At 42.6% G+C, this 288358-nt stretch overlaps 3 protein-coding genes and 2 pseudogenes across 8 annotated transcripts; 2 read left to right on the plus strand and 3 right to left on the minus strand.

The window, feature by feature from the left end:
* The first annotated feature begins 7963 nt into the window (after positions 1 to 7963).
* On the plus strand, positions 7964 to 9520 carry LOC147880661 (fucosyltransferase 2-like). The gene has a single exon (XM_087370651.1). It carries the CDS (start codon positions 7964 to 7966, stop codon positions 9518 to 9520), a length of 1557 nt encoding a protein of 518 aa, XP_087226777.1.
* Positions 9521 to 28024: 18504 nt separating this feature from the next.
* Positions 28025 to 178638, minus strand: LOC147880662 (UBQ, helicase-c and DEAD-like helicase domain-containing protein). 5 transcript variants are annotated; one of them, XM_087370748.1, is made up of 28 exons: positions 178415 to 178638; positions 162452 to 163375; positions 161980 to 162148; positions 161705 to 161802; positions 161284 to 161448; positions 161086 to 161154; positions 158950 to 159072; positions 158653 to 158802; positions 158409 to 158540; positions 158046 to 158125; positions 132683 to 132777; positions 132515 to 132582; positions 124579 to 124680; positions 124364 to 124455; positions 122641 to 122748; positions 122477 to 122552; positions 109384 to 109520; positions 100747 to 100906; positions 100273 to 100452; positions 100029 to 100145; positions 77726 to 77881; positions 71005 to 71172; positions 70596 to 70708; positions 53046 to 53169; positions 29701 to 29796; positions 29443 to 29505; positions 28866 to 29323; positions 28025 to 28565 (listed from the first exon to the last, which is right to left on the minus strand). In XM_087370748.1, the coding sequence occupies exons 1-27, from the start codon at positions 178577 to 178579 to the stop codon at positions 29255 to 29257; spliced, it is 3999 nt and encodes a 1332-aa protein (XP_087226874.1). In that variant the 5' UTR covers positions 178580 to 178638; the 3' UTR covers positions 28025 to 28565; positions 28866 to 29254. The 5 variants fall into 5 exon arrangements, with proteins under 5 accessions (XP_087226874.1, XP_087226873.1, XP_087226872.1 ...); XM_087370747.1 differs by having other exon boundaries at positions 100029 to 100142; positions 161284 to 161454; XM_087370746.1 differs by having other exon boundaries at positions 161284 to 161454.
* LOC147880663 (uncharacterized) lies at positions 172746 to 173548 on the minus strand. Its single transcript, XM_087370355.1, has 2 exons — positions 173366 to 173548; positions 172746 to 173228 (listed from the first exon to the last, which is right to left on the minus strand). The coding sequence occupies exons 1-2, from the start codon at positions 173546 to 173548 to the stop codon at positions 172746 to 172748; spliced, it is 666 nt and encodes a 221-aa protein (XP_087226481.1).
* Positions 178639 to 227145: 48507 nt separating the features above from the next.
* On the plus strand, positions 227146 to 228891 carry LOC147880664 (phenylcoumaran benzylic ether reductase IRL1-like; annotated as a pseudogene). Its single transcript, XR_015540596.1, has 5 exons — positions 227146 to 227318; positions 227486 to 227620; positions 227760 to 227997; positions 228318 to 228521; positions 228729 to 228891. The product of XR_015540596.1 is annotated as a phenylcoumaran benzylic ether reductase IRL1-like (transcript).
* Positions 228892 to 282004: 53113 nt separating this feature from the next.
* On the minus strand, positions 282005 to 284090 carry LOC147880665 (AT-hook motif nuclear-localized protein 16 pseudogene; annotated as a pseudogene).
* Between the last annotated feature and the right edge of the window lie 4268 nt (positions 284091 to 288358).

Here is a 288358-nt window from a genome sequence, read left to right on the forward strand (position 1 = left end):
GATGTACTCGAACTAGCCAAGAAGAAAGATAGCCTGTGAGGCCTTTTATATATATAAACATATATTTAAATTGATACATGACTACATGTCTTTATTATTTATTTTAAGTTATCATTGCTCGTCATGAATTCCATTGTATTTTTTTTAAGTCGTTGATGATATATTTTCTCCATCATTTTAATTGTGTTAATTTAATAAATTTCTAGCCAATTTAGTATCATTTTCACCAATTCTGGGTATCAAGAGTTCATTTCTGTTAAATCCTGAAGGAATTTCACCATCGCGCAGAAGGGAAAAGTGTCCGACACATCGCCAGGACCCCAGAAAGCCCAAAACCCGCCACGGCCTTGCCAGAATGCCCAAATTTGCACTGTCGCGGGTTTTGGGCTTTTGGGGATCTGGCGACATGTCGGACACTTTTACCTTCTGCACGATGGTGAAATTCCTTCAGGATTTGACAGAATCCAAAACTTAACTTAAAATGATCATTTACTGCAAGCATTGAAATGGAAAATATACAACAATGCGAGAGTGTAGAGAATGTCGATATATTTTATTTAAAAAAATTGACCCTTGGGCCTTAGATACAAGATAGTGCCTTCAAGGGCAGGGGGTGGTCTAAGTCCTAAGAGTGGGCTGCAAGAGAATCTAGGGCTTCAAACTTGGGTCACTCCATAGCCGCTTTGCCAGAGACATGTCCTTGTCCATGACCATGATGCGCTTTGCATGGATGGGACACAAGTTGGTGTCCTCGAACAGAGCGGTGGTCACTTGCTCTACAGCCTCCTGGAGCACCCCCATAGCTCCTCTGCTGAAGTGCATGTCATTCTTGTATCCTTGTGCGATCTCCCATACCACACATTGGAAGGGAGCACGCGGGATCAAGTTGTCGGTGGTATTCTGCATTTGCCTAATCTCCCTTAGGGCCTGCGCTCCTGGTTTTGCTCGGTATGGCTTCCTGACTCTTGGTGGGGGCCTTACAGGTACCTGAACACTTCCCACAGCCTCCTGTCTGCCTTGAACTTCTTTCGTTGCTCCTGTCTACGTTGGTCCTCCTCTGAGTCCTCCTCTCACTGACGTCTCGAGCTTAGGCATTCTTTGGGATGGGGCTTCCTCAGTTGCTTTACCCTCCCCATGGGCATAGGGTTCATCTCTGCCATGTGTTGTATCTCCGGGAGAGGGAAGATGGTGCTCTTCCTAGCAGTCTATTGACCCTCAAGAAGCCTCTCTATATCCGGGAGGTTATCGAACACATTTAGTTCGATTGGGAGAGGGATCTCATGGGGAGGGTAAGGCCGAGGGGAAGGCTGAGGGGAAGGTTGAGGGGAAGGCTGAGGGGAAGGCTGATGGTCAGTGAGGCTGAGGGGAAGGCTGAGGCTGAGGCTGAGGGGAAGGCTGAGGGGAAGGCTGAGGGTCATGCTGAGGCTGAGGCTGAGGGGAAGGCTGGGGAGAAGGCTGAGGGGAAGGCTCATGCTCTTGGGGCTGGGGAGTGGGATCACGGGACTTGGGAGGAGAAGGCTTAGGAGACTGGGGAGTGGGCTCACGGGACTTGGGGGATTTGGGGGAGGGCTCACGAGAGTCGGGGGAGGTGCCATCGGACCCGGAAGGTTCGTGTGCATGGATGCCATGGAGGTGGTGGAGCTAGAGGAGGAAGGGTGGAGGCGGCATGGTGGAGGCGGCGTCTAGTGGGTCTAGTAATGTTCTTCACTCTTGCCATTGAATAATGAGAGTTAGGGTTTTTTTTTTAAATCTTTTTATAAGGGCCCATCATGTCTTGACATCCCTTTTAATTACATTTAGGGTTTCATTATACCCCTTGAACCCCTCCACCCCCCGCCCACCCTCGTCGCCCTTCCCCCCCCACTTGCCCCGGCCCACCCATCGGCCTCCCCCATACCCCCATCCCCATCCCCCTACCCTTGCTACCACTCCACCCCTCCCCTTGCCTTGCCCCACGCCCCTCCCTTCTCTCCCCCCTCCTTCACCATGTCCCCACTTTCCCAACGTCGTGTGAGTACAAAAATTGTGGTCAAAATAAGCAAGATATTAAAGAGTGAGTACACAAATTGTGGTCAAAATAAGCAATATATTTATTTCATATTTGTATACAATTACACCATAGCTTTTGTTGGTGGTTGGACCCATCTGCTCCCTTCTCTCACTCTAGCTTGCAACCAACATGCGACTCCTTGACTCCCTATGGATGCTTTCCAAGCACTATGCCTTCTATTCTTTGATACAATTTGAACTGCTTTTGCAAGTTCTAATGCCTTTGCCTTTTCAAACTTCAAAGTCCTTCCTAGTAAACATCTAAAAAACGAGTTGAACATCTCATGCAATTCGTTGCTCCGAGTGACACCACCACCATGCCTTGAGTTCTTGAAGTAGGCTGCCTTGGCTTTATAGTGTGACTTCTCCATGCCTTGTGTATTCCAAATTGACAAAGGACCCCAATTTTGTACAAACCATGGTCCGTGTGCATAGAGAATATGCTGTAAACAGGATGAGAATCAAATCAGCAACAAAAAAAGTTTATAAAGCAAGTGCTAAATACTACGATGGTGCCAAGGTTACCATGTAGTGCGTAATGTGTGACTCCCCCCATGCTTTCACCATTAATTGCATAAACTCTTTCACAGCCATCCTGAACCTTTCATAATACATCTAATCGATTTGAACGTGGCGAAGCAATTTTATCAATGCATCTACCTTTGTCCATACTTTAGCTCTCAAAGTTGCTACTTGAGGATGAAAAGCCTTATTGGTCATGCACTCACACAATGCTTTCCAGTATTCCCAACCCAAACTACTTTGAGATAATGTATGTTTGTCTTTGTTAAGATTGTGGCTCGATAGGAATCTCCTTGCCTTCCCTCCACCTATGGACACTTTTACAGGAAGATTCTGTGTTGCTGCAGACATTTTCTTATCCTCCTTAAGTTTGACATGTCCTCCATGGAATCCCATCTCTTCCATGGAATCCCATCTCTGACAACAACTTCTCAGCTTCTGCAATGCACCGTGTGGATACTTCTTGTGGAATTAAATTCCAAGCAATACAAGATGCAAATACAACAACTTATCAAGTACGCGTAGTTCTGCATGTAAAGTACAAATGTGTACTCACTCAGGTGGGATGGGCAAGATGGGATCCCACTTTGGATCCTTCTTGTTGTGATTCAGAGCTTGTGTTTGGCTGCAAGATAGAATGCCGTTCTCCCATTGTAAGCCAGCCTTTTGCTTACGTTGCGAACACATGCAATAAAGGCATGTGTTCATTGCATTTGCCCCTGTATCACAACCATGCAAGCACTTAAGGGTTTTCAAATCACCAACAAGATGCCATTCAACTTGAAAGGTTCCATGGCCATCGACTGTCAATGTTTGCCCTTCCTCTTGTTTTCGGATGGTCGATGGGATTCTTGTTCTATCTAGAACCCACTTCAATGTCTCATGGCACTCTTTCAAAGTCTCAAATGCTGTAAGCCACCATATATCTTTCTCTGATTGCACTGAGAAATCTTGCTCTACTTCTTCATCCCCTTGAACAAAGGCTAAGGCTTTATTCATAATGCAAATGCTAAATCTCTCTAACTTGTGTTCTTTCACCAATTGAGCTTCATCCATTTTGATGACAAATATGAGCTTTCCATTGCAATCTGTACAACAAAAGAGAAAAATCGTTAGGATAAACATGATATAGAAATGAACTAAGTAAAGTGCAATGCTATAATGGATTTCCTCTTACCATCTTCTCTCATGCCATAGAATTTGACCATTGCTTGTTGCAGTTTCTCAACATCTAAGTAGACATTGTTGAAAGCATTCATCTCAAAGGTTTGCAAGCCAGATTTCTTTTTACTCTTCCAAGTCATTGTGCCCCTTATGCAATGGTACCCTCCAAGCATTTCTCTTGCACATTGGTCTGTTTCTCGCCGTGCACATCTCATAGACCAACTTGTGGGTAGGGGCACTGTAGACTTCTTATACTTTTCCAAAATAGCACACTTGAAAATTTTGAAAACAGATGTGTAAGCTTCACGACTTACACCGGCAGTATCACAAGCTGCAAGCATCTCCTTTGCATCCACAATATCCTTATAGTCCTTCATCACCTCCTCAGCAACTTGCACACATAGGCGCTTGTGTCTTGGGTCCCTTAGTATCCCAATGACATTGCTTGACTTCAATAAACTAGCTAGAGCATATGAACAGTTAATATCATCCCCGTCTGTTCTTCCCATCACATCTTCCATGAAGTTCCTAAAGAAGAACACAATACAAACTTAGTCATAAATAGTGTAGCACAAAAGAGTGTAATCTCATTGGAACATTTGATAACCAATTGTAGCCCGAACTCTCCACTTTTTAGCACCGCCAATGGGTGCCAATGCATCCATGTTATGTAAGTACCTTCTTTTCCTCTCCTTCAATCCCAAAGGTGTTTCTTTCATCTTTTGCGCTCGTTCTTCTACCTTCTCTCGTTCCTTCTCTATGGCTCATCGTACTTGATTGTATATAGATCTTTCCAAGCCTTTTTTGGACTCAGCTAGCTTACAGAGTGACTCTTCTAATTTATGTCGCTCCAAGTCCAATGCATTTCACTCCAAGTCTAATGCTTTGGCTTTATCATAAAGATCCTGGTTCTCCCTTTGAAGATCCTGCATAGAGTTATGCATTGCAATAATGGTGCTATTTCCTACATGTGCTAGCATCTCTGCTTGGGCTTTGCGCATCTCGCTTGCTTGCATAGCCATTGACTGAGCATTGTTTAACCGATTGCAATAACCAAGCAACCCCGCATGTCCATTTCCAACAAAACAAACTAGCTCATGCATTGTATGGAAAGGAGGGATCTATTGGTTTGCAAGATCTAAAGGATACAAGGATCCTTCTACCCAAAGGTCGAGATTCTTCTTTCCTTGCAAACGAAGACTGTGGATTTTGGAAGCTCCCCTTAATCCTAGACTACGTGTGCTTGCATGTTCGGCCTCCAACTCTAAGTGAACCTGGTACTTGTTGGAGACATCCTTGAATGGTGCCATGACTAAAGGAGTGTAGAGAAGGAGAAGGTGTGGAGATGTAGCTTGAAGGAGCAGCATGCAAGAAGAGGGAGGGAGGGGGAGGAGGAGGAAGGGAGTAGGCATGGAGGAGGGATGGAGGGAGGGGGAGGAGGAGGAAGGGGAGGAGGGAGTGAGGACGGGGAGGGGAGGAGAGGGGAGGGGGAGGAGGGAGGGAGGGTGGGGGAGGAGGAGGGAGGGGGAGGAGGGAGTGAGGAGGGGGAGTGAGGGAGGGGGAGGGAGGAGGGGGAGGGAGGGAGGGAGGAGAGAGAAGGAGGGAGGGAATTCAAATTTTGAATTTTTGAATTTTGAATGTTTGAAATTTGAATTTTTGAAATTTGAAATTTTTGGTTCCCACGTAGGAGTAAGAGTTGTGTAAGAGGTGGGGTCACTTGTGGGCTTAACCCACCTAGGTGAGGGGGGGTTAGGACTTTTTGGGACCTACCTTAGCCCTTTCATTAGGACTAATCCATTCCTTATGAGGCCCTTTTGAGACCCCAATTCTCCCCTAATGTTTAGTTTAATTTTTGGGATGTTTACTAGTAGCTAACTTAGATTAATAGTGTAGTTTTTGGCTCGTTTTTGGGCTGTTACAGGCCATACATGGGTTGGCTTGGACTGTGATCGTCCAAAACCAGCCCGATGGTTCTAATAGCAATATATAATTCAGGTGGTTAATGCAATCATCCTAGAATAAGTTTTGTTATTGTCTAATTATAGAAATTGAAAACAAAAATATATTTTACAACCAAAATAGTTGATAACCAGTCCGGTGGTTGAAATTGTTATCTTTCCAAGTAGTTAAATTAGTTTAGTTTCCTAGCAATTAAATTAGTTCAGTTTAATTTTTTGGCTAGAGGAAATGCATTTTCCTTGGTTTAGGTAGCCACCAAAGCCTATAAGAACATAACTTATCCACCAATTTAATTGTATTTGTGAACGACAGGAGAAAGAGATAACTTCATGATGAAGCTAGCAATGTAGTTGAGAGATTATTGCTTTTGGAGAGTGCTTTTTACTTCAATTTGAATGAATCTGTAGAGTTGGCCATAGCTTGATCTTCAAAATTATCCTCGTGTGAAGTCTTTTCCTTCTCCATAATATGCCCCACTTGGCCTATCCCATGATGTGAGCTCATGTGCTTCCAAATAGCGTGCATAGAGAATATTACGCAGCTACAAATTAGGCATAGAGCTGCAAACACAACAACTGATGATAACAAGCATTGTAAGAGCTCTACAAGAGGAGGCATGATGTAAAGAGGCATATAGAAGAATTGCTCCTCCTCTCATAATGCCTATATTACCATGGATTGCTTTGCTTGTAGCCCTATATCTAGATTTTTGCTGTTAAATAACCTATGTGTACGTTGTTCGAAAAGCATAAGAAACATTATGGAAGAAGCAAAAAAGTGGTATATTTATAGAGAGGGAAAATACTTTACACGAGGATAATTCTCAAGGTCAAGCTATGGTTGAATCTTCAAACCGAAGGTGAAAAGCACATTCCACCAAATGCATTGCAAGCGTGATGATTTTCGAAATGCCAAACTATTATGGAATGAACAAGGAATGTGGTGACCGACGTGTGCTTTCATTGGCAGTGACTATCTGACTAGTAAGTTGCATAACGTTATGGCATTGACTTTGGGGCAGACTTGTCCTGTAGTGGCTATCGCATTGAAGTCAATCATTGAACTCTATGTGGGTTACTCTGTGTGTGTGGGGGGGGGCGTAAATTTAATGTGTTTGGTTATGTGTGGATTGCGTAGTACTTTGTTATTTGGACCATGGGGCATGTTGGAGGGTTGGAATGTGTACCGACAACCTTTGTGAGGCGATGAAATTGGGGGGTAATGCCCCTTTCATGCACGCTTATAACACGTGGCTGATGGGGACTTAGTCAGATTATTATACAAGTATGTGAAAGTGCCATCTCCCCTGGAGAGCTATCCCACTTGGGATCTTTTGGAGGTTGCGGTAGGGACTGGGACCTCCACACCAAGTCTTGCACTGGGGGGGCAGCTTCCTTGGAAGATACTTGGCAGCTTCTAGCTACTTTTCCAAAAGGTGGACCAACTATTGGAAGAAAACAATAAACAAGATTAATTTCATTCATGTGGCCTACCCTAGATGGTGATTGCAAGTTGAGAGGGGGAGAGAAGAAGAAGGGAGAGAGAGAGAAAGGGGGGGAGAAAAAAGTAGAGGATTGAAGGGATGAAGAAGAAGAAGAGGAGAGAGAGAGAGAGAGAGAAAGGTGGAGAATTTCATGGGATTCTCACATGCTCCTCCAATCAATGGATGCCAAAAAAAATGAACATAAAAATAACTAGAGAAGAAGAAGGGAGAGAGAGAGAAAGGGAGGGAGAAAAAAGTAGAGGATTGAAGGGATGAAGAAGAAGAAGAGGAGAGAGAGAGAGAGAGAGAGAGGGAGAGAGAAAGGTGGTGAATTTCATGGGATTCTCACATGCTCCTCCAATCAATAAATGCCAAAAAAAATGAACATAAAAATAACTAAATACTTGATTTTTCTCTTTGGAGGCTAAACAATTACTAAGGCCTACCATTGAGGGCAGGCCAAGAAATCAAGAGTTGCACGATTAGGAATATTGTCCAGGGTGGTTTCATGGGGCTAAGGAAAATAATGTGACTTTAAAAAGAAAACCAAAAGAAATATAAGTTAACTTTGTGGTGGCATGTGTACTTTTTGGTGGAGAACACAAGAGTGAAGTTTCCTCAAAGCCGTGAATGGCGCACCCTTCCCTAACTATCAAGCTTTGTCTTCAGCTCTCCTGTCTTCTTCCTCTCCGGATCTCCATAGCTTCGCCTCACATCATGAAAAAACATCCACGACCGGCTTCATGGCTCCTTTGCTTTCCCTCTAGCTGCTTAGGCTTCCTTTTAATGCTCTTGTTCATCGTCTCCCTCCCTGCAAATCGAAAGCATATCCAATGGATTGGTCCCTTCACGACACTGCCAGTCCCTTCTTTCGCGAGTCGCAATATTAGTCACCAGGAAGTCGATCCTAACTGTTTAAGCAGGACTGAGCAGTGGGTTCACAGAAAAATCTCAGACGTCCCCCCCATTTCTGCAAGGCTTGCAGACGCATGGAAGAGATATGGCGAGATGCACAGATCGTGTTCTACGGGTAAGAACTGGACGCGATTCTTTTCGAATGGCCATGCCGACGGTTGCAAATATGTGCTTTACTTAGAAGGTTGGGAGGGTCTGGGCAACAGACTGTTATCCTTGACGACAGCATTTGCGTATGCATTGGCGACGGATAGAGTGCTTCTGATAGACAGTAGGAAGCATTTAAGCAAACTACTGTGTGAGCCATTTCCCGGATCAAGCTGGGTTTTGCCGGACGATTTCCCTTATCAACACGTTGAGAATATTGCTAGGTCACTGGGATCTGTAATGAAAGACGGATTTTATGCTACCACGGTGAAGCTGAATCTCCGGCACACTCAGACCGCTGAGGATAGCCAGTTTTTCTGTGAAGAAACTTACTCTTCGCTGAAGAATGTGGAGTGGGTTCTTTGGGCCAGCAATCAATACTATCTTTCCAATCTGTTCTTGGTTCCATCTTTTTGGAATCGAATTCAGCCACTCTTCGGGAACATGAAGCACGGCTTTACGCTCTTAAGTCGTTTGTTGTTACTCCCAGCCAACAATACCTGGGATCTTATTCGGAGACAATATTCAAGCTACCTCTCATTCGCAAAGTCAAAAGTGGGAGTTCAAATCAGAATCCAAGGACCTGGAGGGGATTTAGTCGCCTACGACGCGGATGCCGATCACAAGATAATGAAGTGCTTGATGGGCAACAGTTTTCTCCCGAATGTCACGAAGTCCACCTCCGTAAGGTATTTCTCGCAAAGAGAAATTTTGCAGCACAAGAAGAAAAGGCGATCGGTGGATGTGGTAGTCTTGGTGGCCTCGTTGCAAGGAAAATACTTCGAAAATATAAGTAAGCTATACCACCAGCACCCTACCATAGACGCAAGGACTGTGCGAGTTCATTCCGTGTCTCAGCTAGGCAAAGAAGATCAGAGCTTCGACCAAGCGGAGCTTGCTTTCACGGAGATGTGGCTGTTGAGCTACAGCAATCATCTGGTGACGAGCCCATTTTCAACGTTCGGTTACATTGCGCAGGGTATAGGAGGTGCGGAGCCTCATATTTTGAGCTTTGGGAAATTGAGCGAGGGAAAAGCGGCCTGCGTTGTTGGGCAGTCCCCGGAGCCTTGCACGCATTATCCGCAGAAGCCCGTTTGTCAACGGAAGGCCAAGCTGTCTACAGAGCACAGGCAATGGATCAAGACGCACATTCGCTCCTGCCAGGATCATGCGGAAGGATGGCAGCTAGTGGATGGAGCAGGTGGCCGACGGAGCAGTTCTTCGTCTTGCAAAGATGGCTATGGAAGCTCAAATTTCCGCAACAAGCTAGGTTCATGTTGAGCTCATCAAGCTGCACTAGTGCAGGATGATGAGTTTGGTGTCCCTGGCGGGAGGACATTTCCTCCGCTTACGCTTCTTTGATCTCGATACTCTTGAAGCAAGAAATCGGGCCTTGTATTCTTTCACTTCTGCCGGCGTGTCCACTGTCCTTGCTATAGAAATGGAAAACAAAATATTGGATGGGAGCTTGACTTGAGCTGATGTTTCAGGATTCTTTTGCTATGAGTAGAAGACAAAAGTGACAACAGAATCGAATGCTGCTCATGGTGATCGATGCTAAACGAGCAAGAATATTTGCAAGAGTCATTGTCGGAATTTTCATGCTCCATAGCTACTGCAACTGGAGTGCTGCAAGGAGAAATCGTGAGTAGAAAAAACGGTGATCTGTGTAAATTTTGCAAACTACGTGGAGTGTGAAAGTTGGCGATAATGGGCGGCTAGTGCATGCCACTGCATGGTGATCATCGGCGGCCAGTGCAGTCGGCATGGGATTCATCGCCTTCACGCCTTAGTGCCAAGTGGTTGCCATGAAGTTTGAGCCCTAATTTTAGTTATTGATATAAGTTCAAAAAAAATTTGACGTCTTTGGCCATACTCCAGATTCATGTCTGTGGCTTGTGGCTTCCATTGAAATCTTAGAGAGTTAGAAAAGTATTGAGATTTTCAATTTGTGGAGCTATCTATTGTATCCTTTAACAAATAGCTTATTGTTTGGTAGTGCTTGCTTCCTTAGATTGAGTAGTTTGCACATGTAATTTTTAAAACAATTAATTATGGAGATCATCTTCCCTTTCACTTAGGTAAGCTTCCTTTTAAAAGTAGTTTGCGTTCTCTTTTGCATCCGAAAGCACTTGCTTTACCACTATACTAGGAGGCATTTGCCCACGGGCACATGTGTGCTCTTGTTTTTATGTTCATATGAGTCTTCATAGCCTACAATGTCTATGAAAGCAAATAAATTCTCCATAAGGGAGGCGAGAAGGGAGAAGTCTACAAATGTCAAAAGGAACGAAAGGAGAGGGTTATAAATGGAGGAAAGGAGCAATTAACGTAAGGTGGGAATGGCCCATTAATAATGGAGAGGGAGGGCAAATTAAATAGGAGAATGAAGCTTTTTGCACACATTTATAATTTAATAAAGATTTTCTATTGTTCAATATTTATAACTATGCCATTACTTTCAAGGAAATCATAGGCTAAAGTCCTTAATAATTATTTTGATTTGGTAATAACACATTATCAATGTATTATAAACATCAACTACAAAGACATTCGAGAGAAATTCATACATATCATAGTTTGCTATTTGTTTTCATATACGGAACCATGGCATGATACTCATTGTAATTCATACATCAAATTTAAAATTTTAGCATTAAAGAGAATAGTTCAAGTAAAAGCAATTTGTGCAATGGGGATGCTTAAGTTTCTCCTTAAATAAAGGAGCTCTCCTTAAACGTTGTCACTGTAGCAATGACTTCTGCACTTAGGCTGTCTCTCCTTTTCTTGCGTTTAGTTAAAGCCCACAGACTTGTCGGATCAGGAGGATCATGCATTGCTTCTGCTCTACATTCAATCGCTAGAGCCACGTTGGTCCTTTTGATTGACAACATATTCGACATTGTGCAACCAAGCTGTGTCTCCTTTGTTTCAGTGGACACCAACATAGCTAATGTCACCCTCTTTGTAGCTAGTTGATCTAAGCTATGCACGCCTTTCACTTTGTGTAGGCGATTTCTCACATTCAAGAGCATCGCCTCTTGAGCGTGCATCTCCCGAGGTGTTGGCAGAGTTGTTATTCTACGAACTTTAGGATGCAGGCTAAAGCTTGTGACGACTTGAGACTGGTAATCACCTGAATGGCTTGATGTTGCTACCTCGAATGCTCCCACCAATTGTGACACCATAGCCCATGTTCTTTGCTTCGATGGCAATGATCGAATGAGTGCATCTGCAACTGCTTCTTGCAAGGAGTCTTCTTTCTTCTTGTTGTTTCTTCCTTTGCAAATGTTGCAAATTTAGTGTCTTCCATTGCCGATTCGATACCGTGACAACGCTTTCCTTGACTCGCACTCTATTCCTTGTGCCTTGACCTGGCTTTTCAACTTTCTTGTCTTGCAGCCTTTGTTTGCTCTTCTCTAAGGAGTTGATGAATATCATCAGGTGATATTTCATAAACAAAGAAAAGTTGAAGCCTCCTCCAGCGGTGTCGTCGGACAAGAAGTCATTCAATGAAACTCCCTTACACTCTACACTCTTTCCAGACTCTGAAATTATCTCATGTATGAAAAAAAATCCCCTATTCAAAGCTTTTCCTTTTCTGAAAGTGTGCTCATTGATGATTTCTTATACATATGCATGCATATTTTCCAGAATGTCATTCGCCATAGGAGTAACTTCAGACCCATCCTCTTCTACCTTCACCCATTTGTGCACCCAAGCCTTCTATTTAGCCGACCGTAAAGTTGATGGCATCTGCTTCACCACTATGATCAACTTTACATTAATTGATTGGAATTCCTACCAGCAAATATTCAATCGCACTCTTTACTACATCACGCTTGACCTACTGGATGATGCAATCTTCCATGCAATGATCTTTGTCCCTTTTTTCAAACAACCATTCTTTGGACATTAATTTCTCTGTAGCAATACTTGTGTATTTGTCTGGCAAGTTTCGTACATGCCTCCACATCCGAGCCATCATCTCTTTTCTCTAATTCTTCTTTGCCTTGTCTTTAATAAATGACGAAGCCTCATATGTGACATCTCCCTTCTCACATGTAAGACATACTTTTGTTATTAGATCAAAAATTTCATCGCTGCAGAAAAGTATGCTTGTGTAGTCTTGATACATGTCCCTTACTGTCTTAAAGCTTGTCATCACCTCTATCCTTTCTTGCTTTTCCCTTGGTACAATTGCACTCAAGCAGGTATAAAAGTCAACAAGATTTTTTGCTTCCACTTTAGTAGCATTTAAAGTTCTCCATATGATCCTAGCTTTAAGCAGCATCTCTGAAGTGGAAGTGATCTTTCGTAGTGCATGAATGTCATGATTAAGTCTTTCCAACTCAATCAAATATTTTTTTGTGTTTTTGAAGATACAAATGCTTGCATAAAAATAGTGGAATTGAGGCACATTCACAAAGGTGTCATAAGTAATTTCTCCTTTGTTGTATGCCTCTCTAGAATGCTCATTAGAAGCATAAGCATAGTGTTGACCATCTATGGTCTCACATATGCAGTGAGCTAAGAAATTTCTCCTAGAATCCCTTATATGTCATTCTGGATCATCCATTGAACATTGTCGTTCATGAAGTGAGGGAACTTGTTTTTCAAGGAACTTAGTGAATTCCATCTTAAAATCTTGAGGCTGCTCAAAAGGGATGGATTGACTAGAATCTTCTTTGACTGGCCAATATCCTCTTGGATGGATTACCACATTTGAAACAACTATTTTTTCCCCATTAATCAAAGCCTCAAAAATATTTTCAGCATAGGCTTTATCTAAGATCCCGCTATTGATGAAGATGCCTGCTTTCACCATCGATGAAGCATGTACAACATAAGTCTTCTAGCCCCATATGTATCTTGGATTGTTGACCCTGAACCAGGTCTACATGGCGTGTCTCATCCCTTCCTTTCTCATGTGTGGATTCTTGCACCTTAGGTGTTTAATGTGTGGGTCCTTGTACTTTAGGTCCCTCGAATTAAGTTAAACCTTGTTCTATGGTACCCTGAAAGTATTCAAGGATTATCTTCGAATGCATTTTTATTGCTTCCTCAATGGGAAATTCCTCCCACACATGTTGGAGGATCTCCAATGCAGGCACCAATTCAAGAAATCTAAGTGCTTTTGGAGGCAGCATCATAAAGTGCATTGCATTTTTCTTTGAAGAAGAAACAATCTATTGCTCATTCTTGACTTTATGTAAATCATCATTGTATTGCTATCTTTTTCAATTTTTATTTTGAGTAAGGTGCCCCCTTGAATCAAATTGCTCTTTGAGAAAGATACATCCCATGCATGATCATCTTTCTCCAACTCTCTCTTTGTCATCACTAAAATGAGATTGCCTTTGCTCAGTATCAAGGTCCATGCTTTCTTGGTGGTATCAACAACAACGGTCTAGTTTGTGAAGTCCTTCGAGGCATAAAATCTTCCATTGGACTTCAATATCATACCATTGACAAATGATGGAGCCTTAAGATCCATCCTATATGAAAGCATAACAAAAAATTTAGATACAAATGATATATAACTTTTGCATAAAAACTACAATTACTTTAATAAATCAAAAGTACAACGAGTCCCAATGATACACCTTAAGTTTTCATTCTCCCCAATGGTATGAGTGTCAATTTCATGCTTTGGGAATAGCCTAAAAGGATTTAAAGGCTTAGATACATGCATAAATGTGGGAAAAAAATAAGGATTTACAATGAACTCGTGGATAAATGAAATAAAGTACAATCGGATACAAATTTGAAGGCCTTGATTGGTTTTTTTGGAGTTCTCTCCTCTAAGGATAAACTAATCTATGCTAATCTAGACTACACCAACTGTCGAAGCGAATAAAAGCAAGAAATAATTTCTTTTCCATTGTTCTTTTTAATATGCTTAGGTTGTGAGTTTAAAAAAGATAATTAAAATTGAGACAAAAAAAATTTAATTGAGAATAGAATTTTTATTTACAAAAAATAATTTAGTTATAACTCATAAGAATTTAACATTCACATTAATAAGAAGTCAAAATCTCAATAAATTCAAATTTGAATTTATGAAGAATAATAAAACTAAAAACTAAAATTGACTGCAAACCCTAAACCCTAAACTCTAACTCCTAAACCGTAAACCCTAACCCCAATCCCTAAACCCTAAACCCTAATCTTGGCCTTCTCAACCCTAAACCCTAAACCCTAAACCATAAACCCTAACTCCCAAACCCTAAGCCATACAAACCCCTAAACCCTAAACCGTAACCACCAAACCCTAGACCCTAAACCCTTACCCCTTATCCCTAAACCCTAAACCCTTATCTTGGCCTTCTAAACCCAAAACCCTAAACACACACACACAGAGTCAAGAAAGAGAAGGGTATAGAAAAGTCTTAATAATGTCATAAAAACTTAAATATATATGAAAAAATCAATTTTTTTATTTTAAAGGACTCTCAATATAAATGTTTGAAAGAGAGGTTACCCTATTTTCTTTCTTCCTCTCTTCCTCCCTCTCTCATAGTAGATGTCACTATGTTTGCACTCTTTCTCTCCATCACTCATGATAGAGGTCATCATTCATGTCATTTATCCCTTGCCCTCTCCTCCTACGTTTTTCACCAATCTATATACCCTCCTTTTCTATATATTTCATTGTCATCATCATCATCATTGTCATCATTGTAATCATTGAGAGAGAGAGAGAGAGAGAGAGAGAGAGAGAGAGAGAGAGAGAGAGAGAGAGAGAGAGAGAGAGAGGGAGGGAGAGGGAGGGAGATTGGGAGAGAGAGAGAGAGAGAGAGAGAGAGAGAGATACATATTGGTTTTAGAAAGAGAGAGAAAATATGTTGAGGGTTTGAATGAGCTCTCTATCCCTAGGATTATAAGCAACTTTACAAGAAATTTTTCACAAACCTTATCAACTAGACTACTTCATCTCTCTCTCTCTCTCTCTCTCTCTCTCTCTCTCTCTTTGTATTTATATATATATATATATATTATTGTCATCCAAATCTTTTCATTATACTTTGTGGTGACAATTTTATAAAAATAAAGGTGTTAATATTGATAGAAAAACTGAGAGAGGGAGAGAGAGAGGGAGGAGTGCACATGACATAGCTACCTAAACACTAAGTTGTATTGAACATGAACATGAATATATACATATGAACCCCTTAGGGCTAGGGTTAGGGTTTTCCCCTTATGCCCTAGAGGTATGGTGCAATTTACACCATCCTCAACATCCCCTCTTAAATTGCACTAGGTAAGTAGAGGTGCATCTACAAAACCTTTTTTGTGGATTTTTTTGTGTGCATGCAATAGCATCCAACACTTAAAAGAAATCAGAGTTGTAGGTGCGTGGGTAAGCACAATGATGGAAGAAACATGTATAATGAGTACAACTTACGATCTTGTACATAATGTGCATTTCCCCCTCTTAAGTTGTGAGTCATCCTTTGCCTTTGGGAATAAAACCTAGAAGATAGGCCGAAGGGAAGAGAAAGGAAATATGCAGAAAGTAAAGTCCACCTAGATCAAAGACTAGTCGATTGAAAGATGATTGTGTGTATGGCTGCATGCTAAACATGTCAAGATTGAACATGTCATAAGTCATTGTGGATAAGAATTGACATCAATGGTAGAGGTATGTTGCAGTAGAACTACAATCTCTGTTGAATGATGCGGGATCAAAGAAGACCGCATGGTCACTGTGGACAGAGTGATCTAGGGGTTGAAAATCTAGGGCCGAAGGTGCAAGTGTGATACACTGTAGTGCTGATGAAGAGGCCAGTAAAATTGACAAGGTACGGCAACCTATCAAACCTATATGCTCAACTGTCATGAGTTGAAGGTCGTCTGATTTCAGCATGGCTAAACATCCATCGGCATGGGATGTAGCCTCTATTGTAGGCTCAAGGTGGAGCTGATAGTACAAAGGCCTAAAAGCCTAAAGTATCACTGAAAATGCATAAGATGTCCCTAAAGCATATGAGGTGCCGAATGTTGATGAAGGGACCAATCTGAAGTCATGGATCCAACCACTAATCTACATAATGTAAGGACTAGATACTATAGTCATAGGTGCTGAGAAACAATTTGCTAATTGAAAGAGCTGGTGGTGATAACTGGATCCAAGGGTGCTGCAATGTGGCATGACTAAGTCGATGCTGGAATAACCTAAAGACTGATTTGCTAATTTGAACTGCTCATGTAAATTGTGTTCAAGGATATGATGCACTCTGTATTAGAGGTGAAAGCATCAACCACATGAAGAACTAAATGTACTGTGGCATGTATCTCTACATGCGGCTAGAGATGTGATTTCATTCCAGCAAATAACTGCATGATCATTATTGAACTCTTGCTATGTATCTGCATCTGTGGTGGCAATAGATGGAGTCCGATCCATGCATGAAAGAAATCATGGTCACTTGAAAGATAATTGTAAGTACATGAAAAGTGAGTTGAACACTCATTGAACATGAGTGTGGACTTTAGTTCTTGTGGTATTTATACAAGCACCTTAGAAAGTTCATGGGGTATTTATGCAAGAGCTTTAGAAAGTTCCTTATTGGTATTTATACAAGATCCATCACGCTCTCTCTCTAGAATTATTGCCTCTATCTAAGATCTAGCACAGCAATTTGTGTGTGAGGTGTCATGCATCATCTTGGAACCATCATAACTCAATTTGGAGCTCAAAGTAAAAAGTTCTTATTCTCGATGTATAGCTCAACACAATTTGCACGTTATTGCACTCTAGCACATTGTCTCGTTAAATTCGATCTTCTATATCTAATACACAAAACATGAAATCACTACCCATCTTCTACTTTGTAATGCTTTGAAGGTGGTTCTTGAAAAGAAGTCACTAGAACGATGCATGTGATCTTCTCACTTAATGGAAAATTATATTAACCTTGGCTCCATGCCATTGACATCTTGATTTCCATAGTCCATGAGTTCTTGAATGCATCCATTCTAGTGTTTTCATTATATTTCTAAGCTTGTATCTACATATTGGACCTCCTGCATGGGATCTATGTATTGAACCTCTACTCACGTATATATGCTCCACCTATCTTTATTTATAGATTCTCCTCCATAATTTTATGAACTCAAAAGAAAGTCTAGGTAGGCTAATATTATTGGTTCCATCATGCACCAATACACACTATCATGCAAAACCAGAGCTCTCGTAGGCTCCTTATTTTGGTGGAATAGGTTGCATAGGCAGATGTGTCTAGGTATATTTTAACAATATTGTGGATGAAGTGAGAACCTTGCATGGGTTATCAAAAATAGATTGCATTCAAAATATTTAGACTATTGGCCACTTTTTAAAAGTTACTTTATTTTTCATAAGTATATCTCTAAAAATAATTGATTCTATAAGAGAGTGCAAATTCATGTAATGAAACTTTTTAAAGTAGACTAAATACATTTAGTTAGATTTTCATGCTTAACTACACATGAATGTCTTCATCAAAACACATATCTTTTTATTTGGATTGCAAGAAGTATTTTACATCTACAAAATCACCTTAAGATTCCATCATCATTGATTGTCTAGAAAATATTTTTCATAGGTCTATCTCCAAAACCAATCGTTCCTATAGAGAGTACAAATTTATGTAATGTAACTTTTTAAAATGGACTAGATATAGATAGCTCGTTTTTCATATTTAATATATGGCTGTCGTCTTCAAAACACATCTCTTTTTTTGTTTGGATTGCAAGAAATATTTTATGTCCCCAAAATTACCCTAGAATGCCATCCTCAATGGTGGTAGAAATATTTTTAAAGAAAATGAACATGAAAGATCTTTCTTATGACACAACTCGATAATAGCATCAAATTGCATCACCTCTCTTTTTTTAACAGTCAAAAAATAATGATATAACTCGATAATAATAACCACTTGTATCATAACTCATGACAAAACACAAGGTTCTTATAAAGTTGTGTCATAATTAATGAGTAAAAGCATCTCACCCCTATCACCGAAGTACCTCCAATAGTCAACCTCCTCACATGCCTTGGGTAAGCTTGACTCAAAAAATGTTCTAGTTAATTTTTCCTAACATAGATCGGAGCTAGTATTACCAACCTATAGGCAGTCTCATCTACTTTGCCAAAATGAAAATAATATTTGCTATGCTATTGGTGTACACAACAAGTATATGTAGCAACCCAACAAGTTATCTTCATGCATTCATTTTCATATAAAATGCAATGTAGTTAGATGTGTGAAAAGGACCATTTGTCTTTGACTTGAAGTATGACACCTAGATAGAACTTCCATTATCACTATTCATAGATGCTAATTCGGTTGGTATCATTGATGATAGAAGCTCTACCAGTGGTTTTGCATTCTCACTTTATCCCACAACGTTTCATAGCAAAGCAAGATAACTATAATGGTTGTTCTAAATGGAACTTAAGTACTATGCTAGTGCAAATGCAATTTGTGAGGAGGTATGTTTCTAGAGCCCTTCTAGAGGTGGGATCCAGCTTCAATTTTACTTTGACAACATGAGTAGCACTAGGCACCCTCTTTTCATGCTAACACTATGCACATAGAGGTCCATCATCAATTCATCCAAGGAAAGATACTCATGAGGTTGAATGGTTCGATAGGCTCTTATCATAATTAAGCTTGTTTATAGGGGTCCAACTCCCATTTAATTTGAAAATATGTTTGACAATATGAGAACCTTGTTTTTCATGCCAACACCAAGCATATAGATGTGCATAACTACTTCATTCGAGAAAACATTATTTTGGAGAAGTTGATTTGATCTAATATATCATCCCACCAATAAACAAGTGGCATACATTTTGTGAAAGCCATTGAGATTTGACGAATTCTCATAAGGTTTAGAGTTACCAAAACTTGAGGTGTCATTAGAGTCTACAAAAATATTTTGCAACTCAAGGGGGGTAGCATGGATGAAAAACTCTTTAAAGGTTTTCAATTTTAACTCTAGATTTTGAAAAATTATTTAAAGAATTTCCAGTTTTACTCTAGATTTTGAAAACATACTCACAACAACATTAAAATTTATAAATTTTGTCCCACAACAATTTCTTTTACACTTTACCATGATTCTATAAAGTGCAATTTAATAAGGGGTGTTAGGGACGTATAATGCACTATGTACATTATACGGGGAATGTCTATGCCAAGTGGCAATGTGTACGCATAGAGTGGTAGGATAGGAAATGTCCCATAATATAAGACACTATATGAAGTGCATAATAGGGTTATGGATATAACCTGGTAAGCGGTGGTGATTTCCTCTCCTCTCCTTCATTCTTTCCTCTCTTTGTATAGTATCTCCCACGTTCACCGCGTCTCTTCCACATTCACGACTTCTCTTAACAATAGAGTCATCATCTAGTCTTTTGGGGACTCTTGAGGGGTGTTTTACCACTTGGTCACCACCCTAATTAGTCATCATCCCTCATATGTTATCTATTGGAAAGTTCACTACCTTGGGATTTGTCTTTGCAATGATGTTATCAATACGACCATTACCGAGCTGTGGGTGGACTGTTGTAATGGCTGTTGCAAGCCTCAAGATGGATCTTGAAACAAGGCAAAAAATGATGAGTCTCTTCCACATTCACGACTTCTCTTAACAAGAGAGTCATCATCTAGTCTTTTGGGGACTCTTGAGGGGTGTTTTACCACCTGGTCACCACCCTAATTAGTCATCATCCCTCATATGTTATCTATTGGGTGAAAAGGAAGCTATAATAGTTTTGGACAGATCACTACCTTGGGATTTGTCTTTGCAATGATGTTATCAATACGACCATTACAGGGCTGTGGTGGACTGTTGTAATGGCTGTTGCAAGCCTCAAGATGGATCTTGAAACAAGGCAAAAAATGATATAGAAAGTTTTTGCATGTAGTAGTGAATACAGTTTTTGCCTTTGAAAATCTATGTACAGTGGGCCATTTTTGGTAAGCAAAACTGGCGATGTGGGATGAACCAAAATTCGGGTTACGGTGCAGAACTGTGCGACCTTTCATAGTCTCTTTCTGTTCCGACTCAATTCTTCCTGTATAGGTAGTTCTAAAGTTTTGACTATGTTCTATGCATGAAAGTATAGAAGTGTTCTTGGTTGTGTTCACCTACAACACATTTGGCGATCCTACTACATGTTCGAGCTCAGAAAGATGGAGTATTGTAGCTGAAACGTATCCGGACATGGTACAACGCCTTTCCTACACAAAGCCACAAGCAGTCGATGATACAAAAAGTTGTCAATACAAAGCAACAAGGGAACAATCCGTGAAGAACTACAGGCAAAGACAACGAACAAGTGTGCCTCACAAGTAAGCGTAGCACTAGCAAAAGGAACTCAGCAGTCGCAGTCTGACTACTACATCAACAACAAATCATCTACAATGACATAACAGGAGCTGATAGTCAAATTGGTTCACTCTGCCATCAAAGAAGCAACAAGGAATCACAAGACGATTGCACCACTCGAACTGGTGAAACAAACAAGGAGGCCCAACGTCAAGAAGACGGTGCTCCAAACCGACAATGCTTCGACAGGCGTTTCTGACAATAGTAGGTACATGACCAAGACGGGCCGTGACAAACGAAGTAACAAGATTGAAGTCTAAGAGGGTCGCCACAGAGTACCCAATGCAACCTGGACAAGCCAAAGAGTTGCAACGGTGCTAAGGAGTCTCTGGAGCCGTTCCCTCAAACAACAAAGCCAAGTATCAGACGGCGGAACAAGTTTCGATTTGACAATAGTCAAGGCCAACAATCAGAAACTCCAACAAGCTCAAGCGAGACTCTTCACCAACATTTGACTCAAGTACGTTTTGATGCAATCAACCTATTTCATGGAGGCACTATCATTTTTGGTGCTACATCTCCAAGTTATCTTTTTTTACTTTCCGAAAAACTTTCAAAAAGAAAAAAACTATGACCGAACTTGATAACAAGTTGTGTCATAACATATGACAAACTCGATATTGTTACTAAGTTGTCATAAAAGCAACATAGTAGGGGGGCCTAGGATAAAGGGAAGTAGGCTAACGTGAAAAAAGAGGACTTCAACATTTGCAAAGGGCCAATTGGCTATATTTAGCCAAGAGGCTTTCCATAAAGCGGGATGCTCTACTTTATAAGAGTGGCCAAGGCTATTTTGTTGATATTTAATGTGTACACACAACTAGATGGTTTCCTCTAGATCTTAAGCCTAGAATCTTGCCCCTACATGGTGGATCACAAGATGCTTTGCCGAGTATTACTTGGGAATGGGTTCTAGTGGTTTGGGATGCTAGAGCTATTAGCATAGGCTTGTGGGAGTCTATCTCTAGCCCTTATGCTCATGGTGTCTAGGAGGTGAGTTGCCTGCATATTTCTACTCTGTTTTGTTGACTGTGTTTGGACTATGTTTAGGGTTAGATCTTAGTGGGGATGCAATAGTTGATATCAGACCAGCCTCAACACCAGTGAAATAGATGCAAGGTATGTTTCCGAATGGTGCTAGGTATGTATTATGGTAGTGCAATGTGTTTGCAGAGATGCTAAAATTCATGAGGTGAAATTAATTACATTCTATGAAGCATGATGTAGAGAACTTTTGCATCAAATTATGTGAGAAAACCCCATAGGGTTATTAAACCTGCAGAGGGGAGGGAATACAAAAACTATCTGCAAATGAAAGAGTGCAAGTTTGAAGTGCTGGTTGTTATGAAAAAGAGAGTTAAACTGTTGTAATGAATTCATTGGGCAACAAACTAGGTAAAGCAGTTTGCAGGTGCCTGTAGATGCTTGGGTTGTTGAAAGAGGTCGTTTGTTGAAGTATAAACCCCCTCTTGCCCTCTCTCTCTTGTTCTCTCATCTACTGCTGGAATTTCCCCTCCTTTTTATTATGGAAACCCTCTCTTACTCTCCTACCCATGGCTGAAGGGAACCTCATGCTTGAAGAACCTACAACCACCATGCCTCCACTTGAAGAGCCTCATGGAAAGGAGGGCAATGAGATCAACTTTGGAACATAAGGCTGTAGTATGAATGGAAGAGATAATGTTACCTTTGACCTTGATCAATGTAGCATTATTTTTCTTTCCTTCATCTTCAGACCCTACATCCACATATGCCCCTTTTGTCTACAAAGGAAGCAATTGCCTTCTGGTTTGCATAGCTTGCTTTGCAGATGCCTTTGCTAGAGTGTGTGAAGGACTTGAGACTTGAGTTTGCATAGCCCTAGGAGGACGGACGTGCCTGTTCTACATAATTTTCTTTTGCTCAAGGTTGAGTTTTTTGTGAGGAGCCCCCATTAGCCATAGTGTCATCATAGATTTTTGAGTGACTAATTGCATCGTTGAGGTTTTTATTTTGGTGGTTCTTGACCTATAGCTTGTGTTCCTCTGCCAAACCATTTATGAAGAATCCACATAGATGAGCCTTTGGATTGTAGGTCCCTAAACCTCTACAGGTAGGTATCTTTCCATATTTAACTTCATAAAATTAGCAATGAGATCAAACTCATCTTCAGCTTGAAGGAACTCTTCCTTGACCACTTATCTTTGGCTCCTCCTTCAATTCACGCCACCAAGCTAACACTTTGTCTTTGAACATTCTTTTTGCCATTTGTATTTTCAATGCATCGGAAAAGGGATGAAAGGAGAAGTGTACTTGCCACCATCCATGCATCAATGCAACCAAAAGCGCTCTCCTTTTCATTTGAGAGATCTCAGGTGTGGAAGCTATAATCAAATTCGTCAAGACCTTCATTTAGCAGTTGTCTTCTAGATCAGTAGATCATCAGTAGTTTCTGGAGCTCAACCTGTAAGCATGGTGCCTTATAGGATGAGCCAAATGGAAGAAGATGAGATATCTCGGCAATTGTCACAATATCTATGCTTGGGGAAAAACAAGAAAATAAAATCTCCTTGGGCTACTCCAGTGCTATCAAAGCACAAGAAGCACATGGTCGGAGAATGTGTAAGAACTAAGGAAGTTGGACAATATGTGTGAGGTCCAAAAAGTTGAATAAAGTTACAATCAATAACTGATATCCCCTTCCTAGAGCGGATGATTTTAATTGATAGGATGTAGGGATCCACCTATTTTACAAAGATTGACCTTTGTATTAGCTATCACCAAATACACATAGCTGAGGAAGATGTCTTAAGACACGATTCCGAATCAGGCATGACCATTATGAGTCCTTCGTATTGCCTTTTAGACTAACGAATGCCCCTGTGACCTTCTAGCAGATGATGAATGATATCTTTCGTGAATATTTGGGAAAATTTGTAGTCGTATTCTTAGATGATATCATGGCATACAACCCATTCTCTCAACGAGCATCTCCACATTGTGTTAGTGATGCTAAGGTGTGAGGAGTTATATTAGACGGTGTCTAAGAGTCTTTCTTTTGAAGTTAGTGAGGGATTATCCAAAGCTAACCGTTCAATTGATGAGCGTCCGTAGGTCCAATAGCTCTATCCCTTGGAAGATAAGCTTGATGAGGCTTTTCAGATTCTCAAGTAGCAACACCTATATTGGCTTTACCGGATCCTAGCCAAACTTTTGTGATCAACGTTGATGCTAATGATTTCGTAGTAGGCACAACCTTATTCTAGGAGGACCACCTATAGCTTTTGAGAGTAAAAAACTAGATGACACTCGGGTTTGATGTCCTATTTAGGAAAATGAATATTATGCACATTGAAAACTTGGATATATTATCTATACAGAGCCAAGTTTGTTGTATTGATGGATGGCCAAGACTATAGTCTATTAAATATTTATGTGGTAGGCCTTAGTTGAGGGGAAGGAAGCATGGTGGGCTGAATTGATGCACGATTTTGACATGAGATTAGATATCGAAAGGGTAGCTTGAACAAATGTTTTTTTTTTCAAAAAAAATCTTTTATTAAGTATAAGAGACCCTCCCCGAGAAAACTCAAGGGAGAAACGGCATCATGCCATATGTGAAACACACCCTAACAAGATCAATAATAAACTAGTTCGGAGTAATGAAACAACCACGGTTGAGGCTGGAAATGCCATGTCAATCCAGTGCTTGACTCAGAGAAGAAAGGGGAGCCACTCCATCCCCTAAGAAATACAACCCTCTTGGTGGAGGCTGCCCGCGAGACCCTTGCATCCTCACCCATATGGCCATCAAAGTATGTAATATGTCTATCTAGATAGTGGCTAAGGTGTAAGTGGGATGAACCTGGGAACCGTCGAACATCTAGACCTCCAAATCTGCTATGCTAATATGCTTGCCAAAATCTGCGAAGATGTATCAATTGATGCACGTGTAGGTTTGTGTGGAAGTATCAAGACAACATCTAAGGAACATGACTCAACTACATGTCGTCGAATTTATAGAGCCCAAGAGAGGTCATGTCTCTCGTATAGAACCTGTAAAGAAAGGGAAAGACAAGATACTGATCAAGTCATATAGAAAGTAGAGTGTGTAAAAGTGCTCAATAGCTTAGCAATCCTTTTTCAAATAATCCGTGCCTATCTACAGTCCCAAAGACAAGGCTCAATAGACTCCTCAACAGAAAGACAACGAGCACAAGAAGAAATTGTGCCAAACCTCGACTTCCACTGGTTCACAACAATTTCTCCATGCATAGACAGTTAAAAGAGTGATCTTTCCGTTCCTGAGCGGGGTTTTTTCAAAGCCGCTTCCAAAAATATTTGTTCAAGTCTACAAAATTTTAAAAATTCTGCAAATGAAGCTTTTGGTCGGCCTCTAACCTCTCAAGATGAGCTGATATATCCTAGCATCGCTCATTGTGTAATAAAAGAAGGGGAGGCTCTTCTCTCGATGTTCTGCATCAATCCATTCCCATTCTTCCAGATCCCACTACAAATACTTGATTGGAATCCCTCCATTAATCCAAAGTCTTCAAGAGCCCAAGGGAATGTAATCTAGGTTAGGGTTTCGATACCATCTTGAATCCAAGAAACTCTGCTTCCATAGTCTATAGCCGTGATAGGCTGAAAAGAAAAATGCATAAGTATATTATCCGAACATCTGGATAGTCTGCCCCCAGAATCAACATCAAAGACTAGAGCATCTCTATCTGAACGTTAAAGTCTATGACGGATTCCTGATCTCATAAAGGTTCCCAGCCAAGTAGCATAAGAATGATATCTATCTCTAGGGATTATCCAATCCAAAGTTATAGCAGCATCTACCTATTGAATCCTCCCTACACTTCCTCTAAGGTGGCTTACTAGTTGTGATTGTTGTTAATCTCAAAGTATTTTGAAATCATTCTAGGAACCCACCAAGGAAGCAAGACCTCTCTTCCATCTAGACCACTACACGTAAGAAGAAAAACCAATTCTAGGAACCCACCAAGGAAGCAAGACCTCTCTTCCATCTAGACCACTACATGTAAGAAGAAAAACCCAAGGATTTGCCATCCTCATCAAGTATGCTATCATTCAACATGATAGACTACCTATCAATCTCTCCTCAAGAGGTTGGGGGCATTTTTTCGAGAGTACCCTTAAAGCTGGCCCAGGGTTTCATGATGGCAGCCATAAGAGGGAAAGGGGGGCCTTGAGAAGGGATGAAGTGAAGATCCACCTTGTACTATGTATCCAATCTCCCCTTGTGGAAGGAGATCGAGACTGTATGCATCGAATGAAAAAATACTTCCAAGGTTCCAATCTTGGCACAAGTCCTTTGACCACCATCTTGCATAAAAGAGCTCTGCTTTTGGGTCTATGATATTAAAGCCTCCTTCCCTAGTGGGGACAATAAGGGTTTTCCAAGAAACCTTGGCTCTAGTGTTTGCCAAACCATCTAAACCCCTCCAAAGAAAATTGGCCTTACAAGCAAAGTGACGCAGTCCCTGGAATGACACCAAGAGCATTCGAACCAAGTCATGGCCAACAATACCTGGTTGACACTTTGGAGGAGAGGTCAAGTTCAATCAATCAATGAGGTAAATCTTTGAGTTTTACCAAGATAGGAGCTAAGCTTTACTATTCCCTGAGAGGACTATGTACACAAATAGACCAAGACTCGAGATTTACCGAGATGGGAGCTAAGCTTTATTATTCCCTGAGAGGAGCTATGTAGGACCAATAATAATTTTGATCAGTATTGATAGCAAGTCTAGATAGGGAGCTCCACACAAATAGACCAAGACAAATAGCTGGTAGTCAGTTCCACATTCAAAATGGCTTGTTGTTCGGAAATTGAAAGATTTGTGTTTCAATGATGCAGAGGTCAAGAGGAAAATTTTATATGATGTCATGAAATTCCAACCACTGGTCATCCTAGAATTAGCAAACCTATGCCTTAGTAAGACAGACGTTTTACTCGCCTAAGATGAATGCTAATAGTATTGATTATGTGCTAAAGTGCTAGCAATGTCAAAGGAAATAAGGCATAACACCTCAAGACATGACGGTTCTTGCATTCTTTAGACATTCCTAAAAGCAAATGGGAGAGTATTTTCATGGATTTCATTGTGGAATTACCATGAACCCAATGAGGACATGATGCTTTTTGGGTTCTCCTCTGACGGTAGACTGAAAGAAATGCTAGGGGCTACAAAGAATCTTGTTTCACTTGAAAGAAGTGCTTTTTGGGTTCTCTGACAACAAACTACAAGAAGTGCTAGGACAAGCCTAAGGAGGACTCAACTTGAGAGTCGATTGCTAGTTTTGCAAAAGAAATTTCCCAATTTGATATAAGAGTAAATGCTTAAAAGAGGGGAAGAATGTTATGTTCCTAGATGCTAATCCTCGGATTAGCGGATTTACTTCAAAAGTTAGGGAGCCCTAGGATTAATGGAAGTAAGTTAAAGCTAGACTAGAGGACTCAAACATTAGCAAAGGACCAATTTTCTATATTTAGCCAACATGCTTTCCATAAAGTGGGATGCTTTTCTCTATAAGAGAGGCCAAGGCTATTGTGTTGGTATTCAATGTTTACATACCACTAGATGGTTTGGTCTAGATCTTGAGCCTAGACTCTTACCCTCTACATGGGGGATCATGAGATGCTGTGCTGATGGTTCCTTGGGAATAGTTTCTTGTGGTATGGGATGCTAGAACTAAGAGCATGGGCTTGTGCGAGTCTGATCTCTAGCCCATGTGCTTGGGGGTGGCTACAAGGAGAGTCGCTTGTTGCTTTCTATTCTATTTTTTTGATTATGTTTGGACTGTGTTCAGGGTTAGATCCTAGTACGCATGTTTTGATGATCAATATTGGTGTGTGAGCCCATACATTTTCTTCAGTGGATCCTTGAGACATTGTGAAGCTCTGTTGAACCAATGGTAGAATATATTATGCCAAAACAAATGCAAGGGCTTGGCATCCCAAAGAAAAATGCAATACCATTGCATTGTAGGCTTTTAAAAACTTGAGACATCTGAAGAACCTAGTTAAGTTGTTGAATAATCTCATGGAAAGGAATAGGTCACTGGAAGAGGTTAGAATGGAGATGGGGGCTAGTTTTCGATTCCCAATCAAGTATTGGACTAATATTTTTTATTTTTTATTTTTTTCTCGAAAAAGACTTCTATTAAGTATTGGACTAAATTGGTAGTACGTTTCATAGAAATTTGTAAACATTTCCATTTGTCATGTGTTGTGGGTGTGACTAGCTCCTCGTTTGATCATGCACGTATCCTGAACTTATTTGATGACTTAAAAGCCTTGAGGGTTGACATCTCTTCTCTAGTATTTGCGTGCCTCAAAAAGAGCAAGACAATGAGATAATAAAATTGATTTGCTGTTACACCATGGATATAGGGGACATTGATGATTCTGTTCCGATGCTTCCCCCTCTTTCTCCACTAGAATGGGAGGATTTAAAGGGCTCTATATGTGATTTGTCTAAGTCCTTACCTGGCAATGAGCGGATGCTTTGGTGCATGGTTGAGAGCTACCCTCAGCTATGTTATGATGATGAGAAAGATAATCTTTTTTTTGAATGTGGGGCAATCCATGGGATACGTACCTTTGCAAGAGATATATCTTGATCATTATGGGCATGTGCCACCATGGAATTCTTAAAACATTGGACATTGGTGACAAGCAAGTGACAATTGGTTATAACAATGATCCAATGGGTACCCCATCTGACAGGTCTTGCCAATTCAAATCTGTACTCTTATAATACTAAAGAAACATTGACAACTGTGCTTGAATTTATCTTTCTGAAATTATTAGCAAATCTCATTGTGGCCCAGGGCCCCCACTCTTGCTATGAACTGCAACGGAGTTTATCATACGTTCTTCCAAATCAAGTTTGAAAGGATGGAACATTTCTTCACTTTCAAAGACAATCTGCAAGACAGGCGACATTCTTGTCAAATTTACAAATCTGATTCCCGATTGCCTTAAGTGGTTTCAGTATTACAGACAAAACTCTGACATTCTCATTGGTAATATAATTTCTGACTGATCTTCAAATGAACGTCTTCCAAAACAGACATCCAATCACCAACATCATTCTCGTAGCAATTTGTTCCCTTATTCGGGTCCACCATTCCAAATAAAAACAGACCAAATTGTTAATGATATCATCATCATGATTAAAAAGTAGAAAATCGGAAATTTGCACGAGTTTGAGAAAGCAAGCTTTACCCATGTTTTAAATGCTGAACTTTTCCTTATTCTGACTTGGACATCGGAGACGATAGCTTTCATTTCTCCAATGGGCCTTCAGATACCGAGCTCTGTAACCACTGCTTTTCCCGTAACTGATTTCCTATAGTTTCTAGAGGTTAGGAAGAATCTATGGCAGGACAATCTACGGTGCTAGTGATATCTCCAATTGGAAAATTTCCATGTTCATCTGTGCTTTTAGACTGCTCAACTGGAATAACATGCCCATTCCTACTTCTCAAGCAAATGACAACTTCGACGTCATATCTATGAATGGCAACCGATGGAGAAATTTCTTTCATTTCTTGTAGTACTCGACCTCTTTGTCCAACTATTCAATTGCTGAAATGAGTGTTTTCTTTTAGAAATCATGTAGCCTGCTCTGAAGCAGCATAATATTTTGCTTGGCGGTAGGACTCCTCAGCATCAATAACACCCTGTTCTCAAGGAAATCATCAAATCGAAGATGCACTATACTTTTAATTGGTTAAGGACCCAGCGACCATTTCAAATTCTGAACATGCTTTCACCAAATAATTCTTCATGACCTTCTTACCTGAAGAATAATTATAGCAGCCTTCTTGTTTAAAACCTCATTGTATTCGCCGCATGCTAAATACTGCAAAGGAAAAAAGGATGCTAATCCAAATGTCACCGAATCGGTTCCAACAGGGGAGACTTGTAATACCGTACAATGACAATTCTGATTCCTCAGGAGAACACACTTACAGAAGCAGAAGCCATGTTTTCCAAATTTCGGAAAGAAATACATCAGGCAGAAGATACTGAGAAACTCTTTCTGCAGGTAACTTACTTGGACACAATTTGGGCAACCCACATCGACTGTACATTCACAGGAAACAAGCAGTTCTACAGCAGCCTGTAACAATTCTGCAAATAAAGGCTGTGCCTGAAAATGTATCAATCAGTTAGACATACTGACAAAATTAATCCCAAATTTATACTATAGCGAAAAGTTAGTCTTCTGATCTCCCTGTAGAAGTAATGCACAGGTTTCCTTAACCCATCTGGCTAACTTTTCTGATGAAAGGACTACCAAAAGCATAGGAACTTTAAAGCTAGAAACAAATGATGAAATAGACATTGCAATTTGCAATACAAAAAATCAGAAAGCAAGTTCCTTCAAGTATGATATTTTACGCAGCTGGAAATCCATCCCCTGAAAGGATCGCAACATCCAAACATAGGCATGCAAATAATCTTGGTCTTCCCAACTTTAACTGCGCGGTAAGTGAAGGTATGTCACTGAAGCACTGCTCGTGAGGTGTTGAAGATCATAACCTTGGTCTTCCCAACTTTAATTGTCAAGTCTCTCTCTCTGCAAAACACCTCTAGGGCCGCCAGATGTCTTTGCGGTCCCTCTGTTGAAGATGATATGAGGACTTTGTCATCCACATATAGTAGTATCTGTATCATCAGGTGAGCCAATAGTGATCCCTCATCTCCTAGAAGGTCTATAAAGGATGTGATCTCATGAACGTAGAGCCCGCAGAGAGTCGGTGAAAGTGGGCTTCCTTGCTTCACCTCGATCGTGCTCTCAACCCAATCCGATAGGCCTCTTGGAGCACGAACTCTCCCTCTGACGAACTTGTATAGGCTCATCACCCCCCAAATCATAATCTCTAGAATCTGCATCTCCTATAGCCTCCTATATTAGGCGGGATCGTGGGACCGTCTCAAAGGCCTAAGTCTACAAAGAAAGCGTAGACTTTCTCGCGTCTCGACCTCGCCTCCTCAATGATAGCCCTTAGAGTGAAGATGTGGTCTAGTGTGGAGTGCTATCTCCTACCCTAGAGCCTACTATCCATGAACCTTTGTGTGGCCGTTGATCTCCCTCTCTAGTATCGATCCATAAATCTTGGCCAAAGTGTGGCCAATTATAAGTGCGTTAGTTGCCAGTGTCCATGGGGTCTCCTACTGTGTGGATCGGTACAATGTGGTAGTGCTCAAAGTAGGTACAAAACCGTCGCATATAGCATAATCAACATCCGTGCTAGAGCCACAGAGCCAGGACCTCCTATCCATGTGCAAAGTGCTTAGTCTGTAGTTTCTCATGATCCTGTGCTCTCTAATCATGGAGCCAACGGAGTGCAGTGAACAAATGACCAATCGTGGACCGCACATACTGTGCATTCTGTGCAGTGAAGAAATGACCTTACATTCTGTGTAGTGAACAAATGACCAGTAGCATAGAGAACATATCAAGTATTGCCTGCATCGGGCATCGTAGAAAGAGCATGCATATGTGTGCCAAACATCTGGATCTGTGATGGGAATGGGCATCTTCCCCTCCGATAGAAGCCCCACCCAATGGTAGAATCTTTCCCTCAAAAGGATCTAATCACATCATCCATCATGTATGTGAGGAAAGCCCACCTCTTACGACATGTCAATCGTCGTGAGATCCACTGTGCCTGAAGTGATGTCAGATCACCTAAGGATCTCTCATGTGTGAAATGAGGTCTCATCTCTCTGCACTTATTGTCGAACCAAGGATTCTGACGCATCTTCCTAGTTAACATATGTGCTAATCGAGTCGTGGGGAAGTATCTGGTGGCAACATCTTGTACCACTAAGACAAGGGTGTCTGAGGCATAGACGAGGTCAAGATTATCTCAGAGTAGGGACAAAAGGGCTAAGTGACGCACATAGACTGGATCAAGGGCATGGTCAAAGTGGATCTGTGGGCATGGGAGGGGCCCTCCCTGTGACTAGCATAGTAGCAGAAACACAAAAGGCTAAATATGAGTGGTCAAAACTCAATGCGCAAGGAGGCACACGAAAGTCATGTATCCCGTGAGGCAAAGGCTAAGGGACCCAGCAGGTAGTCCACTGTACTTGTCCCCCCGCCATGTGGGAAACAAGTGAGCCCGCCAAATGATGACCATCTCTAGAGACCGTTATATATGATCAAATCATGGACAGTCCCCAACAGAAGTAGATGTCGCCCATACTCTGTCACATGTAGTGCATCTGCTGAGTGTCTCACTATCCCAAGTACTACTGTATCTAGCTCCGGTACTATGAGGGAATTAGATGCAAAGTCAAGCAAGCCCACCTGTCTATCTCATGTGTGTGAATTGAAGTCACCAAGCAGGAGCATATCTCCCTGCCTGTACTCTCACACCCCTACAGTAGGAGCATCGGAGGGAGGCAATGGTACGTGTGACGGCAGCTCAACAGGCGGGAAAATGGTCTGCATACAGAGATGTGGAATTGATCATCCGAGAGAGGGCATATAGGGAAGAAATGGAAGAAGGGAAGTACGCAACACGACGGTGTCTGACTCATGGAATGAGAACATTGAAGATGGCAGTGTGGAATTGCAATTGCACTCTCTTGTCTGACTTAGGGGGTTTCTCAGAGACCTACACTGACAGATCTGATCTTCTACACTGCGACACATGAGAGACCAGAAAGAGGGCCACCCAACAGTGACAACATACACCTGGGAGTCAGTCTATAGGAGAGAGATGAGGAGAGACAGTGGGAACAAGGCTCCAAGGGCATGACTGTCCTTTTCAGATCACACCTGAGACCACTCACATATGTGGTACAAAGAGAGGAGCATGCACAACATCTGTGGATACGAGTCCAGCTGCCAAATGCATGACTGTCGATCTTCACTGCAGTGTGCTATTTCCCCCCAAATACATCATCTTATGCATGTGAGGTCTCTGCAGAGGAGCACGGCTCATATGAGATGATACATGATGACATCACACAGTTTCTTTTCCCTCCACCACTTACATGACATGCATATTGCTTGTTTCTGTATTCCTCTGTTTCCCCTCTGTTTTCCATTTTCCCCCTTGCTGTTCCTCCTCACATCTCTGTGTATTTTCCTGCAGCCAAGTGTGGGTGTACAAGAGCCTTCAATGAGAGGTATTTTCTGAGATGGGGGATTCCTGTAAGTACCTTCTTGTGGTTTCTTGATCTTCTTAATGCTTATCTTGCTCTTGCGCAGGTACAGGACCAGCTGGAGCAGGTTGAGAGCAGGCCCAAGAGGTGGGCTGGGGAAACGTTGAGAGGCGGGCAGTCACCCCGCCTTGAGTGGTGCTGTCCCACACACTCTGAGCAGAGACGTTGGGGATGGAAAAAGCCCCATGCTGCTATAGAAGAGGGCCAGGGGCTGGAGCAGCCCCGTGTGTTACTGGAGGCACCATGTGCTGCTAGGGGAGGCTGCGTATGGGCGGGTGCGCTGTAAAAGGGGGGCCTGAGGCAGCCCATATGCAGTGTATGTGTGCGGTTGGGGGGGGGGGAGGGGGTAGGCTAGAGCACCCCCACGAGGCCAAGAAGCCCTGCACAGCAGAGCTTAGCCCGAGGGGAGGGGTTGCCGACGGGATGGAAGGGACTGACGGGGAGGGGGGGAGGGCACTGAGGGAGAGAGAGAGAGAGATTTATTAAGGTTTGTTGGAAGGCCAAAAAAGCCTATGAGACCATGAAATCTGAAATCATCATGAGAGTACGTAGGGGCGCTAGAGCTGTGAATCACACCTCTAAGAAAGAACTATTGATGAAACTAGGAACTGCAGGAAAGAAACTCCATGTGCCGGGGAGCTCTTGCCATATCGTGTCATGTGTCCTATATCATGTCTCGAGCATGAATAACTTGAGCTTTGCATATGCATGACTAGAATCCCATGTGGAGTAGAGGTGTCTTAAAAACGTGTCTGAAATCTGTTGCTAACGTCCTCTATTTCTCTCTGTATTTGGTACATCGGGATGCTGCAATGATGGTGCCTTGGATGGGAAGGGTGCTTGCTAGGCCTGTATCCAGTCTTCTTTCAACATGGCGTGCCTGAAAATCAAGGTCTCAATCCTGATATCTCCCATTTACTTCTTCTATTGTGAAGGACTGCAGTTTGGGGCCATGTCCCATAGCATGTCTCATGAGGCTAGACCTAAGTTGGGGTGACCCCCTGTATGAAGAGTGCGGCGAATCTCTAGTCTGAGTAGTCAACGAGTCTGATCATATCTGCGTATCCATGGAAAGAAAGGAAGTCTCTAGTCTGAGTAGTCAACGAGTCTGATCATATCCACATATCCCTCCAATCTAATAATATTTGGATATCGCATCAGGACATGCTCCTCGGTCTCCACCTTGTGTGTATCAAGAGCATAGGGCCCCACATCTTTGCGGTGTCATGTGGCTCCAATCTCACCTCTTGCCTTGTTCTGGAATCTATGAGATGAGATTCTGAGAGCTGGCCCATGGTGTCTCGTACTATAAAGGAGAGATGGACTTGTACTATCCCAGTGCCTGAATGAAGCCGTTCTCACTCAGATTGAAAAAATACTACCTATAAAAAAGGCCATCTTGGTCCCATGTGGCTGCACGAGAGATATCCATGTCCTATGAATGTACATCTACCATAGGTCATCCCAGATGACCTAATGAGTCAATTGTTGTGTCAAACGCAAGAAAGGGGTGTCTATTGAGTATTGATATGTTAGTAGATGGTCAACTCAATATGCCTTGCAAACACAACCATCCAAACTCGTGCATCCTAGCATTGCTCATCTCTCTCAGTGGGCATAAGATGTCATGACAAGAGAAATCACTAATCTATGATTAGTAGACATTAAAACATTATTATTATGTTATACGCCAATGGTGTAACATGTATTTGTATTTATGATGGACACCGATCGATTTGTTATGGCGGTGGATCATCTGAGTAGATAGGACTAGTCGAGCTGGAGCCACTGCTTCAGACGGCATCGAATTTGGACATGTGATACTTATTCTATTAATAAAAATATGCACACACGAGTCTAGGTCCTAGGGGCAATAGGAAGGGAAAGGTGCATTGACTGGTAGATGCATGGGTCATAGGCTAAGGGTAGGTGTAAATGGGAAGATGGAACTTGAGTGATCTCAAGGGACATTAATGAAAGGGTATCACCCTTTCATTGTGAATCTCAAGTTGCATTCTTGCTACCACATTGCATTCATCCGTCATCTCTCTCTCACCTTGCATGTAGGTCGAAAAAGAAACAAGTACTCTCACGAGGGTGCTCTTCCCCATTGGAGGGCCAATCGGCATTCAAATTCTGCATGCATTGCACACATTTGCATTCTCGAAAAGTGTGGATTTTCACATTTGGTATCAGAGCGGTGACGATCCACGAGCGGGACGAGAAGAGAGCGACAGTTGCGGATGATGGAAGTCGCAAGAGAGGTTGCGGAAAAGGATCATGACTGACTGATCTCGAGGTTCTGAGACAAGGGATTTTTTCGGATGTGAATGTACCCTTAAAATCCTTAAACCGTGAGGAAAAGGGATCCCCCGTTCTCCCCAACGGAAAGTCGGATCGGAATAAGATTTTAAGGGGGTGATCCACCCATTAAGTACCCCCTATAACGGTATCTAGAGCTCCAATCCGCTCAAAACAAGTAGCCCAAACGGAGCGTACCAGTTTACAGCAGAAATACAAGAAGAAAAGCTTGAAAGAGAAGGGAAAGGAGGTCATTTTAAGTGTCTTCTCAACACAAATGAAGCGGGAGTCGGATAGGTACCACCAACTCTACAACACTTGACTTTTGCTGTAAAATAAACCTCTTTTTTTTTTTTAATTACAGCAAGAGAACTTATTCCTTTTCCTCCATTACCCCAAGGAGAGAGAGAAAGAACACCTTCACCCCCTCTTGAAGAGGATGGATTAGGTGAGAGTTATACACATCTTGAGTATGATAACCCACAAATAGATTTACAGCAGTCTCTCCTTCAAGAACCTCTTGATAGGGAGTTCTCCTTTCGTAATGAAAGAAGAAATGAGACCAGCCAAGAACAAGGTGATGAGTTCACGCCTTCGACTCAAAACCCAGTACACATGGATTATAATCCAAGTGCAAGAGGAAGAGAGGAGACTCCTGTTGATAAGCTGGTTTTCCAGCTTAGCAATATGATCGAGCAGTCCATTATGACAAGATTAGGGACTAAGAGGACTTTAAACTTCGGGGATGAAGAGTTGAGTAACCCTTCTAAGAGGTCCAAATTCCAACCGCGAGAGAGAATTGAGTTTCCCAAATATGATGGGGCAAGGGAGGCTGACAAAATCCTCAATTGGATTCGTCATTTTGAGCTATACTTTGCCCATCAAAACAAGACCGAGCAAGAGAAGCTTGCTCTTGCCACATTGCATCTGCAGAAGGATGATCTAATGTGGCGGTCCTTGTCACAAACAAGAAAAGAACCTATTCATGAATGGGCTAAATTCGTGGAGCAATTGAAAGCCACTTTCATGCCACCAAGGCATGAAGAGAACCTAACCTTTCGTTGAAAGAGATTTAGGCAGTTCAATAATGAGAGTAATACAGATTTTACAGCCAGATTTTCGAAACTCTCTCTAGAGTTACCCGAAAAGAGTGAGGAAGATAGGAGAAAGAAGTATTTAGCAGCCTTAAGCCGAAAAGTAAGGTATGAGGTTGAAATGTTTAATCCGACCACGCTTAAGGACCTCACTAAGCTAGCTGAAATAGCTGAGAGGAAATTGAATCCGCATAAACCCTTCAACAAAGGAAATGAGAAAGCTATCGTGCAAAATGTTAACAGCCAATCACGTCCTGGATGGATACCATTTCCTTCCATGACTGACGATGAGAAGAAAAAGCTAATTAAGGAGGGAAAATGTTTCGGATGTAAGAAACATAAACCAGGGCATCCATGGCATAAATGTCCTACTCTATTAGCCAAAATTGTCAAAACCAATTCTGTAAAAGGGAAAGGCAAAGCATCCAAGCAGGAGGGTGAGGCTTCTACCTCCTCATCCCAAGACTCTACGATGAACATAGAACCAAGAGTAAATGCTATCCATTCAGCCAACCCTGGTGTATGGATGTGTGAACTGAATAGAGAGTAGGCATATTTATTGTAGAGTATGGATAGAGAATAAATATTTTTCTCCTCCATGTAGAGCGTCTGATAAGATAAATAGGGCTGAAATAGAAGAGTTGGAAAAAGAGATTGAAGGCCTATAGTTTCTATAGACTAAGTAGCTCTCCATCGCAAAATCATCCATAGCCAAGGTCTACCTAGTTCAATGAAAACATTTGGGTGAGAGAATCGTTTTCATACTGACCAATTTGTTGAGAATGTGTTTAAGCTTATTGAGCAGGTTACTGTAAAGAGATTTCAGCAGCTAAGTATTCATAAGAGGAATGTGAGCATGAAGAGATACTGAAGAGGCACTGCAGTGATACTTCTGCATTTTGAATATTCAGTATCAAGAGGAACCAGAACTTGAAGATGAGATTTAAGTTTGGATTCAGAAGAGATCGTGTACTACCAGGAGAAGATTATTTGCAGATTATGAAGAGGAGATGCAAATGCAGAAGTAAAAGAGAAGCGTACGCAAGAGAAAGAGACAAGAGAGGATCCAGAAGAGGGCTTCTGCCCATTCAAGCAGGAGGGAGTGTCATGACAAGAGAAATCACTAATTTGTGATTAGTAGACATTAAAGCATTATTATTATGTTATACGCCAATGGTGTAACATGTATTTGTATTTATGATGGACACCGACCGATTTGTTATAACGGTGGATCATCTGAGTAGATAGGACTAGTCGAGCTGGAGCCACTGCTTCAGACGGCATCGAATTTGGACATGTGATACTTATTCTATTAATAAAAATGTGCACACACGTGTCTAGGTCCTAGGGGCAATAGGAAGGGAAGGGTGCATTAAGGTGCATTGAATGGTAGATGCATGGGTCATAGGCTAAGGGTAGGTGTAAATGGGAAGATGGAACTTGAGTGATCTCAAGGGACATTAATGAAAGGGTATCACCCTTTCATTGTGAATCTCACGTTGCATTCTTTCTACCACATTGCATTCATCCGTCATCTCTCTCCCACCTTGCATGTAGGTCGAAAAAGAAACAAGTACTCTCACGAGGGCGCTCTTCCCCATTGGAGGGCCAATCGGCATTCAAATTCTGCATGCATTGCACACATTTGCATTCTCGAAAAGTGTGGATTTTCACATAAGAGGGCCTCCCTATGCTTGATGTCCCATCCGTCCAACCGAAATGCATAACCCATTCTAGATAGGTGATAATCTGGAATCAGAGAAAGAAAGAAACTTTACTAAAATATTCTGAGGTCTATGTCTTATATTACTGAGTGGGAAACCTCAACAGAGGTAAAAACCCACTAAAAAGTACATAGAGAAAAGCGGAAAAAGAACAATTGTCAAACTATGAAGTAGAAGGAGAGGACATGAAGACCACACACTTTTTTTTTTTTGGCGAAATATATTTCTCTGTGCGAAACCTCAAGAAGAGGAAAAAAACCCACTATGAAGTACAAAAGTTGAAAAGATTACAATTATGGTTCTGAGAAGAACCTCAAAAGTCTACTATGAAAATATTAACTTATTACTCATTTGAAACCACAACAGTCTGCTGATGAAAATATAAACTGATTACAAGCCACTTGGAGGAGGATCAAGCAAGATATCCTCCAAGGTAAGATTGTTCGCTTGCAGAAAACCATGTAACTGAGTAACATCACCATCAATAAAGCAAAGCTGTTTTTTACCCTTGTGGTTCGTTTTAATATAAGCTGGCAACCTGAACTTTTGAACCACATGATCAAAAACCTGTCTCAACCAAGGATGAGATGAGTCCAGTGAAAAAGTAACATCTGTATCCAAAATTAAGAGGCACTGCAACAAGATTCTCAGTAGAAGGAGTATGAAACTCCAAAGAGAAGGAAATATTTGCATCCTGAACATTTGTATCTTGTGCTGAAAGTGACAGCAGATTTTCCTCCACTTCTGGCATAGCATCAGAAGCATTGATGCATCTGACATAACAACTTCAGTCTTTGAAGTAGAAACGAGAGCAAGATCAGAAGGAACCTGATGTTCTGGCACTATAAGGAGTGGATCCGGAACTGCTAAAACAGCAAAAGGATTGGAATCTTTGACCAACTTATATCCTGAACTTTTCTCCAAACTTTAGAAGGTTTAATAAAATGCCTGACTTCCTGTATGCTGGAAGAAGAAATAGGAACAGCAGGAACCTGAACAGGAGGATCAGAAAGCTTCAGAACATAAGCTGAAGACTAGGGAGAAGGGCATGCTCTAGCAAAATGGCCTAATTGGCGCCATTTATAACAAGCATTAGGAAAAGAAGCAAAACGAAGGGCAAGCCAAAAAGGATGAGACAATCCAAAGTCCACTTCCAAGCATGAGTAACCAACTGCTCCATATCCCAAAGAACACACACCCATATATCTCTGCTTGTGACCAGAAAATCTTGCTTTGGAATGAAAAGAACACGGCCTAATAGAGCTGCAAGAGATGGCACATGCTGGATAAGAGGAACTGGCAAATCTTTTTGAGTAATCTAGACAGGGCAAAAATTGAGGAGTGAGCGGGTTGGACTGAACAAAGGATCCCAAGGCATAGCAACCACGAAATGACCTGCCCCATGAACTCCACCCAAGATAAGTAAATGAAAAACAGTGTCCACACAAACACAACGAGCAACATAAAACCCCTTTCCCAGGAACACAAATGATGTAAGCTTCTTGGCACCCACTACAGCTGAAGACCAGGCTTGTAAACTAGCCATTGTCATGACTCTTCCCATAAAGTATAAGCAAACACCAAGTTGATGATCCTGGCGAAGACTTAAAGGTTCAGGGGAGAGAGATCATCTTAATGAAAGTCCAGCAGTGGAAGGCGAAGTCACCGAATCAACACACAATTGACAAAGCAAGTCTTGTTGAAGTGAGGGAGAGGGGAAGGCAGAGGAATCAAACTTGGCAGCCTTTACTCCTTCCGAAAGTGACAAAGAAACAAAACTCCTTTTCTTCTTCCGAACGTATTGAAAAACAGGAGACATAGAGCTGGAATTGTCAGGAGAGGAAAAGGGAAGAGGCACAGCAGGGAATGGAAAGGATACAAAGGCAGACGTGGAGGAATCTAGAGCAGACGGTGGCAGCAAAAGGAGACTGAGCAGAGGAAAAAACAGGTGGGGCAGAGCCAAAAAGTAGTGGAGAGGAGGCGGGCTGAGAATGGATAGAGGCGGACTGCAGCCACTTAGAGACAGACGGCAGCGGAACGGATACGGACTGTAGTAGGACAGATAAACCCGATGTAGAGGCTAGGTAGAACGAGGAGGGAACGGGAGTAGGCGGAGAAGGGGAACACAAGGGCGAGCTAGAGCCGGAGGCTGTCGGGGTAGAGAAGGAGGTCGCCATCACTCCTCACCACCACTGAGCCTGCACACACGTTTTTTTTGTGAAATCTTTGATTGATTATAATACATGATTAGCAACCTCAAAACAAGGTGCTACAATTACATCAACTGAAAATTTCAGTATATGCCAAAAAAACCTCATGATCTATGCAGCGGGTCTGTAAGCGATCAAAGAAAGATTGCTGCAGAGAACGCCGGAAAAAGCCAAACAGAGAGAAAGTAGGATCACCAAAGACTTCACAATTCCTATATGTCCATAAAGTCCATAGTTCCCAGTAGCGAACCCAAACGAAGAAAAGATGAAACTCCGGTCTGGATGGATGAAACTCAAAAAGCCAAAAGAACTTCCCAAATGGAACAGATGGGGAATCTCGCTAGCAGGCGTCGTCGAAGCAGATCAAAAAACTCACGGGAGCACGGATAATGTCAAAACAAGTGAGGCACAGTCTCCGAAGAAGCAGAATATATGTGGCAAAGTGCAGAAGCAATATGTCGATGAGCCAATAGCTGTCCAGATGGAAATGCTCCCAAAAGAACTCGCCAAAAGAAAACCTATTGCCGAAGCAATACTTTATAGACCCAAAGTTGTTGTAATCTTTTTCTCCACCACTTGGCTAGGCGATGCATTCGCCAAATAGAATCACCCCTCTCTGAAATCCAAGGTTGAGGCAAAAGGCTTTTATACAATGCAAGCACAGTAATTTGAGATAGCCTCAAAGGACAAGAAGAGGACCCTGGAGAAGTCAAAGTCCAATCTTCCAACCAGTCCTAGAGTTCCAAAGGAGAAATCGAAACAAAAGGCGAAAGCATAGAAGTAATTTGTTGCCACAAAGGACGATAATGAGAGCCCAATCCATATCTGGTGGTTGCCAGAGAAAAAGGGAGCACAGTACCAGCATCATCAATAACATCAGCAACTGAGATGCCTTTAAACGAGACAAAGTAGGAACGTCAAGGCTCTTGTAAAGCCAAGGGAGGCTGAAAGACTTTCGACCAGTGAATGCTTTCAGCTCTCAAAGAATTCCCAAGCAAAGACTGCCGACCATTCCATTCCAAATGAGAAAGAACATGCTTCCAGTCAAGAAGCAGGTGGGAGACAAAAGGGCAGCCAAGCAAAGTGCCATCAGTACAACCAAAAAGAAAATCCCATTGATTGAGATGCCAATGACCAAACGCAAAAATACTAATATGAGTGACCAACAATCTAATCATAAGAGCCCAAGGCTGATCACCTTGCAGAAATTGCGCAACATTTTTCTTCTGTGGGCAAGGATATGCATGTGAATATCCGTGATGTTCAATCCACCATGCATCTTGAGAGAACAAATGTGATGCATCAAGAGCAGCCTGAGACTTTTTCTGCCATGTTTGGATTGCCAGGAAAATTTCCATAAAGACAGGCATGAAAGTTGTAAGGTTTGCCTTAGTGAACATGATCAATGGCATGTAAAGCCAAGTTGCCAGGTTCCAATACTCAAGCTTTTTCCGAAGCTTAGCCAAAACCCAATCAGTTTGTTATCAGCGAGTGAGTTCCCACCCCAAAGGGTAACCAAGACGACGAACAAACTGAGTGGATGGAATGATATCCCCGGGCCATAAGAGACTACGCCAGTCTTTGGAATGCAAAGGGAGCAGCTTAGACTTCTGAAATTTAACATGAAGACCAGCTGCCAAACCATAAACAGAGAGAGCTTGCATCAAGGCGCCAAGTTCATGGGGCGTATTCTTCGGGGTAAAGAAAGAATCATCAGCATAAGCTTGAGCAACCATGCTACGATGAGCATCCAATTCCAAGCCATGAAGTGATCCGGTAGCCACAAGATAATCAATATATTGCAGCATAGGATGAGTAGCAATGGCATACAGTAAAGCACTAAGAGGGCATCCCTGGCGGACCAAACAACGAATAGTCCACTCATCAAAGATATCCCTAGAAAGAATGCAAGCCCCATTGCGATCTCTGTAAAGCCAGTAGATAACCTGCTGCATTTTTTGTCCAAACCCCAAAGCTTGCATAGTTTGCGAGATGAAATCCCATTGAACTGTGTCAAAGGCTTTTGCAATATCTACCTGCAAGAGTAGAACATCCTGCTGCGTGTATTTGGCATAATCGATCTCAATATAAGCATTGGCAATGTTATCTGTGATATGGCGACGTGAAACAATGCCATATTGGGAGGGATGCAACCCATCATGCAAATAACCTTTAATACGATCAACCACCATTTTGGCAATGATCTTGTAAATGGCTGGCATGAGCGTGATTGGCCTCCAATCACCAAGTGAATCACATAGCTAATTTTTTGGAATCAACTTGAGAAGACCCTTTTTCCATGACACATGCATTTGCTTATTTTGCCATGCTACATTTACCATTTGCAACAAGGTGAATTTAAGAAGATCCCAGAAAGCAAGAAAGAATTTAACAGTGAGACCATTCCATCCTGGAGATTTCCATCTGCCACAAGATCTCAGTGCATCAGACGATTCCCTTTCAGTGAAGGGATGTTCAAGTTCCAAAGCCTGAGCATCAGACAGAATTGGATGAACATGTTGCAAAAGAAGCTAACGTGCACATACGACCTGAGAAGAAAAGAATATCCACATGCCCAAAATGAGTGGAGAAGTACTGCATACATAAATCAACAAGCTTTGAACGAGATGTTGACCAAGAACCATCAGGCATCCGGATCCGACAGATATTGACAGCCTGTCTTTTGTAGTGTAAGCTCTTAAAAAATTGCTTGGAAGAGCAACCTTTATCCAACACCACACACACACACACACACACACACACACATATGTACATACATATACACATATACACATACATACAAACATACATACTTTTTTTTTTTTTTTTTTGGTAAACCCATGAGAGGTATATTATCAGCAAGATTTACATGAGGGTCTCAAAAAACAGAGAGCCTCAACACACACACACACACATACAAACATACATACACACACACACACACACACTTTTCTTTTTTTTTTTGTGAAATCTTTGATTGATTATATTACATGAGTAGCAACCTCAAAACAAGGTACTACACACACACTTTTTTTTTGGGTGAAATCTTATATTTCTGTGTGGGAAACCCCAAAAGAGGTAAAAACCCACCAATAAGTACAAAGGAAAAATTTATAAGTAAAGCCTCAAAGCAAAAGTCATGAGGCAGCCAAGTAAAAAGTTACATATCAAGCTGGAGAAGGATCAAACACAACATCCTCCAACTTCAGATTATTGCTTTGTAAAAACTGATGCAATGTAGAAACCACACCATTAATAAAAACAAGCTATTTTTTGCCCTTGTGATTCTTCTTAATATAGCCGGGCACCCGGAATTTCTGAATCACAGGGTCAAAAACCTGTTGTAACATGGGATGAAAAGAATCCAGTGAAAATGGCACATCTGCATCTCGAACAGAAGGAGACTTTGGCACAGGCATCAGAGGCAAAGAAGCTAGATCAACATCTGTATCCTCCGACGAAAGATCTGCATCTGATAAAGTAGGACTCAACATTTCAGCTTCACTCCAAGGATCAACCTGAGAAAGAGCATGTGCAGCATCCTGTATGATCCCCTCTACAAGGGGCACATCCATATCTTGAGGAAAAGGAGGCTGATGATGCTCAACAGGAGTCGGATCCTGAACTTCTTCAGCAAGAGAAAGATTGGCCTGTGATTTTTCTACCTTCCTCCAGTAATGCTTCGGAGCAGTAAAAGAAGGCTTATCCAGTAAAGCCTTAGCAAAAACCGGAGGAGAAACCCTCACAGCCGAAGAAGGAGCAGGAAGAGTAGTCATGGAAGCAGAAGGGCAAGCACGTGCAAAATGACCAACCTGACGACACCGATAACAAGTTGTAGGAAAAGAAGCAAAATGCAGCTTGATGTGCATTGGATGAGCAAATCCCAAATCAAGATCTAGAGTAGATGGCACGGGCTGCATCATATCCCATAAAATGCATAGCCGAACATCATAGGTAGCCTGCAAGAAACCCTATCTCGGAACATGGAGAGGCCTTCCAAAAAAAGCTGCAAGAGTAGGAAGATGCTGAAGAAGAGGCACAGGCAACGCTTTGAGGATAATCCAAACCGGACAATGGATCAGAAGAAAAACATACGGATCAAATAAGGGATGCAAGGGCATCACATAAGCAAAAAAGCCAGCTCCAGGAACACTAGCACGACTGACAAGGCGCTCTACCACATCAGTCGAAGAGCAGTGGGCATAGTAAAATCCTTTGCCCAAAAAGACAAAGGAAGAAATACAATCCAGACCCACTGCAACATCAGCCCAATGACGAAGATGAGCTGAAGATTAAACCCTACCCATAAAATAGAGGCAGACTCCAAATTGCTGATCCTGTCGAAGACCGGAGACCAAAAGGCCAGAATCCAAGAAACAAACAAGCGGGGAACCTGATGAAGGAACTTCTGTGACAGAGGCAGAACACAATTGGCGAAGAAGATCCAGCTAGAGGGAAGCAGAAGGGCCATCGGAAACATCCAGCTTTGCCGATTTAATTGAAGGCGAGGCAAACAAACCACCATGCTTCTGCCAAAGAAAAGCACGAGGAGGAGGAGCAGAGGCAGAAGGAGGCGCTAAGGCAGAGAAAACAAAAGAAGCAGGTGTCGGAGCAGCAGGAAAGGAGGAGGAAGATGAGACTGGAGCAAAAGCCACCGAGGGCTACAACACAGATACTGAAGAAAGCTGTGCAGATGACTGTACAAGCTGTACGGTCGGCTATACAGCCTGTACGGATGGCTGTACGACAGGCACTGAAGGAAAAAGAGGCGGAGTAGACGGCTGCAGAGAAGGATGTACGGGGTGTATGGGGATGTGCACGGAGCACGGGAGCTGTACGGGGGGCTGTACGGGGATCTGCAGGGTGCACGGAACTTGTACAGAAGGCCGTACAGCTGATGGCAACTATACGGAAAGGCAAGGTAGGCAGCAGGGACGTCGAGGGTGACTGCACGGATGAAAACGGGGAGGAAGATGAGGCTGGCAGGGAGAGGAGGAGGTTTCCATCGCTCCTCACACACACACACACTTACCTCTCTCTCTTCTCACACACTTTTTTTTTTTTTTTTTTTTTTGGTAAAATCCATTGTATTTATAAGCTCATGAATTTACAATATGGGAAGTCTCCCACACACTAGCATAGAACTCCGAAAGAGAGCCCGATAGAAGAACTCAAAAACAAGTAGAGAACACTTCAAGGCAAGTAGCATCCAAATCCCTTGCAGCAAGACTGTCATGTAAAGACTGCTTAAGGGACATTCTGAAGAAAATATATGCCTGAGGAAACTGTTGACCCATCCTAGAATGCAGTCTCTGTGTCCAGATGGTCCATAATACCCAAAAGCGAGTCCAATGAAAGAAAAGGAGTAATGGAGACATCTGAGATGAGCAGCATCCAAACATCCAGAAAAGTTTCCCAAATCTGATAGAAGGGAACCGAAGCCGCAGTAAATGAGAAACATGAGTGATCAATGTGCGAGAGTGCGGGCAAAACCATAATAAGTGAGGAACTGTCTCGCGGGGATGAGAGCAACGGGGGCAGAAAGGAGAAGCAATGCGGCGAGCTGCCAATTTCACCCCAATGGAAAAGGCTCCCACTATACATCTCCAAAAGAAAAGCCTCTGTTTCAATGGCAATTTGGTTTTCCAGATTTTCATGAGACGGGATTGCCACCAAGATAAAGGCCTATCCAAATTCCAAAGAGTGTTGGCATGCTTGTCAATCCATGGCTGTGGAAGAAGAAATCTGTAAACCTTCGAGGAAGTCAGATTGTGTATCGAGAGTGTATGTGTAGCAGGAGGTATGGAAGTCAAATTCCAGTCCATTAATCTGTCCTGTGCAAACAGTGGAGGAACCGGAACAAATGGCTGCAACATAGTTGAAAGTGTTCTCTAAATGGATCTATGATGCAGGCCCAAGGAGAATGTCCTGCAAGCTTGTGGAAATGAAAGTGTATAGCCTTGTTGATCCACAACATCACCAACAAATCTTATGCCCAATTTCATGAGATTATATGCTTTGATAGGTGCCTGTAAAGCGAGAGGCGATGCAAACACCTTGCTCCAATGGATGCTTTCCAATCGAAAAGAATTGCCATGATGAGAGGAAGCACCTGTCCATTTTGCATATGAAAGAATTCTCTTCTCACACACACACACACGCACACACACACACACACACACACATATATATATATATCAGTCTCACCTTTCTTACTATTTAACACATGGAGTACATGCATGAAGCTGCTACGTCCATCTCAGAGGAGATATGTGTGATTTCTTCCTCCATTTGAGGTGCAATCACCGTGGCTGCTCCTAATCTAACTCCATGCATTTTGGATGTTTCCTAATCAGCTGCGACTTCTCTTTCTTCGTCATATGTATGGCTCATTGGTGTGAGTTGAAGCGTATGTGGTACGGCTATTTGCCTATAGTTCATGCTCCTCCAACAAGTCCCGTAGGGATGAGGAGGAGCTCTACAATATTTTCAGCTGCAAGTTGTCTACATGCTAGTATAGAAAAGTTTTTGGGTGATGTTCTCTCTTGTATCAATTCTATTGAGTATTGGGTTGATTTCAAAATCTTTCATCAAGCATACACTCTCTTGTATCAATTCTCTTGTGTTGATTTTGAAATCTTTCATAGAGGTGTATGCTTGATTTCTTGTTCTATATTGCATCAGTTTGGTATCAAAGCAGGTGATGCCACTATGGAATCGAAGGGCGAGTTAGTGAAGCTTGTGACTTTCAATGGTGTAAATTTCCTTGCATGGCGATCGAGCGTTCATCTCTACTATATGGAGAAGGGCATGTAGTCCATTGTTTCAGGGACAGAAAAGAAACCGTCTGGCAAAGCTGCACAAGGCTAACTTAAATAAGACAAGCCAATGGGAGACTAGAAATGAAAGAGCACTCAAAAATCTCGATAGAGAGTTGGGGAGTAAGTTTAATCATCATCTGGACTTCAGGAGATCCCCTTGTGTGAATTGGGTCACTGTTGAAATACTGTTAGGCTGCCAGTTGAAGAACTTGAAGGTATTATTGAAACAGGAGTTCTTTGGTCTTCAAATGACTACGTCGCTAGGTGAACACTTGAATAAGATGCGTTCAATGTTTAGACAATTTGTAATCTTGGGGTTCATGTGATGATGACGGCTCGAAGACAGTGATTCTTTCCATCTAGCTCTAGCTTTTGATGATATAATCAAACTCTTACGGGTCAAGATGATCGCCACCCTCTTGTGGATGAAGAACATCGACAGATATTAAGTGTTGGTATGGAGCAAGCATATGCATGCAAAACTTTGAAACGGAAAGAAAAACGATTGGTATGTGGCTATTATGGAAAGCGAAGACACAAGGAGCAAAGAAAAGGGATGACACTGAGAAGAAGAATAAAAACGCTAAGAAAAGGATTCAGCTCATGCTGTTGCTGAAGAGTTTGCAGGATTGTGCATGGCGAATGATTTGTTTGGCAAGGACTATGCCTTCTAACCAACAAACCGTGCAAAATAAACTCCATGCATTTGCAGTGTCTAGAGGTCAGTTGTGCCAAAATACCCTTTAGGGTTGAAGCACAGTCATTTTTTAGTCCAAGGTCTTTTCTGATCATGAGCCAGACGCTTGTCAATCTGATTTGATCAACTATGAGTATGAGAGGGTGGATACTCTTTGATTTTCTCACCCTGGTTTTATGAAGAAATGTTGGTATCTTCTCGAGCAGCATCTCCTAGGAGGGCTACGTTCCTTAGGAGAGGTTTCCCTTTCTTTTCGGAGTCCTCTACAGGGTTACAGTGGATTTTCAGCCGTAGCCTTGGATTTTTTTCTACCTCCTTTTGAAGGGAATTTCATGCACTGCATGTTGTATTTCTGCTTTGAGCTTGCTCTTACGGGTTTTCTTCATACTCAATAAAAGTCTTTTTCATGAGAAAAAGAAAGAAATGTTGGGTATCTGCTGCTCAGTTTCTTTTCGAGTAGACCTCGATCAGCGGCCTTGTCTTTGAGCACTGGCAGTTTGTCGACATCAGCTTTCTTAATTATTAGGTAATCTTGTATTCACCAATCCTCAGCTTGAGTGGTGTGTTAGGATGGGTAAGCTTCATATGGGTTGGAAAGGAGGGTAGAAAAACCATTTGACACGTGGAGTAAATGCATAAGACTTTGGTGAGAGGTTTCTACATCCATCTTGGAGGAAGTATGCACAATTCCTTCCTCCATTTGAGGCGCAATCACCATGGCTGCTCGTCATCTAACTCCATGCGCTTTGGGGTTTCCAAGTGGCTTGCAACTTCTCTTCCTTTGCCATATCTATGACTCATTGCTGTGAGCAGGAGTGTACGTAGTAGGCTTTCTTCTTGCATTCCTTGGCATAGTGCCCATCTTATTGTAGTAGTACTTGACCTTCTTCTTCTGTGAGTAAGAACATCCCCATCATTCTTTGCTAGAGATGCTAACTTTCCTTTGCCACCTGGGCATTCAGGGCCTTGTCAGTGTCTATGCTATCGTACATTTTCATTCAGAATTCTTTTTCAAGGATCATAGTGCTGAGCTCCTCAAATGTGTCAGTGCCATCCTTATGGTCGCTTTCTCTACACAAGCCTTGGCAAGTTCTTGGTGTCTACTCAAAGGCTAACTCGTCTCGAGCCACCTTAATCTTGTTGGGAAACTTCTCAACCTCCTCACTCTCTGCCAGATCCAGTGCATAGAGTTGGTTATGAAGATTCAAAATCCTCATGGATTTGTCAGCCTCGTACCAATTCTTCTATATAGTCCATGCAACATGGGCACTATCTACTAGATGGATCACATCGTCTTGTGATCTATATGAGCATTGCAAATGCGTCTGCATCCTACTCCTTCCATGCCAGAAACAAGGCTGGATCAGCTCGTACAGTTGTATCACCTCAGCCCGTTGCTCAGTTTTTGTGAAGGTATCATTTGTCACCTTTCACAATCTCCATGACATAAGGAGACTCTTTACCTTAATAACGTCTAGTTAGGCTCACCCTCCGTAAAGTAGGGATAGCAAGGCACTTGGTTGATGCTATTCTTGCTCTTTGTCTTCCTACAACACAAAACCAAAGGCACAACAAACTAAAAGCACAGCAAACTAAAATACCTGCTTTGCTCAAATGGCTAACTCGATCTGGGGCATGCTGCCCTTGTTTGCTGCCGTTCCTCCTCCTAAACAATTGACTGGATCTAGAGGGTCCTTCCATCCCATTTGATGCAGATCCATTCACTAGTCAAACCTACTTGAACTCTTGGTCCTTCCTTGGTTGACGTCTTCAACCAAGCTGATGTAGATAAGCTTCTTTCAAGCATGGACAAGCAATAACTGTAGGTGTACTTATCTATAATCTTCTTCAAGTCACCTCTCTCAACTGAACCCTTTTTTTTTCTCAAGAAAATTACTTCATTAAGTATGAATGAAAACCGCGAGAGCAAGCTTAAATGCGGGAGTACATCATGCAATGCATGAGGAAAAAACCACTCAAAGTGAGCTAATAAAGAACCAAGGCAGAGGCTGAAAATGCCATCTCAACCTTGAAGGAAACTCAAAGAAGAAAGGAGATCCCCTCCAAACTCTGAAAAAAGTAACTCTCCTAGCAGTGGTTGCTCTGGAGGATCCCTACATGCTCACCCAAATGGCCATCAGAGTATGTACTGTGTCAGTCCAAATACTGGCCATAGTCTGGGAAGGGTGAAGCCATTTCACTCTGATACCATGTGAAATAATTCACCATGCATGTAATAAACAAGAACGAAAGCAATCTTTCCCCGAGAATAGTTCATAAATGAGAGAGAGAAAGAAAGAAAGAAATAAAGTTTACTTAAGTCTTTAAAAACCCGAAGGGCCTATGAGACTAGACAAAACTAGATACAATAAAAGCTAAGGGTCGGGGCCACTAAAGTGGGTATCCACATCCAAGGAAAATGTTTGAGACGAGAATCTCAATAGAGAAATACACCACGATGTCTCTAGCAAAAGTTCACATAATGTAGCATGATTGTTTGCATGAGGGCTAGTTGGTCAACTATCCAAGTCAACTATCCAACAAAGCATTGGAACTTTTGTATTCTATTTGGGAAACCAAATCTACTGTTCGGTTGAGGATAGAGAATATTATCTCTGAAAACAATGGCCTTGGTGAGGACTAGCGTCATCAAGAGAGGAAGACAAAAATAGGATGCCACTAGTGCTCAACCTGGTCAGTTTGTCTATGCCCCTCTCTCATCCTTGGTGGTCTTTGAGAGGCAGCTCGTCGTCTGGTGAGTGCCATCATCACTCCACTCGTCTGTTCCCCAAGTTGAAGAGTAAAGAGATGGTCCTCACGAGTAAGTCACCGTGAGGGTGAGTTTATCATGTCGTGCTCTCTAGATCTTGGCTATATCATAACGCTTATGGCCACTGGTCTAGATCACCTAGGTAAAGAAAACTGTCCTCTGGCCAAACTCCAACTCGCCTCTGCCATCAAAGGAGTTGGTCTCTATGTCGTTGGGCCTCGAGTAGTAAGGTCACCACACGCCGTTGATCGAGATGGACCGGGAAATCTGAGAGTGGTCCAACTTTGCTCCTAAATAGATAGTAGTGCGGTGTGCCATCCATGTATTCTCATATAGTACATAGGGGATCTAAATGCAAAGTTCCCCTCTTACCTAATCTCTTGCATATTGCATAAAGTGCAGATTTTTTTCTCATGTGGGATGCTTGTAGTCAGTGAGAGGACACTTGTAACTGACCAATCAAGGGATCCCAATATAGCCAAAGGGATTGCTAAAACCCTCCCTCGATATCTACATGTAGCAATCTATATAGAGGTTGAGTTTTACTGACATCTCATGGGCTTCTAGCTAGGTCCTGTATGTGTGGAGTTGTAGGAGGTCCTCTCTAATGACTTGGTTCACCTTGTGATAGGTGAGCAGAATGGATGCGGCATACTGAAACGGTGGCAACCTGTCCATATGGAGTCCAGTGCCTATGAATGTCCATATGGAGTCCAGCACAAGTTCTTCAATGGGAAATCCCCACAAGACACATCACCTTTTGCGTATGCTGAAATTCCTTATGCCTTGAAGGCCCTCCCGGTGTGCAAAAATGCCCAAGAGAGGATGACCTATCTCAAATCTTCTTCAAGCAATATTTGGACCTAATCAATGTACCTCTCTACATGGCCTTATGGGATATTTTTGAATCAGCATAGATGTCGGATTTGTTTGATCCCCAAGCAAGGGGATAGGAAAGACATATGTCAGTGGAGATTGGTCACCTCCCTAGGCACAACCTATAAGACTTTAGCCAAGGTATGGACCTTGTGGCTGCACCCTTTACTCCTAAATATCATCCATGATACATAGACTGCTTTGTTTGTTGATTTTCTCGCAAATGCCAAAGAGAAGTTTTCTTAGGGTGAGACTCTTGGTTTTCAAAAGATTCCGACGGGAGAAACCATGAGCGGCTAGGTCACGATTGATATCTCAGCAGAGAGCAATCGATCTACCCAATCCCAGAGTGTTCATTGTCGCAAAATCCTTTATTGGAGTGAGGCCCAAGTTTCCATGTTTACGTAGCCAAGTCTTGGCGCATAGCGCCCTGCTGGTGTTTTCACAGAAGATGCATGAGGAAGCTTAGGTACTTGGTGTGCAATCTTCTTGTGGGCAGTTTTGGATGGCACAAACGAACAAGGCCAAGGTTGCTTGGTAAATGGTGATTGTAACCCATGCCGAAGGGGCCCTAGCACCATTGATTTGGACATACAGAGTCAAGCCGTCCCAAGCCATGGAAGCACCATTGATAGGGAGGGGCTCCCCATTGATGAGGAGCTTCAAGATTCTAGTCATGCCTATGGACTAGCCTTTGGCCAAGGAAGATCTCCTATTTTTTAGGCTAGCGGCACATGGAGGCTGGCCCATGGTTGGATTAGGCAAGGATAGACGTCACATATCATTGTTGCACAATGGGGGACATGGAGACAATCACAAAATACCTATGGATCTGTCCGACGGCCTAGGGAGTTTGATTGTGTTCTCTCAAGATTGTTACAAGGACACGACAGGTTGATGTGGGGTATGGTATCCGAGGGCAGCGTACCTTTTCCATCGCATCTCCTCAGTTTACTTGGTGGGCATGGTGAGAATCACTAGCCAAGAGATCCAAGATTTAGAACCACCCTTCATGAAACGCCTAGTAGACAACGGCCAACATCACCACCTTGAACATATGGGTTGTGAGGTGCTAGTCTACGGTGGGGGCAGCAAGTTTATCACTCTGCCACCATCATCCACATCTGGCTCATATCATCAAGACCACGCAAGAGCGCTTCTAGGCTTGGCCTGCAAGCATTTTCTCCATGTATTCATGGATCAAAGAATCTGTTGGTTATATAGTCCACCACACTCGTCGTTGGCAGCTCCATTCAGGGTCGTCTTCTCACTTTTACATAGCTCTAGCCAAAAGAAGAGAGCTATGACAAACATTTAATGGTTTGTCTGACGTTTTTGTTTCATCCTTCCATGCCAGTCCAAACAAGCTAGAATATAGAAGCAATATTTAAATGTTACTACAGTAAATATCCCACAACACATGATTCAGTCACAAAATATCATAAATAATTACATGCTTGCCATAATAAACCATAGACACTTTATCTTATTTGTTGCACTATGCTTGAGTAAAAAATATGACGAATTTTACAGGCCAACAAGCCTACTTCCATTTACTTTGACAGATATTTCTTTACAAGCATTTCTTTAAAGGATAATAATGCATTAGATCAATTTGGACGAAGTCCAAAAGATTTACCAACATAGGCAGTTAAGTTATATTCATACTTGTTATTTTGAACATGGACAGAATGCACATGCAAAGAACTACATCTTCTCACTACCTGTGCTGCTATACCAATGCCTCCCGAATGCCGGTCAAACACAAGAAGCCTTTCTGGAAAGTATCTTGTATCATGAGGATTTGCACATTCTGTACCAAGATCTGAGGCGTTACACAAGATATACCTATAAAGAGAATCAAGTACCCCTGTCAACTTCATATTCTTCCATTGCCCTAGCTGTTATATACAAAAAAGGACATTTCACTTGCCTTGGGGTCTCCCCCTCTCTTTACAACAATCCCTTTTGTACCCTTATCTTCGCTGCCCCCCCCCCCCCTTCTCTTTTTTGACTCTCACACTCTATATGAAAGATTCACCTTGCAAGTACATATACTTTTTACGCATTTTTTTAAAAGTTTATTGAGTCTACTGTATGATTTTTAACCTTTTTGAGATAAACAGTTAAGTTGTTCTCTTGAAGTATCAAATCTTGTATATCATTTGGTCTCAAAGACACTGTAGGTCTCTCCCACACACCCACAAAATTGTATTTGTTGTTCAACAAGGTGAAGGGAAAATTTGACTTGGTTGTTTTGGCCAACAGACTGTTGAAACCATGGTCTAAGTGGAAAAAACTACTAACTTCCGATGCATTTCAAAACATTATAATGTTCTCATAAATTCATGGTGAGTTCAAAAGAGTTTTGATCATTCTCATTCTCATTTGGTTTTCGCTCAAAGGTACAGCCAGTTTGAGGACCGATTAGTGCTGATGGTTGTAGCTAAGGTATTCCCATATAAGATAGGAAAAGCTTTAGGCTCTTCCTTTGTTGCAAAACATACCATGCAATTTTAAAGCATTTTGACTTTTGAAGATGTTAATAAATATATCTCTATCTTGTATGATTAGGAGACGTCAGGAGATGCATTTCCCAGGGGTCATGATATGAGAGGGGGTGATGAATCTATATAAGACAGTCAAAGGCAGAGCGTGCACCCGAGGACGTCTGTCAGATTGGGTTAAGAGTATGATCGGAGTGAAGCAAGGATGCCCCAAATTTTGCGATCTACCTTGATGAGATGTGAGGGATCCCTACTTGCTACTTTGAGATACTCATACTATTATATTCTGATTACATAAGAGGTGAGGGATCACTGCTCGCTGATTTGATGATACACATACTATTATACTTTGATGACATAGTCCTTATATCCTCTTCAACAAGTTGTCTCAAGACACACCTAGAGGCTCTAGAGGTGTTTTGCAAGGGGAGAGACTTGATAGTTAACCTTGGCAAGAATAAGGTCATGATTTTCAACACCTCATGGGCAATGCTTCATCGACATAGCTTCACTTATCGAGGTGAGCCAGTAGAGATAGTGCAGTCCTACACATACCTTCGGGCAGTTCTCACGGGCCCAATTTTCACGATGATCCATGCAGCTAGAGCACGGCTCACACGTGGCCAAATGGGGCTCTAGCTGGACTAGAGTGACATTGCTTCCATACGCAGTTCCGGGAACTCCTGACGAAGGGATGGCTATTTGATACACTAGTGAGGCCAAGCGCCATACATGCATCACCCTTCTGGGGGAGTGACCTCTCGGCGATTGACAAGAGGATATTGGAGGGATTGCAGGTGATTATGGGTTTCCGAATGATTCAGAATAAGCCCTCAGTCCCCCATCAGATAGATGACACCACCACTCTAGATCGATGCCATCTTTTAGACAGTGACATATCTTCGCAAGGTTAGGTCTCTACCTAGTTGGAGATTACCGAGATTGGCAATAGAGTCATCCAAACGACTAGCAGATAGAGGGGTCAGCACGGCCTAGTATGCACATAGATGGTTTGCCAATTAGAGTATTCAGATGGACCGACTCATGTCCTTTCAATCCATCTTGCATGTCCCATGAGATGAGATCAATTGTATCATATGGTTAGATCTACTCCAGCTCTACACGTCACAAACTTGTTTTTTTTTTTGGGGAGGGGGGGGGATTCCCCACTAAGATCCAGTTTTATCATGACCAGATAGATCGATCATTACAACCACATACCTGGAGGACAAACGCATCTCACATGCATTGAGGATTGCCAAACAGATGAGTCTCATCCCATAAGCTGAGGATTGAGGCAAGGAGTCACATGCACACCTAGAGATTAGCGGCGGATATGCAAGCCTTCCACTGTGGCTCACCTAAAGATCAGCAAATATGCAAGCCTTGCACATTGGGAGGGACACAGAGTGATACGGCAGGCAAATCATAGTACATTGGACCACATGTTTACATTGAGGGATGTCATTGAGGTGGTCTGAGCATGGAAGCATAGGGTTTATTATTGATTTGTGGATTTTTGCAAACCTTCAACACTGTATCACAAGCTCGTCTTTTCAAACACCTACTTAATCTTGGGTATAATTAGGACATTATTTGGGTAGTCCGAGCACTATATGAACGGGTATCAGGTAGAGTCACGACTTCGACAGGCTAGACAAAGGAGATTATGAGAAACATCGTAGTTAAACAAGGTTGCCTGTTATCACCGATCTTGTTTGGCCTATATATCGAGGACCTCGAGGCCTTCATCATGACTCTAGGAGGTGCAGGTTCTTGTAGGACATTTATGTCACTAGTATGGACATGTAGGCTAGTCTAGGTTCATTATTTATTTAGACTTGCTTATGTTATGTGACACACTACGGGTCCGTATATATACCTAGTGGTCTCCCTCGGGGCACTATTGGTCATTGTACTCTTTCATCTTATCTATTAAGTACACTCTGGGACCGTACCCTGTAATAGCTGGTACGATGATGAGTGTAACGCCGTCAGCCAGATTGGAAATAAAAAACAGCCTTTCGAGCGAATCAAAGATGCTACATGAGTACCACCGTCTGGTACACAGGAAGAAACTTGTCTTTGTGCGTCGGAACAAGAAGGAGCTACTGAACATTCTATTCGGTAATAACTCTAAGAACTTCTGGCGGAGATTTCTAGAGGGACGGTCCCCCCCACCACTCACTGACACTCAAGTGTGGTCTGATTATGCATGCACGCTCTATGATATCCCAAATCAGCCAACCCCTAACCTATCACATATGCCACGCACCCCACATCTTGCACCCTCTTCACTAAGAAGGGGGGGTAAAGGATGCCGTAATGAAACTTCATAATGGTCGAGCGAAGGATCATGAGGGTCTATGCACTAAGTTCATTGCATATGGGATTAACCTCCTAGCCCTGATCTTAGCCAAGCTATTTAATGAAGCCGTTTGCTTGGGGTTTCCATTCACCTGGACCATCAACACTATCTCACCCATCCACAAGGAAGGGGATCCCATGAACCCGGAGAACTACAGGACCATTATGATTGGACATGTCATGTCCAAGATTTATGCATGTGTACTTGATTCTGAGGTCAGCAGATTTGCGGAGTGTCGAAGACTCAGAGCAGCAGGACATGCCGATTTCAGGCGGGATCATGGGACCATGGACCACATTCTCGCGCTCACATGTATCATCGAGGAGATGAGGGCACGGAAGCAGAGTTTTGTGAGTCTCATGATTTGAAGGTCAACTTGGGTAAAACCAAGGTTATGATCTTCAATACATCTTGAGTCGTTATGCGCAATGAGCATTTCACATTTGATGGATCCCCTGTTGAGGTAGTTTCATCATACACTTATCTGGGGGTCGTCTTTTCCAGACCCACCTTCACCATGAGACCCACGATGCAGGCGTGCCTGAGCAGAGAATATGCTTCATTGGCTAGGCTAGAGAGATAGTGCTTCCACTCTCATTTTCAGGATCCACAAACCAAAGGGTTGCTTTTTGACTCCTTGGTCCGCCCTGCACGGATGGATGGCAGCCCATGCTGGGGGCAAGATTTGTCGGATACAGAGTGGGCCAGGGTGGAGCGGCTACAGGTTCTCATGTTATCACAGACGATCTGTGGTAAGCCATCTATCCCTCACCAGATCATTCGAGCGGAGTTTGGGTCACCCCCATTACAGCTAGATGCTGCATTTCAGGTCATTACATATCATTACCGAATTAGGGAGTATGGGGACACGCACAAAGAGATGGTTTGCAAGACTAGAGCTCCACATGGACAGACTACCCCCTTTCCAGTACAGCATGGATGCTCCTCTCTTTCCCCTCTTATTACACGAGGTCAACTAGGTTATCCGTGAGGATCTACTACAACTACACACATTCCGGACTTGGTTGGGCCCGAGTGATCTTCCAGTGAAGCTGGGCTTCTACAGAGATCACTTCTTACATATCATAGCAAAGGGTTTCATTGATCCACCAGGATACACGCAAATTCACCTACCCCACTCCATGAGGATCTCCCTTGGGTAGTTTCGGGTCTCTTCACACAGACTTCGTATCGAGAGCGGCCGAACAGAGCGGTTACCCAGGGAGAGGCGCATATGCACACTGTGTGACATGCAGGAGGTTGAGACAAAGAGGCATTTCATCTTCAGGAGTCCTGTTTACTATGAGATCTGAGGGCATTTCTATTGTCTATTCAGAGATAGTTATGGGATGTTGGCCCATGCCCTCTCCTACCCAGACCAGCGATGTTTGCCTGGTTTCATTCATGAGATGCTCAAACACCACGATAGGATACTCCGAGCACGGAGACAGGAGAAGACTTCTCCCTCGATTGATACCTCTCAGAGCTCTATCACGGAGTTCTTTCATCCAGATCACATAGACCCCCACGAGGCTAGACCTCAACATGACCGTGACCAAGGGCCTGTGACCCGACAGCGCAGACAGAGGGTTGACTCACAGATCACACTTGGGGACATTCCCTCCTTATTTAGGGTCGGAGCCCCCGACCGACAGGGGTCACCACAGCCTTGGTTAGACACAGAGCTACGACCAGGAGACGTACCAGGACTGCACCCTTGAGGGGGCGACAACATTCTATTGCTGACCTCATGCCTCCGCTTCCACAGCCTCATCCTTCCTGATGTCTTGTTGTTGAAGATGATGATGACAGTCTCATAGACCCATCGGTCTTCCGAAGACTTTAATAAACTTTCTTTCTTTCTTTGTTCTTCTTGCTTGATATGTATGCTCATGCTGCTCTCTCTCTCTCTCTCTCTCTCTCTCTCTCTCTGTCTCTCTCTGTCTCTCTCTCTCTCTCTCTCTTCGTGTTTCTACATATGGTACCAAAGCAAGGTTGCTAAGTAGTCGATTGTTGGACTTGCTAAGATTGCAAGTGCTAAGCGGTACTTGGATTTGCTTGGTGCAAGGCTCATCCTTCGAAGCATTAGTGGGGATTTGGAATTATGGCTCAGGCTGATCTATGTGCCGCAGAGGTAACACTCCTCAATTTAGATAAGCTGGTGGCTCTCAGCATCTCTTCGTGAGACGATTCATCAGAGTTTGAAGTGAGGCTGATTTGTCAAAATTTGTGGAGAACAATCATTCATCAGATCTATCTGAGACTGAATTCGTCACATTTTGAGGGGACAATCATTCTGAGGCCATTCGTCATAAGACTAGAGTGAATCGTCAGGTTCTGGTAGCATGGATGTTATCATAGAAGCTCTTTGGTCGTATTTCATCAATGGAATCCCTTCTTGCCTTTGGGAGTTGCAAGCATAAACATCCTTGAAACTCTACTACTCAGACACGAACAGCAGAGTGAAGAATTGATAGTCAGGGCGAGTCTGTGATGAAGACGAGTATGGCAAAAATAATGCTGGTTGGGTAGACCTTTGTTCTCCACACGATTGTTGGGTATCATTGACGGAGGAACAATGGTGTGGGGACAAGGAGTGTTTCCAGAAAGTGTGGATCCACAACCCTGAGGGAAGTAGGACAGCTTCATCAAGATAGTTTTTGAACGAGCTGCTTAGTTGTATGCTTAAGGCTGGCAATTGAGCTGGGAGATTCTATGGGCCTTGACTTCATACTACAGTCCTCTGTATATGCAAATCTACATCAGAAATTTTCAGTATTTCTTTGTGATCTTTGGCCTGCCTAGTAGTTGGGTATAGGATTTTATGTCTGCAGGTCTCTCCACAATCATGTCACATGAGAATTCCTTTCATTTTTCAGAGTCAGATAAGTTGGATGGAGCAACTTACGCCATGTGGGCATTCATGGTGAAGCACATTCTTATTTGGAAAGGCCTCTGGGAGTTTGTGATGGGAGAGGAGACTCGTCCTCTTGATGTGCCTCTAGCTCCTATGCAAGGAAATTCATCTGGTTCTTCCAATACTGCTTCTATTATCTCATCAAAGAAGAAGAAGAACTTTGACAAGCGCTATGGGCAAGCCATGTGAGTGATAGTGAATTTATTCAAGAAATTGGAGTGATGCGTACTCTAAAATATTGCAAATTGGCAAAGGACGCATGGGATGCATGGACAATGTCAAGAATGAGGCCACATTGTTGGCATTGGAAACTCTGTTCAAGGAGCTATTCTTGAGCACATAACTACACTGACTAATCTATGTGATCACCATACCATCCAATACGTTCACATTGTCCCTGCTTATTTCAAATAGCATTTCTTCTTTAACATGAATTGCAATAGGCAGTTCCCTTGTGAGGGTAGAAACATTATTTATTTTTTGGCAAGATTGCATATTATATATACAATGATCTATAGGATGTAATGTATGTTCATGGTATTTAGTGCCTTATATTACGATCAATCACATCCTTGTTCATGAATTTCTCTAGCATTTAAGATTTACAAGTTTATGTCATTTTGAGTATGGTGGCAGAGTCTGAAAGAATTGAGATGTCACATGAAGCTTTTGTCTTTTTGGCTCTTACCTTTTTTAAGCTCATAACATCTAGTTTCGTATGCTAATATGTGTTCGCAAAGACCTCCAATGTGTCCTTATCCCTTTGAAATATCTAAGGGTTCATTCTAGGGCCAAGTTAAGATGAATCACCAAATGAAATTATGTTTATTCCTCCAAAATAATTTGTATGGTTATGCATATCTTTTGATGATGGGGCAGGGCTGTCATTGCAAGAAGAGTAGCGAATGTGTAGCTTTATGAGAGGCTCAGATTCTTCTAAACATGGTTCTGCTCTCCAAGATAAAGCAAAGGGGAAGAAAATGCATCACAAGCTTGCCAAGGCTTCACAACAACAGCAAAAAAAGGTGCCTGGTAAATGGCAGCTAAAGGGGGGAAATGCCTCAAAGATAGAGATAGCCAAGGCTTCACCTGATAATACAAAACCTTTTAAAGATAATTGTCATTACTATGGGCTGCCTACTCATATTGCCTCCTAATGTCAGAAAAAGTATGCTAATTCACTCAAGAAAGGAAAGGGAAATGTTGTTACAGCATCTGATGATGTTCAGCAATCTTTTGAGCAAGCATATACCATCAAGGATGACAAGGATTATGTGTTTTGGCTTGAGGAAGAGCTGCTATGCAGGGGGGGAATGCCTCTAACAGAAAAACAGCTACCTGAGATGCCAAAGGATGATCATAGTACATATGCAACAAATGTTCAAGCCATGGCTGCAGTGCAAGAGGTTGATGACACATGCAACAAGTGCTGAAGCCATGGTTGCAGTGCAAGATGCTTGGTGTATTGATAGTGGTGCCACCAAACACATGACTCCCCGCACAGGGAGTGGTTTAATGAATTTTCTCCACTCTTGGTAGATTTGTGACAAGTGCCAATGATACAAGGAAAAAGGTATTTGGCATTGGTGATATTCCCGTGCGGTTGCTCTGTTCAACAACACATGCTAGTTGAGTGTCATGATTTGCAATGCAAAATCAATGATCCCACCAAAGATATGGCAGTGTTTCCACAAGCACATATACTAATGGTGTGTATACACTTGATGCTGAACCCATTTCAGCTCCAGCTATGGCAGCTAGTGTTACAGATCTGACATCTCTTTGGCATGCATGGTTTGGGCACATAAACAATCACAGCTTGAAATACTTGCAAAAGCGCAACGTGCTGCAAGAAATATGAATTCTGTGAGGATTGTGTTATGGGAATAATGCATGGCGTCAAGCATCAGTTTACGACTCCATACACTCAACAAAATCTTGTGGCGGGGAGGAAAAATAGGTTCCTCTTGGAGATGACCCGTTGCATGCTTTCTCAGAGGAATTTGTCCAAATCTTTTTGGGAGAAGCTGTGATTACAACATCATATATTCAGAGTAGTTGTCCCATCAAGGCTTTGGTAGACATCACACCCTTTCAAGCACTGTATGGAAAACCTCCCAAGGTCGCACACTTCCGTATCTTTGGTTCAATGGCATATGCTTTAGTTCTGGACAAAAACAGGCCTAAGTTGGATAACAAAGGCACTAAATGCATCTTTACTGGATACAGCCATGCAAGCTAAGGCTACAGGCTGTGGAATACAGTACACGATAGCTCATTATTAGTAGAGATGTTGTCTTCAATGAAGCGAAGGGCTATACTGACATGAAAGATATTTCAGATTTGAATCCAACCTTTTACTGTCATTGATTTTAGTGAGGCTACAGATGATGTGTTGCAGCGCCAAACAAAAAATTCAGGACAGCAAGAAATGCCCACACAGCCAGAGGAAAATGCTGTTGAACAACAAATTATAACCTATCAGAGGAGGCAAAGGCCTCAGCCTGCTCCCGTAGCAAAAAAAATTTTTTCCCAAAAAGATTAGTTCATTAAGTATGAATGAAAACCGCAAGATCAAGCTCAAATGCGGGAGTACATCATGCCATGAATGAGAAAAAGACCAGCTCAAAACAAGCTAACAAAAATCCTAGGTGGAGGTTGAAAGTGCCACCTCAACCCTGAAGGAGACTTAGAGAAGAAAAGGAGATCCTCTCCAAACTCTGAAAAAAGTAGCTCTCCTAGCAGTAGCTACTCTGGAGGATCCCTGCATGCTCTCCCAGATGGCCACCAATGTGTGTATAGTATCAATCCATATACTCGCCATAGATTGGAAGGGGTGAACCTGGGAACCCTCCATCGCCCCCGTACATCTAACCCTCCAAATAACTGACTCCAAGACGCTGGCGATCAGCCCACTCTTAGCAAGACAAGGGGTGCCACAAATAGACTTCATGAAGTAAACTATGCATTCATGACCACAATGATGGAAGTTCTAGAGGAGCCTACTAATTTTCAGGAAGCACATACTGATCCTCTGTGATTGGATGCAATGAAATAAAACATATCTTCTATCTACAAGAATGCAACATGAAAACTAGTAGATCTACCAGTGGGAAGATCGGTCATTGGTACGAAGTGGGTATACAAGGTGAAATATCATGCCAATGGTGAAGTGGAAAAATATACGGCACGCTTCATTGCCTAGGGATATTCACAAGCAGAAGGCATTAACTACGAGGAGACATTTGCTCCTGTAGCCAAGATGACCACTATCAGGTGTGTTGTGGTCATGACTGCCTCATATGGTTGGCCAATATATCAGTTAGATGTCAAGATAACCTTGTTGAATGGAGACCTCAAAGAGGAAATACATGTGAAGAGAGCCCTAGGCTTTAGTGTTGCAGGACATAAACACAAGATGTGCAAGTATATGGGTTAAAGCAAGCACCACGTGCTTGGTATCATCACATACATACATGTCTATTGTCACATCAGTTTTGCATTACTCCAAGTAAGCCCAACTTGTATGTTCTGCAAGATCATGACTACATATTCATCCTCATTTTACGTGTGGATGTTATTATGCTCACTGGCAATGATACAAAAGGTCCAAATTTCAAACTGCATAATGGGCCGTTGTGGTGCCAAGACAGGATTTATTTAGTGCCAGACTCAAAATACCGCTAGCTAGTTTTGCAAGAAATGCACTCCTCTCCCATGGCACGACATTCAGGCATCACTAAAACATATGAAAGAATCAAGCAGAGCTTTACCTGGGAAGGCTTGTGGAGAGATTTAGTTAAATACGTGGCTGAATGCTGGCCTTGCCAACAAAATAAAGTGGACAGCAAGTTACCCGTAGGCCTCTTGCAGCCATCACCCATTCAAAAGGGAAAATGGACACACATAGCAATGGATTTCATCAGGGATGGGACATCTTTGTTATGGTGGATAGAATGACAAAACACGCTCATTTCATACCCACTAAGACCTGGTATTCAATATCGCAGGTTGCTCAACAATTCATTGAACATGTCTTTAAGCATCATGGTTCCCCTCAAGAAATTGTTAGTGACTGAGATGCAAAGTTTATTGGTCATTTTGGCTGGAGATATTTACAGCAATGGTGGGTACTTTACTCACACCTAGCACTGCTTACCATCCTGAGACTGATGGAGAGTCGGAAAGGGTGAACAATTGGGTGGAGGAATATTTGAGGCATTTTAGTCATGATACTCAGAAGTCTTGGGATAAATGGTTGTCACTTGCTGAATTTTGCTACAACAGTATTAAGCATCTCTCCATTGGCATGAGCCCGTTTGAGGCAATGTACGGATGTAAGGTCGGGATGCCTTCTTCAATTGGTGACATGGCTGTGAAAAATCAGCAAGCACGGAATGGCTTGGAGAGGATGGATGCCCTTCTGCAGTTGGCAAAAAGAAATATGCAGGATGCCCAAGCCAAGCAGAAGAAATATGCAGATGAACGCAGGAGATATTTGTCTTTCAAAGAGAAAGATTATGTGCATTTGCGTCTCCATAAGAACCGTTATGCCTCACTGAAAGGTAATACCAACACAAAGCTTGCTCATAGGTATTACAGTCCTTACAGGATCATCCGTAAGGTTGGAGAGGTAGCATATCAGTTGGAGCTACCCAATACCTCCAAGATCTAAGATGTTTTCCATGTGTCTTTGCTGAAACCACATGTTGGACAGCATGTCCCTGTTCTTCCAGAGTTGCCACCTATGGATGAAGAGGGCCACATCCTCTATGTCCCGGAGCGCATCTTGGGTTTCAAAGACCATGTACTCTGGAACAAGGCCTACGTGGAGTATCTTATTAAGTGGCGGTGACTCCCTGAGGATGAAAATTCATGGCAGCCAGAAAGCATTGTCTAGGACCACCCCTATCTCCTATAGGATTGATTAGTAGTTGTTGCTGCTGCACTTTTGGACAGTCAAGTTGTGAAATTTTGAGGGCAAAATTCTATGGGAAGGGATGACTGTAATGAAGGGGGAAAAAGGGGCCAAGTTAGAGGTCCTTTAGGTGGAAAATGTGGAGGGACTATATGAGTATCCATCCACCCCCTACTATATACTTTTTGATGTGACATCTAATCCTATCTACTCTCCCTTCCTCCTTCCTTCCTACGCTCACTCACTCTCTCTCTCTCTTCCCTACTCCCTCTCAATCTCTCCCTCTCTTTCCTACCTCATTCTCTGTCTCCTACTCCTTCTCCTCTCTTCTTCCCCTATCTCTCTCTCTCTTCTGCTCCCCTATCCCCTCTCTCCAAATCTGTCCCTATCCCCTTTTCTACAGGCTTATTTGCTGGTACTTATTTTGAATGCTGCAAATTTGGGCACATGGCTTCCCAATGTCTCTTACTTCTGCATAAGATCCCCCGGAGGCACTTCCTACATCAACGAAAAATAAGGTTGCTCCTAGGACTTTTGGATCTAAAAGCAAAACAATCAAACCAGCCAATGCTGTCTTGGACAAAGACAAAGGTAAAATCAGTGATGTTAATGGTATGACGCATATTGTTACTCAGTCAAAAGCTAAGGAAAAACTTGCTGATGGTGGATGGCAGTCCCCAAAAAAACAAGCTATGGTTAGGAAGACCCTTTCCATCCTGCACTTGGATTGGCGCTTCCTCTAATGGGCATACTCCTACAGAGAATTCTGGTATAGGCCTTCCTTGGGCTGCAATGATTGAGCATCGTATTTTATTCTTGAAAGATGACGTTGCTCTTCTGCAGCCCAGTCAGCATGATACAGTGTCACATCAGGTTCATAGCATGGATCTTGAGATGGACATTTCTGGGAGATAGTCTCTGTACATATCTGTAAAAATGCTAGAAATAAACAAAGTGCTTGACTTGTAATGTGCAAGGGTCATGTGACTTACGAAAATGGGAACTTGTATTGGCTTATGCCAATAATTTCCAGCCCAATGTAGTCACTCTACAAGAGCACAATCAGCATGCACATGCAGGCTGGGCAGGGCGTTCCGCTAGATATGACATTTTTTATGCGGGACAGCACTCCTTCTCTGGTAAGGTAGTCCTTATGAAACATGCACTTCAACTTCTTGTAGCTCTCAATGATCAAGAAGGTAGATGGATTGCCATGTGATGTCTTGTACAAGAGGAGATATTTGCTTTTGCCTGGGTATATATTGCGCAGTCTTTCCATAGTAGAGCTTTGATATGGCGGCCATGTGGCAATATCCTTGAAGACAACATGCTTTCATTTGTGGCAATTTTAATCATGCTCCCCAGCAAGTGGATAATACATCTGGTCATATGCATATGCTGGTTTTTGAGTGTGACCATTGGACTCAACTAGTACTTCACTCGAGTGTTGCAAACCTATGGAAAGAAACACGGTCCTTGATGCCTGCTTACACTTTTCAGCATAATGCACAGTCAACCTATCCAGCATGCTTGGATGCTTGATATATGGTTAATGTGCACCAATATGATGCATTCACTTGCTATGTGTGGGTGGACTATGCATATTTGCACTTGGATCATTCTCCACTTTGGTTAAAGCTGTCTTTTTATGAGACGCAACATGACATGCTGCACAATCAAAGGCTTCTTATTGTAAATAATAGTTATTTGCAAAATGAGGCATACAAGGACATGGTCTGTAATGCCATTGCACCTCTTTGGGCACACAATCTGATAAATGTTGAATATGCATGGACTGCATTTATTACTCGTATGCAGTATGTGATTCGTGAGTATGGGAAGAATTACTTGCAATCATCATCTTAGGGGGGATGTTGCCAAGGCTAAAAACCTGTGTCAGGTTTTGACATAAATTAGTCACTTGAGGGATTTATCTCCTACTGAGGGTGCTCATCTATGTTAGGCTAGGCATCTTCTACAATGCGACGGTCACAAGAAAATTCAAAAATGGGAAACCAAGGCCAAGCAAATAGCATTTTCAAACAAGGGCTGCTTATCTAAAGAAATTTTAAAAAGCCCGCATCATAAAAGACAATGTGAAAACATCTGTCGATGCAAAGATGCTAAGTGGTAGCTGGACCACACGGACACGTCTAGCCCACGCCTATATGAGCCACTATGCCAAACAGTATGGGCATAATTTCCATCACAAGATGTGCAATTGGCTTGACCGGAGATTCTTTGGCATGTGTCTCCAATTATGTCCCATGCACAGGTCATCCAAATTGAGGCACCCTTCACTGAGACCAAGTTGAGAGATGCAATAAGGTCAATGTGGCAAATGGAAGTCTCCGGGCTGGAATGGTCTCACTATAGAGTTTGTCCTTGAGTATTGGGATGATCTTTCTCCTATATTGCTACATATGATAAATTCTACATGGGAGACTCAGCAAATGCTAACTAGTTAGAAAAAAAGGTTGCTCAAATTATTCCCTAAGAAACATTTGTGTGAATCTTTTGCTGACTAGAGGCCTATTACACCTATGCCAGTCATCTAATAGCTCGTTGCTAAGATGGTGGTCAGCCGTATCAAAGGTTTCCAACAAGTATGGGTTCATTCCCCAAAAACGTATTACGGAAAATATTGCAAATACTTATGTTGGGATAGACTATCCAAAGTACAACCACCAAGATGTTCTCTTATTACAAGTTGATATTGCAAAAGATTTTGACAAGGTGCAATGGGATTTCATCTTGCAAAGTATGTATTGGATCCTCACTAAGTTTAAAAAGATGTTGGAATATTGGAAGTCTTTAGAGCACCTCTACTAACCAAGGATGCATGGCTGTCTAAATATTTTTAATATGCACCTACATATTCTGGCTCACAAAGGGAAACTAATGCTTGAGTTTATGCAAGGTCATCAGCCCTTGAGTGTCATGATGCGAAACTTGATTTCACATTTCATTACTGATGCATTTGGCCAATGGCGGCCAATCCATTGGGATTTTCTTCTTGGTCATATTGATGGCAAGGTTCAAGGATGCCCTTTTGTGATCCGCATGCTTCTTGACTTAAAAAAGCACATAATCTCTCATCTCAAATGGAATGGTCAGGATACCCCTGTTGGTAACTCTTTGCGTGTAGAGAGTTCACATTGTTCGAAGCTATGTGCACTTCCATCACCCATGTAGGAGCCCAAACACTCGCATTTTCTTTAGTCCAAAGGGATCCACACCGTGGGAGACATGCTTAACGAAGCAGGTAATGTGTTGTTCTTTCCTGCAGCAATAGTCAGACAATTTGGATTGGGGCGGCATTATAGATCCCTAATGTCACATATGCTCCATGACTTTCAGCTAGTACCCTGTCGTGAGCTCACACATCGTCTCAAAGACTAGACTCTTAATTCATATGATTCTTGATGTCATTCATTACTGTTGGCTGATATAATGGTTGCTACGTTGCACAAGGATTTGCTGCCACCCCCTTGGATTTCAGCTCATGCAAATCGTGTTTGGTCTATGACACGTGATGCATCGTGGTGGCAAAAAAGATTGCAACAACTTTAGGCTTGCAAACTCCCTCTTTGTCAACAGGTTTTCTTGTAGTGAGTTATGCTTCATGTTATTCCATATAGGCAGATCGTGTCACGTCGACATATTGCTCCTACTACTCATCACAGTTCCTGAGAGAGCCCATGGCCCAGCATTGCCCTTCGACTCGGGACTTCTTATTTTTATTGCAACAGCTTCTATGTACATGTTTTCCTAATGTTTTCTTTGGCAAGCTCTTTTGGTTATTCAGGGTTCACCTTGTTAGGTAGGGCTATGATCTTTTTTTCTCTTTGGTTCGCTTTTAGGCAAGGCTCTATGGAAAGACATAAACCATAGAGTCTTTGGTGATCCATCCCTAGACAAGTTTCATTCCTCCCGCACGTCTCTGCAGCAATCATCCTTTGACTACCTATGTGCCCGTGATCTGTTTATCCTCCATACTTGTCGTAAATGCCATCTTTTGATGTTGTAGCTGCTGTTGGGATATGTGTGATCAAGGGCTTGCTAGGTGCATGTGTGCATCCACTAGTAGTCATATGGTTGTGTGTGTGTGTGTAGGAGAGGCACACTTCGTGCCATAGACCATGACACATGTGATGATGTAATGCAAAGGCCCCCACATCGGGTGGTGCCTATGATTGTGGAGTTCCTATGATTTAGGAGTTACCTCCTTGGATGTAGGAGAGGTGCCTATGATCTAGGCCACCCTCTCCCCATTTCTATAAGAGAGAGTCACCTCTCTCACAATCAAGAGAACACACTTCTGGTTTGCATCTTGTATTCTCACTTGTCTTCCAAGATGCATCTCTTCTATCCCACGTTTTCCAACATTTGGTATCAGAGCTTCAGGTTCTAGATCTTGCCTAGCCTAGCATTAGATGCTCTCTCTAGCATGAACCCCTAGTTTTTTCAAAGATTCCTCATTATCTCCATTTTCCCCTATCCTTCCAAAATTTTGTGTGAGCTTGTTCTCTACCTACAAGCAACCATTCCCAGAGCCCTTTTAGACCAAGCATCCTTGAATATGGGCGACCTCCTGGCTGCAAGCAATTAGAATATATTCCCGCATACACCCGTGCTGATAGCTTCTTCGCTCGACGAACTTTCACACAATTCTGCCAAATGCCTCGACTATTCGATAATTCCTTCTAGCCACGGGTGGGCGACACCACAAGCTCCATTGTGTCCAACTCTGAGGCCCAATGGTTCTTCTAAAGAGGAGTAATCACCAAAACTACAGTTCAAGAAGGCGCACTTCTCCTAGGTGACATAGCGCACTATTCCCCATATCATTGCTGGTGCTTGTTCTTTGGTAATCAAGCTTTCATTCTGCTGCAAATGCCCCTTGAATGCACCCTTCAGCCGTTTGATTTTTGCCCTCCATTCCTTGCCTATTGCTGGATTTGATTTTTGATAGCTTTATGGTCAAAATGTTGAGTGATCAAACTTATTTTTTGGGGCTTTTGTGAAAATCAGAAAGTTCAGTATTTGTTTGCATCAGTCGACCACTCATAGGGTCTTTGACTGCATTACTTTGACCACATTTGTAACTGGTTCAAAACTTCTATGTGAATGGTCAAATAGTCTTTAGTCAATAATTCTTCTTATGATGGACTTGACTTTTGAGCATATGATGATGTTTGGAGAATTCTCATTGAGGGGAGGTAGAAATCATGATGTTTTTGAGGCAAGAGTCAAGAAAAATCTCATGAAGACCTTCATCAACAACAAGCACAAATTGAAGTGCTCAGGACAAGGTGTAAGCATAACAAGGTGGAGACATGCCAACATATATGGAGATGAGCAAGTATGATATGCATATGGTGAGACAAACTTGGATCACCAAAGACTCAATGGTTTCTATCTTTCTAGAGAGTCCAGAGTGCCTAGTAGCAAACCCAGGTAAAGAACAACTTAAAATCCGACCGTGGAGGATATATCTCAGAAATCCAAACAAGCTTCCCGAAACAAGCCTAAGGAAATCTCAATCGCAATCTCTACCTAAGGATGCCCAAGAAATCACGTGTCCCGGGGCAGTGCCAAAAGGTATGAGACATAGACTCCCTCTGCCAAAGGAAGCACTGGGGAAGCAAGCCTGAAGTCGCTGCAAGAAGAACAAGAAGTCCCGGGTGTGAGAACAATGCTAGAAAAGATGAGACGTTGATTCCCGAGAGGATAGAGACTGGTGACAAAGCAATATGTCTGTGTGCCATAATCTGTCCAAAAGGCATAACCCCAAGCAAAACTCACCAAAAGAAAAGTTGTTGACGAAGAGGGATTTGGATGCCCAAATCTGTTACAACCTTTATTTCTACCACCTGGGAGGATGATTCATAGACCAGCCGGTTTGCATGAGCAGATCCCCAAGGTGGGGGTGGGGAGAACCTTGTATAAGGTTGCAACTCTGATATCATCCATCAACAATGACCCACACACCAGATCATCAGATTGGATGACCCAATCTTTTAGGCGGTCTGTAATCTAGAGACGTGCCACTAGCTAGACGTCATATAACCTCTGAGATAGTACATGCCATAAGGTCTGGAATGCTGTTCCAACCTAAACTTTCTGACTGCATCTGGAAAAGATAAGACCATGCCATTTGCATCTTATACATCATCCACTTTGCGTATGCCTTTCAGCTCAGATGAAATAAGATCAAAGCATACACTTTCTTTTTTCTTTTTCTTTTTTTGGTCGGGGGGGGGGGGTTGAAATCCATGTATTTTTATATTAGATTGAACCACACACACACACACATGTGTTGTCTTCCTAGCACATCTTAAAATGTCTTTCCAAATCCCTATCTCCACTTCAAGACCATGTGAGGTTGGTCCTCAGACGTATGCTGAAGACTCATGCTTTGAACCACATGGTCAGATTGAAAGAACAAAGGGGCATTGAGCAATAAGCAAGCATTTTCAATAACCATCCTGTTGTATAAATGGATCATGAGTTCTTAAAAATATTATCCCAAAGTGTAGAAAAAGGACAATATAACCTTACATTGGCATGATGTTTAGAAGTGCATGAGATGCTGCATGTAGACCTGCTCGAAAGGGAAGCCCTTTGTTATCCAACTCGCTCTTGATTTGATGTGGTACCCTGATCCATGCTGCCTATCAATCCCATTCAAAATTAGAAAGTCTACATACATATTTACACAAAAGAGGGGATTCATAAAGGTTTCATTTATACAAGGATGGCAATGCACCCTAACCACACATTAAATTTCTTCGTTTGCACTGTACAACCTTAAAAAGCATGAAAAAGAGGGGTCCAAAGGGATAGAATAACCAATGCAATGGCAAAGTCTAGGCTCAGGAGGAAAATTGGCATGGCAAAAAAATAATTCAGGAAAACTTAATCAGCAAATTATAGTTCTACTAAATAAACTAAAGCAAGATGCCAATACCTGTGACTCATAGGAATACTCCGGAAGAAAGAGATCTACAGAATCAAATGTTTGATTAGTTCCCTGCCATATACGACGAAAACCAATCCATCTAGTGGTGACTCTACATAAGCTCGCTTGCGCAGTAGTTGTGGGGCAGTTGCAATCAACCACTTTCCTTGGGTATGCCTGCCATTAAAAGGTAAGCGAAGGTGAAGTGCCGCAATTAATAAGTAGCACTTAGGAAAAACTAATTGAAAAATGACTGACTTTGAAATATCCCTATAGAGGTAGTAAAATGGAAAGAAAACTTTACAAATTTAGAAGAAAGATGTGAAATAGAAAGTGCAATTTGAAAAAGTGAATATCGTTGTCATTTACAAATTGCAATAATATAAGTTGTATAGAGTTTTCAACACATGTGCAATTTGACTTTGGCTTTGATCATGTTGACCATGTTGCCCATCCCAGATGTATTGTGCCAAGAATGCAAACCATCCAAATTACCCTATAATGCCCACCTACCGATTGGATATCAACTCAAATCGGAGGAGTAACCATGGTTGAGCAGCCCAAGCGCCTGACATCCCCATGAGATGGTGGCCTAGGAGGCCAAATGGTGTATAGATAGCTTCAATATTATTTGGCACACTACCAAATAGGTTACATGTTTGAGTGGACCGTTATCCAATAAGAGGTCACACATGGATCAGGTTGCTCTTGGACACCTTGTCATAAATGGAACCCAACATCCGTCATCACTGCAAGTCTACTCCCTAGCTTGCATTAGCATACAACCTCCTCCTGAGTCTTAGCAGTTCTAATGCAATTAATGAAGCTCCCTTCATAGGAGCGCATAGGTGTGGGGCTTTAGCCATCATTGTACTCACTCTAGTAGAGTACAATTTCGTCTCTAGCTCTCCTATCGTGCAATTTCAAATTTTAGTTTTGTGCAGTGAATGATCTTAACTCTTGTAAGTGTTGTTGCATATTCCACAAGTAGTATTTTCTTACACAGTATTAGAGCTACGGCTTGGTACAAGATTTCCTTTCTAATGGATTTCTAATAGAGTCCTACAAGGACTTCGGCAAGACCCCACCGACCACCATTTGGTATTGATGGAAAGCTAAACGTTTCAGGACAGCTTTGGATTTGTTTAGCCTTGTAGTAGGGATACAAATAAATTGATATAAATCCGATGGATTTTGGATGAAAGATGATGACTCTCTTGCCTAGGGGTTGGATTGGCCTCAATTGCATCCAAAGAGGCTTTTTAATTAGGTATCTGGGCTATTTGGTTGGCATAGTCATTGAACAGTTTGCTCCCATATCGGAGAGTATCAAGAAGAATTTCCTCTTTTGGAGCTCAGCTAGGCTAGATCAAGCCTCTAGAGTGGTAGTTGTTAACTAGATTGGTTTGCTTGGTCACATTGGTGCTACTCTAGGGCATAGTTGGTTCCGTATTCGTATGGTTGGCTGAACCACACGTATGAAATAATTATTCCATATGCATATGGTATGGCCAATCATACTCGGCTTTTTTTTTTTTTTGGGGGGGGGGGGGGGGCAGCATTTGTTTGAAGTTGAAAGTTTTGTAGCTCTCTACCAATTAAATGTGTACAATGTATATTTTCCTGTTTTTTTAAATTGTAAAATTAGGGTCACGTATGATTCAGCCCCAACGGCTGATCCATACTCCAATCATACTTCCGTACCCATATGCCGTATGTGTATGGTAACATATGGAAAAAACTATGCTCTAGGGGTTGCATTTCTTAGTTTGAGAGACCTATCAGACACTTTCTTTGGAGTTTACTTGATAGGCCCTCAGATATGAAAGCCCGAGTGGTTGGGAGAATTTGGTTCTTTCAGCCCAAGAGAAAACAAACACTTTTTTTGGTTTTGGTAAAAGCAATATCTCATTTAAAAAGAATATAGCTGCCCCAGAATTGGAGCAGCTACTTCTCAAAACTAAAAGTAGTGATAAAAACATTTACAGTGGGCGAGAGGAAGATCTCCAAGGGAATGTGCATCCTAGAGAGAGTGATGATACAAGAAGGAACAAAATAATTGATAAACATCCACCAAATAGCACCCATTCAGTCGAATGTTATAGGCATGATATAATGACCACAAAGCCCAGTAACAACAACAGCAGAGGTACTGAACATAGGCTGGTGTAGAGGCATAGCGACCAAACAACTAGAACTTCCTGCCAGCTAGAGTACACACACTTTTTTTTTTTGGTGGTGAAACCCATATAACTTTATACTACAATGAGTAGTAGAAAAGGAACATGCTAATACATCAGAAAATGGCATTATAAGAAGGACAATAAAATTGACGAGCACATAGACAATCATAAGATGATTGTTGTAGTGACATCAAGAAAAAGTGAAACTTGGAGAAGATGGGATCTTCAAAGACTCTAAAATACACACACACATACACTTGTTTTTCTTTTTTTGGGTGAAAACTTTGAATGTTATATATTACAAGGTAGCTATCATAAAAGTGGGAAGCTGAAAAAGTACATCAAGAGAAAATCTCCGTGTAGGACAAAGACATATCATAGCAAACAATCAAAGAGCGATTGCTGCAAAGAATGACGAAAGAAAACAAAAGTAGAAAAAATAGGATCATCAAAGACTTTGTGGTTTGTATCCAGAGAGTCCACAGTGCCCAGTAGCAAACCCAGGTAAACAATAACTCAAAATCCAGTCATCGAGGATATATCCCAAAAAGCCACAAAAGCTTCCCGAAAGAAGCTTGAAGAAATCGTAGTCGCAATCTCTATCGAGGATGCCCAAGAAGTCCCATGTCTCGGGGTAGTGCCAAAAAATATGATATATAGACTCCTCGGAACCAAACACCGACGACAAATAGCTGGAGTAATACATCTGCATGATAAAAGCTGTCTAGACGGAAAAACCACTAACAGAAAAAGCCAAAAAAAGACATGTTGTCTAAGAGGGACCTTGGAGTGCCAAATCTGTTTCACTCTTTTGCTCCACCTTTTTACTTAACGATGCAAACATGAAATCTGATTAGCCTGCGGTGGAGATAGCAGAACTTTATATAAACACTGTCTCAAAGTGAGACAACTCTCTCTCTCTCTCACACACACACACACACTGGAGGGTTGAGCGTTATTGACCCTCATTTTTAGTGCTAAGCTTTGCTTTGCAAGCTTGTGGTCAACAGCTTATGCCAGGTCCGGAGCCTTGGAAATATTTCTTTCTTCGATCTATTGGGTCTTTCACTCCCTCTTTTGGTGGTGATTGGATGGTTTTTCCTTTTGCAAACATATCATTACAGAGTATGGAGAGTTTCAAGAACTCATTAAGGAGGGTTCCCCTAGTTTTGTAGAATGAGATAAGCAAGCAGCTAGCCATGTGGGACAACACTATTTTGGATGAGAGTCATAGACATGTTGGTTCGTCAAGATATATGCAGTTGTCCAAGTGCAAAAGAGGCCCCAGTTCTTCTTTGGGCTTTTGCAAGGCTTTCAAGGATCTTCGTGAAGATCACAGAGTTCAATTGACTAGTCACCTTAGAGAGAATGGTAGGAGGATAGATGCAACTATCTCTCTAGAGTGGGCCTCTACAGATAGGGAACAACATAGTTGGGTGCTTTTTCAAAGCACATGCGTCAAGTCATAGGCCTCTTGTACTTTGGCCTTCAATGTGCGGTATGGTGGCAGGATGTATGCTGCAAATAAGTGCTTTGCCAAACTCTTTTCAAGAAAAAGCTATCAACACTACAATATCCCCCAAATTCTCATATGGTTTTTGGTGCACACTTGGAGCTAGTTAGAGTTGTGGGCTTTGTTAAACAGTGTTGTTTTGCTTCTGGCTGGTTTGTAGACCCTTGTCCAGAGGATATCCCTCTTGGTACTTGGAGGCTTTGGCCTGTTGAGGCGTCCCCATAAAGTCTCTTTAGCAAGACTTGGGGGGGCAATCACACAAAGGGTCTTTCCTCTTTTGATTTTGTAGTAAGTAATGCGAAGAAGTTTCAAATTGCTACGATAGGTTGGAGACCTTCTAGAGTCCATCAATGAGAGAGCTTTCAGATCACCTTGGAGATTTAGAGATCTTTTGGAAGGAGACTCTAATGTTCATATAGAAAAGTCACTCACTCTTTTTCGCTTTCTATCCATGGAGGGATTGCAAGCAATTTAGTGGAGTGTTTTTGGGGCTCATTGATCTTGGCCTGAGGGCTCTATAGCTACTGAGGCTGTTCAACATGGGCTTTGGGAGTGCAAACATGCTAGGACCATTTGGATTGGATTTCAGATCTGCTGTGCAGATTTTCTCCCCCCCTTTCTTCAGTACTTGGCCTTGGATCTCTTTTCAGAGTTAAAACTCCTCTTGGGCTATCTCGGTCCAGCCCAAGATGTGCATTTTTTATAGACTTTAGGCTTATGATGTATAGATACTCTTTTAGTCATGTCTAACGAAGCTTTTGAGAAACGCTATCAAATGCTCTTTGGGTCTCAGATATGGAAAGGAACCTCCTTTCACTTGTGGCCATCAATGACGGTGACTTGCATGTTCATTTTGATCAAAGTGGGGCTATCATCCTTGACAGCAACGACAAGGTCGTAGCCAAAGTTATTTGGTGGAACTTGTATGAACTATCAGCTTTGTAACATAAGCTGACGTGGGGGGTAGCCGACTTTGGCATGAGATTTATGGGTATCTTGATATGTAGGCTTTGTTGGAAATGCTGAAAAGTAAGCTAGTTGAGCATTTGCCACCACTTTTGAATAGTCCCTATGTATGTGAAGCTTCCATGATAGGCAAGCAACATCCAAAAAACATTTCTACAAGAGACCAGTTTTAGAGCCAATGCTCCTCTTCAGCTCCTATGCATTGATCTCATCGGAAAGATGAGTACTATTGCACGTGGAGTTCTTCCTATTTCTTCCCTTTGATTAATAATTTATGTAGGAAGACTTGGGTGTATTTTATTAAGGAAAGTCTCAGGCTTCTGATAAGTTTAAAGAATGGCTGGCATTGGTTGAAACTAAGATAAGAATTGAAGGAACAAACTGGAGATGGTTGTGAACACAAGTGAGCAAGAAGTGGTCATCCAATAGAATGCTCAATGAAAATGAAGTGCAAGTACTTGGTATATATAGTATCCAAGTACTACACACCAAAATAGACTAAGTCCTAGGCTATCCTACACCACCATATCATTGTATGTGTCTACAAATTCCCTCTCAATGATATGGATGAAGTACTCTGGAATGATCTCAAAAGTACCTGCTGTACGTAAAGTACCATGGTTGCACAAATTCATGTGTGTGGATATAGCAACCTATGGGAGTAGAAAAGAAACAATGTCATTTTACAACCCCCCTTGACATTGTTTGATGTCTCTGATCCCTAAGCCATTTTGATGACGTGTGAAAGAGGTGCTGATAGGCTTTTGGTGAAGATATCTGCCATAGTGTCCTCAGTGGAGCAATAGATGAGGTCAATGAAGCCAACTGAAATACAATCCTATATGTAGTGATGATGATTTTCAATGTGTTTTATGCGAGCACGAAAGAAAGGATTGTTGCCAATGGCAATGCCACTCTGGTTGTCACAAAGGAGAGAGGTTGCCTCACCATCCTATGCATGATGCAAGTCATGTAAAAGCTTTCTTAACCACATGCATTCCATGGTGGCTACATTAAAAAGTAAATTTATAGACCTATGTATGGGAAATTATTTTGTATGGTTCTTAGGGGCCATAGTTTCATAGGTATATACTAGGTCTTGTCCTATCACGAGACATGTAAATTTATAGACCTATATGGACACACATATATAGGTCTATAAATTTACATGTCTCGTGATGGGACAAGACCTAGTATATACCTAGGAAACTATGGCCCCTAAGAACCATACAAAATATTTTCCCATACATAGGTCTATAAATTTACTTTTTAATGTAGCCACTATGGAATGCATGTGGTTAAGGAAGCACACATGTGATTATACTCTGCTTCACTAGAGGAAAGAGAGACTCGGTCTTGCTTCTTATTGAGCCAAGAGATACAAGCTGAACCCAATCAGCAGCAATAGCCGGAAGTGGATCTTCTATCGTCAATGTCAGTTGGACAACTACTTTTTTATAAATTTTCTTCGTCAATCAACAACCTAGAGAATTTTCTTCCTCGATCGACAACCTTTGGTTTACTGATTTGTACGGTTGGTTTTTTCAATAATAAATAGAAAGCTCTTATCTCATGATAAAAAAGTGTAAAACCTTGCGTCGTCAACTCAGATTCAAACCAACCATCACCTTCTGCCTAAGAAGAAAACCAAACGAGAGTATAATCATCTGGTCCATCAGAAGAAGAGGGACTTTATCCGTCAAAGTGAGGAAGAATTACTAAACATTCTATCTAGAGATAACTCCAAAACTTTTGGTGGAAGTTTCTTGAACGGAGGTCCACATCCCCTCTCACAGACTTTATCCTTGCCTATATAGTAGAAAATCTAGTATGACAGCAATATTGCTTAGCGTTTCAGTGATCTATCTAGAGGCAAAAAAGTGATTTATTTGAAGGGAAAACTGGAGCTTCAACTCCACTCACTATACATATTCTTATCTTTGTCATACTTCAAAATATCATCAACTAGCCTCAATACTTGAAGACTTTGTTTAAGATGTCAATCTGTCAATTTAAAGCAGAAGATTCAAATATTCCAGAAAGAAAAGTTCCAAGGTTTTGTTCTCACAAGCTCCCCACCAATCACATACACATCCGTGAAGTCTCGGGTTTTTGTGTAGTATTTCAGATCTGCTTCTTGACAAACGGCAACCTTTGCCCCAAGGTCTAAGGTTTTCACTAGATAAGTTTTGCCTTGATGGATGTAAACAGCTCCTTCATATACCTACCAAGCACAACAAATAAAGTTAAAGGGCAAGCAAGATCTCTCTCTCTCTCTCTCTCTCTCTCTCTCTCTCTCTCTCTCTCTCGTGCGCCGGCACACTTGCACATGGTAAGCCTTTAGGCCCTCCCTCTGGTATTTATGCATTTTACTACATTTTGTCTCATATACCACTTTTATATTGTGAACACGTATTCAAAATTTTCTGCCTGTTGTTGTTTGTGCTCTTTCAAAGCTTCCACAAAATGCCCATCAACAGTTTCTTGTACCTGGAAAGTCAGTACATCAACAAAGAAATACAATATGAAAACTAACCTGAACCCACACCATCTTTTTCGATAGCCAGCAAAATGGTAGGCAAAGACTTCTATTAAGTATGAATAAAACCTGCAAGAGCAAGCTCAAAGCAAAAAAACTTCTTGATAATAAAACCTTAAACGGGCCGATAAAAGCTCCTCAGAGCGAACTAAAGAACATCCAAGGATGAGGCTGAAAGTGCCATCTCAACCTTGCTGTGGTCTCCAAGACAAAGGGGGAGCCACTCCATTCTTGAAGGAAAATGGCCCTAATGGTAGAAGCTGCCCAGGATGACCCTTGCATGCTCACCCAAATGTCATGGCCATGAGCATGTGTATTGTATCTAACCAAATACTGGCCATAGTGTGAGAAGGGTGAACCTAAGATCTATCCAAGGCCTTTGTGCATCTGGCTCTCCAAATGTGCCACTTTGAAATGCACCAATATCTCCAAGTGGCAAGGGCTACAATCATTTTCTAGGACATTTCTCTTTGCTACCAATCTAGCTTAATACTTTTGATACTTCCATTAGTCTTGGCTTTAAAAGATAGACTGACTTATTCTCAACGACCTTTAGCTTGGTGGTAAGTCTACTAGTTCCCAGGTCTTGTTTTGTATGTTACTATCATACTCTATCATGGCTTCCTATCACTTGGGATTTTCTTGTTATAGAAATAGGCTAGCCGTCCTAGAGCATAACGACTGAGCAGGGTGTCCCACTTATAGTCTCGGAGCCCCTCCATAAGTCACCCACACCGGCCGCTACAAAGCAGACAACCGATACAAAGACCACAGCCACAAGACAGACCACTTGGATAATGCAGTCCACTTGAGAGGACTCGGAAGAGAAAACTCAAGCACAAGCCTTATTACTCCTTGATACCAAACCTCTTCATGTGTCCCTTATTGGTGCATTATCTGTAGGATGCTGCATGGACACAAGTACCCAAATGTCTCCTCTTCATCTCATAAAGATGACCATCCAAACATCCACAGAGCATTCATTTTTTGCAAAGTTCCTGGCCATTGCCCATGACATTTTGCGTGTTTCACCTTCACATGAACCAAGTGGCATTTTGCACATTGTTCCCAGCCGAGCCAGTTTTCTATTAGCTTATAGAGCTTTGGATGTACCTTCAGCAGAGGGTACTCGCTCTAGCTCCCTATCTTTGGATTCTTCATGTCCTTGCACCAGTTTTCCATTGTCCTACCGAGCTTTGGACGTACCTTCAGCATAGGCTCCTGGCTCTAGCTCCATATTGTGGATTCTTCACAGCCCTTGCAACAGTGGGACCAAGGGTGACCTGCCACCTGAAATTTCAGTGTATGATTGAGCTTGCTAGGAATTTGACCTAGCAGTCAAGGAGAAAGCCGAGAAACACAGGGAGAACTTTCAAGCCGAGTGCCACTTTATAATGGAAAGTTTCAGGGAAGTGCCTCAATCGACGATGGCCAATCTGCCTGCATATTATACACGGCAATTGCGTCTAATCGAGTAGCTGACGGGCTCCACTATCTTTGAAGCCAAGACTATGAGGCAGCATGTGTTGACAGTTTGCAAGTTTCCGACTGAAAAGTGGATGAAGCCATTTCCTATACTTCACACTATAAGCCTCACTTCAAGGACTTAGGCATGATTCACTCCGATGCTAAAAATGTGGCACGACAGTGAACTCAAGACTAAATCAACACCCAGAGCGTAAGCCTGTCAACATTGACTCGCTCCATCCTTGGCCACCAGCACTAACTTCTAGGCACCCAGAACCCGAGGGCACAAAGCGATTTTGCTGAGATCATCGAAAGTCCCTCGTTCTTCAACTACCTCCCTTGTCCTTGCAGTAGCAGTGACAGTGCCTGGCTCCTAAATGACAAAGAAGTACATGGAGCCTTCGCAAACAGAAGCCTACTATTTGGCCGTCGAGTTTTGAGCAAAGGCTCTCATCGGGTCAAGGAAGATGTGAGGACACCGCAAATATGAAGCTGAGGCGAAATTCAGGTTACCTCAGGAACTTTGGTCGAGACCACGCAATGTTACCACAGCCAACAAGGATCGAGACCATGCCAAGCATGTATGAAACCACGCTAACACAACAGCCAAGCGATGTGGCCCCAAGCTACCAGGAAAGGCCAACACTAGTTACGTTGGGAAGTGAATCAATAGTAACAGTTCTGTGAATACCAAGATCTTGTTTAGGAAGGCAATACATATCAATTGTATAAGTCTTGGGCTTCTTGCTCTTACAAAGGCACATCAACTGGCCACAAAGGCTCTACCACAATCATCAACACACACACACACACACAATATGGTGGCAAGCTTCCATAGCTAAATGCATCAAATAACTTCCAAGGAGAACCACTTCATCACGTGCTTGCGAGCAGCTCACAAGCCTTCAAGCTCCAATTAGAAGTGCTATTCAGCTCTATGGAGATGCCAAAGGTCGCGTGTTCTTCTCGAAATCCTGGAGACCAACTCTCATCGAACCGTCTGGAGATCCAGAACGAAAGCGGCTCACTCCCTCCTATTCCTACGTAGCTAATTGTATGCAATGATGCCACGTGGACACACTAACCACATCCAAATGTACAATGCAATAACACCCTAACTTTGAAAACGACTCCATGAGGATGAGCACCAACTCCAACAACAGTGGTAGGTACAGACTCTATGCTCAAACATTCTACCTCTCACCTCAGCTTGAGGATCCACAATCAATGAGAGCAACAAGATCCTTCTAGCTTGCATTGAACGTAACAAGACAAAACTAGAGTACGGAAGCAAGCCCATTCTAGCTAAGACTCTACACCTATATACCTAACTCTAAGCTCGGTCGGGATGAGCTCATTTGATTGAATAGTGTTTTTAGTCTTGATTGAAACATAGAATTCTCTTTGTTCACAGCTCATTCTTAAGTCCGGTGATTGAATTTATAATTGTATGTGTGATTAAAAGAGCTCTTAAGCCATCGATGGTATCAGAGCTAGGTTCGGAAGTTTTGTGAGCTATTGTCTGAGGTCTCTCGTCACAATTCGGTGAAATTGGCACTATGGTGCATGCATGTCTAGGAAATCCACTCTAAGGTGGTCCACCATCCCGGTTGTAAGCAAACGAAGAAGTAATCGAAACTGCTTGAAATAGCTTCGCGTGACAACCCGTGCAGCTGTGGGTTGGAATACGTGTCGACCAGTAGGGCAAAGAACTGCTAAACAACTGGCGATGAGCTATAGAGAACTCGGGGTCTGGAAACGTCTCAGGACAGAGGCCCTGACCTGCTCCGATACCACTATAGACTAGGGCAAGGAAGGAAGCATAGGAGGTGGAAGCGATGGAGAGAAAATCTGTACTGCTGTAATGATTGCTGCAATGCAATGAAAAGTACGAAGTACACCCAATATAACAAAACCCTAGGATAGGGTGTCCTAGTAGTACCTAGTGTACTAACTGCCACATATCATAAGTGCCCTAACTGACTATATCTAGGCCTACAAGGCACATACCAAGGAACAAAAGGAACCAATGGGTAGCCCATGGGATGGCCTACATAGTCAACCAATAAAAAATCCATATTCAGATGTGGATTGAGGTACATATCCCATTTGACCCTCATTTACGCCTTTTGTCCTTACTATGGTGTCATCATAGATCTATGCATGTTTTATGAGCTCATCAAAAATTTCTTCTCCCTTTAACTTTTTGATGTTCTAAGCCACTTATTCTCTGAAACTTGTCTATTCCTTTGAGTTTGAGCACAATTTTCTTGTAATTGGTGACATACTCGTTTAAAGATTTCCGACCATTGTGTGGTGAGGTGAACGAGGCATAGCATCTTTTTCAACTTAAAAACAAATGAATGAAACATAGCACCAGAGTCCCAAATGGTTTGTAGAGCTGAGGTGATATGATCACCAATCATTTGTCAATCCATCTGAGCTAGGACATTTGCTCTTGTGAAGGGCAAAAGGAGCAGTCTTGAATTCTAGAACTTGAATTCTAGATTGGTGAAAGGTTCGTTAAGTAGAGCCCTCATATCTAGTTTCACCAATCTTGGAATAATCTGCCAAATCCTCTACCTAACATCACCTCTCGTAGGAGTATCGGGGTTTGGAGTAAGAAGGAAGTCATAAAAATCCAAAGCAAGATAGATGATGGCATTAGGATCTAGCTATAAAACCCTTCCAACTTGAGAAATGCTTTCTCTACTGGTCTATGTCAAGAGTAGAGAAAAAGTGTTATTGACTCTCCCTCCCATCTGAATCCAAGAGGAATCCCATGCATGAAAGCCATAGTCAGCTTTTGATCCAAAAGTGCTTGCTATTGAGCCCTTTCTGTAGCAAGGCACTCTTGAATCCAAGCATCTTCAAGCCCTTCTACTCTGCACTATGTAATTGCTAACGTCTACCAAGATCCTGTCTCAAAAGCTCATCTCCTGATACGCGTAGTGGAGTGATAAGAATCACATATACCAGAGAGGGCTGCTGCTACATCTAAAGGTGAATGCACACCACCCAACCTATTGACACTCAAATCTATAACATTGTATCTAAAGGGCCCTCTTTTGTATACAAAGCATCTCAGATGTTGATACTCATAGAATTGACAACGAAAATACGATATGGCATCCTTATTTTTCTCTCATACCTCCTCATTGAAGATAAGTAGCTTCAAGTCTTTCAAAATACTAAAGGCTTCTTTCGCATGAGACGAACTTTTCATGCATGTTGGAGCACGTGTTGTACTTACACTAGAAATCGGTATTGAGACTTACTTAACTTTTGAGTATTGGTAGTAGGATTTTGCAATGTAGTTAATATTGCTTCTAATTGATTTTCAAGCTCGATACTTTGAGTCCTAAAGCTTGGAGAATTTCAGGCATGAAATTTTATGATTTCTCAAATTCCAACAATTAGTGTGGAGCTAACCATTATAGTCCTGTAATTGGTGACTGAATTTTTGTCTCCCCCTTTGAATAGTGGCTAAACCCAATTCTCTTGCCAATCAAGAGGAAAGCAATGATGTAGAGCATTTGTCAGTATGTGTGATAGCCAGTTTCGTGTCCTATCTTCTGTCCATTTTAAGAGTTCAACACACATGTGCATGTGGTCAAGGGCCTTTCCATTTGCCATCTTCTTCAACCCTGCTTCAATGTCCTCAAAAGTGAAAGGGTTGACGAGAGCATATGACAGTTCTTCATTTCATGTCTGTTGCATTGGCATGGTTATAGAGTCTGATAACATACTCAAGCATTTCCTCATCTGAATATTTCCCATGCATAGAGAGGGCGTGGAGCAATATACTAGTGACTATAGTCCATAGAATAAAATGATTAGTCTAACTTAGTTGCACTATTGATCTACATACATCATACATGGAACTAAACGATACAGAGAGGTTCGACTTGAATATTGAAAGCTGAAAGTTGAAACCAATTACTTGATTGAGATTGTAGGACCAGCCTTGAGATGGGGCTAAGAAGCTAGGCAAGGGCACTGTGAATGGGCTGAAAGAGATGGCAGGGACAGCGTGGATGAGGTGTGAGAGGCTTAAGTAGGAGTGGATAAACATGTGTGCACAAACAAGCGCCAAAGCAGACCTATTTAAACAGTGACGAGACTTTGTCCCCCCCCCCAAAAAAAAAAACAACAAAACAACAAAACAACAAAAAAAGAAAACGAAAAAGAAAAGAGAGGTGCACATATTGTATGGTACAGAGTGGGAAAATCTTTATGGTACTCGTATCAAAATTGTTATTGATATTAGTGAGACATTAAAAAACCTAAGGGCTGACCTAGAATTTCCTCCTAGCAGTGGATTCCAGAGCTCTCTTTTGTGCCACACCTTTGAAGTACCAACTGATCTTAGACATGCTTCAGAGAGACCAAGACTCTCGATGGCACCTTTGTTGGGCACACATAGAGCTCAAACTACTCATGGCAAATAATGGATTCATAATACATATTAGGACAAGGCTAGAGTTTTTGCTAGGTTCACCAATACTCTATCTTATCTTTTGTTTTTGGGTTTGTGATAGACACCTCTAGTTTCTTGCATGGGAGGTGTACTTTCAGGTTGACTTTAGTCTCTTGCTCTTATTGGCTTTTTTCTCCTTTTGCAAACATTAATAAGCATTTCTTTCTTTCCTTCTTTTCCATGTGGTCTTTGATTTGAGACATAAGACCCCTTTCCTTGTTGAGCTCCTATGGAACGCTCCCACCTAGCCCAAGGCTTGCCATTTAGGTTTTTTTTGTGGTGCCATGTGTTCTACAAGGAACCTTGGTACATTTTTGAGTCAATAACTCTCTAGGCCTTCCTTATGTACCGCTATCTTATTACCTAGGCGTGGGATTACACCTAGACCCCAACGCTTTAACCCCACCACTACAAGCACTATCAAGCAATGATCTAGGTATCATAATTGTTATAACGTAAGAACATTGGCATCATAGCACTTCATCTGAGAAAAGGTTAAAATTAGGATATCTATATTTTTTTTGTTGCTTTGTCTACAACAATCCAGAAAACTTATTACCAAGGCTTTACTAAAAAAGAACTTCTTATGGAGATATTGTTGATGGTCTTTTTCCGTCACCCCTCGGTTGACTAGTGAATCCTAGTGCTCGTTGCTTGGAGTGAGTGCATAGTGTGTGGTAGGAAGATGCCCTCTCTCGCACTGCTGGGGTTGCTTGATATGCAAATCCTACTCGATGCTTGGGGTGAAGAGTTAACAAGAATACTCCTAGTGTCTCGGACTCGTTCATCTGGAGATCAAATAAATCTTGCTGAAGATTCAACTTCGAATGCTTCTCGCAAACTCCGAAAAGTGTTTCCAATGTTCGCCAATTCTTTGTTGCCGTGGCTTTTACATCAAGATGATGGAAGTACTCAAGTGCTAGAGCTCTCCCCATATAGCCAATTGCCTTCTCATCCTTGTGCTCCCACATAGGAATTTGTCTATATCATGAGAGCATTCTTTCGATTTTTTCTCCGTAATAGAAACTATATGCCAAAGCCCTTTTGCATGAAGTGTGAAAACCTTGTAGGATTCAGAAGAGCACGAAAACAAGCCTCAGCTAGGACGTCGAGAGAAGATCTCTTTCTATGATATCACCGCCAATCCTCTTTGGTGCTCCTCCAGCCTAGGCACCTACTCTAGAGCAGTCTCCTTGCTACATTTCGACTTGGTTCTACATTTCGGAGAAGCCACAGCACCGACTAGCTGCTGCAATGCCTACAGGTGTTCCTAGACCAACCGACTTGCACACGTGTGACCTCCTGCTGCATTTCGAAGTGTCCCATATTCGTTCATGCAAGACAACTAAACAAGCATCGGATCAGCTTGCCTCCTTATATTAGGTCCGGAATGAGGCTAGAGTGGCAATGAGGCTAGAGTGGCCCATCTCCACAAGCAATTAAAGGACTTCAAGCTTGAAGGGGATGGTAATATGGATGCCTATCTTACTAGTGTTAAAGATTTGAAAGAGCAGTTATTGATGAGGTAGTATCCATGACACTTGATGGCTTGCATGATTCAACAGGGCTTTGCCACTACTTTGTGGTTCGTTGTTGCCATGGGCGATCCAAACCTTTACACTTTTGATCAACCGGTTGTCCTTTTGTTACAAGAAGAACAAAGCCATGTGAATAGAAATGCTTCTATGGCTAGTGCTCAAGCCCTTGCCACTCAGCATAGAAATAAGGGCAAAGGCAATATTTCAGCTGGTAAGCCCTTCATACACATCCTCTGAGCATGAGATGGAGCTGGCTCGCTTCGCACGGGAGCACGTCCGCTTTAACCAGGAGCAGAGCTGCATCATACAGGAGCAGGCTAGGGCCATTCGGGAGCAGGCGGGTCTTATTCAGGGACTCAGACAGGATATCATGCAGCTGCGACAGGAGGTCATAGCCATACACACTGCCCCAGGGAGTACCCCGGTGGTCGAGGCACAGATTGCGAGCATGCAATCTGCTATTGAGGAGACTTCCAGATGGGTTGACGTGTCTTGCACCATTTGGAACTGGAATGGTACCTTATGGTCAGAACCAAGAAACTTCTCGGAATCCTATACAGGCCACGACATAGTCTTCTATACAGAGACACATCAGAGTCCAGAGCGCCCTCTTCCAATAGTCAGTGGATATACATGCGAGTCAGCCTACGGAGATGAGACGAGGGGTACAGGAGGAGTTCGAGGTTCAAGTGGAATTGCAGTCCTTTTCAGATCCACACTTCGGGGGATCATTTCAGTAGAGCAGAGAGATACACATTCCAGATTTCATTGGATCCGGATACGACACATGGACAGCTAGGATCTGTTTGTTGCAGTTTGCTACTTCCCCCGGGAGACCTCCCACTTTGCCAGAGATATTCGAGGTGATGATGAGACATCCCCATTTGCTGTCCTTTATTAGTCCATCGTTGACTTTTCTAGCCGCGGAGAAGTCCTTCTAGTGGGGGACTTCAACGCAAGGACAAGGGCCCGTCAAGTACCACTTCTTGATTTCAGAGATGATTCCACTCTACTAGCAGATGTTGACCTTGAGGACATAGGTATGCTACGGGTTTCGGCTAACAGGCGAGGTCCATTCTCATCCTATGGGCAGGCCCTATTAGACCTAGGCAGGATACATGATCTCATTATCTATAATGGTCTTGACAGATGACCCGCTTCAGGTGGTTTCACATGCTTTCCACATGGGGGGGTCTCCAGTGTTGTTGATTACATCATGGGATCCCCTGTCTTCACATCTCGCATTACTGACTTCACTGTAGCACCTCTTCCCCCAGGGGCTGATCATACATACCTTTTCTTTCGCATCTCCACCTCCCTTCGCACAACACCTTCCACCCCACTCAGTGCTTACTCCACCTACCACGATATACGCTTTGATCGGGATCACTCACCTTCTTACTCTAGCCGTTCACTCACCTTCTTACTCTAGCCGTCTGTACATACTTCTCGCTTATATTGACTTCATACCCCTTTTAGAGGATCGTGCTTCCCTTTTCACCCGCTCACTACACGAGGCTGCCATTCACGCTTTTCCCCACACCACCCGCTCCACCCGCCCACCACCCCCTGGAACCGTACCCTGTAATAGTTGGTACGATGATGAGTGTAAGGCCTTACGCCATCAACTTAGATTCGAAACCAAAAACAGTCTTCCGAGCCCACCAGATACGCTACGAGGATTGGTACAGAGAAAGAAACTAGACTTCGTTCGTCGAAACGAGGAGGCGCTACTGAACATTTTGTTTAGTAACAACTCTAAGGACTTCTAGCGGAGATTTCTAGAAGGACGGTCCCCTCCGCCACTCACTGACACCCAGATCTGGTTTGATTATGCACGCACACTTTATGACATCCCAAATCAGCCAGTCCCTAGCCTCTCACACATGCCTCGTCCCACATCCTGCACCCTCTTCACTAGAGGAGGGGTAAAGGATGCTAAACGACCGAGCGAAGGATCATGAGGGACTATGCACTGAGTTAATTGCATATGGGATTAACCTCCTAGCCCCTGATCTTAGCAAAGCTTTTCAATGAAGCTTTGCTAAGATCAGGGGCTAGGAGGTTATGCTGAACGGTCGAGCGAAGGATCATGAGGGACTATGCACTGAGTTAATTGCATATGAGATTAACCTCCTAGCCCCTGATCTTAGCAAAGCTTTTCAATGAAGCAGTTTGTTTGGGATTTCCACACACTTGGACCATTAACACTATCTCACCCATCCACAAGGCAGGGGATCCCATGAGCCCCTATGGCACTTGCAGCAGGAGGAGATCAAAGGTGCTGGTATGCACGTACAGAGAGATGGTTTGAGCGACTGGGGCTCCACATGAATAGACTACCTCCCTTCCAATATACATGGATGCTCCGTTCTCTGCCCTCTTATCACACGAGGTCAACTAGGTTATCCGCGAGGATCTACTACAGCTACACACTTTTCAGACCTAGTTGGAACTGAGTGAACTCCTAGTGAAGCTTAGCTTCTACAAAGATCACTTCTTACATATCACAGCGGAGGGTTTCATCGACCCACCAGGATACACACAGATTCACCTACCCCACATCTCTCTTGGGCAGTTTCGGGTCTCATCACACAGACTTCGCATCGAGAGCGGCAGAGCAGAGCGACTATCCAGGGAGCGGCGCATATGCACACTATGTGACATACACAAGGTACACAGGTGTCCTGTGTACTATGAGATCCGAGGACGTTTTCACTGCCTCTTCAGAGATAGTTATGGGATTTTAGCCCATTTCCTCTCCTACCTAGACCAGCGGTGTTTGACAGGTTTCATTCAGAAGCAAAGCCCTGGTTAGACGCAGAGCTAAGACCAGGAGACATGCCAGGACCGCACCTCTGAGTGGCCGACGGCACTCTATTGCCGACTTCATGCCTCCACTGCCTCATCCATCCTGATATCTTGCTGTTGCTGGGGATGATGATGATATTGATGATGATGCTGAGATTGATATATATAGTCGACCATCGACATGACTATGTTGTACTTAGGACTTAGTACTGCCGTTCTGCATTTTTTGCATTTTGCATTGGTATGGACGCTCGTTTGGTAGCTCCACTACCACAGCTCATTGTATCAAGATTTTCACAGTCTCATAGACCCATCGGTCTTCCGAAGACTTTAATAAACTTTCTTTCTTTCTTTCTTTCTTTTTGATGCATCTTCTTCTCGAAACAAGAAAAAGAAAAAGAGATGTAACTATTGCAGGAAACGTGGGCATAACATCACTGAGTGCAAGAAGAGAATTGCATCTAAAAAGGAGTCAAGTCTTGCAATTTCTTGTGCTCCTAGTATAATGATAGGCATGAGACAACCAATTTTGCACATGATCAGCATTGGGCTTTTCTGATTACTTGTCAGTACAATCCTTCTAGTCATGATGCCTCCATGACAGTTTCTAATGGTTATGATGCCTGGTTATTTGACAGTGGTGCTAGTAAGAAGATTACTTCCTGTCAGAAGTTTTAGCTCACTTGCACATGCACCAAAAGGGGGCACAGTTACATGTGCAAAGCATCTTATACAATAAAAGGCATCGGGCAAGTTGCCAGTATTTTAGTATCCGGTGGTCTAGTCATTCTACACAATGTACTATCTATACTAGGCATCAGCAAAAACCTCATATCCATTTCAGCCTAAGCTACTTGTGGATATCAGGTTCTGTTTGATGGTGTTACCATGGTGATCCACAAACAGGCTTTACCATGGTGTTGATTGGCACATTGCTTAGAGGACTTTATAGACTTGATGCATAGAACAGATGCTTGGATGATGTTGGACTTGCAGAAGTAGATACTTATGCTGTTGATGCTTCTGCCATGGCAGATACTCATTTATGGCATGAGAGGAGGTTTAGACACCTCAACTTCAAAGCTTTAGTAAAGTTGCATAAAGAAGATATGGTTATTGATCTTCCTAAAACGCATATGCCTTCAAAGCATGTCTGTGAAGCATGCTTACTTGGAGAAATGCATTGTTTCGCATTCCCCAAGGTTGGGAGGGTTAGTGCACCTCACAAGTTGTATTTGATTCACACTGATGTTTGCAGCTATTGGGGAGGATTTTACTAATGTGTTTGACTTTACTAGATACACTTGGATTTTTGCATTGAAATCCAAATCTGAAGTTTTTGCATGTGTAAGACATTTCATTGCCCTGGTAGAGAATGAAAGCGGGCTGAAAATTGCCAACATCACTACAGACAGGGGGGGGAATACATGTCTAGGGAATTTTCTGATTATTTGAACTCTCTAGGCATACATCATCAATGCACTGTGCCTCACACTCCTCGGCAGAATCCCGAGACTGAAAGGAAGAATAGATCAATCATGGAGATGGCCTAGTGTATGCTCAAAGGAAAGCAAATGCCTAACAAATTGTGGTTGGATGCAATTATGTGTGCAGATTATATTTTGAATAGATGCCCAGCAAAGGCATTAAAAACCATCACACCTTATGAGGCTTGGACGGGACATAAGCCCAGGATTTCTCACACAAGTACTTTTGGTTGCTTGTCATTGTTAAGATATATATAGATAATATAATAATAATATATATATATATATATATCCAATATTAAAATATTTCCAAAGTGATTGAAGTGATGTTTTCTCAGCTATGTGACTAGATAGTGGTCCTTTGATAGGCTAAGGACCATAATGTGAGAAGAAAGATTTCATTTAAACTAAGTTTAACATTTAAAATATGATGTTTTCTCAGCTATGTGATTAGATAGTGTCCTTTGAGAAGCTAAGGACCATAATGTGAGATGAAAGATTTTATTTAAATTGAGTTTAAGACTTGGAAAAAATTGGTTGGATAATGTTAATGAGAGAGGAAGAGATGTCGCTATGATGATGGTAGCACTTTGTGCGGCAAAAGAACGATCTAAATCTGAATAGTGTCCTTTGACAGGCCAAGGACTGTGATATCATATGAAAGATTTTGAATATCTACATATATTTATATGCCTATATATATCCAAGATTAAAATATTTCTAAAGTTATTGAATGATGTGAGAGTGATGTTTTCTCAGCTATGTGACTAGATAGTGTCCTTTGACAAGCCAAAGACCATAATGTGAGATGGCTGATTTCGATTAAATTGAGTTGAATATTTGATATAAAGTGGTTGGACAATGCTAATGAGAGAGGAAGATATGTCTCTATATATATCCAATATTATAGATATTTCCAAAGTGATCAAAGTGATGTTGTACAAAGCTTCAAAGTGATCGAAGTGACCAATACTATATATATTTCCAAAATTGACACCCAAGGCTGATGTTTGAGAGACTAGAATATTAATAGAGGATACACTGCGTTGTCTTGGCGGGAGAGTAAACCAATGACTGTCAGTATGAGAGCCAAACACACCAAAAAGAAAAGACAGGGTAAAGAAATCCCAATGAATCGACCAACCGATCAACTGACAATCTAAACAGAACCTATGTATGTTGTCTGGAGGACCAACTCCATCCATCGGCTAGGATAGGTCATAGAATGCATGACCTCAGTCACCAGTGGCTCTAGATCTGGTGAGGGCTAGCACTACCAAGAAAGTAAATAAATAAGAGAGGGTTGCTGGTACTGAAATGCGAAACAGACGAAACGTTTCGAAATAGGATGAAACGCTCTCAACGAAACCTTTGTTTCGCCCAAATCAAAATAAACGTTTTTGCCCTGTTTTTTCTAGAATTCAAGGTGTTTATGTTTTGAATTTCCTGTTAGTATCTTGACTTTATATTTCTCTTTGTTCACTCTAACTTAAATATAACATATCTTTTTGTTGTAGATTTATGAATGGGTGTCACAATTTAAATATTGAAAATGTAAACACGTACATGGGTTTAACCAATTACATGCGTTCTCCTACGAAAGGATAGAGCCACCCTGATCACCTTTCATGATTCCGCTCTCTAGTCTTTTTCCCATACCACCAGATCCACCCGCCTGCCACCAATTGGATCAGTCTCTCGCAATAGCTAGTATGATGATGAGTGAATGAGGGACGTCATCCGCTACCGAACTTTTTGTTCAGCACTGAGCACTAACTCTGAGGACTTTTGGTAAGGCGAAAGTTTCTAAAGCGAAAGTCCCATCTCATGGACTATCATGTGACACACATGCACACACCCTCTATGACATCCCTCACCAATCAGAGATGTCTCGCGGCATTCATTCACGAGGGGGTCCGACACAGAGAGTAAGCATTCCTCTAATGATGCACCTACAAGGTTCATCCCAAAACACAAGAAAATGACAACAATTCCACCTTGAGTTGAGTAGGGAATCGACAGAAAACTCCAACCACAATTGGCTCATACCTACCGGGCTTTTTGCCATTACATTGAATCACGAAGTTTCAACATATAGTTGCCAAAGCTCAAGGCATCGTAGCCTTGAAGAACCTGAAATAAAAGAAGGCATCGTAGCCTTAACAAACATAGTTTATCCACACAGGACCAAATCACTTACACCTGGTGGTTATCCACCACAAAGGATCAAACCACCCTGAAACACAGGTCACAAAGAGCACTTAATCTGTCCGCCGACTGCAACTTGAAGAAAGGTTTCAACCCAAAAAATACCTACAAGAAGTTGACGATCCATTTGCAAAGATCCAGAACCAAGGCTGCCAAACTGGCCATCCATAAAGACATACTATTCTCAATCAGATCATCCAAGTATTCACCCGCCATTGCAATTCCAATCTTGTGTATCTCCTATTTAATAGAACTGAAATGAACGATTCACATGTAGGCAGAGAGCCGCAAAACTTAATGGACTTATCATATAATGAAGCCAAAAAGTTATCATTGCATATCTTCATTGCATATCCTCGTTTCATGCTCCTTTACTGCTATAAACCGATCCGTGAACCTCCTATAGTCGCACCATGCATGATTTGACTCAATGATGCAGAATTTGCAGGTCTTTCAACAATTGCTACCACAGGGCTTGGACGAATAGACTCCGGAAACCTAGATGTTCATGCGCTCACTGATCTTCAATACCTTACCGACTGATTTGTTCAAAATCTTTCAAAAGAATCGAATGACTCTCAACCCCTAGACGTCTCACACATTCTTAAGATCGAATTGCTCTAATACCGATTGTTGGAATTTAAGCACGCAATCTCTCTCATAATGAAAGACAACTTATCACATGAATATAGTGCTAAAGATATAGGACACGAGAAGGTAGTTCATACCAAAAGAAACTTATATTATGGTAAGGGCTCAAAGACCTAGACACCTCCACACATCCCTACGGGGCTTGTCGTGGAGGTTTACAAGAGAATATGACTAGCCATAAAGCCACAAAGGATTACAACTAATGCACTGCGTAAAATGACGAAGGGCGACTCACACAGAGTCACTATGGACGATCACATAGGCCTAGATCCAGCAAAACACTTGCTGCGACACATATAGCTAGCACAAGATAGAGAAACTCCTATCACACACTAAGAAGATGGTGACACAGATTACTAATAAAAGAGCTGCAATATATTCTAAGAGCTACACTAGCTCCTTACATCTGCGTAGAGACAACCGACACACGGTTATCTTCAGCCCATAACACCTTGTATGTTATATGGAAGGACATGCCAGCCTTGCTGCTTGCAATCTGCCGCTACCTCTAAGGACTCCAGCATTCTCGACCGATACAAGAGCACCATATAATATAATCAAGTGACCTCCAAAGGCCGTGCAGCTCCATGAAATCTCTAAAGACGGATCCAAAGAACCTTAAAGTGTCATGAGGAACCCTCATGACCATCGCCCTCTACGAGTGCTCTAGGAATGATCTCAATCCTCAAGAACCATGAAAAGCCAACACTAGATGCCACCAAAGAGAATTCCTTGCATAGGTGACAAGTACATTTCCTCTTTCCTGTTGGGCAGATTTTATAGATTCTTGCCTCCTTGGGGAATTCTTGGTCTGGCCCATCTATCTTTTTCTACCTCAAGATCATGGGAGCTGGTTATGTGCCGTTTAAACATTGAGATACCCTCCCTAAGATATTCCTTCCCAAACACATCCTCCAAAAACACAGAGAGAGAGAGTGCAGTTCCTAACTCATGAGAGGTACCTGCAGGGTGGAAAACCATAACCTACATCACACATAGCAAGGACCACATCTCAAAGGTGACTAGGCTATAATATAAACATAAACTCTCAAAGACACAAAACCACACACCCATACACACCATCTTATATAATGTTGAATCTCCATAGAAGTTGTTCTCTTAACAAAAAAACATAACAGGAGATGATCCATATTGTGTTAACAATTTCAATTAAATCAATAGAGCTTATACATCTTCTTGCAACGTGATCTCCATTCCCCGGCGGACAATAAGGAATATGGTTCAATGCTACATATATTGAACCATTTTGTCAAGCATGACTGACATGTTACGCTCAAGTTGAGGTAACATGACCTCGGAAGGGTTAGTCGACATTTTCCTTTAAAGGATCAATGTTTGTATTATATTTGTTTGGGCTTCATGTAACTCGTCAAAGGATTAATGTCAAGGTCCTTGATGAGGGTGACATTGCATAAGACTAGGTGGATCTAAGGCTAGGGGACCTAAATGCATTAAATGTGCCAAGGGGCAAATGAATTAAACGATATCCCAAGAGAGGTAAAATGATGCATTTAGGTGATGCCCTCCAATGATGACATGTGGCAGACTAGATCCATCTAGGGATATGTGGGCTATGTGTGTAGCATGCCGTGGTTTTTTTTTCTACTTACACACTTTTTGAGCTGCTACAGCAGAGAATTGGCTGGGTGGAACATAACTGTGCCAACACCCGTGATTCCAAGTTAGAATATAGTTTTGGTACACAAGTTTTGGATTGTAACATTTGGTATCAGAGCTAAGTATCAAAATAGGGAGATGAAGCTATGGAAGAACAATGTGTGGAGCATCGGGCTGTGCTGAATTTTAGCAGACGAGGCTGTTGTTTGGATTTTTCATTTAGCCTTAGCGAGCTATGACCGCGAAACCATTAGAGGAGCAAGATCTTGTCGTACGAGATTGGAGTAAAAGACTAAGGCCGTATGTCGTGCGGGTGTAGATCGTTATGTTCCAGGTCTAGCCAATTGTGCGCAAGGAAACAAACGTAAACCTTGTAGATCGTTCGTGCTTGTTTTGTTAGTGTTGGGTGTGCGTTGGGACATGGGACATCAAACTCGCGCACGCGAAGGTTCACGAATTGCTGCCTTCAAGGCTCTTTGGCATCGCGGGAGCTGGGTGTGGTAGCTAGAGATCCTTCAGCTATTGCATGTGAGAAACTATTGGAATAGAGTTGGCGTTCGAACCGTGGAGTCAGTTGCTCTACAAAGTTCGTGCGTTACGATAGTACAGTTGTCTTTGCTAGTCGTGGGCTTGGCTATTGGGCCTGGCAGCTAGCAGAGCTACGTGCGTTTGCTGTAAACTGTTCTTGGGGGAGCTTGGTAACATTTAGTCGTTGAATACGGGTCAAGACTATGCTCACGAAGACTTGCCTCCTCAGCAGAAGCCAATTCGACGACACATATTTAAATCGGAGAAGAGGCTAGTCTCGTGGGTCTGCTCATATGCATGAATTAGCTCAGGGAGCTCGGCTGGGTACTGGAGTGGCTTGCACAGACAAATTGACTCACGATACGGTTTGCATAGGGAGAGCCTTCACCAATCTTTAGAAGTGACCAGGGAGCATCTTTACCTCTCTATTGTTATTTCTCTGTTTCATCTTGGTTCCCAGCTAATTTCAGTTGATGCTTATGGCTTCATAGTTGTGGATATTTGGAATTTGGGTTAGGCCTGTTTAGACACCTTTTGTGGTTGTGAGATTGAGAAGCAGTTTATAGATACAGTTATTTGAGATTGCAGAAATTTCCTAGCATGGGAAAAGAATTGTGAAATTCGGTATGTGTGGGATAGTTGAAATATTTATTTTTATTTTTTTTAAAACCTAATTGACTTAAATGAAAGTTGAAGAAGCAGCTTCTAGGGTGGATCCCGTAGAGTCGGGAGTCTAGCCGACCCTGCAGGTGTTGCACCCAACAGGCCATACACTGTCTAGTAGAATTGCATTATTGGAGGATGCCTTTGCAACATATTTTAGCTCAACAATTGCAAGCAAATGTAGGGCAGTCCGAGCTCAGAAAAATGGTTCATAGTATGTCTACTAGACCATCTCGTGAAGAGAAAGACAAAGCTCCAATGGAACCTGAAACTAGTGTTCATACAATCGACCCTAGGAGAGCTAAGGTGCCTAATATTGCCAATTATATGCGAGATAAGTATTCCGGTCGGATGTCTAATTGTAGTTCTGATATCATAGAGACCTGGTTACACAAACAGGACGAGGCCTTCGCCATTTGTGAAATCATGAATGATATAAAGAAAATCTGCGAGGCCACCTACATGTTTAATGAGACAGCGGACCCACATGTTTAATGAGGCAGCGGATAAACGGTGGATAAAACAGCAGAAAGATAGAGTGACACCCATTACTTGGGAGGGGTTTAAAAAAGAATCTTTGTCAGAGAAATTTATCAGTGGCGGAATACACTGATAAGTTCAGAGAAAGTGTAATGAAATTTTATGAGCCTCTACCTCAGTCGGTGCAGGTAAAAGATTTTATCTTTGGCCTGAATGATCGGATCAAGATGGAAGTTCGGGCTAAGTATGCGAACACGCTAGATAAAGCAATTGCCATAGCCTTGAACTATGAGGATGCCAAAGGGAACAGACCAAGTGGGTTTGTGCAGGTTGATATGAGTACCCAAAGAAAACTGGGTTTAAGAAGTAGTGGATTAGCAAAGGAAGTGCCTCACAGCCTAGTGGTCAAGCCAAGCACGCGAAGCCAGTTAAGAATCCTTCTAAACCAAGTACCACCATTGGAGTGAAAAGAGAAGTAACACCAATGGCAGCCCAGGCTTGGTCAAAGTCTTCTTTAAACCCAGAGCAAAGAGAAAAAGCGAGGAGAGAGGCCTTGTGTTTTGGATGCCTTTAGCCTCATCAATGGAAAGATTGTCCATGAAACAAGGATCGTTAGATGGCTGAGATGGTAATCTCAGAATGTGACATGGAAATGGAGGAAAGTTCTAGAGCAGAACGGATGCAAATCCAGCTAGCGGGATGTTCTCAAAGGTCAGTACTTGTTTTGTTATGTGTGTCTGTTGCTAGGCTAGTAAACAGTGCACATGATAATATCCTATCAAAGCCCGCAACAACAGGGTATACATCCTTTAACGATACGGAGTTAATTAAGATGAGGAGGCAAGTAGCCAATCATGACGTCATTGTGTTGTTTGACGTAGCGTCAACGCACAATGTAACTAACTCCAAGCTTGTAAAGAGGCTGAAATTAAAGACTAGCCCATCTGACTATGCATACACAATCACAATGGCAGACGGAAGTTCAACTGAAGTATGGGACCAAAGGGTTCCCCAGTTGGAACTTTGAATTTAGGACTATACAGAGAAGCTTGATTTTGAAATGACAAAGCTTGCTCACGCATATATAGCCTTGTGTAAGGCTTGGCATTCTAGAGAATCCAGCCATAGATTGGAAAAGGCACATTTATTAGTTCAAGATGAATGATGTGTTGTATGTCTTACAAGGTGAAAAAGATATACCTCAAGGACCGTTGGTTTCTATAATGGAAGTTCGAAAAGCTCAAGAAGAGTTTTTGTTTCTTTGTACAGCATCGGTATAGCCGATTGATGGTCCTTTGGCTAGCACTGATGCTACCCAAAATGGAGAGATGACCAAGTTGGCTGATCAAATAGCCGAGGAGTTCTCTGATTGTTTTAGGGATGAGTTACCTCCAGGCGGGATATTCAGCATAAGATTGAACTAATCCCAGGGGCAAAGCCTGTAAATAGACCTCCCTATAGGTTAAGTTTTACCGAAGAAGCAGAGATATGAAGACAGCTAGAAGAATACCTCAAGTTAGGACAGATTCAACCCAGTTTCTCACCTCTTGCTTCGCCAGTGATATTGAAGAAAAAGAAAGATGATACTTTTCATCTCTGTATACATTATAGAGTATTGAATAATAGTACTGTTAAAATAGGTATCCGATGGCTCGGATCGATGATTTGCTAGATGCATTACATGGGGCCATAATTTTCAGCAAGATTGATCTTTTGAGGGGGTGGAAATGGATCCAAAGAAAGTGGCTCCGATACTGACTTGGCCTATCCCTCAGAGTTTGACCGCTTTGCGATCATTCTTGGGATTTGTTCAATTTTATCGAAGGCATATCAAAGAATATTCTGAAAGAGTATCGCCATTGACTGATCTAACCTCATATAAAGTACCTTTTATATGGGGACAGATTCAACAGGAAAGTTTTAACACCATAAAACAAGCTGAGGTCTCAAGACCAGTGTTAAAAATAGTTGATCCCAAGAAACCGTTTTTCCTTGAAACGATGCAAGTGGCATTGCGGTAGGAGCAGTTCTCCTCCAAGAGAAAAGGCCAGTAGCCTTTGAAAGCAAGAAGCTTTCTCCCTCTCAACGGAATTAGCCAACTCATGAATTAGAGTTGTATGATGTTGTCCATGCTCTGAAAACATGGAGACATTATTTGTATGGATCAGAGTTTTATGTTGATGTTGATCATGATACCCTGAAACATTTTTGTAAACGACCTAACTTGGGAGGCTGCCAAGCTAGGTGGGCAAAACTCATGCAGGAGTTTAACTTGATAATTCGGTACCGAAGAAGAAAGGATAATAAAGTTGCTGATGCGTTGTCACGCATTATACATAATATGAGTTTCACGGTATTAGAGAGTGCTCTAATGACCGAAATTATAGAAACTCAAAAGGTGGACGAGTTCGTCCAGAGCCTTTGGCCTAAGGTTCATGTATTTAAACCCAGGGGAAAGGATGACCTGGCATCCAGAAAAGGCTAAACTTATGCAAGATATGCCATAAGAGATGCTGAAAAGAAATGGCAAGGTAGTAGTACCTAGTTAGAATGATCTTAGGCAGTGATCCGTTACTTCTCCTCTGAATCCAGGACCATTATCTAAAAATAATCATTCAACAATTCCATGATAGCCCATGTGCGGGACATCCAGGAGTCGAGACAACGTATGATCTCGTGAAGAGAGATTTCTTTTGGTCAAAAATGAAAAAACATATTCATGAATATGTGACACGTTGTTTTTCGTGTCAAGTAACGCAGAGCGGGTAAAGCCGACCGGACTTTTACAACCCTTGGAAACACCACTAGGTAGGTGGGAGAGCATTTCCATGGACTTTATTGTAAGTCTGTCTACAACACAAGGTGGATATGATTCTATCCTTGTAATAGTTGATCGTCTTAGCAAGATGGCTAACTTCATTTCAACTAGAGAGTCTGTTAGTGCCCCGCAAGTGGCGGATTTGTTTATTAAACATATATTTCGTCTACATGGATTACCCAAATCCATAGTGTCAGACACGGATGTTAAATTTACCAGTCAGTTTCGGACTGCAGTGTTTGAGACACTAAGGACTGAGTTGGGAATGAGTAGTGGGGATCTTCCAGAAACGGATGGTCAAACAAAAAGAATAAACCAAATTTTAGAGGATATGCTTAGAGCATATGTTTCATTGAGGCAATATACATGGGACAAAGGGTTGCCATTGTTAGAATTTGCCTACAATGATAGAAAACAATCCTCTACAGGGTTCAGTCCGTTTGAGCTAAACTATGGTTGTAGACCACCAAATCCAATTACAGTTGGGGTACCTCAGAAAGTGCCTAGTGCCACGAACTTTGTGGATCAAATGCGGGAGATGCTAGCACTTGCGAGAGCTAACATTCTCTACAAGATTAAGTCCGTTTGAGCTAAACTATGGTTATAGACCACCAAATCCAACTACAGTTGGAGTACCTCAGAAAGTGCCTAATGCCGCGAACTTTGTGGATCAGATGTGGGAGATGCTAGCACTTGCGAGAACTAACATCCGCCAAGCTATGGATAGAGCTAAGGCGTATGTAGATAAAAACAGATCCGTTAGAGAATTTAAGGAAGGAGAAAAATTTTCTCTCAGAGTTCCTTCGTACTCTTAAGTCTTTGACTGTAGGAGAGTGTGCTAAGTTATCACCCCGATATTGTGGGCCATGGTGTAGCATGCCATTGTTTTTTTTTTAAAACTTTTTGAGCTGCTACAGCAGGGAATTGGCTGGGTGGAACATAATTGTGCCAGCACCTGTGATTCCAAGTTAGAATATAGTTTTGGTACGCAGATTTTGGGTTGTAACATTTAACAAAAGCGATCATTCAGAAAATAATCCATCCAAAAAAAAAAGACGCTTACCTCAAAAAAAGCCTTGCTCCCCTCTACCTGCTCGATAACTTGATTTGTTGCTTGATTGATTATTGTGTACTTTTCTGGATCGATAGCACGGATACCCATAGACTGAGCAGGGAACTTCTGGTGACAACCACAAACAATTTGATGCAATTCACCTACCATTATTGCTGCAATAACTTAATAAGGAGACATTAAACATGCATGGTGTACAGAAAGGAAAGTGACAGTGGATGAGGGATCATAACACCTCCTGCCCAATGTAATGCAGAGTATTATCCTGAGAAGATCCAATTGGATTCCGACCTAGATGTCCCTTGTTTAAGAGTCTGGAAATGCTTGCTTGTAATCCGGAACCAAAAAAACATTCATCATATTGCACATTCACAGGGTGCTCCACCGCAGCACAGGCTATGTGCTCATCCAACACCTAATGTTGTTTCACAATGAAATCCATGTGCTGAGCAATCAGCATGTAACCACAATTTCCAACACATTGTAACAACGAATTGCCTGCTCTATAGTGTGAGCTGTTCCAGTTTTCATTGAATAAGGTACATTGACTAGTTCAAATGAAGACTAGCCATGATTCCAAAAGCATGTCAAAGCTCATAAAGTGCTAACTACTACAAAGAGTATGTATAATTTTTAAATGCATGGTCTCTATACCTCATGCATTTGACAATGGTACCTCACAAATAAGTAGACAATGAAAGGGACACACCTGAGGATTGGAAGCATCAATTTGTGCATGCTCAATTGCACGAGAAAATAGTTTTTCAGGATGCTTCATAAAGTATTGATCAAGTGGACTTTCAAATGCGACATAGACTGACAAAGAAGCCTTTTCTCTTCTTCCAGCTCTCCCTGCTTGCTGCCATAAACTGGATGTCACCTTGAATCAGTTCCTAAGTCTTAGCTAATAGTTATATGCTAAAACCTGCAATCAAAAATTCTGACAATCAACAGCCAAAAAACAATATAAAGTACACCTTATCAGATTGAATCAACCTAAATTCTTATCAACTCATTTCCAACTTCTACCATAATAGATGCTAACATACAGTATCTGTAACTCATAAGAGATCAAAGCATATGTCCGATCAAGTATGCATCACTACGCCTTTTCCAAAAGTCATTAGTGGCTTTCCCCCATGTTTTATCTTTTCCAATCTTCACTGCCCCTTCTATCCCCTCTGTTGGTAATGCTTTCCTGCCCTCTTTTGCTTTCATTTTTGTTCCCTTGACTTCTCAGCCTTTTTTGTCTTCCCTGTCACCTCTACTACTGTTCTTTGTCCTTTCGGTCGACATTCACAAATTTCCCTTTCTGTGCTATCTTCGAGTCTTCCGAATTCCTGGTTCTCTCTAGGAAATTTTCAATGTATCTTTCTACTTCTCACCAATATTTTCTACTTGAGTACTAGAAAACTGTAATATAGGGCTGGAGCATATTTGATAATATCTTATTGTTTTGGCAAGCAGTTGAGTAAGCATTTGGATATCCTTCTACTTCACTTTGAAAAGGCATAGCACAGGGTGGGCTGGGGTTTCTTGCAAGGAGCTTTACAATGTATGGGCTCCCTCGGGCAGTAGATTACAAGTGCTTCCCCTCTTTACTACTCAAGTTAGAATCAGGATCCTTTTTTATTTCTTTTATTTTGAAAAATTAACTTCTATTAAGTATGAAAGAAACCACCCGAAGTATAAACCCCCACGTCAAAATACATCATGCTGAGCATGAAAAAATTTATGGCATCAACGACCATAAAAATCCTGAAAGAGCCAAGACTGTGGCTGGAAACACCAGATCATGCTAGAGGGAGATTCAGAAAAAAGGGGTTGTTTTTGAATTCCTTAAGAAACAACCCCATCCTTGTTTTTTTTCAAAGAAAAGACTCTATTAAGTATGAATACAAAAACTCAAGGGCGATGAACATCATGCGAGGCATGAGAAAACAATACCCTAATAGGGCAAAGTCAACTTCATGTAAACGAGCTAGAAAATATCCAACGTTCAGGCTGAAAATGCCATCTGGACCCTGTTGTAGATTCCAAGAGGAATGGTAAGTTGAGCCCAATCCCTCAAGAAAACACTCCTCCTGATAGAGACTACCCATGAAGCATGGTTGTCAAGTGCAATCGTGTACAATGGGTATCGTTCGAGATTAGTGCAGTACTAAAAGAACAAAAATCCTTGAGCATATGTTCCATGATATGTTCGATGCAAAAAAAAAAGACAGATATTAGAGTTTTAGAGTAGGTACTTGTACAATTTTTTTTGAAATCTTGTTGAGACTTGATTCTTGAAATACAAACATGTTACATAGGTGCAAAAGAAGATGATTTATGTCATAAAGTGCCAGGCAAGTACCTCGGCCCTCCTACAAAAAAGTAATGAGTACAAAAAAAAAGAAAGGTTTAAACTATCAAGACCAAGGACCATGGTGCAACATAGATGTAAAAGGTTTTGCAAAAGGTGGTCAAGACTGAAGAGACTAGAGGCAAGAGTCTAAGTTGGTGGCACTTGTGGGGCAGCAGAGTATCCACAGCCCATGGTAGGGCAACCGTATGCTATGAGATGGAACTCCGAGAGCACATTGACCACGTGCTGCTAATGAGGCTAGCCTGATGAAGTTCCTTGTCCAAAAGTGTAGCAATCATTTACTTGAAGGTAGCTTCACTGCTCACATGCAAAATCTTTACAATATCTTCATATGCAGGCAGGAGACTTGAAAGCCGCATAGCCTTCATGTCTTCGTCATCCAGCAGCTGCTTTGTGTGCTCTCCCCAAGTGACATTTTCTGCCATCTTTAAACCCAAAATTTTAGATGGACAGTGGAGGTAAGGAATCAACAATCCCAGAACTGCAAGCTCCCCGTCAAACTCAGCTCCCCTTCCCTTCCAGCCCTCTGCCATCTAGCTTTCTGTCCCTTCCTGCCCTCCTTGCTTTCTACCTGATTTTTCTGTAGCTGTTGCCTCTGTAATCGCGATTTCTGGCTGTACACCAATCACAGTACAAGCAAGCAGTACAATTGCTGTACAAATAGGCTGTACACAGGGCTATACCTTGGCTGTTTCGCCTCTGTTGATGCAGGCTTTCCAGTGCATTTTGTCATGTTGTCAAGCTGTAAATTGGCAGTACACTTGCCGTACAATAGGCTGTACAAAAAGCCGTACATCAGGCCATACCTTTGCTGTCCTCATATTAGACTCATTTGCCTCCATTGATGCTGCCTCCATGGCCCATTTTACTGTTTGTTACCGGCCCAAAAGTTCGATGTTCATTTGAGAAGTACAGTGGGCTGCAAAAAGCCATACAATGCTGTACAAAGCTGGCTGCAATCAAGCTGAAATAGGTTCGAAGCTCCAGCTCCTTTTGACTCCTGTTGCAAGTGTTCAATTACCGCCTCAACTTTCAGGCTCCAACTATTGCAGAGCTCCTGATCAAGGCAATACCAGCCACTTCAGCTTTCTCAACTCCTAACTCACCCCTCTCAGCCTCTCTGTGTCACTGTCACCCCCCCTTTCCTTCCCTCTCCTGCCCCCAAATCAGCCTCTCCTTCAGCTCTACTCAAACCCTCCTTCTCCACTCTCAGTCCCTCCTTCCTAACTCTCCCCTCTCTGCCCTTCCCTCACCCCCTCATCCCCTTTCTCTCCTGCCCCTAGCTCAGACTCTCTTCCAGCTCTACTTAGCCCCTCCTCTCTTCTTAGTCCCTCTTCCTAGCCCCTAACTCAGCCTCTCCTTCTATCTTCTCTCTGCTAGAACTGTGTTAGAGCCCCAAGCTCCATCTCTTCCCCTTGAGAGTTCCTCCAAGCTCTTCCCCTTAGAATTCCCAGCTTTCCTCCTCCCCCGCTCCTCCTTCCTCTTCATACGACCGACGGATCTTCATCAGTTTGAAGTGGCCTTCCATCCAATGGCAACCCATTCATCAGTCCTCATCCACTTCCACTGGTCGCGAGAACATGTATTTTTTTAAAAGACAAGCTACTACAATACAAAAGAATGTGGAGCTTGAGAGCTCCACCAACACTCTTTGTACACATCCATGGGTTTCACCCTTCCAGATCACATGCTAAGGACTGGATGCTTGTGGCCTTGCCGTCGGACCTTTCCCAGCACCTCACTGATATTTGACTTTTGGGACGAGGTTTCTTTCAGGTGGCTTTTAACACTCCTAGAGCTGTGAGCACCATGCTCAATGCCAACCCTCTAGTGCTTGGTTCTAGGAAGATTTTCCTCAGGTCCTTCTCTCTTGGTTTCACCCAATAGAGGAGGACACGCAGACGAAGTCTCTTTTCATCAGATTTCCAAATCTGCCCTAGGTGTATCATCGGCTACTTGCCACGATTGAAGCTACTTTTGGAGTAATCACTGAGATCCCCCCTCCCTTTCCCTCGTTTACCCTCTTCAACACAACACAGGCGATCAAATCGAGATAGGGTTCCTAGAGTTAGGTTCATTGTCCCTAACCCAAACATTTTAGATGATCATATCATGCTTCAATGCCCGGATGGCTCTCTTTTTCAGCAGAGAGTAGAGATGAGGATGAACCAGTGCCACATATGTAGGATCTTTAGGAATTTTGCTAGAGATTTCCCAAAGAAGAAGAAAAGACATAAGAGAGCTTCTAGTGCGGCCCCCCCTCGCACTCGCCTTAGTGTTTCTTCAGCACCGCCTCACCATCCGACTACAGCTCCACATCTCGTTCTCAAAGCCCCTCGTTGGGGTTCAAGTTAGAGTTAGAGTCGCTCCACCACACTCAGATCAAGAGGGATCCTCTCACATCCCAGAATCTGCACCTTTGGGGGCTTCTAACATTCCGGTTCTGGTCACAATTACTGAAGCTCGGATGCTTTTTATGCAAAGAATTTGCATATTTGGGTTCTCATATGTAGAAGGGAGTGGCCACAGCTCTCTTTGATATTAGTGATTTCTATCACTTGATACTAACACCAGGAAGCGTGAGATTATTAGAAAGGAAATTGGTATTCGCCAACGTTGGAAGCCCAATAAAGAGAGGAACATAAATGAGCTATTGATGCTTGGATTCAGTAGCATCTTAATGCAGCAAAGGATCACTAGCAGATATCGTTAGATTAGAGAGCAGGGTATGCCTTTTCATGCACGAGTGGACTCACATGGGAGGTAGAGTCAATAAACACTTTTTCTTTACCCTGGCCCAAGAGATAGTGGAGAGAGTGTTTCGTAGCTGATTGACTCATACGGGGTGTTGCAATTAGATCCTAATGCCATTTTGTGTATAGCTACTGATATTTACGCCTCCCGACTCTGAGCAGATCCTGAGAGTGTGGCTAGACCGTGGCACTAAGGGATGAAGTAGACAAGATGCCATCCCAAGAAAAGGGGGCTTTGCTCCATAAGTGACTAGGTGGTGTCAAGGGAGCTCAAGTTAAGAATAAAGACTCCTCTCCCATAGATAAGACTCCATAAGTTAATAATAAAGACTCATCTACCATAGATAGTAACCTTTTGAATATGGTCGCCATCCAATTGTAAGTGCACCTAGCTCCTTGTTGGCGTGAGGCCAACTATCCTATCTTCCACTTCTCCGTCCTCAAGTGATTGGACTGCTTTCTATTCAGCATTGCCTATGAGATTGTAAATAGGCAAGGATCATATGATAGGAGATTGCCACGATTTTTAGTATGTTTGCTCCTTTCCATTTCTTTATGATCAAGAGCTCAGTAAGCTGGCTCTCTCTTTGGGGACCTAAGGTCTTTTATGAGAGGCATGACTCTACTTGGATACGACGACATTTAGTTGAGTCGTGCTCTCTAGATGATGTTCCCTTCTCACACTTCAGGCCCGAACATGCTTCCGTGCATTCTTCTTGGGAGATACTGGCGAGTCTTTCAGTGTGCCATGTCTAGAGAGCCAGATGCCAAAGGCACACACAATGTTTGCTAAGCACAATTTTATAAATAACATCTGATAATGCACTACCACATCATCAAGAGGTGGGAGTCCAAGATGCTGCCATTTGAGCTCTCTTGCTAGACCCGGAGGGGTCACCTCAATTGTCATGCTAACATTGAGATGCAAAGTGCTTCACAAAGATGGAAAAGATACAAGAAAGGGAACGGAGGGAGGGAGGAAATGGATGGCAGGAAGGGAGGTAAGGAAATGAGGAAGAGGAAGTCAAGAAAGCAGGATAGGGAAAGGGGGATCAATAGGCACGAATGAGAGTAAGGGATGGAAAGGGAACGGAGTGAGCAAGAAGGAGAGGAATTTTAGTCTAGGCCTGGGGTTAGGAAAGAGGAGACACAGCCTCTAAACATTTGATAAATTTCAAAAAAAAAATGAATGATTTTATTAAAAAAACCATAGCAGCTGCTTGGATTGCGCACCAAAAAAGAAAGCCTTGGGGGCTTCAAACGATGACATGCTCAGCCACAATGGGGCTGAGGCCAAGCAGGTAGCAGCCCTTTGAAAGGGTAGGCACAGCATCTCAAAAGCCCATGAAACACGCTGGTCCAAACCGTGGTGCAAGGCCCGCCCACAAGCTGTGAAGCAGCTTGCCAAGCCCACCAAAAGGCTCACAATGACAGACTGCTGGCAGAGGGCTGTGGCCGCTCTCTTTCGATCGAGCCCCACCTAGTAATCTTCGACCTCTGCCATGTTCTGCCAGAATGGAGTTTAGACCAAGTAGGTCAAACGCCCTTAGAAACGGGCAGCACATCATCTCAAATGCTGCCCAGAAAGGGGGCTGGTCCAAACAGGGGCGGCAAAGCCCGCCCACAAGCTATGAAGCAGCGTGCCAAACCCTCCAAACAGGCTGGAAGACCCGCCGCAACGACTAGACGCTGGCTGAGGGGGAAGAGAGCAGGAAGGCTAAAGAGGGCGATCACCTCAGTCCAACGGATAAAGGAAGAAGAGAAAGGCCAAAAGAGACATAAAATTACAAAAGGGACGAAGAAAGCTTGGCTAGGCGGAGGGCGGGGAAGGATAGGAATGGGAGCAAAGCAGCACAAATCACAAGCAGCGAGCTCAAGTTGATCTTTCTTTTGAACAGGTCAATGAAACCAGGTGAGGTGCTCTTGCCCTGGTAAGTTGTGTTTTATGAGAGTGTTCAAGGGGTTACCAATCAGATATTTAGAATCTGCATACTTGAAACGTGCTCATAAGCACTAATTCTTTGTATAGAAAGGGCTAGGCCCCATATCCCTTCTAAAGATGGTTTCTCCTAGCCAAGCTCATACTAAACCATCAGCCTTCAGAACTCAAAATGTAAAGGCAGATTAATAGCATAAGACCTATTTATGGTAATTATATTGTAGACCGAACAAGAAAACTTTGTTAATAAGTACCACCTATGTTCCAACCAGTAACCAAGTATAATATGCCCTCACTATTTCAAAATTTCTAGAATCTCTTACATAGATCAATGCTTGATTAGAAACCTGAACAAAGAAACTTCAAACAAACCTTAAAATGGGTACTACTAAATCTAGTACACCCAGACGGTGCTCAACGATGGCTAAAAATGGAGTGCCAAAGCAGTCAATATCAAGACGTTTAAGGGCAGTATCAGTTGTCATATCAATGGCCCGACTGGGGCGACAATGTTTTCAGGCGCATTTTCAGGACCCCCGACGAAGGGATGGCTATTGACACATTAGTGAGGCCTACATCCATGTACGTGACACCCTTCTGGGGATGTGATCTGACATAACTGAGTGGTGACGCCTAATGAGATCGACATTATCATACGGTTAGACCTACTTTAGCCCTATACGTCACGGACATGGAGGAGGCCAAAAATTCTCCACCAAGACTAGATTCTATCGCGACCAATTCTTGAGAGTATCAAAGGACGGAGTGAGCATTAGACCCCGATATTTGGAGGACAGGCGAGTCCCACGTGCCCTTAGGATTGCCATTGGGCAAATGCGATTCTTATCCCATCAGATGAGAATTGAGGCAGGGAGAGCGCAAGCACACCTAGGGGGAAACGGATCTGCAGATTGTGCACATTGGGTGAGGTTAAGACGGAGGAGCATTTCTTATGTATCTGCACCGTTTACTATGAGATCCGAGGACGCTATCACTGCCTCTTCCAGAAGGGACTTGGATTCAGGCCCCTCTCCAGATTGATTCACTTCCAGGACCAAGTCTGCTTCGGTCTCTAGCTAATGGAGATGAGACGTCATAGAGAAACCCTTCTGCGTTAGATCATAGAGTGAGACACAACTACTCAGCAGGGGACTGTGGTGGATCGAGCTTGGTGACACATCATAGACTTCCACACACTCGATTCTACCCCTGGACATGTCGGGATAGAGGAGGAGGAGATCGACGACATGAGAGCAATATGGACCAGTGAGATGAGACGACGATGAGAGACACAGCTAGAGACATTGGCCACCCACGATGCGATAGAGGACCAGAGCACACACGATGGAGGTCCATCCCCTTACAACTCTATTGCGAAAAGACCGCCCAACCAGAGTCGTTACTATTGATATGACCCACCGGATACAAAGAGCTCGGAGACCACGCCCTCCACCACAACGTGAGACAACCAGGCAGACACAGATTCTATACATTTTTGCAGCTCACAAGAGGGCCACCATGGCACCTGGATATGTCTTCTAACTCCTACTCCAAGACTGAGTCTAGCTATTAGTTGCTAGTTTTGGACTTGGAGTTCACATGTTTTGTATCTCTGATTTTAGTCTAGTATAGTACTTAGCAAAGGGTCTTAGTGAACCCCTTGCCTCAGCCCTTGTGTCTTGTATGAGCATGTGTCACTTAGATTTTGTATGAGCATGTGTCTTGTATGAGCATGTGTCTTAGTGAACCCCTTGCCTCAGCTCTTGTGTCTTGTATGGGCATGTGTCACTTAAATTTTGTACTTTGTCTCATGGGCCGCGAGGCCTTTTGAAGACGTTAATACATCATTCATTCTTTCTTTCTGACAGTCTCCTTAAATGAAGAAGGTCCTAGTGGGTCGCCATTTCCACGGACTATTTAATCCATGAATATTTTCCCTAACTGATTCACAAAACAATAGCACAATTCCCAACAAGCTGTGAATTTAGCCTAAGAACCAACTTATGCCATAAAATTTGGTGCACAAAATCGTAGTTACTTCTATTTGAGATTGGAATGCCGCCATTCCAAAGAGAAACTGACAACTTTCTGTCACTTATGTTTTGAAACAAGCATCATGAATGAGAGAAACTTAGATCCAACCTTATTATGCTCTAGAATTTGATGCATTCATGCAAAAAAAAAATCCTTCTATTTGAGATTGGCATGCAGGCATTCCGAAGATAAACCACCGACTTTCTGTTGCTTCTGTTTTGAGATAATCATCTTTAATGAGAGACATCATACCTAGCTACAGTTCCAGGGAAACCAAGGTGAAGAGTTGCATCAAGGCTACCAACATCAACTCCCAGTTCAAGAGCATTTGTGGCAGCAACAGCACGTAGCTTTCCACCAAAGAGGTCACTTTCAATGTCCCTTCGATCCTGCTCTCATCCATGTCAAACAGAAACGCACAGAGGTTGAATCCATTTCATCTTTCTATGTAAAATGATGAAAGTTATAATTACAATGCTATTTGCATTTGAGATACACCAGCTATAGAAAAGAGCCTGTGAAGCACCTCAAGTATGACAATATCGTATTTTGTTGCATCAGATAAGAAAAACTTAAAAAACATATAGAAGAGAGGAAACATGCAGCAGCACACAAACACAATCTCCATCTTATAGATGCAGCTCTACAAGCTTCCATATCAAAACTGATGTGTTTGCTGACGATTCAAAGTGTCAATGGCCTTGGCAGCTAGTTGTTGCAAGCAGCTCATTCCATTCACCCATCATAATGGCCGAGTGAAAAGCACTTCAGCCCATCGTCATACATCTTGACATGATGTTTACAAATGTGACCGGGGTGTCGCGCATGCACACAAAGAGAGGAAGGGAGGGGGCGGGGGGGAGGGCACCTCAACAGGATGACACTATTGCTCGAGAACAAAGCACCAACAGATGCCACAGCTGTTTTAATCTAGTAACTTCAAAGGTTTGAGATGAATCTTGTAGGGTGTAAGCCTCATGCCATGAGACATAAATGTGATAGAATGAAAGCTATCCTTTAATAACATGATAAATATATATATTTCAAAAAGAAAAAACCAAGGGCTAAGAGAGCTTTAAACAGCTCAACTAAAATCCAAACATTGCATCATTTGGTGTGTGTGTGTGTGTGTGTGTGTTGGGGGGGGGGGGGGGGGGCGGGGGGGAGAAGGGAGCAGTTACTAACTCATCCTGATCATGACAAATCAATGAAACACTTCAGGTGGGATGGCCCAGTAATAGGTCCCAATCTTAGGCAATATCAAGCAGCAACTAACGAGGAGGAGAACAATGCCGCCTTGCCACATCTGTGGAAAAAAATGTCCTTTATCAGATCCTATGTGCACAAGATACTTCAGAGAGGATATCAGAGATAATCTTAATAAAGGTTCATCCCTAGAAGCAAGTAACATCGAACATGTTGGAATGGAGGCATGCAGAATGTCAGTCAATAAGGAGGTGTCTCAGTTGTGGGTCTCAAGTGATGTGGGGTCAAACATGTCTAGTTGCTCAAGACTGTCTACCCCCTTTCTGCCTCGTTTCTTCCCTTCCCCACTCTCTAGTCGTCCTCCTCCCCAGCATGCCTGCCCCCCATCCCTCCCTTTCCTCTCACCGTACAGCTTGTATGGATGCCCATACAGGTCCATACAGCTTCCCTCTCCTACCTGCTACTTCCCTCTTCTCTCAGTGCTTTTGTCGCCTTCTTCCCAGACCTCAGTCCCACCTTCTCTGACCCCCTCTCCTTCGCTAGTCCAGCCACTCCCTCAGCCTGTTAGTTTCCTTGTTTAAAAAAGTGATGAACTATGGACTTAGCTCACTAAATTACCCTTGGGGTAATTTTGGGTTAGGATTAATAAAAGGGAAAAAAAGAGTGGTAGGTAGGCCATTCTAGGACATCCATGACGTTATGTCATGGATAGGGGTGAGAGACTACAGTCTCTAAGGGACCACATGATGTGGCAAGCCCCCACATACATGTATCAAGGATGAAGACGATGGTTTCCACGTGGCACCATTCTGTTGGTCTATCTCTTGTGGAGGGCGCTGCAACCTAGCATGCCCCCCGTTCTTGTTTTTGTTCATGGTATCCGATGCATTGAAGGCTAGACTTGTGAAACCCACCTGGGCAGCACACACAAAGCTGAGCATAGGTATTGGAAGTTCTTGAGGAATCCTCTGTAGAGGGAGGCCTCTTCTAGAAAGGAGAGAAATTTTTGAGTCATAGCTCACTTTTTTTTCCCCAAAGAAAAGACTTCTATTAAGTATGAAAGAAACTCCGAGAGCAAAGCTCAAGGGAAAAGTACATCATGAGAGGCATGAGAAAACAAAACTCTAATAGGGCTGAAAGTGCCACCTCAACTTTGAGGGAGACTTCGAGAAGAATGGGCACACCCTGCAAAACAATCCTCCTGGTAGAGTCTGCCTGTGAAGACCCATGCATGATTTCAAATGGCCACCAAGGCGTGTATTGTATCTGTCCAAATACTAACCAATGTGTGTTTAGGATGGACCTGGGAAGTGGGAACCATCCAAAGACTCTATGCATATGGATCTCCAAATATGCCATGCTGATATGCTCGCTAGAATCTGCCATGAAGTGTCCATAGAAACATATGCAGGTCTATATGGAGAGCTAGAAATGGGATCTTGTGACACGACGTAAGAGGTGAGCTTTCTTATCACATAGGATGGATGAGGTGATTCGATCTTTTCGAGGAGGTGACTCCACCTGTGTTCGGGAGCTCCTGTCTGAGGGGAAGTCACCTATCCCCATCACAAATCCTAATGTGTGGCACACTTATGCGACATTCCTCTATGAACCACGTCTCAAACACAACCGTATACCCCAAACCCACCACTTGCAGGCTGTTTACAGCACAAAATGCGTGAGCTGCTCTATGCCAGCTGCACAACTGGAGAGCTCAGGACCACGAGGGGCTATGCCCTGAGCATTTCACACATGGATAGGAGGTCCTAGCCCCGATTTTGGCACAGATGTTCAATAATGCCGTGCGCTGCGGTTTCCCCCTACTTGGACTACCACCACCATTGTGCGAATACACAAAGAAGGAAAACCCATGGATACTGGGAACTACCACACTCTCATGACTCGTCACAAACTGGCCAAGATCTGTGGGTCAATACTAGAGAGAGAGAGAGAGAGAGATCAGCTCCTACTTGGAAGCACACTGGCAGAGGGCACAAGGGCAAGCTGGTTTTCGGAGACAGCATTCCACCCTTGATCACATCTTCACCTTGGGGGCAGTCATCGAGGAGGCAAGGTCGAGATCCCAGAAAGTCTATGCTTGTTTTGTAGACTTTCGGAAGGTCTTCGATATAGTCCCACAATTTCGCATGATCAGGTGACCTCAGGAGATGCATATCCCAAGAGACATGATATGGGGAGTGACGAGCCTATAGTCGGTTAGAGAAAGAGTGTGCGCCCCTTGAGGCATGTCAAACTGGATCGAGAATACAATAAGGGTAAAGCAAGGATGCTCTCTCTCAGTGACATTATTTGGGATATACATTGATGAGATCATGGACTTCATTGACCATATGGGGAGCGAGGGATCATTGTCGGTTGACCTGATGATAAAGATATTACTGTACGTACATGGAATAGTCCTCCTATCTTCCTCAGCTGCAGGCCTACAAAGGCACTTAGAGGCCCTAGAGGTGTTGTGCCGAGAGAGACCTGACAGTCAATGTTGGCAAGACCAAGGTTATGATTTTCAACACCTCACAAGCAGTTCTTCATCGATACCGTTTCACTTACCAAGGGGAGCCAGTGGAGATTGTGCAGTCGTACACTTACCAAGGAGCAATATTTGCATATTCAATTTTCACAATGTCTCATGTAACCAAGGCACAACTTACACAAGGGCAGGAAGCTCTGGCTCGACTAGAGAGACTATACTTTCAGGCACATTTCCAGGACCCCCCGACTAAGGGATGGCTATTCAACACATTAGTGAGACTGGCAGCCATGTACGCAGCACCTTTCTAGGGAGGCGACTTGTCAGCGACGACTAGTGGCGGCGCTTCAAGAGGTTGCAAGTGACTATGGGCTGCAGAATAATTCGGAGCAAGCCAACGGTCCCCCACCAAATCATAGAGGCAGAGTTCAACATTGAGACTGCTCCAGGTTGATGCCGTCTTCCAAATGGTCACTTATCTCCACAAGGTCTGTGCATTACCTAGAGGGAGACTACCAAGATTGGCACTAGAGTCGTCTATACGACTTAGTCAGCTGAGAGGGGACTTAGCATGGCTTGGTATGCACGCATATCCAAATGGTTTCGTAACCAAGGTATTTAGATCGGCCGTCTCCCCCCCTTTCAATACAGCTTAGATGCTCCTGATCGTCTGATTCCATGGGAGGAGATCAACCATATTGTACGGTTGGACCTGCTCCAACTCCATATGTCACAAACTTCGGGGGGGGCGGGGGCTGCACTAGGAGCTTTCCATCAAGATCCAATTCTACTGTGATCACTTCCTAAGAGTAACGGTAGATGGAGTGATCATCGAACCCCTGTACTTGGAGGACAAACAAGTCTCACTTGCTCTGAGGATCACCTTGGACAGGTGCGGGTAACATTCGATTATTAGGACGAGGCTTCTTCCACATGATTTTTTATCCTTCTGGTGCTGCAAGCACAGTGCTACAATCGAGTCCTTTGACGCTTGGTTCCATGAGGATTTTCCTCACTCTGTTCACCTTGGGCTCTGACCTGGTAGAGAACAATAGACGGATTACCTCATTCTTCATCAGTTTCCCAAGTCATCCTTAGGTTTATCATCGTCTTTTTGCCACAATCGAAGCATCATTTGAGGCTGGTCACAAAGATCCCCCTCTCCCTGGTTTACCTTCTTCCGTAGCGGAGGCGATCAGATGTGGTGGGATCCTTGGAGGTAGGGTCTTTTTTTAATCGTAACGTTTCAAATGACCATATTATGCTTTAGTGCCCAAATGGTTCTTTATTTCGGCAAAGAGTTGAGATAGCAAGCAGAAAGAAAGAAAGAAAGATGTATTACCGTCTTCTATAGGCCTCGCGGGCCTATGAGACAAAGTACATAACTAGAGATAACCCATACAAGCCCACTGTGGGCTGAAGCAAAGGGCTTGCTAAGGCCCTTATGCTGGGTACTAAATTAAATAGAAACTAAAGAAACAAAAGTAGTACTCAAAACTCAAGATTCAACTACATAGCCTGGTGCAAGGGTAGCTCTCCTATGAGCTGCAAAATAACCTTGTATATCTGTGTCTGTTGAGTCGTCTCTCTTGGTGGTGGGGGCATGGTCTGCGTGACCTCTGTATCTGATGGGCCATGTTGATGGCGACTCCTTTGATCAGGCGGTCCCCTCCAAATATTGTTGTGATGGGCTGAACCACCATTGTACGTGCTCTGGTCCGCCTTTGCATCTCTAGCTGCATATCTCCTCGTCGTCTCCTCATCCCACTGACCCCACTTGGCCCTCATATCCTCTATCTTCTCCTCCTCAACTCCAGCATGTCCAGGGGTAGACTCAAATGTGCATTGGTCTCGTGTGTCACAATCACCTCCTGCTCTCTAATGCGATGTAACAAAGTCTCTCTGTGTCGTCGCATCTCCATTAGATAGAAACCAATGCAAACCTGGTCCTAGAAGTGAATCTGGATCTTCTTCAAAGCAATTTGGAGAGAATTAGAGTTCTCACGAGAAGTCTTCCTTCTACAAAAATTAAATGAAAAAATAAGGACTGTAGATAAACATCAAAGGAGCTAGGATTCATAGTTTGAAAAGATGGTTACATTGATAAGAAGGGTTATTTTATTTTGGCAATGCAAGTAATGTATGGGGCTCATATTCCAGTCATAGATGATGGCAAGGTCAAATGAAATCCAATATGAAAAGAGGTGAATAATGAATTTGAAAAGAAGGTACAAAGTAATCAGGCGTGGATGACCTCACTGGTAAGATGTACATCTATTAGGCTAAATAACCACAGACTAGCGAGATGGACAAAAAAGATGGATGAAGATTTTTCTTTTAATAAGTGGATGCATGTGTTGATTCGGGCTTCCTTTCTTGCCCCAAATAAGATGATGAGGTTTGCCTTACTACAGCACTCAATCGGATAAGTGAATATGTGATTTCTTGATTCATGATAGCCCTTGTAATGAGTTTTTTAAAATATTTATTTTTTTCTTTTTGTGACGAATGCTTTTTAGTTTGATGTTCGGTGAGCAAATATCTTTTAGTTTTTATTTTGTCATGAAGGTTGAATAATGGTAGTGGGATAAAAACCACCGTCAAGAACATACTCTTTTACTTGCGAAAACTATGTAAATGTGGCAAGGTATTTCACTAGTAAGCTTTCACGCAATAACATGGAAGTTGTTCATGAACAAAGAAGAACGGAAACAAAAAAACATGGTGGAGAGGAGGCATGGTATCCTCTTACAAGATTTTGGCAAAGATGATGGTTGACATACTATGTTGTTATTAGTTGATTTATCACTACTAAGCAATTGAATTAATTCACGTACTAAAGTGTCAATTGTGCTGCTTTTTTATGTTTAATTCGCTAAAAAAAGCCCACATTTGACTATGAGATTGACATAGAGTGGGCCAAGTTAGCAAAGAAGACGCATCGAACAACAAGGTTTTTTCATGTTTTTTGAAAATATAAACGTCAAAGATATTATTTTTTCCTGTGCCATTTGTATTAAAGCTTGCTTCATGCTTATTGTTGTAAGAAATCCTACACACCTTAAGTCACTTGTTAGAAGACGATGGGAGAAGTTGGGTATGGCCAATCCCAAATTGGGTGACAAGTGGTTCAAATTGATGCTAGCATTGTTTTGGACAGTTGGTGTTCAAAAATTGAAACTCTCTAGAAATGCACAACTAACCAATGAATGAGAGTGAAATGCACAAATAACCCATGAATGAGAGTGAAATATCCATTAAAGTTAAGTGGCAGTGAAACCGGCCTCTAATCACTCAGAAGGCAGTGGAACTAAACCTTTAATCACTTCAGCACTTTTTTACAGCTCACAAAGCATATATCACAACCATTAACCATTGCATGATCACCATTTGGTATTTACCCATTTGTTCACAAACAAAACCACTGAAAAAAGGGATGGAGGCTAGAATGCCCCTGCTCAACAAACATAGACAAGTGCACCCGATTGGCCCCAAACACCGTGGCACCTCTTTCGGTATTTCTTTATATTTCACAATGAAATGATTACAATTTGCATCTGGGAGACCTTCCCTGCAACTGAGCACGCAACCCCAATTCAATGAGCCTTCGCAAGGTTTTCAAGCATAGAACACCATCACATAAGTGCACTTAACCCATAGGCTCAATCCAAAGGCATTCTCTTTTCCGAGTGGCAATTCCATTGGCTGTCCAAATGCAATCACACTGCACCCCAGCTGCACTCTCTTTGAGTGGTTTCCAGATGGCATTCACAAAGCTTTTCAAAGCTCCAGCAAAGTATCCAACCAAAGAATGACTCATGTAGCACTACCTGGGCACGCCCACACGAGGCCAACCAATAGCTTATGGCAAAAAGAAATTGCAACAGCAAAATCACAACTCACCAAGTCCTGAAAACTCGAACCAAGTCCTCAATCACCAAGAAGACATAGTAGCCAATGCCCAATTGCATTCTCAGCCAAAAAGGAGTGCAAAGGCATGAAGAAAGAGCATTTACAAGAGCCGACCAGCAAGAATTCCACTGAAAAATTCGAAAAGAAGCACTTCTGTCGCGAAGCAGTGGGAGTTCTTGGGCTCAAAAGAAGTGTGCTTCAAAGAGGAATGCATTGAGAAGGTTTTGGAGAAGTTTCATCATCGGAAAGTCCTCCAAAACTGAGAAAAACCGGTCAACCAGCGTGTGGGACCACTCGAAATCCAACAGAAAGCTGTAGCTTTGCAAGAGGAGAGGCCCAAGAGGCTGTAGAAGCAAAAAGGTCTAGAAAAAGCTACTTTTGCAAATTCGACTAGCAAAAGAAGTGCTCAGCTATGCCCGTTCTACCAAACGCACGAAGGGAAAAGCATATCATTGTGAAGAGGAGGCAAAGGGGAAGCCATCAGGCCAAACGGAAGTCGAGGAATCCAAACGGGTGAGGAGTTATAAAGAAAAACGGAAGGAGGCTAAAAAACCAGTCCAAAATCTCAACAGAGAGAGAAGATGAGAGAGAAAACCACACATGTGAAGTTTAGAAGACCCAGGAAGGTCAAGGAATGGCAAAGGAGCATGTAGAAGGCACTAGAGCCACCTGGAACTCTAGGGGGGCCACTGAAGGTACATGACCCTCTAGGGGACCCATTAAAAATGCCACGTCATCATTTCCCAACAACCACTCTTTTAATTCCTTGGAATGCCTTTGGGCCTTGGGATTAATTACGCTTATGTGCTAGGCACCATGCCACGTTTAATTACACATTATTAAGCCCACGGTTGGACTTTTAAAACCAAAGTTATCACAATCTTGTAGTACATTAAAGTACTTAGAATTTCACGTCCCCGTGACAGGCGGAGCTACAGTTCGAAGTTTATTTAGAATCTCTATTTCAAACAAGGATTTTAGATCATAGATATCAAAGCAGACCTGGCTATTTCATTTATAGAGAGAGACAAAGAACGTAGTGCAAACCTTGGCCTAGTTATACCCTTTCTTATCCACACATGAAGTTATGTCTTTACATAAGTAATTCGATCTCTTCGAGAAACAAAAATAGACACAAGATTTTAAAGGCATTTAAATTAAGAATGTCGTCCAACCCCAAAACAAGAGAAAAACAATATGATATCACCAAGAGTGCCATGAGATTGGTTTATAGGTAGTGGCAATATTCATTTTTATTGGACAATCCTATCATTTTTAAGTGTTTCAATATGATTATAATTTTATGTAATTTGTAGGTACGTGTGTGATGTTTAACAATTGAATGGTATTCAAATGCTTAGATGCTATATAGACTTGGAAGAATGTTAAAGATACTTCAATACGCACAAGTCAATTTGGTTATTTGTAATAAAACTCCAAATGTTTGACTTCAATGGTATATATGTTTATCAATTGTAGGAGATCTTGATACATCAGGGGACCTGTCTAAATGGAAGATTGATACTTATCCTCGATGGATCGATTCTGAGGTGGATGAATGTCTTGATTGTGTGAAAGAGAGTTGTACCTTGTCCATAATGATGATTTTTCAAGAAATTTAACAGCATTTATGCATGAGGGATTTGTCATACACCCAAGTAGTGAAACCCATATCCTTTTTGTATACATCTTTACAGTTTTTAATATCTATGTACCTCTTTGCATTCTTAGATGGAGATAGGCCATAACATGCCTCCACGTGCTAGCTTCCTTACAAATAGATGTTTTTTTACTTCTTGAAAAAAAATCCTTGTGGACAAGATACGGCTCTTTTTCACAATTGGAGCATTTACCCACCTCATAATCGATCCACCAAGGACAATTTTCAATCTCTTATTTAGATAAACCCCCTGGTATTTCACGATTTTTTGCAATTAACCAACATCGATGTCATTTAAGTCAACAATTTGGAGTTTCTTAATATATAATTCAATTCACTTGTGTGTGCCTTCTCTCAGTATATAGTCGTGAAACTATCTTCAAAATTCTTCTAAGCATGCATAGCATCTAGACGTTTGAATATTATTCCATTATCCAACATCATCAGACACATATCTAGAATTTACAAAAAATTATAAGCATATTGAAACACTTAAAAATGATAGAATTATCTAGCAAAATGAAAGCATCTATTATCCTTATGTCACTCTTGATGATCTCATATTGCTTTTTCCATGCTGTTAGGTTGGATTGCATCCTTAGTCTGCATGTTGCACACCTCCCACTAGTGTATCTACCATTAGTTCTACCATCAACAATCACTTTCTATCTTCATGCAAATAAAATTCTAGTCCTAGCATGCAAAACATGACCTGACATGTACAATAATATCAGTTCCGCCTAGTTCCTACCACTAGCAATTCCAAATCGGGGTCCTCAAAATCTGCCCCTCATTTTTGCCCACCCCTTAGCTGTGGACATTCATGTTTAGCAGTATCCTTTTGCTTTGCCTATTATCCTCCTAGATCAAATGAAAACAAGTCAATACATCTCCATTGGTCACTTCATGTAAGCAAATAACCTAGATCAAAAACCATCTTATCCCCTACAAAGAACAATTGGACCCATCTCTTCCCTCTATCATACGGTGGCCACACAATCCAGCATCTCTACACACCAAACTGTCATCATCAGATAAAGTATCCAAAGACAAGTTATTGTACCATACATCTTCTAAGGTATCCCAATCCATCTTGTAGATAAAGCATCTAAAGACAAGCTATTGTACCATATATCTTCTAAGGTATCCCAATCCATCATCTTGTCAAGAACCTGTATCGCATAGGGATCCACCCACACATAGACATTCGATTTGCATCACAATACCAACTCGTTGCAACACCCTGAACCTCTCCTTCCACAATTGATCCACCCATAATTCTATTTCATGGATGTAGAAACTAGTTTTCTTGGGCAAAAGCCTTGGAAAAACTTCTTTATTTTTTATGCATACAATCTTGTACCCCTTCTTCAAGTGGAGATTGAATAGACAGTACCAAATGGATTTTCACTTCAGCTCATCTCAGATTTCCTTTCTCTCCTCTTATGGCTGCCACTAAAATCCTCTTGGAGTGTTCCTCTTTGGAGATATATACCTAGATGAATCCAGGAACATTCCCAAACTCATCCTCTAAAAACACAACATAGTGCAGTTTCAATCTCATGATAGTCACTCACAAGGTTGAAAACCATAAACTCCATCATGCATAGCAGGGACTAGCTACTATGACATCCCCACTGACGTCATCAGCGCCCAACAGTGGGTGTAGACCATAGTATAAAAATATGCTCTCACACATACAAATCCACACACCCACACATACTTGAGCATCCATTTATACAAAGTCTTCGTACTGAGTTTCTGTCGGCACTCCGGAGGTGAAGGGCAGACTCAGCCATGATGAAGGCTAGCACTAAAGGAGAAGGCTAATCAAAAGGTAGTCCACAATCTCTTCATTCAAGCTACAACTGCTTGTGAAGTCTAAACATTTTCATTTTAGTCTCTCCCCAACGATCATCTAAATCTAAATCTAGCTGATAGGGCAACGCACCATTTAAGATAGAAAGAATTATCACAATACCAGCAGGCCACAACTTGGACGAAAACTTCACGAGGTGAAATTTGCATGTCCCCTAATACGGCAGAAGCATATACCTAGATGAATCCAGGAACATTCCCAAACTCATCCTCTAAAAACACAACATAGTGCAGTTTCAATCTCATGATAGTCACTCACAAGGTTGAAAACCATAAACTCCATCGTGCATAGCAGGGACTAGCTACTATGACATCCCCACTGACGTCATCAGCGCCCAACAGTGGGTGTAGACCATAGTCTAAAAATATGCTCTCACACATACAAATCCACACACCCACACATACTTGAGCATCCATTTCCTCTTTGGAGAGCACATTCCTCTTTGAAGTGTTTCTCCCACTCTCCGGAAGAGAGAGATAGGACCCTGTCATGTGGAATGATAGCATACTTGATGAGCATGGCAGACCTCACTTGGCAACATCATACTTCATGAGCATGGCAGACCTCACTTGGCAAGTCCCAATTATATGGAATGATCCAAATGGGAGAGAGGCCCTGCCTCCTCTATAGGATCCTGAAAAGATTTCAAAAAGCTTCAGAGGATCGTAAATAGCAAATGGTAGGTTACCTCAGAGGAAGTGCAAGGAGGATTCAACAGATTGATGCAGCCTTACCCGAGGATTGGGTGGATACATATGACAAGTATGTTGTTGGTTCTACTTGGATGGGGCCTCTCATGAGGAAAAGCATTCCACTTCAAGTTATAGCCTCTTAACAAGCACACAAGGATGCCTTTGTCTTTGATGTTCAGTCAAGTGGCAGGCTATCTAGATCTTCATATAATATTCTCTTGGGCATTTCCTTTAGGCCTGTCAATATCTTAGGATATGTGGAGCATGGCAAGGACTCGGAGTGGCACCTAGATCTGAACCCACGTCTTAATCTCCTCAGAGTGGAATCTAGATCCGATGACCCTTTTTACTCTCTTGGGGTCCATGGAGGATTTGGCTATATGGAGGAGTCTCCATTAAGTTCTTGTAGTGGGATCCTGGAGAGTGGGAGTGGATTGATATAGGGCACCGAGAAAAGAGTCTCCCCTTCTTTCGTTATACTATAAGTTATGGCAGGAAACTTCAGATCAATTGTAAAGGCTGGAGGCCCTCCAAAGCCCCTCACTGGGAGGAGACTCTCGAAATCCCTCAGAAATAGAAAAATCACTCTATTCTTTTGGATGTCTATTCATGGAGGAATTGTGGAGGCCCAAGCGCAATGTGGAGGCCCAGGCGCAAAGCCTTTGATACAGTACCAAGGGCCCGCCTTTTTAGAAGGTTACAGGAGTTGGGTTATGACCAAGAGATCATGTGGGATGTTACGGCACTGTACGACAGTGTTTCAAGTAGAGTCCAGACAAGAGCTAGATGGACAGAGGAGATAATAAGCACTTTCGAGAGAGTCAAACAAGGGTTCCCTCTCTCACCAACCTTGTTTGGCTAGGGAACAAAGAATGAAGAGGAAAGGGAGGCGAACAAGGAAGAGTGGAAGGGTAGGCAGAAGCGACGAACATGGCTTTGGAAAGAAAACAGAGCACAGGGCCAGCGGGTCCAAGGATGGTCAGAATGTCGCAGTTGGGGAAGCCAGGGAGCAGCATAACCCACTCACCAAGTTAGGAAAGGAGAAGGGTGGACTATTCTTAGGATGAACAGTCTTACAAGAAAATTAGAATATAAATGCAACTATATGCTCACATGTGAAGTGAGTAGGAAAAATGATGTATTAAAGGATCCATTACACGTAATGTCAGCAATGATTTTACAATTTGCTATAGTAGCTTGGCAAGGCTCCTTTGCAAAGCCTTAAACTATCAAAATTCACTATAGTACCTTGGCTTGCTTTGGGTAATGTATAGTCCATGTTACTTTTTCTCTCTCTTCTTTTTGGTTCTAACCTGCCTGAGATTGTTAATACTAATTTAGTTACCTCATAAAAGTGTTGCTGCTAATGAATACACCTTCAAATTGTAGATACCAATTTATTGACCTCGTAAAAGTGTTGTAGCTTCATAGTATACTTCCTCATCTCTAAAATTCCTAACCATAGCAACTAGCCCAAAAAATAAATATAGTGTTGTCACTCCTACCTGTGCTGTATAACCTGCTCGATATGCTCTTATTGTGTTCACTAGATCTGGAGCAGTCTCCTTCAATATTTCACGCCTGTAAATCATAATAGCATCAAGATTCAACCAATATGCACTGACAAGCATTAAACAAAGAGTTAACCTTAAGAATGAAATCTTCTTACGTGTAGCTAAGAACAAGCTCACTTAGCTTGCGTGTTTTGCAAAATGATATGCACCGTAGGTTATGTTGCACCATTTCTGTCAATAGTGAAGCCACCTCTACCATTGGACTGCAAAAAATAGACAAAGCATTAGTTGGCAATATGAGAATGACTAATTTCACAAGCTTTTGGAAATTTCTACTATTCACAATATACTTCATTTTACAACCCTTAGCTTTCTTGAATATTTATGGGCAAAAGAAAAAAAAAACTTTTGTGAGTGACCGAGTACTAAATTTCAAAGCTTTTCTAAGAGTATACTAAGTCATCTTCACATACCCTAACACTAAGTTCACAGAATATCTTGGCAACATCACCAAAACCTATGGAGCTTATGGTTTTCCTTCAGCTAGCACTACCACTATGGCCTCCTAGTAGACAGGCTAGACCATAGGTGATCAGACTTTGCACACATGAGGATCTACCGGGATTCTAGCAGATACGACAATGTCCAGTCTCTCCCCCATTGTTCTGCACTTAGAGCATCCCCTTAAGAGCAGCCCGTTAAAGGCTCCCTCAGAGGAATCAGGGTCCCCGACACTCTCTTCCTACACGAAGAAGTACAGGAGACCATTGCACAATGGCTTATAGAGGATGCCATCCCACAAAATGGCTGGGCCCTTTGGACAACAATGACCATTTAGGAGAGTAGTGCAGAGTTGCAGGCTTGGGCCTTGAGGTGCATACAAGAGAGGGAAAGAGCCCCATGGTAGACTTGGCATCCATTAAGAGGCTGCATGAGCAAAAGCCGAACTCTCCATGGCTTGCCGATAGATACAAGTGTGCCTGCCTGACCTTGCAAGAGATAGAGGCCCAACATGTGAGATACTCATACACTCCTCTTGTGCCCATTGGGTTCTTTGGATGCTGAAAGATGAGTCAAGATAGATCCGTTCCAACCCTCAAGACATCTTGGAGATGACGACCTCCTTTCATTGCAAACTTTTCCCAGTAGAGGAGGAAAATTGAAACCCCCAAGGTAGAGGACGTGTGGGCCCATATCCCCTTAGTAGTCACAAAAAGGAGGATGAGGCAATTGTTGCCCCCGTTTATTGATGAGAAGCAATTGGAGGGCCCTCGAGGTCGTTTGTACCAAGATTTCACAGTCTCATAGACCCATCAGTCTTCCGAAGACTTTAATAAACTCTCTCTCTCTCTCTCTCTCTCTCTCTCTCTCTCTCTCTCACACATGTAAGTATGTATGTATGTATGTCATCAAATTCTATATATGTATGTATGTATGTATATACATACATACATATATGTATACACACACACACACACACACATTGTGTGTGTATTATTTCAGCTTGCCAGTTTTGTTCTGGATATCTATCTTGTAATATAAAGCATTCAGAGTTTTCACAAAACAAAGTGTTTGTGTGTTTGTGTTTACACACTTTTCCTAAAAGAAAGTACATGTATTAAGAGAAAATATACATTCAAAGTTGCTCCAAAAAGAAGCAACTTCAACTCACTTCAATGTTCTTTGTTTAAAAGATCTCTCTCTCTCTCTCTCTCTCTCTCTCTCTCTCTCTCACACACACACACATACACATATGTATCTAGGTATGTATGTATGTTGATATTGATAGTAGGTCATCAAATTCTATATATCCCAACCAGACTCATGTCCAAATTACATTAGATGCAAGCCAGCCACCAATAAGCAAAAGACTTGTACCTAGAGCGCTTGCCAAGCAACTGCTTCTTTTGAGTCTCATGTTTACTAACTTTTCTCCCCTCCTGATTGTTTTGAGCCATTGGAAGTGCTTTCTGACATGGGAAAATTAGAGTCAAACATATGCATTTATCACTCCTTTTCATAATGATGAAGAAAGATTAGTCTGACTCTTTAGTAATTATTTGCAATTTGAAAAGATAAAGGCCTATCCTTACCATGGTATAGTACATAGGTGGGTTCCAAAGAACAAAGTATTTTTTTCCACAAGCACTTCCATCCTCTTGCACCACTCGTATGCTTCTGAGACCAATTAATTCCTGTGCACAAATAGACATTGAAATCAGGAGAATTGAACACCAACAACCTGTCTCTAGCTGCTGCATCCACAGCAAATAGATCTTATTCTGGTGCATATAAATTAATATCGATTGGAGACAATAATTTAGCAATGTCTCAGGTGCCATGTCTGCAGAAACAGCAGCAACCAAGGACCTGATCCAGCAGTAGGAAAGAGGGCACGGTGGGGCAGACCTCAACCCTTGCCATCTTCCACCTTCAGGAAGGAGCCTCTCCTTCACTACAGTTGTGTCTAATCATTTACAACAGTTGTAATCGGCCTCTTGGCTCAGTCATACAGTAAACAATCTCTTCGGAGGGGGGGACTATTGCAATCCAATCCCCCCTCAGTTCCAACACACCCATAGAAATAACACATGTTTGGGTGTGCTTAGTCACAGTTCTATCTCTATAGCAGTTAGCAGTTAGTAGGAAAAAAAGAGAGAATTACATTGGTATCAGAGCTTAAGTTTTTTCCTAAGATAGTGAGGTTCATCCAATGAAAGCCACTGGTGTATGGTGCAAACACGATCTGGCAGAAATACCATGAGTTCCAACAAGCCTTCAACTAAAGGTACACAGGAGGACATGGGCTCCACAGCCCCAGCAGTGGTTCCTCTACAACCCACAGCACCTCCACCTACAGAAGCTCCGGCGACAGCTTCCACCATGATGGCAATGATGCAGGCCGCAGCAATCTGACAACCTCTTCAACACATGCTCCAGCTTCAAGAGATGCAGGAGGATAAAAAGCAGGCTGCCAAAAAGTGCGATCATGAAGCCCAAGCAATGAAGGAGGCCCACGAACAGACTGATTGAGAAGCCGAGCAAGAGGCTCAAGAGGCCAAACAGAACCAAGATCGTGAGGGTCAGGATGCAAACGACAAATGGGATCGACATCTCTCATGTTTTACTTCGACCACCGAGAGAGGAGGCAACAGAGAGGATTCTTCAGCCCGCCAAATCGTTATTTCCCATGAAGCTCAACTTCTTAAGGTACCATGGAAAAACTGAACCTTTAGTGTTGATCTCCTAACTCAACTAATTTCAGAGTTACTTCTGAGTGGTACATACAGGAGACAACGAGCTGTGCATCCCGCCTCAATGCACCTTACACACGAGGCGTCCACTTGGTGGCACAAGTGGTTAAAGGATCACTACTCTGCAGATAGTGGAGCGAGTTCCTTTGGAAATGCTGCGGCCCCCTTGTTTGACCCCCTATGATTATCTTCTCCTTAGACTTTGATCCATTGACAACAGAATTCACCAATTCTGTGAGGACCTTCTCATACAGTCTAAACGTGGCTGTCTAGGTCCTAGGGGCAATAGGAAGGGAAGGGTGCATTAAGGTGCATTTAATGGTAGATGCATGGGTCATAGGATAAAGGTAGGTCTAAATGGGAAGATGGAACTTGAGTGATCTCAAAGGACATTAATGAAAGGATATCAACCTTTCATTGTGAATCATGTAGCATTCTCTATTCACCTTGCATTCATCCGCCATCTACCTAGATGAATCCAAGAACATTCCCAAACTCATCCTCTAAAAACACAACATAGTGCAGTTTCAATCTCACGATAGTCACTCATAAGATTGCAAACCATCAACTCCATCACGCATAGCAAGGACTAGCTACTATGACATTTCCATGACGTCATCAGCGCTCTCACACATAGTATAAAAATATGCTCTCACACATACAAATCCACACTCACACATATGGAGAATCCATTTATGCAAAGTCTTTGATGCAAAGATGAATAATGCCGCCTTGCTTGTCAATGGAGAGGAGAAGCTTGCACTCTAGACGTCTAAATGGAAGGCATTAGAGATTTCTACTCGAAGAAAAAACATAAAGAAGAAAGCGCTATCAGAAAGGCAACAGTCAGTGCCCAGGTTCATATGATCAAGATGGCTAGTGGGCCAACATAAAATGCCAATCCAACCCAACCTGAAGGTAGAGCATAGATAGAACTATGTACAGCATTTGCCTCCATGTGCTCCCACATGCACTTTCTGTTGAGAGATCACGCTCAACATCATGTGATCATATGTGCATGGCACCATCATGTGATAATATGTGCATAGCACTAACCCAATAGACCCTTGAATGACTGATATCAAAGGTCCAGGTGAAACACCCTTACACCAATAGATGAACTTGGACCCATGGCCTAGGATTTTGACATCCAAGCCTTGGGGCTGATAATCTAGTCAAACTTCGAACTAGTCCCACCATAATGCTCCCAAGATGACGTCCACTGCCTGAGTAGGTGCGACCCTGAGTAGCCAACTATATACCCACCTTGAGATCTTCAGAATGGCTGAAGCTACCTACATGTTGCTCTCTATCTACTGCCCTGGAAATGCACCATTCAAGGTCAAATGTTATGCTGGCGTAAGAGGAATTGAGCCTTCTGAGTTGCTTTGGTGGAGATGATGACCTCAAGACTACTTGAATCTGTCGAGACAAGGACCTTCTGACCACCAACCTATCCATAAAATTAAAACATATTGGGAAACTGATGACACATCCCCCTTTTGCTCTTCAAGCTCATGTATGACTACTGAGGTTGTCCCTGTAGTCTGCTCGTCATCAAGCTCCTCAATGACTACGGAGGTTTTTGAAACTGTTGCTGAACCACTTGACGCGGTTCCTGCTGTTAGAAGCTTTTGGTAATGTGGGCAATCTTTCTTAATATGGCCCGGCACATGACAATGAAAGCATCGGTTCTCTTTGGCATAGAGTGCTTGGGTTGCTTTATCCAAGTACCCACCATAGCCGTTGATGTCCATCGCCATCCAGCTCTTCTTCTGCTGCCCACCATTCCCACCATCATTTGGCGTGGAATCTTGGGACTTCTTACTATTGACCTGCTTGGGTCCTTGACCCTTGTGCATGAGCTCAAAATTCTGGGCAAGCTCATATGCACACTCATAATCTCATGGCCTGAAACTTCGGGCATACCATTGGATGTCTGCACATAGCACATGGAGAAATTTGCTCAGCTGACGTCCTCCAACTATAACTGTATAAGCACTTGAGTGAATTTATTGGCATACTAATTCAGTTTCCCCGAAAAGGAAGGCTTGGCTAGAGGTGGAAGTCTCTCCGTTTCTCCCCCGCTCGTCGGAGTAGAGAGATGAGAAGCTGTCGGTCTCGAAGCTCCTTGGCCTCCTAAGCCTCGCGGTCTCGGAGTTCCTTGGCTTCCCAAGCCTCTCAATCGCCTTCGTCTTTTGCTTCTTCAACTTCCCGATCGTGTTCTTCTTTTGCCTCCCGAGCAAGTCTTTTGCGCACTGTAGCAGCCTAACTCACAATCTTCCCGATCTCCTAAAGTTGGGCCATGCAGGTGAAGAGAGCCTCGGACTGTTGTTTCTGCATATGCATCATGCAGCATAGCCTGCAACGTGGCTATCATGGCAGACATGGAAGTGTCCAGGATTCTATGGTGGGGGTGGTGGTGGCAGTTTCCCCCCCTGTGTTGGACTACTCACTGGTGTTCATGGTATTGTTGCCGGATTTTGTCTTGACCATAAACAATAGAGCTGCCCCTAAACTGACCCTCCCTATCTCAGGAAAAAAAACCGAAGCTCTAATACCAATGTAGCAAGAGATAGACTATCCTCACTCTCTCTCCTGCTCAATACTAACTGCAAACTGCAAGATGATGCACTCAATACACAAAGTGATGTTGGAGATGTGAGTGAGAGATCAAAGGGAGAGAATGTAGTGGACCTCCAAAGAGGAAATAGATAGCCCAAAGGGCTGAATACAAATGTATGAAGGGACTGAAACCCTCAGTGCAAAATTGGAAAAACTAGACTACCTAGAGGAGGTAAATCCTCACTAGATCCCTGAAGAGGCTGAGGCTAAACTGCCCAACTGTGGGGTGAGGAATGAGGGCTAAAGGCTGCCCCTTTATAAGCTGTTAGGTCAATGCCGACTATTGACCCGGGTCAGCTGGTCAACGCCAACCGTTGACTAGATCTATCAAAAGTCAACATTGATTTTTGACCAAAAAGTCAACTCTATGTTATTTTACCTGCGATGTCATGGCATTGACTGTATGTTGACTATGTGCTGATTGCTGACTGCACAATGCTGCTTGTGTGGTTGTACGGAGGCCTACGTGGCAATTGACCTGGCTGTCTGCGTCAGCACCAACTAGCATGGCCACGGGCTTGTGGATGCCCGTGACACATGCTCTAGTTGGCCTCTACTAGTGTGTATTCTCTATATCTTTGGCTTCAAAGCTCCACGAAGTTTCTTCCGATTGATCCACCTTGCCCTCGTACGAGCTAGCTCCTCCTCCACTCCACTATGTCTTGGAACTGACTCCAACGTGTAGAAATCTATGATTGTCTCTTGTGTCACTGTCACCTCCGGCAATCTACTCCGTCTCAATAGAGTCTATGTATGTTGTTCCATGTTAATCAGATAAAGACCAATGTAGACCTGATCATAAAAGTGGACCAATCGAGACAGTAGTCACCCGAAACCATGCCCCTCTTGAAAAGGAATCGTGCGCAAATGTCATAATAGACTCAACAAGTACATAGCAAATGCCCCTCTGTCTCCACCTCTTCCATTGTGTATAGCCTACAGATGCACTTCTTTTGCAGAGAGGGTTTTGAGAAATCACCAAAAGGTACCCATGTTTAAAGTCATTTCTGAGGTTTTTGGGCCTTTTGAGCTCATTTCTGGTGCCAAAAAGGCCAAAATATGCATAAATCAAAAGTTTTGTTTTTAATTGCAAGGAATTTAGAGAATATAGGTGTATATGTATTTACTTATTTGTTTATTTATTTATTCATTCACTCATTTATTTATTCATTTATTTATTTTGGGTCTTATATGCAAATTACAATCCATGATATCCCAACCATGGGATATAGGAAGAAATTGATAGACATTTTTTTGTATGGCACAAAATTATAGCATGATAGACCACCAATTTTGAAATACAGATGCAATCAGCCTAACCTCTTTTCCCATAAGGCCTGAAGGTTAAAACTAATCCAGTCATACTCGAAAGAGTGCTATTTTGACCATCTCTTGCGATTTGGAAGACAAATATTTAACTGATGAGTAAATGTAAAGGTGACTCTATTTGAGTACATTGTCAAGCAAGTGATGGTGGAAAAGCTTCCTAACAATTGGTTTGGTATCATAGTAGATTGTGTTCAAGAACTATAATGTTTGATTAGAAGGAAGTTTGATCATCTATAGGATGCCTCTTATATCTATGTTAGATATAACAAGACTGATAATTTGTAGGATGCCTCTTATGTCTACATTAGACATTGTGGTATCCAAACAAGAATTGGCTAGTCAATATGGGGATACAATTTTTTCTTGCTTCTTATGTACTCTTAGCTATCCTATGCTATAATTGGTTGAGAAGAGAAGGCCTGCTAGATAAATTTTAGCAAAATGCCCAATAGCTACTACAAGATTATGTGAGAGTCCCTAAGGTATTATTGTTCCAACCAATTGTGTGTTGCTTGATTACTATGAGTATGTGAAGTAGAAGCATGAAAGTACATATTCCTTTTGAAGACGAGAGACCTTCCCTTTATAGGGGAGCATTGTGCACCATCCAGGCATTCGCAGAGGGATGTTCTTATAGAAGATCATTTTCAATATAGAGTTGCATTATGTGCATCAATTCTCTTGGATGCATTTCTCCATCTCCTACATAGCGTATCAAAATGAATTTATGCATCAACTCTCTTGGATGCATTTTTCCATTTCCTACATCTTGTATCAAAACAAATTTGAGCTAAAGGGGTCCATAATGTCACATAGAAATGTATAAGTGTTGTCTGGTGTCAATTATGTTCCCCCTTGCTCATTCTTGCCATGGCTCGTTCCCCCTTGCTCGTTGTTTGACGCACCTCGCATCAGCCTAATGGCAATCCTCAATGTGTAAGAGGTCTGTTCTCCAGGTACTAGGGTCTGATAATCACTACATTCTCTCATACTCTCAAGAAGTGATCATGATAGAGTTGGATCTTGGTAAGAAACTCTTGCCCCCCCCCCAAAAAAAGTCCGTGACATATAGATATGGAGTAGATCCAAGCATATGATCCGGTTGATCTCATCTCGGGAAACTAGGGGGCATCCAAGCTATACTGAAAGGGAGTGAATCGATCCATCTAAATATCTTGGTTAGCAAACCATCTGGATATACATGCATACCAGGGCGTGCTAACCCCTCTGTCTGCTAGTCGTATGGATGACTCATAGTGCCAATCAAGGTAGTCTCCAGCTAGGCAAAGCCCAAACCCTATGAAGGTATGTCACTGTCTAAAAGATAGCATCAATCTCAAGTGGTGTCATGGCAAACTTTGCCTATACTTTCTGATGAGGGACTAAGGGCTTACTTTGAATCATCTGAGGTCCCATGATTATATGTAGCCTCTCAAGTCTCCTCCAACCAGTTGATGCTGGCCTCACTAGTGTATCAAACAGCAACCCCTTCGCCCGGGGGTACTGGAAGTGTGCTTGGAAGCACTGTCGCTCTAGTCGGGCTAGAGCCCCTTGATCTCAAGTGACTCCCTAACTGCTTGAAACTAGTCTCATGAAGAGTGTCCCTAGGTAAGTGCAAGAATGAACGATCTCCCCTGAATTCCTTGGTAAGTAAAATTGTGTTCATGAAGTACTTCCCATGAAGTATTGAAATCATGACCTTAATCTCACCAAGGGATTGTCAAGTCTCTCTACCTGCAAAACACCTCCAACATATAGGCCTACTGTTGAAGAGGATATGAGCATTGTATCATCCGCGTATAGTAGTATTTGTATCATGAAATCAGCAAGAAGTGATGCCTTGCCTCCCAGGCAGTCAATGAAGGTTGTGATTTCATCAATACAGAACCTACAGAGTGTCGGTGAGAGGGGACATCCTTGCTTCACTTCAATTATGCTTTCAATCCAGTTTGACAGACCTCTTAGGGCACATACATTCTCTCTTATTGACTCTTATAGACTCATCACCTCCCAAACCATGACTCCTAGGGTCAGCATCCCCTGAAGTCTCTAATCATACAAGATCGCAAGCATATGTCAAAGGCCTTTCAAAAATCTACAAAGTAGGCGTAACTTTATGGGATCTTGATGTTGCCTCTTCAATGATGGCCCATAGAGTAAAGATGTTGGTCTAGAGTGGAGTGCTATCACTAGAACCTAGCCTGTCCCAAGGCCCATTGTCCTTGTGCCTTTGTGTTTGATCTCTCTCTCTCTAGTATCAACCTGTAAAAGCTTGGCCAATGTGTAGTTGTCATGAACGCGGCCAAGATCTCCATTCTCATAGGCCATCTAATCACAGAGATCTGCATCAAGAGATTGGGGGCAGCTAGATGTCCCAAGCTTCTCGTGAGACATACACAAGAATTTATAGGACCACTAATGTTACTACTCATCATAGATAGAGGAGCATCTAAGCTATGAGGACCACAACCTAGCAACAATAGATCACAGCATGCTCCACATGCACAAATAGGTCACACCTCCCCCACTCACTCCAGCAGCTCTTCATCCTCTAATCCTCAGCATACATAGAGAGAGGCAAGAAACTTGAAGTATGCATTTGACATACACTTTCATAAATTTGCCTATTCAAAGCTTGGATGCCCTCAACATTGATTCATCCAATCATTCAGATTCATTGCGTTATCTTACATTTATCTACTCTGGGAAAAATGTATTCACCAATAATGGGCAATTTATCTAATCCCTCTCAATATTTTCTTCCCTAGTCATCTAAGAACATGAAATACAAAGTTTGAAGCAACATAAAAGGTGTGCATACCATTGCATGCTCACAAGGATTGGCTACAGTTGCACTGCTAACAATGAAAGTTGGTTCTGTCCCATACACTGCACATCCAATAAGACTTCATCAATAAAAACAATAAATGTGCAACCGGTTTCCTCTATAACAAAATGAAAAACAAAGTCTATGTAGGATGAAACATACGATGATAGCATAAGCGACGTAATCGTCTCAAAATTACAGCTGTGTGGCAACCAAATGCCCCTCTATAAGCATGAGCTTCATCAACCACTACAAACCTGATAAGCATAGAAAACCACAAGCCATAAAACAAAAGAAATAACAAAAAAGTTTTCAAAACAAACATATTTACAAGACAGGCATTCATCGAACATTATGAAGGCCTTTGCATCATTGTACCGTGGTATAATAAAAAAATACTCAATCACTTGACACAAAAACTTGACCTCCGAAAAAAGATTTGATTTTCCTTTTCTTACAGCAAGCTGAAAAAGATTTTGAATATCATGTGTTGTGGAAGGAAAAGCTCCAGTACAATTTGGAACTTTCTGATTGGGGATGCCCACAACAAATTTGTTCACAAGGAAAATTTATGCACTACTTGGCTGAGGGCTCTACTAAGCAGGGAATTTTTTCCATGTGCTCAGGTAGTACATGTCAGCTGCTCGTTGAACGACATACAAGCAGCTTCGGATCAATCCACTAGGGCTGCCCTGTTTATAATGCAGGCTTTAGACCCTGTTGGATAATCTAAGCTTGCACACTAGTAAGACTTGATATCTTGCTGGACCTCCCATGCAGCAGAAGAACAGAGAACCAAAGAAGAATCTTGAACCAAAGGAGAACACCAATTCGATCCAACTTCTATGTACAATTGTGCACAAGAATCAACTCACAATTATCAAATGAGAGATTGTAGAAAGCAGTAGTGAACAGCAAGATATCTCAACGAATTCGATGCCAAAATATGCCAAAACCTTATACAAAGTTCCATCACATGCAGCAGTTGCTGCCCTGGAAGCTCAGTGGCAAGCTAAAGATCTGCTCTTTATTCTCTGCCCTGCACTGATGCTGGCTGTGCGCTCCTCAGTTCATGGCTCTATGCAATTGCTCCAGGTTGCCTTGAAAGCTGCTGAGAGGGAGCAGCACCACATGGGGGAGATCTGCATCAACAGAGGGAGCAGAACTCCATGGGAAAAAGTCTGCTTCAGGACTGTGTGGAGAAGGAGCTGCACCAGTAGGACCGCATGAAGGAGGAGCCACTGGAATCATCATACTAGTAAGACTGCATGGAGAAGAAGCTGCAAGAGAAGGAGCTGCTGCAAGAGGAGAAGCTGCTGCAAGAGAAGGAGCTGCTGCAGGAGGAGCTGCTGCAAGAGGGGGATCTGCTGCAGGAGGATCTTCTACACGGTGGAGGAGCAGCTGCAACAGCAAGAGGGAGAGAAGCTGAACAAGTGAAGGGGGGTGGCCCTCTTTATATAGGATCTGCTGTAGGTTGTGCAAGTAGGGGCTCAAATAGAAATGGAGGGGATGAAAGGGCCTCAGATAGAATGTGACCCTTTCCTCCCCTCTGGAATGTGGTGGTGGCTTCCCATGAATTGTGGTGGGATGCATGGAGATTTAGTCCATGGTGTGACAAGTGGTGCCATGAGTCCTATGAGCAAAAGGGTGTGAGCAGGAAGGAGAGCAACGTCAGTTGTATTGCAAGGAATAGAAAACAACATACAAAACTAGGGGTTTTGTCAAAGTGACAAAACTCTAACTAACCCAACCACTAACTACAAACTGTAGTTGGGTATCCTAACTATGGTAGGGGGAAAAAACTCTAATGAGGAAAAAATGCCCCTAACCCACTTATTAGTCATACATTGGTCACTGCCATGAATTATGGCGATAATTCCAACACCCCCCTTCACTGCCAATGTGATGATGTACAAGGAAAAGATCAATCACCAAAAGGAGATAAGTTGAGAGCATTGCGGAATGCCTCAAACTTCTCACGTGAAAGTGCTTTGGTGAAGATGTCTACAACATTGTTATGTGTGGAGACATAGATCATACTGATCTCCCCTATCTCCCCTACATGCAACTTCTCTCTGACATATGATAATGAACCTCAATGTGCTTCGTGCAAGCATGAAACACAAGATTCTTGGCAACTGCAATAGCACTCTAACTATCAGTGAGAATAGGAGAAGCACCCTTCAATGCTAGATGAAGATCAGCCACTAAACGACGCAGCCAAACACACTCAACTGTTGCTGTGAAAGCTGCCCTGCACTCAATTTCACATGAGGAGGTAGCCACTGTAGATTGTTTCTTGCTCAACCAAGAAATGCAAGCATCACCCAAAAAGAAACAATTACCACTAGTAGACTGCCTTGTGTCATAATCTCCAGGCCAATCTGAGTCACTGTAAGCACGCATCTACAAGTCACCCCCCCTGGGAAACATCAAGTCATAAGACTTAGTGCCTTGCAAGTAATGGAAAATGTGTTTTATAACTTGCCAGTGCATTGTCTTTGGGCTGTGTATGTATTTGCTCACTTGCGAAATTGCGAACTGAATATCAGGCTGAGTATTGCACAGATAAATGAGGTATCCAACAGCCTCGTTGTAAAGTGTGGCATCAACCAGTTCACCTCCATCATACATAGTAAGTTTCAGCCCTGGCTCCATGGGAGTGGCTATGGGCTTGCAATCATGCATCCTGAACCAATCCAAAAGCTTCTGCACATACTTGGATTGAGACATAATGATGCCACGTCTCTCTTGTATGAACTGGATCCCCAAATAGAAATGAAGCATACCCAAATCTAACATATCAAATGTGGCTCTAAACTCAGCCTTGAAATCTGCAATTGTTCCTTCATCAGAACCTCTAAGCAGCATGTCATCTACATAAAGAATGATGACCAAAATATCCCCCCCATCCTTCTTGATGTAGACGGTACTATTAGTTGGACTATTAGTGAGACCCTTGCCGGTCAGAAAGGCAGCAATCTTCGAATACCAAGCTCCTAGAGCTTGTTTCAGCCCATAAAAGCCTTATTCATCTTGCATACTTTATGGGCTGCACCTGACACCTCAAAACCGAGAGGTTGCTTCACATAAACCTCTTCCAACAAGTCTTCATTAAGGAAGCTGTTTTTATATCCAACTAATGTACATGCCAATTAAATGTGTAGCCATGGCAATCACTAACTTGATAGTAGTCATCCTGGAAGTAAAGTCTCCCCATAATCGATGCCCTTTTTCTGAGCATAACCTTTGGCAACCAGCCTTGCCTTGTACCTGTCAATAGACACATCTAGCTTTTGCTTGACCTTTAAAACCCATTTGGTTCCTTGGTGGCAAATCCATATTATCAATGGACTGCAACTCATCCTTCATGGCATTCATCCAATGCACATTATCCTGAGCCTCCTCAAAGAGTCAGACTCTTCATCATCCAAAAGTGCACCAATAAAAACTGAATCCACAAAATGTCACCCCTCTTCATGTCTGGATGCACTACAAGTTCTGTCAAGCAATGGAGCATCAAGCTTACTCTCCTTGAGAGTTTGGAGCAGCCAATGAGGAACTGATTTGGCACCCTGAATTTCTGTCCTGTCCTGTCTAGCCACATCGTCCACTACCTGTGGAGAAACGGGATCAGCCTGGGGCTGAATTGGGGCATGTGGAACAAGAGGGGCTGGCTGTATGTCCTGAATTTCAGAAGGCATATCAGCAGTTGGAGATCCCAAAGCATAGGTAATATACCTTCAAAAACATCATCTAATGTAGAAGAAGCGGGCACATTAATTTCAGCTTGTGTATGTGCTGAATTTTCTGAAAAGATGCTAACAAAAATCTTGTGTGAAGCAGGATTGTAGAGACAGTAACCTTTGTTCTCTGCACTATACCCAACAAATATGCACTTTAATTGACTTGTCGGACAGCTTATGTCGAAAGTCAACAGGCACATGGGCATAGGCAACATATCCAAAGACACGAAAATGATCCACTAAAGGCTTTCTGCCATGCCAAACTTCACAAAGAGTTTTTGTTTTCAAAGCCTTAGTGGGAGCCCAATTCAAAACATAGTTTGCACACATGGGACCTTCAAGCCAAAACTTTTTGCTTGTAAGCATGCATCTATCCATCTCCATAAGAGTTTGAATTTCAGCTTTGTCATTTTGCTGAGGGATAAGCCTCACTGTAAGCTAATGTGTGATACCCTTCTCTTTCGAATAAGCCTCAAATTCATGAGACTTTTACTCCCCCACTCTATCTATGCGTAGAATCTGAACCGTGAGGCTTGTTTCATTCTCAAAGTTGGCAACAAAGTGTCGAAAATGCCTAAACACATCTAATTTTTTCTCCAAACCATAAACCCAAGTGTAGTTGAGTAGTCATCAATAAATGTGACATAATAGAGATAACCACCCAATGCAGGAGTCCTCATGGGACCACAGACATCACCATGAATGAGCTGTAATTTTCGAACAGCTCGTACTGCACCATCCTTCTTGAAGGGAAACCTGTGCATCTTCCCCAGTATGCACCCTTCACAGACATGAGGGGGAGGTGACTCCAAAGGAGGCAAAGCATCAACCATAGAATGTTTTTGAAGTGTCATCAAGCTGCCATAACTCAAATGCCCATATCTAGCATGCCATAACTCTGCATTTTGCATATCAGCAGTGGGAGAAGAAACTGCAAGTGAATCATCTTATCTTTTCTCAAAAACATCAAGCTGAAAAAGACCATGAAATAGCATGCCAGATAGTCTCAAGGCATAGTCATCTGCCCTATCTCAGACTGCGCACTTGTCATTTTCAAAGACAACTTGAAATCCTCTTTTATTGAGAGAGGACACTGAGAGAAAATTCTTCTTGATTCCACATACATAAAGCACATCATGAATTCTGAAATTTGTGCCATCTGTGGCTGTAAGTACAATCTCAGCAATGCCACGAACGAAATAATAAGAAGTATTTGCACAAGACACCCTTTTTCCAGCGAGTGATGGATGATGCAGAGAATCAGACAAACACATCCTGGAAGTGATATGTTTGGTGGCACCAGTATCAAAGTACCAATTATTCAATGTCTCATTGACATTGAAAGCACATGAATCCTTAGAAGGATCATAACTGCAAGTCAGAAAAGCATAAGAGTCGTCCTTAGATGTGGCTGTAATATTTGGAGCAACCACCTGAAAATCAGGACTGCAAGTTAGAAAGGCATACTCTCTTCCACTAAGTTGCCTGAAGCATCACCACCATACCAGAATCCTTTTTCTTTTCCTTGGAAATTCTTTTCTTGCATTCCTCGATGTAGTGACCCGGCTTCTTGCAATAATGACAAACACCCTTTCTCTTGAGCTTCCCTGCATCTTGTGAGAAGGCTGTCCAGAATCAGCTTTATGCTGATGTGAAGGCTGATTTGCATGCTGCTTATGCTGCCCCTTCCCTTTGGGCTTGAGTTTCGAAAGCATTGCATGTTCACCAGCTCGTGAAGCCATGTTCTTTCTGGTTTGTTCTTCCTGCAACAAAAGTCCTATCAACTCATGAAAAGTGAGAGGGTTGCCACCCCAATGACAAATTCAATGAGGTGCGAAAGCCAAGATAAGACTCAAGAAGAGAATTCAGAGTGGTCGTAACCATCTCTGAATCTGTAATGATCTCATCAATATTCAACAATTGCCCTCTCAAATCCTGAAGTTTAGTGAGGTGTTCAGACATACAGTCACCCTCATCCATATGAGTATGAGTCAACTCTCTCTTCAGGAATGAGACCCTAGCATCATTGCAGGCTGAAAACATACTCTCCAAAATATCCCAAGCTGCCTTCGAGGTCTTGCATGACCGTGGAATGATAAACCTTTTGACAGAAAGTGAGATAGCTGAAAGTGCTAGTGCATCACGTGAATGGCACCTTTTCAGATCCTGTGTAGGAGCCACTGCTGCAGCTGTTGCTGCACCTTGAGCTTGTCCTCTACCCCTTCCTTCACCTTGTTGAGGAGTGGCAGCTGCAACCACATTCTCTCGCCATGGCTCATCCCTATTGACAAAGTCCCATAAGTGTTTACCAACTAGGATATTGCGAACCATAAAACTCCATAGGGAGTATTTGGTACCATCCAACTTATCCTCCTGTGTGAGGACTCCAAACACTTCATTGGGAATGTTTTGGGCCATAACTGCCAAAGAAAATGCAGCAAATACCAACAAAAAAATCCCTTCCTGGGAATTAAGGTGCACAACACAAACTCCTTCTGGGATATTGAAGCAAACTACCCACTACTCAAAAAACAGCCAATCAATGGCTCAAAATGCAACAGCCCAAAAGCACAAACTCAATTGAATCTCTGCCAAATGTGGCTGCGAAACACCTACAAAAAATCCTAAAGCCCCAAATACAAGAGAATGGGTGTCCAAAACCAAAGGACAGCTTGCTGTTTCGGCCTATCAAAGGCTCAAAGTGCACCCAAATAACCTGCAGATGCCCAAAACTTGCCAAAAGGCACTGCAAAGTCTGCAATGTGACTCACTTTGAGTCCAAAAATGCATGCAAAGTGTCCAAACAACTTATACACTCTGAAATTACAGTCCAAATGCAAAAGCCCCAATTTCTTCAGAAAGAAAGAAAGAAAGTTTATTAAAGCCTTCGGAAGACCGATGGGTCTATGAGACTGTGAAAATCCTGATACAACGAGTTGTGGTAGTGGAGCTACTAAATGAGCATCCATACCAATGCAAAATGCAAAATGCAAAAAATGCAAAAATGCAGAATGGCAGTACTAAGTCCTAAGTACAACATAGTCATGTCGATGGTCGACTATATATCAATCTCAGTGTAACACACTAACTACTAACTACAGGCAGATCACGGGAGAAGCACCGAATTTGTTCCACCCAACCTTTCTTGCTGAAGCGTGAGAGCTAACTGAGAATTCCCATTCAAAGCATACGTGAGAGCTCATTCTCATCTCTCTCTAGCTTCAACAAGCCCCATCTCCCTAGATGGATCTCGAGTGCGAAGGAACTCTGAGAAAAACTTTTTCTCCTTCCTTAAATACTCTTACAGACCGGTTTCATCCGCATACACCTTGGCTCTATCCATAGCCTGGCGGATATTAGCTCTCGCAAGTGCTAGCATCTCCCTCATCTAAACCACAAAGTTCGCGGCACTAGGCACTTTCTGAGGTATTCCAACTATAGTTGGATTTGCTGGTCTATAACCATAGTTCAGCTCAAACGGACTGAACCCTGTAGAGCAATGTTTTCTATCATTGTAGGCAAACTCTAACAATGGCAACCACTTGTCCCATGTATGTTGCCTCAATGACACATATGCCCTCAGCATATCCTCTAAAGTCTGGTTGACTCTCTCCGTCTGACCATCCGTCTCAAGATGATCCCCACTACTCATTCCCAACTCAATCCTTAGTGTCTCAAATACCGCTGTCCAAAAATGACCGGTAAATCTGACATCTCTGTCTGACACTATGGATCTAGGCAATCCATGTAGACGAAATATATGTCTGATAAACAAATCCGCTACTTGCGAGGCACGAACACACTCTCTAGTCGGAATGAAGTGAGCCATCTTGGTTAGACGATCAACCACCATAAGGATAGAATCATACCCTCCTGGTGTTGTAGGCAGCCCTACAATAAAGTCCATGGAAATGCTCTCCCACTTACTTAGTGGTACTTCCAAGGGCTGTAAAAGTCCGGGTGGCTTCACCCGTTCGGCCTTACTTACCTAACACGAGAAACACCGTGTCACATATTCATGAATATGCTTTTTCATCTTTGGCCAAAAGAAATCTCGCTTCACAAAATCATATGTCTTCTCGACCCCTGGGTGTCCCGCACATGGGCTATCATGGCACTATCGAATGACTCTCTGCCTGAGATCATTCTGACTAGGTACTACAACCTTGCCATTTCTTTTCAGCATACCATCCTTTATGGTTTATCTTACATAAGTTTGGCCTTTTCTGGATGCCACGTCATCCTTTTTATTTTCCCTAAGTTTTAACACATGAGCCTTAGGCCATAAGCTCTGGACAAACTCGTCCACCTTTTGAGTTTCTCTAATCTCGGTCATTAGAGCACTCTCTAATACCGTAAAACTCATATTGTGCATAATGCGAGACAACGCATCAGCAACCTTATTATCTTTTCCTCTTCGGGGTACCGAATCGTTAAATTAAACTCCTGCATGAGCTCTACCCACCTAGCTTGGCGGCCCCTCAAGTCAGGCTGTTTACAAAAATATTTCAGAGTATCATGATCTACATCCACATAAAACTCTGAACCATACAAATAATGCCTCCATGTTTTCAAAGCATGGATAACAACATACAACTCCAATTCATGAGTTGGCCAATTCCTTTGAGAGGGAGAAAGCTTCTTGCTTTCAAAGGCTATCAACCTTCCCTCTTGAAGGAGAACTGCTCCTACCGCAATGCCACTTGCATCGGTTTCCAGGAACAACGGTTTCTGGGGATCAACTATTTTTAACACCGGTCCAACGACCACAGCTTGTTTTATGGTGTTAAAACTTTCTTGTTGATTTTGCCTCCATATAAAAGGTACTTTGTCTGAGGTCAGATCAGCGAATGGCGATACTATTTCGGAATATCCTTTGATATGCCTTCTATAAAATTGGACAAATCCCAAGAATGATTGCAACGCGGTCAAACTCTAAGGGATTGGCCAAGTCAATATCGCAGCCACTTTCTTTGGATCCATTTCTACCCCCTCCGGAGTAATTATGAATCCTAAATATTCAAGCCTAACCATACACAATATAGTTTTCTTTTTATTCACATAAAGACTGGATTTTCTCAAAGTATTGAACACTATTCTTAAGTATTCATGATGCTCAGTAATACTTTTATTGAACACTAGAATATCGTCAATAAAATGTACTACAAACTTTCCAATATACGGACGTAGTAAATCGTTCATAAGCATGACGAATGTCGCTGGAGCATTGGTAAGTCCAAAGGGCATTACCAAAAACTCATAATGACCAAACCTGCTTTTGAAAGCGGTTTTATGCACATCCTCGGCTCTAATCCGGATCTGATCGTAGCCACACTTAAGATCTATCTTGCTAAAAATCATGGCTCCATGTAATGCATCTAGCAAATCATCAATCCGAGCCATCGGATACCTGTGCTTAACAGTGATATTATTCAATGCTCTGTAATCTATACAGAGGCGAAACGTATCATCCTTTTTCTTCTTTAATATCACTGGCGAAGCAAAAGGTAGCCCCAAGTTGAGGTATTCTTCCAGTTGTCTACGCACCTCCGCCTCTTCAGTAAAACTCATTCTATAGGGAGATCTATTTACAGGTTCTGCCCCCGGAATTAGTTCAATCTTATGCTGAACATTCCGCATTGGAGGTAACCCATAAGGTAGTTCATCCCTAAAACATTCAGAGAACTCCTCTGTTATAAGATTAGCCAGCTTGGCCCTCTCACCACTTTGCGTAACATCAATGCTAGCCGAAGAATCATCAATCGCCTCTACCGATGCTGTGCAAAGGAATAAAAACTCTTCTTGAGCTTTTCGGATTCCATCACCATCATGGAAACCAACGGTCCCTGAGGTATATCTTTCTCACCTCGCAAGACATAAAGCACATCATTCATCTTGAATTGATATACCTGCTTTTTCCAATCAATGGCTGGATTCTTCCTAGAATGCCACGCCATACCCAGGGCTATATCTGCATGAGCAAGCTTGGTCATTTCAAAATCAAGCTTCTCAGCATAGTCCTGAATACGAAGCTTCAACTGGGTAACCCTTCGGTCCCATACTTCAGTTGAACTTCCATCTGCCATCCTAACTGTATATGCATAGTCAGATGGGTTAGTCTTTAACTTCAACCTCTTCACGAGCTTGGAGTTAATCACATTGTGAGTTGACGCCGAGTCAAACAACACAATGACATCATGATTGGCCACTTGCCCTTTCATTTTAATTAACTCCGTATCATTAAAGGCTGTATACCCCGTTGATGTGGGCTTAGATAGGATGTTATCTGGTGCACTCGTTACTAGCTTAGCAACAGACACACATAACAAACAAGGTACTGACCTCTGTGAAGATCCCGCTAGCTGAATCTGCATCTCTCCCGCGCTCTGGGACTTCCCTCCATTTCCACGTCGCATTCTGAGACTACCATCTCAGCCATCCGACGATCCTTATTACGTGGACAATCCTTCCATTGATGAGGCTGAAGGCATCCAAAACACAAGCCTTCTCTCCTAGCTTTTTCTCTTTGTTCTGGGTTTAAGGGAGACTTAGACCAAGCCCGGGCTACCATTGGCGTTACTTTTCTCTTCACTCCAATGGTGGTACTTGGTTTAGGAGTTTCAGCTGGTTTCACCTACTTGGCTTGACCACTCGGCTGAGAACCACTCCCTTTACTAATCCATTTCTTCTTAAACCCAGATTTCTTCGGATACTCATACTGGGTTCCGACCTGTGCAAACCCACTTGCCCTGTTGTCCTTGGCATCTTCATAGTTCAGGGCTATGGCTATTGTAACACACTAACTACTAACTACAGGCAGATCACGGAAGAAGCACCAAATTTGTTCCACCCAGCCTTTCTTGCTAAAGCATGAGAGCTAACTGAGAATTCCCATTCAAAGCATACGTGAGAGCTCATTCTCATCTCTCTCGAGCTTCAACAAGCCCCATCTCCCTAGATGGATCTAGATGCCACGTCATCATTATAGGACCTTACTAATGCAACATTTCACCCCTCTCTTGGGATGCTTTAGTTTCCTTTGCCCCTAGGCACATTTATTGCATTAGACCCTTAGCCTTAGATCCACCTAGTCTGGTGCTATCAACCCTCATCTAAGACCTTGACATTAATTCCCTCCCGATCATTTACATGAAGCGCAAATAAATATATTACAAATATAGATCCTTTAAGGGAAATGTCGACTGATTCTTCCAAGGTCATGCTACCTCGGCTAGAGCGTAACACTCAGCATCATCATCAATATCATCATCATCCCCAGCAACAGCAAGATATCAGGATGGATGAGGCAGTGGAGGCATGAAGTCGGCAATAGAGTGCTGTCGGCCACTCAGAGGTGCGGTCATGGCACGTCTCCTGGTCGTAGCTCTACATCTAACCAAGGCTATTGTGACCCCCGTCGGTCGGGCTCCGACTCTAAACAAGGAGGGGATGTCTCCAAGTGTGATCTGTGTGTCGACCCTCTGTTTGAGCTGTCGGGTCACGGGCTCCGGGTCACAGTCATGTTGAGGCCTCGTCTCGTTGGGGTCCATGTGATCTAGCTGAAAGAACTCCGTGATAGAGCTCTGAGAGGGATCAACCGAGGAAGAAGTCTGCTCCTGTCTCCGTGCTCGAAGTATCCTCTCGCGGTGTCTAAGTGCCTCATGAATGAAACCTGCCAAACACCGCTGGTCTGGGTGGGAGAGAAAATGGGCTAAAATCCCATAAGTATCTATAAAAAGACAATGGAAACGTCCTCGGATCTCATAGTACACAGGACACCTAAAGATGAAATGCTCCTCTATCTCAACCTCCTGTATGTCACATAGTGTGCATATGCGCCGCTCCCTGGGTAGCCGCTCTGCTCTGCCGCTCTCGATGTGAAGTCTGTGTGAAGAGACCCGGAACTGCCCAAGAGAGATCCTCGTCGAGTGGGGTAGGTGAATCTGTGTGTATCCTGGTGGGTCAATGAAACCCTCCGCTGTGATATGTAAGAAGTGATCTCTGTAGAAGTTAAGCTTCACTGGGAGTTCACTCAGTTCCAACCAGGTCCGAAAAGTGTGTAGCTATAGTAGATCCTCACGAATAACCTAGTTGACCTCGTGTGATAAGAGGAGAGAGAACGGAGCATCCATGCTATACTGAAAGGGAGGTAGTCTATCCATGTGGAGCCCCAGTCGCTCAAACCATCTCTCTGTACGTGCATACCAGCACCTCTGATCTCCTCCTGCTGCAAGTGCCATATAGAAGAGGATAGAGCTATCCATGGTAGCCTGCTACGCCCCGAGGTATAATCCCCATATTCCCTAACTCACTACAGATATGTGATGACCTGAAATGCAGCATCTAGCTGTAAAGGGGGTGACCCAAACTCAACCTGAATGATCTGGTGAGGAACGGATGACTTACCATGAATCATCCGTGATAGCATGAGAACCTGTAGCCGCTTCACATGGCCCCACTCTGTATCCAACAAGTCTGGCCCCCAACAAGGGCTGCCATACATCCCCGCTGGGCGAGCCAAGGAGTCAAAAAGCAACCCCTTGGTGCGTGGATCCTGAAAGTGTGAGCGGAAGCACTGCCTCTCTAGCCTGGCCAATGAGGCATACCCTCTACTCAAGCGTGCTTGCATCGTGGGTCTCATAGTGAAGCTCAGTCCGGAGAAGATAACCCCAAGGTAAGTGTATAATGAAACTATCTCAACAGATGACCCCGCAAATGTGAACTGCTCTTAACACATGATGGCTCAAGATGTATTGAAGATCATGACCTTGGTTTTACCCAGGTTGACCTTCAAATCATGAGACTCACAAAAGGACGGTAGTAGTGCGTCTAGGTGTCTCTGAAGCTCCTCTGTTGAGGAAGACAAGAGAGCCACGTCATCTGCATAGAGCAAAATTTGGATCAGCGTGCCCGCAAGAGAGCAACCTACACCCCCCTGTGTCTGCATCACTGTCTCAAGCTGGTCAATGTAGAGGCCAAACAAGGTAGGCGACAAAGGACACCCTTGTTTGATCCTGATGGTACTCATGATCTCCTCTGTCCACCCGGATCCTACCCCAACTCTGCCAGAAACTCTCTCGTAAAGTGCCATGACAGCCCAAATGATCTCCTAGTCATAACCCAAGTCCTGTAGGCGCCGTATGAGGCGGGCTCTCGGGACCGTGTCAAATGCCTCGCGAAAATCCACAAAGCAATAATAAACCCTCTACTTCCGTGACCTCGTCTCCTCAATGATACATCTGAGCGTCAAAATGTGGTCCATGGTTCTATGATCACACCAGAATCCGGCCTGTCCTGTTGCTCTGAGTCCTCGACACTCTGCAAGTCTCCTAACCTCGGAGTCAAGTACTGATGCATAAATCTTGGACATGACATGTCCAATCATAATGGTCCTGTAGTTCTCCGGGCTCATGGGATCCCCTGCCTTGTGGATGGGTGAGATAGTGTTAATGGTCCAAGTGTGTGGAAATTCCAAACAAACCGCTTCATTAAAAAGCTTTGCTAAGATCGGTGCTAGGAGGTTAATCCCATATGCAATCAACTCAGTGCATAGTCCCTCATGATCCTTCGCTCGGCCATTATGAAGTTTCATTACAGCATCCTTTACCCCTCCTCTAGTGAAGAGGGTGCAAGATGTGGGACGAGGCATGTGTGAGAGGCTAGGGACTGGCTGATTTGGGATGTCATAAAGTGTGCGTGCATAATCAAACCAGATCTGGGTGTCAATGAGTGGCGGAGGGGACCGTCCTTCTAGAAATCTCCGCCAGAAGTCCTTAGAGTTGTTACTAAATAAAATGTTCAGTAGCTCCTCCTCGTTTCGACGAACGAAGTCTAGTTTCTTCCTCCGTACCAGTCTACGGTAATCACGTAGCGTATCTCGTGCGCTCGGAAGACTGTTTTTGGTTTCGAATCTAAGTTGGCAGTGTAAGGCCTTACACTCATCATCGTACCAACTATTACAAGGTACGGTTCCAGGGGGTGGTGGGCGGGTGGAGCGGGTGGTGTGGGGAAAAGCGTGAATGGCAGCCTCGTGTAGTGAGCGGGTGACAAGGGCAGCACGATCCTCTAAAAGGGGTATGAAGTCAATATAAGCGAGAAGTATGTACAGACGGCCAAAGTAAGAAGGTGAGTGATCCCGATCAAAGCATATATCGTGGTAGGTGGAGTAAGCACTGAGTGGGGTGGAAGGTGATGTGCGAAGGGAGGTGGAGATGCGAAAGAAAAGGTATGTATGATCAGCCCCTGGGGGGAGAGGTGCTACAACGAAGTCAGTAATGCGAGATGTGAAGACAGGGGATCCCATGATGTAATCAACAACACTGGAGGCCCCCCCATGTGGAAAGCATGTGAAACCACCTGAAGCGGGCCATCTGTCAACACCATTATAGATAATGAGATCATGTATCCTGCCTAGGTCTAAAAGATGGCAAATTGACTGAAAGCCCCAAATTTTACAATTGTCTGCAAAAGCCCCAAATTTCTTTGCAAATCTGATGAAATATGCCTCAAATGCACCTGCTACAAAATCTGTAAAGAAAGCTTGCACACAGGCTAGGTGTACCAATGATGTATAGAGAAATTGCAATTAAAAGATGGCAAATTGACTGAAAGCCACAAATTTCTTTGCAAATCTGATGAAATCTGCCTCAAATGCACTTGCTACAAAATCTGTAAAGAAAGCTTGCACACAGGCTAGGTGTACCAATGATGTACAGACAGCACTGTACAGACAGCACGTACAAAATGTACGGCTGTCAGATCTGACGTTTGCCGTACAACTGTATGGCAAACTGTATGGTACTGCGTGAGCATATGGCTGATCATAGCGCATGACCTCTACAGACGTACGGCAAGCGACCGTACGTCTGTACGGCAAAAAACATAGGCAGTGGCGTTGGTACCATACGGTGCACTGCGCAATTGTACGGATGGCAAAGCTGCGCTGTATGACCAGCATATGGCCTGAGCGGAGGTACAAAGTGAGCTCTGTACAAAATGTGTACGACTGGTAGTAGAGACAGCACAAGGGTGGGAGCAGGTGGGTGATGGAGAGCTAGTCCTAAAACCTGGTTCTAATACCAAATGTGAGCAAAAGGGTGTGAGCAGAAGGAAAGCAACCTCAGTTTTATTGCAAGAGATAGAAAACAACATTTAAACTAGGGGTTTTGTCAAAGTGGCAAACCCTAACTAACCCAACCACTAACTACTAACTGTAGTTGGGTATCCTAACTGCGGTTAGGGGGGGAAAACCTCTAATGAGGGAAAAATGGCCCTAACCCACTTATGAGTCATACATTGGTCACTACCATTAATTATAGCAATAATTCCAACAAGTCCTAGGTGGTCCTGCCACATGTCCTACGCCATCTCACATGCTGCCATGTGTAATGCTTGCCTTGCCATATGTCATGGTTGCCACATCAGCATGTCATGTGTCATGGCTTACCACATTACCATGTCCCGTGTCATGGCTGCCACATCAATATACCATATGCCACATACGATAATTATGGACTAAGGTTGTTTCAACCACTCTTACTTGCCTAACTATTAAATTCAATTTGGGTGGTCAATACTAGTCTGATTTCATCCTTAGGTTTCTGGCAATTAGCTCTATTCAAAGAGCTAATCTAGGACTAATTGAGTCTGGTTGGCCTTCTCACATAACTATTAGACCTATTTAGTTTGTTGTCTTCTCTTCTCTTTGACTTTTCATGTTCCCCAAGTTCACACCCAAGTCTACTGCAAACATTCTCATTAATAGTTGTTGGGTTGGTATGCAGTCTATGCATTTGATTGGTCCCATGTTTGGGCACTCGAATGGAGTCTAGCCAACCGGTACCTAACTGTACATTACCTAACTGTACACTAGGAAAACATATGCGTCCTTTTGGCAAACATTCTTATTGAAAGAAGTTGAAATTTAAAAATAAAGATATGGAAAATAATAAATTACCAAGCGAGTGGATATCCTCTATGAAGAGAAATGGCATTCCTCTGTCTTCTATTCCATTGACCTCAATTGAAGTGCTTCTTCATAAGCATCAAGAATGTCAAGAAAGTCATAAAACATTGCTCTCTCCTTCCATTTAGCATATGTAGATGGAAACCTTTGAATTTCAAGTGTAACTTTTTTGTAACTTTTACAGTCTTCACTGATAAAGTCGCTGAAGTCTGTCTGTCTAGGAACCAAGAGTATCTCATTATCCTCCACTTCTAGTAGAACTTCATAGTCTGGATCTTGAGGAATATCCCCAACATGGGATGGATCAAACTCACATGGAAGACATTATGTACCTTTCAATGTGGTGGGAGATCCAGCCCAACTAAAACCTGGTTAATGACCTTCGATGCTCTGAAGGAGCAATAATACCTAAAAAAGAGTTTCAAATAGATCTTCTTTTGTCCCACATTGGTTTTCAATCTAGCTTTTTCAAACTTAAGCAAAACCCATTGGCCTTTCTTGATCTCAAAGGCCCTCCATCTTTTATTTGCACCTACTTTTGTTATTCCTTAGCCTTTTGAATGGTTGTACGTCCTTTGGCATAAGCGGAGTCATAATCCTCTACGAATTAACTAGCGGCAAAGATCTTATTCTTAGTTTGGATTAAAGGAATCAGTAGAGATCTACCATACATAATTTGAAAATGAGTTTTTCATTTAGAAGACTATATGGTATTATTGTAAGAAAACTCAACCAAGGGGAGGTCCGTTCTCCTAGAGGTGTTACCGGAGACCTAAGGCCATTGATGTGAGAAGCATGGAGTGAGTGATGTGTGGACCTATGACACTGCACTACATGGCATTGTGCGTGGACCTATGACACTACACTACATTGCACAAGGATTGCACGTGGTGACAAAGGAGGATGCTAAGGAGTGTTGTGAGTCAAAACAGAAAGAACAAACTCTGAAAGAAGACAACAAAGAGCAACGCTGATGACACACAATGGAGGGAACAGCAGACAAAGAGGGCACAATGTGAGCCAAATACAACATAGAATGGAAATGGAGCCTCATACACCAATCCGCCTGATGAAGCAGAGATCACTCATCCAAGATAGCAATACAACCTAACAATGCAACATGCAAGCTCGTAGCTCTAGCCTCTCTCTCTCCCACTCTCAATCCCTGATGAAGCAGAGATCACTCATCCAAGATAGCAATACAACCTAACAATGCAACATGCAAGCTTGTAGCTCTAGCCTCTCTCTCTCTTCCACTCTCAATCCCCGTACAATGCCTACTGCCATCCCCATCCCCCCCTCTTCACACTTGCCAACCATATTAATGATGTTTCCTAAATCTTCAAAATTGATCTACATACCTCGTTCTTCCAAGGGTTCCAAGGCAGCCACATCTGCAAGATCATCTAGCCCAGGTGGCATGTCAGTACGGCTGTTTTTCGTCAAGGTCTCATGCAGAGGAATGGTGAAGATCTGATCTATGTCCTCCTCTTCAAGATTCACCAAGGACCTTTTTCTTTTCAGCCCACTTAGAAGGCGTCTCTAATCTTCCTCATGCATACGTGTCTGTGCGGCCGTGGAGAATGATTAACCCGATGATGAAGCGAGATAAATGGACAACATATCATTCTCATGCACGGGAGGACACTCCACAGCCTCAGGCAAAGAACCACCATCAAAGATATAGCCTGGAAGAGTATCAACCTGGGTAGCGGCACTGGTACATGTGACATCTGGAGTACTAGCTGCATAGCTAGTATGTGGTCGTCGAGGAGACGTGGGGATTAAGGGCAGCCGAAGTGATAAGTGTGGGGCCTGTCATCAAAGAGGGAATCAGAAGTGCTCGAGGCCCATGAACAGCAACATCACTACGAGAAGCGCCCATACCCAATGTAAGGTTGAGATTAAATGAATGAGCGGGCTGTGGTGGACTCGTGGATCCAAGCGCCAGAGAAGTAGTCGATGCCTGTGGTGCGCATGATGTAACATGAGAAGAATCTGCAGCAATCTATCCCTCATGTACTGGCGGATCAAGTGGCTCCAGAGAATCCTCTCCCTTGCGAACTGTAGCAAAAATCAAAACGGTGACCGTGCTGACCACTGTAAGATGAATACATGGGATCACTGAACAAGATGCCAAAGCATCCGAGGAAGCATCTGGAAAAAGAGGGTGACTCACCACCTGTGTAGATATGACCACCAACTGGGCCCCGAAGCGCATGAAGAGGTGGGATCCACACGAGGAGAGGCATGAAGGGAGATGGTGGTGGGATGGATGTAGAAGTGAGGAAAAGAGGTACAGATGTTGGAGAGGAAACAACAGCACGGGTAGGAGAGGTGGAAGAGGCTGGAGATGAAGATGCAACCACAGTAACAAGAGGGGCTAGGTGGTGAGATGGGAGCCGTGCTGCCACAATAGGAGGAGGGGCAGCCTGCCACTGATGGAGGAGTTGGATAAGATGTGGCTCACATGTGCATGCATGTCCTCCCACGACGCTTTTACACAGTGGCACGAAACGTGGAATGAAAAAGAGAGGCAAAGTCAAAAGGAGTCGCCAGTGAGAAGGGCGTTTAATGCAAGGCGAATACTCTGTGTGATAAAGAAACGGCCAAGTGCAAAATACAAGCGTGCAAAGAAATATCTGGCCAGCACCTCTTCTCTTTTCTTTCCTTCCACAGCCTTACAACAATCTTCTCCCCTTCTGCGCCACTTACGGCTGACAAGAAAGGATGTCAAGATCTGGGACTCACCACATGCAAGCTGGATGGCAAGAGTGGGAAGACGCAAATAGGTGGACACCATAATTAGGGTCAGAATGTGGTGGAAGCACATAAACTCTAGGTATCTAAGGACATGTCATAACTGGGGATGAATGTTGTGCACAATGGAGCGTCCACTGGAGGAAAATCAATCATGTCAAGCTTTGTGAGGGATAGCGCCTCGATCTCCTCTGTAGATAGCACGGATGAAAGATGGAGAGATGGGTTGAGAAGTGTCTTGAAGACCACCATCTGAAGCCTAGAGGGATGATCCAAGGCACGCTCATCCTTGCTGGGGCCACTAAATGCCTCTCGAGATGCCGCTCGTTGTGTAGCAGGAGAGGGTGAATAGTCCGATCCTCCATTATCAAAACTAGAGTTACTAGATGCATGACGGCAGTCCTAGTTCTCATCCGAAATCAATGTACGGTGCAGCGGATGGATCTTGTGCAGCAAATGGACGAGGGGCTAATGCAGTGGATGGATCATGTGCAGCAAATGGGTGAGGGGCTGATGGACGAGGGGCAGCAAATGGACGAGGGGCAGCAAATGGACAAGAAGAATCCTTACTCCTTTTGGGACGTTGGCCAGGTGGGGAGGAATTCATGCAGCTATCGGCCTCGATGGCCTAGGTTACTGGGGAGGGACGTGAAGGGGATCTCTGTGAAGTCATTTTCACATAAATAGGAGTAAATAGCTTGTCTTTGGGTAGGCGAGGTTGAACTTGATATATTTCTCTGGCATAAATAAGGGCATGCCAAGAAGAGAGGTGAAAAGCAGGAGAGGGAGAATTCCTAAGGGGTGATAGGATATCTACAAGGGAGGCCTACTCAAAATCGCCACGGGCACAGCATAATAGTCCCCCTGGGTGGGAGATGGCGGAGGGTAGACAAATGGTGCAAGGAAGGAGACATCAGTGGGGAGGGAAAATAGCGCTGGGAGAGGGTACAGCAGCAGATGGCGCAAAGGGAGGTCGGGTCCCAGATGAAGGCGAAGGGGGGTGAGTCGTACAAGGGGGGTGAGTCGTACAGAGGAGGGAGGGAGATGAAAGAGGGGCTTCCTAGCGCACGGGGGAGGGAGAGATGACGAGGGGGCTGATTGGCGCAAGGGGATTGACGAAGGGGGGAGGGCTGTTGGTGCAAGAGGAGAGAAAGTATCTAGTGCAAGGGGCAAAGGGAGAGATGACGAAGGGGCTGGTTGGCGCAAGGGGAGAGGGAGTATCTAGTACAAGGGGGAGAGGGAGAGATGATGAAGGGGGGGCTGGCGCAAGGGGGAGGGGCTGGTTGGCACAAGGAGAAGAGGGAGGGAACCAGCGCAAGGGGGAGAGGGAAAGATGACAAGGGGGGAGGATGGCACAAGGGGGAGGGGCTGGTTGGTGCACAAGGGGAGAGCTGGATGGCGAGGGATGGAAGGGGAGATGAGGTGTAGGAGAGAGGGAGACCAGACGAAAGGGGAAGCAGCAGGTGAGGTGGTGAGGAGGTGCAAGGGGGCAGCCAGGCAAGGGGGGAGAGGAGAAATGGATGCAAGGTGGGGGGAGAGATGAATCACAACAGGGGGCCAAACGCATCCAGAGGGGGAGAGCTTGTGGTGCATAGGAGGAAAAGCAAGGGGTATGCTAAAATTAGCATGGAGGTGAGGTGGCTATGGGGCAGCAGGGGCAAGGTGAAGGATGTAGAGAGAGGTGGGGAAGAGTGAAGAGAGAGGGAAGAAGTTAGAGAGAGGGGACGGGGTGGAAAGAGAGAGTGCTTGTAAGAGAGAGGTGATGGGGTGGAGAGAGAGAGTGCTTGTAAGAGAGAGGTGATGGGGTAGAGACAGTAAATGGAAGCGAGGCGCTCCTCTTCACCACCGAAGCTAAATGTCTTGAAGTGACCTTTTGCATCCACCACCGAGCCTAGAGGATACTGAACCTCCTTGTTCACCGAGCCTCCTTGTTCACTCCACCGAAGCTAGAGGACGCCGAACCTCCTTGTTCATGCCACCAAAGCTAGAGGACACTGAACCCCCTTGCTCACTCCACAAAAGCTAGAGGACACCGAACATCCTCGTTCACTCCACCAAATCTGGAGGACACCGAACTTCCTCATTCAACCAGAGGAACATGCAGCCAACATGACCTCCTTGTTCATGCCACCAAAGCTAGAGGACACCGAACCCCCTTGTTCACTCCACCAAAGCTAGAGGACACCGAGCCTCCTTGTTCACTCCACCAAAGCTAGACGACACCGAACCTCCTTGTTCACCCACAGGAACATGCAACGTGAAGGTGACCAAGTCACCCCTTGTCCTGAAGTGTGAAAAGTCATTGTGTCCTCGCCCAGAGAAGAGAGAGAAGGGAGTTGTGGAGAGATCACGAGAAGAGAGAAGGGAGGTCGCACCCTGTGGAGAGAGAAGCCAATTGTCACCAAGGATAGGGGCAAACCCATGGAGAGAGTAGACAAATGGCACGAAGGAGAGAGACGGGAGTTTGCACCCAGTGGAGAGAGAAGGCAAATGTCACCGAGAAGAGAGAAGGAAGTTTGCACCGGTGCAGAGAGAAGGCACATGTCAGAGAAGGAATGTGCACCCGAGGTGAGAGAAGGGAGCTTGTTACCATGGGGAGAGAGATGCCTAGAGAGAGATTGTGTTTAGAGAGAGACTGCAGCTAGACAGATTAAGGAAAGGGAATTCTAGAGAGAGAGTGCATCTAGAGACAGACGGTTTATTAAAGTCTCAAAATACTGATAGGTCTATGAGACATAGAAAACCTGATACAATGAGCAAAAGAGGTGGAGCTACTAAGCGAGCATCCTAACCCATGCTAGAGAAAACTATGTAGACATAGTCAATGATATCATCATATGTGTCACTATAGTCATATACATCCCTGGCATCATCATCCCCATGGAAGTAATCCAATACAATACGATAGGAGCTAGTGGATTAGACAGTGTAGGCAAGAAACCAGTGATAGATTGTTGTCTACTATCTGGATGAGTAGTCAAGATGCACCCGATGGTAGACTAGACAGTGTAGGCAAGAAATCCGTGATAGATCGATGTTTACTATCTGGATGAGTAGTCCGTTGTGCCCTCCTAGCAGCTACCTGACGCTTGACGAGCGCCACAGTAACCCCGGTCGACCATACCCTAGGTCTGAAAATAGAGGATATGTCAGTGAGTATGATCTGTGCATTTGTCTCCTGTCGAGTGTGCCGCACCTCAACCTCGATGGACCGCTCCTGTCTCCGTGATTTGATGAGACGCTCTCTATGTCGGACCACCTCGTGGATGAAAATAGCCAGGCATCTCTAATCTGGGTATGAAAGGAGTCTAGAGAGGCACTCGAATCTGTCTCCGAAAAGGCAATGGTATTGTCCACAAATCTCGTAATAGACTGGGGAACGAAAGACGAAGTGCTCCTCTGATTCCACCTCATGCCGCTCACATAATGTGCAGATAAGACTCTCTTTGGGGATCCCATCTGCTCGACCGCTCTCGACGCAGTCAGTGCGATGACACACGGCAATCTTGAGTGAGTGTGGTGGGTGGATCTGGGTGTACCCTGGTGGGATAATGAAACCCTCCTCGGACATGTGTAAGTAGTGCTCCCAATAGAAACTGAGCTTCACAGGAAGCTCTATCTGTGCCAACCAGGTCTTGAATGTGTGTAACTATAAGAGATCCTCCTGGATGATCGGGTTGACATCGTTGCCCCGAAACACGACAAACAGAGCATTAATGCTGTATTGAAAGGGCGGCAACTTGTCTATAGGGAAACCCAATCTCTAAAACCATCTGCATGTGTGCGCGTACCAACATCTCTGATCACCCTAAGCTGCTAATGCCATAGAAGGGTAGCATGCGTCACCCGTAGTACAAGAAACATAGTCTCTCACGCAATATAGATAAGTGATAGTCTGGAATGCCGCATCTAACTGCAATGGAGATGCCCCAAACTCAACCTGAAAGTTCTAATAAGGAACAGATGGCTTACTGCGGATCATCCGTGATAACAAGAGAACCTGTAATCTCTCCACTCAAGCCCACTATGTCAGATAGGTCTGGCCCCCAACAAGTGCCGCCATACATGCCCGCGGGTCGGACCAAGAAGTCCAAAAGGAGAACCTTGGTCCGTGGGTCCTGAAAATGTGAATGGAAGCACTGTCTCTCCAATTGGATGAGGGAGGCATATCCTCTACTCAGGCAGGCCTACATCGTCGATCTCATTGTGAAGATAGGTCAAGAACCCCCATGTAAGTGTATGATGAGACAATCTCAATTGATGCCCCGTCAAACGTAAACTGCTCTCTGGGTGCAGCTGCTCTGGAGGTGTTGAAGATCATAACCTTGGTTTTACCCAGGTTGACCTTCAAGTCATAGGATTCGCAAAAAGCCAGTAGTGCATCTAGATGTCTCTAGAGCCACTCAACGGACAAGGATAAGAGCACCACATCATCAGTAGAATCTAGAGCAAGTAGCCGGCGAAAGAGCAACCAGCTCCTCCTAGGGTCCTCATAAAAGACTCAAGCTTGTCTATATAAAGGCCAAACAAGGTCGGTGAAAGTAGGCAGCCTTGTTTGACCCCCAATGGTGCTCATGATCTCTTCTGTCCATCCACTCCCCGTACGAACTCTGCAAAAAACCCTCTTGTACACCCCAAACTATCCAGTTCTTGCAACCGCCAGATGTGGTCTTTCCTCAACTTGTACAATTGCCCAACAATCAGTTTAAAGGGGCATCATGAATGATTTGTTTACTCTTTTGTGTTGGGGTTAGCCCTTTAGAAAACTCACCCTTGGACAAAAAATGTACAATGTTTGCATACCATGGTGGAAAGCAGTTGACAACAAACAAGCATTCATCCCTTAGCACTGTCAAACCAAAGAGGCCCACATCCGGCAATTCATCCTCCACCCCTGTTGCTGCTTCACCTAAAGAAATCTATGACAAATGATCTACACGTTTATGCCACTGGCCTGCTCGCACTACAATGTCAAAGACAAATTCTTGAAAAAGAAGTATCCATATGCTCAATCTACCCCCAAGGGTGGGTTTGTTCAGCAAATACTTGAGAGCCGATGATCAGTGATGATAATAAACTTACTTCCCAAGTGTCAGTACTTTGTCATGGCATAAACCATGCCCAGGCCCTCGCGCTCAGTGGTACTATAGTTTTGTTCAGCACCGTTGAGTTTTCTATTGGCAAAGTACATAGGCAGGTCAGTTTGTGCTCTGCATCCGCTTGGGCCAATATTGCGTCAATGGCCAGCCCACTTGCATCTACATGTACATGAAAATGATATCCCATTGGGGTTGCCACAGGATGGGAAACTTCACTAAATGGTCCTTGAGATTGTTGAGCGCCAGTTGTTGCTAAGGTGTGGACCAGACGAAGGATTGTTCCTGGCAGAGGAGTTCTGTTAGTGCCACCGCTATGTTTGCTTAGCACCGGAGGAATCTTCTATAATAACCAACATGTCCCAAAAAGGACTTGACTTCTCGAGGTGTGCGAGGAATGGGCAAGGTTAGTATCACCTCTACCTTCGCTGGGTATGTGGTCATACCCTCAGCCGAGACAATGTGGCCGATGAGAACATCTCGCAATCCTGGAAGAAGCGTTTGTCAAGATTGAGGCCTATCACTCGTACTCTCAAAAGAACCCACTTGGCCCGCTACCATATGAGAGATTTCACCATGCATGCAATCACATCCATAGAAGCAATCCACACATGAGATAGAAGAGACAACGTAGATCTGTAAATACACAGCCCAATCAGGCTGAAAACTGAAGCTCCACCAAAGGTAGAATAATGGAAACCCATGCTCTCCTCTACTGGATTTTCATAGCCTTCCTTGCACAACTCCTGAGACCAAAGGTGAAGGAACAATTAGCCACCACACTGCACCCTACTTCATCACTCTCGGTCTCTTCAAGTGATGAAGAAGTGAAGATTCAATCGTGAAGTACCGTGATGGAATGGGGTGCAACCTCCACTTATATAGCCCAAGAAAGGGCCAGGCTGGCCAGACCAAGTAGGGGCGGGGTCACCAGCTCTAGCCTCTAGACCTAGGCTGACCAGATGGCCGACCTAACCAGGATATAGCCGACCAGCTAATGACCTAGAACCAACCAGAGCAGCCGACCAGTCACCAAATGCCAAATGCCACGTGGCTGATGCCACATCATCTATCAAGTATGCTATGTGGCTGCTGCCACGTCATCTGCGGCTCCACTTCGTGACTGTCATGCCACATAAACAGGTCGAACTAATTGCCATGTGGCCCATGTGCCATATCATCGAAGGTGACATGTATGAGGAAGTGTGCCTCATCATCTTCCCCATGGACAGCAAAAAGCTGTCTTGGCCAGCAAAAAACTGTCCCAAAATGCAGCCCCCGCCACGACATCGCTGATTACCAGAAGCACATGCATCAAATGCAAACAGAGTCTCAGCTGTTGACAAGTATTGCGATGATAGAAGGAAATAGGATTTATTGTGCAAGCATTGGATGATGACAAACATTGGGGGAAAGGCACCAGTCTGCCTCTGCATTTTGGGTCCAAACCATTAATCCAGCTCCCAGCTACAATGGAGGCTCAAGATGCTTAAACAGTTTCTGTACTACATTCCTGTCCAAAAAAAGGTTTGAATGCCTTGATTTTTCTAATGCTATACGTCAGCATATATGTTTGTCAAATGTGTATCTGCGATGCACCAAATATGAACCACCCTTTTAACCGCACATACAGAAAATATATTAGCCATATCATCGTCCATATCCGAATCTATAATTGAATTGTGGTTTTGTTGTATCTTGACGAACTCCAACATATATATAGCTGAGTTTGGGAAAAAAATCACTATATTGGCTTTCTTTTCACTCTAGCCATTCCCTTAGAGAGAATGAATTCCGTACTTCTGACGATCTGGCAAGATAAAAGAAAGTCCCCTTTAGAGGCATTGTAGGGTTGATAAATTTTTCTCATCATGCATATAATCCTCATAAGATCAGTCATAGAGAAGATTAGATCCAAAACACTAGTGAAAATTAAGAAAAAATTTTCAGTGTGATACCTGAGATTGGATAAAAAGCGCTCAAACTGTTTATGGGATGGCAAAATGGACACGTGCAGCATGTCAGGATTTGTAATAAGCTGTGCATGCAAAAAGAAGGCATACACTTAAGGATCTTGGAATGCCACTGCCGTTTAAATATTTGCTTGAATATTAGAACGTACAATAGAGACGAAAGACATGCATACTTTGCAAGCTATGTGAACCTGCTGGCTCATCATCCTGAATGATAATTTTGTTGTCAAATTTGTCTTAAGGAAAGTATGGTACTAGTGACAATCAATTTTTCAGAACAAGAACCACCCGACCTGAGACAACTAGCCATCGTTACAAAAGAACTTTAGGAGCAAAGGAGTCTCCTACAAGCCTGGCGTGATCACGAAGGTATAATCGTTGATGTTGAGCCGTGTCACCATCATACACTCCTACACTAATAGGAGGTTCCAGTCCACTTGTCATTTCAAGTAATGCTCTGAATTGATCCTGAGCTAATGCCTGTGAGCAGGCCATTTACAAAAGTTAAATGAAATATGGAGCTATGCTTAGAAGCAGCAAAGAACTGCAAAGGAAGGCAATGAGAACAAACAGAAAGCAAAACAGTTCATGCCTTTGTTGGAAACAGGTAAAGAGAACATGATTCTGGATTGCTGAACAATTCATCCAGGACAGGGATGTTGTAACAAACTGACTTGCCACTCGCGGTGGAAGTGGCAACAATAACATGCTGCTTTGAAACTGCTGCATTGATAGCTTCTGTCTGATACCCAAGGATCATTTCTTGTGTTAAATTCAGGGTGGTGAAAAAAGCAGACCTTAACATTGAAAGACATAGTTAGATTCCTTGCCTGAGGTTGACAAAATGTAAACGAATTCGACTTGGAAGAACACCAGGGGGATACCAAACCTGGTGTATATAGAGCCTTGATATATGCAGCTTCTTGAGTGCAGCTACTGCAGAACTAGATAACGTGACGGAAAGCTCACCATAGTTTGCTTCTCGTGGCTTCATGATCTCACAATGCACTATCTGCAAGATGAAAAGGAATGCCTATGATTTGTAAAAATAACACACTATTAAAATACTACCTGGCTACAAGAAACCGTTTTTTATAGGACTGCAACAAAGACAATCTATTGTTTGCAAAGCTCTTTTACATGTGCCTGCTAGCTCCTTTCGAAGTCTTATAAATAGAAACTAGCTAGAATTCACTGATCTTGCTTTCGTCAATGTGGATTGTTGAACTACTCCCTTTGACATCTTGCCAAATTTGTGGAATTATGATGAGCAGGATGTTACTAATTATTCTAAACAGGATCAGGGAGAATTGATGATGATTCTGGCCAATGGGTTGAAATCCCCAAAACTGACATCCTCCATCCCCAATTCCATTCTCTTCATTGGAGGAGAGAATTTCATCCTCGTAGTTGAAAAGAAAGACGTTGCAATGCTCATCTCCTGCTTGATAGAACTTACTTGAGTGTGATCAATTCCTTCATTGTGGATACCAGCTGAGGTGTTGGTGGAGATGAAGTGCATTTGTGCAACACTTCTTGAATAATTTCTTGTACTTGAGTTGTGATCAATTCCTTCACTGTGGATACCAGCTGAGGTGTTGGTGGAGATGAAGTGCACTTGTGCAACACTTCTTGAATAATTTCTTGCTTGCCTTTCCCTTCCATATCATTGTTTTTCCTTTCTAGAGCTACGATTCTAAGCTTGAGCTCACGTATTTCATGTTGTAAATAGTAGATGTGCTCTTGCGGGTCTGTCATGCTTACAAGCTTTCTATGCTACACAGATGTCTTTCCATACAGAGAGGGCCTCTTTGAGAAGATGTACAGGAGGGGAAATGAAGCTGCAATATCATAATAGGAGGGCTTACTTGGGGTCAAAGCGAAGGTCTTCATCTTGGGGAACTCCATGTTGCTGGCCTGTGTAAGCTGAGAAGCCCCTTTGCTGATATTAACTCCTAGGCTGGGGCCAGGGGTTCATTCCATCCTTAAGTTGTCCTGCCCCCTAGGGACTGTGTAACCCCGGCAGCTAGGGTTACGATGGTAGGGTTGGCTAGGGCTGGTGGCAGTGGCTGCTTAGGGTTGGCGAGGGCTGGCGCTGGTGCTGGTGACGACAACGACGACCCTGCTGGTGGGGGATGGTTAGAGCTAGCTGCTACTGGTGGTGTTCGACGACGAGGACGAAAAGAGAGAGAGAGAGAGAGAGAGAGAAGTTTATTAGAGTCTTCGGAAGACTAATGGGTCTATGAGACTATGAGTCTAGAGAGAGAAAGGAAGAAAGAAAGTTTATTAAAGTCTTCGGAAGACCGATGGAAACCTGATACAAGCAAGCTGGAAGGGTGGAGCTACTATCGAGCATCAACACCCATGCAGAAAGACAAAAGATACATGCTACATACTCGCATTAGAGTAATAGTCATCTCCATCATCATGATCATCATCAGATAGTCCATCACATAAATACAAAATGAAATATGCTCCCGTGTCACAACTGTGATCCACTCTATTTCCCCCTCATCAAGGATGGTGAAGCGAGATCATAAAACCAAAGATGGAATGTTGCCAGCTGCCTATGAGATGTATTACCGTCTTCGGGAGGCCTCGCGGGCCTATGAGTTAAAGTACAAAATCAAGTAGCTCATACAAGCCTCTGCGGGCTGAGGCAAAGGGCTCACTAAGGCCCCTTGCTGAGTACTATACTAAACTAATCGTCTAAAAACACAACACGGTGCAGTTTCAGTCTCATAATAGTCACTCACAAGGTTGAAAACCATAAACTCATCATGCATAGCAGGGACTAGCTATTACGACATCCCCACCAGCATCATCAGCGCCCAACGGTGGATGTAGACCATAGTATAAACATATGCTCTCGCACATACATATCCACATACCCACACATACTTAAGCATTGTGTTTATATGTCCACAATTATGGGTGTCAAATGATAACTCATCGAAATAACAGGTATATGTGTTTGCTAGAGGGAGAAACTTGAGAGACTAAGAATGTGTGAGACTCAGAGTACCTGGCCTAAAGAACCCACTCCGTGTTTGAGATGCTCTACCATCTCTGAAACAGATAAATCAGTGGTGTCCTGCATGGATCCATGGAGAGAGGTAAACTAGACGGTAATCTGAAAACTAAAGAACTGTTATTCTTGAAAAGAAAGGGGAATTGCAATTGTAAAAAGATTCATAATGAGTGCCACTGTTAAAGGAAGGACCATGCATCGAGCTAATTTCTTATGCTGTCGTGGTGGCCTTGGTAAAGCTGCCTTATGATTTGCATTGCCAGTGGAATTTAAATTCAGCGATTTTTTTCCATAGTGTAGCAAGTCTTCCAAGGTGAACTCCTTGACCGTTCCACCCTTACCACATGTATGACTTTCCTGAAACTCACAAGAACATAACAACTAATCATATCCTTGTAGGCAAGATATTATATTACATATTCCCAAGACATTGCTCAGCACAACAATATCTCATAATAAAACGTGCTCACTATCATGAAAAAGCATCGGTGATAACAGAATAACATATTATAATAATGGCATTTGTTGGAAGTGTTTGCAGTCATAAAGCATAGCAGCAGGCAGATTCTAAAAGTCATCAATGCTTGCCGCAACCTTGTAATATAGAATCTACCTCAAATTCTTTTGTCAAGCTAACCACTGCTACCTCAAAGGCCCTTTGACGCTTTTGAATGGAACTCTTTATACAACTGTCAGATATCTTCTTCCCACCTTTCACCAGCAGAGAGAGGTTAGCATGACTGAACATAGATAAGCATGAGGGTGCTTTCAATTACAAAAAACTAAGGTGCTTGCTAGGGCAAGTTTGTCAAAAAACAATTTTTGGGTGCAGATTGAAACTTTCTTAAATTGCTACTTTATAAGAACTAGAAAAATTCAAATCACAACCTGCACTTGGAAGCAGGTCAGACGGGCCGATCCCTTTTTGGAGAGCATGAGGCATCACTTCATGCAATGAACGAGGCATGTTTTGTTGGGGGACTTTTGAGGGATCAAATAAATCAATGTTGAAGGATGAGTCCTCCCCCTCTCCAACACGGGAGCTTATTTGGACCAACTGCCCTTCCATGACACCAATCATAAGTTGAAAATTGTCAAACATTCCACATTCACACATACGTACTATTGAATGAACCATCACATACAGATATATCAACTGATAAATCACGAATACTGATATATTCGTTGATAAATAAGTCCAATCTACAAAGGAATATGAATGAAGGGGAGCAGTAAACATTAGGATGCAGGGAGAATAGTGTGCTATTCCCATTAAGCATCCAGTAGTGTAAACCCTTGCACTTGAACTGAAAGAAAAGAAATAATGGCATGACACTAGAACCTCCATCCAAAAAATCACCTTAGGAAAAAGGTTCACAAGGTTTTCTAAGTCTTTTACTTGAATCTCCTCCCCATAAATTCGACCAAGCTGCTGCAGTGCTGCTTTCATATTTTGCCATGTCCCTTGCATGTGCTGTTTCTGTAGAAAACCATACACCGTATTTATGGCTTTGAAGACTTTATACTGCCTTTCAAGGGCTGGAGGACATGACCATGGTATTTTGGCTCTCTTGTGGCTTTTTTCCTCAGAAACTTGCAATATGTCGATAGCACCCGAGTCTCCATGGGAGTTGTCCTCTACTTGCTTTCCTTTAGCAACATGTTCTGATTCATTAGAATAGCAGCATTCCTTTACAGATCTCTGTGCAGTTATATCTTGGATGATAGATTCAGTATCACTTGACTCAAAATGCCTTTTCCTAGATAAGTTGACACTTTTTATCTTTTGATCATATTTTTTAGTTCCATTAGAGAGTGATGTATCCATAGAATTGTGTCTCAGATCAGGATTATACTTAGTCAGATCAGACCTTGCATCAGAATGAGCAACCACCTCATCAGATGCTTTCCATGTAAACATGTCAGCTGCAATTTCGTGCCACACAGTTTCTGAAACATCCATGGAAGGGTTCACCAAATCCTTTTGTTGAGGCCTTTCCTGGCAGCTCAACATGTTAGAAATGGCTGTTGTCTCCTCCCAGTTAAATTTCCCAACAGGACTCCCCTTGGTAGATGATAAGCCAAGTTGAGGACATATGACGCCAATTTCAGCTACTTTAGAACCTCTGGTCTCTGATTCCCTGCAATCTCTTTCACAGAAGATGCCTTGCTGAAAAGAAACATTTGGTGCCTGTTTCTTCCTCAGGTATGGGATTAACACTAAAAATTCCCCATCCTTCAAATCAAGAGACTTTATAGAATCCCCCAAACCAAGCTTCTGTCCCTACAGTCAGAAAATTTTAAACAACGTTAATATACATCAAAGTCTCCATAACTGAGAAATCAAGTAAGCATTCCTCCGGATGGAGCTAAGTAGTGCAAAGCAACAATGAGACCAGCACAAAATGCAGACTATCTTAAAAAATTTCCTGATTCCAAAAAAACCTTTCCCTTTTTCCAATCCATCTGTAGATAACAGGAACTTGTATACTCAAAGACATAAACTAAGAGCTTCGAAAGTGATTATCATTTTTCATTATGGCTGTTCTTATACGTCAAGAAAGCCAACAAAAATTTTATCAACCATTGACTCCATAAAGGACCATAGAGGTTTGGTGGCAACTCTCAGTGCTGGAGAACGGGCAATGCCAATAATGTTCGAGGAACTGGCCCGTTGTTGCTTCAAGAAGAGGCCCATATGAAGCTGTCCAAAGGAAGTGAAGATGGGAACCAAACGTTCTCATGGCAAAAAGAAAGAATGGAAAAGGGAAGCTGCATAAAAGAAGGATGCAAAGAATTCAAATGACGATAGGGGCTTCGGCTGCGACATTTTGCTAGAGACTGCAGTGAAGGAAGAAGTCTTGTTAGAAACATGGCGTTGAGGGGGGGAGAGAGAGAGAGAGAGAGAGAGAGAGAGAGGGTAGGCTAGGGAGAGAGGTAATGATACTCAAATGAAAACATAATGAAAATGAAATCATAAAGTACTCACATGACTAAGAGAGCTTGAGGCTTGATTTCATAGATGTGACATGAGAAGTACAAGCCTTTATAGGATAGGCACACACTCATAGTACCAAATGTATATGGGATAACTCCCAAAGTGACACATGACACTCACACATAGATCTACTACTAGAACTCCTAGTAAAACACTCGTCACTCCCCTTACTCTGGACTGGGTGGTCAATACAATCATACCAAAGTAGTAAAAGACAATACAAAATCTTGAGGCTTGATTTCATAGATGTGACATCAGAAGTACAAGCCTTTATAGGATAAGCACATAGTACCAAATGTATATGGCATAGCTCCCAAAGTGACACGTGGCACTCACACATAGAACTACTACTAGAACTCCTAAGTAAAACACACTAAACACTCTTTGGCCATGATTTCTCCAACAAGTCCATTGGGTTGGGACTAGTAATAGGCTAGTACTGGTCAACAGAGACTAAAGAGGCCCTTGCACGTCGAAACAAAAACGGGAGAAATGGAAACGGCAAAAGCGCCAGAAACAGAGTTTTCGGGCTGAGCCGAAACAGCGAAATGAGAAACGGCAATGTGGTACAATTTATATGTAATAATAAATTTATGAGGAGAAAGGGGAGGGAGAGTATGAGGAGGAGGAGGAGGAGGAGGAGGAACACGACCCCAGCACACCTGAAACCTCAGATCTGCAAGCAACCACAAGAACACACCAAACGTGAGGAATTTGAGCAGGCTACTTACCACCCAACCATGACATCTACAGGATGCGATCCCGAATCAAGAGATGTCCCCTCCGAGCCACGAGCTGAGCTACTGGCACGAACTCCCAACCAGATCCCAACCAGTCTGGTGTCCCATACCACCAGGTGGCATCTAGAGGCCTTGGATCTACTGCTGGGCCTTGGGCTACGCTAAGATGCAAGCGCGCGTCCGCGTCAACCCAGGATTAGACCTAGCACCTAGAAATGAGACTTGCTCCCATCAGCTCTCTGAGAACTGAACCTCTAGGCCCCTTATATAGACTCGAGCCCAATGCGCCAAAAATAGCAAAGACCTCTAACTAATTCGTACCCTTGCCACTCAACCCGAGAATCAAGCCTGCCTAGCCCTAAGCCTCCCTAGGCTACCTGAGCTCGTCTTGTGTACCCCAGTACACGTCAGATACCAATCCGTGCACACGACATACTTTCCCTCCTCTAAGAACTCACTTCTGAGTTCATTCAAAAACCCGGGAAGTCCTCTGGAGGTTAGATAATGTCTCCCATGTTGCATCCTCCTCAACACGATCCTTCAGATGATCTTGTATTCCGTGACAGTTCTATTACGAATCTGTCTTTCGCAAAATTCAAGAATACTCTCAAGTTCGTGTGGAATGAAAGTCAAATCTCTAACTCCTATTATTTCTTAAGGAGAAACAAGTTGATCATCCGCACCCAGTAACTCTTTCAGTCTACTAACATGAAACACTAGATGTACTTTAACATCAGGAGGCAATTCTAGTTTATATGCAACTGGTCCAATTCTTTTAATAATCTTGAAGGGACCACAGTATCGGGGAGATAATTTCGGAACCAAACCAGTACTTAGGCTCTTGGATTCCTTGAGAATACGTAAATATACCATCATCCCTTCAGAGTACTCTCTGGGTGAACGATGTCTATTAGCATAAAATCTATCCCAATCTTGGGCACTTCTAATAGACTCCTTGGCAAACTGCAACATTTCTTGCATGTCTTGCAAGCATGTCCTTGCAGCATCATTCCCTTGAACCGAACCATAACTAGTCACTTAGGTTGAAACCCGTACATAAGCATAAAAGGACTGTAACCTGTACTTGAATGTGCAAATAAGCAAATTCTGTCATGGGAAAATAATCTTCCCATGATGAAGCCTGTCTCTTAGAAACATATGCCATAGTTTTCAAAAAATGTACGCATCTTAGGCCAATAAATGGTATGTTTCACAAGAGACAGAGTCCGATGTATACCTAGATGCCCAGCACTAGAGCATCATGACACACACTCCCAGAGAATCTTGGATTGAAGATCCGAAACAATCTGGCACACAACCATGGGACACCATAAAGCCTATAAGTCTGGTGATGCTAAGGCTCTGTCTAAGCCACCAAGCAAGGAAGATAAGGGGGACAAGAAAGAGAAGTTGGTTAAACATCTCTCTCAAGCTCTTATCTAGGAAAGGAAAAGAAGAACCTATGTTATCTTTTTGGAGAGAAATGGTCCCCTGACCATAGGACTCTGAAGCCAATGCAAAGCTCAAATGGGAGCTAAAGTCAGAATGATTACAAAGGTTGATACAAAAAAAGATATTTCCCAAACCACATGTCCACTTGTTTGTTAGCAATGAAATTTGAATTCGCATATGATTTTTCTGTCAATGACAGATTTTCGGATGCACACTCTTGTGAAGAGGATGATGAGATTCATTCTGATGCACAGGCTCAAAGGTTCAGCATATCTGTAGATGCCATTATGGGCTGTAAAGAAGCTCAAACTCACCCTTTGAAGGGATTCATCCAAAACAGGCCTGTCCACATTAGTTGACAGTGGAATCACTCATAATGATGAACTCAAAATCCATGAGGCTTTGGCGACTGAGCAGAAAGCACGGAAGAAGTTAGCAACTGAGGAGCGGGAAGCGCTCAAGGCATCATGTACTTGTAACCGATGTGGCTAGAAAGGTCATTATTGGCGGCAGTGTCCTCAAAGGAACAGTGAGGGGACCAATAACCAGTAGGACGTAGGTACGATGTTTATTCCAGCCTTCTAGTAGCACATCGCAGGATGCGCTGTCAGCAGGCTTTCAAATCCTTTTACGGAGGATTGCTTGCTTGTTTGTGGCAGCGGTACTTGCCCAACAGGTGCAGTGGCAAGGGGATCTTTCATCGAGGCAAGCTTTCAAGCAAGACCTCGAGCTGTTCCTGCTAACTCAAGTGGCAGTATGTTACCAGTATGTCTTTTGTTTGGAAGTTATGACTTGGCAGATCCGGACGGCGTTTCCTAGTGTTCTGCTGCACTTATTGTCTGATGAGCTGCTAGAGATCCGTGGGGGTCAGTTGATTGCCAATGCGGAAATCCAAACACAATAGATTGATCCTTGTCAGCGAACGAAGGGCCATTGTTTCTGGAGCACACAGGTTCATCAATCTAGAGTCAAAGCACCAGTTTGGACTTGAGAGGGGGCTATCCAGCTCTGAGATACAAGTACCCAGATAGGGCAGCAAACTTTGCGCCGGGGCCAGTGTCAGTTGGATTATTGTATCAATAGTGTTGTACTAGTACCGGAGAGGATCATGGCCTGGAAGCAACAGTCCATGCTGAGGCATTTCATGCCACGAGGGGGCTTCATCGACAGTACCTGTGGCAGTCTTCAGCGATGGAGCATCACATGACGGATTCCTCCAGTTGTTTTAGAGGCACACCAAGCTCCCTCATGCCTAAGAAAATAGATATCCTCTTCCCCACTCAAATGATCTCATAGACAAATTGGCAGGAGTGAAGTACATTCACATAGATTGATTTGCGTACTAATTATCACCAAATACGCATTTATCACATCTGAATCAGCTGCTGCTCCTCCCCCTTTAGCTGCCCTCTCCCTTCAGCCCCTCCCCCTCAGCCCTCCCCTCCCTCTCTCAGCCCCTCTCTTTCATCCCCTCCTTCGCTCCCCCTCAGCCCCTTCACTGCCTCCCCCTCCCGGCCTCTCCCCCCCTGCCTCCCCCTTCCCCGCTCCCCCTCCCTGCCTCTCCCTCCACGCCTCCCCCTCTCCCTCCCCGCCTCCTCTCCCCCTACCCGCCTCCCCCTTCCCCGTCTCCCCCTCTCCCTCCTCGCCTACTCTACCCCTCTACCCGCCTCCCTCCCTTTGCCCTCCCCGCCTCCCCCTTCCCCGTCTCCCCCTCGCCTACTCTCCCCCTCTACCCGCCTCCCTCCCTTTGCCCTCCCTGCCTCCCCCTCTTGGCCTCTCCCTCCCCACCTCCTCTCCCCTTATACCCACCTCCTTCCTCCCCCCTTCCTGCCACCTCCCCTCCCGCTCTCTCTCCTCTCACCTCCTCTCCCCCTCCCCCCTCTCCGCCGCCTCCCTCCTCTCCATCTATCCCCCCACCCCCTCTCCACCTCCTCCCTCCCCTCAGAGTGCTCTCAACGGAAGCAAGAACGGAAGAAGGAGAGAGAGAGACAGAGAGCCACACAAGTTTTGGTCGGTGCAGAACCACCCTAATCTTCTTTTTCATTCATTTATATATGTGTTTGAGTATTGTACATAACCGGGGTAAAGGCACAGTGACCTTTAACCCCCACAACCTCCCACTTAAAGGACAATGTACCTTTAAGGGAGAAGAACCAGTGAGCATACTATCCAATGCCCATCAATACACGACAATACTCAAACCGCTGACTAGGTAGACTCTTCGTCAGCATATCTGCAGGGTTATCATCTGTATGAACCTTGACAAGCTCTATGCGCTTGTCCTCAAGTACCTCCCTAATGAAATGGTACATTTGCATAAGCTCCATATCCTCTGATGCCACTAGTCCAAGCATGCATCTAAGTGTGGTCATCTTCACAACCGGAGAGAATATCTCATCAAAGTCCACACCCTTCTCTTGCTTGAACCCTTTAGCAACCAAACGGGCCTTGTACCTAGGCACATCATCACCTGTGACCTTCATTTTGTAGACCCATTTACATGGCAATGCTTTCTTTCCATGTGGCAAAGAAACCAAGTCCCAAGTCTTATTCTTCATAAGAAGTGAACTCATCTCTGATTGCATAGCATACTCCCACTTGCGTTGATCCTCACGCATCATAGCCTCTTTGTAGCAAGAAGGCTCCCCGCAATCAGTAAGCATCACATAGTCTACCCCTGGAACAAACCTATCAGGTGGTCTAGACACTCTAGATGATCTTCTCAAGGGCATTTCAGCTTGCTGTCCCACCTGCATATCAGCCACATTTGGCTCATCACTTCCACCAATAGATGATCCATCATCTACCCTTGATTGTGTACCTGTGGGAGTACTTGGTTGTACCATTTCTTGCACATTTGGCACATGGACAGCTTGCTGTCTATCAACATATGCAGGTGGATTCACATCCTAGAAAGTGATTCTCCTCATTTCCACATCCCTCATGGGTGCCTTATGCATCTTCTTCTCATTGAAGACCACATCATAGCTGCGTATGATCTTTGCTTCTGGATCCCAGAGACGATAGCCCATCTCTCCACTTTCACCATAACCCAGAAAGATGCATTTCCTAGACTTAGGATCTAGCTTCTTTCGAAGCTCTTTTGGCACATGTGCATATGTCTCACACCCAAATATACGCAAATGAGAGTAAGAGGGCTTCTTTCCACTCCATGCCTCTTCAGGAATACCACCATCCAAACTCTTACTAGGTGATCTATTGATCACATGCACTGCAGTCTTCATTGCCTTAGCCCAAAAACCACCAGAAAGACTTGCATTGGAAAGCATGCATTGCAACCTTTCTTGAATGGTACGGTTCATCTTTTCTGCAACTGGATTTTGCTCTGGAGTACGAGGGGATGTAAGCTCCCTCTTAATCCCACGAGTATCACAGAAATGCTGAAAGTCATGAGAGAGATACTCTCCACCATTATCAGTCCGTAGGCATTTAAGCGTTCTACCTGACTGATTCTCAACCAAGGCCAGCCATTTCTGAAATACCTGGAACACATCACTCTTTCGAGCTATAGCATAAACCCACACTTTCCTAGTTGCATCATCAATGAATGTCACATAGTAATCAGCTCCACCTAATGACCGTGTAGGCATGGGACCGCATACATCTGAATGCACTAAATCAAACTTTTCAAACTCTTTCTTTCCCCTTCTTTTATGGGCTGATTTAGTCTGCTTCCCATAGAGACAATGCTCACAAAATTCAAAATCAGAGAAACTCAAATGCGGTACATAACCCAAACGGCATAAGAGTTTCATTCCATTCTGGCTCATGTGCCCCAACCTGCAATGCCACAAAGAAGTGCTTGGCTGCTCGGTTATTGCAACAACATGATCAAATACCCCTGATACATGTAAGGGATACAAAGTCCCACACTTGGCACCCCTAGCCAAAAGCATAGAGCCCTTTTGAATTTTTCAACTCTGAATGCCAAAAGTGGTGTGAAAATCAGCATCATCTAGCTGACTCACTGAAATAAGACTCTTGGTCAGCTTAGGCACATGTCTCACATGTTTCAAAACAAATGCAGACCCATTTGCAAGAGAAAACTTTATGTCACCTGCTCCCACTATGTCACATGCATAGTCATTTCCAAGATGCACACAACCTGTCTTTCCACTATCATAAGTGGAGAACCATTCCCTATGGGGAGTAACATGAAATGAAGCACCAGAATCCAAAATCCAATCCTGGGAATATGCATCATCTGAAGTGGTAAGCAACTCTGTAGATAAGCTAGACATGAAGAGAACGTCATTGTCACTATCATGTGTGACTGCATTGATCTCCTCGATCTTCACTTTTCCTTTGTCCTCCCTTGGACTCTCTTCCTTTTGATTTGCACCCCAATTTGCATTCTTTTTCTTATCCTTTTGCTCTCTTTTCAGCTTGTAGCAATCCTTTTTCATATGGCCCTTCTTGCCACAATGGTAACACTCAATGTTCCGTGCCCTGGATTTGCTACGTGACTTCACTCTTTCTTGGGACTTCCCCTCAACTGTGATCTGCCCCTTTGCACATTTAAGGCTGCATCCTGCTTGTTGCCATCCATAGACTTCCGTCTAATCTCCTCGGCCAACAAGCTACCCACAACATCATCAAATTTCAGTACTCCACCAGGTGCAGAGTTACTAACAGCTGTGCGGAAGGTATCCCATGAGGATGGCAATGAACATAAGAGAAATATTGCCTTAGTCTCCACATCAAAATTCATTTTCTGAGCCTGAAGCTGGCTGAAAATAATATTTAATTCATTCAAGTGAGAAGCAATGGAGACCCCTTCCTTCATCTGCAGCTCAAACAACCTCTTCATGAGGTAAACTTTATTAGAGGCAGTTTCCTTCTCATAAGTGGCACACAGTTTCTTCCACAAATCTTCCGTAGTCTGCTCATTTACTACTATGAAATAAACTGACTCTGCAAGATGAAGTCTAATAGTAGACTTTGCTAATGCATCCAACTCATTCCAATCATCCTCAGACATATTTGCAGGCTTAGCTTCAATCCCTACCAAGAGTTTAATCTGCTTCTTTTGAATAAGCACGTCCCTTATTTGTTCTTTCCACAAAGAAAAGTTTGTCCCATCAAACTTTTTAATGCTGAAAAACTCCTTTTCAGACGTGGAAGAGGATGCCATGATGCAAATGAAACAAAATCCCAAATGCTAGTGCCTGCAAGAGAGAATCACACCAAATACTAGGTGCACCCAAATGTGTATGCCATAATAGACTGAAATATCACAAAAAACTCAAAGCTCAAAGCATCAAAAGATGCATCTGACTCATGTGCATATACTATGCATCCATATGAGCAAATCTGGCCCAAAAGAAAATGCCAATAAGTGCCAAATGACTCAAGCATAAACACCGTCCACTGGCATATGCATCAATTATATCTCATCCAAGAGAGCATAGCACTATCAGTGCATCACCAACAATGTGTCAAAGCTGTCCCTCAGCATAAAATAGCATCCATGTGCAAAGCGTCCATAAAAAATAGCATCCCACAAGGCAATTTGGGCCTATCAGCGCATCCAACAAGGACCGCAATGCATCCAAATGGCCTATAAATCATCCACTGCAACCCAATGCACACCACGAATGAGCGCACACTGCTCAAACTACAACCAGAGTGATCTGCATAAGGTATGCTCAAGAAATCATAGTCCCACGATAATGAGCGCTACTGAAAATAGAACCTGAGATGCTTCAAAACATGGGCGCCATTGCATAATCGGACTCAGCAAGAAAATCTGCAAATATCTCTCTTCTGCCAGAACTCCAAAATCCCAACCGATGAGTGAGAAATGGGAGTCAACACTTATCCACTGCCATGTGGCATAAATCTAAGGTTTCAAAACCTTAGAATCATAGTTACCAGCCGAAACGGAAACGAAAGAAACGGAAGAAATGGAAGAAACGGAAGAAACGGAGTTTCCGGGCCCCGCCGAAACGGAAACGGAAGAAACGGCAATATGATACAATTTATGTATAAAAATTTATTTTTTATACATAATATAATTATCAATAGAGTGCAAATCATACATAATACAAATTACAATTATCTATACTTGAAGGCTGAAGCCTGAAGCTTCAGCCTTCAAGCATCAATGCATCATTCATGATTCATGCCTCTATGATTCTAAATTCTTGAATGATGCTTCAATAATCTGAAATCAACATGTATCATGAGTCATGACTAACAAGTTTGGCATTACAAGAATCTGAAATTTAGAAGTTTGAAGTACTTAAAAGTTTAAACTTAGCACACAAGTTGAAACTTGAAACTTGAAACTTGAAAGTATTCAATGTCCAGACTCCATAGATGATCATGATTCATGGTCCACAAATTTCATGATCATGATTCATGACTCATGACTCATGAGTCATGCAAGACTCAAAATAAAAGCACTCATGGATGATATAAAAAAACAGCAGGACTAGTAACTACTGATCATCTGCATCATCCATGGCCTCCTCGTCATCGTCATCCTCTGCGTCCTCAGATAAGTTCGAGGCATCTGTGTCACTGTCTGAAGAAGAATCATCAACATCAGGATCAGGACCATCGGGTGCAACTGAAGTACTAGCACCATCTCCAGATGGTTGAGTGTATGATCGTGTGTGGTGTGCTGGTGCTGACAGCTCCTCATACAACATGGTGTATATGTCCAGCTCCTCCCGTGGGATATCTGGTATGACCTCCATCTTCTCCACGTCCACCTTGTCTACATTCACTTGGCGAGGTTCGGGGCAGCCGGCGGTGAACTCAAGGAGACGGAGGTTGCAATGACAAAACACCAACCGCTCCAATTGAGCCGTGCTCAATCTGTTCCTCTTCTTTGTGTGAAAGAGGGCCCAAGTGCTCCAGTTCCTCTCACAAGGACCGGAACTGCAGTCCTGTGAGAGAACACGTATAGCAAGGCGTTTCTGCCATAAGCCAATTAAGCCGAGATAAGTATCAGGAACTTGATAACTTTAAACATATTTGTAGTAGATAAAACTTCAAATTACTTAACGACTAAGCTCCAACTAGTGGCGTTGGAACTTGTCTCTTAGACTCTTACCAAAGTAGGAGTACAGTTGCCATATTTCTCCCACCAGGAGACAGGTTGCAACTGTGTCTCTCGGAGCCTAGCTGTAGGTCGACCAAAGGAGAGGCTATGATTGCGGAACAATAGAAGTTCATCCTCCAGTCTTCGTTGCATCTCCAAGTCACCACCCGTCCAATTTTGTCGATACTGTTGCATCCCCTCCTCCAACTCGTCATTCTCATATTGCTCTTGACTGCGCCAGAGCGGATGCAATACATGTGCCACCGCATGGATTGGGCGGTGGAACCAATTCCACCGCTTATTCCATATAGCACGGATGGACTCAACCCTAAATCATGCCACAAGAAATTAGAATGCATTATGCATGCAAAATTCATAGACTATAGATAATAGTACATACATAATATATATCTGAAAATTCCAGGCTTCATGATAACAAATTGCCATTTAGTAACTGCAATAATTATACATATTACAAAAGTAAAAGGTCTTACTTATCAGGCGATAGGGAAGTGTTTCTGTTGAGGGCCTCTCCAATCTTGTCCATAAACTCGTACAAGAGCCCTAATGTGCTTCCCTCCATGTCTGTGATGCGAAGCACCGTGTAGATAGGATTAATCGATTTGATTAATGCCTCCGCCTCATTCCACCAAGACTCATCCATGATCATGCGAAAAAATTTGATAGACTTTGCTTGGCCTCTATCATCCCAATCTCCCCACTCCCGAGACACAACCGTGCGCAACAAGCCTTGGCGCACTCGCACAAGCCTCTCCACCACTATGAACATGTAAGCAAACCTTGTGGTTGGAGGTTTCAATAGCTCAAGGTCACTGTAAGCCCGATAGATGCTGAGGACTTTGGGTCTCTTCGTGACAAACTTCACGATACTGCGGGCTGTGGAGAAGATGGCATCAATCCAAGGTATCTTCCCTAGGTCCTCGATCAAAAGATCAAGGCAATGTGAGGCACAGGGTGTCCACACAATCTTAGGGAACTCATCTTCTAACATGGCACCCATTGACACACAATTGCTGCCATTATCTGTCACCACCTGCACCACATACTCAACACCTATCTCCATAATGGCTGCCCGTAAATGCTCCCAAATATACAGCCCTGTAATCACTGTACCTGCAGTGGAAGCGTCTATGGCTCTCAAGAACATGGTTCCCTTGCAAGAAGATACTAAAATATTGTACACATTCCTCTTGCGTGCATCTGACCATCCATCGCATAAGAGTGTGCATCCATATTTTTTCCAAGTCTCTTTCAAGGGCTTCATTTGGTCTTCCACACATTCCCTCTCTCTTCTTAGCTCTCTTGTCCGCAAGGCCTCATATGTAGGCCCTTCCCATTCATACCCAATGCGGCTTACGGCTCTCATGGCCTTCCTCCATCGTGTAGTCTTCGCCACATGAAAGGGTATTGCACATTGTATGAAGAGCTTTGTGAGCTCACTAGTGGCCTCCTTCACTGCTTGCTTTTGCAAGCGTGCTTGAATGCTAGATCTTTGCAGTGATCCTCTTTTCCCCGCACTAGCATCCACACTAATTGATCCATGTGGCAAGGGTGTTCTTGTGGCACTAGGACCTGCGCTCGATGTAGTTGATGCCCCTCTACTTCTCTTTGCAGAACCCAATGTGCTGACATCATCCAATGGCTCAGTGTCAGCAGCCTCTTCTTCATCTTGCAGCCCTTGTCCTCCACTTTTTGCAGCCAAGGCTGCCATATGCGCACGCTTCCATTCTGCTAGGCCACCTTTCACTGCAGTAGGCACGAACTCACAAGGTCCTACATCCTTGCAGGGAACACCTGCTAGATGGTCTTTCACCCGTGTGACAGACCCCGTCTTGCTTATGCCGCAATAGTTGCATCTCCACTTCTTGGAGCCACCGCCTCCTTTATAACTATCCAGGAGGGAGACATGGACCCAATAAGCATCTCTCGGCATTGAGGAGGATGGAGAGGTGAGAAGGAGGATGGAGAGGTCACAAGTGACTCGTGAGAAAGGATGGGAGGTAGACTGTAGAAGGAGGATGGAGAGATAGAGGTAAAAGAGGATGGAGAGGATGGAGAGGTAGAAGTGAAGGAGAATGGAGAGGAGGAGGACAGAGAGGTAGAAGGTAAGATTAAAGAGAGGATGGAGAAAAGAAGGATGGAGGGATGGAGTCAGGAGAGCAGGCTGCCAAGGATGGAGAAGATGGAGCAAAGGATGAAGAGGATGGAGAGAGCTCAGAGAAGGATGGAGGTGAGGGCAGGTCCAAGAGCAAAGGATGGGATGGAGAGAGCTTGAAGGATGCTGAAAGGATGCTGGAAGGAGGCTGGATTCTGGAAGGAGGCTGAAAGAAAGTGGGAGGCGGCGAAAAACGGAGCAGGCCGCGGCGAAATTCTGAAAGAAAACAGAGAAAACCCGTTTTTAGGGTTTCTGGGAAAAACAGCAAAAACGAAACGCCGTTTCTAAACGAAACGCCGTTTCTAAACGAAACGCCGTTTCTTGACGAAACGGCGTTTCCGTTTCGGCGTTTCCGTTTCCTATCACGAAACGTGCGTTTCGTGCAACTATGCTTAGAATGAAAAATGCATAACAGAGAGACGAAATCGAATACACAGAGATTTATAACTCTGAAAATCCTCCACCGAATCACGCAAGAACTGATAGGTAGGGGTTTTTGGGCGTCCGGAACGCAATGGGACAGACGGTTTTGGAAACCGTGGTCTCAATCACTGGGTCCAACACACGGACTGAAAAACGTTTTTGGAAACAGAGCTATCTATAAACTCCACCGGAGTGCGAATGATGAGCAACATAGCAGTTTTAGGACCTCCTGAGTCCACCGGAACTGACCTCTCAACGGAAGCAAGAACGGAAGAAGGAGAGAGAGAGACAAAGAGCCACACAAGTTTTGGTGGGTGCAGAACCACCCTAATCTTCTTTTTCATTCATTTATATATGTGTTTGAGTATTGTACATAACCGGGGTAAAGGCACAGTGACCTTTAACCCCCACATCCCCGCCTCCTCTCCCCCTTCCACCTCCCTCCTCTCCGTCTCCTCCTCCCGGCTGCCTTCTCCTCCCCGGCAGCCCCTCTGCCACCTTCTCCCTCCCTCCTCTCAATCTCCTCCCGGCTGCCTCCTCTTTCCCACCAGCCCTCCCTCTCATCCTCCTCCTCCTTCCTTCCCGGGCAGCTTAGTGCGGAAGGAACTTTTTCAAGTGTTCAAGTCGGCCTTACCCACCTCAATTGGCGATGGCTCTGCCTTCAGCTAATCTCCGTCCACTTCCACCGGCCACGAAAACAGTGATTTTTTCAAAAGCGAGTTGCAGTAGCAGCTTAAAAAAGACGCAAAGCAAGAGAGTTCGACATCACTCTTTGCTCGCATCCATGGGTCCCACCCTTCCAAATTACACGCCAGGGACTAGATGCTCTCCGCTCTACCTAGAGATCTCTCAGGGCACCTCACACATGTTCATCGGCTTGGGCAAGGATTCTTCCAAGTTGTTTTTTACTCCGAGGTGGCGTTCTTCAGACACATCAGAATGCCGTCTTGCAGGTTGCCACCGATTTCTATGCCTCCCTTCTTACAGTAGATCCTCACACTCGGGCCACAAATGATGCTAGAGTGGTTATTTGGCAGCACTTACCTGGGTTGGTGACTGGGGATATGACTGTCTCACCCTACAGTTCACAGTATTTCAGTCAGTCCTGACTGAAATTTTTCCCAGCACCTTGCTGGATGTTTGTGTCTCCCTTCTGAGCAGTTCCCCATGTCTGAGTTCTGCTTCACTATCTCCTGCTTCAGATTTCTGAGTGTGAGTTCTTTGTGTGTGACCGATAGTGTGAGAGATCAGAAGAAATTGAGTGTATTCCGCTGCATAGGGTTACTTCACTACTAGGCCCTCAACTCTGACATGGTAGCGGAGCCAAAGGTGACCCTCTCGTCATATTCTCCAATAAGTTGAAGGAAGGTGTCCCTCCAAGAAGGAGGCAGCTGTATTTCAGTTTACTGTCAGTGTATTCTACTCAGTTCAAACTTCGTCATTTTATTTGCAGCACTTGCACGGGTTGTGTGTGTGTGCACCAGCAGTGTCAGAGATCAGAGAGAGATTGATCATATTCCGCTGCATAGGGTTACTTCTTTAGTAGACCCTCAGCTCTAACATGGTATCAGAGCCAAAGGTGGTACTCTCATGATCTGCTCCAACCAGTTGAAGGAGTGAGTCCCTTCAAGAAGTAGACTCCACTCCAGCAAGGTGTATATTCCAGTTTATGTCAGTGTATTGTACTTGGTTCAAACTTTGTCAGGTATTTGCAGTGCTTGCAATGGCTTCTCGCATGCCTATTCGTAACTTTGCCGAATGTGGGAAACTGGATGAGACTAACTATCCTATCTAGAAGGTGAAGCTAGGTAATCATTTTGTGGAAAGGCCTATATGGGGGACAGGAATGAAGCTGAAGCCCGTAGATGTGATGGATCCAGTGATAGAAGTTGTAACACCAGCACATCCAGTAGCAGTGCAAGATTGGACACACACAGATACGGAGGCACTCTCCATGACAATCATGAGATACCACTACTTGTTTACTCCCAATTTTTCACAAAAGTGAGACACGTCACTGATTACCAGGATCAGCGATGCCTTTGTCCTCAAGGATTCGGGTATAGGGACACATTTCTGAGACATGAGACCAAAAAGGAGTCTTAACAGCAGAGGATTACAGGCTTCTTCTAGACAAAGCTCATGAAAGCACCATGAGGTACATCCATACACTCTTATTCGCCAGAACCATGTCAGGGACCAAGCCTGGCAGTATCAGAATGCAATGGAGCTTCTTGATGCCCACAAATCCAACCAAAAGAGGGGAGTAGAGCATGCCAGCAGTGAGAACAAGCCAGTCATGTTTTCGTTTTATTTCAACAGTTCCGACCCCTTGACAAAATTTATCGCAAACGACCATCACTATTTTATATGGGCCAACCTGGGCAAATTAACAAAGACAAATACTTTAGAGTCCAGGTTCTTCTAAAACGATTGTGAGCAGTGAGAATTCGACAACATACCCTAAGGAAGAGATGAAATTGCACAGGCGGGAGAGCTGGACCAAATTGTTTTTCCTGCTGCAGCAACTTCTTGAGAGCCCCAACTGTCTCTTGAGGCTTTATCAGCACTTCAGTGTTCTGCCCATCTAGTGTGCAAATCCTTAATGCGATTTCGCCTTCTTCCATGACACAAAGAAGGTAGGCGAACTCCTTTTCTGATTTCAATTCTTCGCAGACCAGACCTGTTATGCTTTAACCGAAAGAACCATGGGTGATTTTTTCATTTCTTGCCAACTCTATTTCCCTACTACCCTTATGACATGGAGGGGTTTTGTGCGAAATTGTATTTCCCATATGCTCCAAAAGGGGCTTTTTGTTATTTGATGGGAAATTCATCCTATGTGGCAGTTTGTAATTTCCCACCTTTCCCCTAGCATTCGACCTTGGTGTATTTGTGGGAAAAAGAGTGAGGGCCGCCTCCTTATGACATGCAAAGATGTCCTTATCATAAGTAAGGCTCTATGGAAAGTGAGTTTTGTTGTTCCCAATTTCCCACCATATCATTACCCCTTTAGCACAATGGATGGGGCTAGCATGGGTTTAGGATGGAATCTTTTTGTCATCGTTACTCCCATCCTAAACCAAGTGGTCTAGGGCGGGTTTAGGATGCGAATAGCCACTTTTTCTCCGATCATGGACCCTTTTTTTATGGATTTGAAAGCATGACATGATGACATGTGTCCTTGTCCCCACCTCCTAAACACATGAAATGATGCTTTGTGTCCTCCCCCACCTAACTGATCACTAGTTCTTTTTTATTGTTGGCACATGATGGGAAGAGAAAAGGATAGAAATACATTTGAACATGGTTAGGACCACTTTTTCCCATTCCCATTGTATTTCCTCCCATGTGCTAAGCCCCTAAGCTTATTCAGCTTCCTCCTCATGAAGGTAACATGTACTTGCATATTTTACTTTCCTAAGCCTTGAAGTAATTTCTCCCCTTGAGTGGAAGGATGTGGCAACCCTTATTCAAATCCTATTGCTTGCAATGCAAGCCCAAGGCAGCTGACCAAAAAGGGTGGGTGAGTGGGTGCGTGAGTTTTCTTTCAAAAACCTCCTCGTGTAATAGTGTCATGTTTTGTTAAAAATATTTGATTTTTTAATGCGAAGGCTAACATATGCATCACATTAAGGTATTTTCCTATGAGCTTGGCCTAATTTAAAGCATAGCAAGGAGCTATTAATTGTGTATGGGGGGAATTTTTTGAAGTTAAATTCACCTTTTTAATCAATACGTAAAAGCTTTAGAATTGTTCATTGAGGGTAATGATTTATATTCAAGATGCTTATAAGTGATTGAGGGTCATATATCTCATTGCCTTTTGTGTTCAACTATAAGAGTGAAAATTATTCATCATTCTCTTTAGTTTGTGTGGATACTCTTGTAAATGTAGTAGTCTTTTATGATTCACAAAATAAGAATTGCATGAAAGTAACACCACAAAAGAAGAAACCCTTAACGAAACTTAAAGGGGAAATTAAAACGAACAAATTAAAGGATACAAAAGATATTCTTGCCTAGGCCTAGTTGTTATTTAATTAATAAGATCAATATAGTTCATTGAATTAAATAAAAGGAAACACACATGCACATGTGCGCATGGGGGGGGGGGGGAGAGAGAGAGAGAGAGAGAGAGAGAGAGAGAGAGAGAGAGAGAGAGAGAGAGAGGAGGAGGAGGAGGAGGAGGAGGAGGAGGAGGAGAAAGAAACAAAGCAAACAAGAAAGGTTTATTAATGTCTAGGGAAGGCCAAAAAATCCTATGAGACCAAGCAACTGAGAGTACACCTCCACGAAACCACTGATGAGCCAATGAATGAATTTAAAAAATTGTTCATTGGGAGTAGTTCCCATCATGCTAGACCAAGTTTCATGTGTCATGTGTTTATCATGAGTAGCCTAAGCTCCATATTAGCCCAACTAGCATCCCACCAAAAGTCCCAGTGTCTTTGAAACATACTCAATATTTGTTGTTAGCCTTGTGACCACTCTTTGAAGAGTGAACTTGTGGGAAGGTGACCATATATGGTTATAATGAGTGAAAAGATAGCTATATCTTCCCTAAAACACATAGTAATATAAGGACATGCTTCTCAATCTCCACCTTCTACATGTCGCAAAAAGTATAGAGCCTCAAACCTCTATGTGTCATGTGGCTGCAATCTCATGTCCTACATCAACCTAGAATCTTTTGGAATAAAGTCTTGAGCTAGCCTATGGTGATATGTACAACATGTGAAATGTAAATCTATACATGCCAGGGTGCCTATCCTCCCTCTAGGTGGAAAAAATCCAATCTCAAACCCCACAGGTGGACCCATCAAATGGATTTTGGACTAGAGTTGAGGGCAAGAGGAGGAACTACACAACAAAGAATGCCAAACAATGTACTCAACATGGATAGCAAAATGTAGACAGCAAGTAAGGCCATAGCCTTAGGCAAGAGGGGTCCACATAGGGTGAATAAATGGTTGAGGACACTGCATTGATGAGCGGATGGTCGAGGTCGCTCTCGAGTGCTCAGCCTCTCAAGATAGAAATAATTCTTTGACCTTCCTTCATGTGTTTTGCCCTTGGATCCTTGCTTCAGATGTTTCACCACATGATCCCACTCTAATCCATCAAGCACACATTTAGCTAGTTTCAGAGGCTCTTTCAGAGGTTTCTTCTCTTGCCCCACCCTCCCCTCCTTCATTGTTTCCTCCTCCACGTGACCTCCATCTCCCTCTTGCTCCCTCTCCATGTGGTCACTATCCAACCCTCCTTGTCCATCCTACCCATATGCCCCCTACTCCCCGTTAGTTGCTTTCCTTCCTTCATACTTTTTGCCACATGATCTCGCTCCAATTCATCAAGCACAAAGTTAGCTAGTTTCACATGTTTCTTCTCTTGCCCCACCCTCCCTTCCTTCATTGTTTCCTTTTCCATGTGACCCCCCTCTCCCTCTTGCTCCCTCCCCATGTGGCAACTATCAATCCCTCCTTGTCTTCCTCTCAACCTATCCATATGTTCCCTGCTCCCCGTTAGTTGTTCTTTGTCATTATTGTCACCCAACCCTCCTCTAAGCCTCTAATTATTTCCCTCCTCGCCCTCCTAAGAATCCTTCCTAGTCTCATGAAGTCCTTCCTCTTTGCCTCCTTTTGTCTCCCCTCCATAGCAGTGTCTAGTTCTAAACTCCTCAGGCTCATCTAAGGGTTCTAGCTCTGCTTTTGCACCGTCTTCCCAATGTTCCATTCTAGCATTGCCTCTACACCAAGGGTAAGACCCACATCATATGGATGTATGAATGTCATAGTACATCTCAAATGATCGGATGAGTCTCCTACTACATTAAACAGAGGAAGGAGCCATTTAGTGAGTATTGATATAAGGTCGTAAAGGGTACCTCCATGTGTGTCGATAGAAGAGGCTAGATCATTGATGCAAAGGCTAAGGAGAGGGGGGGAGAGGGGCATCCCTACATGGTGTTGTTCACGTCCTCTAGCAACCCATGTGTGGTATGCAATCTACCTAGACCTCTTTCATGCAAAGCTATAACTACCCATACAATGTCATGTGCAATACCCCAGGCTTGGAGTGATGTGGTGAGGCAATGCAATCATGTAAGCCCACAATATTGAATCAAAGGCCTTTCAAAGGTTCTTGTTTTTTGTATGTTGGGTGCCTTTATGAGGGATGTAAGGGCATATAAGTGTGAAGATGTTATCTAGGTGAATTGATCTTGCCAAAAACCTTCATATACATGGGATCCTCTACTCTTGAAACAAAGTTGTCAAACAATGAACAAAGGGCAAAGTAAAGACCAAGATGAAGCATGAATGGGGCCCTAGCCATAGTTATGAATCATACGGATCAACAAGCTATGAAAATGTGCACTAAGAAGGAAGGTAGCCAAAATCTTGGAGCAATTTTGCCAATAGTCTTGACAAGGATTGACATTGAAGTCTTGGGGGAACTACATTAGTGGTGGGCAAGATGCTTAGCTTGGGACATACGCCAGCTTGAGGGGGGAAAGTATTTAAGGAATCAATAGTTAGCTATCATAGGGGGTCATTGTTGTTGTTGCTATGTAAAGTATGTAGTGGGTTGCAAGATTATTGTTGGTTGGGTGTGCAAATGTTGCATAGTGGTGGTAGATGAGTGGAAGAGATGCATGAGCATGTTCATAGCCACAACATTAGAATAGGATTGCAATGTTTTTTCATGATGAGTGTGGAGATAGGATCGATGGATGAGTGGGGAGAAAACAAAGGAATGGGTGTTTTGAGTGCAGCAATGCCATTTGTCATGGATCTTGTAAATGAATGAGAAGTTCAAGAAGTACCTTTCTTCTCCAAAGTCAATCTAATCTATGAACGATTTATGCATTGTGATTTGTATAAATTCACATTAATCTATTATACAAATGAGAAAACTTTGTGAGGGGTTGTGAGCATAATGAGTCCATGATGAGCAATAGCTTTTGTTAGACCATAGGGAAATAGGAGGGAAATAGCTATACTTCCTAATCGATTCCTATAGCTAAGCAACGTATATGCATGTCTGAGTAAAATGAATCTTAGTGTTAATGGTAGTAGTTTGTAGAGCTGAGATTTTTAGTAATCTTTATGGGGAGTGTTAGTATGGGATGTGTTAATGAAGGAAGATAGTGGGATGGAGTGTGTAAGAGTGGAAAAGAAACCTTGGTGAGATGAAGGAGGAAGATGGGAGGAAGTAAGATAGATATACCCACCATTCCCCTAAGAGGTGCAAGCCCAAATAACTAGTGTTGAGATGTAAGACGCGATAAAGCTATTGTGGAAATATCATGTGCAAACAATCATGTACAAAGTCAATGTCGCCCAAGTGGCTCTTTAACCTAAAAAACTATTATCATTACTATTCTACTACACCTTGTACCTTACGAAGATCGAGCACGTGGCATACATTGAATTGTGGTTGGTGTTGATGAGATTGCTAAGGGATGATGTATGGGTCAAATACACAAAGTAGATGCCTTGGTACCGGATGTGCAAAAGATAAAAATAAGAGAAGGCTCAAAAAGCAAGTAGTGTGAATGAGTGCAAAACAAAGGTCAAGCACAATAGAGAATGCGAGCACACATTTGGGGAAATCAAAGCCAAGGAAGAGGGTGGGAAAGCCTAGCAATTCAAAATGGGATAGAGCATCGATGACAATAAAGGAGGAGGAGAAAAAGAAGGCCAAAGGGAGGACAATGAAGAAGGAGGAGGAAAGGGTTAAGGCTTTGGCTCCAAAGGAAATTGGGTGTATGATGGCACAAAGTATGGACTAAGAAGCAGCATGCCATTGGATCCAAAAAGGCAAGAGAGAGATCATAGTTCAATAGTGTGCTCAATAAAGATGGAAGATTCAACAAAAATTATAGCAACAACTCCAAGCATAAATACACTAGCAATGATGAGATTGAAGGTGAATATAAACTTTTTAAGAAAAACGAGACAAGAGGGTGAAAATACCCATTGCCATTTGCAAAGCTTCTTGCAAATGGAAGAGATATTCCAATGCATCATAGAAGGGGAGTACATGATGTATTTTCCCATGACGTAAGGCTATTGAACTATTTGACTAGTAGCTAGACCATCATTTAACACATGGAAGGCATTGAGGGAAGCCTTTTTGAAAATATTTCAGCATGACTTCAGCAAAGAAGATGTGCTATTGAAGGTCAACTCAATTAAGAAAAAATCAAGTGATACAGTGTACAACTTTGTGGTTTGAATGAGGGTAAGGGTTGAGGAACTAAGGGTTTAGGGGGAGCATAGGAGTGGGAGAGAAAGAAGATATAAGAGCATGGGGGGAAAGAAGAGAGAGAAGAAGGGAGGAGAGGATAGGTTGTAAGGTTGGAGAAGAGGGGAGGAGGATTTGCAAGGTCAAGACATGCTTTTGGATGTGGAGTGCAAGGAAGCATGGACATTTGAGATAATTGATTGGAATACCAAAGTAGAACTCAACACAATGCCCCAAAGAGTGTGGGCTTCATTCCATTATGGGGTATTTATACAAGTTGGAGAGCTTCTCTCTCTGCATGTAGGAATTGTAAGACATTCTCTCTCTACATGTAGAACTTGCATATAGAAGTTGCATGTAGGAGTTGCATGTTGAACTCGCATGTTGCATGTTGCATGTAGGAGTTGCATGTAGGATTCGCATATAGAACTCGCATGTTGCATGTTGCATGTTGCATGTAGGAGTTGCATGTAGAACTCGCATGTAGAACATGCATGTAGGAATCACATGTAGGACTTGCAAGTAGAACTTGCATGTTGAGGATTCAATCACATGTAGGACTTGCAAGTAGAACTTGCATGTTGAGGATTCATAAGAGAGATTATTCCTAGCCTTATGCAAGTACAAGCGGAGCTTTGTCGCTACTCCTACACACACATTCTGTACTACCTAAGTCCATGTTGGCACAGAGACAACATACTCTCGGATCCATTTTATTACTCGTCCTCGGGTTATGTTTTATTGTGATCATGTAGCTGGGTTGCCATGTGTGTAATCCAGTGGCTGTGGAACTTGTGTTGTGCCAGTCGATCCTACTGTAAAGCCTTGGCATCATACAATTTTTGCTTAGTTTCCAAGTAGCCTGTATCCACCATTTGTTCAAATGGAGATACGTGGCATGCTTTTAAGAAGATAACTCTTTCATAGAGTCAGCTTGTAATCTGAGCATTGATCTGTTCATTGGGATTGAAACTGAGTGGAGGCAAATGGCGATTGAGGTGACATGGGACCTCCAGAATGCATTCCAATGTTTTGCAGAAGATAGCACTTAGGTGAAGGAAGTGATCAATGTTGCCGTGCATTATTTGGTCATGCTGCTGAAGTGCTCGGATCATTGTGCCTTGGATATTCCATTCTACACGAGAGTATGGTTCGATCATTGGCCAATTAATGGTGCAATCTTCACCCGAAGTGTGTATGTTGGCTTCCCATCTATGACGTCGTGGAACTGCATAAAACTTGGGATGGATTTTGAGACATGAAGGTGCATGCACGTACCCTTTCAAGAAGATTACATCAAAGAGCTTGGGACGGCACCAATCAGGTTGTGGATCCAACTTGCTTATCCAATCTTCACTAATTTGACACTGACGAAGGTTGGTAGGGAAGTTGTCTAGGGTCCATCCACCTCGAGTTTTCATATCAGGATATTTGTTTCAAAATTCCTTGATGGGGATACTGGGAAGTGGTATCTCATCAAAATCATACCCATCATTGGAATTTGGCATGGGAGTATGAATTGGATTATCTGAATCCTAATATTCAAAATCAAATACTATGTCATTTTTTGTTGATGGCAGCACAAGTAGTGTCGGAGGTGATGACGGGGCAGGGAGAGAATCTGGGGACATGGGGGAGAAATATGAAAGAGTGTTAGTTGTGCAAGGGGGAGCAGAGGGGATGGGGGGGGAAGCACTGGGCAAATGGTTTGAGCAGCTTGGTAATCCTCGGTGGTAGGATTAGCAAGGGATAGGAAGAAGCTAAGTGTGAGGGGCTCGTAAGTTTGTGACTATTGGGTTAGTTGAAAATGGTGAGAGGCATGAGCAAAGAGACAATGAAGGAAATACATGTTAGGATGGATCTCATGGAAGGTTAAGAGGGTGGTAGCAACAAGGGGAAGTGAGGTTGTGAGGTTGGCAGAGAGAGTGGTTAGATAAGGGAAGCTGGATGTGAGATAGTGCCTGTAATCTTCTGACACTTCTTTTTGCTAGTGCAATGGGATCATCAACTGCAAGGGTGGATGTCGGTTATGTCACACCTTGCAAATAATAGTGATGGCCTTTGTAGCAATGGCAACAAACCAGCAATATCCTTGAGGGGAGGATTGCCCATGAGGCATACATATGCGATGAAAGCATCTGTCCTGAGTGCTATAAACCCGGCATGTGTAGACAGGCAAAATATATTTTTCTCATCTTCGGGCAAGTCTTCGCAGATTATGCGCAGAGTTTTGGCCCCTATGGAACGTTCCCATTTGATTGTTGGATGAGCAGATATGATCATGATTTGCAGTTGCTTCCATTGGATAAGCACTCGTGCATTGAGGTGATCTTCCGCCTATAGAGCGGCCACAAGCTCTTGGTATACCATTGTTATGCATTGTAGTGGGGCTTCATAGTTGTTGCCTTCCATTGCCTCATTATTGTGCACTAGCAATTGGAGTTCAAGCTTGGAGATGATTATCTTTTGGGATTGAATTTCATCCATTTTTTCTTTATATTTATGGTAGATGGATGTATATGCCTCCTTAAGCTTTCTCATTTGCAAGGTGACCTTTGCCTATTGAGGAATGTCTTCAATGGTATTGGGCCATTGGTCCAAGACTTGTGCTTGTGAATTGCTGGCCTCTTGAGTGATAGCAAGTTGGTCCTTTAAGATTTTGCATTCCCTTGTAAGCTCTTCAATGCAGAACATGCATATTACCAAGACTGTTGCATGTTTTCAAGCTTGTCTTGGCAATCCTGGAGCTCTTCTTCTTTGTGGATTAGAATGAGTCGAGCTTGTGCTAGTGCCTCCGTCTACTGAGCATGTGCGGAGGTCAAGGAGTTATAATAGGTATGTAGGATTGCCGTTGCTTGTACTATTGCTGTCAGCTATGTTTGGCTTTGGTGGAGGTTGGAGGCCACATCCCTCACTGCCTTCTCTTGAGCTTGGAGAGCTTGGCTCATGTGTACTTATTCAACCTCCTAATCTATTTGCACCCAAAGTGCCTTGACTTCTCTAGTGATTTCCTCGAGTTGGTCTTCAATTGCTGTTGTAGTCTGTCCAATTCTCGTACATATTCCTCCTTGGCCAAGCTAGTGAATAGTTTGGACATTTGGATCATTTGGCTAGCTTGATGATGAAGAATGACAGACGGCGATGAGGACTAGTGATACTGTTGATACAATTGGTGCCCATGTAGCCATCTTGATGATTATGTAGTACTTGTTGGGGGTTATTCCAATGGTATTTCAGTCACTTGGATACAATAGTCATATTGTTGATATGGCACTAGCTCCCCTTGTGTCTCATGGACTGGCATGGTGTCGATGGGCGGCGATGCTAGTGCCGATGTAGCCTTAGGCTCTGGTGCCGATCTTGCCTCAAGATCTGGCTACTGATGTTGGAGACATATTTGTTGTAGTTGTGCATCGAGCTGTAGCATCTCATGGGGCAATTCCTCAATTCCAACCTCTAGAATAGGTATTTCTTCTGAGGTATCCACATTTGCCAATGTGATAGTAGGAGAAGTTGGTGATGGCTCCCATGCTGGTGAGAAGGGAATGTCCAACTCCTCTATAGGAGTTGGTGACTGGGGGAGAGTCATTTCTCGTTCCTATAGATTCTTTATAGCCAATAAGTGTGGAGTTTTACATTTTTGGCCTCATGAAACATCTATTTTTTGTGTGAAGAAGATGACTAAGTGTTGGATCCGCGGTCTTGCTTTAGTTTCCTACTTAGCAAAACAAATGTGTGGAGTGGAAGGGATCGATTCTTGCCGCACTTAACTCCCAAGATTGTGGATAAGAATTGTGCTACTTCCTTGAGGCGAGGGTTAATGATGGTGTGCAATAATATGGAACATTGTGCCCTTGGCAAGGAGAGGCTATTTTTTGAAAAATTTAGCATCGGCAGGCCTTGTAGGGTATTTGGCACCTTGTGTTAGGAGTCAGAAGGCCCTTTGAATGACTGTACTATCGAGGATAATGTTGAGTGGGCTCTGATGTATAGTGATGGTGCCGTACTTTGCCAACCTGTGCATTGTTGGAGTGGAAAGTCCCTACTGTATATGTCATTATAGGACTGTCCTCCAAGGATTTTAGGCTCGCATACAAACTTCCTAGACCCCTTTGCTCTAAGAAAGATGTTGCATTGGAAAGAGCATAAGTCGATGTAGGTGCCCATACAAGTTCCAATGACTGGTGGGCCCTATCAATGGCTATGTAGGCCGGTGATGATTGGGGTGGCATATGTTCTTATTGGGTTTCCATGTCTTACATAGAATCCTCCTCAGAGTTATCGCTCTGAACCACAAATGCCTATGGTCACCGTGGTTGAGAGTAGGTAGATGTCTGCAAACTCTAGAGGGGATCTCATAGTTGAGGCGGTGGGCTCTTTCTGCACATCCTCTTTAGTGGCGGCATTGTTTTTGAACCTACATCCATGTGCATATGGTGTACCATTGATCATTAGATTAGTTGGCATGCAGGTGTGACACTTGTGTGTGTTTGTGAGAGATCTTACTTTTGCACATGCTTTGAGAGTGTGGAATGAAAGTGTGTGGCACAATTATTTATGCAATCGATTATGTGTCTAAGCGAAAGCATGGGAGTGCACGTGACCTTATAGAGCTAGGTAGGGACTAACTATATGTTTTTTTTTAGTTGCTAGGATTTCTTTGCCCAATTAAAACGCTGTGGTTCTCTGCCCAATTAGAACGTTATGGTTCTACTACCTTGGTGAGGATAATGCATAATATTTTGTTGGTGGATTCGGCTTGTCCATTCCCTTGGGGGTAGTAGGGTGTGCTTTTTCTATGGATTACCATAAAGCCAGACAAGAGTTCTTGGATTACCTCATTGACAAAATGTGTGCCTCTATCCGACACAATTTCAATGGGGTATCCAAATTGGCTGATCACATTCTCATACAAGAATCTTGATCTGCTTTTGGCATCTGCCTTTCTGACTGCTTTAGCTTCAGCCCATTTGATAAAGTAATCAGTGTGGCCATAATGATGTAGTGTGCCTGTGTTGCCCTTTGCTACTGGATGGATGGGACCTACATAATCAATCCCCCATTTTTCAAATGGTTTCCATACAACAAATGTTGTTAGGGGATTGAAGTCGTTGTGTTGTGGTTTAGTAGTCCGTTAGCATACATCACAACCTTTGACATATTCATAGGTAGATGCCCAAAGCATTGGCCACTAGCAGCTTGCGAGGAGGACTTTTTTTGCTGTGACTTCCCCTTGGAAGTGTCCTCCTGCAATGCCTTCATGGAGTTCACTCAGGATCGCCATGATCTCATGAGGCATTACACATCTTCTTAATACCTGGTCCTTGCCCATCTTTGCTTGATACATCTTATTTAAGCTACACAAGTATGTTGGGGGTCAACCTATCATCATCCTCATGGATGGTGGTAGTAAGTATGATATCATCTCAGAGAGGTTGGCCAATAAGTCAAGGCTAGGAAATGGCCTTTGAGGGACATGAGTATTAGTGGTACGTTTAGAGGGAATGAAGAGCAGTGTAGTTAAATTCAAGAGCTTTCTCTCGAAGATCCAAAAGTGTGAGGATTGGAGAGACTTCCTTATTACTCCTTTGCTTTTTGTCGATATGATCCTAGGTAAGTCTTGGAGGTATGATTTCCAACCATCTATGGATGTAAGGAAACATACGTGTATCTTTGAGCACCAACTAGGGTATGATAATCACCTTAAAGGGTGAGCGAGAGATTCCCCATATTCCACTCATATGTCATACTAGAGTTAAAAGAGAAATACGTAAGGGAGTGAGTTGTAGTGTGATATATGTTAGGGAAGTGAAGTCCAAACATAGTGATCATGAACATCGACATTTAGAGTTTTTTAAGCAATACAATGATCGATTTGCTAGTGACGATTGGCATGAGTTGCCTATCTCTAGACATAAAGATCATACTATTGAGTCGATTCCAAGGTCCTCATCTCCATGTAGAGCTCCCTATTGAATCAATAAGGTGGAGCTAGAGGAGTAGAAAATCAAGTTATGGATTTTCTAGAGAAAGGTCTAATGAAACCAAGTAGTTTGCCTTTTGGGGCTCCAGTCCTTCTAGTAAAAAAAGATGGATGGAACCTTTAGGTTATAGAGGCCTTACAGTTTGAAAATTAAGAATAGGCTTCCTATACCTAGAGTTTACAACTTGTTAAACTCCTTGAAAGGTGACAGGGTATTCAACAAATTGGATTTGAAGTCAGGATATCATCAAGTTAGGATGAAGGAAGAAAACGTGCATAAGACTCCTTTAGAACACAAATAGGACATTATGAATTTTTAGTTATGTCCTTTGGTTGAGTAATGCACCTATTATGGCTTTTGTAGGCTAATGAGAAGAGTTCTTTTCATTACCTACTACCTTTTTATTTATGTCCTTTGGGTTGACTAATGCACCTACTACCTTTTTTAGGCTAATGAGATGAGTTCTTTGACCATACATATGCAAATTTGTAGTTGTGCTCTTTATGATATTATAGTTTATAGCCAAAATGAAGAATAACACAAGTAACATCTGGCACAAGTGATGGAATTGCTTTGTGAGAAGTAGCTCTTCTTGAATAAAATAAAAGAGTGAGCTCTTTAAGAAGGAAATATTATATTTAGGCCATGTCATCAATGAGCATGGAATTTAGGTTGATCTAGCCAAGAACTAAGATCTTTCCTTGGTTTATGTAGCTATTATAGGAGGTTCATCTTGAATTTCTCTAAGATTGCATCACCACTTATAGATCTTCTTAAGAAGCAATCATTGTATCATTGGGATGATAGAAATTTGAGTGCCTTTGAGATTTTGAAGGTTTCTTTAATGTCCTTTAATGTCTAGCTCTGTGTTAGTCTTGCAAGACTTTGATAAGCCTTTCTTTGTCATATGTACAAATCATGCTAGTGCTATGTCCATTAGAGCTATACTAATGTAAGAGGGACACCCCATAGCCTTTGAAAGTCACAAACTTCAAAGAGTTGAGCTTAAGTAAAGCACGTACAAGAGGGAACTATCAGCCATAGTTCATGGTTTGAAGTTATGGAGATATTATCTTTATGGATCTAACTTCAAGGTTAAGGTAGATCATCAAAGTATTAAGCATTTATTTTCTCAACTAATAGTTTCACCTTGGTAAATCAAGTGGGCTGAATATCTTCAAGGGTTTGGACAACTTAGAATATCATCTTGGTAAGGAGAACATAGTTACAGATGCACTAAGTTGTAGACCAAGTGTAAACTATGTCCTCTATAGTGAGATAAGAATCTCTTAGTGCAATGAAGGTGACTACAAGGTGACAAAGAATTTAGGACTATTTATGATGCGTTACTTCAAGGACAAGGTGATTATTTAGAGGGATCTACAATTCATGATGAGTACCTTCTTAGAGGATGTTTCATATGTGTACCCTCCACTTTTAGATCCCTAGTTTTTGAAGAGATGCATAGTAGTCCCTATGTTGGACATAGAGGTATTAGGGGAACCATTGATAGGATTGACAGATATTTTTTTTGGTCTAGATTGAGAAAGGATGTAACTACTTAAATCCAATAGTGATTAACTTGTCAAAAAGTTAAGAGATATTTTTATTGGTTAGGATTGAGAAAGGATGTAACTACTTGAACGTGACAATGCTTAACTTGTCAAAAACACCAAGATTATTTCAGCCACCATTACCCATACCCAATGAAAGATGGGAGCATATTACCATGGAATTTATTCTTCCCAATAGTGACTAATTGCACTTACCAGATCTCCAAGCACGAGGTCCATTCCATGTATGAGGAGGCCATGGTTCATGCAAGTGATGAGTACATGACCTACCAACACTTGTGCAAGATTTGGAAGAATGAGTTCAACAACATGAAGATACCAAAGCTTTGTCACTTTGGTGTGTGTGCCAAATGCACAGACTTGAAGGCCTTACATGAAGCAATTGTAAAGTTGTAAAAGCATCAAGAAATGAAAATTTTAGAAAGAAAGAAGTTAGTGAAGCATCGCAAGAAGAGATATCAAGAGCCTGATAAATTCCTAGCCATCATCATTGATGGGAGGGATTAAAAGAGCACCAATCTTCCTCACTTTGAAATAGGAGATCAACTTCATCTCATATTACATGTTTGGTTGCTATGGGGGTTAAAGGGCACTGTGCCTTTGCCCCGGTTATGTACAATACTCAAACACATATATAAATGAATGAAAAAGAAGATTAGGGTGTTTTGCATCCACCAAAAACTTGTGTGGCTCTCTGTTTCTCTCTCTCCCTCTTCCATTCTGCTTCTGTTGAGAGCACTCTTAACTGGTATCATAGCCCGAGTGATCTAGTTGAGCGTGCATGAATGCCTGGAAACTTAGCAGCTCTGTGGGAGGAAGGAGAAGCTCTATGGAAAGCTTTGTGGGTGATTTTACTTGCATTCGAGTGCACAGAGACCTTGAAGGAACCTTTGGAAAAGTCACTTTGATTTTGTGAAGTGGTTTTGAGAGCCTGTTAAGTGTTTTCAAAGAAAAAGTTGCTTTTCCCTATTCCGTTCGACAACAGAGACTCCGTATTGACTTATAGAAGCAACCATTGCCTGCTTTTGGTGTCCATTTCACATCAGGAGCTTGGAAACACCTTCATTCTTGAATTTGGGATCATTTCATTGGATTTCTGACTCACTGTGTCAGTTTCAACGTTTTTCTGCCCCAGTGTTGGAACTCAAGTTTGGAGCAACCATTTGTAGATCTATCAGTTCCAGTGGACTCAGGAGGTCCTAAAACTTCTATGTTACTCATCATTCACACTCCAGTGGAGTTTACAAATAGTTCAATTTCCAAAAACGTTTTTCAGTCCGTGTGTTGGACCCAGTGATTGGGACCACAGTTTCTAAAACCGTCTATCCCATTGCATATCAGATGCTAAAAAACCCTTACATATTAGTTCTTGATGATTCGGTGGAGTATTTTTAGAGTTACAGATCTCTGTGTATTTGATTTCGTCTCTCTGTTATGCATTTTTCATTCTAAGGTTTTGAAACCTTCATGGCAGTGGATAAGTGTTGACTCCCATTTCTCACTCATTGGTTGGGATTTTGGAGTTCCAACAGAAGAGAGATATTTGCAGATTGTCTTATATGGATGCATAGTACATGCACATGAGTCAGCTGTATCTTTTGATGCTTTGAGCTTTGAGTTTTGGTGATATTTCACTCTATTGTGGCATACACATTTGGGTGCACCTAGTATTTGGTGTGATTCTCTCTTGCAGGCACTAGGATTTGGGATTTTGCTTTATTTGCATCATGGCATCCTCTTCCATGTTTAAAAAGGAGTTTTTCAACATTAAAAAGTTTGATGAGACAAACTTTTCTTTGTGGAAAGAACAGATAAGGGATGTGCTTATTCAAAAGAAGCAGATAAAACCCTTGCAAGGGATTGTAGCTAAGCTTGTAGCTATGTCCACAGATGAATGGAATGAGTTGGATGCATTGGCAAAGTCTACCATTAGACTTCATCTTGGGGAGACAATCTATTTCATAGTAGTCACTAAAAAGGCTACGGAAGCTTTATGGAAAAAGTTGTGTGCTACATATGAGAAAGAGACTACCTTAAACAAAGTCTAGCTCATGAAGAGATTGTTTGAGCTGCACACGAAGGAGGGAGTATTCATAGCTTTGCACTTGAATGAATTTAGTATCATTTTCAGTCAGCTTCAAGCTCAAAAGCTGAATTTTGATGTGGAAATGAGGGCAATATTTCTCTTATGCTCATTACCATCCTCATGGGATACTTTTCGTATTGCTATCAGTAACTCTACACCTGGTGGAGTATTGAACTTTGATAATGTGGTTGGTAGCTTGTTGGCCGAGGAGATTAGACGGAAGTCAATGAAAGGCAAGAAGCAGGATGTGGCCTTAAATGTGCAAAGGGGCAGATCATAGTCCAGGGGGAAGTTTCAAGAAAGAGGGAAGTCTCAGAGCAAGTCTAGGGCATAGAACATTGAGTGTCACTATTGTGGCAAGAAGGGCCACATGAAAAAGGATTTCTACAAGCTTGAAAGAGAGCAAAAGGACAAGAAAAAGAATGCAAATTGGGGTGCAAATCAGAAGGAAGAGATTCCAAGGGAGGACAAAGGAAAAGTGAAGATCGAGGAGATCAATATAGTAACACATGATAGTGACAATGACATTCTCTTCATGTCTAGTTTATCTGCAGAGTTGCTTACCACTTCAAATGATGCATATTCCCAGGATTGGATTTTGGATTCTGGTGCTTCATTCCATGTTACTCCCCATAGGAAATGGTTCTCCACTTATGATAGTGTGGAAAGACAGGTTGTGTGCATCTTGGAAATGACTATGCATGTGACATAGTGGGAGTAGGTGACATAAAGTTTTCTTTTGCAAATGGGTCTGCATTTATTTTGAAAAATGTGAGACATGTGCCTAAGCTGACCAAGAGTCTCATTTCAACGGGTCAGCTAGATCATGCTAGTTTTCAGACCATCTTTGGTTCTGAGAGTTGGAAAATTCAGAAGTGCTCTATGCTTTTGGCCAGGGGTGCCAAGTGTGGGACTTTGTATCCCTTACATGTATCAGGGGTGTTTGATCATGCTGTTGCAATAACCGAGCAACCAAGCACTTCTTTATGGCATTGCCAATTGGGCCATATGAGCCAAAATGGGATGAAACTTTTATGCCGTTTGGTTATGTATCGCATATGAGTTTCTCTAATTTTGAATTTTGTGAGCACTATCTCTATGGGAAGCAGACTAAATCAGCCCATAAAAGAAGGGGAAACAAAAAGTTTGAAAGCTTGATATGGTGCATTCAGACGTATGTGGGTCACATGCCTACATGGTCATTAGGCAGGGTTGAATACTATGTGACATTCATTGATGATGCAACTAGGAAAGTGTGGGCTTATGCTATAGCTTGGAAGAGTGATGTGTTCTAGGTATTTCAGAAATGGCTTGCCTTGGTTGAGAATTAGTTAGGTAGAACGCTTAAATGCCTACGGACTGACAATGGTGGAGAGTATCTCTCTCATGACTTTCAGCATTTCTTTGATACACATGAGATTAAGAGGGAGCTCACATCCCCTCATACTCCAGAGCAAAATACAATTGCAGAAAAGATGAACCGTACCATTCCATTCAAGAAAGGTTGCAATGCATGCTTTCCAATGCGAGTCTTTCTAGTGGTTTTTGGGCTGAGGCAATGAAGACTGCAGTGCATGTGATCAATAGATCAGCTAGTAAGAGTTTGGATGGTGGTATTCCTAAAGAGGCATGGAGTGGCAAGAAGCCCTCTTACTCTCATTTGCATATATTTGGATGTGAGGCATATGCACATGTGCCAAAAGAGCTTCGAAAGAAGCTAGATCCTAAGTCTAGGAAATGCATCTTTCTAGTTTATGGTGAAAGTGGAGAGATGGGCTATCATCTGTAGGATCCAGAAGCAAAGATCATATGTAGCCATGATGTAGCCTTCAGTGAGAAGAAGATGCATAAGGCACCCATAAGGGATGTGGAAATGAGGAGAATCACTTTCCAGGACGTGAATCCACTTGCATATGTTGATAGACAGCAAGCTGTCCATTCACCAAATGTGCAAGAAATGGTACCACCAAGTACTCCCATAGGTATACAATCAAGCATAGATGATGGATCATTTAATGGTGAAAATGATGAGCCAAAAGTGGTTGATATGCAGGTGGGACAGCAAGCTGAAATGCCCTTGAGAAGATCATCTAGAGTGTCTAGACTACCTGATAGGTTTGTTTCAGGGGTAGACTATGTGATGCTTACTGATTGCAGGGAGCCTTCTTGCTATAGAGAGGCTATGATGCACGAGGATCAACACAAGTGGAAGTATGCTATGCAATCAGAGATGAGTTCACTTATGAAGAATAAGCCTTGGGACTTGGTTTCTTTGCCACATGGAAAGAAAGCATTGCCATGTAAATGGGTCTACAAGATGAAGGTCACAGGTAATGATGTGCCTAGGTACAAGGCCCATTTGGTTGCTCAAGGGTTCAAGCAAGAGAAGGGTGTGGACTTTGATGAGATATTCTCTCTGGTTGTGAAGATGACCACACTTAGATGCATGCTTGGCCTAGTGGCAGCAGAGGATATTGAGCTTATGCAGATGGATGTCAAGACAACTTTCTTGCATGGGGATCTGCATGAAGAAATTTACATGGTGCAACTGGAAGGCTTTGAAGAAAAGGGCAAAGAGCATTTAGTTTGCAAGCTGAAGAAGAGTCTCTATGGTCTTAAGCAAGTGCCTAGAGAATGGTATCAGAAGTTTGATGCTTTTATTCAGTTCCACGGTTTTAGAAGGAGTGATCACTGCCTCTACACTAAGAGGGCTAAGGATAATAGCTTGATACTCCTAGAACTATATGTGGATGATATGCTATTCGCTAGCAAGAATACTTATGAGCTAAATGCATTAAAGGGCAAGTTGCATGAGGCCTTTGATATGAAGGATTTGGGACTTGTAGTCATATTCTTGGTATGCGCATCACACATGATTAGAGTAGGAAACTCCTTTGGCTTTCATAGAAGGAGTATTGTGACATGAAGTTGGGGGTAATAAACTTCACGCACCTCTTCACTTCCTGCAGCATTCGAACTGACTGCCAAAGATACTTATCATTGAGAATGAGACATTAGAAAGAAGCTTTTATGCCAAGATACCACACCATACTTTCCTCCCTTAGATGAGAATGAAGATGGTAACATCCCAAGTGATGTTGTAGTCAAGCATAGGGAGAAGGAAAGGATCAGCAGAGGCCATAATCTCAGCGAGCCAGTCTGCACCAAAGAGAAGAGTGATACGTTGTTGAAAGAAGATCTTGCGGCTCAACATGACATGAACTGATATATATCGAGGAGTTTGAAGGGGCTGATTAGGTCAGATGGGTAGATTCCGAGGAAACATTGCACCTCCTTCATAGACACCTTTATACTTAGCTCAAAACACTCTACAAACTGTCATTAGACACAGAGGCCTATAACTTTCAGTAGAGACATGATATCAAAGATTCAAGTACACAAAGAGATGCACCTTGAGACTTCGCGCTGATATAAGTTTCATTGAAAACAGACCGACGGTTGAAGAGATATGGACAGTTTACTGGAAGGGGGTAAAAACTATCATGAAAATAGACTATCAAACACAGAGACTCATAACTTTTTGCAGCAGTATCTAATTCAAGATCTGATTATATAGGAATATGCGCCTTGAAGAGAGCTTCACGCTGATATAAATTTCATTACAATCAGACTATCGAGCAGAAATTTTATGAGCAAAACACTAACAGGGGGTCAAACTGTCATGAAAACTACCCTCCACCCAGGCTAATTTCGCCTGAGCAGGATGCTCCCTCAAGACTCCACCTTCATCAACGATCCACCCCTCATAGATTTCGCCTAGAAGAGGGGAAGAAGTTTGCATAGTGGCTCGGGAAACAAATGGACCATGTGTGCATAGTGAGCAGCCGAATAGAAAGAACTTTTAAGGCTTTGAAAGAAAGAAAAGGGAAGAGACACTCAAGAGAGAGAGAACCTGAAGTGACCTTCATTACAAATAGAGTGAGAATCCACCTCAACACTATAAACCCAAGGGAAAAGAAGAGGTTTCATACATACAAGAGGGAGTGGAAGCTCCAAGACTACTCATAGAGAGAGAATAAACTAGAGAGAGAAGGACTCAAGAGTCTACATAAGAGAATATCTACAAGAGGAAGAGAAGGCTCATGGAAGAGGCTTGGGGAGACTAGAACTACAGCAACATAAGGCCCAATGGTGGAAGAGATTTTGATGAACAAGGGAGAGGAGGGCTCCTTTTATAGAGATTTTGTTACCCTCCTTCACCCATTTACAATTGCTGCCTGTAGATTCCTTTCCCCATCAATCACATAAGCATGTATGTCACCATCCATGTCCTTTTTGGCTACTCTTGCCATGTGTCCCATCAAAAGATGCTCAAGACTCCTAAAATATTGAGAAAGTCAAGAGTCTCCTCACATGGAGCCCATAGGGACCCTCTCTTTTCCACATGTCCACATCCTTCTTATTCCACATAGGAGTTCTAGAAGGATTCCTCTTGACTTCACACTCCTCCACATGCCTTCCACACGCTTGGCATGTGGCCTCTTTTATATTATTGGAACACATGGACATGAGCCCACCTCTTTATATGACTCACTCTTCCTATTTTCTAAAAAACTCATAATATCCCATACACAAATAACTCTCACCCCATACCAAGGTATTTATAATTCATACCTATGGTATTTACAATGAGCCATTCCACTCATCCTCTCAATCCCATACAATATCATAGAAAATAGAAATAATTGAGAGCCGCTAGGCTATCACTTGATACTCAAACCCTTATCAAACATAGAGAAAAACAATATCAATGCCAAGTTAAAAATATCAATTTTTGGCGTCACATCTTTCCCCCCCCAGTAGATCCTCTCTAGTATAGAGAGGGTCTGCTGGCCGTCAAGGTGGTCGAGCATAGAAGAATTTAAGGCGATACTCATTGGTGCGTCCGGGTATCACCATGCCATCAATATCCTCAAGCTGAAAGGTTCCCTTCGTGAACTTCTTTTTGACTCGATATGGTCCCTCCCATCGGCAGATAAACTTTTTGTCTGGCCGCTTGTCCAGACGGCTATCAAATCTCATTACCAAATCTCCTTCTGCAATATCTTTCTTCTTGCGTAATTTGGTGTCAAAACGGGCCTTGCGCCTTCTTTGAGAAGATTCCAAGTTTTGTAAGGCCTATAATCTGCATTCATCCAAGGCTTCTAGCTGTACCAAGCATTGAGCATAGGCATCCTCCTGTCCTTCCATTCTTGCAACAGCTGTGCGAAGACTATGTATCTCCAATTCGATGGGTAAAATGGCTTCTATTCCATACACTAGTTGGAATGGTGTAAACCCAATAGCTAGCTTGTGTGTGGTTCTGTAAGCCCATAAAACTTCTGGCAAGTGCCTATCCCAATGCCTTTTCTTAGTGTCAACAAGTTTTCCCATTGAATTGCACAACAATCCATTTGTTTTCTCAACCAAGCCATTACATTGAGGATAGTATGGCGTGGACATGCTATGATTTATCTTTAGCTTATGCACCACATCTTCAATTAGTTCATTTCTAAAAGAGGTTCCTCCATCAGTGAGAATTTCCAAAGGACAACCAAAGCGTGAACAAATTTGATCAAAGAGAGATTTTGCAACTGTGCTTGCCTTGCCATTGACTGTGGCCTTGGCCTCTGCCCATCGAGTCGCATAATCTGTGGCCGCCAATAAATAATGCTTGCCCTGAGATGAGTGAGGGAGTGGTCCCACAAAGTCCAACCCCCACCTCTCAAATGGTCCATATGCTGGAATAGGCTTCAAGGGCCCAGGAATCAACTGTCGCCTTCCAAACTTTTGGCATACTTTGCAACTTCGACACCATTCATATACATCCTTATGGAGGCGTGGCCAAAAGTATCCTGCATTAAGAATTCTCCTAGCTGTGCTTGCTGAAGCAAAATGACCAGAGCGTTCATGACACATTTCTAGGATTCTCCTAGTCTCCATGGGATGGACCACCCGACGGAGCACCTTATCTTTTCCCAATTTATAAAGAATGTCATCAACAATAGTATAGGGACAAGCCTTCCTTACCAATCTTTGCTTCTGTTGTGGAGTTAACCCTTGAGGAAACATGCCTTCTTCCACATATTGCTGAACATCTTGCAGTTCTGGCCATCCAGTGTCTACCAAAGAAACCACCCCCTGGTCTTGTACTACAATGGCTTGAGTAGCTAACTCATCTGCCCTTTGATTTTCTTTTCTGTTCATATGAACAAACTTGCAAAAATCAAACTGACTACATAGTGCCATAGCCTTTTGATTAAGCTCCTTCAAATGAGGACTTCTTGTCTGGTAATGCCCTTGCATTTGCTTTATAATAAGCTGAGAATCTCCTCTTACTTCCAATTCTTTAACTTGACTTTGAAGACAACCCTCCAAACCAAGAATCAAAGCATTATACTCAGCTGCATTGTTAGTTGTGATACCTGGAAGCTCTTGTCCTCTTGCCCATACCTCTTGACCTTCAGGATTCATCAAGACTATCCCCCCGACTCCTTGTTGGCATGAAGGACTAAAAGCCCCATCAAAATACAAAACAAAAGCTGTTGGTGGTGTATCCCTTTCATCTTTAATGTTCTCCTTACATTTCTTTTCTTCTCCTAGATCCTCTCGTCCTGTGAGCAAATCTGCCATAGTGGACCTAGTGGTATTTTCAGTGACAAAAGAGAAAGAGAACTCTTGAAGCTCTGACAACCATTTTGCAAATCTCCCCCCAGGATTAGGCTTGCAAACTAGATATGCTAATACAGACTGAGAGGTAAGGAAGAAAAATGGTCGAGGTAATAAATAGGAGCGAAACTTTCTGACAGAAAACACCAAAGAGAGAGCGTGCTGCTCCATTTCTTCATACCTTGTTTCCACATCTGTAAGCTGTCGGCTGGCATAATAGATGGGTTGCATTCTACCTGCCTCTCCTTTTTGTAGTAATACAGCACCAATTGAATGCAAAGATACACTTGGATTTACATAAAAGTCTTGAGACCACCAATCAGGGGGCTTCAATATTGGGCCCTTACTCATGGCCTCCTTAAGTTGCTGGTGGAAAGACTCTTGTTGCTCCACACCCCATTGGAAAGAAACTCCTTTTCTTGTCAACAAGTTCATGGGATGCACTATCTCTGTGAAATCATCACAAAAGCATTGATAATACTTGCTCTTTCCTAGAATTCTGCAAACACCAGTGACACTCTCAGGACTTGGCAATGCCATGATTGCTTGAACCTTGTCAGGATCCATTTGCAGGCCTTCTTGAGACACAATATGCCCCAACAAGACTACTTTTGTTTGAGCCAAATGACACTTGCTAGGATTTAGACATCCTTTTGCTTCATCAATCCTAGCTAAGGCCATCTTTAACTTTCCATGTGATCTATGCATCGAAAATAAATGCAAAAATCATCCAAAAACACGCGTATGAACTTTCCCAAGTAAGGCTCCAAGACTTGACTCATGAACCTTTGAAATGTAGCTGGTGCATTGGTCAACCCAAAAGGCATCACTCTGTAAGCAAAAACTCCCCAAGGTGTGACAAATGATGTTTTCTTTTGATCTTCCTCCCGAATACGAATTTGAAAGTACCCAGAATACCCATCACATACAGAATACATCTCATGCCCTGCTACTTGGTCTAGTATTTCATCTTGGAATGGCAAAGGAAAATGATCCCTCTTAGTGCATGCATTCAAAGGACAAAAGTCCACACAAACTCGCCACTTATTTCCTTTCTTTGGTGTGACAACTACAGGAGATATCCATTCTGAATCATCAATAGGAAAGATGAACCCCACCTCAAGTAGTTGTGTTACCTCTTTCTTTAGTGCCTCAGCTTGGATCACCCCCCATCGCCTTAAGCGTTGCACAACTGGCTTGCTTTCTGGCTTCAACTCAATCTTGTGCTCCACAAGAGAGACTGGCCGAACCCGTGAATAGCTTGTTGCAAAGAGACATGGAAAATCATCTAGCATATCTAAGTACTGGAGCTTCTCACTACCTGATAGAGAATCACCAAGAAGCTCTTCATTGCGTTGCCATTGTTTAATGTGCTCCACATCCTCCACATGAAGTGTCTCTACAAGATATTCTTGCACCACCACCTTGTTCCTTCCCGACTCATCCCGATCAGCACCAAGACAAAGACCAAAGGCCACTCCTTCCACCTCACCCTCTGAGTTGGACTCCTCGGAGCTACACCCTGTCTCTTCTTCTTCATCGGTTAAGTCAGAGCTTGAACTCTCTGATGTTGAAGACTCCTCCTTGACAACTTCCTTTTTGCGGCTTCTGATGTTGTAGCGCACCTTCTTATCATTTCCCTGCAAAATCAATTCTCCAGTATCCCACTTTTGAACAGCCTTCACCTTGCGTAGCCAAGGCCTTCCCAAAATCAATGGATAGGCATGTGCATCTGGCTTGGTAGGGATCACCTGAAAAGTAGTCGGCACAGAAATTCCACATACATCCACTTCTAGATTCTTCACAACTCCCAAGGTCTTAACCCTAGTGTTGTCAGCCAATTTGATGCGATAAGGATAGGTAGTACTAGAGTATTTTAAATCAGCATCAATCATGGTCTTCTCACTCATGACATTAATCGATGCACCTCCATCAATGTACACATTAGAAATCACTTGACCATCAATGATCACATCAACCACAGGTACATCATCACCAACATCTATATCTACCTTTTGAACAATAGGATTGGCACTTTTCTTCTTTTTCTTCTTTGACACCCTTGTGCTTGCTAGTTTTCCCCATTCCTTCCGTAGTTTTGGAGACAAAGCAAGTAATTGACCAAAGGTGATATGAGCTTCCTTTTCTTTAAGGTCAGACAACAAGTCATAGCTTCCAATTCCTTGTCCTAAAGGAAAGTCTGATTGGTTAATTCTCCTTCTAGATGCCTTCTTTTTCTTACTACGGTGTTCCTCTTCCTGATGTTCCTCATCTACTTCTTCCTTGCTTTCTTCTTCTTCTTTTGGTTTACCACGCCCCCGTTTAGCCATCATTACCTCTCTTTCCTCATCCCCTGAAGAAGCTTCTAACAAGGATACTTGTTTTTCTTCTTTCTTTCTCAATCTAGGACACTCGGGGCGATAGTGACCTTTTTCATTACATTCATAGCAAGTGACCACACTCCTATCTCGAGGCCTATCTTCACTCTTTGGTGCTCTAGGTTGTCGTGCATTAACCAAATGCAATTTCAAATCAGCAAACTCTGCCATCAATTGGGAGATATTATGATCTAACTTAGAGGATTTTGGTACCTGAGGAGTGCCCATTACCTCCACCTTAGAAGTTGAAGCTGTTGAAGACACAAAAGAGGATTCGATCTTTAGAGAAGCTTCTTTCTTGGTCGCAATGCGAAGCGCCTCCACGTATGTTGTTGGATCTTTACTCATTACCTTTGAACGAAGACGAGGCTCCAAAGCCATAACAAATTTGCTCATCTTTAAGTGCTCCATCCCTGAGAGACTTTGAGGGGCCGATGATACAGCTCGCAAAGCTGCCCTTTCATACTTTGTCCATAAAGTTTCATATCGGATTGCCAATGCAGAGACCAACTCACCCTCTCCTTGATAGAACCGGTCCAACTGCAATATCAAAGCATTTGGCGACTCCACTGCCCCAAATCTCTGCTTCATTGCTGCCACCACTTGGTCCCAGTCCTCCTTGGTAGAGTCCGGCAAGGTCTCATGCCAACTCAAGGCTACACCTTCAAGGAAATCAGGCAAAATCTCAGCCCGATCCTTCATGGACCATCCAGAAAGCCGGCATCCTCGAACAAAATCCCGAAGATAAGACTCCGGGTCCTCCCCTTGGGTCCCTCAAAACAATGGAATCTTCACCATGATGAAACACAAAAAGGAAACACCAAGATCCAAATAATATCCCAAACAAGATCCGAACAAGATCCCACAGAGCCTTAGTATACCAAGACCAACTGATTATGCATAACCACTTGTTGAAAACCCTCCACAATGTGATCCTCAACAAAATCTTTAAAAATAAGTGACCAACCAGCACCATGAAAACATTGTATATACATGCATTCTAGAATCACCCTTCTCACAATAGGAAGTGCACATAAAAGCTTCAAGATATTGTAATCTTCATCATTTGCATAGCAAAAGAAGTCGAAAGCATTAAGAATCACCACTCCACTGTTATAGTCGAAAACTACCCAAAGACTCAACTCTTCTTCACACCAAGCTGCTAGTGCATGGATCAATCCCCAATTTATCATTGTGCCTGCTGCCGGTGTTGTCGATTCACCAACATATTCAACAATGCAAACATAAAGGATATGATCATGGTGACTATGCGAATAGCTTGAGCATCACCTTCACAATCTTCAAGTTCTCTTAAACAGGTTGCAATCTCTTCTAACGGAGTTCTTCCAGGCATCTTCTTTATCTCATACAAACACATGCCTCTTCTAGGCATAACATGCAATCAAGTACACCCGAGACCGTTTAGTAAGGTGGGATGAATCCAATACCAAACGTACACGACGTCTCCACCAAAAGATGTGACATGAAGTTGGGGGTATTAAACTTCACGCACCTCTTCACTTCCTACAGCATTCGAACTGACTGCCAAAGATACTTATAATTGAGAATGAGACATTAGAAAGAAGCTTTTATTCCAAGATACCACACCATACTTTCCTCCCTTAGATGAGAACGAAGATGGTAACATCCCAAGTGATGTTGTAATCAAGCATAGGGAGAAGGAAAGGATCAGCAGAGGCCATAATCTCAGCGAGCCGGTCTGCACCAAAGAGAAGAGTGATACGTTGTTAAAAGAAGATCTTGCGGCTCAACATGACATGAACTAATATATATCGAGGAGTTTGAAGGGGCTGATTAGGTCGGATGGGTAGATTCCCAGGAAACATTGCACCTCCTTCATAGACACCTTTATACTTAGCTCAAAACACTCTACAAACTGTCATTAGACACAGAGGCCTATAACTTTCAATAGAGACATGATATCAAAGATTGAAGTACATAAAGAGATGTGCCTTGAGATGGGCTTCACGCTGATATAAGTTTCATTGAAAACAGACCGACGGTTGAAGAGATATGGACAGTCTACTGGAAGGGGGTAAAAACTATCATGAAAATAGACTATCAAACACAGAGACTCATAACTTTTTGCAGCAGTATCTGATTCAAGATCTGATTATATAGCAACATGCGGCTTGAAGAGAGCTTTGCGTTGATATAAATTTCATTACAATCAGACTATCGAGCAGAAAGTTATGAGCAAAACACGAACAGGGGGTCAAACTGTCATGAAAACTACCCTCCACCCAGGCTAATTTCGCCTGAGCAGGATGCTCCCTCAAGACTCCACCTTCATCAACGATCCACCCCTCATAGATTTTGCCTAGAAGAGGGAAAGAAGTTTGCATAGTGGCTCGAGAAACAAATGGACCATGTGTGCACAGTGAGTAGCCGAATAGAAAGAACTTTTAAGGCTTTGAAAGAAAGAAAAGGGAAGAGACACTCAAGAGAGAGAGAACCTGAAGTGACCTTCATTACAAATAGAGTGAGATTCCACCTCAACACTATAAACCCAAGGGAGAAGAAGAGGTTTCATACATACAAGAGGGAGTGGAAGCTCCAAAACTACTCATAGAGAGAGAATAAACTAGAGAGAAAAGGACTCAAGAGTCTACATAAGAGAATATCTACAAGAGGAAGAGAAGGCTCATGGAAGAGGCTTGGGGAGACTAGAACTATAGCAACATAAGGCCCAATGGTGGAAGAGATTCTGATGAACAAGGGAGAGGAGGGCTCCTTTTATAGAGATTTTGTTACCCTCCTTCACCCATTTACAATTGCTCCCTGTAGATTCCTTTCCCCATCAATCACATAAGCATGTATGTCACCATCCATGTCCTTTTTGGCTACTCTTGCCATGTGTCCCATCAAAAGATGCTCAAGACTCTTAAAATATTGAGAAAGTCAAGAGTCTCCTCACATGGAGCCCATAGGGACCCTCTCTTTTCCACATGTCCACATCCTTCTTATTCCACATAGGAGTTCTAGAAGGATTCCTCTTGACTTCACACTCCTCCACATGCCTTCCACATGCTTGGCATGTGGCCTCTTTTATATTATTGGAAACTGCCGTCCCCCCCACGCCGCCCTCTGCCCCCCGCCCCCGTCCCCTCTTTCCCCTTGTGCCGCCACTCCACCCCCCTCCCCTCCCTTGCACCCCCCCCGCGTGAAAAATAACCCCCCCTGCCGCGCCGCCATCGGGGAAGCCCCCCCCCACACAATTACTATAAATTAAAAAAAAACTAACCTAACACTAACCCTAGGTTAGCTAGGTTAGGTTAGTTTTCACCTAGGTTAGGGTAGCTATAACATAGGTTAGTCTTAACCTAGGTTAGTTTTAACCTAGGTGAGATTATCTTTAACTTTAGTTAGGTTAGCTTTAACTTTAGTTAGGTTAGCTTTAACCTTGGTTAGTTAGTAACAAATAGGTTAGTCTAACTAACCTTTAGTTAGTAACTAACTGTAGTTAGTCAACTTAGTTAGGTTAGCCTCCCAGTTCCAATAACTGGGAGGGTCTAGGTTAGGTAACCTAACTAGATTAACTTGGTTCCAACCCCTCAATTAGACTTAAAGTCCATTCACACCACCCTTAGGGCCCCCCCTCTCCATAAAAAGCAAATTTTACCCCTACTTTAACTCCTCGTAACTCATCCGTTTGGGACCCAAACTAGACCCCGTTTGAACCCAGATTTCACACATAAAAACACCATGCTATGGGGTATTTTTTCAGCCAATTGCACACCATTTCGACATCCCTAGCACTCGCTCAATTGTGCCCCCATGTGGGCCTTGTTTTGCACAAATGCGTTCGTATCTTCATGCCGTGACCTCCGATTAACGATCCATTTGCATCAGCTTATTTCCATACACACGTAGGACAATCTTAGGCACATTCTTAACATGACGGTCCCTACACAAACTACCACCACTCTAACCCTCCCCACAAAACTTCATCCACCCCCGCACTTGTGTCAAAGAGACCCTTGGCAAATCTCGCCCAATTTGCATGCAGCTACGTTCTGGCAAATGCCTCCGACTCCAACGCTTGCCACATCCGCATATAACTCCACTGCAACCACCACCCCCGCCAATCCTCTACCCCCAATCCCCCCCTGAGATTCAATCACTCGCTTTAACTCCTCCACGCCCCAACATGGCTAGATGCCATCGCGACAATGATGGGGATATCGACCTCGATGCAAAGGCTGGCAATTTCTTTAATCAAAGAAATAATAACAATCAAGGCAGACGCCCCTTGGGAAAACTAGAACTTCCCAAATACAATGGTAGGGGAGATCCAACCCGATTCCTCCAACATTTTGATGCCGCATGCTGAGCAGGTGGAGATCAATCCCATGAAACCAAGGTGGCTTGGTTTCCCATGGTCTTAACTGATGAAGCGTCTGAATGGTACCTAGACCTTTCAGTAGAAGAGCGTGCCACATGGGACCTACTTCAAATAGAATTTAAAAGACGCTTTCAAAGGGAGAGGCTACAAGATGATCCCGCTCTCCAACTAAGCAAGCTCAAACAAGGCCATCGAGAAGATGTACGCACGTACCTGGGTAAGATGAAAAGATTAATCGCCAAATGTGACCCATGCCCAGACGCAAAGTACCTCACGACATGGTTCATTGTAGGACTAAGAAATAAAATCTGAAAGGATATGAAAAAGATAAGTAGCTATGAAATGTTCAGTGATGCTCATGTGACAGCCATTGACATCGAGGATGGCATGATCGACTCAGACACTAGCAGTGATGGTGGCAGATCTAGTACACGAGATAAGCGCTCGAAAAAAGGCAAATCCAAGTCCCCTGCCGAAACATCAAATGAAGAGATGACCATGAAGCTGAAAGAAGACATGATGCAGGCCATGAAACAGAAACTTCACTTGTCTCAGTCGCTAACTCAGACATATCCACGGCGAGAAAATGTCTGGTGTCCACACTACATGGCCAATCATACAGCAAATGAGTGCCCGGTCCTAAGAGCCAGGATCACTACACAAGCAAATCCACCACCAAGGTTGTGGTGCCATATCTGCATTACTAGCGGCCATGATGAGAACAATTGCATCTTCAACATGTGCAACAACCCGCCTCGACCTCAACAATACCAAGCGGCACCCATGCCAGTGTACAAGCAACCGGCACTTACACAAGCGCCCCTAGCTCTGAGGCTAAATCTTGTTCCTATTCGGACACAAGTCCCACAACTACTCAGGAATCCAAATCCACGACCATATCCAAGAGTACCAAATCCAGCTCCTCAGGCAGTTCCAATACATCAATTACAAGCCGAGGAAGTAGACTTGCCATTGGAGTATCTATCCCCTCTGACTCTTTGATGGCATTCATTTCGCACTCCTCTGAGCCATTATCTATTTGACTTGTGGGAGGGTCCATAATGTTGCTCTTAATGATTGCTCGAATGGTACATGTTATAAATGCATAGAGATGCAAGTCCGTATATGTTGACAGTGTGGTGTCATTTTGTATCTCAAAAATTTGACCAAGTACCAAAAAGAAATTGTAGCCCACCCTCCATCCACAATTGTAGATGTGGCTATCCTCTTGATGTGATACCTGACATGTTATATACTCTATTTGTTGTGCCAAGTCACGTTGCCGCATTACTGTGTCGATAACACCTACCAACTTTCAAGCCGATCTGCACATCAAAACATATAATAAGAGTGCACATCAAAACATATAACAAGAGCGAATATGTGCATTGCATATCAATCTACATGTCGATAAGTGACAACAAGTGTAGTCTATACTTACTCTAACACAGTGCCATGGACGGATGTCATTGAGTTGGCAAAGAAGCACTTCTTAGCAAAGATGTTCATGACCACCAAACTCCAATGTGCGGCTGCATTATCAATAAAAAATAATTACTGTGTTTGAGACAATTCTAGCAACACAATAGAAAAAACAAGTAGGGTTTGTTGCTTACTTCTCATAATATGCTGTAAAGATAACTCGTGCCTCATTCATAGGAACATGCTTCAATCACTTGCAAACATCCTCTATGGTTTCTTTTTTGTTGCTAAGCACTTCAGAAATAAGAGGATCGAGCATATATGAAACTCTTTGTATATTTTGAGGAAAATATGCTATAACATTACTATATTTAAAAAAAAAGTATTAGCTTCTTGGGTTTAATCAAAATACGCAAGTATAAAGCCAAGGAAAAGGCTGCATCAAACCTGAGGATGGTTGTAATGACTTTGACATTAACCTCTTTCTTAGGATTCAAGAGGATTAAAATCTCTTCTTCACCAAATTCAAAAGTATGAGGTTGTTGTCGAATTAACAACATAGCGGTGAATGAACTTCCAATCTACTGCAATAGAGTCATATTTTCACGACTCATCTTATTGAGAGAGTAGTCTACATCGTATTCTTCTTCACTTGCTATGTCTTCTAGATCCTCCTTCTGCTATATTAATATAAAAAAGCTATGAGGCTTAAACAAGCGTAGAAATATAAAGATAAGATTTCATACATGCTGCAATATAGTCATATTTTTAGGTTGTTCCCCAACATTAATAATGGTTTTTTCATTAGACTACATAGAAGTATATAGATAAGGTTTCATATATGCTTTCATTAGAGTGAGTCTCTCCTCCTCTTGGAGGAAAAATTTAAAAAGTTATGAGATTTACACTCGATTTACACATCCCAAATAAAAATAAAGGTTTAAATAATCATAGAAGTATAAAGATAGCATGCTTTCATTAGACTCAGTCTCTTCTCCTCTTGGAGGAAAATATAAAAAAGCTATGAGATTTACACATCCCAATTAAAGGCTTGAACAAGCATACAAGTATAAAGATAAGGTTTTATACATGCTGCAATGTAGTCATATTTTCAGGTTGTTTCCCAATGGTAGCAATTAGATGAGTATCTGAAACACATACATGCTTTCATTAGAGTGAGTCTCTCCTCCTCTTGGAGGAAAAATTTAAAAAGTTATGAGATTTACACATGCCAAATAAAAATAAAGGTTTAAATAATCATAGAAGTATAAAGATAGCATGCTTTCATTAGACTCAGTCTCTTCTCCTCTTGGAGGAAAATATAAAAAAGTTACGAGATTTACACATCCCAATTAAAGGTTGAACAAGAATACAAGTATAAAGATAAGGTTTTATACATGCTGCAATGTAGTCATATTTTCAGGTTGTTTCCCAATGGTAGCAATTAGATGCTGAATACTCTCAGCCCAAAACACTAGTAGATCGGCTTTTGTATATGATTCCATTTTGACTGGTAACTCCAAATCAAAAATCCATCTAAGAAACAACATGCAGTTGTAGGCAACTCTCCACCCACAGTTGTGCCCATCTTTTTGCTCCACTAGTAGACGTCGTTTGAATTCTACTTGGTCTTGTTGCTCCCTAGTTGTTCTAACAGCAGATACTAGCCAATATGCAGCACTGTCCATCATGACATATGAAATATATTAATATGTCATGATCATAAGATACAAATTAAGAAAGTAACAAAAATATTAAGAGAATAATTACCTTGGGGAGTTGGCATGATAGCCTTCCATTGAATTCACAAACCACAAACGGTTGACTTCAAGGTCCCAAGCGATTAGACTCCAATGTGAGCTAGATGACCGGATCAAAAATGATTATTGTTTAACACAAACTTGCCAAAGAAATAGTAAAAATAAGGTTGGAGTTGATACTTACTCCTCATGATAAGGCATAAAGATGACTCGCACCCCATCTAAATTCAAAGGGCTTAACCAAGTACAAACATCTTCTATAGTCTTTTGAGAAGAGCTAAGAATAGAAGAGAGGAGAGAATCGAGCATGTAGACATGATTCTGCACTACACTAGGAAGCTGAGAAATAACTACACTGCACCAAGAAATAAACAAACGTTAGCTCATAGAATTGATTCTACATTCTGCACTAGGAAACTGAGATACAACTACACTGTAAATAAATAAACAAATGTTAGCTCATTGAAGTAGCAACAAATAAACAAACGTTACCTGAGAATGGCTAGGATAACATTGTCATTAACCTCTTTTAAAGGATTGGAGAGGATTGAAACCTCCTCTCTACCAAAGCTCAAATACTGAGGTTCTCGTTTCAAAATGACCCTAACTTCAAATGAGCTTTCCATTTTATCCAATGCAGCTAAATTTGTAGAATGGGTCTCTGTCACAGCTTGTATTCTATGTTTGTGGTCATTCTGCTTTTCCATGGTGTCTTCAAAGCTCTTCTGCTCATGGGATTCTTCAACCAAATTTAGAGGTGGTTGCATTGCTGAAGTAGAAGGGAGTGCCTCCATATTGACTTCATCCATTTCTTCTCCCTCTATTGCCTGTAAACAAATATGAGAGATTAGATTCATTATCTTTAAATTTAAATCTTATTTAAAAAATGGTATTTAGTTGAGAAATAGAGAGTTCATACTGCTAAGTATTGTCGTAGTGGCCTTTTTACATAACCCTGCGAGCCATAATTATCAAAGAAGGCATCATCATCTTTCTCTTCATCCACCAACCTCTCTCTGAATGGGTCATGTAAGTCCATCTTTTCATCATCATCAACTGGGACATTATGATCTTCAAGGTCATCATCCATGTCATCAGTCTCCTTGTGCTCTACCTCTTTTTCATAGCCTGTGGTTAAGATCTGCTTGAAGCTAAAAATAGGCCATGAAATGCTTGTTTTCAATAATATTTGTGGAGTTCCCTTTTCTGAGGAGATCCTCAAATAAATATCCCATCCTGCACAAGGTGACCTCCCAACCTGCCGGTAGCAAATTCTCCACCATGGTAAGCAAGAGACTCCCACTTTTTGTCGGACTTCCATAGTTATTTTTTTGATAATGTATGGACTTGGGAATATCTTGCTCTTCTAGCATCAATCTAAAATTATTTGAATTCCCTCTTATGTTCTTTTGTAAGGAGTGATCAGGGTTGGGACTCTGCATACACAAGAAGAATGATTCAAGAGATTGAATTGCTATGCCACATTCTCTTTTGCCTCTCTTCGCTGCATAAACACCACTTAAGATCTTCAAATCTGATGAATATGCTCTCTCTAGAGTAACCTGCATGGCTTCTTTGTCTTGTTTATCAACAAAAATGACAATGTTGCAAATTGCCACTTTGCTAATGGTGGTATATACTATTCTATCAATGAAGTTATGGATATCATCGCTAGAAACTTCATTAATGAAGAATAGTTGTGGCTTGTCCCATGCTGACTCATTCTTAATGAAGTCATCTTCTGAAACTCCCCTGAAGTTCACAAGCTTTCCAGACTCTGAGGTAACCTCTACATTGAATTGAAAGCTTTGGTGCATATCCTTTTTAATCCACTTGTTTTCCTATAGCTTTACCTTGGGTGTTGACAAAGAAGCTATATGCTTGACCACATTATAGTCAATGTTACAATGACTAAGTGGGATTTTTTTCTCTGATAGCAAATACTTAATGGCACTATGCACTGCATCACGCCTCACCTGTACATTGATGCATTCTTCCAAGCAGTGGTCTTTCTCTTTCTTTCCAAAAAACCATTCTTTCTTGAAAAGTTTCTGTGCTACCATGGATGCATACTTGTTAGGTAAGTACTTTATAGGCCTCCACATCCTTGCCATCAACTCCTTCTTATCCATTACCTTTGACTTTACAGAGACAAACAAAGGAGCTTCCTAAGTCAACTCTCCATGCTCACATGCAATGCACGCTTCAAGCATCTCATTGAACACTTCAACAGGACAAAAAATGATGGAAGTGTAGTCGGCATATCTGTCTCTCACCACCTTGAGGCTTGTCATATTTTCTTCTCGCTCTTGAGTTCCCCTAGGCACAACTGCACTCAAAGAAGTATAGAAGTTTATGAGTGTGTCGGCATCTGCTTTTGTGACCTTTCTCTTCAAATCAGGATTTGGAGAACCAAATGTTGTCCATACAACCCTTGCCTTTTATAAGACCTCTGATGTTGAGGATATCTTACGCTTTCCATGGACATAATGATTAAGTCTTTTGGACTCAATCAAATACTTGATCTCATGCTTGAATATACAAATGGTTGCATAATAACAATGGAATGAAGATATCTTTGCAAATTGTTCTGAAGTGAGTCTTTTGACCTCCTTTGCTTCTTTGGCCCTTCAACATATTCTCACCTTGTGCCTCTTGGACTTGTTCATGTGGAGTATTTTTAAGAGTGTCTTTAAAGAATTGAGTGAAGGTTTCCTCAAAATGTGTAGGCCCTGTAAATGTAATTTGATCCAAAAAGCTATTTTTTATTGGACAAAACATTATTGGATGCAAGACCACGTTGCTTGCCACAAGTTTCTTTCCATCTCTCAAAGCCTTGTATATTTGCAGTGCATAGGATATGTCAAGGTTTCGGCTATTAGTAAAGACAGCTACATCTTCCACATCTCTGGCATTCACAAACCACGTCCTTTGACCCTAGATATATCCCACATCATCATCTGTTACTGCTTCATTAAGATGTAGATTGAGATTTTTGATTGATGTGAGTTCATCCTGATCATCTTCAGCTTCGGGTTCTGATTCTTCTTCATCTTTCTCTTCTTTTAACCGTTTTCCATCCACATGATCTTTCTTTACAGTGGGACGATGCCTTTTTCTAATGCTTGGAACCATGGCTCTTGCAGTACTAGCCTTTTGCATTTCACGTCGTGGTTTGCTAGCAAGAGCTTCTACCATAACTGCAGTGGATCGACCTTGATCTTCTTCAAAATTTTTTAATTCCCGTGCACTCAAGGCTTGTGTTTCATCATCCTTAGTGACATCCACCATTTCTTGCTCTAGAAGTTTGCGCTCATGTTCTACACGTTCGTGACAGTGTGCATGTTCTTCTTGCCCTTGCATTGAAGTTTGTACTTTATCTCCTTCATGTGAATATCCTTGAATCTGAGGTGCATATTGTGCATCCTGAAAGTACTCAAACATAATCTTTACATGCATCCTTTTTGCCACCACACTAGGAAATCGCTCCCAAGTATATGCAAGAGCCTCCAATGCACTTTGCAGCTCTGGAAACTTTGATGGTTGAGGAGGAGGCATCACAAAGGTCTTTGAGTCTCTCCTTGACACAACAAAATGAAGACCGCCAACTTCAGGATCTAAACTCTTTGTGAAAATATCCATAAAGGTCTCTTTTGGCTCTATCATTATGCCTACTACAAGGCTTGAAGTCGTATCTTTCTTAGAGAATGTAGCATCCCATGGATCGTCAACATCATTGAACCAATCAGCATCATTGTATCCATGCAACTGTATCTGAACCCCAGTCTCATAAAATAGTCCATACTACAATGTGGACTTCACATACCTCAGTATGCATCTAGCCGCATCCAAATGTGGTTTCCTTAGAGCTTGCATAAACTGACTTACCAACCCAACAGCATAGCAGTCTCTTTTCCTTTTGATGAAGAAACCAAGCTCTTCTGCCCATGTGATATCGAGTCCACCTACCAAAGCCATTGGGGCTATATTCCTTTCCTTTCAAATTCAAAGTGACATCAGAGACCCATGCTCTAATCTTAGAGTCATTTAGACTAGCCCCCACATTAGTTGATTGCTCCATAATCCTACAAGAAAAGATAACGAAGAATTTAGATACATACAAGTAAAGTACAATATACAAGGCTTGATGCAATAAATGTGGGAAATAGCCCAAAAGGCTTTACAAGGCTTCATATGGCAATAAATGTGACCAATAGCGGAGAGGGCTTTACAAAGTATTTTATAGCAATAAATGTGGGAAATAGCCTAGAAGGCTTTACAAGGCTTAAATATTTGTACAAATGTAAGAAAATCAGCCAAAAAGGCTTTACAATGAAATAAAATGCCCACTCTAGTGATAAAGCTCCAATCTTCCTGATACATGTAATCTGTCCATCCATTGATATCTGTCCACTGATACCCAAGTGATGCAATCTACCCACTAAAAACTGTTCCATTGATATCCACTTATGCAGCCCAGTGATACTCGTTAAATAGTGAATGGTCGGGTTTAATACAAGGCGCTTCATATGGCAATAAATGTGAAAAATAGCCTAGAAGGCTTTACGAGGTTCTTTATGACAATAAATGAGCTTAAATATTTGAACAAATGCAATAAAAATAACCAATAAAGATTTACAATGAAATAAAATGACCACTATAGTCATCAAGCTCCAATATGCCCCATGACATGTAATCTGTCCACTGATATCTGCTATCTGCTCATGCAATCTGCCCACTGATAAACTTCTTGGTAAATGGTGAAAGGTATTATTTAATAGCATGTTATGAGTGTGAAACCGCATGTGAGCGAAGGGACTGACAACGATTAGGAACTAGTTAGAAAAATTTGAGCATGGCTTTGATTGGCAACTTGGAGAATTGTCTCTCCTCTAAGGCAATCTAATCTATGCTAAACCAACCGTCGAAGCGAAGAAAAGCAATAAATAATTTCTTTTTCTGTGTTCATTTTAATGTGCTAGGGTTTAAGAGGCTTAAATATGCAAAAGAAGGGGTTTTGATGTAGAGGCTAAACCTGCATGTGAGAGAAATGAAGAGCAAGTATCTAAAGAAAAGTTAACATTTTTCAATTTAAAAGATGAATATATATATAAATATTATCTCACCTTCAAAACAAACCATAAATTCAGTCTTTTATAATTTTTTAAAAGTATAATATAAAACATGTAAATATATAAAACTTTCTCTCTTTCCTCTAAACTCTCTCTCTCTCTCGACTCCTAATTCTCTCTGTAGCCATAGTCAAGACACCTCATTCTCTCTCTTAATCTCTCTCTCTCTCTCAACTCTTATGTCTTTCCCTCTCTCTCCTCATCACACTCATTCTCTCTCTTAGTTTGTCTCAAGTCTCTGTTTCTCTCCCTCCCATGGCCGCTAGGATTTATCATTCTCTCTCTTCATCTCTCTCTCTCTCTCTCCCTAGGATTTGTAATTCTTTCTCTCTCTCTCTCTCTCTCTCTCTCTCTCTCTCGATTTATTATTCTCTCTCTTAATCTCTCTCTTTAGGATTTGTAATTCTCTCTCTCTCCTCTTCTCTCTCTACCTAGGATTTATCATTCTCTCTCTTCATCTCTCTCTCTCTCTCCCCCTGTAGGATTTCTAATTCACTCTCTCTCTCTCTCTTACCCTCTCTACCTCCCTCCCTCTATCCTCTTAGCCGCTAGGATTTGTCATTCTTTCCCTCTCTCTCTCTCTCTCTCTCTCTTAATTCTCTCTCTTAATCTCTCCCTCCCTTACTCCCTCCCTCCCTCTCTTTCCCTCCCTCCCTCTCTCCCTTTCTCTCTCTCCTTTGTCCTTTTTCTCTCTCTCAATCTCTCTTTCTCTCCCTCCCTTCTTCTCTCTCATTTCTCATTCTCTCTCTCTCTCTCTCTCTCTCTCTCTCTCTCTCTCTCCCTCCCTCCCTCCCTCCCTTGGCGGCCTCACTCCCCTCTTCTCTCTCATTTCTCATTCTCTCTCTCTCTATCTCTCTCTCTCTCTCCCTGCCTCACTCCCCTCTTCTCTCTCATTTCTCATTCTCTCTCTCTCTCTCTCTCCCTCCCTTGCTCCCTCCCTTGGTGGCCTCACTCCCTTGGTGGCCACGGCCGCCAAAAGTTTCATTCTCCCTCTCTCCCTCTCTCTCATTTCTCATTCTCTCTCTCTCTCTCCCTCTCTCTCTCTCTCTCTCTCTCTCTCTCTCTCTCTCTCTCTCTCCCTCCCTCCCTCCCTTGGCGGCCACGGTCGCCAGAAGTTTCATTCTCTCTCTCTACCTCTCTCTCTTTCTCTCTCTCTCCCTCTCTCTCTTCCTTAGTCTCCCTCCTCTCTTCTCTCTCATTTTTCTCTCTCTCTCCCTCCCTCTCCCTCCCTCTGGCAGCCACGGCTGCCAGGAGACCCTCTTCTCTCTCTTAATCTCTCTCTCTTTCTCTCCTCTCTCTTTCTTTGCCTCCCTACTCTTCTCTCTCATTTAAGGAGCCCCTCTTCTCTCTCTGAATCTCTCTCTCTCTCCCTCTCTCCTCTCTCTCTTTCTCTCCCTCCCTACTCTTCTCTCTCATTTCTCACTCTCTCTCTCTCTCTCTCTCTCTCTCTCTATCTCTCTATCTCTCTCTCCCCCTCCCTACTCTCTACTCTCTCCCTTTGGCGGCCATGGCCGCCAAGAGCGCCTCTTCTCTCTCTTAATTTCTCTCTTTCCCTCTCTCCTCTCTCTTTCTCTCCCTCCCTATTCTCTCTCATTTCTCATTTTCTCTCTCTTTCTCTCTCTCATTTCTCATTCTCTATCTCTCTCTCTCTCTCCCCTCCTTAGGAGCTCCCTCCCTACTCTCTACTCTCTACTCTCTGGCTCCCTCCCTACTCTCTACTCTCTACTCTCTAGCTCCCTCCCTACTCTCTACTCTCTCCTCTGGCGGCAAGACTTTTCATTCTCTCTTTCTCTCCCTCCTCCCTCTTCTATCTCTTAATCTCTCTCTCTCCCTACTCTCTTTCACTCTTTCTCTTCCTCCCCTTATCTCTCTCTTAATCGCTCTCTCTCCCTCCTCTTTCTTTCTTTCTTTCTTTCTCTCTCTTTCTCTCTCTCTCTCTCTCTCCCTCCACCCCTCTTCTCTCTCTTAATCTCTCTCCCTCCCTCCCTCTCTTCCTTCTCTCTCTCTCTCTCTCTCTCTCTCTCTCTCTCTCTCTCTCTTTCTCACTCTCTCTCCTACTTTCTCTCCCTCCTTTCTTTTCTCTCTTAATCTCGTGCTCTCCTCTCTCTCTCTAGCTCTCGCTTTCTCTCTATCTCTCTTTTCAAATTTAAAACACAAATTTCAATAAGAAATTAATTGAAATAGAACTCAAAAACTCTAACAAGAAACTAATTGAAAAAGAATTGTAAGTAAAGAAAAAGAATTACAAGAAGAATTGTAGAATTGTGAGTAAAGAAAAAGAATTGCAAGTACATGGAAAAAGTGAAAAAAGTAAGGCTCCGCTTGTCCTTGCTCTTCCGCTCTTGGTTGCTTCAATGAAATGAGGAGAGAATGAGAATGAATGAATTGTGAAATTCTAGTTCACACTACCACATAAAATGACAGAGGAATAAGACGAGACTAAAAGCCAAACACAAACTGTATTACTGCATGTAGATAGAAAGTTCTGAAACTGCCATCAAGGATCCTCCTCATCCCTACGGGGCTTGTTGGAGGATCTCACAAACTACATCATCTCAAGGAAAGCTTACAATGTATTTAGCAACAACGAAGAAACTTCTCTACACCTTCCCTTAGCTATGAGCGGTGATATAAGCATGGCTTGTAGATGCAGTCGAGCGAAATCAGCTCCATTGATTTCGGGTTTCCATAGTGACGACAAAATTAGAGGCAAGAATCTCGTAGAAGAGAGCTCCCTTTATCCATGCGTCGTGCCAATTGTCAGCTACCTTATCTAACCATCTACTACTATTGCCCATGCAAAGGTTTGCCTCCTTCCAACACCCCCCTCAAATCAAAGCAGGGCAAAGGTATGATTGATGACACAAAATGATTTTCAATAAATTCTGAGAACACAAAAACAAGAGTTCTCAATGCAATTTGAAAATCAAGTCGTGATATTTTCTTCACCAAAACAAGAGAAGAAAACTGCCATCAGTTCACGACCAAAGATGAAAGAAATGCTCACAGAGAAGATTCATGCTTCTCTTGTAAATCTATCAACTAGTTAAAAAGCCCACTCGTCATCATCGGAGCTCAGCGTAGCCATGCAAAGTGCAGCATCATCTTTTACGATAGTATGAGTTGATCCCTGACTCTTTCTGGTTTCCTTGTTCCTTTTCTCAGTATCCTCTCTTTTCTTGAAACAAAATTCTTCTCGATGTACAGGCTTCCCACAATATCCACATGACAGATCCTTCTTTGCCACCTTCCCCTTCTGAGGAAATACCTTTGACATATAGGCTCGATTCTATCCAATTTTTGTCGCCGCTCATCATCCAGGAGAGTCGCGATTAATTCTGGCAAAGATACGTCTGCGCTCACACGTAAAATTCTTGTAATTCCATCATACGCTGGTGGCAGACTTGTTAGGAGGACCGCTTTAATGTCGTCATTGTCAACCTTCACTTTAAGATCAAGAAGTTGATTGAGGATCGATCGCATCTTCCAAAGAAACAGTTTCATCCATTTTCAGACTAAAGAATGCTTGCTTTAACATCACCTTCGAGTTCTTGAGATGGGCACCGAACAAAGCTTCAATTAACAACCAATTTTCTGCAGCACTGGTGGTTAAGTCCAGATGTTGGTTGTACCCTGCGCCCAATGCTCTACCAACAATACCGAGAGCTTTTTCATTCCGGATTTCCCACTCGGCAGAATCATCTGAATCCTTCGCACAAGCTCCTGAGACAATTGGCCATAACCCTTTTTCCATGAGGTAAAGTCGCACTGACAGTTGCCATGCAGGGAAGTTGCTGCCAGTAAAAGTCACCAGCTTCACAGCTTCTGACTTGGTCTCCATCACTCGCAAAACTCTTGTTCTACAGACCTAGCATGCAAACAAGGAATCCTCATGCTATTAAGATGACCTGCTCTGATACCAATTGTGAAATTCTAGTTCACACTACCACATAAAATGACAGAGGAATAAGACGAGACTAAAAGCCAAACACAAATTGTATTACTGCATGTAGATAGAAAGTTCTGAAACTGCCATCAAGGATCCTCCTCATCCCTACGGGGCTTGTTGGAGGATCTCACAAACTACATCATCTCAAGGAAAGCTTACAATGTATTTAGCAACAACAAAGAAACTTCTCTACACCTTCCCTTAGCTATGAGTGGTGATATAAGCATGGCTTGTAGATGCAGTCGAGCGAAATCAGCTCCATTGATTTCAGGTTTCCATAGTGACGACGAAATTAGAGGCAAGAATCTCGTAGAAGAGAGCTCCCTTTATCCATGCGTCGGGCCAATTGTCAGCTACCTTATCTAACCATCTACTATTGCCCATGCAAAGGTTTGCCTCCTTCCAACATGAATGGAAAGAAGAGTATATATAAGAAAAACTAGCCCACTCCTCCCACTCACGAATAAATTTGAATTTTAAAAAAAGAGGGAAATTTGAAAATAAATTTGAATTTTAAAAAAAGAGAGGGAAATTTGAATTCATTCTTGTAGATAAATTTGAATTCAAATTTGTGTTCAACATTCTTCTTGGTACGATTTGTGTTCGACATTCTTCTCATACATCCCTCTTCATTCTTCTCGTACGTCGCTTCTTATTTGTCGCTCGTGCTCGTGGTAGGCTCTTGTTTATCACTCTTGCTCGTGGGTCGTTCTACTCTTAGTTGTAAGAATTTGACCTCTCTCCCTCTACTCCTCTCCTCTTCTCTATGTAGTGGGCTCTCTCTCTCTCTAATGGAGCTCCCTCTCTAGTCGCACTCTTAGTTGTAAGAATTCGACCTCTGTCCCTCTACTCCTCTCCTCTTCTCTATGTAGTGGGCTCTCTCTCTTTCTCTAATGGAGCTCCCTCTCTAGTTGCATATCTCCCTCTCTCTAGTCGCATACCTTCCCCTCTCCCTCAAGTCTTCTCATCTCTCCTCTCTCTCTAGTCACGTACCTTCCCCTCTCCCTAAAGTCTTCTCATCTCTCCTCTCTCTCTAGTCGTGTACCTTCCCCTCTCCATCACATCTTCTCACCTCTCTTCTCTCTCTATTCGCATGTCTTCCACTCTAACTCACCTCTCCTCTATCTCTCTCACTCTTCTTTCTCTCTATGTCCTCTTCACTCCCTTCCCTCTTCTCTCACCTGGGGGCCGCGGCCCCCAGGAGTCCTCTCTCTCTCTCTTTCTTCTCTCTCTCTCCTCCCCTCCCCTTCCCTCCACTCTCTCACTCCTCTCCCTCCCTTACTCCTCTCACTCTCCTCTCATCCCTAGGGGACGCGGCCGCCAGGGCTTCTATCTCTCTCTCCTCTCCTCCCCTCACTTTCTCTCTCTCTCTCTCTCTCTCCTCCCCTCATTCCTCTCACTTCTCTCACCTTCTATCTATCTCTCTCTCTCTTCCTTCTCTCTCTCTCCTCCCCTCGCCTTCCCTGCTCTCTCTCACTCCTCTCTCTCCCTTACTCCTCTCACTCTCCTCTCATCCCTGGGGGCCGCGGTCGCCAGGGCTTCTATCTCTCTCTCCTCTCCTCCCCTCACTCTCTCTCTCTCTCCTCCCCTCATTCCTCTCACTTCTCTCGCCTTCTGTCTATCTCTCCTCTCTTCCCCTTCTCCTACCCTCCCCTCACTTTCTCTCTCTCTCTCTCTCCTCCCCTCATTCCTCTCACTTCTCTCACCTACCCTCCCCTCACTTTCTCTCTCTCTCTCCTCCCCTCATTCCTCTCACTTCTCTCACCTGTGGAGGCCGCAGCTGCCAAGGCTCCTCCTTCTCTCTCCTCTCTATCCTCTCTCTTCCCTCAATTTCTCTCTCCTCTCCCTCCCCTCACTCCTCTATCTCTCTCTCCTCCCCTCCCCTTTCCCTCACTCCCCTCCCTCCACTCACTTTCTCTCTCTATCCTCTCCTCCCTCCACTCATTCCTCTCACCCCTGGGGGCTGTGGCCGCCAGAGCTCCTCCTTCTCTCTCCTCTGTCTCCTCACTCCCCTCTCTTCCCTCACTTTCTCTCTCTACTCTCCCTCTCCTCACTCCTCTTTCTCTCTCCCTCCTCTCCGTCCTCTCATTCTCTCTCTCTCTCCTCTCCCTTTCCTCACTCCTCTCACCCTGGGGGCCGCGGCCACCAGGACCTCTCTTTCTCTCTCCTCTAGCTCCTCTCTCTCTCTCTCTCTCTCTCTCTCTCTCTCTCTCTCTCTCTCTCCCCTCCCTCCCCTCACTCCTCTCTCCCTCCTCACTCCTCTCTCTTCCCTTACTTTCTCTCTCTAGTCTCCCTCATCGTTCTCTCTCTACTCTCACTCCTCTTTCTCTCTATCTCTCCTCTCCCTCCCCTCACTCCTCTCACCTTGGCGGCCACGGTCGCCAGGAATTCTCTCCTCCATGACTCCCCTACCCACCTCACTCCACTCACCTACCGTCTCCCCTCCCTCTCTACGCCGCCCTCCCTCTCTCAGCACCGATCAGCCCGTACCGCTCAGCCCCCCTGGTAGCCCCTTCGCCTTAACCACCCCTCGCCCGCTCCTCTCCGCCTCTCTCCTGCTAGCCCTGCTCAACCCCTCTCGCTAGCCCCCAATAGCCCCCGCTTAGCCCCTCTCGCTAGCCCCTACCGCTCAGCCTGTCTGCCTCAGCCACCCCTCACCCGCTCCTCTCCGCCTCTCTCTGCCTCGCCTATCCTCCCCTCCCTCTCTACGCCGCTCCTCTCCGCCTCTCTCCACCTCGCCTATCCTCCCCTCCCCTACCGTCTCCCCTCCCTCTCTACGCCGCCCTCCCTCTCTCAGCCCCACTCAACCCCTCCCACTAGCCCCTCCGCCTCAGCCACCCCTCACCCGCTCCTCTCCGCCTCTCTCCTGCTAGCCCTGCTCACAGCCCCTCGTGCTAGTCCCCGCTCAACCCCTCCTGCTAGCCCCTACCGCTCAGTCCCTCTACCTCAGCCACCCCTCACCCGCTCCTCTCTGCCTCTCTCTGCCTCACCTCAGCCACCCCTCACCCGCTCCTCTCCGCCTCTCTCCGCCTCGCCTCAGCCACCCCTCACCTCCGTCTCACTCTCTGCCTCCGCCATGCCTCAGCTTCAGCCACCCCTCCACCTCGCCTCGCCTCAGCCTCGCCTCACTCTCCGCCTCGCCTGAGCTACGCCTCACCTCCTTCTTTGCTCCCCCCCTCTGTCGCCGCCTCCCCCTTGCCCCAGCAGCTTCCTCCCCTCCATCCCCCCACCTCGCGCTCGAACCTCTCTCTCTCATACCCATCTCTCTCTCTCCTCCCTCCCTTCTTTCCTCCCTCTCTCTCCCCCCTCCACCACTCCATCCCCCCACCTCGCTCTTGAACCTCTCTCTCTCATACCCCCCTCTCTCTCTCCTCCCTCCCTCCTTTCCTCCCTCTCTCTCCCCCCTCCACTTCCCTCTTCCTCTTGGATGCCGTGGCCCCTAAGGCTCCTCTCCTTCTCTCTAAACTTTCTCTCTCTCTCTAGTTCCTCTCTCTCTTTCTTTCTTTCTCTCTCTTCAAATTTAAAAAAAACAAATCTACAAAACTTAGATAAAGAATTAATCAAAAAATTTTACAAGTACCTGGAAAAAGTTTGTAACTTTGCTCTTTCTTGCTTTCTTGCTCTTCCTTCCTTGCTTTCTTGCTCGTCCTTGCTTTCTTGCTTCAATGAATGAAATGAGGGGAGAATGAATGAAGAAGGAAGACTATATATAAGAAAAACTAGGTTTTCCTCCTCCTCTCCTATTGGCTTTCCATTCCTCCCCTCTCTCCTCTTGGCTTTCCATTCCTCCCCTCCCATTGGCTCCCATTACTCCACCTCTCCCATTGGACCCCCATCCCTCATCCCAATCTTCCATTGGCCCTTCCCCCATTTTTCACCAAGTGTTATGCACAACTGCCAAAGAATAGTATTTGAGGTGTGTTATTCAAGTGTTATGCAGAACTACCAAAGAATAGTATTTGAGGTGCGTTACACAAATGCGCTCATACCGGATAAGCATGATACTTTGCACATGCATCAATCCAACCTAGGATGGCATAATGCACCACTTCATCCATGAGGACAAATTCATTGAGGTGTTGGAAGAATCCCATTCTATCATTGTTGGAGGACACTTTGTAGGAGAGTTCACAGCCCAGAAGGTGCTACAAGCCACGGACTATGGCGGCCCACTCTCTCTACAGACATAGCCAAAATTTTGAAGCTCTACGACCCTGCACCAAAGAGCTTCCATACCTCATAAGAAAGACCATATGCCTCTTACAGGAGTTCTCATGGACCAACCCTTTGAAAAATGGTGCATCGACTCTCACTTCCACTTCCCATTACTCACTTGCCATTTGCAAACTATTAATATATTATTATACTATTTTTTATACTTATTATCATACACCCCTATTACCTTCCCCTCTCCCATTCCATTCCTCCCTCCCCACTCTCACTTCCACTTCCCATTACTCAATTGCCATTTGCAAACTATTAATATATTATTATACTATTTTTTATACTTATTATCATACACCCCTATTACCTCCCCTCTCCCATTCCACTCCTCCCTCCTCACTCCCACTTCCACTTTCCATTACTCACTTACTATACACATTTGCAAACTATTAATATATTATTATACGATTTTTTATACTATTTGCAAACTTACATGTGGGCAAAATCACAGGTGTCAAAGCGATCCTATCGTGGTCATATGTACAACAACTGTGCTTTTATTCAAGGGCGTGTTATCCTCATCAACAAGCTTATTTCAGCTTTTATTTTGACACAATACTCAAGGTATGAAGTGCATGATTTGTGCACGAGGTGTTTACTTTGTTGTATCAAAATTGTTTGCCACACACACACACATATACACATACCGAGAATTTGCTAATATTATCGCATCTACATTTCTTCGATGGGCACAAAACTTTGTACACGCCTCAATCTAGGTTGTATTGACTTGTATACAAAGTGGTGCACCCATCCCATAAGTACTTATTTGGATAACACACCTGCAAACGTATTTTATGACGATTATGCATAACACTAGGAACAAAATGGTGTATAATGTGCGGTCGACTATGCAAAGCATATCCAATGGACACAAGACTTTGCACGTTCCTCAACCTAGGTAGTATTGACTTGTGTGCAAAGTGGCATCCCCATCCGATAAGTACTTGTTTGAAAAACACACCTAGGATCGTGTTTTTTGACGGTTTTGCATGACACCAAGGCAAAAACGGTATTTAATACTCAGTCTACCATGCAAAGCATGTCCGATGGGCACAATACTTTGCACGTGCCTCAAAAGCGGTGGTATGGTGTTCCATGCAAAGTGGAACGCCCATTCAATAAGTACTTGGTATGATAATACACCTAAGAGCATGTTCTTTAACGGATGTGCATAACACTAGGGGGAAAACGGTGTACAATGTGTGATCCCCCATGCAAAGCATAACTAATAACACAATACTTTGCACGCACATCAACCTAGTTGAAATTGACTTTCTTGCAAAGTGGTTCCCCCATCTGACAAGTACTTTTTTAAATATCACACCTAGGACCATGTTTTTTAATGGTTGTCCATGACACTAAGGCAAAAACGGTGTTTTATGCTTGATCGACAATGCAACGCATATCCGATGGTCACAATACTTTGCAAACATCTCAACCTAGGTGTTATTGACTTACATGCAAAGTGGCATGCCCATCCCATAAGTACTTAGTCGAATAACACATCTAGGACCGCATTTTTTGACGGTTGTGCATGACACTAAGGCCAAAACGATGTTTAATGCTTGATCAACAATGCAAAGCATATCCGATGGGCATAATACTTTGCATGAGTCTCATAAATTATGGTATTTCATTGCATGCAAAGTGGTATACCCATCCGATAAGCAGTTGGTCGGATACCACACCTAAAAGCGTGTTTTTTTATGGTTGCGCATGACATTGAGGCACAAATGGAGTTTAATACGTGATATACCATGCAAAGTACATCCGATGGGCACAATACTTTGCACCCACCTCAACCTAGGTGTTATTGAGTTGCATGAAAAGTGGTGTGTCCTTCAGATAAGTACTTGATCCGATAACACACCTAAGACCGTGTTTTTTTACAAATGTGCTTGACACTAAGGCAAAAACGGTATTTAATGCTCAATCGACCATGCAATGCATATCCGATCGGCACAATACTCTACTTGCACCTCAACCTAGGTGGTATTGACTTGTTTGAAAAAAGGCACACCCATCAGATAAGTACTTCGTTGGATAACGCACCTAAGGGCGTGTTTTTTTACGGATGTGCATATCACTAGGGGGAAAACGGGCACGATCTAACTTTTTTCTTTTAAAAACCACTGGTCGACCTTTTTGTAGAAGTTTTGCCCCAACAACAAAATCACTCGCATTTGTCTCAACCACGAATGGTTCATTGGGATCCACTACCTTTAAGACAGGAGCTACTACTATAGGTACTTTTAATTTTTCAAATCTTCTCTTTTGAGGTTCATCCCATATGACAATTTTCAAAACTTCTCTTTTGAGGTTGTGTGGTCTCGACGGTGACTCACGTGTTGTGGGGATCTTGAAGCCGATGGAGCCTCCACTCCAACGTTCTCCTTGTGAGAGCAATGCAAGACACGAGCTATCCGCATGTGTCACTCAAGCGGCTTCCGGATTGTTGCAATGTGGTTCCACGAGAGAATGAGGGAAGGGGGAGAAGGGAGAAAAAAGGGGAGAAGGGAGGGAGAAGGCGAAGGGAAGAGGAGAGTGAAGGGGGATGAAGTGGAAAACACAAAGGCACTAGAAAGGAAACAAGAGAACACCCAAAGACAATCTTGGAAGAGAAGAGAGAGCTTGTATTCCAAACTTGTGCATATAACAATGAAGACCAAAGTCAACCATTTGACCTTTTATACAAGTCACCTTTTGAAGGGAGGGCCAACCCTTTTCCTTTTTGCACTCTCCCTTTCTTTACATTCATAAGGCTCTTGGGCCTGTAGGGTGTCAAGGCATCTCTACTATCTTTTCCATCTCTCCTCTATTGTTTGACATCATATAGGATTTTTTCACATAGTGGACCCCTCGGGGCATATATATGTACACTTACACAAGCATACGTAGAGTTGAGCATATATGCACATTTGTGTGAGGAAAATGTAAATGTGTGTACATATACATAGATGATTATAGCAAGTGGTTGTGAGAGAGAGAGAGAGAGAGTTGAGTGTATGTAAACTGTTAACTAAGATCCACCTTGAAATATTCATTGAAATATTGAGATTTATAAATGAAATCTTTAAATTAAAATTTAAGACATTTTAAGTGAGACCCGACGACTAACTTGTAGTAGATGGGTCATGCTACTTGTCTAAACATGTGGTCTTTAACAATTTTGGTGAGGAAGCAACATGATCCAAGGCATGATGGGATGCAAGGAATCAACAACGGCAACATCAACATCATCACGACATTTGAAGTCTTTCACAATTTGAAGACTTGAACAATTCTTCAACAATTTCAAGTCTTCAACAATTGTGGTTTTTCACGCTTAAGTTACGTGCCTATAAAGGCTGAGCTTTACTATGCTTCCCTGCTGTCCTTTTCTTATAGAATTCAGCCATGGCCAAGAGCAAGATCCTTGTGATCGGAGCCACTGCTACATTGGCAAATTCATTGCCCAAGCCTCGGCTGGCCTTGACCACCCCACCTATGCCCTCGTCCGCAAGCCCACTCTCTCTTCCAAAGCTGCCTTGATTGAGTCTTTCAAGTCCTCAGGCATCACAATTCTTGAGGTTTGTTGGATTGTGCATGCACCATTTGCTGTATTTGTCTGTAAACTTGTGGTGATAATTAGGCAAATTAGTGGAGATGGTGATGAACACCACGCAATTTGCAGGATCGAGGCTCTTGCAATGCTGCTGCTTAATTTCGTCTGATTCTCTCAGAACTTCTTGTACAGGGTTCTTTGCAGGACCATGACAGCCTTGTGGCGGCGATCAAGCAAGTGGATGTTGTGATTTCGGCTGTTGGAGACGCTGAGATTCCAGAGCAAATGAAGATCATCTCGGCCATCAAAGAAGCTGGGACGATCAAGGTAATGGCTCCACCATGATGAATTTCTTCCAGTTGGGTTTACATTTTGCCCAGAATTAACAAATGGGATTGGCATCGCCCAAGTTGTATATCAGATTCATCCGATTGTCCAGTTTTCTGCGCGATCATCTCTTCAATAGAGGTTTTTGCCCTCCAAATTCGGCCACGATAGCGATCGCGTGCAAAGACTGGAACCTGCTAAGTCCCTCTTCACCAACCAAGTGCAAATCCGGCGTGCTGTGGAAGAGGCTCAAATCCCTCACACATTCGTTGTCAGCAACAGTTTCGCAGGCTATTTTCTTACCAATCTGAGCCAGCTAGGTCGCACATCTCCGCCCAAAGACAAAGTGTTAATCTATGTTACCAGCGATGTGAAAAGTGAGTTGTCTCTAAACCAACTATTGTCTACTTGTCCTCTAGAGGACTTGAAAGGGAAATCGATCTTGAATCTGCAGTTTGTGAAACCTAGTCTTATCAAGGCTAATTACTGTGTTTTACAAGAGAATTGTGTGTTAAAAGAGAATCCCATGAATGTGTGCACTGGAGATTGTGTGTCCAGTGGCCACCATTACACTAACTAACATACTTGTATGCCTCCGAGATTGAAACTGAAACGCCGCAAAACATAGAAAATATATGCCTCCCAGGATGCATATCTTTTCGCTTGATTTTGCTAATTTGGTCCATTCTTTGTCCAGTTATCTCTATGCAAGAGGAAGACATTTGTACCTATACTTTGAAGGCGGTGGATGATCCAAACACTATCAACAAGACACAACACATAAGGCCACCTGCAAACATTGTTACACAGAATGAGCTGGTGGAGCTTTGGGAAAAGAAGATTGGCAAGACTCTTGAGAAAGAATTTGTACCGGAGGAAGATATGGTAAAGTAGATTGAAGGTAAGCACATTTTTATTTCACATAATTTTATTGTAGAAATGCACCAATAGAGAAAGGAGAAACAGTTTCTCCAACCAACAGAATATATTGCATGGAAAAACCCCATTCGCAGTAGGCATACACGTTTACTAGTTTGTTGAATGCATGATTGCTTATCCATGATTTTGCTTGCTTGCATATTCACTCTTAAATGCTTGATCGCTTTAGGAACCCCATTTTTAGGCGATATTTATATAGCTGTTCTCCATGACATGTTTATAAAGGGAGACCTATACAACTTCGATCTGGGCCCTGGGATGTGGAGGCTTCTGCTCTTTACCCAGAAGTCAAGTACACAACTATATATGAGTACCTTGATCAATTTATGTAGGTACGAGAGACGAACACACATACCTTCAAGAATATCTACTGTGGAAGTTTTGGCTTGTAACTCGTGGAACTTATGAATATCAAATACAAAAGATATAAAGACATACAATTCTGAATAAGTATTATCTTTATTGTAATAACAAGGTGAAAATATCACTGGACCTACCAAGAGGCATTCATTTTGGTAGAAGGATATAAGTGCTTGAATGGTTAAACCAGTAGCAATGCCTTGTTCCTGATAGCATTGATTTCTCTGTGATATTGGTCCAAATATGGTTGAGGGTAGATTGGTATATTATTGTTGGTTCGTTGATTACTTGAGTGTATGATGCTTCTTGAAGTGTGGTGCCAAGCATGTTTGTTTCCTAGTTTTTTTTTCCCAATCAATGTTGATATCCCCAAGCACAACAGCTGGTTTGTTGTTGGCTATCGTTGATAAAGTGCTTCTCAGAGTTTCTATGAATTGGTGGATGTTTGTTCTTGGTGATCTATACGTTGTCAACACACGTAGTTCATTGTGTGTTTCATTTTGAAAGGTTTCATCTATCATCTCAATGCCATTCTGTGCATAGGTGCTATATACGACCAAGCTTTGCGTTGGTTTGTGTAATAGCGACGGCTAGCCATAGCCATCGTAGTAGGATATCTGGTTGAAAGCGGCTAATGCAAAATGTTGGCTTATGTCTTGTTTTTTGTAGGCATAAAATATATGCAACCATGAGACTTCCATCTCACATTACATCTTGCAAGTGGGAAATTAGTGAGACTGCGTTTAGAGATTCAATGATTGTGTGGGTGTTTTTGTATGATAGAAAGTCTCTTGGGAAGCATTCCCATCTTGCTTCTGTCTTTAAACGTTTGATTTCATAGAGGATACCAGTGTCAACCTTGATGTGTTTCTTTTCTCATTTGTTGAGCAAGTAAAGATTTTATGTGCAAGAGATTCGAGAGAGTGTTGTATATGCTAAGCCATTGTGACGCCAAAAATTGATATTTTTTATTTGGCATTGGTATTGTTTTCTTCTATGATTGATAAGAGTTTGAGTATCAAGTGATAGCCTAGCAGCTCTCACTTATTTATATTTTCTAAGATATTGTATGGGATTGAGAGGATGAGTGGAATGGATCATTGCAAATACCATAGGTATGAATTATAAATACCTTGGTATGGAGTGAGAGTTATTTGTGTATGGGATATTATGGGGTTTTTTAGAAAATAAGAAGAGTGAGTCATATAAAGAGGTGGGCTCATGTCCATGTGTTCCAATAATATAAGAGAGGCCACATGCCAAGCGTGTGAAAGGCATGTAGAGGAGTGTGAAATCAAGAGGAATCCTTCTAGAATTCCCATGTGGAATAAGGAGGATGTGGACATATGGAAAAGAGAGGGTCCCTATGGGCTCCATGTGGGGAGACTCTTGACTTTCTCAATATTTTAAGAGTCTTAAGCATCTTTTGATGGGACAGATGGTAAGAGTAGCAAAAAAGGACATGGATGGTGACATGCGGGCTTATGTGATTGATGGGAAAAAGAATCTACAGGCAGCAATTATAAATGGGTGAAGGAGGATGACAAAACCTCTATGAAAGGAGCCCTCCTCTCCCTTGTTCAACATCTCTTCTACCATTAGGTCTCATGTTGCTGTAGCTCTAGTCTCGTCAAGCATCTTCCATGAGCCTTCTCTCCCTCTTGTAGATATTCTCTTATATAAACTCTTGAGTCCATCTCTCTCTAATTCATTCTCTCTCTATGAGTAGTCTTGGAGCTTCTGCTCCCTCTTGTACGTATGAAACCTCTTCTTCTCCCTTGTGTTTGTAGTATTTTGAGTTGCATTGAAGTGGAGCCTCACTCTATTGACAATGAAGATCACTTTGTATTCCCTCTCTTGCGTCTCTCTTTCCTTTTCTTTCTTTCAAAGCCTTAAAAGTTCTTTCTATTCGGCCGCTCATTGCACACACATGGTCCATCCATTTTGTTGAGATATCGAGCTCCACTCGCGATATGCCAGGGTGACTGTTGTGCATTTATGTCACCGACTTGTTAGCTGGAGATGCGGTTGGTACACCGCCCACGAATAATAGCTGGATGACAGCTATCCTTATCTACTCTAGTTTGTGGCTCAGTTAGTATGCCACCTTAGTTAGTTGAGTTTGGTTTGAGACCCACATATAGGGTTCTTCTATTTTCTTTGTACTAGAGTTCTTTTGGCTTACATAGCTAAGAAGAGGAAAACTGTTTTCAGCCTCCACCTTTGTGTGTATTCCCCCATTTGTGCATGTGAGAAAGTTGCAAGTGAGACTCCTTCCCTCTCTCCCACTATCTTCACACATTTCTCGAGCCACCAAGGGAGTTACTCTCTTCTAAGTTCTTTCTATTCGGCCGCTCATTGCATACACATGGTACATCCATTTCTCAAGACACCGAGGGAGTTACTCTCTTCTAGGCAAAATCTATGAGTGGTGGATCGTTGATGAAGGTGGAGTCTTGAGGGAGCATCTTGCTCAGGCGAAATTAGCATGGGTGAAGGACAGTTTTTATGACAGTTTGACCCCCTGTTAGTGTTTTGCTCATAACTTTGTGCTCGGTAGTTTGATTTTGATGAAACTTATATCAGCACGAAGCTCTCTTTAAGAGCATGTTTCTATGTGATTAGACCTTGAATTAGATACTACTGTGAAAAGTTATGAGTCTTTGTGTCTGACAGTCAATTTTCATGACAATTTTTACCCCCGTCGAGTAAACCGTCAATAACTTTCTGGCCGTTTCTTTGTTTCTTACGAAATGTATATCAACGCGAAGCCCATCTCAAGACGTATCTCTATATGTGTTTGAATCTTTGATATCATGTCTCTACTGAAAGTTATAGGCCTTTGTGTCTAATAACAGCTTGTAGAGTGTTTTGAGCTAATTGTAAAGGTATCTATGAAGGAGGTGTAATGTTTCCTCGGAACCTACCCATCTGACCCAATCAGCGCCTTTAAACTCCTCAATATATATCAGTTCATGTCATGTTGAGCTGCAAGATCTTCTTTCAACAACGTATCGTTCTTCTTCTTTGGCGCAGTCCAGCTTACTGAGATTATGGCCTAGGTGCAATGTTTCCTCAGAACCTACCCATCTGACCCAATTAGTCCCTTCAAACTCCTCGATATATATCAGTTCATGTCTTGTTGAGCCGCAAGATCTTCTTTCAACAACGTATCGCTCTTCTCTTTGGCGCAGACCGGCTTGTTGAGATTATGGCCTCTGCTGATCCTTTCCTTCTCCCTATGCTTGAGTACAACATCACTTGGGATGTTACCATCTTCATTCTCATCTAAGGGAGCAAAGTATGGTGTGGTATCTTGGCATAAAAGCTTCTTTTTAACGTCCCTTTCTCAATGATAAATATCTTTGTCACTCAGTTCAAAAGCAGTAGGAAGTGAAGAGGTGCCTGAAGTTTATTACCCCCAACTTCATGTCACATCTTTTTGGTGGAGACACCGGGTACATTTGGTATTGGATTCATCCCACCTTACTAAACAGTCTTGGGTGTACTTGATTGCATGTTATGCCTAGTATAGACATGTGTTTTCTGATGTGATAAAGAAGATGCCTGGAATAACTCCATTAGAAGAGATTGCAGCCCATTTAAGAGAACTACAAGATTGTGAAGGTGATGCTCAAGCTATTCGCATGGTCATCATGATCATGTCCTTTATGTTTGCACTCTTGAATATGTTGGTGAATCGACAACGCCGGTAGTAGGCACAATGATAGATTGGGGATTGTTTCATGCACTAGCAGCTTGGTATGAAGAAGAGTTAAGTCTTTGGGTAGTTTTTGACTATAACAGTGGAGTGGTGATTCTCAATGCTTTCAACTTCTTTTGCTATGCAAATGATGAAGAGTACAATATCTTGAAGCTGTTATGTGCACTTCTAATTGTGAGAAGGGTGATTCTTGAATGCATGTATACACAATGTTTTCATGGTGCTGGTTGGTCACTTATTTTTAAAGATTTTATTGAGGATCACATTGTGGAGGGTTTTCAACAAGTGGTTATGCATAATAAGTTGGTCTTGGTATACTAAGGCTCTATGGGATCTTGTTTGGGATATTCTTTGGATCTTGGTGTTTCCCTTTTGTGTTTTATCATGGTGAAGATTCCAGTCATGGATGATTTTTTCGCGTTAGTTTCATTAATAAGCGAAAGTTTTATATGGCCTGTGAAAGTTTGTATGCTTTTATAAAAATAAAAGCTTAGTATATTCACCACAATTTGAAACTAAAATTAAAAAAAGAGCTAGGTTTAGCCTTTAAGATTATAAAATTATAAATAAAGTCCATGAAAATTCGCCAAAGTTTTATATAATAAATAAATATATTTGGAAACTTTCGCCTACATATTATATAAACAATTTAAAAACTTGGCTAGATCTATAGAATTAAGCATCAAAAGAAGACTTGTGCAATCAAGTACAATCTAGTGTTAACATTTAATGCTTGCTAGAATGATAATAATGTGGAGGTTTTATCTATTTGAACATGAAGCCGTTTGATATTGCATAAAATGTATTGTCGCCAATATATCCGAGACAGTACAAATTGAATTCAATACTCAATCAACACCTTAACTAGACCAATGCGTGGCCTTATATCCAACGTACATTTGGCTAACTTAAGCCTATGGTAGGCCCATCACCAGCACTATGTCTACCCCTCATCAAGTCATATAGTAGGAATCTCTCCATGCTTCTATCTTCAACAAGGACATGGAAGGACACTACATACATAGGTAAACATAAGCAACAAGTAGATTCTTAGCAAGAAGAATCAAATGATTAAAATGACACAAATTTAAATTAAAGAATGAAATTTTCTATAATGGCCTGGTAGAAGGTGTCTTGTTAGATATTTTAAGTATTTCTTTAGTCGTAGTTTATGATTGCGAAAAGTAGGTAAAAATTCAACTAAATTAATGAATAGAGCTAGAGTAGTGAATATGCAGTAAGTCATGTATTTAGTTTTGTGTGTGTGTGAAAATCTAACTTTAATTTCATCATCTACTTCTATACATTTATATATTTAGAAATTTATCACAATGCAAAGAACTTGCCAGTCAATAGAGGCTTTAAATATAAATGTACCCTTCAAGCATTCTCATATATTTAATACACTTAAGCCATCTATCCAGTCTCACAATCTTGTATAATGGAAGATTCTACAGATTTATGACAAGAAATAAGAAGAAATGAACTAAACTAAAATGCCACATGCAAATACTTAAATATATGTCTCAATGCATAGGGGGACATACTCTCTTTCTATTTTCACACAAACACACACACACACACACACACATGTCGTTGGTCTTGGCATTGAAGTCCCATATGAGCAAGACCTCTCCTAGCTACATGCACCTCTAGATGTCCTCGTGGAGTGCTAAGGAAGGTAAGATATGTCCCCAGAGATTGTCCTAATATAATTCTTGAAATGTCTGTGGGGATACATAACATGTTGTAATCCCCTCTCTCTCCCAACTCGCTTTAGGGATGCACATTGATGAATGAGCAAAGGGTGACAGTGGAAGAAAGGAAGAATTAAGAAACCCCATCTTTTGCCATGTCTATATTAGCCCACCCACGTTCCCAACCCAATCCCATACCTACACTAGCCATCCAGCCCCGCGTGGGCATCATTTTGTCATATCAAGATGCATGCTCTTGCTTTTTATTAGCCTTTCTATATTGATCTCTATATCTGTACATCTTCATGGAAATGCCACCCTTTTGAACCCTTTGGATCATCAGTCATTGCTTAATTAGACGACAATGTCCCCAACATGATGGGCGAGGAAGCCTTTGCTAATGCGCTAATGCACATCTTTTTTGTTCAATAGCTTTTGTAGTAGGTTACATTGACAACATTGATGCACAATGGGCAAAGGATATTGCGTAATCTCTTACAATATTGGCCAACAATGCATGTTGTTTTTGTTCCTAGGTTTGTAGTAGGTTTGAGTCACAAAATTGATATACTATTCGCAAAGGGTATTAACTTTGTCTTTAAACATTCCTCTATCTAATGTATGCCAAGTGGCCATGTGCAGGCACTTGAGTTTAGGGGCCAACTCATGTTTGAGCTTTCTCCTTTGTCTCTGGCTTAGCTTGCGGCTTGCATGTGTGTGTGTGTGTGTGTGTGTCCCTGATTGATTGTACTTACTCTCCACATCCACAGGAAATAGTGATGCCAACAAAAATAGCCATGAAAGGAGTATAGCTCAAACTTAGGGAGTTTGTTCCCCAAATATCATCCCGAGACAAGGTTACCATTGAGTGTCTCAAACGAAGCTGAGCCTCGCTAGTCCAGGTTTGAGTCTCATGCATCATGCATGACCACCAATAGGTGAAGGTGTGAGGGCGCTCAGGGAGTTTGAGCCCCAAATCACCCGATCCTAGGAGTGGCGAGGCTAACATAAGCGCTATTTGAAAACTGGTTAGGACCACATCCTAATACCAGGTTTATCCCAAGCGCATTAATATGGTTAACACAAGTGCCATTTCCGCTAGTAGGGAGAGTCGGTAAGAATAGCAATATACCTTGGCACCCTACGAGCCCAACAGCGCATGGTTGTAAAGTGAGGGAGTATAATGCGTGATCGACCAAGCAAAGCATATCCAATGGTCACAATACTTTGCATGCACCTCAAACTAGTTGAAAAAGACTTGCGTGCAAAGTGGAGCCCACATCTGATAAGTACTTGTTTGAATAACGCACCTAGGACCGTGTTTTTTTATGGTTGTGCATTACACTAAGGCAAAAACGGTGTTTATGCTTAATCGACAATGCAAAGCATATCCGATGGGCATAATACTTTGCAAACACCTTAGACTACATGGAATTGACTTACATGCAAAGTGGCGTGCCCATCCCATAAGTACTTGATCTAATAACATACCTAGCAGCGTGTTTTTTTACGGATGTGCATGACACTAAGGAAAAAATGGTATTTAATGCTCGATCGACCATGCAAAGGATATCCGATGGGCACAATACTTTTCCTATGCCTCAACCTAGGTGGTATTAACATATTTTCAAAGAGGCACACCCATCTGATAAGTACTTGGTCAGATAACACATCTAAGGGCATGCTTTTTTACAGATGTGCATATCACTAGGGAAAAAATGGTGTATAATGCGTGATCGACCATGCAAAGCATATCCGATGGTCACAATACTTTGCATGCACCTCAACCTAGCTGAAAGAGACTTGCGTGCAAAGTGGAGCCCCCATCTGAGAAGTACTTGTTTGAATAACACACCTAGGACCGTGTTTTTTTATGGTTGTGCATGACACTAAGGCAAAAACGGTGTTTTATGCTTGATCGACAATGCAAAGCATATCCGATGGCCACAATACTTTGCACAGACATTAAACTAGGTGGAATTTACTTACATGCAAAGTGGTGCACCCATCCCATAACTACTTGATCGGATAACATACCTAGCAGCGTGTTTTTTTATGGATGTGCATGACACTAAGGCAAAAATGGTATTTAATGCTTGATCGACCATGCAAAGGATATCCGATGGACACAATACTTTTCCTATGCCTCAACCTAGGTGGTATTGACTTGTTTTCAAAGAGGCACACCCATCCGATAAGTACTTGGTTGTATAACACACTTAAGGGCGTGTTTTTTTACGGATGTGCATATCACTAGGGAAAAAACGGTGTATAATGCGTGATCGACCATGCAAAGCATATCCGATGGTCACAATACTTTGCACGCACCTCAACCTAGTTGAAATGGACTTGCGTGGAAAGTGGAGCTCCCATCTAAGAAGTACTTGTTTGAATAACACACCTAGGACCGTGTTTTTTTATGGTTGTGCATGACACTAAGGCAAAAAGGGTATTTTATGCTTGATCCACAATGCAAAGCATATCTGATGGTCACAATACTCTGCACACACCTTAAACTAGGTGTAACTCACTTACATGTAAAGTGGTGTGGCCATCCCATCAGTACTTGATCGGATAACATACCTAGCAGCGTGTTTTTTTATGGATAACACACCTAGGACTGTTTTTTTAAATGAATGTGCTTGACACTAAGGCAAAAATGGTATTTAATGCTCGATCGACCATGCAAAGCATATCCGATGGGTACAATACTTTTCGTATGCCTAAACTAGGTGGTACTGACTTGTTTTCAAAGAGGCACACCCATCTGATAAGTACTTGGTCAGATAACACACCTAAGGGCGTGTTTTTTTACGGATGTGCATATCATTAGGGAAAAAACGGTGTATAATGCCTGATCGACCATGCAAAGCATATCTGATGGTCACAATACTTTGCATGCACCTCAACCTAGTTGAAAAGGACTTGCGTGCAAAGTGAAGCCCCCATCTGAGAAGTACTTGTTTGAATAACACACCTAGGACCGTGTTTTTTTATGGTTGTGCATGACACTAAGGCAAAAACGGTGTTTTATGCTTGATCGACAATGCAAAGCATATCCGATGGGCACAAAACTTTGCACACACCTTAAACTAGGTGGAATTGACTTACATGCAAAGTGGCGTGCCCATCCCATAAGTACTTGTTCAAATAACACATCTAGGACATTGTTTTTTATAGTTGTGCATGACACTAAGGCAAAAACGGTGTATAATGCGTGATTGCCTATGCAAAGCATATCTGATGGAAAAAATAGTTTGCTTATGCCTCAACCTATGTGGTTTTGAGTTTCATGCAAAGTGATGCTCCCATATACCATAAGTACTTGTTTGGATAACACACCTAGGAGCGCGTTTTTTGACGGTAGTGCATATCACAAGGATGAAAATGTTGTATAATGTGTGATTGACAATGCAAATCATATCCGATGGGCATAATACTTTGCACACACCTCAACCTAGGTAGTATTTATTTTTGTGCAAAGAGGTGCCCCAATCCGATAAGCACTTGTTCGAATAACTCTTCTAGGACCGTGTTTTTTGACGGTTGTGCATGACACTAAGGCAAAAACGGTATTTAATTCTCCCTTGACCATGCAAATCATATCCAATGGGCACAATACTTTGCATGAGCCTCAAAAGAGGTGGTATTGAGTTACATACAAAGTACTACACCATCCGATAATCACTTGGTTGGATAACACACCTAAAAGCGTATTTTTTAATGGTTGTGCATGACATTGAGGCACAAACGTTGTTTAATGCGTGATATACCACGCAAAGCATATCCGATGGGTACAATACTTTGCACCCACCTCAACCTAGGTGCTATTGAGTTGCATGCAAAGTAGCGTGTCTGTCCGATAAGTACTTGATCAGATAACACACCTAGGAGTGTTTTTTAACGAATGTGCTTGACACTAAGGCAAAAATGGTATTTAAAGCTCAATTGACCATGCAATGCATATCCGATGGGCAAAATACTTTACTTGCACCTCAACTTAGGTGGTATTAACTTGTTTGCAAAGAGGCACACCCATATGATAAGTACTTGGTTGTATAACACACCTAAGGGCGCGTTTTTTTACAGATGTGCATATCACTAGGGGAAAAACGGTGTATAATACGTGATCGGCCATGCCATATCTGATGGGCACAATACTTTACACACACCTGAACCTAGGTGTTATTGAGTTGCATGCAAAGTGGCGTGTCCATCCGATAAGTACTTGATCGGATAACACACCTAGGAGTGTGTTTTTTAATGAATGTGCTTGACACTAAGGCAAAAATGATATTTAAAGCTCAATTGACCATGCAATGCATATCCGATGGGAAGAATACTTTACCTGCACCTCAACCTAGGTAATATTAACTTGTTTGTAAAGAAACACACCCATATGATAAGTACTTAGTTGTATAACACACCTAAGGGCGTGTTTTTTTACAGATGTGCATATCACTAGGGGAAAAACGGTGTATAATGCGTGATCGACCATGCAATGCATATCCGATGGTCACAATACTTTGTACACACCTCAACCTAGTTGAACTTGACTTGCATGCAAAGTGGAGCCCCCATCAGATAAGTACTTGTTTGAATAACACACCTAGGACCGTGTTTTTGATGGTTGTGCATTACACTAAGGTAAAAACGGTGTTTTATGCTTGATTGACAATGTGAAGCATATCCAATGGGCACAATACTTTGCACACACCTTAAACTATCTCAAATTGACTTACATGCAAAGTGGCACACCCATCCCATAAGTACTTGATCAGATAACATACCTAGCAGCGTGTTTTTTTATGGATGTGCATGACACTAAGGCAAAAATGGCATTTAATGCTTGATCGACCATGCAAAGGACATCCGATGGGCACAATATTTTTCCTATGTCTCAACCTAGGTGGTATTGACTTGTTTTCAAAGAGGCACACCCATCCGATAAGTACTTGGTCAGATAACACACCTAAGGGCATGTTTTTTTACGGATGTGCATATCACTAGGGGAAAAACATTGTACATATAATGCGTGATCGACCATGCAAAGCATATACGATGGTCATAATACTTTGCACGCACCTCAAACTAGTTGAAATGGACTTGCATGCAAAGTGGAGCTTCCATAAAATAAGTACTTGATCGGATAACACACCTAGTAGCGTGTTTTTTTACGGATGTGCATGACACTAAGGCAAAAATGGTATTTAATGCTCGATCGACCATGCAAATCATATCCGATGCACACAATACTTTTCCTACACCTCATCCTAGGTGCTATTAACTTTTTTGCTAAGAGGCACACCCATCCGATAAGTACTTGATCGGATAACAAACCTAGGACTGTTTTTTTAAATGAATGTGCTTGACACTAAGGCAAAAACGGTATTTAATGCTCGATCGACCATGCAAAGCATATCCAATGGTCACAATACTTTGCACGCACGTCAACCTAGTTGAAATTGACTTGCGTGCAAAGTGGAGCCCCCATGTGATAAGTACTTGTTTGAATAACACACCTAGGACCGTGTTTTTTTATGGTTGTGCAGTACACTAAGGCAAAAACGGTGTTTTATGCTTGATCAACAATTCACGATGGACACAATACTTTGCACACACCTTAAACTATATGGAATTGACTTACATGCAAAGTGGCACACCCATCCCATAACTACTTGATAGGATAACATAACTAGCAGCGTGTTTTTTTACGAATGTGCATGACATTAAGGCAAAAATGGTATTTAATGCTTGATCGACCATGCAAAGCATATTGTATGCGCACAATACTTCTCCTATGCCTCAACCTAGGTGTTATTGACTTGTTTTCAAAGAGGCACACCCATCCAATAAGTGCTTGGTCAGATAACACACCTAAGGGCGTGTTTTTTTACAGATGTGCATATCACTAGGGGAAACACGGTGTATAATGCGTGATCGACCATGCGAAGCATATATGATGGTCACAATACTCTGCATACACCTGAACCTAGTTGAAACGGACTTGCGTGCAAAGTGGAGCCCCCATCTGAGAAGTACTTGTTTGAATAAGACACCTAGGACCGTGTTTTTTTACGGTTGTGCATTACACTAAGGCAAAAACGGTGTTTTATGCTTGATCGACAATGCAAAGCATATCCGATGGGCACAATACTTTGCACACATCTTTAAATTGGTGGAATTAACTTACATGCAAAGTGGCGCTCTCATCCCATAACCACTTGTTCGAATAACACACCTAGGACCGTGTTTTTTGACGGTTGTGCATGACACTAAGGCAAAAATGGTATTTAATGTTTCCTCGACCATGCAAAGCAAATCGGATGGGCACAATACTTTGCATGATCCTCAAACATGGTGGTATTGCATTGCATGCAAAGTGGTACACCCATCTGATAAGCACTTGGTCGGATAACTCACGTATAACTTAGTGTGTTTTTTAATGGTTGTGCATGACATTGAGGCACAAACGGTATTTAATGCGTGATATACTATGCAAAGCATATTTGATGGGCACAATACATTGCACACACCTCAACCTAGGTGTTATTGAGTTTCATGCAAAGTGGCGTGTCCGTCCAATAAGTACTTGATCGGATAACACACCTAGGAGGGTGTTTTTTTACGAATGTGCTTGACACTAAGGCAAGAACGGAATTTAAAGCTCAATTGACCATGCAATGCATATCCGATGGGCACAATACTTTACCTGCACCTTAGACTAGGTGGTATTGACTTGTTTGAAAAGAGGCACACCCATCCGATAAGTACTTGGTTGGATAACACACCTAAGGGCGTGTTTTTTTACGGATGTGCATATCACTAGGGGAAAGACGGTGTATAATGCATGATCGACCATGCAAATCATATCCGATGGTCACAATACTTTGCACGCACCCCAACCTAGTTTAACTTGACTTGTGTGCAAAGTGGAGCCCCCATTCGATAAGTACTTGTTTGAATAACACACCTAGGACCGTGTTTTTTTATGGTTGTGCATCATATTAAGGCAAAAACGGTGTTTTATGTTTGATTGACAATGCAAAGCATATCTGATGGGCACAATAATTTACACGCACCTTAAACTAGGTGGAATTGACTTACATGCAAAGTGGCTCTCCCATCCCATCAGTACTTTACTGGATAACATACCTAGCAGCGTGTTTCTTTACGGATGTGCATGACACTAAGGCAAAAATGGTATTTAATGCTCGATCGACCATGCAAAGCATATCCGATGGGCACAATACTTTTCCTACACCTCAACCTAGGTGTTATTGACTTGTTTTCAAAGAGGAACACCCATCCGATAAGTACTTGGTCAGATAACACACCTAAGGGCGTGTTTTTTTATGGATGTGCATATCATTAGGGAAAAAACGGTGTATAATGCGTGATCGACCATGCAAAGCATATTTGATTGTCACAATACTTTGCATGCACCTCAACCTAGTGGAAACGGACTTGCGTGCAAAGTGGAGCCCCCATCTAAGAAGTACTTGTTTGAATAACATACCTAGGACCGTGTTTTTTAATGGTTGTGCATGACACTAAGGCAAAAACGGTGTTTTATGCTTGATCGACAATGCAAAGCATATCCGATGAGCACAATACTTTGCACACACCTTAACTAGATGGAATTGACTTACATGCAAAGTGGCGTGCCCATCCCATAAGTACTTGTTCAAATAACACATCTAGGACCTTGTTTTTTACAGTTGTACATGACACTAAGGCAAAAACGGTGTATAATGCGTGATTGCCTATGCAAAGCATATCTGATGGAAAAAATAGTTTGCTTATGCCTCAACCTATGTGGTGTTGAGTTTCATGCAAAGTGATGCTCCCATACCATAAGTACTTGTTCGGATAACACACCTAGAAGTGCGTTTTTTGACGGTAGTGCATATCACAAGGACGAAAATGTTGTATAATGCATGATTGACAATGCAAATCATATCCGATGGGCATAATACTTTGTGCACACCTCAACCTAGGTGGTATTGATTTGTGTGCAAAGAGGAGCCCCAATCCGTTAAGCACTTGTTCGAATAACTCTTCTAGGATCGTGTTTTTTGACGGTTGTGCATGACACTAAGGCAAAAACGGTATTTTATTCTCCCTTGACCATGCAAAGCATATCCAAAGGGCACAATACTTTGCATGAGACTCAAAAGAGGTGGTATTGAGTTACATGCAAAGTACTACACCATCCAGCACTTGGTTGGATAACACACCTAAAAGCGTATTTTTTAATGGTTGTGCATGACATTGAGGCACAAACGCTATTTAATGCGTGATATACCACGCAAAGTATATCCGATGGACACAATACTTTGCACACATCTCAACCTAGATGTTATTGAGTTGCATGCAAAGTGGCGTGTCCTTCCGATAAATACTTGATCGGATGACACACCTAGGAGCGTTTTTTAACAAATGTGCTTGACACTAAGGCAAAAACGGTATTTAAAGCTCAATTGACCATGCAATGCATATCCGATGGGCAAAATACTTTACTTGCACCTAAACTTAGGTGTTATTAACTTGTTTGCAAAGAGGCACACCCATATGATATGTACTTGGTTGTATAACACACCTAAGGGCGTGTTTTTTTACAGATGTGCATATCACTAGGGGAAAAACGGTGTATAATGCATGATCAACCATACCATATCCGATGGGTAGAATACTTTGCACGCACCTAAATCTAGGTGTTGTTGAGTTGCATGCAAAGTGACATGTCCATCCGATAAGTACTTGATCGGATAACACACACCTAGGAGCATGTTTTTTAATGAATGTGTTTGGTGACACTAAGGCAAAAATGGTATTTAAAGCTCAATTGACCATGCAATGCATATCCGATGGGCAAAATACTTTACCTGAACCTCAAACTACGTGGTATTAACTTGTTTTCAAAGAGGCACACCCATATGATAAGTACTTGGTTGTATAACACTCCTAAGGGCATGTTTTTTTATGGATGTGCATATCACTAGGGGAAAAACGGTGTATAATGCGTGATCGACCATGCAACGCATATCCGATGGTCACAATACTTTGCACACACCTCAACCTAGTTGAAATTGACTTGTGTGCAAAGTGGATCCCCCATCAGATAAGTGCTTGTTTGAATAACACACCTAGGACCGTGTTTTTTATGGTTGTGCATTACACTAAGGTAAAAACGGAGTTTTATGCTTGATTGACAATGCGAAGCATATCTGATGGGCACAATACTTTGCACACACCTTAAACTATCTCTAATTGACTTACATGCAAAGTGGCACACCCATCCCATAAGTACTTGATCGGATAACGTACCTAGCATCATGTTTTTTTATGGATGTGCATGACATTAAGGCAAAAATGGCATTTAATGCTTGATCGACCATGCAAAGGATATCCGATGGGCACAATACTTTTCCTATGTCTCAACATAGGTGGTTTTGACTTGTTTTCAAAGAGGCACACCCATCCGATAAGTTCTTGGTCAGATAACACACCTAAGGGCGTGTTTTTTACGGATGTGCATATCACTAGGGGAAAAACGTTGTATAATGCGTGATCGACCATGCAAAGCATATCCGATGGTCACAATACTTTGCACGCATCTCAAACTAGTTGAAATGGACTTGCGTGCAAAGTGGAGCTCCCATACCATAAGTACTTGATCGGATAACACACCTAGCAGCGTGTTTTTTAACGGATGTGCATGACTAAGGCAAAAATGGTATTTAATGCTCGATCGACCATGCGAAGCATATCCGATGCACACAATACTTTTCCTACGCCTTAGCCTAGGTGGTATTAACTTGTTTGCAAAGAGGCTCACCCATCCGATAAGTACTTGATTAGCTAACAGACCTAGGATCGTTTTTTTTAAATGAATGTGCTTGACACTAAGGCAAAAACGGTATTTAATGCTCGATCGACCATGCAAAGCATATCCGATGGTCACAATACTTTGCATGCACCTCAACCTAGTTGAAATTGACTTGCGTGCAAAGTGGAGCGTCCATCTAATAAGTACTTGTTTGAATAACACACCTAGGACCGGGTTTTTTTATGGTTGTGCATTACACTAAGGCAAAAACGGTGTTTTATGCTTGATCGACAATTCAAAGAACGTCCGATGGACACAATACTTTGCACACACCTTAAAATATATGGAATTGACTTACATGCAAAGTGGCGCACCCATCCCATAAGTATTTGATGGGATAACATACCTAGCAGCATGTTTTTTTACGAATGTGCATGACATTAAGGCAAAAATGGTATTTAATGCTTGATCGACCATGCAAAGCATATTCGATGCACACAATACTTCTCCTATGCCTCAACCTAGGTGGTATTGACTTGTTTTCAAAGAGGCACACCCATCCGACATACCAACCCACACTACTTTTGTTTTTTTTTTAAAGATGAAAAACTCGTAATGCAATGGCAACAGTATTCTCATGATACAAAATGGGAACCTGAAGAACCTTACAGTCTCTTAACTTCAATTCCTAGCAAGGAAAGGTATCCAACATGGGATTCTATACAAGAATTCAATGAGAGGTCTAGTTGTGAAATAGAAGGATTAAAAGCATTTATTACATACAAAGAGGAAATGCTTCAAAGATATCCTAATTCGAAGCCTACTTGGAGAGAACACACTACCACTGTAATTAGGCAGACATGAAAATTAATAAAGGACCTTGAGAGAATGCGAGGCTCAAAGGATGTCAAGGAAGAATGCAATATATTTTGGCCAAATGTTCATAACGATTTGCGCCCAGCTCCAGTCTTTGAAAATAAATTTGTATCATTACTCCCATGTCCATATTGTGGACCAAAGAAGAGAGAGTTTATGCCACAAGTAGATATAGAGGTCGATTGTTTTATTGTGGTTCGGCCATCTGATGATGAATATGAGAATGTGAAGTTTTGGGTTGCAAAAGTAGTTGATGTGCAAAGAGATGATCAAGGGAGAGCTACAACATTTATAGCGGTATGGTATGAGCCAAAGGGCAGGAAGGAGAATATGGATAACAACACATTGTATACTAATTGTATAATGAAGGAGTGGGTCCCAAATGGTGAAGCGGTCTCACAAGTTTCGACGGAGACAATCATAGTGTCTTGGCATTCAAGGGCAAAGAAATCAAAGAAGTGCATGGGATATGAGGTAGAAGGAAAAATAAAAATACCACAGCAAAGTATTTTGCATATACACGAATTTTTAAGGATGCTCGCCCTAGAGGAAGTAGAAGGAGATAGCGCAAATGAAGAATGTCCATGATTAAAGGTTTGTATTGAAGTCCATTGAAGGATTTTATTTGGGTACTAGGCAAGAAGCCAATTGACAATTATAATCATATATTATAATTAGACTAGTAGGTGAAACTGTACTGAGTCATCACCTCCTATGTCAAATGAGAGTCAAAATATGCACTGGATGTCACCCAAGGGGCAAGGCTTGGCAAGAAAATAGGGAGTTAATGCAGATGGCACCTGGCAAGGGACTGTCACATTGAGCAATAAGACAATGGGGAGTCAATGTAGATGGCACGAATTCAGGCTCTTTAAGAGCAATAATTTAAATTGTAAACATATGTTCAATCTATATCATTTTATACAAAGACTCCAGCTGAGAGCAACGTCTCTCAATGTAAACATATAATGATAGCTATAATTGCTATTATAATTTTTTGGTTCAATACAAAACTTGGGTCTTATGGCATCATGTCTTTTTTCTATTTATTAAAAGTTTTAAAAATTTTGTGCATATTGCGAGTGACAATGTTATTTACATGAAATATTTAAGTCTCCTTTCATGGATTTATAAATTTATCACGTTAAGGAAAAATATTAAAAATAATTAAATTAACAATTAACTTAGGTATAGCTAGAATTTCTAAAATAGGATTATTTCAAATTCTTGCATGTTAGAGCAAAAGTATAGATTGAAAAAACAAGATTTTTATGTGAATATGATAGTGCCACAAAGTGAACTTTTGATTTGGGAAGAATATTTTTAGAAAGTAAAATTTTGATTTGGGAAGGATATTTTCACAAAGTACACTTTTCATTTGGGAAGGATTTTTGGGTTTCATCCAAAAACAACAGAAAAAGTCCAAAATTAATGAAATAGGTGTTGAATAAAGACAAATTGTGGTCAAAATAAGCAATATATATATTTCATATTTGTATACAATTACACCATAGCTTATGTTGGTGGTTGGACCCATCTGCTCCCTTCTCTCACTCTAGCTTGCAACCAATGTGTGACTCCTCGACTCCCTATGGATGCTTTCCAAGCACTATGCCCTCTATTCTTTGAAACAATTTGAATTGCTTTTGCAAGTTCTGATATCTTTGCCTTTTCAGACTTCAAATTCCTTCCTAGTAAACATCTAAAAAACCAGTCGAACATCTCATGCAATGCATTGCTGCGAGTGACACCACCACCATGCCTTGAGTTCTTGAAGTAGGCTACCTTGGCTCTATAGTGCGACTTCTCCATGCCTTGTGTATTCCAAATGGACAAAGGGCCCCAATTTTGGACAAAACCATGGTCTGCGTGCATAGAGAATATGCTGCAAACATGATGAGAATCATTTCAGCAACAAAAGCTGTTTATAAAGCAAGTGCTAAATATTACGATGGTGCCAAGATTACCATGTAATGCGTAATGGGGAAAGAGGAGAGAGGAGGGAGGAGGAGAAGGAGGAGGAGGAGGAGGGAAGAGGAGGAGGGAGGAGGAGAGAGGAGGAGGAGAAGGAGGGAGGAGGAGGAGGAAGAGGGAGGAGGAGGAGGAGGAGGAAGGAGGAGAGGGAGAGGATGGGTTGCAAGGTTGGAGGAGAGGGGAGGAGGAGTTGCAAGGTTAGGACATGCTTTTGGACATGGAGTGCAAGGAAGCATGTACACTTGAGACAATTGCTTGGAATATCAAAGTAGAACTCAACACAATGCCCCAAAGAGTGTGGGCTTCATTCCATTATGGGGTATTTATACAAGTTGGAGAGCTTCTCTCTCTGCATGTAGGAATTGTAACACATTCTCTCTCTACATGTAGAACTTGCATATAGAAGTTGCATGTAGAAGTCGTATGTAGAACTTGCATGTACAACTCGCATGTACAACTCGCATGTAGGAGTTGCATGTAGGAGTTGTATGTAGAAGTCGTATGTAGAACTTGGATGTAGAACTCGCATGTATAACTTGCATGTAGGAGTTGCATGTAGAGGTCGTATGTAGAACTTGCATGTAGAACTTGCATGTACAAGTCGTATGTAGAACTTGCATCTAGAACTAACATGTACAAGTCGTATGTAGAACTTGCATGTAGAACTTGCATGTACAAGTCATATGTAGAACTTGCATGTAGAACTCGCATGTACAACTCGCATGTACAACTCGCATGTAGAACTTGCATGTACAACTCGCATGTAGGAGTTGCATGTAGAACTTGCATGTAGAATTGCATGTACAAGTCGTATGTAGAACTTGCATGTAGAACATACAAGTTGGATTTCTAAGAGGGATTATTTCTAGCCTTATGCAAGTACAAGCGGAGCTTCGCTGCTACTCTTTTCTACACACACATTCTGTTCTACCTAAGTCCATGTTGGCACAGAGTCAACATACTCCCGGATCCATTTTATTACCCGTCCTCGCATTATGGCTTCTTTTGATTTTGGAGTTGGGATGCCATGTGCATAACCCAGTGGCTCTTGAGCTTGTGGCATGTGAGTCATTCCTACTGTAATGCTTTTGCACCATAGAATTTGTGGTCTATAGTCAAGAAGCTTATCTCCTCTTAAGGAGGGGTAGACAACTCTGAATTTTAGAGGGGATCTCGTTGCTGATGTTACGGACTTTGCCATCGAATCTTCTTGGGAAGAGGTTTGGCGGGGGTCTTGTTGTTGAGGCTGGCATTTCTTGCTATTTTGCATACATGTTGGATGCGATTGCACCCGTATCATCGAGCTTGTAGAGATAAGTTTGTATGCAAGTTTGATATTTTTGCATATAGGAGACGGCTGTGAAGAGACTGGGAGAGAAGTAAGGAGTCTCACTTGCAGCTTTCTCACATACACAATGGGCGAATACACACAAAGGTGGAGGCTGAAAACAGTTTTCCTCTTCTTAGTTGTGAAAGCCAAAAGAACTCTCTCTTAGTACAAAAGGAATAGATGAACCCTATATGTGGGTCTCAAACCAAACTTAGCTAACCTAGGTGGCATAGTAACTGAGCCACTAACTAGAGTACATAAAGATAGCTGTCATCCAGCTATTATTCATGGGCGGTGTACCAACTGCATCTGTAGCTAACAAGTCGGTGACATAAATGGACAACGGTCACCCTGGCATATCATGAGTGGAGCTCGATATCTCAACACCCCGCCTCGAGTTCAATCCCAATTCTTGCACACCAAGTAGGTCTTTGAACTTGCGCAGCTTCTCTACACCCAATGCCTTCGTGAATATGTCAGCTACCTGATCCTCTATGCTGACATAAACTAGATCAATAAAACCTACTAGAACCTTCTCCCACACATAGTGATAATGCACCTCAATGTGCTTTGTTCTAGCATGATAGAATGGGTTATTTGACTGCTCATGTTGTCACAATAAATGACAACTGGAGACTGATGCATATCATAAAGTAGCTTACACAACCAAGCTACCTCACATGCAGCCATTGCTGCACCCCTGTACTCAGCCTTTGTGCTCGACAAGGCAACTGTAGGCTGTTTCTTGCTGCTCCAAGTGAGTGCAGCACTCCCAAAAGAGAACACATATCCACTGGTAGATCGTCTATTAGAAATACTACCAGCCCAATCAGCATCAGTGTATCCATGCAAATGTATCTGAACCTCAGTTTCATAAAATAGTCCATACTACAATGTGGACTTCACATACCTCAGTGTGCATCTAGCCGCATCCAAAAGTGGTTTCCTTGGAGCCTGCATAAACTGACTTACCAACCCAACAGCATAGCTTAAATCTGGCCTGGTAATAATCATATAAATCAAACTTCCTACTATGCGTCTGTACATAGTAGGGTCTTCCAGAAGCTCACCTGGATCTGTGCTCAACTTCACCTTCTACTCCAAAGGAACTGAAATAGGCTTACAGCCTATCATCCCATATTTGGACAGCATGTCCAATCCATACTACCTCTGCAAGATCCATATCCCACTTGTGGATCTAATCACCTTTATGCCAAAGAAGTAACGCAGCTCTCCAAAATCCTTCATCTCAAACTTTTGCTTCAATAGCATTTTCACATGAAGGATATCTTCATCACTATCACCTGTGATGATCAAATCATCAACATAAATGGCAAGCAGCATAATGCCTTTCTCTGTTTTTCTCACATATAAAGTGAGAAATCTGCCTTGCAAATATGAAAGCCAATAGTGACAAGATACTGTCCTATCTTGTCAGACGATGCTCTGGGTGCTTGCTTCAAGCCATACAAGACTTTCTTCAACCTGTAAACAAACTCAAGATGAATAGCATGAACATAACCTTGTGGCTGCTCCATATAGACCTCTTCTTGCAAATCACCGTGCAAGAAGGCATTCTTTACATCCATCTAATGTAAAGACCATCCCTTTGATGTAGCCATAGCAATGACTGCTCTTACGGTTACCATCTTTGCAACCGGACTGAATGTTTCTTCATAATCAATGCCATATGTCTGTGCATACCCCTTGACAACTAATCTTGCCTTCTATCTGTTCACAGAACCATCTGCATTGCAGCTTGCCATGGCTTGCAATAGAAGAAGACAGAGGCTATGAGACAGGAAAGCCAAAATGCTAAGTCAAGGGATAAGGAACAGAGTGCGGGCCGAGGAAAGCGTTGGCAAGCTTTGCCAATCATACATCTGGATGGGAAGAGTTTTATTAGGATGAACCGACTGACAAAAGTGGGCCATCATCTAGATAAAACCCAGCTCTACTGACACCTATGTACATAAATGGATATGATATATAAAAAGACCGAAGCAGGGGGAATCGAGTGTCAGATGCGAGCTATCACCTGACTTGGATCTTGACTATTATAAACATCAACTGAGGCGAGGCGAACCCAATTGAGCCCACCTCTTTATATGACTCACTCTTCCTATTTTCTAAAAAACTCATAATATCCCATACACAAATAACTCTCACCCCATACCAAGGTATTTATAATTCATACCTATGGTATTTACAATGAGCCATTCCACTCATCCTCTTAATCCCATACAATATCATAGAAAATAGAAATAATTGAGAGCCGCTAGGCTATCACTTGATACTCAAACCCTTATCATACATAGAGAAAAACAATATCAATGCTAAGTTAAAAATATCAATTTTTGGCGTCACAGTATGCTACAAAAGTATTGCAGCATTTCAATATGGAGGGGGGGAAGGCAGTGAGTACTCCATTGCCTCCATATGTGAAACTGAGTCATACACATAGTTCCAAATCAAATGAGGAGAGGGCCATGATGGCCAAGGTTCCTTCTACATCAACGGTTGGGAGTCTTATGTATGCTATGATAGCTACTAGACTAGACATTGCATTTGTAGTGGGAGTTGTTAGCCGGTATATGGCTAATCCAGGAAAGAGGCATTGGGAGGCAGTTAAGTGCATCATGAGATACATGAAGGGTACCAAGGAGATGTGCATCTGCTTTGGTAGAGGAGACATGCATGTACTTGAGTACATAGATTCAAACTATGCAGGGCATGTGGATAGTAGGAGATCCACTTTTGGTTATGTGTTCACCTTTGCAGGTGGTGCAGTGTCGTGGATGTCTCGCACATAGAAGTGCGTTGCTTTGTCTACCATAGAGGCTGAGTATGTTGCAGCCATAGAGGGTTGCAAGGAGGCTATGGCTTGATCGGATAGTGGGAGATTTGGGGATTCATACAGGTATACCGACATTGCATAGTGATTCCATGAGTGCTATTCAGCTAGCACGGAATCCAGTCTTTCATGCAAAGACCAAACACATTGAGGTCAGGTACCATTTCATCAGGGAGGTACTTCAAGACAAGCGCATAGAGCTTGGCAAGGTTCATACAGATGATAACCCTGCAGATATGCTAACAAAGAGTCTACCTAGTCAGTGGTTTGAGTATTGTCGTGTATTGATGGGCATTGGATAGTATGCTCACTGGTTGTTCTCCCTTAAAGGCACATTGTCCTTTAAGTGGGAGGTTGCAGGGGTTAAAAGTCACTGTGTCTTTACCCCGGTTATGTACAATACTCAAACACATATATAAATGAATGAAAAACACCCACCAAAAGCTTGTGTGGCTCTCTGTTTCTCTCTCTCCCTCTTCTATTCTACTTCCGTTGAGAGCACTCTTAAATTGCATGATCTACCATGGTGAATTAATCCCCAAAGTTTAGCTAATGTAAGAACAGATCCTAATCTCACATTTTCAATTTGAAATGATGCATTGAGGACGAAAGTGTTGTATGTCCAGCTTGACAACACATTGACAAAGAATAAAAATCAAGTCGTTTTGGCATACCTTTGCATGATTGTGGAGAAAGGCATATTTCTGAAAGTGAATTTAGGATTCCTTCTGGTGGGTCACACACATGACCATATTGATCAGATGTTTAGCTGGTTCTTTATAAAGCTAAGGAGGAAAGAAGCATGGGATGGAGATGCAATGATCCGCATTTTACAGAAAGCATATGTGCCAAAACCAATAATTGCAAACATGGGAAAAACAACTGATTTCATATGCTTGGTGTTTGGTGACCACGATCGAACTGATTGATGTAGCTTTCAAACTTCAATTTTGAAGAAAGATCTAGAGGGCATGACATTATTGTGGGGGAAGTTCTATTCCACATCTCTGGCTAGGGTTCCAACCAATGGATTGGGTATGTGCATTTCAATTAACACAATATGGGCATTTGCCATAATATCCCAAAAGATTCGAAAGACATTGATTGGATGCAGTGCACAAATGGAAGCCAAGACATGCCATGCAAAAAAGATGGCTGTGGCTGAATTTGCCAGGTTGATTCAGAGAATGTTCTAATCGACAGCCTAGAGGAGGAAGGATCTACAACTTCTACTCCACAAAGATTTGGCTCTAGTGCATTTGAAGGTGTAGGATCAGAGTATGAGTATTATTCTTTCTAGGATCAATGGCATTTATGTTTGTGCAATAATGCAATTTGTAGCTTTTTAGGATTTTGAAATGTGCTTTGCCATGGTCCTTTTATCTGCATTAGATGCATAGGCCCATACTGTAAATTTTTTGAGAAATTAATGTATTATATGCAATTTTGTATTCTAGATGAAGGTTTTTTTCTCGTTTTCCTAAAAAAGATTGTCATCAAAATTTCAAAAAAACATGGCTTTAAAGTATTTTTACAAAAGCCATTGCACAAAATGCCCATCTTTTTCCAAAACTTGAAATTCACATGAAAAAAGCAAATCTTTGAAAGATTCCCCTAGACTTCTCTTTTTGAGGTTGCAATTCTCAAGTTAGATGTTACACTGTTTACTTTCCAACCACTCTATAGAGACTGTGGCATCAGCCATGCTTGCAAGGATTGTCCCCTCAAGACCAAACACCTGCAACAAAATAAGGCTAACCCTGATGTTCCAATAATCAGCAAAGTGTAGGGCCCAAAAGCACTCTATCACCACCAGTAAATGTTAGCACGTGGTAACAAAAAGTGGTTGCCAAGCAACCAGCTCATATCCAAGCAAAAAGTCTACTCCAAAATAAAGCACAAGCGAAGGAATTGGTGTTGAGTATTTCAACCTCCAATTTAGATTCACCTGTAAAAAATGATATATACCCTGATGTTGAATTGGAGATGGCTTGATTTCAAGCACTCCAACAATGGGTGGAGAAGGAACAAGTCCAATTTGAAGCTAACAAGCAAGCACAACATCCATTGGCTCCACAAAGTCTTAACACCATAATCAAGCCTCTATTCCATCAACCAGGGCCATGGCAGAATGCTTTGCAATGTTAACTAGAAGGTGTATCCCTCTCAAGGATCCTGAGTTTCCCTATCTCCACCTTGGCTACGAGAAGAATTAATGCTCCATGATTGGGGTACTGATTGAGTATCATAATACAAAATCGCTGCACGGTAGTGAGAATCAATGTGGGGATAGGTGCAATCAGACCCATTGTTCTGAGACCATTGGGTGATAAGACAGCCAACAAATCACCCCTCTCACAAAAGAATGTCTTGCAGCAAGCTATCCATGCACCAAATGTGCAAGAAATGGTACCACCAAGTACTCCCATAGGTATACAATCAAGCATAGATGATGGATCACCTATTGGTGGAAATGATGAGCCAAATGTGGCTGATATGCAGGTGGGACAGCAAGCTAAAATGCCCTTGAGAAGATCATCTAAAGTGTCTAGACCACCTGATAGGTTTGTTCCAGGGGTAGACTATGTGATGCTTACTGATTGCGGGGATCCTTCTTGCTATAGAGAGTATGCTATGCAATCAGAGACGAGTTCACTTATGAAGAATAAGACTTGGGACTTGGTTTCTTTGCCACATGGAAAAAAAGCATTGCCATGTAAATGGGTGTACAAGATGAAGGTCACAGGTGATGATGTGCCTAGGTACAAGGCCCGTTTGGTCGCTAAAGGGTTCAAGCAAGAGAAGGGGGTGTACTTTGATGAGATATTATCTCCAGTTGTGAAGATGATCACACTTAGATGCATGCTTGGACTAGTGGTAGCTGAGGATATGGAGCTTATGCAGATGGATGTCAAGACAACTTTCTTGCATGGGGATCTACATGAGGAAATTTACATGGTGTAGTCGGAAGCCTTTGAAGAAAAGGGCAAAGAGCATTTAGTTTGCAAGCTAAAGAAGAGTCTCTATGGTCTTAAGCAAGTGCCTAGAGAATGGTATCAGAAGTTTGATGCTTTCATTCAGTCCTAGGGCTTTAGAAGGAGTGAAATTGATCACTGCCTCTACACTGAAAGGGCTAAGGATAATAGCCTGATACTCCTAGCACTATATGTGGATGATATGCTATTGGCTAGCAAGAATACTTATGAGCTAGATGCATTAAAGGCCAAGTTGCATGAGGCCTTTGATATGAAGGATTTGGGACTTGCAGGTCATATTCTTGGTATGCGCCATCACGTGTGATCGAAGTAGGAAACTCCTTTGGCTTTCATAGAAGGAGTATGTTACAAAAGTATTGTAGCATTTCAATATGGAGGGGGGGAAGGGAGTGACTACTCCATTGCCTCCATATGTGAAACTGAGTCATACAGATAGCGTTAGATATCAATGCTCCACTCTCATGTAACTACTCGAGAACCAGTTAACTCTACTTATAAGCCCCCCATATGAGGAGAAGGCATTTGAGTAGGTTGGTTATCCGGTAGGTCCTAGTTTGGACACTAGATGGTGGCCATGTGTTGCCTGATGGCTGGATGGCTTCAGATGTAGTTGGAACACCGCCAACTAGGCTACATGCAAGTGCAGGAAGGCATCTCTTGACTGACCGCACTGAGGGTAGATGGAGCATTTCTTGAGGCAACCCACTCTCGAGTTGCAGGGCCCGTTTGGAGCCTCAGATGATCTCGGTGGGCTGAACGGAGGCTGTAGATAAGTTGCTCTGTTTTGTGCACTGGTTCTATTGTATGGTCGGTGGCCTATTTCAGGACCGACCCCCAGTCGACCGTTTTAGGCAGATTGGGTCAGTCACCCAATTGAGCCTAACCGACTATGACTGGTGGCTATATAAGCGCAAGCTCGTGAAGCCCATTTTATCACTGGCTATAGCAACCCTGATTCCTTAGCATCCAGCCTCCGTCTTCTACTATTTCCAGCATGCCATTGAAGCTTCTTTCAGAAGAGTGCACGATTGGGAGGCAGCGCCATCTATTGTATCAGCTCTATAGTAATCAAATTTTTGATTCTCCATACTATCTTGTTTTCTCTCTTACGTACGAGATCCTGTTATTTGTTGAGCACAGACGTTGTATTATCTTCTTACATGGTATCAGAGCATGGACTCTAGCAAGAAGATTTGGTAGTGTGTTTTCTGTTTGCGAGCAAATTGTGAGAGATGGCCTAGCCCACAAGACTGCGAATCCCACCGTTCGGCGAAAGCAAAAAGTTGGACGGCTCTAACTATCCACTCTGGAAGTTCAAGATGAAGACCATCCTAAGTGCATACGAGCTTTGGGACACTGCTACTAGGGTGGACGTGAGGCCAGTTGTGAGATCGGATCCACCCAATGGAGGACAACAGATAGTACCAACTGCGGATGAGATTCTCGCATGGACAAGAAGAAATGCAGATGCACTGTGTTCTATTGTCTACAGTGTTAGTGATTCCATCATGGCATTAATTCAACATGTCACCACAGCAGAGGAGGCATGGACGGTCTTGAAAAATTAGTACGAGACCACGAATTAGATGCAGATTCAGAATCTGGAGACTCAACTCACAAACGAGAAGTTGTATGAGTCTAAAGCGGCAGAGAAGTTCATCACCAGGGTGAAGAATCTGCGTGATTAGATGACTGTGATTGGCATCACCATCACCAGCAAGAATCTAGCACGAAGGTGCATACGGATTCTCCCACCAAAGTATGACGGTCTTGTGACGGTGCTAAATACATTGACCAAAAATCTGCCCCTCAACTTTGAGGATTTCAGCGTGATGCTTCTGGAGGAGGCGATGCATCAAAATACAAGGACTGGAGAAGATTCGGCTTTTTGGACCGGATCAAAGAAAGGTAAGGGTAAGGACTCTTGTAACCCATCTTCTTCTGATGACAAAAAGAGAAAGAAGAAGATCAAGTGCTTCTATTGCAACAAGGCAGGGCACAAGTAGAATGAGTATCGAAAGAAGATTGCAGATGAGAAGAACGGAGTAAAGAAAGAGTCCAACAATAGCACACATGCAATACCAGTAGAGCTGTTTGTTGCAATTGACGAGATTTGCACGGAGGCAGTTCATGTACCTATGGATGAACCGTGGATCATTGACAGTGGTGCATTGCATCACATGACCAGTCGGAAGGATTGGTATACCTCTCTATAGCCGGTAGGGAATGACATCCTGGTAGCAATCGGCAATGATGCAAAATGTCCAACAAAAGGAAAAGGTACGACGGATCAGGACCTCAAAGTTCAATTCGATAAGAATGGCGCATAGATTTTGGATCTTCAAGGGAAGGTCATTGGTAAAGGTACACGGCGCAACAACATTTACAAACTCTTAGCTTTCAGTGCTTGAGCCAATGTGAAGAACACTAAGCTATGGCATGAGAGGTTTGGTCATCTAAACCTTAGTTCTTTGAAGGAGATGCATAAAAGTGGAATGATTGTAGACCTACCAAAAATTTCAGATCTGCCCGATGTATGTGAAGCTTGCATGATGGGCAAGCAGCATCGGCATCCCTTTCCTAAAGAGGCCAGTAGGGCAACGGCTCCTCTAGAGCTCGTTCACATGGACCCCTGTGGAAAGATGGAGACAGAAGCTTTGGGTGGTTCCTACTACTTCATGATGCTGATCGACGACTACAGTAGAAGGATATGGATATGCTTCTTGAAGACTAAAGATGAGGCTTTTAGTAGGTTCAAGGAATGGCATGTAATGGTCGAGAAAGAAACGGGGAGGAAGGTGAAGAAGTTGAGATTAGACAGAGGTGGAGAGTTCACATCAACTGAATTCGGAAGTTACTACAAAAGTCACGGAATCAAGAGGCAGAAACCCTCGCCACATACATCATAGCAAAATGGAGTAGCAGAATGCAAGATGCGTGTCATCTGCAAAATGGGTCGGAGTATGATGAAAGGGATCGATTTGCCAAAGACTTTCTAGGTTGAAGCATGTAACACTGCAGTTTACATCCTGAATCATAGCTACACGAAGGCTGTGAATGGGATGACTCCATTGCAAGCCTTTTCTGGTAAGAAACCTTCAATTGCACATTTCAGAGTTTTTGGATGTGACTGTTTTGTGCATGTCCCTGATGCTACCAGGACCAAATGGGAACCGTGTGGGGGTTAAAGGTCATTGTGCCTTTACCCCGGTTATGTACAATACTTAAACACATATATAGATGAATGAAAAAGAAGATTAGGGTGGTTCTACACCCACCAAAACTTGTGTGGCTCTCTGTTTCTCTCTCTCCCTCTGCCGTTCTTGCTTCCGTTGAGAGAGCACTCTCAACTGGTATCAGAGCCCGAGTGATCTAGCTGAGTGTGCGTGCATGCTTGAAGCTTAGCAGCTCTGTGGGAGGAAGGAGAAGCTTTGTGGGAAGCTTTGTGGGTGACTTTACTTGCATCCGAGTGTGTAGAGACCTTGGAGGAACCTTTGGAAAAGTCACTTTGGTTTTGCGAAGTGGTTTTGAGAGCTTGTTAAGTGTTTTCAAAGAAAAAGTCTTTTTTTGAGCTTTTCCTTGTTCCGTTCGATGACAGAGACTCCGTATTGACTTGTAGAGGCAACTATTGCTTGCTTTTGGTATCCACTTCACTTCAGGAGCTTGGAAACACCTTCATTCTTGAATCTGGGATCATTTCATTGGATTTCTGACTCACTGTGTCAGTTTCTGCGTTTTTCTGCCCGGGTGTTGGAACTCAAGTTTGGAGCAACCATTTGTAGATCTGTCAGTTTCGGTGGACTTAGGAGGTCCTAAAACTTCTATGTTGCTCACCATTTGCACTTCAATGGAGTTTACAAATAGCTTAGTTTCCAAAAACGTTTTTCAATCCGTGTGTTGGACCCAGTGATTGAGACCACGGTTTCCAAAACCGTCTGTTCCATTGCATTCCGGACGCTTAAAAACCACTACTTGTCAATTCTTAAGCGATTTGGTGGAGGATTTTCAGAGTTATAGATCTTGATGTATTCGATTTCATCTCTCTCTTATGCATTTTTCATTCAAAGGTTTTGAAACCTTAGATTTATGCCACATGGCAGTGTATAAGTGTTGACTCCCATTTCTTACTCATCAGTTAGGATTTTGGAGTTTCGACAGAAGAGAGATATTTGCAGATTTTCTTGCTGAGTCTGATTATGCAATGGCACCCATGTTTTGAGGCATCTCAGGCTCTATTTTTAATAGCAGTCATTACTATGGGACTATGATTTCTTGAGCATACCTTATGCAGATCACTCTGGTTACCGTTTGAGCAATGTGCGCTCATTTGTGGTATGCATTGGGTTGCAATGGATGATTTATAGGCCATTTGGATACATTGCGGTCCTTATTGGATGCATTGATAGGCCCAAATTCCCTTGCGGGATGCTATTTTTATGGATGCTATTTTATGCTGAGGGACAGCTTTGACACATTGTAGGTGATGCACTGATAGTGCTATGCTCTCTTGGATGAGATATTATTAATGCATATGCCAGTGGATGGTGTTTATGCTTGAGTCATTTGGCACTTATTGGCATTTTGGATTGCCATTGCAGTTGGCATTTTCTTTTGGACTAGATTTGCTCATATGGATGCATAGTATATGTACATGAGTGAGATGCTTTGAGACATGAGTTTTGGTGATATTTCACTCTATTGTGGCATACACATTTGGGTGCACCTAGTATTTGGTGTGATTCTCTCTTGTAGGCACTAGCATTTGGGATTTTTGCTTCATTTGCATCATGGCATCCTCTTCCATGTCTGAAAAGGAGTTTTTTAGCATTAAAAAGTTTGATGGGACAAACTTTTCTTTGTGGAAAGAACAAATAAGGGATGTGCTTATTCAAAAGAAGCAGATTAAACCCTTGGCAGGGATTGAAGCTAAGCCTGCAAATATGTCTGAGGATGATTGGAATGAGTTGGATGCATTAGGAAAATCTACTATTAGACTTCATCTTACAGAGTCAGTTTATTTCACAGTAGTAAATGAGCAAACTATGGAAGATTTGTGGAAGAAACTGTGTGCCACTTATGAAAAGGAAACTGCCTCTAATAAAGTTTATCTCATGAAGAGGTTGTTTGAGCTACAGATGAAGGAAGGGGTCTCCATTGCTTCTCACTTGAATGAATTCAATATTATTTTCAGCCAGCTTCAAGCTCAAAAGATGAATTTTGATGCGGAGACTAAGGCAATATTTCTCTTATGGTCATTGCCATCCTCATGGGATACCTTCTGTATAGCTGTCAGTAACTCTGCACCTGGTGGAGTACTGAAATTTGATGATGTTGTGGGTAGCTTGTTGGCCGAGGAGATTAGACGGAAGTCTATGGACGGCAACAAGCAAGATGCAACCTTAAATGTGCAAAGGGGCATATCACAGTTCAGGGGGAAGTCCCAAGAAAGAGGGAAGTCTCGTAGCAAATCCAGGGCACGGAACATTGAGTGTTACCACTGTGGCAAGAAGGGCCATATGAAAAAGGATAGCTACAAGCTGAAAAGAGAGCAAAAGGATAAGAAAAAGAATGCAAATTGGGGTGCAAATCAAAAGGAAGAGAGTCCAAGAGAGGACAAAGGAAAACTGAAGATCGAGGAGATCAATGCAGTCACACATGATAGTGACAATGACGTTCTCTTCATGTCTAGTTTATCTGCAGAGTTGCTTACCCCTTTAGATGATGCATATTCCTAGGTTTGGATTTTGGATTCTGGTGCTTCATTCCATGTTACTCCCCATAGGGAGTGGTTCTCTAGTTATGACAGTGGAAAGACAGGTTGTGTGCATCTTGGAAATGACTATGCATGTGACATAGTGGGAGTAGGTGACATAAAGTTTTCTTTTGCAAATGGGTCTGCATTTATTTTGAAACATGTGAGACATGTGCCTAAGTTGACCAAGAGTCTTATTTCAGTGGGTTAGCTAGATGATGTTGGTTTTCACACCATTTTTGCCTTTCAGAGTTGGAAAATTCAGAATGGCTCTATGCTTTTGGCCAGGGTGCCAAGTGTGGGACTTTGTATCCCTTACATGTATCAGGGGTATTTGATCATGTTGTTGCGACACAGAAAGTCATATCAACAATTGGATCCAAGCACTATAGATAATCGACAATTGCCATGCTCTAGATCCAGTCCTCCTAGAAATTGATGCAAAAGCCATGCAAGTAGGATCTCCACTCATGCCTAAGAGTTTAATTGATCCTACAGTTCCAATTTGCCAACCTTGAATGGGATAGTGATCCAGAACAGACTATCATTGATAGTGGTGGCTCTGATGGACCATGGGACCTTGAGACAGAGGTTGAAAATGCTCAATTGGAAGACCATGTTTTTGACAATTATTTAGCCATTTTGCATGCACTTATGGCTGTTGAGTTGCACAAAGTCAAACCTCCAAAATTACATACTGGCAAGAGATCCCAAAAGAAAGCCGAAGGTGGGAATTGTCACACAAAGCCAAGGTTGAGCATTACAATGAGTTTGAAAGAGTGCAACAAAGGATTGTGGAGCTATACCTCACCAAAATAATACCACCAACAATTCAGACTCCTAAACTTGAATGGGACCCAAAAGGTATTTTAGGAGCATGCACAACAAATGAACCATTACTAGGGAATACTTTGCCAATGGAAAAGTTACCCCACAGTTCTAAATGTAAAAAGTTGCAAAATTTCAATGTGAGAATGAAGAGCGACCCTAATGTTATAGCAAAGTAAATGCACCAAGGTACTAAAAGGATTGATGGTGATACTAAGGCCCCTAGTGCTAATACCACATTTTGAACCAATTCAAAACAATCTGAGGTGGATATTCATGAAGTACCAAATTACTTTAAGAATATACAAGTGGTAGTTCCCCATAGCAATGCTAAGACCACTACAGGAGATACAATTACACGAAAGTGATAGCCTTGGTGAGACTCTAGTATATGAGGGATTAGCAAAAACTCAAACAATCAACCTCGCCCTTGAAGGAGAGGAAGAATATTTAATGCTCATTGGGAAACAACTCACCCAAGAAGAAGAAAAAAAACTCAAGGTAGTCCTAATGGAATATCGGGAGTGCTTAGCATGGTCATACAAAGAGATGAAAGGAATCTCACCAGAGCGGCCATGCACACACACCTATTAGGGAAGGTGCTTGCCCAAAGGTATGTGGATCATATTGAGCAAATCCCAAATATGGCACCATGGTGTATGATGAATTGGAAAAGCTCTTAGATGCAAGCTTCATCTATGAGATAGATCCCACAGATTGGGTTACCCTCATCATGATTGTGTCTAAAAACATAACAAGAATGTATGGATATGTGTGAACTTAAAGAATGTGAATGCTGCCACCATTAGGGATCAATGTCCCTTGCTCCTAAGAGATGACTAGGGATACAAGCACTCTCGGGGACAAGCCAAATGTGTCTGGAATAGAAGATAGAATAGTGCCACATGAGAAAGCATTAGAAAAGGTGGTAGGATTAGAAATATATGGCTTCTTAGATGGATTTAGTGGCTAAAACCAAGTGCAAATAGATCGTAAAGATGAATCTAAAATAAAATTTGCAACAGAATGGTGAATCTTTGCCTATAGAGTCATCACGTTCGGATAATGCAATGCCCCTACCACATTCCTAAGAGTCATGTTTACTACCTTCAAGTCTTTGCTCAATACATTTCTATAGGTCTTCTTGGATGACTTGTGCATCCATTCGAGCACGCAAGAGCACCTACAGTACCTTGAAGTAGTACTCTTCAAATGAAGGGAGTATGGCATCTCCTTAAATCCAAAACATTGCTAAATCATGGTCACCCATAGAGTTGTTTTGAGACACATCATCTCTCAACATGGAATTGAAACCATGGAAAAATTTAAAATCATCACAGAATTACCATGTCCATATAATTCAAAAGGAGTGCAGGTCTTTATGGGTCATGCAGGCTACTATAGAAGATTCATCTTGTGGTATGCCATGATAGCCCACCCTCTATACAAGTTGTTGCTGGAATTCTTTTGGATGGAGGAGTGTGATCGAGCCTTTGAGCTTCTAAAATGGTGCTTAATCATAGCACTAATCCTCATAGCTCCAATTGGGATATTGATTTTCATGTCCACATTGATGGCTCTAAGTATGCAATTGGGAGCAACTATGCCAACAAGGGATCACAAGAAGGATTAGCTAATTTACTTTGCCAACCACCAGCTCAATGAACCACCTAAAGAGAAGCATTGGTAATGGTTTATAGTGTCAAGATATTTCAACTCTATTTATTGGCAAATGATATTGTATTCTACACTGACAATCAAGCACCGCTATATCTTATGAATCATTTGTGTACAATAGCAAGAATAACTGGATGGTTTCTCTTACTTTGAGAATTTCATTTCAAAATAGTGGTCCACAAAGGTTCTCAACACTACATTGCCAATCATATGTCCCATATCAAATTTGGAGAAGAACCCACTGCAGTTGAAGATGACTTGCTTGATGCCACATTGTTCCAAATTGAGGCCATCCCACAATGGTGTATGGACATCATTGATATTTAATGACAAGAAGACCCCAACCAAAATTACGGCCACTAGAAGCCTGCAAACTCATCATCAAAGCTACACATTTCAACTCATAGCGGGCCAATTGTACAAAATTGGTATAGATTAGATCTTGCATATATGTTTCATGCCAACTCAAGTCCCGCTCGTCATACATGACGTGCATGAAGGCACTATAGGAGGACAATTCATTGGAGAAGCCACAGCTTGAAAAGTTCTTTTTGGCTATTGGTGGCCCACATTGTGGAATCATGCATATGAGTTCGTTAAAAAATGTGATGTATACTAAAGAACTGCCAAACCCCAACACAAAGACTTCAATACCCTAACCACTATCATGGCACAACAACCCTTTGAAAAATGGATTTCCTTTGTAGGACCCATACATCTTGCTACTAAAGGAACATAAGCCCGGTACACCATTGTGGTAACATGCTATTTCACTAAATGGGTTGAGGCAAAAGTAGTTCGCAAAGTAAATGACAGAAGTACTACTAAATTCCTTTATGAAAATCTGATCACACGTACGGTTTCCCCTTAGAAATAGTCTCTGACCGAGGAACACACTTTGTCAATGAAGTGATATAGGAACTTTTCTCATGATTCATGGTGTACACCAGAAGAGCACACCCTACTATCCCTAAGAGAATGGGCAAGCAAAATCTACTATCCCCAAGGTAATGGAACACAAATGCTCTGACTAGGCAAAAAAGATCAACTTTGGCTTATGGGCCTATAGGAGCACTTTTAAGGATAGCATGGGTTTTACACCATTCCATCTAGTATATGATTTGGAGGCATTAGTCCCATTACAATTCATTCTCCCTAGTCTACGAGTGGCAGTACAAGAGTGCCTTGGTGATAAGGAAACCCTAGAAGCACGACTACTTCAACTTGAGAAGCATATTGAAACAAGGTTAAGATCCTACCATGCAATGATAGCCAAAAAAAGATGAAGGAAGGCATGGTTTGATAGGAATCTCAAGGATAAGGAGATTAATGAAGGTAACCTTGTCTTGCTCTACAATGCTAAAGTCCACAAGGGAGAATTTAACTATCAAGGCCAAGGACCTTATAAAGTGAGGAAGATGTACCCCATTGGCATTGTGCTCCTAGAAAGTTTGGATGGAGTGCAATCCAAATTGACGATCAATGGCAACAGACTCAAGCACTACTACAACTACTCGCAACTCATCCACAACAACTCGCAAGACAACACAGACAAAATAAAAGATTTGGAAACCCCAAGTCTCCCTTAGTTAGGACTAGATTGTTTCCTGTGCACTCACTGGCATATGTTTGTGTTTGCCTATATAGGTATACCAATCAATTTTGACCTTGGGCTAAGAGGTGATGACTAAGTCCTAGCTGCCCTATGAAATTCCAGCAAAATAAGCATATAGTTAGTCCTTGCCTAGTTATTAGGTCACGTGCGCTCACACAATTTTGCATAGGCACATAGTAAATTGCATCAATAACTGTGTCACACACTGTCATTACACACTATCAAAGCATGAGCTAAATTCACATCTCTCACACTACACACACACACACCTGTCATACCTGCATACCAATTAATCTAAGACCAAGGGTACACCCTATAAAAAATGTATGTAGGACTGTAAAGCAATGCCAAAGCTAAAGAAGGTTTGATGAAAGACTCCACAACCTAAAAAATGAGACCCTTGTCAAAGTTTGTAGCCATCTACCTCCTCTCAACCAAAGCAGTCACTAGAGGTGTTTGTGGTCTAGAGTGATAGCTCCAAGGAGGATTCAGTGCATGAAATGGAAGCAGAAAAGGTACCAATGCATCCCTAGTCACCATCCACCTATACAACCATTGATGAGGCCGAGTCCTTGGAGCTTGTGTGGCCTCCCCCATCGACTTATGCACTTTCCAATGCCATAAAAGCTTTCCTGGTGCAAAGGGGACTTGGATGTTTGTTCGAGCATCTACAATCCCTGAACGAAACTCTTACCACCATGATCACATACATCCAAATCTTTCTCCACTCTTATCAATTTAGGGAGGCACAGACTGGAAAATATGGGACCATCACTATAAATAAGAGTCCACTGAATATTATACTCGATAGTACAGTGATCCAAAGGGAGTTCTCACTCCCAATTAAAGGTCAAAATACCCCTTAAGGCCTACTGATGTGGGGCCGATACCAAATTTCTAGAAATTCAGCTCTCCTTGCTAAGGGCACCAAGTTTCATAAGACTCAAGCAAGCAACTACATTCCTATCCACAATGTTGGGGATCAATTGTGGCAAGAATCGCTCCCTTCCACTCCGCACATTTGTTTGGCAACTACTGAAACAAGATTGGATGTAGCATTTGCTCATCTTCTTCACAAAGGAACCAATGGTTGACTTGGACAAAATGTCAAATTCCCCACTTATTGGAAGTAATCATCAGTAAAGAGGTGTAAGAAAAAGAAATGGCTCTACCCTATTGCCACAACCTCTTGAGGATCTTGACATCCTCTTGTCACCTATGTGGGCATCATCACAATCTTCTCCTCACATGACACATTGCCTAATGAGGATGCCCTAGAAGAACTACCTATGAGGGAGGTCAAAAATAAGGAATTGCCCAAAGATATGCTATAGCTCGATGCACAGTTGCAACCAATAGATCTCCATTAATAGTAGCAGCAAGAGTCAGAGGCTACATTGGTACAAGCCCCACCCGTCCACATCGTGCCAGTAAATGAGCCACAAGGGGATCTAGTGAAAGATCAGCAACACGACTATTACACCGGCTATTACACCCAAGTGCCAGATCTACCCACAGAGCAAATCCCCCCCAATACTGCAAGGTCATTAGGATGGATGCATGGGCACCAGTTGTATCTCACTTGTATCAACAATTTTGCCAAACCTCATCACCATTTTCCATCCTCCATCATCAAGCCAACCAAATGCTTCAAATGTCAAAACTATTCACTAGCGTATCCGAGGAGGAGCATGCCTTAGAATTGGAATGACAAACTGTAGCAGACATCCAAGACCAATTCTGCAAAATCGCAACAGAGGTCATGGCACTTCGAGCTCAAATATCTGAGAAATATGTTGAAGAAGTGTGAATGAACCAAGCTCTCCAAGCTCATAAGAAAATAGTGTGGGATATAACTTCCAATCTCCACCAAAGCCAAATACAACTAACAACAACACTTCAATAGTGGTAGCAAGAGTCAGAGGCTACATTGGTACAAGCCCCACCCATCCACATCATGCCAGTAAATGAGCCACAAGGGGATCTAGTGAAAGATCAGCAACACGACTACTGCACCCAAGTGCCAGATCTACCCACAGAGCAAATCCCCCCCAATACTGCAAGGTCATTATGATGGATGCATGGGCACCAGTTGTATCTCACTTGTATCAACAATTTTGCCAAACCTCATCACCATTTTCCATCCTCCATCATCAAGCCAACCAAATGCTTCAAATGTCAAAACTATTCACTAGCTTATCCGAGGAGGAGCATGCCTCAGAATTGGAATGACAAACTGTAGCAGACATCTAAGACCAACTCTGCAAAATTGCAATAGAGGTCACGTTACTTCGGGCTCAAATATTTGAGAAATAGGTTGAAGAAGTGTGAATGAACCAAGCTCTCCAAGCTCATAAGAAAATAGTGTGGGATATAACTTCCAATCTCCACCAAAGCCAAATACAAGTGACAACAACACTTCACGCTATGAGAATCCTACAGACCTCCAATGACAACTTTATAATCTCTCATAGGAATCCAACTTGCATGTGCTACATGCAAGTTCTACATATGATTCCTACATGTAGTTTCTACATGCAACTCCTACATGTAAGTCCTACATGCAAGTTCTCCATGCAAGTCCTACATGCAACTTCTACATGCATGTTCTACATGCAAGTCCTACATGCAGTTCCTACATGCAACATGCAACTTGCAACTTCTACATGCAACTTATATATGCTAGTTCTACATGCAAAGAGAGAAGCTCTCTAACTTGTATAAATACCCCATAATGGACTACACTGGTTGATGCTATCCTTATGCTATCTTTAAGGAGACGTATAATAAGCACAATCAAAATTTCATATAAAGATATGGCTCCTATTTAGGAAGGTTTTGATCTCACAAGCACATAAAATACACACTGGAGATAATTCAAAACACGCTCAGTAATTTGTTTGATAGGCCTGAGTAGGCAACAAATTATTCAAAACAAGGTCACGAGTAAGAGAATAAAGATTGTCAATAATGTGTAGTGTTTTATTGACGAATGTGGTAGTCTAGAGGCAAAGGGTTCTGGTGAAGAATCAAGGGGTGTGGAAGGAGATGTGGATGCAAGACATGATGATTTCTAAGATCCTTTATATGGTTATTGGATTAGAAACTCTAGGGGGTCACTCAATAATATATGTAGCTATCACGTGAGTTCAATAGAAAGTAATATTTAATTTGATTTTTCCTCACATTTTCACTTCCATAAGGGTGTCTTAAAAAGGATTTGGGAAAAAAATTTACAAACTAGATAGGAAAAGGGCAAATTTCATTAATGAAGAATTCACAGATAAGGGTTTTTATAAATAGACCTTGAATGATCCTTTCATTTTTTTAGTGCTTTTTTTCTTAGACTTACGATAGGAAGCCATGTTTCCTAAAATGACACCTTTTAATGGTATGAAAAGAAAATATTCCATTTAAGTCTCACTTTTATGCAAAATTTGTCACTTCATATATAATGGCACCTTTTTTATCATAGTAGATCTTTTGTAGTTGAATATTTTATAGTCAAGGTGTTTCATCAATCCATGTTAGTGGAATTCAAGATGATTTAGAACACAAAAAGTTCCCTTGTAGATTGCTATTAACTATGTAGGTGGAGAACGTCTAAGAGTTTACAAGGAGGTGGTGCTTCTCATCCTATGGATCCCCAACTTCTTGGATGGTGAGTTTCTACAAGCTCGATGCCCCATCTATGTTAAGTTTCTACAAGCTAGATGCCCCATCTATGTTTAGTTTCTTTGACTCCCTTTCTATCCTTAGTTTCTCATGTAAGGAGCCAATTGACCTCGATAAGGCCGTAAGAATGTCAAATTTTGTTAATGAGATGTAGAAGGTAATAGAAGCTACCAAAAAATGAATAACTCAATTTTTAATGCATAATCAACATGCTTATTTTTTGTTATTTTATTGAGCTAATCCAGCTGTGAAATTACATGTTGCATCCTAGCGTATATCTTTTTTCCTCATGGTGGAGAAAGAAGAAATTCTTCTATTTTGATGCTAAAACAAATAAAAAATTCTTTTCTTTACTACTCTATTTGGTCATTTTTCTAGATTTTGAATTGTATCCATGAAGACATCCCAAATCTAACTAGCATCTCCTTGTTGTAGATGTCAAAAAGTCAATAAGGTTGGTTGACTAACTCTTTTAAACAAAGCTTTTAATATAGAAAATAAGTTTTTTGATAACCTTGTCAAAATAAATTGTGTTCAAGAATAAAATGTACTTTAAAAAAGACAGGAACAAATATAACATAAAAAAGTAGTTCAAGATAAAGGTTGATCACTTTTTCTAAGTGCCTCTACCGAAAAGAAAATGTCTCTATACAAAAAAGGAGGTGAGAATTGATACTCAAAGAAAGAAGAATTAAATGAAAGAGGAGTGTGTGGTTCTTGAATAATCTTATTTGAATGGTATATCTCTATAAGGCATAAAGTCGCACAAAGACTATACACCACCAAAGAAAGGGAATCAAAGTTGGTGGTGTTTGTTTGAATGGAATATTACTATAGTGCATGAAGTGCACAAAACTCAAGTTCCCAGACAAAAGAATGGTATAGCTAAAACATCACGATTCAAGCTTTAGGTGACATAGTAGTCTAATAGAGGTGCACAATTCAAGTGCCCAAGGCACAGGAGAGGGAGAAGGAGAGGGACAGAGCAGCTCCAACAGAGGCACAGGAGAGAGAGAGAGAGAGAGAGAGAGAGACACACACACAGAGAGAGAGAGAGAGAGAGAGAGAGAGAGAGAGAGAGAGAGAGAGGAGCTGCAGCAAGTAGGCCAGAGCAGGAGGGAGCAGAGAAAGAGGGGGAAGAGGGAAAATGCATGGGATTTGATTCAAATGGAGTGGTAGCTAGAACATCATGATTCAGCACTGTAGTACAATAGAGGTGGCCTTATATCAACTACAAGTATAATTGTGTGACTTACTACATCTAATATTTTACATTTCTTGAAAGGAACTTTTGACATATATAGTAGTAAGACTCTTGCCAAGTCTATATAATATGTATACTCTCACATGGAAAATGTTGGTTGATATGAGAAACTTTTGTTACCGATTTTCTTGAATAAAAAGGGGACACTTTTTGACTCCAAACCTCCAGTAATGATCATCTTTTTTGAAATAGTCTTCAGCGAGATAGAATCAAGATCAAAACTATATTATCAAAAATTAAATACTAAAGAATCTTGATTAGAAATATTATCAAAACATGTGGCATTTAGAAAAAAATTTACACCTTGGAAAGCACACAACAAACCACAATGGCATATGGATGCACACACATGCTTGCATTCATGCATACATGACCATATGTGTGTGCATGCACATGCATACATGCATGTCCCCCCCCGCACACATCATCATCATCATTATCATCATCATCATCATCATTTTGCTTTGTCATCTACATGCTTGGGAATTTTTCAAATACGTGTATTTCTCCCTAAGGCTTCATATGGTTACATTTTTAATGGAGCTAACTGAGCCAAATTTCAAGAGAGGGTTATGAATATTTATGCATAATTATTATCATTTAGTGATAAAAGTTTGAAGCTACATAGTCAAAGGATGTCATTGTCCACATGCCATCAAAACCACAAAGTCTCTTTCAATTTATAAGACTTACAAACTAACAAAAGTAAAGGAATAGGAAAATAATCAAGCATCTAATGCCCTGATCATCCAAACAACTTCAATTCAAGAATAAGACTTTGCATGAAAGCATAAAATGCACGTAGGAAGTCATGATAAAGTGCCACATAATGTACAGTGGAAGAGCATCCATTTCGAAAAAAGGCAAAAGAATAGGACCATGCTTACCTGTCCATTATTATAAAATATATACAATCATACTAAAAGAGCTAGGGGGGGCTTTAGGAATTTTAGTTCAAATTCATTTTCTTAATACTGGCATGCCCTCTAGTAGAGGCTAATAGTAGGGGCAAGGTAAATGAATTCATCCCATCGACATCCAGGGCTACCAACTATTGCATTTAGACATGATTAAAATTAAAAAGATCCTAAAGTGTGAAGACGTTTAATAACCACTTCTTACTTGTTTTTGTTTGCAATACAATCTCATATCTATCTTTAGATGGTATTATTGCTCTATTTTTACTAAATGCTCTTCTACTCCCATCTATAAAATCCTTAAGACAACGTGTGTATAGAAGTGTGGCATCATTTTTGGCTAATGGAAATCTTTGAGATATCATGTGTTATATCCATAATTTTTTATCCATAAGTCCAATATCTACTATGATTTTGGCTTCTTGAGGGTCTAAGGAGGTTTGAAATATTAGCTTTCACTCTCTTTTGTTCTTGACGTTTTAAGGGAGATGATCACTATATTGTAGCTTAGTCCTTAAGCATCAAAAAATGTCTTTATACTTCTCCCTCCCTCCCTTATGCATGGTCTTCAAGGAAGTTAATGTGCACAATTTCCTCAACCTATGATGAGATGGTTATGTTTACTCTAGTAATTATGATGAGATGACTAATTATGACCCATTGCCTCATGGTACCCCTATGATGAGATGTAATTACTCATCCTAGAGTGTCACATTTTATATTAAATGATGAGTGATTATGACCCACTGCCTCATGGTCCCCCTATAGCTTCTTTGCATCATTTTGATGTGGCCTTGGTGATATGCTAAAATGGATGGCTTGTGTCTAGGATTCATGTTAACTTATTTTGGTTGTATGAAGGCAATGTTATGCATGGGTTCATTTTCATATATCGCCTTCGCCTCTATGGTCTCGACTTATTTGTTTTGTGTTAGTGTATTCTTGATGTGCTAAAATGGGTGGCTTGTTTGTAGGATTTATGTTAACTCATTTTTGTTGTGATAAGGAAAAGTTATTTATGCATCCATTTTCACAAATTCAAGACTAGTCCATGAACATTATTTTCCCTTATTACCTTTTTGTATTGGTGGGCGATATAAGGGACTCATCATATGAACTTTCATAAGAGTATCCAAACTCTTGTTTCTCCTAATGCAACCCAATTCTAATAGCTATCTATTCCATAAAATATTTCAGGTTTGATTTTGCTTTTGGTTCATCCTCCTTTCTCCCAATTTGAGCTAAGGATGTAGTGGCACATCATCTCCCTCCTCTTTTTAACTATTAGTATGCACATTCCTTTTGGATATCTTGTATACTTTTCAAGGTCTTTCATGCACTTACACTCTGAATGCATGGTTAGATGGCTTTCAAATAGATACCCTAAACTCACCCTAAACATGTTTTACAAGCATTATATATAAGCAATCTGAAATGTGTGAAACTTTAGTACAATTGATGCCCCATTTCATCACGTCCTTGACCTTATCGATGGCCTTGAACCTTGATGCCCTCAATCTCTACACCCCTCAAAGATTAAACATGGAAATCTAGTATTGTTTTACAACACTAAGGTTATAAAGTAAAACTTAAGTATTTTGGACAAGCGCCTTTCATAGAGAAGAAAACAACTCCTATAAGTAGAGTATTGCTTGAACCCATCTTGCCATGATAATAGAACAAATGATAGGAATCTGAAGGATAAGGATATTGAACATGGAAATCTAGTACTGTTGTAAAACATTAAGGTTCACAAAGGAAAACTCAAGTACCTCAAATGAGGTGATAGTAGAACAAATGATAGGAATCTCAAGGATAAGGATATTGAACATGGAAATCTAGTACTATTGTAAAACACTAAGGTTCACAAAGGAAAACTCAAGTACCTCAAATGAGGAACTTTCATAGCGATGAAGAAACTATTAGCATAGTATTGCTTGAGGCATTAGGAGGGAATTAGACAATCTCCAATTCAATTCAATGATCAATGGTAGTAGATTCAAGAAATACACAAAGCCTTGACATCCATTGGAACTAACAAAAATGTCTTAGTACATAAAAGAGACAACAAGTGACAACAACTATCTATAGGCATTCATCCTTTTGGGGGCCTAGGTAGGCAAAGAATTAAACAAAACATGAAATATCCAAGCAAGATATTCTAATGATCTATAGGCTATATACATCTAGCCTATTATTTTTAAGAACAATGGTTTTTCTTTCTAGGAATTATAGAAGTGCTGCAATTTTTTGTAATGCATCTTTAAACCCCCATTGATGTAGAACATTAGATATTGTTCTTGTAAATTTTCATATATTTTAATGGTATTGTGACATGAAGGGCTAGTGAAACTTCACACTCTCTTAGCTTCTTTCTTCTTCTAAACTAAATGAGAGACATCTTCATCATTTGAAAAGAGGGATGAAACATACACTTTTATGAAAGTAACACAACTATATATCTTGTTTCCTTGCTTCCCTTAGATAAGAATGAAATGCTAACCTCCCAAGTCATGTTATAACCTAGCATAAGCAGAAGGATGGGATTAGGGGAGCCCATGATCTCACCAAGCCAATATGAACAAAGAGAAGGGCAATGTGTTGTTGAAAGAAGATCATCGAGGGGGGGCATGAAGGGGCTAATTTGGTTGGATGGCCATGATCTCACCAAGTTTATGTGAACTAAAGAGAAAGGCAATGTGTTGCTAAAAGAAGATCTTGTGACTCAATATGACATGAACTAATATGTATCGAGGCCCCATGAAGGGGCTGATTTTGCTAGATGGATAAATTCAACTGGAACGTTGCATCTTCTTCAAAGAAGTCTCTTGAGATGGTCCAAAACCATGTTGCAAACTATCATTGGACATAGAGGTCTATAAATTTCCCTAGAAATATCAGGTTGGTAAATAATGAGCTTTAAGATTCATAGGAAACAAACGAGCAGTTGAACAGAATATATGCAAGACATCATGATATTATCTTTGATGCCCTTTTTGTAGGAGATACCTTGCTATAAGTTGGGAGGATAACAGGGTAGAAGGTGTGGAATTGATAGATGGGAGTATTGATAGCTTAAACATAATCACAAACATTGGATGGGGTTTTGAATATATGTGAGTGCTTGATGGGAGTATTAACAAATCTAGGATTCCAATTATGACTCACGGATGAATTTGACATAGAAATTTCAACATATGGTAAACCTTCATACACTTGGAGAGTCAAGTATTGAAGATATCAGTGTGCTTGATGGATGGGAGTATTGATAGCTTATACTTAGCCATGAACATTTGATGGGGTTTTGAAGATATCTAAGTGCTTGATGGAAGTACTAACAACTCAAGGATTTCATCCATGGCTCACGAATAAATTAACAAAGAAATTTCAACATGTTGTAATTTGCATACGGTTGGAGAGTTGATGTAATACTCTATTCATGGTTCAAGTCGAAGCTTCTACATGTAGTGAGCAGATCACAGTTGAGTTGGACGTATCATTCTATTCATGGTTGGAATTGAAGCTTGCACAAGAAACAGTCTAAAGGACTCAATTGATTGGGAGAATTGAAGAACCTATGATTATTTTGTTTACTAGATGGAAGTAAAAAACAAAAGGTGGCTTGACCAAAAAGAATAGGAAGGACATGAATCGAAGTGGATCAGAAGAAATAAACCGACTACCTGCTGCAAAATTGGCTTCCCCTCTCTAATAATCCCATAGCAATGCGCAAGCTAAGTACTAGTCCAACTTATTATGCAATACCGGACTCGATTAAGGAACTATACCAAAATTTTCAAATCACGCATGCATGCACTTCATTCATGTACGCTGACACACGTCCACGTGGAGTAACGCATGGAACGTGGAGTATACTCTTCAACCTCTACAGGATACTATTACTTCGGTGTAGCTTAGACCGAACTTACAGTCTAGCCGTTGAGGACCACTGTAGTAGACTGCGCGCCCAGCTACAAGAGCTTCAGTCTCATGGATGAGACTCGCAATTATGTCTGCTTTTACTTGTTTACCATCGTGGTTTCGTTATCACTTAACTTGACGGTCTCAGACCATGAAGAGCTAGAAGCCTGGAGATTCGCGGTTACAGGATACGGTAAACTTTTAGAGCTTACGATAAAATGAAAGCATCTCGAGTAACTCTCTCCCTCTCTCTCTTTCAAATTTCGCTTTATCTCGCAGACGTTGCAGCAAGAATACTGAACGTTGTTTCAATTTGACAACCAGCAAGGGTCCTATTACATTGATTGTGAATGTCTGTGATGCTCTTACAGAACTCTCGGAAGAGCGGTCTCTTTGGATGGCTTCCTACCATTTGATGAAACAAATATAGCGGTCCTAGCTCACTAATTTGACCCACTTTGCAGGTGACGAATTTTTCTAGTCATGAACTCATCCAAGACAGGACGCCCTCAATCACATTCCCACCACGCGCGAACATAAGCTTCCTTTCTTATTATCTGATTAGACAAGCTTCTGTAAATGGTGGTCTAGTACATGGCCAGCCAATTTGAATAACACGGTAATGTAGCCACATATTCTGCTGGATAATCCAGCTCTCACGCTACGTGGTGTAATAGCTTCGTTCATCCTTTTTCTTCCATTACATTCTTCATCATAAATTCTAGCCTTCCACACGAAATAATTCTCAAAGACATCTTGCATTAAAGATTACAGTATCGCAAGTGAGGTATAACTACATAGATTCCTGGGAACTCTCCCACGTTCCTTCACTTACTACTGTTATTTGCAATAGTCGGGACTCAAATGAAGGTATTGATAATTCAGCAGTTATATTCTAACATGTATAATCGCAAACAATCTTTTTTGTCTCCTGCGTTGGTACGTCATACACATTTTCAGTGACTTAATGAACAGCAACTTGGCTTCTCATGTAGGGATTGCTTGAATATGCAAGTTTAATGAAACCTTAACTGAATCGGCAAATAAAGTCGAGTAGCTTCAATGATGTTGCACAAGCTTGTAAATTTCATAGAGCTATGATCTACCTAAGGCCTCTGGGACCTCTCCAGAACTCAAACATACAAGAATGAGGTTCTTGGGATGACCTTTATTCAATACGCATGTTTTTCCATTGAAATATTAGCGTACTCAATGAATATCATTTGTTTCTTCAGGTGGATCTAGAAGAACAATGTATGCATGTTGATGGCATCACTGTACACCCTCTCTCTCCCTTTCCCTCTCCCTCTCCCTCTCTCTCCCCTTTTCTTTCCAGCAGGGATTGTTGCCTCATACCCTTACTGTGGATGAGTTCACAGGATCTAGACTTCTCATGCATATGGCCACAATGCAACATCTGCAGCTATGGATGCAAGTCCTACATGGGGACCAAGATGTAGTGATACTGAATTTGTACCAGTTGATCTGTGGAAACTCTTCTGGCCCACATCAGGTCATGCTGGCAGCAGTAGATGAGCTACAGGGGGCCTTCCGGTCTATGAGTTAGCTTTATATAAATAGATTCATGCATTTTGGGCCGCATGGAGGGTGACGCACTCTCCCCTGGCTAGCCTTGAGTCCTCTAGGAATATCCTTCAGGAGAGGGATTTGCAATCATGGTGATATGCATACGTGGGGACCTTTCGAAGACCTCCAGTTTTCAGTTAGTAGCATTCCCCCGTCAAAATGCAGCTTGGTCTGGTTTGGGCTCACTCAAAATTCCATATAAATCATATGATCATACAAGACGTTCTACAGTTGTACCTAGATCTCCTCGTGGGAGATAGGCAAGTTTCTACAAGGAACAAATTGTCACTCCCTCTCTAGATGGGCTCATTGAGTGCCCTAGCCTTTGAGGACCCATCTTTGTGATGGTCAGACTTCCATGCATCTCTAATGAGCAGCTCAGGCACAGACCATAGAGTCACAGCTAGTCCTACGTCTTCACACCTATAAATGGATTTTTCTTTTTGTTGAGCTCACGATGCGTGGTGCTTTTCGACCAGTAAGATGCTTTCAATTCTTTCGGAGAGAATCCCAACAAGCAGTGCAGACCTCAAAGTCAGTGCCGGAGCACAAACGCCCACGTTCTGTACCCTAGGATTCTTGTTGCCCAAACTTCAGCTCACACTATGGCCCAGGTGTGCCACCACTCAATATCATGTCTTTTGCAGGATGGTTTCTGACAAGGCCGTTCCTATCTAATTACAAACTTCTATCGGATGATGACGGACTCTTCGAAGTCTTTAGTGGAACACTCATGCTTTGCGCTAAATTTTTTCTGCTTTTCATGAGTTCTAGTTTAGGACGCCTAGGAATAGGCCTAAAGGATGCGAACAGGAGGCTCATATGGCAATTGAATGCCCTTTGGAAAGTCTTTAATTGGAATTAATGAAAGTGCACGAAAGGAAAATCCCAACTGATACAATAGAACCATCTATTCCACACTTGTACACAACTTTTTGAACCCGTGATATCGATTACCGAGTGATCTTTTAAAGTAACCTAACTTCAGGGAGACATCCTAGTGAAAAGCAATATATTTTTCATCGATACGGGAGTGGCTGAATCTGAACTTGACTACATATACTCACGTCAAGAAAAATGCAATTTGCAAGTCTACTGGTCTAAATCTATTCTCACGAATAATAATTTTGTTCTAATATGAATAACAGCACCATTTTCCCAGGACTTATACTGATATAACTGTACCGATCTGGAAATGTTTTTCGTTATCTTAAACTCATCATTCATCATTTCTTAGTGGAGGGAGGTTTTGGTTAAGCTTTAGAAGTAAAACAAATTTTCTGTTGACAAAGATACTGCACAGGACAGAGCCCGCCTTTTCTGCCCAAATTGATGGATGTTGGAGGCTGACCAATGTCATTTCTCTTCTTCAGCACAATATGCAACCAAACGTATAATAGGGTTTCAAAGCAAAAAAACCATGTACATCATACTAATGACTACAGTCTCTCAAATCAAATTTTCTACCAATTGATTGCTTGGCGAGTAGCACTATGCGTCTAGCCTCCCTGATTCTCCCACGAAACTCAAATGTTTAAAAGTGCACGACAGCCACTATGTTGAAGGGTTTATGAGGACATATGCAGGGTCTATCCAGAAGGGATAACATGCTCTAGTTGGCTGCAATGACAGGGCAGCACAGATACGATTCTAAGGCAAACTCACAAATCAAAAGGTACAAAGGTTTGGAGCCCATTCCGAAACAGCTTGAACAACATACCACAGAACTTTACCATAGTAAAGGAAGCCACGAAGGAGAAATGTACTGTTTACAGAGAAGGACAAGCACTAATTAAGCCTAAACACAGCCTTAAACTGATGGCCACAATATGTTAGCATTAGAAATAGTTACCCTTTGAGATCTTTATGCATTCCTATAGAGATGCCTTGTACGCTCCTACCTTTGGGGATTATCATGTACAAGCAACTTATTGGTCTCATAGATCTTTTTGGTCTTTTGCACATTTTAATAGAGCTCTGTGTGTGTGTGTGAGAGAGAGAGAAATGAGACAAGATGTTGGCAAACCACAGGATGCCCTCTTTCAGCCACTGACCACACCCTTACATGATGTGAATCCAAGTCGATCAAGAATGAGTACCATATAATACTTAGCTGCCCCATCTACGAGGACATCCAAGCTAGATTCCCACAGCTCTTTTCTAACCACGCTTCGATTGCAGCTTCCTCTCGCAATCGAGTCGATGACAATTTCATTGCCAAGGTTCTCAACAAACGAAACCAACTCACAGTGCCAAGACAAGAACGACACACCCTTGCATTGGTAATCCGACATGTACATTTTCTCATTAGATATGGACTTTTAAATGTTTTGGATGGACACTTGGTCCTTAACTAATGTATGGACTTCTAAGGTCCCATAGGCCATTTTGGCCTCCCAAGGATCATAATAAATCAAGAAAATCATCATCATCATCATCATCATCATCATCTCCATCTATCTATCTATCTATCTATGTGTGTGTGTGTGTGTGTGTGTGTGTGTGTGAGAGAGAGAGAGAGAGAGAGAGAGAGAGAGAGAGAGACAGAGAGAGAATCCATTTATGGCAGTGAAGCTCAAGGATAGGTCTTGACTCCAATGCATCATCCTTAAACTAGCTTTGATGAGCATGGAACCCACACTGGTCAAAAAGGCTTGGAAGAAGCACAAAGATAATTAGTATAAGGGGAGATCCTAGAAGCGAAGCTAGAAACCCATCACCTTAAGGGAAGATGCTATGTGCCAATGTTTTCACTGTTACGCTCAAGTCGAGGTAACATCACCTTTGAGAAGATCCCGCTAGCTGAATCTGCATCTGTTTTGCTCTAGGGACCACCATCTCAGCCATCCGACGATCCTTGTTTCGTGGGATAATCTTTCCACTGATGAGGCTGAAGACAACCAAAACACAAGCCTTCTCTCCTCACTTTTTTCCTTTGCTCTCAGTTCAAAGAAGCCCGGGCTGCCATTGGTGTTACTTTTCTCTTCATTCCAATGGTGGTACTTGATTTAGGAGTCTCAACTGGTTTCACCTGCTTGGCTTGACCAGTAGGCTGTGAGACACTCCCTTTGCTAATCCACTTCTTCTTAAACCTAGTTTTTTTCAGGTACTCATATTGAGTCCCAACTTGCACAAACCCACTTGGTCAATACCTGTTTTGTTATGTGTCTATTGCTAAGTTAGTAACTAGTGCACCTAATAATATCCTGTCAAAGCCCGCGGCAAAGAGGTATACATCCTTTAATGATACGGAGTTAATTAAGATGAAAGGGCAAGTAGCTAATCATGATCTCATTGTGTTGTTTGACTCAACGTCGACACACAATGTAATTAACTCCAAGCTTGTAAAGAGATTTGGGACTAGCTGGGCGTATGACGACGGATAATACGGAGCCCAAATTCTACACAGATCGTAATTTGGCAGTTCGTCAGTCTAGGTAGCATTGATGAGCACGCCACCTAAGAGGGAAGGATAATAAAGTTGCTGATGCGTTATCACACATTATGCATAATATGAGTTTCACAGTATTAGAGAGTGCTCTAATGACCGAGATTAGACAAACTCAAAAGGTGGACGAGTTCGTCCAAAGCCTTTGGCCTAAGGCTCATGTATTCAAACCCGGGAAAAAGGATGACCTGGCATTCAGAAAAGGCCAAACTTATGCAAGATATGCCATAAAGGATGGTATGCTGAAAATAAATGGCAAGGTAGCAGTACCGAATTAGAATGATCTCAGACAGAGAGTCATTCAACAATGCCATGATAGCCCATATGCAGGACATCCAGGAATCAAGAAGACATATGATCTCGTGAGACGAGATTTCTTTTGGCCAAAGATGAAAAAGCATATTCATGAATATGTGATACGTTGTTTTTTATGTCAAGTAAGTAAGGCAGAACAGATGAAGCCACCCGGACTTTTTCAGCCCTTGGAGATACCTGCACTAGGTAGGTGGAAGAGCATTTCCATGGACTTTATTGTAGGTCTGCCTATGACACAATGTGGATATGATTCTATCCTTGTGGTGGTTGATCGTCTTACCAAGATGACTCACTTCGTTCCAACTAGAGAGTCTGTTAGTGCCCCGCAAGTGGTGGATTTGTTTATTAGATATATATTTCGTTTGCATGGATTACCCAAATTCATATTCATAGTGTTAGACAGAGATGTCAAATTTACCGATTATTTTTGGACTATGGTGTTTAAGACACTAAGGACTGAGTTGGGAATGAGTAGTGGGGATCATCCAGAAACGGATGGTCAGACGGAAAGAATCAATCAAATTTTCGAGGATATGCTTAGAGCATATGTATCATTGAGGCAACATACATGGGACAAATGGTTGCCATTGTTAGAATTTGCTTACAATGATAGAAAACATTCCTCTACAGGGTTCAGTCCGTTTGAGCTGAACTATGGTTATAGACCAGCGAATCCAACTATAGTTAGAATACCTCAAAAAGTGCCTAGTGCCGCGAACTTTGCGGTTCAGATGCGGGAGATGCTAGCACTTGCGAGAGCTAACATCTGCTAAGCTATGGATAGAGCTAAGGCGTATGCAGATGAAAATCGATCCGCTAGAGAATTTAAGGAAGGAGGAAGTTTTTCTCAGAGTTCCTTCGCACTCTAAGTCTTTGACTGCAGGAGAGTGTGCTAAATTATCACCTCGATATTGTGAGCCATGGTTAATTCTAAAAAGAACAGGCAATGTAGCCTATAAATTAGAATTGCCATAGGGTTGTAAGGTGCATCTAGTGTTTCATGTTTCTCGTTTAAAGAAATTTTTACATACAGGTGACTCACTAATCGAGGGTGTTGTTTTGTTTCAGAAGATAGAGGATAATGCAAAACGCAAACCAACAAGAATCCTGGACCGAGAAACAACGCAAGTACGCAATCGAAAGATACCCATGGTGTTGGTTGCATGGCATGGTCTACCTCTATCAGAAGCTACCTGGGAATCCGTATACCAATTACAGAGAGTGTTCCCAGACTTTATCATCAAGGACGCTGATGCCTGAAGAGGGAAAGAATGTTATGCTTAAGTCGAGGTTACATGACCTCGAAAGGGAAGGAAAATGCCGACTGACCCTTCCGAGGTCATGTTACCTTGACTTGAGAGTAACATTCACACTAACAATTAAAAAAGCAATCTTAATCAAACAACAAACTTTGAAGCATATTATGTCACAATTATAGGCATATGGGTGTTTTAGGACTGCAAGAGCACATCTTTAACTACAATAGAAGACTAAACAACTCAAGCTTAACTTCAAGCTGTTCCTCTATAGGTTTAGAAGTTAAGCTTGAGTTGTTTAGTCTTCTCTCTTTCTTCATCCAAATGTGGAATAAACACACAGTTTCTTCATCCGAAGGAGTTGAACGAGAGAGAATGAGGATAAGAGCTTTATCCCTAAAGAGAAAAGCTTATTGTTAAGGAATACTCTCAGAAAGCTGCGAAGGAGCAAACCATGACCCTACAAGACCCTTGGCCCCCTAGTGCTGAATAATGTTAAAGAGAAAACTGATGAATCATATTGCCTAAAGGTACATAGATCATTAATTCTAGCATGCATGTTAGGGGAATATCAAAATATTTCACCTCAATTTGTTCCACTAAGAAGCTTTTCTAACCTAAGAAGGCCTTTTCTAACCCCTTTGTCATAGGAGCAGCACCTTTTTGACAACTGTATAGAGGTTTAGAAGACATACCGTGTCTCAGCTTTAGTGATTGAAATATAGAGCCAAGTCTGTTTCAATAATGGTTTGAAAGCTGGATATCTCATACGCAGGGAGCACACCATATATGCTTCCACAAATAATAGTCTTTCAAATTAAGTGTCTATTGGGAAAAACTATTTCTCATACATCACGCATGTACGCAAACCTACCCTCTACAAAGATACGTTCTATCTTTTAACCACAACAGGAAAAATGAAGGTGTTCCAATCATGCATTGTAGTGAAATATGAAATCAAAGCATCCCTTTCCCCCCTCCCCTCCCCTCCTCTCTCTCTCTCTCTTTCTTCCCCCCCCGTCCCCCCTTCATGGACACAAAACGGTGAGACAGTTCATTGTTTGCTTTGATTCCCTTTTAGCTCTTCCAAATCTCTCGTCATATCAGAATTATCAATGGCTTATGTACTGACTAACGGAGAGAATAGCTTAACTCAACGCATAATCCTGTGGCGCAGCCAGGGCTGTACAATCTTACATACTCCTTTGCATTGGGTGTCCTGAAAGGATGTTAGCTTTGTTTACAAGGGATGCTTTGGAACTTTGATTTTAGCCATCACCATTGTTTCTTTGAAAAGGACATATGCTAAATTTATGTGCTTGCTGTACCGTCTTGGGAACGAGGCAATTCATGAAATCTCACGAAAAATTCTTTCAAAATTTGCTAGCTAAGCATGAGAAGATCTTCCAAGACATCACACAACAAGCAATACCATGCCTGCTTCGAATGATGCGAACAAGTGAAATTTGGACATTATACTTCAAGATGAAAACATTCACAGGAAAATCTAGAAAGTGTGAAAGAAATTGTCTGGGATTACGGAAAATACCTCAGTTCTACGTCATTTAACATGGCTCTAGACCTCCTCTGAACAGTTCAGGAAATGTAAATTTACACAACCTCATTCCAACGTCTAAGATCAGCTCTCCTGAATCTTAACAACCTGCGCAACTTTGTAGTCGCGGGGCAATAAGATCTTGCTCTTGAAAGGTTACTAATTTGTAGCAGTTGAGGTGGCGTGTACTGCAACCATATTAATCTTGCAAGTCGTCCCCCAAACGACCGTTTCACTGTCCCCGAATAGCACTGTTGTAGTCATAGCAATATTGCTCCATCCATGCTTACACGCCTAGATTCTACCATCACTCCACTCTATATGTAACCAAAACCCCAACTAATGCGCAGAAGGTTCCAGTAGGGATTCTGAACCCAAGATCCCCCTCTTTTTCCACAATTTAAACGAAAAGAAAACTGCTTAGGTCACCGCGACTCCCCTTAATATTCAAAATGTGCTGCTCGTGTCTGTAACTCCTATTGGATTCAGGATGATATTGAACACCGCGAGGCTGGTGCTAGTATTGGTATGATTTGTACTCCTGAAAAATGTGCAGACCTTCTGAATTCACCAGCGGAATCCTGGAAGACGAAAGGGGCCTGTTTGATCGACTCAATATGACCAGGTTAGGAGCTCCCGCGTCTACCTGAGTCTTGTACTGCATGCTAAGCAATGGCTACAAAATTCACGGTGGTAGAGTGAATCGTCAATACGGAGGGCGGGCACCAGCCGCCCAAGCATAGACTTCCGGCGGAAGTTGACAGTTTGTGAGAAGGTTGGGAGGCACGTTATAGAGGGCCATGCCGGAAGGGTCATTGAGCGGCGGGGCAGCTGTGAGAGCCGATGATTGGGATGCAGTGCCGGGAGCTGCCTGGATGGGCAACTGCTCGTCCTCATCCAAGGGCAACCGATCGTAGGAAGCGTTCAGGAAAGAGGCAGCCATAACGACGACTGGTCCGGAGGCAACCAAGGCACCCACGACGCTTCCGCCAACGACCTGTCCTTGACCTCCTGCCAAGTAGATCGTCAATCCAGTCGCTCCTGGTGGAGCTGGAGGAGGAAGGAAAGCCCCCGAAAGGGAGAGAATCTCGAAGCGACCGTGCAACGTAACTGTCGCTCCTGGAGCTGCAGGTTGCCTCAGAGTCACGTTGGTCACAGTCCCGCTGCCGCTCAGTACGCAGATACCCCTCTGCCTCCTGCGTGCAAATGTCGCCACGCTCTCTCCCACATCGCACCCATTGGCGATTTCCAACACATGAGCTCGCAGCGCATTCGCGCTGTCCCTCGTGATGATAATGGGTGGCTTCGGCTTGTTCTTCGATCCCGGCGGCCTCCCCCTCGGCCTCCTCTGGTTCTCGCCGGCAGTATCTCCCGCGCCGGACCCCGGCGGCCCGCAGTTGTTCGCCCTCGCTCGCTTGTTGCTGCGGCGGACGAGGCCGCTGTTGTTGCTGTCATCGTCCTCGGAAGTGTGCAGGTCTCGCTGGGGAAGAGGTGGCGGATTGAGCGCTTGTAGGGGATGTCCGACGGTCACGCCTGCTTCCATTCCGGCCATGAAGGCATATCCTAGGGAGGGGAGGGAGGAGGCATGAGAGCGGGCAGAGGGTGGTGGAAGGATGGCGAAAAGCGAGGGAGGAGCTGGAGAAGGCAATTTGCGAACTAGGGAGAGGGAGGTGAAAATCTGGGGGAGAGTGAGAGTCTGTGAAAGAAAGGGAGAGGATATATGAGAGCTAAGAGGTGCGGCTTCAGTCAAGAGCGTGCATCCTGACTGAAAGGAGCCGGTGTGCGGTGCTTGCAAGGAACTGGAGCTTGCAAGGTGACGGGATCTGGGAAGAGACAGATAACAGGAGAGGCAGGGAGGCTATGGTGGGAAGCAGGTGGAGGAGTAGATGGGGAGGGAAGGAAGGGAGAAGGTGATGGGCAAAGAGGAGGTAGGAGAGAGGCAGAGAGAGAAGGAATTGGACTCAAAAGAGCAGGTGGAAGGAGAAAAGAGCAAGCTTTACCGGCACAGAATAAACAAAGCAAGCAGAAGAAGATGATGACTGATGACTACTCAGAAAAGATGACATGAAAAATGAAGAAGAAGAAGAACCGCAAGACAAAGAAGAAGAAGATGAAGAAGAAGAAGCTTCTGCTCATGAAAGTTATGAACTCAGCCTCGCTTCGCAACAAAATAGAGAAGATGCCCCTCTCACACGTGTCACCACACGCTCGCCCTCCACTTGTCGCCCTCTGCACCCCTCCAACTTTCCCCTCGCCCCTGTCCCTTAGCCCCACCCCTACCTAGCACATCTACCGCCTGCTTACCGACCTATATAGGCTATGCACCCCCCCAAAAGTAGGGCAGGCTGTACCCACGGGCCCCGCCCCGCGCGTGGGCACTGTGGGCCCCTTTCTTCTTGTCCCATCTTCAATCTGTGCCCCACATTTGTCCTCTCCCCGATCGAACGCTCCCCCTTTCCTCTTTGCTAATCCACCGCTAATACCGTGGCTTGCACTCATCGAACAAATCGCAGACTATCCTAGTATTGTCCTCTCTTTTGGCTGTCGGCCATCCCGGGACATAGCGTAAGTTCCAGTTAAAGTTAGCCATTCAGCTCTTAAAACGTTCCTCTATCCACGTTTGCATAAACTTGAGCACACTAATGCATGTCCTCGAATTCACTCACTCGAAGGGATATATACCACTCTCACTTGAATTCACTCACCTCAGAAGGGATACTGGGCACATGTGTGCTTTTTCCTCCGATTGCAGGGCCTTCCGGTGGATTTATGTTGACGTATAAAGTCGGATGGAAGTCGGTAGGTGGAGAGTTCCCTCCCGAAGCCTATCTGACTACACAAGCAGGCAAGGAAATTCAACCAGGAGATAACCAATCAGAAGCCAGAGCCGACTCCCAACCCGTACTGCGAGGAGGCCTCCACCTATCCAGCCAACTTCCAGCATCCATGTGTCCATAACTCCGATAGCATTGGATAGGCAACTAGTCTAACGAAATGCAATCTCCGGCAGACATGTGCCCAACCTATCTCACTTGTTAAGGTTGGATTTTGGAAGCTTTGCATAGAAATGAAAGCTCATTGCACAGCTGTGTAGACTAGGTGCGAACTAGCATTTAAGCCTCTTACATGAGGCCTCATTGGCTAGAGTCCATCTATGTGAGGTTTCATTGGCTGTAGTCCATTTGTAAAGGAAGCTACTTCGAGTCCCTCCTCTTAAGGAAGGCTATACTTCCCTCTCACAACCAACGCCATTCGACCTTTTAGACGAATTAATTCACCTGATTTGCAAATTTGATGACATGTATGACAGAAAAAGCAAAGTTCAATTTTGTAAAAGGAAAAAAGCAATTCGGAGATGTAGAGCAAAAATGAAGCTCTCTAAGCCATGAGTAGGCCAGCATGGGAAGTGTTTCCATGAGTCCTCTACATTTGCCTAATGCTTAGTTCCAAGGGAGTGGGCCCTTTGCACAACAACAATCAACTCCAACGCCCATGTTAAAAAACAAAAGGAGGGGATTGGCTCTATGGAGAGGGAATCTTTGAATGACTCCTTTCCTTAAATTAGGAGTGCACACTTAGACAAAAACATGTGCACTACAAAAGGGGAGGATATGTCAATTTTGCTTTAGTGATACTTCAATCCATGTAAGTGTCCTTTCAAGGATGGTGCAATCCATAGAGCTTGCTCAAAACATCCGATTCCAAAACGTCTTTGTTATTTATCATAGCCTCGTGTTTTTGCCCTCATGACAACCCCATCCCAATTCTCATTGTAAATATGTTGGTTTCATGGAATGCTACTCTAGTGTAATGTGTTCTCTCTCTATTTACAATAACTTCGAATGATATGCATAAGAATCCATCCTTTCATGTAAATGACACTAATGGCAATGCTACACTAACCAATCCAAAGACAATGACCACCCATGTTAAATGATATCTCTCCAAAGGGTGTCTTTGTCATTTACTTTAAAACCTACATCCTTTCCCCTTAGAAAAGACACAAAATGACTTGAAAGGTCAGAATCAGTCATAGAAAATGCCAATGCGGGATTTCCGCATGATAAAAAATGAACCATAGCAAATGCCAACTCGCTATCCGAATGGTAATGAAGGATTTGCAAGAAATAACCTTCACGATGAGAAGATGGGTGATACGATTGACACTTTGGCCAATGCGTCAATCGTATCACAAGCAAGCGGTTCTGCAGAACCGGTCGTTCATGTTATCACAAGCAAGAGGTTCTGCAGAACCCCCGCCGTAGGAGCGGCATCAGCAGGTCGAAGCCAAAAAAGACTCTGTCGCAAGAGGCCCCATTCCCACGTCTCAACAGCTCTATACACGTCGTTTTACGTTATGCTAATCGCGTCCATGCAACGGCCTCCAACGAATAATATTTAACAATGCACGAGCATCACCTGATCCCCCATTGATTAATAACAGTCGCTCGGACAATCTTTTGAACTCTAAACCCTGGACGCCTTTACTTAAATGATATCTCAAGCCTGGAAAGGGAAGTTTGGTCAACCTCTGCCATGCAAAGGGGGCTCCTTTTAAGGGGAAAAGCAAGCAGCTGACCTTACTTCTCGAATGAAAGAAATCGTCTGATGGCTTTATGCTGTAAGGGTGCGCGCCACCGTCTGTAATAACTTGGCTTTTCGTATGGCATGATGCACAAGCGATTTGTGTATTCGCAGAACGAATCCATATTTGAGTTGTTTAATGGCGGTCGGGGCGTTTTAGGAGGCCCCGAGGGTTGAAAGGAAGGTACGAGGAAGGGAGGGTAGGGTCCAATTCACTCCAAGAGGAAAATTTTGCAGAATGGCGGAGGTCGGGGTAACTATTAAAATGTACTACGATCGTTTCGGATGTGCGAAGTTACAGCTGCCTTTTTGTTGTGATGATAAACAGCTATTCGAATGTGGGAGTCACCGTTGCATTGTATGGGAAAGGTCAGTAGGAGAAATCTCTAACGTGCTTGTGGGTGGAAACGTATTACTTTTGCCGAGGTCTAGATTACTATTAAAACGTACCACGATTAACGTTTCGTAGGGGCGAAGTTACAGTTCCATTTTGCTGTGATAAACAGCTATTCGGAGGGGTGAAATTACAGCTCCATTTTGCTGTCATAAACAGCTATTCGAACTTGGGAGTCACCGTGGGAAAGGTGAGTAGGAGAAATCTCTAAAGTGCTTGTGCGTTTCCACGTATTCTTGTTGCTGGTTGGGGGATGGAGTGACGAAGCTCTGTTGCAGGTAAGCTACCAATAAATGTGATAACCGTTGATCATGTCTTGGGATCATTTTAGAGAGGGTGCTGAGGGTTGGAAGTACTTGGGGGAGGAAAACCTATGAGAGAAAAACAAGGGATGCGAAGCAGACGATGTTGGAGCTGATGAGGAAGATGTTGAATTTGATGATGCACGTACTGGGGGACATGTAAGGGAGATAGAAGTGAAGGTAGTGGTACTATGGAGAATTGAGACTAGGGCCTATAGCCATCGCCATAGCAGCTGGCTCCAGGCCACCACCGAGCACGCTGCCCATCTATCAGCCCCACTCCCGAGATGATACCACTAGCCACTCCCTAATGTTCTATCGCTGCCCATCACTAAGTATACCCCTGTCCTTTCCCTGCTCCTACGACTGCCGTGCCCTCCTCCTCGTGGGGTTTGACAGCCCTCCCTGACACCCTTGCCTTCTTCCCCTAGATTCCTCTCTCTCCCTTGAAGGGTGCTTCAGCTTCCACCAGGCTTTCGTCTTTTTGTTCATAGGCATCATTGTTTTAAGGATATAATCGTCGCCCTCGTCCCCTTTCCTTGTTTGTTCTCCACTTCCACCTTGAAAGTTGAGGCTCTCGCTCTTTGTTTTATGCTCTCGAAATTTAGCACCGCCCGTGTGCCCGTCACTTGTGTATTAAGGTTCGCTCTTGTACATATTCCTGGAAGATCCGACGCTTTGTTGAAAATTATTCCTGCAACCAACGCTGCAGCCCGGCGTCCGGTCCCCGCTGTCCATGTTTCCGGCTGGCGATTGTTGAGCGGTAGCAGGTTGCAGCACGGCACGCAGCAGCACACATGGAGGTGTAGGCCTCTTCGTCAATGGACTGACTCTAAAAATGCTGTGCGAGCAACGAGTCTGGAGTCCTCGCCCCTGAGGCTTGCATGCGCATAGCGCTCCATGAATCATCCCTGTTAATTCGAACAGTTTTAATGGTGGTGCACGAGGGTGGGCAGTTGATGATGCCATAGGGAAAGATAATAACGTGGTGATTCGTGATCGTGATCATGAGAACAGTCAAAGGAAGAAGGCCCGTCAAACGAGAAATCTTCGGTTGCAATAAAAG

Source organism: Dipteris shenzhenensis, chromosome 32, assembly GCF_047967505.1.
Source record: "Dipteris shenzhenensis isolate YYH24624 ecotype China chromosome 32, Dip_SZ_1.0, whole genome shotgun sequence".
Taxonomy (NCBI): Eukaryota; Viridiplantae; Streptophyta; class Polypodiopsida; order Gleicheniales; family Dipteridaceae; genus Dipteris; species Dipteris shenzhenensis.

What these genes read in the sequence shown, in the direction of transcription:
- LOC147880663 (XM_087370355.1), bottom strand. Translation starts at nt 173,548, where the DNA reads ATGCAACAGTATCGACAAAATTGGACGGGTGGTGACTTGGAGATGCAA. An exon ending in GCAACTGTACTCCTACTTTG is followed by an intron (nt 173,229 to 173,365) that starts GTAAGAGTCTAA and finishes GGCTTATGGCAG; the next exon opens with AAACGCCTTGCTATACGTGT.
- LOC147880662 (XM_087370746.1), bottom strand. Translation starts at nt 178,579, where the DNA reads ATGGAAGAAGGCGAAATCGCATTAAGGATTTGCACACTAGATGGGCAG. An exon ending in GAGCAGGTTATACAGCACAG is followed by an intron (nt 109,521 to 122,476) that starts GTAGGAGTGACA and finishes GGATGAGAGCAG; the next exon opens with GATCGAAGGGACATTGAAAG. An exon ending in GGAGCAAGGCTTTTTTTGAG is followed by an intron (nt 77,882 to 100,028) that starts GTAAGCGTCTTT and finishes TGTGCTTGGTAG; the next exon opens with GTATATGAAGGAGCTGTTTA.
- LOC147880661 (XM_087370651.1), top strand. Translation starts at nt 7,964, where the DNA reads ATGCTCTTGTTCATCGTCTCCCTCCCTGCAAATCGAAAGCATATCCAA.